The following is a 277,486-nucleotide window of genomic DNA, read 5'->3' as shown; positions in this document are numbered from 1 at the left end:
CAAACTTGGACAGGCAAAACCTGAGTTATCTAGAGCTTTATTACTCAGAAATGACTTTAAATGCCACCTCAGGAGTGAGCCCCTTCTACCCATGGAGACACCCCAGTTGTTTTGACTGTGGCTCTGGTGATGAATCCTATGTGCCTACAGTTGTAATTATTTATAAATATCATACATCTACTTCTAAAACTCCTACCTGGGTTGTATCAGGTGTCATCCAAGAAAGCTTTGACCCAGAGGCAAAGCCAATTGCTCAGAATGAGTAAGGTTGTGTGGGAAAGAGGGGTCATCCACATCAAAGTCTGTTACTGTTCCTCAGCACTGAAAAAAATCCAGTGTGCATGCAGAGAAAAACAGTAAATCTGCAATTAAAAATGCACTTTTCAGATGGGCAGCTGCTTAATGCAGTGATTTTTGATTTTTTTTTTTAAGATGCATGTGGAAGTAGTTTTGGTACAGCCCAGCAGGGATTAAAGGGTTAAAAATAGATAATTTATTTTCATGTAGAACAGCATGTCTTACAGGAATCAATTGCATCCAGGTTTTCTGAATATTTTTGCAATGCAATAATTCTTTTAAATTAGTTGGCAGATACATGAAGGGGGTTCCAAATGAAGGCACAAAAATTTATGAAATTGGTTGAGAACTGTAACCAGTTGTTTTTGTTTTTCAAAGAGAAGCAGATGAAAATGAGCATTAGTACATAGTAGTTGGAGGAATGTCTTAAAAAAGAATTAATTGTAGTTTCCCTTAGTCCTTTTAGGGCTTTCACTGAGCTACTGTATTTTGAGGCATTAATTATTTGTATTCATAAGAGTTAATTATTAAAAAAATAGATGTAATTTGTGTTGGTGTCTTTAAGAACTTTTATGCCAATAGGCGGCACACAATGGCCCAACTTCTAAAATGGCAACCCCAAACTACAGATTTCTGTGTCCCCTGAAGTCTCCTCACACCTGATGCTGGGGCAGAGGAGGTTCATGGGGTGTTGCAGGTGTCCAGCAGCACCCAGTGGGACACACACTGGAGCCTGAGGAAACAACTTCAGTGGAAGCTGCTCTTGGAGCAGTGTGACAGCAGCCTGTGTCAAAAGCTGTGGAGGCCAATCCTTCCTATGCGAAGCTCTGGAGTCATTCCATGTTGGAGAAGGAAGGGTAAGAAAGGTAAGCTCAGAGATCCAGATCCTGCCATTCTGTGTTAATTTGCGGGGGGAATAAAAAAAAATGTCTAAACTTTCCTTTTTTAGGTTAGAAGACATGTAGAAGAATAGTTTTATTCCTTTTTGGATTATCCAACAAAAGCAGCAATATCCAGAAAAGAGCAATTCCTTCTTTGCCTGAAGGCCTGTTTGTGGTGTTCTAGGCAACCACCCCCTTTTTGTGGTGCAGCACACTGGTGTGAGGCCAGAGCTCACTGGTTTTACAAGGTGTGGTTGTGCAAGGCTTTGCGTGTGCGCAAATACACACCACGCAAGGTAAGGGCCTTCCTAATGAACAGACTTTCAAAGCTCTGCTTCCCTTAGAGCAAATAATTCTTTTGATTGCCTGAGCAGCAGAAGAGGCTTCAACATCTTTAAGATCATAGGAACATAGAGTGGTTTGGGCTGGAAGGGACCTTAAAGATTGCCTAGCTCCAACCCCCCTGCCATGGGCAAGGACACCTCCCAAGAGACCAGGCTGCTCAAAGCCCCATCCAGCCTGGCTCCCACCTTGAGTTCATACCCTGTGTCCTCATCATTGGTGTGGAATGGTTCATGGTTTGACAGCTTCCCTGTAGAAGTGTAAAGACCACAGCAGAGGGAATGGCTGCATCTATTCATAGAATTTACAGAATCACAAGGTTGGAAGACACCTTAAAGATCGTCAAGTCCAACCCAGCCCCAACTCCTCAACTAAACCATGGCACCAAGTGCCACATCCAGGGAGGGTGACTCCACAGCCTCCCTGGGCAGACCATTCCAGAGCTTTGTCACTCTTTCTGTGAAAAACTTTCTATGCTGTATATGTATTTTAAATTCTGCTTTGATCCTATTCTGAGTAAATCTTGACCTTTATTTTGAAACCCTTTTTTTCAGATTTCTTTCTGTAAAAGACCATCAAAAGCTGAAAGATTACTGTCCCACAGTACAAGAGGAGGGATGCTGTTAGGTTTGCCAAACAACTATCACAAATATGCAGGAAATACAACATAAATTCATTTTTCTTCAAATGTTTTCTGCAGTCAAGATCCCAGGCTATTAGATTAACTCCAGGGACTATAAAACAATAACTTGAACTACAAGTCCCAGGACAGTAGCCAGGTTTCATGTGGTCTTCAGGGATGGGAACAAATAAACCCCACCAAAAATAATAACTTCCTTTCACCATTGAACATAGCGAACTCCACATGTCAGCTGGATTTCAGAGTCTATTAAGCAGTAAGAGAGGTCAATTCTTCTATCTAGAAGGTCATGAAATTGATGACCATTAAAACTTGATTCTTATCCAAATCCATTTGTAAAATTAATTTGCATACTTTCAAGGACATAAATTACTCTATAGGGACCTAGACTTGGAGGAAAACGTACGTTTCCTCCTTTCAGTCCTCAAAATGCTAAGACCACTGAGTATTGAAAAATACCAAAGGCTTCAGCCAATCTCCTGACTGAAGCTTGAGTCTACTTCTCAAACAGGAGCCAAACAGGGTTTCTGATGTTACAGACAGGATATACCTTTATTCCATATCATCTAATTGTATGAAAACCTAAAAGATTGTCCTTTGAACTTTGACTTCTGTCATTAAAATTTCCTTTGGTGTAACACCTGTCTTCTTTCACAGCCTGCCGTAGGCATACTCCTATTAACTGAGCCTTCTGCTGTATGTACCTATATTTTTTGTCATGATAAATTTTTTTCAAGTGGAAAATACTATGGAAAAGAATGAAAAGCAGATACTTTTTCTAAGCTTTTAGACATCCAGGTATTTTTTCCTAAATATGAAGCAATATATCTTACAGGAGACTCCATAGGGTATGGGTTTTCCAATAAGTTAAGATAGTCATTAAAATAAAAAACACAAATATTTTAGTAAGTGTTCTGTTTCCACTTTCAGTTCCTGAAAAAGACTTGGATAAATTGGCAGGGCATTTCTCTTCCCCAAGTCTCTTTTGTGCTCCAGCATGCACTCAGAATTAGTTCCTTTCCTCTAAAGAATAAAACCATCAATCTCTATGTCCTGCCACTTCAAATTCAAGCTGAATACTGAAGAGAAAAAAAAATAGTGATTGGCAGAGCTTGGAGAGGGAGCCAGGAGTGCCAGCTCATCCAGCAGAAAATTTCATGTGAAACTATTCCTAGTCCAAGAAAACCAGACCAAAACTCTCACTTTAACATCCATCATTGATGGAAACAAAAGCTGTCGTGTATCTGAGTATGTTCCAACTTAATGAAGGGACAAGGAAAAAAGAGGAACCCCCAGCTGTGACAGCACATATGAACAACATCTCTTCATGAGGGAAATAAAGCACCAAATTAAAATTTATGGCTTCCCAGTAGCATTACATACCCTGGGAACAGTGAATGTTTTGTTCCTTCCCAAAATGACAAGTGTTAAGATCATAAAATCAAACTCAACTGGAGTAGCAAATTGATTCTAGACAATCTAGTTCTTGCAGGCTATGTCATGCCGAGTGGAGTTGATGGTTGGTTGCCTAGGGTAGCAAAATATTAGGAATAACAGTATTTAGTGGCTGTTCCTCATGAGCATGCCTCCAAGAGGGGAGGAGGTGTGTTCATGTGTTACTGTGCTTAGCACAGCAGAAACCCTAGAACTGAGTCAGTCCTTAGTGTTGCCTTTCTAGCCAACTTTCCAAACAGCAATGAACTAATAGCATTTCCAAAGGTTAACATTTCTGTAACTTTGCCAAATGGTAGGGTCATGCCCTGTTTTTCTGCTTAATACAACTTCCCTCACTTTTTTTCTCATGACCTTTTCCCCACTATTTGCCACCATCCATTTTGGCCCTCTCCCATATTGCTACAGACCTCTAACATACTTCAGTATTTGTGTTTTGTTCTGTCTGCAAGGAAGGGCTGCAGAGCTGCTCTAGCAGTAACTACTCTGCCTAAGCTGTAGCTGCTAACCATGCAACAAACAAGGCAAGGCTTTTCACAAGTATGGTGTTTTAATCTTTTTCCCTTGGATGTTATACACTATTTCTGATACAGCTGATGTGATTTCTCTGAGGCCCTAAAGAGATTTTGGCTTCTGTGCCTCTGCGCTATCTCCTGTCACAATAAAGCTGTTCAGTAGCACAAAATGCACTGAGGACAGATCAGGTATTTACTAAGTAGAGATGCCACTCTTAACAAAAAAAAAAAAAAAAAACCAACAAAAAAAACAACAAAAAAAACCAACCAAACAAACAAACAAAAAAAAAAAGACAGAAGAGATGATCCCTGCACAAAGATGTCACTCTTCTGTGAAGGACTCAGAAGAGATTGCCAATATTTACTGTACCCTTGTGTGGTTTGTTGGGCTCTATTATTCCCCAGTTCTCAAAGAAACTGATCTTCAGAACTAAATCCACTGTGACCATATTCTCTAGTTAGATGTCCAACTTGTTTGCATTTTTTAGAGCAAGGTGCATTTTTTGTAGCTCAACAGCCTCTGCAGGTGGCACAGCAGAACTCACACAGTGAGCAGGGGATGGCCTACAAGCTTTGTCCAGACTCTCATCTGCAGCCAGCAAACAGCTAAACATGCAGGGCTGAGGCTTACAGAAGAGACCTCTACTAACAGTTTTGCCATAGCAAGAGCTCACCCTGGGCAAGGGCTTTGTCCTCTCCAGACCCTTGGCTTTCTCACACTGTTTATTTCATGACATGATGGTCCTGCACGTGGTGTTTCCTGCACAGAAATGTACCAGGTGCAGGATAAATGAGTGACTGAGACAGTAACACCCAATCTCACATGCTCCTTAGGTGACATCCAAATTCCTGTAACTATCCAATTAACAACAGAAATTTCCTCCAGGACCTGGCCCTGTGTTGCATTCCATGGACATACTTCCATAGCAAATGTATGCCAGTACTGCCTGAAACTGCCTTCTGCTTGAAGTCCTGCTTGGACTGTTGGGGAAGGCAGGGAAAGGTCTGAGTAGTTTTTTCAGTGAGGAGAGGGGTTTTTTCCTCCACTTCTTGCTCATGCAGTAATGACTGAACTTTGCTTCCTTTATTCTTGTGAATAAAATGTTTCAAAATACATAATCCCACCAAATTGCAGGCAACTGAAACACTAGGAAATCTGGAATCAGGAGGTGGCAGCTTCTTCAGGTTAGGGACTGAAAGTGAGGTTTCAACCTAAGCCTTTTCACCATGCTGGTCTCTGTTCTCACCCTAGGTTTTAATGTAAATCATTGCCTAAATCAGTTGCATGAAGCCAACATGAAGTGGCGCAATAGGAGAAGGAGATGTTGGCAAAGAAAAGGGTATTTTGGCTATCCCAATGGTAGGGTTGTCCACAGAAAATGCAGGAGAGGCAAAGGAATGGTACAGCATGATCACCTATAGGTGCTAATGGGTGGAGGGATCAAAAGGGAGAAACAAACTGAGAGGCTCAAGGTGCTGGGTGTGGTGTGAGGAGGGACTGTGACACAGCTGGCAGAGGATGTGCCTCTGAGACCAGGGGGATGTGTCAGAGGAAGGAGGTCCCTGCCCAGCTCCTCCAGGGCCATCCCAGCTGACCTGCTGGCCCCAATCCCACCTGGTGATGCTCCCAGCCCGGCCCCCCTCTGCGCATCAGCTCCTCACCAAGGACAACAATCTTCCAGTTGCTTTTCAAACTCAGACTTGGGACTTGTATTTTAGCTTGAAGATAAACATTTTGAAAGCTGTCTTCTTTTCTCACAGTGCCGGCACAAGTTGTTTTTATTATCTTAGGAAAGCTTTTCTTGCCCAGGCCAATTTGTTCACTGTTTGTCTTGTGGAGCTGGCCTATAAACCAGCTTTTAGAGATTTATTTTATGACATTATCAAGAAAGCAATCTTTGAAAAAAACTAAATCACTTACAACAACACATTTTTCTTCTTTGCAAATGGCTTCATAGAAGCCAAATTATCCAAGCTGACCACCCAAACCTACTGGACAATGCTTACTCCAGATGAAAATGTTTAAGTTTAGTAATGTTTTAATCCTAAAATGTTTTAAGTGATGATTTAGGCAAGAAAAGAAAGTTCTTCCTGTAGGGGAGAAACAAGACTGTTGTTCAGAATTGCAAATTTTGGAGTCAGCAAAGCATGATAAATGCAGGGATATATAAGTCCTGCTCTTTGATAGACTTGTGTTGTTTTACAAACAGACACACACACACAAGCATGTACTCTTATTTAAAGAAAGAAAGCAATGGGCAGACAGAAAAGCAGAGAACATTCAACCCCCACATTTTATGACTGTTTTTTTCTGTACAGACTGAACCATGTGAGTGTTGATTGTTGACTTTTTTAAGAGATTACCTTTGAAAATTTTGACATTCACAATAAATGTGCTACTCATTTAGATTAATTCCGTTATCTTGAACTGTAACAAATATTTAATTTTCTTTTTTTTTCTCTGACATGTTTCTGTGTAATCCTTTTTTGACCTAATGCCAGTATTTTTCAGATGACTGTAATTTTACTGCTTTCCTACAGACAAAGGAAAAAGGCATGTCTTTCCCAAGTGCTCCTCAAAAAGTAAAGCAGGACTGTTGTAAGTAGAGGAGACTTCAATATTTACATTTTATCACTATTTGAAAGGAAATTTGATGGAGGAGAGAGTTCTGCTTTTAGTCAGAACATCCTTATATGTCTCATTTCTGAAGCACCTCTTCTGCACTAAGAAAATGCTGCCAGACTCTTAAAAGACTACTCCTCAATCCAGAAAATTAAAGAAACCCATCAGAAATCTGGCTCTTTTCAGGGATCCATACATTTACTGTCATTATCATCTAGAGCCCCCCACCCATTTTCCTTGAGATGGTCTTAGATTTGTGACTGCTGATGCAACTGCCCTTAAAATCTCCACTCCCTCTCAGTTCCTGCATGTTTTGATCATCACTGATGATCACAGTCAGAAAGTAGAAGGTATTGACTCTATCAGCTCTGATTTTATATTCCACACCATGGGAATACCCAGGAGATCCTTGATCTCAGACTGTCCACGAATGCTTACAGCACACCAGCATGGGTTGTATTTGCACTGAGTTTAAACATTTCCTCCCCTAGGACAACAATTATAGTGCTATTTCCCATTCTGTGGTAAGTTAAAGCTGTGAATAACAATAGAGAGGTCTAACCACCCCCCTGCTGTCCAAGCAATCCTTGACCAACCTGGCAGCTTTAGGGAACAATGCAATTCTGCTCTCAGATGTTCGTGTCCCTGCCCTGGGAGAGCATTTCTCCACCTCTGCTCTGGGGACTACTCCTTTCTGCAAGACTTCAGAGAATGGTTTCTGAGATAATTCTAAAACAAAGCAACTCCCTACTACCTCCCCCATCCCAAAACTGCCCAAACTCTCACACCATGCTGTCACTACTTTCAAAGGGCAGCCTAATCTTCAGTTGGTTATTCATGAAAATTGCTACATTAAGACTGCTCGAACAGTCTGCAGCTTAATCCTCAAAAAAGCTAGTGGAACTTTGGATTAAGGAGCATGGGGAAACACTTCTTTGGAAGAGTCTGTTCACTATTTCATTTATTTGTGAAGACACAGAATACCTGCCTAATGTGTTGCCTGTACTCTTTAGAGTCAATGACAGATTGCAGTATCAGGCTTCCATCTTCCACCAGGTGCTTAATACTCATGAATGAAGCATACTAGATGCTACTGCTACTACTAATAAAACCAGCAGTTTAATATTAATTTACTGCACTCTTTTTGTCTAGTGGACACCACCTCAGATGTTGCTGAAGCCCTTACTACCACTGTTGCAGTAGGCCAGGTTGGCCTTTCCGACATAAATATCACTTCTGGAATATCTCAGCTACCATGTAGCCTCCAGTCAAATGCAAGTCTTCTGATTTCCTCACAGCTCCCCTTTAAAGAGAAGAGGTGGTTGTTGCTATGGACAGAAGTTCACATTACAGCTTTGTGGCTGCAGAAAGCCAAGACTGCACCTAACAGCTCCATCAGCCTGTGGAAATTGCTGTGCTGCTCCCAGTTAGTCTAGTCTGAGCACACTGTGGTGGATTTTGAATAAGGGGTAGGGTGAAAGAGAAGAGGGAGAGAAAGAGACTAAAGTGAGGGAGAGGAAAGAAGGAAAAGAGGGAGGGAATGAAGGTTGTCCAGGGTCCTGGGGGTGCCTTTTTATAGACAGTATTTTCCCGCCATGAACCTAAATTTATTGCATTTAATGCAAATTAGTTATTGTGAGCAGCCTGTTCTTTCTGACCTTTTTGGAAATGAGCCAGAGTGCTCTGGGGGGGGCAGATGTGTTCTTGATCCAGTTCTACTGGATCTACCTTTGGTTGACAGTCCATGCCTACTTCTCAGTCTCATTCTCATGCTTGCACTCCACTGTGCTGTGCTTATTTCCAAGAGCCAGAACAAGAGCATTTGTCCCAGCAGAGTGCTGCCCTTCCTCTGTATGCCACCCTTGTCCAGACACATCCTGTTTTTTCTCACAGGCATGGTTATTACCAACAATTCTTGGCTGGCTCCATAACTATCTGGCTATCAGTGTTTGAGACATACAGATTGGCCCCTTATCTTCTGGCTTCCACAGCTGCCTTTTATCTAAGTGAATTATTTGCACTGCAGACACACCCAGCTGCCTCTGAGCACTCAAAAACGCTGCATATGAGGCTGGCCCAGAAGGATTCAGGACAGCACTGTAAGCAGAAGATGTCAAACACAAATGTGTGCAGAGGACTCAAACTGGTGCCTCTTTCATCACCAAGGACACAGCACTACCCCAAAGCCCTGCTGTGAAAGGCAAATGGAGGGCATGGGGAAGAGGCAACAGGGAGTTGTTGCTCCAGAAAGGAGGAGGCCAGGTTTTAGAGCTTAAAATAGATAGATAGATAGATAGATAGATAGATAGATAGATAGATAGATAGATAGATAGATAGATAGATAGAGATAGACAGATACTTATTAGATACTTAATCTGATTTCAATTTTTTGGAAAAGGGAACCGGAAGACTGCCCTACCCACAAGCAGTGAGGGATTCAGGAGAGTCTCTTACCTGTACTAGGATACAATATTTTGTAACTGCAGGCCCATGCAAGGGTCTGAATGCCTCTCAGTAACCCCCCAGCTAACCCCAGCAGTTTGGTTATTAGGTATTAGACAGCTGGAGTTAAACACAGGGGCCCTGGTATCTGCTGTGGCTTCTGCACTCTGTGAGCACCAACATTTGCTGAAACAGAGTTAGGACCATTCCTGTAATTTTTTTGGACTCTATTCTTGTAGTTTGATGTTGAGATAACCCGTGCTTTAGTGAAGTGAATGTTGCACATTTTACCCTGTTCCATGCAGCCCAGCTGCCACCTCACTCTGCCAGTGGCTTGGTGGTTTAAAGCCACCATTTAGCATAACAAAATGAATTAACATAGGCTTGAGTTTTGGCCAGATAAACATGATGCATTTTTAAGGTATGATTTTGTTTTGGCCAATGGTTAATGACATGTTTAAAAATGTGATATTATTTTGCATTAGAAAACGTTTTTATGCATCATAAACAACTAATTTAACTGAGTTTTAATTATATTTACTGCATGCTGCACAACTTTGGTTCTAAGAAAGAAATAATAAAAAGGTGCACTCTGAACACTGAGAGGCATGGAACCTGGCACTCTAACAACCACATGACAGGGAGAGTAAAATTAAATGTTAATCAGTGCCACCTAAGTATGCAGTTAACCACACATACCCATGAACATTTTTTTCTCCAATAACACATATATCAAGAAGAAAAATGTCCTAGTCTTGGGCACAGCTGGCAGCACTGCTTTGTTCTCTGCTGTAAATATCACATTTTGAGCTGATCATAAAAGTGCCAAATTTTTCCCATCTGAGAGGAAATTTTTCATATGAGGACTTTACCTCAGGGTGCTACTGATGGTTGTTTATAGTCAATGAATTTAAGAGTATGGTTTAAGTTCAGTGAAGGAGGTAGTGAAAACTGTTTGTTTCTTAGCAAAACAACAGCACTGGATTTAATTTCTTTTTAAAACAGAAGGAAAGAAGCATCTTGTCCTGATGGCAATATGAAGTGCTGCCACAGCACCCTCCAGACTGTTGCAGCAGAGTCAAGGCTGAGCAGAAGTGCTCTTTTCCCAATAGTCTGGCTCTTCCAGTTCCTCAAGACACTGCTAATAGTCTCCAGCTCAGACTGGGAAAGGATTTCAACTTGTACTTTTAGACTTCATATTAATGTTTTGACCACTAAGAGGTACCTGGAGCAGTGAGGACCCTGACCTCACTTAGGCCATAGAAAGCCATTTGTTTTGTAAAGTGCTGCATCCTTTGAAGCTGTGCCCACCTCTTGGGCCCAGGGCTGCAGGGCACCCTGCCCATGCAGCTGGTGGATGGGTGATGCATCCTTCATCTGCTTTGAGCAGTGGCCAAGGTGAGCAGAGGTTTCCCTTCACGGACAGTGATGGCCATGAGAGGATGCTCAGCATGTGCAGTGTAATGGTGCTGGCAGAGCTCTGCAGCATGATGGCAAGCAGCTTGGGGGAAATGCCATTTTTTACTCAGCATATTCTTTGCAAAATTACAGTTTGTCTGTGCTATAAGTGTTTAGGAAATGTGTCTGGGAAGTACATGTGAGGGATGCTTCTGGAATTAAAGTGAGTACTTGTTTGACATAAGTGGGAAACATGAAAGGCTCAGCTCAGTCAAACGTGCAGCATCAGACCTTGGATCAGGAGGAAGGGCTGATGTTCCAATTGCTCCTTGACAAAATTACCCCAAGACTTCTCTCCTTTCCCTGCCCTTTCATGGGTGCCCTTTTGGGCTCCCAGCTGAAGACTTTGCTGACTGCAGCTGGAGCTTGAGGAAACGCAATAGACAGGAAAGGAAGAGTCTATTTATCCCTGGCAAAGCCTGCCTTTTTCTAGTTTCGATGGAAAAGAAGACGAAAGTCTACGGAGCACTTGAGTGAACAACAAATGGCACAAGAACAAATGCAGTGAAAGGGAATGCCAAGGTTGTCATCCCCCATCAGCAGTTTGGATGGGTTTGCTGCTCGGAGCAGCACGGGGGAGGCTGTGGGCCCTGGTGCAGGAAGCAGGTGGTTTGCTTTACCCAGAGCCATGCGTAATGGCCAGCGAGCTGCGCCGCACGCCAGCCAAGCTCCAGCAGATGGGCTGCAGTTTGCTCCTCTCAAGGATATTTTTCATGTTATGTGTGGAAAAGAGCAGTAACCCTTGTTTGTTATATGAGGCCTTGTAGGATTTTATTTGGAAGAAAGCCATTTTTGAGATTAAAAAAAAAAGCCATTAAAAATGTGAGTCACTGTAATCACTTTTAAAGTGCTCTGACAGGGCCTTTTGCAAAGACTTCACTATTAAAGGAAACTTTTTTTTTAAATGAAAAACTCTACCACAAATTATCTCAGGCTAATTGAGGTGATATTAGGGATCTTTTCATTTGAAAATTCAAAGAAAAACCACCCCAAACACCTCAGAGCACTGGATCCAAGCTATTTGCTGTGTAAAGCTGCCAGCAAAATAGCTGCATCTGTTCTGTGGCTTAACGTGACACCTTGGGCTGTAAAAGCACCACAATATTCCCTCCACTGCAAAGGTATTTCAACTCCTATATCCCCCAAAGGGCTGGGGGACACTCATTCCTTGTTCAGAGAGAGGCAGGACCTGAAGCACAGGGTCCACCCAGGAGCTGGACCCTGTGGGGTGCCCTGGGAACCTCAGTGTGGGGAGATCCACAGCCTGAGTAAATTAATGGCTGATCACCTGAATGGTGATCCAAAGATGCCAGGGCTGGTATGCACATCCCACTACTCTTTGGGGTTTGGATGTCCCAGTCAGCATTGCCAGATGCTTGTGTCCTCTTGGAGGGAAGATGCCCAAAGTGCTGCTTTCAGAACACAGGCTCACTGTGAGGCTGTGAGCAGTGAGGGACAGAGAGAGCAGAAACCTTTTTGTCATATATTAGCATCTGTCAAATATCAGCATCTTTTCTCTCTGGTGCACCCTCACCATCCTTGAGAAGAGACCTGGGCAGGGTCTGACTGACCTGGGCAGGGTCTCCCCACATTGAGGCACTCCTCCCAGTGTGGTATTTACTTACCACACCTCAAACAGTCACTGAGTTAGTCACCCTCCTCCCAAATCTGGACTGAGCTCTCAAATCTCTCAGGTGCTGAAGAAAGGGCAGCTCTGTGATGTTGCTTGTTACCACTGCCAGGTACCACCATACCTGTGTCAGACCCTGGGCCAGAGGCTTTCAAAGCCTCTTGCTGTGCTGGACTTCCTGGAGACCTCTGGGCAGGGGCACCTACTCCTTGGGCCACCACCAACCTCAGCAATGAGTCAGAAATCAAATCACTGAAAAGAAGTGAGGCGGCTGCATCTCTGGGCATGCAAAACAGCCAACAATAAATTACAGTGTCAAAACAAAGCATAGGCACCTCCCTGGAGAGGTGGCAGGGCTGCACCTCTGGGAAGTGGGGAAGCCAGGCATCCAACCATGGCATGCTGGGTCTCATCCTGTTCTGTGCTACTTCTTCAGTGCTGCTATGATCTGATTTTTACTTTGTGTTTGGCCAAATGCAGACACTGGAAAAATGGAGAGAAAGCAGAAAAAAAACACAGAAAATAATTTGAGGGCTGACAGAAATATCTGATGGTGAGAGACTTAGAAGGCTTGTCTCTAGCTTAGTGAAAAATCCATCATACTGTATTTTGCTAGAGGGACTTACCGAGTGTTTTAAACCACTGGCAAAAGGCAAATAGCTGCAAGCTAAACAAGTTAAAATAGACATAAGGCAGAGTTTAAAAGCAAACAATGACTCATCACTAGTAAAAATTACTAATGGCATTGGTGGTTCCTCTGCTTTGACTAGTAGGAGAGGATGGGCTGTTTTCTTCTGTAGATGGGTCAAAGGGTTCACACAAGTGCTTGGAGGAGGTTGCCTGACTTGAACTGTAAAGGAGGCCAGGCCAGATGACATAAAGCTGCCTTCTTATATCAACAACCTTTGTTATTCCCAGTGCTGAATCAAGTCCTGCATCCACGCACCCGGAATCCCGGCAGCATTGTCGGGACGTGCTGTTTGTTCACTGTTAAATATTGTCAGTAAAAATAAACACATGGGTAACTGCAATGCTTGGTCATAGTAAATGATATTCCTCAGCCCTTTTGCATTGTAAAGCACAGAACAGCAGTTCTTGAAAAATCAATAGAAGGTCTAGCAGTTGTTGTATTCTATTGCTGTACAAGGTGTTACCAGCCACAACCTTCAGTGACAGGTAAGAGCTGCTTAATTGGCAGCCTCTGTGCCATGCAAGCATTCTCTCCTACTCTTGGCTGAGGGCATTGGAGAGCATTAAACAGCATAAGGCTCTGCACCTGGTACACATGCTATTGAAACTCAAGAAAAACTTTAATTTTTTTTTTCAAATGGAGAGAAAACTCCTGATCTTGTGCTCATGTTGCTCTGGATTTATGCCCACAAGCTATCAGATGGAAGACAAATGACAGTGCTGTTATTTCAAGCAGTTTAATGATTCTGGCAAAAGACCTGGCAGCAGACTCCAAAGATTTCATCTAGGCAAGGCAATGCCTATTCCAAGAGTGGAAATCTTCAACTGGAGAGCTGGCAAGTGCATGTTTGTGCTGGAGGCTTAAATCAATCATTTCTATTTTTCCCAAAGTGATTTAGCAAAGTACAGAAATTGGCTCCTTCATCAATGGCCACAGGCCACCTTTCACATTTAAGGTATTAGTGCCATGGACTAGAGTGATATATTGACTCCATGTAAAGCAGTCAGTGTTAGCACCACCTGTTTAATCATTCCTTTACAGTAGCTGTAGTTTGAAAACTGTCAACAAGTGCCCTGTTGACACTGTCAAAAAGGAGCCCAGGAGAGCACTGTACTTTACTGGTCCCCTGGAGTAATTGCTCTGTGTTCATGCAAAACTTTCCTGCCACCACAACACATTTCTAAGTCTGCTGCCCAACAGCATCCCTCTCATTGCTACCTTGGGAACTGACAGATTCCCCTGGGACTGATGCCTGAGTCCATTAGCAAGCAAAATACTGTTGGAGATTTGTACTATGAAATGCACTTTGAAAGTCTTGGACAAGCTTTAGGGGCCTAACTGCAAAACTGGGATTTAGATTAAATAAAAACCCTACTCAGCAGCCACCTAATCCTTTACTTAGGTCTGGAGATTCTTGAGATTCTGTGGATACCAAAACTATCCATGCTTACTCTGTGGTAAGCAGGAAGCAAAGGGAATGTAATCTAAGACTGCAGGTTTACACAACTTCCTTGCTGAGCACTCTCTAGAAACACTTCCCAGGTGATGGGAATATTCTGGCAGTACTGTATCTTCTCATCAGAGCAATCCTGTGTTGTATAGATATCACACAGTCTAATTTCCCTAAAGGGAAGACCCAACTAGAGCTCTGCATGAAAGACAGTACATGCCCAAGAGGCATTGATAGGATGCTCAAGGCATCCCATTTAGCATGTCTCAATGTGTTTATGTGCAGCCTCAGGGGCCAGATTGGCTACATGTGCTCTGAACAGATTTAGCACATGGCAAGAGGACAAGGATCCTTCCTACATGGTCAGGAGTGCTTAATATGTAGTGATGTATTTGCCAGTGCTGCCTCCTTTGATGTCATAACTAAAGGGTTACATCAGCCAGGTGCTTGGGTGGTGCCTCTACAAATTCCCCAGCTTCAAAAGGCTGAAGCATCTCCCATCTGCCAAGGGAATTTTGTATTCCTCCCTGCTTCTCTAGGCAGAGAACAATCATCCTTCACTCCTAAACTGGTGGGAAATAAATAAAAAAGCAAAACCCAAACTAAAACCACAACAAAATTATATTAAATCACTATTTATTCACTGATGTCCCTGACTCTATCCCAGAACCCAAAAACTCAGGATTTCTCAAACTCCTGAGAATGGAGACCACTAAACATTTCTCTATATGAAATGGCCTTGGTTTGTAAATCTTCCAGCTTGGCTCTCCAGTAATAATTATGGTCCTTAGCCTCTATCTCCTTTAAGTTAGTTGCTAACACAGTCCAGCTGATTTCTGCAGAAGGAATGAACAAACAAATTTGAACAAGAAAAATGTCAAGCCTCAGAGGACACTAACAAAAGGGCACACTGACAGACAGGTCAGTCTAATCATCTGCACCCCAGTGTTATAAAAGGGAGATTTTTCTCTGCAAGCAACCATTGATCCTGCATAAAGAGGCCTGGAAGGAGATATTGCATGACTGAGAACAGTTTGAGTATAGAAGTCCATCCTTCCAGCATTGTTTACACACCTTATTGCAAACAGTCACTGAAAATAAAAAAATTAGCCCTCAGAATCCTTTATAGTCAGACACGTGTCCGGCCTTTTAGCTGACCTTGGGACGCGGCTGGTTGCCACAGGCTGCTATCCTAGCCCCACCTGGGGCCATTCATCACTCCATATACACAAGCCAATGAGTCTGGCACTTAAGAGACTTTCAGGAAGCTCTTAGCTGCTTTTGGGGCATGGTGATATAAGAAGAGTGATCTCAGCAGAATGCTTGGCATATAGAGAATCTCCTCAGAAGGAGAGAAATAATATTATGGTTCCCCCGAAGAAAGAAAGGTCTCACTCCCTCTCCCCCTTTTCACATCTGTCCCATCACATGTTCCAGTCTGGTTGGGTCAGCTCAAAGAGCCATCCCAGCAAGGAGAAGGGTGCAGATGCTTTCTACAGGATGGGTGAGCTGAACTGGCCCCAGGAAGCCACAGGACCTCACAGCTGGGAAAAGAGGATGAGCCTTTTGGCAGTGCTGATCCATTCAAGCAGCTTGCCAGGTGCATGAAACCACAGATCCAAAGCACAGAAACTCAAACCCTTATAAAGTTTGTCCTCTTTCCTTTGGTTTTAGGTGACCAGTGCCCTTTCATGCAAAATGTGAGTCTGCCAAAAGCTGGGCTGGAGTGAGTAGCAGGCAACCAGCCTACCAGGTGAACACCAGGCCTCTCCCAGGGGCAAACAGACAAATCCAGTCCAAACTTTGTTGTTTGCCAGCTGAAACTGTTGGTAAATGAATCCTGATATTTTACAGTAAAAATTAAACAGTCTTGCTCTGCTCCAGAGCTCCCATTTCCAGGCCCCTGGCCAGTTAATACTTCATCTCTTGCTGCAGCGTGACCAGCAGTGGAACAAGCACTAAATGAGTCCTGCTGGTCCTGGTCTGTCACAAATCCCAAGCTGGAGCCTGAGGCACCACGTGAGACACTTCCTGCCTACCACACCTTCTCCTGGTTTGATTTCTGCAGATCCCATGGAGGATCTGTTCAGGAAAATTCAGACTGCAGGCACAAGTTTTGCAGCTTATCTGGCCCACATTTTTGATGTCAGGAAAAGCACTGCAAAAAAAGAACTCGTTATTAAGGAGAAGGGCCCCAGAGATGTTGTTTTATTCCAGTGCAAAGGCTTTTCTTTTAGCAGGCATTTGTCTGTGGTGTTTGCAACCTAAGTATGGCAAGCAGAATCTGAAAACAACATTGGTTAGAAACTGATTCTTGAAACAAGTCATGTCCGTTTCTTGGCAGAGCAGTAACGAATTCTCATAACTGAGTTTTTCCAATCCTGTAATACATTAATTAGTTGGAATATGTTAACATCTCAAGGTTCATATCAAATCACAACTTTCAATTGCACATAATTTCTACCAGTGTTTCGGTCCACAAATTATTTTGAAATACACTAGAGATAAAATAAAACACTTTAACTCTTAAAATTTTTTAATAAACCCATAGGAAGAAAAAAAAACATTGTTCAAGAAGAAATCCAGTAATTTAAAATAAATAACTTTTGCCCCAGATTTTTACATTTGATTTATTGCTTTAAAGAGAAAATCCTACACCTGGTAGGTAACCTCTATTACCTCCTGCAGCCCTCCTGAGCCATGAAAACAGATTTCAGAAAGATGCCCAAGGCCATTAATTTAAAAAAAGCAACAATACCAAATCCTTTCACCCATTTGTTTCCCAGGTCACAGAATGAAAACCTGTAGGCCTCTTATTTCCATCTTTAGCACATACTCTCACTTGAGACTTAGAAAGCAGCTTAAATTTGACTTGCAAAAGAAAGACAGGCATGTCCTTACTCCCTGGAGAAAGCATGTAAAAGTCATGTGCTTTTTTTATTTTAATCTTTAGAAACTTGAACTCAAGATGCTAGGCAGGAAAGGAAGGCCAAGCCAAGCAGGTGGTACCATAAGGTGCAGACACAGAGTCTTGTCCTGTGTCAGCTGGAAAAGCCCCATATTGAAAAGCAGCTTCACAAGTCCCCAGATACCATAGTTCCTGGGACATTGCTGCACACGAAATACTGCAGCTCTGTGTGTGCTTTGCAGCATTTGGAATGAAACTACCTTATGGATCTTCAGCTTAAAATTAAATAAACAATTACTTGGGGAAAAAAAATAGACCTGAAACAAAGTACACACAGTCTATGGCCCCTACCCATTACTGTCCCTACCCATAACTGCAGCTTAATTCAATCCTATAACAAGACATGAACATTTTTCAAGAGCACTTTCATTTGTTTATGCAGGGGATGTGACCAAAACCCCTGTGCTGGCTGAGGTGGATCAATGGTACCACACAGGGATAAGTGCACCCATGAGGAATTCCTTGAAGAAGCTTTTTTGATGGGATACTGGGACAGAGAGACACCAAGACGTTCCAAATCTGAGCACAAAGCCTGTACTGTCATTGTTCCCATCACTGCTGGCTCTTCAAATCAGTGTGGAGACACAACCATTTAATGAAGAGAAAATTGCACAATTATGTTGACTCTTTGTGGTCCTGTTTTTTTACAGCCTTTCCTCATGCAGAAGTAACAGGAGTTGCCCTACTTTTTTAGAGGTATTTTTCCAAGACATACCAAGAGAGGGACCCTGGCTACCCCACTTCCTCTGAAGAACCATGCATATTCTTCACTAAAACCTTCTTGTGCTGAAAACAAAAGCTAAAACTCAGGCCAGACTATGCTAAAAGATCATAGAGCCCAGGCCAGTGCAGCCCAGTGCACAGGACTCCTCTGGGAGGATGTAAAATGTCAAGTACAGTGCCCTAATCCTGCCTGGGCTGGGCACCTCAAAGGTGTCCCTGTGCCCACGTGCCTGTGTTCGTGGCAAACACTGTCTTCCCACTGCTCACACAAGTACTGATTGCCTTGGAGGGTAAGAGAATTTATCTGATGGTAGGAGATAATCAGGATTGTTCTACGCCCAATACAAAATTATTTTTGTTTTTTAGTAGACACAATTCTGTTTGTGTCTACTGCATAGATACTTACAGTTTTGACTCCTGAACAGGAAGAAAAGGGTTTAAAAGGGATTATATATATAGCAGAATACTTGGAAATCGCTTACAAAAATTCTAATTTCTCACATTTGTCTTTAAACATTTACACAGATCTGAGGAGTTCCAAAGGGGAATTTTTATAATCCTGTTCTGTGCTCATTGCATTTAAAAGCAATTAAAACTCTAAAAATGTCCTCAAGAGGTATTGATACTAGGAGACTATTCCATTTCATTAATGGTGATTTGGTTTTTGTTAAGGCTTCCTTTATCTTTAGGACACATTTGGTACAATCATGGGATAAATTAATTAGGATTAAATAATACTATGTCTCATCAACATACAGGACTTCAATGTACACTTGAATATGTTCAATAAAAAGGTGCTACTGATCCTTGTTCCAGTGGTGTTCCTCCTGTTAATTGGCATGTAAAGTGCTTTCTTCTTTCAGCTTTGACTTTTCACCAAGTCATCTTCCTTATTCAGTGTGCCATAGCATGAACAATGAGAATCTGGTTGTATTTTGCCTGTCAGATTTTCTCCTAAGGAAACGTGGTGAGAGAAGGAAAAACAACAACTTTGTGAAGAATTTCAATAAAACAAATTCCCCACCAATCCATCATTTAAACATTCTTTGCTCCACTAATCATTGTTTTCATTTGACTGGTTGTAACAATAGCTTGGAAAAATCCTGAAAAATTCTTTGAAAAATCTGTTGGGAACAGGAATAGAAATCAAGTGAACAGTATATTTATTAAATATGACTAGAGCATATTTGTGACTCAATTCTCCTAGGTCATCCCATTATCTGAAACCTCATTTAAACAGAGACAGAAAAAAAGCCCTACTTACCAGGAATATGTCCACAGTCAATAAAAGGGATTTGTAAATGCTCCTCTTTTTTATTTCTTGCAATTATAATCACACCAAGGAAAGACAGGAGACACCTGCAAAACAACAGTGGCATAGTATCATTAGAAACAGTTCACTGTATCTGAGATGAGAATTTCTTTCCATGTTTCTTTTTCAAGGACTTCCAAACCCAAGTTGCTGAGTTTATAAAGAAACACTTCTTCCTGCCAGCTCTGTAAATTTATTTTGGGCTTCTTTCAGTCTAGTTTTGCCTCCTGAAGCTTTATTATCAGTTCCAAAGACTCCACAGCCAAAATTACACTTCCAGCAATATATACCTAATCAGATGCCTGTGGGTGTGAGACCTCAACGTTTGAATCCCTGAGCAAATCTTCCCAGAGCATCCAAGTTAGCGTTCTAGCATGTGCAGTTTCATTAACAACTCAGTCTGGCTGCGCACAGTCAACATCTCTGTTGTTTTTCTTGTTTGATTGCGTGTCTCGGGGGCAGGCTGTAAGCCAGGAGCAGTGAAAAACTGCTATGGCTGGACACATCTTCTCTCTGCTGTGTGTTGGACACACAACCCCTAACTCCTTGCTGCCAAATACATGGTTGCTCTTTTCCATTTTTTGTGTCCTTTCCAGCAGTCAGACAAGATAGTGGCTGTGTGCACCTACTCCAGCCCAACTGCAGAAGATGAAGATGTTTGTAGCTATCAGCCCCATTTATTTGACAGCACTGTGTGCAAGACACCTCCAGCAGTTCCAGGAGATCTTTTAAACATTTTGTGCCCATTATTATAATGGTCACCTCTCCCAAAAGTTGTTGTGGTGCTGATACCCAGGTTTCTGCTCTCACAACACCTAGGCCATTCTTCAAAAATACATTTAGCATGCTCTGAATTTTTCTGCAGGCACACTGTGTCTTTCTTGATATAGGCAGATGGGGGAGAGTTATTACAGTACTGCCTTGTAGGCAAGCAGCTCATATAATTGCCCATGCCTAGGGGCAGGAAAAAACAGCCAGACACACCAGGGGAAGGCAACATGGGAGGAGATGTCTCACAGCTGTAAAAGCACCCCCTGTAATTTGATATTTGGTGGAGAGCAGTGACTTCTCCTTCCTGCTGAAGGAACAGATGATGCTGGTTTTTCATTCCATCATGAGATTAGTAGTTCACAAGTGTCTCACATTTTTACATATTTGGATTCAAAGCCAGGCCTCCAAACTCCCAAAGCACAGACATCAATCTTTCCTTTAATGTTTTTTTTTTATCCTACTATAATGGCTATTCCATAATACTTTAATAACAAGGCGGTTTCTGCTTACTGAGAAAAGAAGAGATTGCAGAAGGCAAAGCTGTTTCAGTACAAACCTTAGTGCAGATTTTAGGCTGATACACTCACCCGAACAGAAACATGAACACGTTCAGTAAAGCTGCACTTTGGAATTCCCGATAAAATATGACCCCTGGAATGTGACAGAAACAAGAATTGCAGATCTTGACTGGCTTCCAAGTGATATGAATTACAGCTGGGAGGGTCAGGAGAAGTGTCATGCTTAAACGGAGCAAAAAAAATCCCAAATAAGGTATTAATACACATTGTGATGTGTTCACTTTGTGTCCTATATTCCATAAGCTAGGCTTTCTCAAGATACTGCATAGGACTGGAGAAGATTTAGTCAATCAGGCTGGAACACATGCTGGGTTAGTAATTGCACAGATGCATGTATCTTTTGCATTGTCAGCAACAATTTCTGTGCAGGTCAAACTCGAGGTCTTACTCACAAGCAGTGACATACCAATACAGCTGAGAGGTTCTTCATGGACTTCGTTAAGCTACTCCAGCAGAGCATGTGGACATCTTAACTCCAATTGGGAACAGATTTTCAATAACTAACTGTGTCCCTGAGGTTTACTCCAAGTGAAGGGCTCCAGCAGCCAAGTTTGCCAAATCTTTCTGGCTGAAGGGATCGCTAGCTCTTTCTGCTCGCCCCGCTTCCAGGAATTAGTACCTCTGTAGTGGAGGTGACAGAACCAGATGTGTATCTGGATCTCAGCTGCCCCTATTAACAGCCAAGTATATGAGCTTAAAACCACTGATGAGCAGAGCTTTGCTTAGAAATGCCAGTGGGACCCAGTGCAGCTGAAGTGTGACTGTGTCTTCAAAGGCTGTAACTAGGGATGGGGGAATCCTGACAGCGGGTACCTTCTACAAGCACCCCAGCAAGATTCAGCAGAGGTTGCTTTTCTAAGCCCTACACTGGTTTAACTAACCTGGTGCAAATGCATGTGTATCCACTCTCAAAGCTATTAAGCCATTCCTGAATAGGTACTTGATCTTATAAGGAGGCACTTGGCCAAATTCCCCATATGGTCACAGGAACACAACCCCCTTTTGGCACAAGTTTCTTCTCGGTCACAAAGTGTAGGTCTCTTCTAACACAGGTGTTGAGGCAATCTGTGCGTGAAGCTAACTCCCCTTCTCATTAATGGCAGCTCTGCATGAGAAACTCCTGCACAGCAATGACAGGAAAGCCCCCAGCGTGTGTTAAAATGAGTCATAAATGTTCTAACAACATGATCATTTTGGCTCATTGCTGATACAGCATCTTAGTCGTCCTCCCAGCTCATGTTCTTGCACTGCACACCATTTCCAAGATTTGCAGTCCCTCTTTAACAATGCTGAGTTCAAAGTTCTCACCCAGAATAAAATGTTAAATGCTTAAAAAGTTTTTGTAGTCATTTTATTTCCTTCACTTAACCCAGAATTCCACCTTCTGAAATGGAATATACGCTAACTACTATGAAGCACAGCTGGTTGTCATTTGAGTAGTTTGCCAGGCTGTTAAAATTACTCTACCAGTTCGTATAGGGAGAGACTGGTGTGCACATGGTAAATGCATTTACTGGATGTCAGTATGAGGCTAGGATAAATGCAGGTACTTCTAGTAAGCCAGCAAGGTACAGTGAATCACACATAATCTATTTTGGAAAGGTTAGAATTTGATTATTTTTATAGAATTATAGAATGATTTGGGTTGGGATGAACCTTAAAGATGATCTAGCTCTAACACTCTAAACACCTATGACTTAGGAAAAAATTATTTCTGTGAAGACAAATATGATGGGTTTGGGGTTCTATTCAGAGGGTTCCTGTTCTTGAAAACCTGATGTTTAAAAAATCTTTCTGTAGAGGAAGAAGGTCAGAAACAAACCTGAAATGATGGCACTGGTGGTGAAGAACACAAAATTAATGGGGACAACTGCTGTTGCTTCATACAGATGCATTGCTTGATTCAAGAACCTGAAAGATAAGCATTATTGTATCTCATGCCAACAGGAGATCCCTTGCACTTTAAGTCAGGTTAGGCCACTTCTTGTCAGTTTAACAATAAGTGTGACCATTTCTTACCACAATAGCAAGTAGCCCTGGACAGCATACAGATACTGAATTTACTTTCTGGTTTTGACTCTGCAGAGTCAAAATGAATAGGTGAAAGCAAAAAGGTTGGCATGGATTCTTCTGGCCACAGGCTTTCAATGGACATATTTTTGAAGCATTGCTGGAAAAATTTTTTCTGCCACAGATAAGGGAGGAATGCTGGGGTATTATTGCTTATGATCTGCATTGGTTCTTGGAAGCAGTGCTGCCTGCAAGCAGCCAGGGACAAGTTGCTCTACTTCAAACAGGTTGTGTAAGGGTACATTGGCATCACGGACATGAACATGTGAGCTCTGGTAGGAACTGTTTCTGGACTTTGCTGAAGTCCACATTGCTGCTACTGCTCACTCCAGCTTGACAGAAACACCTATTTGTATGTTTATCCATGCACTCACATCCAGAAACATTCTGTCCTGCAGGGAAAGTCCAGGAAGGTGGCTTCAAGCTCCTTGGGTTGGAAACTCTCAGCCCTGCTCTTCAGAAAAGCAACATGACCTCTCACCAGAACCATGAGCAAGAGTGTGCAGGACCACAGGAGCATGCATTGCACAGAGAGCTGCAGGACTGAGACACTGGCCAGGGAGCAGCCTGCACAATCTGCAAAATGGCAAAGTCATTAACCCACTTGTACAGAGACCACAGCTATCACCATTCACCCATAGAGTGATGAATCATGAGCTGACATCATGGATGCACCTGTAGATATTCTGCTATGTGAATGGTCATTTCAGAGAGAAAAATCAGGAGTCTGCAGACTATATTCAAGCCTGTAAAAAGAACCACACTTGAATATTTCTCTGGTGCAATATATGCGCACAGTAAAAATCCAAGCTTGGATCTGTTTTAGCCATTAAAATAATTGCGTGGTTATTTTAGCAACTGTTGAACAGTCTCCATGGTGCTTTAAAAATAAAGAAATCCTACATATCCACAGGATAGTCAGGATTTTGAAGTCATTGAAAACACCTCATTATTTTCTCCCATTTGCAACAAACTTGGTCACAGGGACTAAATCAGTGATAGCAAGGCCCGGTGTTGGATCCAGGAGATTGTTGGAACACAGGCTGTTCTCAGCTAATGAATGACAGTCATATAAAATAAGAGAGCAAACAAATAAAATGAAAAATTTAGACTGACAGCACTGTCCCTGTTAGAAAATCCAAAAGAGTAGAGAGAAAGGGATGCTGAGCCCAGGGAATGAAATGGGCACGTTTCACTTCTGCTTTAATTTTGGCCAGCAAAAGGAAGAAAGAAAAAAAAAAGAAAAAAGAGGGAGAGGTTAATTCAGCAGCTTCTTATTTACCAAGCTCTTATTTCCTATTGTAAATGCCCTGAGCTGTTCTCCCAGAGAAGACAAGCTGGATGTAAATCACTTTATAATCTGTTACCAGGGAGTTCCTGAGTCAGCCATGGAGAGTCAGTGCATAATAATGCATGGACTTTCTGATTCCACATGGGAATGGTATGTTCTGCCATGAAAAAGCTGGGCTGGCTTTTCTACTGGAAAATAATCATGCAAGGAACTACTCAGGCTCACACTGGAGCAGTCTAGATGAGATTACTGAAGGCTGCTATCAGCACCAGAAGCAGAGGGACAGGCAGAAAGGGAACAGCCTCTGTTCAGCTGCAAGACATATTTTACCATGCTGCCACCCCCAGCAATCTGCACAGGCAGCATAAACCAATCACTTCACAGAGCAGGGGCCTGCAGGGGGAACTTGAAAGGTACAGTCAGGCAGGATAGCAAAGTGCAACATGCAGATTTAACAGAGGCAGGGAGAAAGTTGGGGTACACTCCCTTCTCCAGTCTGACTAGGGCCATAAAGCTGGGGAACAGACATGGATAATGAGAATAATCACGGTCATTTGATTATTCAGCAATAAAGATTTCTAAAAGGAACCCCCAAACGACTACATAAGCATAAATTTCACTTAGTGTGTTAAGACCTGTGCCAAAACTAGACAAGCAAATTTGGGAAGACCTTGTTGAAGGTGATAATGAGAGGAGGTGGTGTCCATAACAATCAATTACAAACTAAGAAATAAAGTTTAAATAAACAATTCAACCAGCTGGAGGCAATTTTTGCATCTGTCAGGGTTCTGCCAAAATTTGTTGCCTTAATTTGCAACTTGTATCTGGAATCATTATCAGTACCAAATAAAACTGACATATAAAACATGTATGAAGGTTAGTAGGTAAATAGAATCTCACTTACTTGATTTGGAAAGCACAAGAAGTTGCCATTAAAACACTCATGATATAGAAAATGGAGGAGGTTAGCTGCATTTTCCCCTTCACAGAAAGTGCTATCATGCTGGACACAGCCTTAACAGCAATGACAGTCAGGGATGCTGGAAGGGAAGGGAAGAGATTAGCAGGGCAGGACTCAGATTAGTACTTCAGTGCATCACTGAGGGAGGACAAGGATCCAGGTCAGAGCCACAGGACTGATCACTTAAAATAAGACTGATGAAGGACTTGGGCACCTAAAACAAGTGTATGATTTGATAAATGCTTGCTAAGCTACTGGCTAAGCTCAGTGGCCTTAGATCTAAGTACACTTTGTGTTTTGCCTTTAAGTCTTTTTAGCTCACTGAACTCCCAGTTGAAGGTGGTACAACAGCCTCCACATCTTCCACACATACTTTATTTAGCTCCACATAGTTTATGTAGCTAATTTGGAGCCCATAATACAGTATTCAGGAGACATCTGAGAGGTCTGGCTATCTGTTCAAAGCAGTTAGGATGCCTCTTTATAGCAGCCTGCATGTGTCACTGGTAGCCTCAAATAACTCATCATCCTCAGGATTTCTCCTCTGAAACAGGAGCTGGACAAAGTTGACTTCTGGGAACACATCCCAAAGCACCTAACTCTCCCCATGCATTATATATATGAAGAGCAGACAAACAACACAGGGGTCTGCACTCAAGAGCCAGGCTCTTGAGACCATTTACTGGATTTATCCCACAGAAAGAGTATTTCAGCAGTGTATTGTCAATCCATTTAATCACTATCATTGTATCACCACAAACAAATTTCAGACAGCAAGCAATGGGTTTTATATGTGTCACCAGTTCAGAGAGGTTTTGCAAGAGAAATCTTTCAGAAAAGGGGCTGAGAGTTTAACTAAGAGTTACTTTAGATTTCCTTTTGGAGCTCTTGGTTTGTGGAAGGTAACCCAAGAAGTCTGAGATTCCTGCAAATAAAATGTAACAAATTCAAAAAACCCTGAAAAATTCAAGAGTCAGGCTGCAGAGATGACCTTTGAAGAAAGGTAATTAATTGTCAGGAGCAGCATCCCCCAGCTGAGATCCAGTTCCACCCTGGTGCAGAGCTGAGGAGTGTTGGATTTCAGTGGTCTGATTCATCCTCCTGTAACATTCAGATTGGCAAGAAGACCTGTGCTGTGCAAAAGGTTCAGGCCAAAGGTTGGGAGAAAAGGAGGGGGAAGAAGAATGAATGCAGGTTTGAGGGTTTGCTTGCAAGCATTTTTCTTATAGAAAGTCCAAAAGTTCAGAGGGAGTTTAAGAGTTGCATACATCCTGTGATGATCCTGTTCACCACCATGAAATTCACTGTTTTCATGACAACCTTTCCCCCCAGCACTTCAGTTCTTTCTCTGTAATGGAAACAGGTGAAGTGCTTCAACAAACACAGCTGTAAAACTGAGCAGAGGTCAAACACTGGCCTGCAGTAGTGCAAATGCTGTGATACAAAGTCAAGAAATACACTCAAGCCCCAACAAGACATCAATATAAAACTGAGATTTGAACTCTAACATGGGGAAGTTATTATTTTAAAAGAACATTTGCAGGAAAAAAATTAGTATTTTGAATTGTCATGCTAAGGGTAAAGATTGCTAATTTTTTTTTTTTCTGATGAAAGACCAGTTTCCACACCTTAAAATATTAACAAAACAGAAATGAAAGCACCAGGAGGTTTGGTTGGTTGGTTGGTTTCTATTCTTTGAGAAGTGAAATTATATTTTTCATTAAAGTAACTCCAAAACAAGTTTCAAACAAACAGGAGTTGTTTTCTCTGTCAGAATGACCTCCCCTCAAAGCTAGTGTGACAAATGATGTCACTTTCCAGCTGAAATCCCACTATAATCTGAAATGTTTTCCCCAAACTTATGATAACTGAGTGTATACATGAGGTAAAATGATTCTCACCAAATGAATTTGCAGAATTGTACTAAGCAAAACTTCATCAGATTTTGTGATCACCTCTGTATTTTCTTGATGGTGAAAATAGCTTGCATATGCAGTGAAACACAAGGCTGCCCCCTCTGTAAAGAAACCTTTCCACATTTAATTTACATCATGGAGTATGAACACTGCACCAGGACCGTATCACCTTCCATGAGCACTCACCCCCTCAGCAGGCAGGACCTGCAAGGGCAGTGCCTGTGTCACAGCTGGCAGCAAAGTAATGGACAATTTTTCAGTCTCTCCATCACTTCACTCAGCAGAAAGGTCAGAGACCAACCAGAGTGGTCCAAGTGTAGATTTGTGGGGACTGCCAGGCTCCAGGACAGCTGCAGGAACCAGAGTCAGATGCAGTTCTGAGTCTCATGCTCAAGGGAAATGTCAGTATTTCAGAAGGTCCCGTGAGCCAGGATTTGCTTGTTTGTGTCTTTTTTAACAGAGCAGAAACAATGACACATTTTCCCTCAGGTTGCATAAGCTCACAAAAACCTCAGCACCCCCAGCTGAAAATGTATTTTTGCTTGGTTGCAGGCAGAGCAGCAGACTCTGCAGTCAGTGCCTGCCAGGGCACAGGTTTGCAGCCCTGCTGCCGCTCTGCGTGTCCCTCGTGTCCCTTTGCCACCAGGGCTGGCAGGACACAGGGCAGAGGCAGCAGGGCTGGCCAGACCCACTGCCCAGCTCCCCCAGGGTGTGCTCAGGGCAGCATCATGGTGGGCCAGCCCACAACTGCAGCAGTGATGTGGAGGAACACATCTGGAAATCTTCAGGCTTCCAGTTATGCAGGAGGAGGAGCTGGACCCAGTCCAGGACTGGCTGGACCTTTGCTCAGGAGTGCACAGTGCTCCACACTCCTCACAGCCATGCTGGGAGCTGCAGAGCAGCTCAGGAGAGCTTTGCCAAAGCTCCAAGGCTCTGTGCTAGGAGCTGGGGATAGCCACACTCATCTCTGCTAGGAGCTGGGGATAGCCACTCTCATCTGTGCCTGGAGCTGGGGATAGCCACTCTTAGCTGTGCCTGGAGCTGGGGATAGCCACACTCAGCTGTGCCAGGAGCTGATGGATAGCCACACTCAGCTGTGCCTGGAGCTGGGGATAGCCACTCTCAGCTGTGCCTGGAGCTGGGGATAGCCACACTCATCTGTGCTAGGAGCTGGGGATAGCCACTCTCAGCTGTGCCTGGAGCTGGGGATAGCCACACTCAGCTGTGCCTGGAGCTGGGGATAGCCACACTCAGCTGTGCCAGGAGCTGGGGATAGCCACACTCAGCTGTGCCTGGAGCTGGGGATAGCCACACTCATCTGTGCCTGGAGCTGGGGATAGCCACACTCATCTGTGCTAGGAGCTGGGGATAGCCACTCTCATCTGTGCCTGGAGCTGGGGATAGCCACTCTCAGCTGTGCCTGGAGCTGGGGATAGCCACACTCATCTCTGCTAGGAGCTGGGGATAGCCACTCTCAGCTGTGCCTGGAGCTGGGGATAGCCACACTCATCTGTGCTAGGAGCTGGGGATAGCCACTCTCATCTGTGCCTGGAGCTGGGGATAGCCACACTCAGCTGTGCTAGGAGCTGGGGATAGCCACACTCATCTATGCCAGGAGCTGGGGATAGCCACACTCAGCTGTGCCTGGAGCTGGGGATAGCCACTCTCATCTGTGCCTGGAGCTGGGGATAGCCACACTCATCTGTGCTAGGAGCTGGGGATAGCCACACTCAGCTGTGCCTGGAGCTGGGGATAGCCACTCTCATCTGTGCTAGGAGCTGGGGATAGCCACTCTCATCTGTGCCTGGAGCTGGGGATAGCCACTCTCATCTGTGCTGGGAGCTGGGGATGGCCACACTCATCTGTGCCTGGAGCTGGGGATAGCCACTCTCAGCTGTGCCTGGAGCTGGGGATAGCCACACTCATCTGTGCTAGGAGCTGGGGATGGCCACACTCAGCTGTGCCTGGAGCTGGGGATAGCCACTCTCAGCTGTGCCTGGAGCTGGGGATAGCCACTCTCATCTGTGCTAGGAGCTGGGGATAGCCACACTCACACTTCCCTCCTCCAAACCAACAGCAGTTAGACCTAAGCCTCTGGGGGCTCTTCCATCTCTGCCTCATGCAGGGAGCAAGGAAATCCTGCAATGCTTCTGCAGAGCTACAGATCCTAATACTCCTAGGGCCTGGAAACCGACATAGGAAGACTGTCCCCAAAAAGTTGTTCTGGAAGTCTGAGTTTTTAGCTGAGTAAGAAACCACTCAGGGTTTTTACCCTGAAGGAAGGGAGTTAATAAATCTGTGAGGGTTTTTACATTCAGTTAAATCCAAATTTTGTACCTGGCAAACTTTAGTGAAATTCTATTTTATCAAAAACCCTCATGGTCATCTCCATTAGAAATGCAAGTCTTTGCAGACTGCAAGTCTTTGCACCCACTGAAATCAGAGAAAAAATAATTTGACTTCAATGGCACCTTCACTTCAACCAAAGACTTGTGTCCCAAGAGGGTTTCATGGAGAAATGACAAGACAAGGACAGGAGAATTTGTCACATGGAGAGGTGAAAATTCTAGATATAACCCTACAAGCATAGGAGATTTAGAGATGAACTCCTGACATGTCTCAAAATGGATTCAAGTTTAACTTTATCAAAAGATGCCAATAAAATTATCTCCTCTATCTTCCCTGGTTATTGATTGTGGTGACAATGATAGAAAACAAACTTCAGTAGTCCACTGGGTTCTTGTTCTTCTTCAGGAAAGGTTGTAAAATATGAAATGTTGCATATGCAAATAGTCATAGATAGTTAGAAGTTGTAGTACAGTCACAGCATATCACTGCACTTGTTTACAGAGCACTTAGAAGGTCTTCAGCTGCTCTGTTTTAGAGAACTGATTTTCACAGCCTGCTCTCCAAAGCAAAGTTTTGAGTAGTTCACTTTCCCAGGATATAAAAAACCTAAAGTTTTATTTAAAACAAGTTTCAGAATATCATTACACATAGCATATTAATATGAGGGTATCTGTGAAAAGAAATAGTCCCAGCAATAAGCGTAGAAACTATGTTTAAAAATCAGCTTTTCTCTTCAGAAAGAGACCACAGTAAAAATCATGTGAAATGATTTCAATGACTCTTCTTCAAGCACACTGCTTTGAATCCTAAGTGTCTGGAGAGATGGAGTGACAAGGAATTATCAAGTAACAGACAGGAACATTAAAGTGAATAATATGTTCTTACCCAGTAGAGCTACCATCATTAACAAAACCATGATGTGTTTCACAGCCTTTCTTTTGTAAAAATAGAGGAGAATGCAGAATATTAGAATTTCTAAAATCTGAAAATAAAAGAAAAGAAAGTTAGTTTGAAACTATGTAACAAATGCTTCATTCAAAGTCTTTGAGATGTCACACTCATTTTTGCTGCTCTGTATGTTCAAAGCAAAGAATGGCTTTATAAAATATCTTCTGCTAAAAAACCCGATTGACAGTTCCCTGAGCTATCAAACAACTGTTGTCATTTATCTTTCCTGTTATAGCAAAAGTTAAACTTTGAGCATTTTTTATATCTTCAGTTTTTTGTTACCTCAGTCCAACTCCCTGGTAGTTGCAGGCAGTGGCAGGTAGTGCCAAGCGCACCAGCTTTGACTGAACCAGGTCATCATAGCTGGCTCTGTCCATCACCCTTCTCTTGGTCCTCATCATTTCATCATCTCTTCTCTTGCTAAAGCTACAATAAAGCTCCACTGTCATCTCCTCCTGCTTAAAAGCAAACCAACCCACCAAGAAGACACATCTGAAAGGAAACAGCCAAGCAAAATGATCAAAAGGACACTGGAGTCCCTGATGACAGCTCTGGAAGGGGTGCACAGGTCTGTGTGCATGGCCACCCCTACCTCCTGGAGAACCCCAAGAGCAGCCATGGTGTAGGGCCAGAGATGGCAGTCCCATGGCCAAACCCAGGGAGATAAATGATGTTTGCTTTTCAGGGCTGCTGTTTAAGTTTACTCAGCTCGGTCAAGTCTCACATGCTAAGCTGGAAATCCAAACAATTAGGTCTCAGTGCTGCCCAGCAGCCTAACTATTCTTCTGTGGTTCTCTGCCACTTGGTGACCGACCTACAGGTCATCTTTAGTCAGAAGACAAGGGAGAGTCTGTGACAATTAAGTTACACTGCAAGCAGAGTCCATGGCTCCCAAAAGGGGCTCACACAGCTGGGGTGCCCCAGCTGCTGATTAAAATTGTTTTCTGAGAACTACCCAAAACAGACCTTAGGTTCATCCCTGATAGTGTGATGTGGTAGTGATAAATATGAAGTCCAGGAATGGGAAGGACATAGATTATATCAGCTTCACATACTCTGTTTAGAGGAAATGAAGGAACTTTACCTGCTTACAATCATCTTTGTTATTGCAACTAATCTCTACTGAGGTCTCCTCAAGCCCACATTTCATCAACATTTTTTAATAATCATGTTTTCCATGTTTCTAAGCTCTACCAGAAGGCACCAAAACAAAATACCACGTTGGCTGCCTCAAATGCTTTTCTGGCATATAGAGGATGGTCTTCTAGGCACTTCAAAAGAAAAGCAGAAGTGTTTTGAACCTGATTTTGCAGAGATTAAATATTAACAACCCAATTCTTACTATGCTTCTGTTTAGGGAAACCTAAGAGCTTCATCTATGATTTATGTCTTCTGTAGAGATTCCAAGTGCACATAAGCAAAAGAGAAAAAAACAAGCTAGGGTAGTCATTCTTGCTCAGACATAATTATGCTACTGCAGAGTCTCAGAAGGTGACTCAAAGTTGTCTTGTGGGAATTAGAGGCTACTCCTGCAGAATATACCAGTGGAGTGCCACATGGGGATGGTTTACCACCCACAGAGAGCATTTGGTACCATTGGAGCTTTGTATTTCTCAGCAGACCACACTTTGGGGCTACTTTTAGAAAGATCATTGGACTGTCTTATACTTCTGTACTGTCTCCTCATTGTATATTTAGACTGGAAATTCTGCAGCTTCTGCTGCACTTTTTTATATCTCAACAGTCAACCTGTGCTAGGCATTTTACAACCAATTTTGAAGAGCTTGTTCCCTGCCCAAAGAGGATGTTTACAGCAGGGTTTGCTTGATCTTCCAGGAGCATACCAGGGTAATCAGGCTGATATCTCAGTCTCTTGTGGAGCCTTTTGCTTGTCCCCTTTCTTTGGTCAGAGGAAGCTCAACACAGATGAATGCACGGAACAGAAGGAACACATAAAGTTTTAAACATTATTGAGTCAAGATTTGCTGTGTATTTGCTCTGTCCTTCCCTACAACCTATGCTATACATGCAGAATTAGATGCTGGCTGAGGTAGGGAAAAGAAATAAAAGAGAAACAAAGTTCAGAGGTTACCTACTACCTCCTCACAATGTCTCCTAAGAAGAATATAGCACAGTCTTCCTACACATTCAATTGTATTCTTGAAAACTTGTCCTGAAATTAAGTTCAAAAAGTCCTCAGGTGGGGAAAAGCCCTCTTCCAGGAACCTGTTGTTTTCAAGAAAATGTGAATGGTATATCACACAGAAATTTCTGGTGTCACTCAGTGTAGATAGGGAGTTTTCTCTCTCCACCATTTCTACATAAACGGGTGAATCAACAATTTAAAATCAGTCTCTAAAATGTCAGGCTCCTTTATCATCTATAAGTGGAACTGCATGGTAGAGGGTGATATTCAGTAGAAAAGAAAGAGCATTGATATCCCTATTTTGAACTCCCTCCTCTTACTCTGCTGATTGCATGGACTTCTTGAAGCTCTAGTAGATGCTGAAGCTATCCTTACCGAGTACCCCAAAACTCTTGGGTATTGCCTTCAAAAGCCTCTCTACTGCCTGATTAAAAGTACATGTTGTGAGTTATACAGCATGAATATTAATTTTTTGCACTGAGCTGAATCAGCATCTTCCAGGATCTTTTAAAGGGCACAAAAAATTGAAAGAGAGTTTAAAATGCACAGCAAATTAAAAGAGAGAATCAACGTGTTTTATGGTAACATGTGATTTGTGCTTAATTAGTAGTTAATGGATAGTTAGATGCATGTAAAGTCTGCAAGTTGGCTAAAAGACTAAGGTCAAACGGTCAAACGGTCAAGTGGCTTCCTAACTAAGATTCCTACTAAGAAAAGCCTGGGCACTAAGACTCTAACTTGGATGAGTCCTTATTCTGGGAAATAGTAACTGCTTCTGAAGCTCCTATATTGCATTTTTACATTCAGCTGGAGGAAAACATTTTCAGCTTTCCAGAGGAAAAGAGGGACAGAAATTCATCCTATTCACTCTGGTCTTGTTCCTAATGGTAATAAAATACATCAAAGAAGATATATGGTGTTTGAAATTTGTTTAAAGATACTTTAACCAAAATGGCATTTTTGTATTTTAATTCTATCTCAGGTTCAGATTAACCTAAGTGCAGTGAAGTAGGGCACCCCTTCATATCTCAGCTCCATACAAAACTCCTTTCAGCCAGGCTTAACAACATGGGAATAAAACAGAGTGATATGAAAGACAAAACGTAGAACCAAGAACATAGATAGCCTAATTTTTAAAAGCACAATTCCACCACATTCCAGAAAAGCCCTGAAACTTATATGTACAGGCAGACAAGGTGGCATGAACACATATACAGGAAATTTAAACAGTACCAATATTCAGGTTTTCCCTGAAGTTCCCCAAATATCAAAATCTTTCCACTCTTGTTAATCCTGCACAACTGTGACTTTCCCCTGACATGAAGTTAAAAGTTATCTTTTGTTGCTGCACATTTTCAGTTTGGATTCAGTAGGATGATGAGGGACTTTCTCTCCTTTGAAAGTCACACAATTTATCTTCAGGAGCAGTTTTTCTACCACTAATTCATATTGCTATAAAAAGCCCAGTAACTCCAGTTTTTCTGAGTAAGGGAGTAGCATGAACCAGATACTCACTGAATATACCAAAAAAGGCCAGCTCACTAAGTAATTCTGCACTTGTCTTGCTGTGAGCTCTTGCGGTACATTTGGAGCAAATATGACCAACAAATATATCCCTGTTATTGTCAGCGTTCCTCCTTTAAAGAAAAGGACACGTTACTTTGGCAATACAGTGCTTGGCAATCATGGTTATACTTGACTTCCATCTGATTAGGAAATAGTTTCTAGAAGAAAATTTAAGTCAATTGAAACAGATCTATACTTAGTCAATTGGATTGCCCTGCATTTGTGGTCTTATCTAATCTAATTTTTACTAAAGGCTCAAAGAATTTTGGAAATGTGAAAAAAAGTTGTCAGTAAAGCCATGTGAATTAGGGTTCCAACTCAACAATGCAATTTCAAGTGTATCACAAAGGAGAATTAATCCTTTGTATTTCCCCAAGGCACAAAGTTCATCACACAAACTTAGCCTAAACTGAAAGGACAAGTTTCCTACTGGTGCAGTCAGCTAGATGACTAACCAGTGTAAATAAACATGACTGTGCCAGTCACTGTGGCCACAGAGATCTGCACAAGCCACCAACCTGCCCTTGAAGCATCAGATGCAACACACATGTGCCACTCCAGTGCTCAAGTGAAGCTGTCATAGGGCCAAGATTCTGGCTGCTCCCTGTTGCATTTGCAGATCTATGAACTGTTTTATAAAAGGATGATTTGTAATAGACTGTTCAGCCACTAGGCTGCCAGGGCCCCATTTCAAGGTCGAACTTGCATTATTATGCTTTTAATAAAAATCTGCAAGTTCTGCCTTGTGGACATCTGCCTGTGACAAACACAGATGTTCGCTGAAGTATCAAGATAGAAGTGAGATAATCCTAAAACCATAAACTGTATTGGATTAAGGAAGATATTAGCTAATCAATTTTTTTTTCAAGTAATCTTTAAAATTCTTGGTAAACCTATAAATCGGTGAGGAATGCAGGGCTCAGGAATACAAAACAAAGCACATCCGGAGGGTTTTGTTGGCACTGCTATCTCAAACAGCTCCCTTGGAAAAGCAGAACTGTGTTATATTTATGTGCTTGCAAAACCATCACCATATTTCCCATCATACAGCTCATTCTTATGGAATGTAGCAACATTGTTAAATCCATCTTGCAAAGTCAAACTCACAGAAATAAAATAAATCAGCTGAACACCAGTTAAAGCAACACACAGTGTTTAAGGCCATAAGGGAAACATGATCAGTGAAGGGAGGGGGGATTTTGAATTTAGCAGCTGAGCTGGCAAACTTGGATTCCAAACCTAAATAAATCGTATATAGTATTCCTGGAACGATACTGAACAGATCTCTCCAACACATTCATGAGAACAGCTGTCCTCACTACAGTTTGGACAATCAAGCCTAGATTTTTGGAACCTACAGAAATATCAGGTGCCCTGCATCAGGTGCACTGTCCCAGTTGAGGTGGCTTGGTGTAGAGCCCAAACCCTGAAACCTTCTTTTCTCTCACTATTGCTGCCTTCAAGGGGAGCAGTCGTGATATGCAAAAAAATCTTGGACACAGGCAAACAGTTGACAGACTTTAACAGTGAAGACCACATTTCCCAGCTGAACACTTGAGAATATGATTATTTGTTTTTTGAAGTGATAAAACTAAAACCAAAGGGAAGTTATCACTTTAAATTGAGCTTGAATTTTTGTGTAATAGCTATGCAGTAGGAAAAAATATCTTATATTTGAATAAGTAACTCAATAACTTCCTTGATTTTATTAATTCTGTGTTGAACTCATAAAGATAATACTAAAGACAACCTCAGAGGCAAAAATAGAAAATGAAAATAAATTTGAGCAATAAGGGCACATAAGGAATGAGTTATGGTTGTAAGAGGATTTGGGAATACAGTCTTTTCCTCATGCATTGAAGATTCTCTTCCTTTTTATCACTTTTTCCCAATTTTGAAAGTATCTGCCTTGAAACACTTGCTTGGGAAGTGGGAGTGTGAAGGTGGGGGGCTGTGTGAGAGTTACAGCTTGCTAAGCATATGGCAGCACACATGTCTAAATTAGCAAATGCTTACTTACCCAATATATCAGCAGTCTTCATGGTCTTCTTTAGGAAAAAGACAGAAATAAATGCACTACCTAGAATAGATATATAAAGACTTTTATATATATACATATATTTGTTAGAATATCAAGTGCTATAGCAAAAACCTGCCTTGGGACAAATTTAAATATATCTCATGGGCATTGTTGTTGCACCATGCCATGATATAAACAGCCAGCAGTCCATTCCTGCAAGCCACCAAAACTCACTTTCTGTAAGATTTCAGATGTATCCAGCAGGCTCTTACGTGGTTGAAAAGATGCAATGCCCTTCTTATTTCCCACACAGGGACACTGCTTAAACTGGTCTGATTCAGTCATATGTGGAAATGTCAGGAAAACTGGGCACTGATCAACCTTACTGTTTCACTGCCCATTTGGCTACCCAGTTACTGTATGGACATGCTCGAGGCAAATTGCATCATAGAGCAATAAAATTCTGCTTCTTTAGTCTTCAATGTATTAGAAGCTTATAAGCAAAGTAACAGCAGTACAATTGAGAAGAGGAAAGCCACTGCAAGAACTTAGTTCACTTAGTATGAACTAAGTGATCATGATGGCTGCAGACAGAGAGGGAGAAAACCCCACACATGTATGGGAGCACTCTCCATGGTCTTTCACAGTGACTTGCGCTGAGGAAGGAGAAAACTGTGAGTCCTAGAAATGATTTCTTGTTTTCTGAGAAACACTTTCTCTCTTTTCTCCTAGTCCTGCCTTCTCAGGATGGGCAGCAGTGGGGGATGAGCAGCAGCAGTGGTTAGGGCACGTTTTGTGGTTAGGGCACGTTTTGTGGTTAGCAGCTCAGTGTGGACATGTGCTGGAGAGGAAAGAAGGGCTTTGAACTTAGGTGGATGAGACTGGGGAGACATGGCTCTATCCCAGCATACAACATCTACCTCTAAAAAGAAGAAAAAGAGGCTGGATAAAAGAGATGAGTAAAGTCCTCTGTGAGAGGTGCATCAGCAATGTTAGATTCATTCAGAAACCTCAAAGGAAGGCTGCTCAGGAGGAACAGTGAAGGAACACATTTAAAAATTCATGGAATGCTGCTACTCTCTACTTCTCTACAGCTTGGTTTATTCTTGAAATAACAGTTCGACATTTTTACAACTATCTTTGCCTCTTTATCTCTATTGTTCTCATGGAAAACTTAATTCGCGGTTAGCTAGTACATGTACTCTAGAAAAATCTAGAGAGGTTCATACCAAGAGGTAAACAGAGAACTGGAATTCAGCATCAGGCCTCTGTTTTCCAGTCAGTAGAAAATCAGAGAGAGCAGAAGTCATAAAATTAAACTGTAGCAAGAGTGATGGGGATCTGTGCACACGAATAAGCACAATAAAAGGATCTTCAACTGAAAATGCCTCACTGAAATTAGGTTGCCTGATATGGTTTTCTTTATTCAATTTTAAAGGGATGACTTTGCTGGAGTGAAGACACTGATGGTATCCAGGCAACACTGGCAATAGAAGAGCTACCTAGGTTTAGAAAAAAGGGACAAAAACTGGTAAAGAAGCAGCAGCATCCAAGATAGTGCAGGAATTAATTACTGCTCTGTCTCCCTGCTCTCACAGCTTTTACAAATCCCACTTCAAACCACTCACCTAGATAGTCTCTGTCACAGCAAAGAGCTGCTGCTTAAAGCACAGATACCTCAGTGATTTTTTTGCTGTTCTTTTTGTTTGTTTGTTTGTTTTGAGTACTCCATGTCTGCACTCTCTGCCTTCAGCAGAGGTCTAGTAAATACAATTCCACTGTTGGCATCCAATTTGGGGTAAGATGAGTTATGCCCAAATGTCAGCTTACAGGGATCACAGCCTCTGAGGCTGGCAGTGGGCACAAGGAGTTGCTGGAATGCAGCCACGCAATGAAACTTGTCCCTCTGCTTTAATAATGCATTCAAATGCAGCAAGCCCTGTCTCCAGAGATAGCTGGTACTGCACCAGAGATCATGAGCTTAACAGAATCTATGTATAATTAATACTCTATGAGGTAGAGCAATATGTAGAGGAATCTAAAAATAGGAGAGGTTTTAAGAACACATATTAGACCATCTGGGAGTAGAGAAAAAGCTGCAGTAGGAAGGGAGGCACAACACCAAGGTGAATGAGACCCAGGAGATACTCTGAACACACAACACAGCTGTCTCTGGGGTAAGCTGCCAATGCTCCAGTTGCACTCAAGTGAAGAAGAAAAGGAAATGGGGTAAATAAAAGAGAATAAGCAGAGAACAGTTGCACAGACCTGATGAGATGCTAGAAGACATACATGACTGATCAGAAGCCTCACAAACTCTGGCTGTTACCTCCAGAACTAAACTTTAGGTAAGTTATGGTAGCATGGCCAAGAGACTGTGATATTTTAATTTGACTTTTGTTAGTTTTCTGGGGTCTAAGCTCCCAGGTTTGACCTGGGATAGTCTTCCACATATACATCCTTCGAGGTAGGCTTGAATCAGATTAAAGCAAAGAATCCCAGAGCTGATTGTTTTGTTGCAGATGGGTCAAGAAGGAGGAGTACAAAAGGAGCCTTGGGAATGCAGGCTGGTGTTTGCCAGTTTTGCCTTCTGCTGGCTTTGCAGCCTTTTCTGGCTGGCAGGACAAATGACAGACATCAAAGTGCTCCCCAGGAGCCCAGTGAGAAATCCACAGCCCTCCCAGCTGCTCTGCTCCTCCTCCTGAGCTCCTTTGTGCTCCCACTCACAACCCTGGGTGCACTCAGTTGCTCAGGACATGAATTCCTCCCAAAGAGGCAGTTTAAGGCCAACACACACTCTCTGCTCTCCTCTCTGCAGGGTGGCCTCCAAGCTGATCCTGCTTTGAGCAGGAGCTTGGGTTAGGCACTTTCTGGGGTTCCTTCCAACCTGAGTTCTCCTAGGACTTGTGGACTCTTTGCAGGAGAGCAAGTGGGCATCCAGAGGCTAATAACCAGGCCTACCAGATATATGAATATAAGCCCTTACTGTATCCCAAATCCAGTTCTTAAATGCAGACCTACTGAAACTCCCCAGACTCTCCTCTCCTTTCCTACCCTCCCTCAGACCACATGTGAGGTGTCTTGCATCTTCCCACCTCTCCTCCTCTCTACCAGTGATGTTCTACCCCCACACTTTCCTCCTAGCCCACTTCCCCTTGATTTCACCCCATCACCACAGTGTAAGTTTAATTCCCTACCACTCAGCCCAAATTTTTCCTTTCCCATGCCAGAGTTCTTTTGCTCTTCCTTCACAGAAACTGTGCTTCCTCCTCCTCCATCACATTATACTGATGTGAGAAATAAATTATTGAACATTTTGTTTAAGTCTGTGAGTGAATAGACTGGGGAACTTGGGCAATTGCTGTGCTGCAAAGTATGAATACATCTTTGCAATGTTTTTTCTTTTTTGTTGTTTGCTTTCTTTTTTAAAAAAGAAACATAGAGACTGAGATCTGTGTCAAAGTGAGGAATAGTTTTCTTCTTGTTGTTTTTTCTTTGTTTTTTTTTTTTTTAATTGGTTAGCAATAGAATACAACAATACCGAAACCCAGACAAAAGAATCGTGTCAAAGCTGGCAGTAGCTTGGGAACAAAACAAGCAATTTATCATTGTTCTGAAGCCTTGCTGGTTTTGAACCACTGGCTTTGGGAATGCAACACATGGACAGCCCCAGGCCTGGATTATCAGCCTTCAAGACATCAAAGCAAAGCCTGGTCATCTGAGAAGACTTGTGTACTTTCGGGTGAATTAGAATATTTTTTTAGCTTTTTCACTAGTTATTAAGGTAAAACTTCCAAAAGTAGGCAGAGATCCAGCTCCCATTCCCAGTGACAATGGTAGCCTGCTAGATGAAGAGAAGGGCAGAAAATCTGTGAGATGATCTGTTAAGGATTAAAATCAGAGAACCAGCACATCCTAAGGTAATCCTTGAGTTTGTTTCATGCCTTGAATGCGTGCTTGTATTAATACCCATAATTTGAGAAATAAATAGGTACTGTAAAATCCTTGTATCTATACAAGAAAGCCTGTCTTAATGCTCATGAAACTCAAATGGAAAATATGATTTGACACTACATCAAAATCATCATGATAAATAAAAACTGTTGGGTGGAAAAGGGGGGAAAGGGTTTGTTCAGGAACTTAATTGTTATCTAAAAATCTTCATCTTCTTATACATCAGCATAAACCAGGCTGGTTTACATTGATTATTGAATGAATATATTAATTATATATTGAATGATCGTATATTCACATATATTGAATAAATGTGCATTCATTGCAGCATGTGAACTTCAGTGTAAATTGAAAAAAATGATAAAAAATTGAGGTTTTTTATGATATGCAATTAAGTGACTTGAGAAAGGGCTGTAATGGTGCTACACATAGCTCAGTCAGCTGCTCATTCTCTTAGGAGAGTGATCATTCACAATTATCTCCATATGTAGGTTTTCTCCAGCACAAATAGAAATAAAGAGCAGTGTGATGTGTGGGTTCTGCCACTAGCAGACAATGAATGGTGAGAATCCAGCTCACAAAATAACTCCTGTGTTTCCTAGACATGAAAGCTGCAGTTATGATTGGGTTGTGTTTGTTTCTTTAAGAAAGGGATAATACACAACAGAAATAAAAGATAGAAAACACATCCTTATTCATGGTATGTATTCTGTGTATTTTGTCCAATCCAGCCATAAAAAACTCAAGTGTGTGTGCATGATTTATTTTTCCTATGCAAAACTATTTCACTATAATTGACTATTGAGCTGTTTTCCTAATAGTCAAGCCATTTATGAATATGATCTTTTTACCTCTTGTTGTTACTGTCTAATTCTACACTAAATAGCTTTTGTAACAACTGTTCATAACAGTTATATACATATATAACTGTTTATAACAGTTAATAACAATATTATTATATTCTTTCTTTTCCTCTTTTCAATTCCCAGATGAGCTTTATGCACTATTTAAAAAGATTAGTGCTCTCCTTATAAATGCAAAGACTGCTTGCACTACTGTCTTCTCCAACAGTTTTCAAAAAAAATCCACAAAATTTCATATTTGCTTTAAATGTTAATTCTCTTAAGCTTAAGAGATTCAGTCAGGCAAAGGCATTTAAATTCACCCATGCAGAAGAACACTTCACCAGTGGTCTGGATGGAATACCAAGAGAAGAGAACTAGATATAATTCAAAGATTATTGCACCTCACTCAGTTTGTACAACAATATTTCACTTTGAGACCAAGCACTTACTCTGTATTATGCAACCTAAGGGTGTGCTTCCATCTAATCAAGCAGTTTAAGTTCACCCAGTTGATTTTGCCCTAAATCATTTGAGCAGTGCTCAAGTTATGAGGATGCAGTTGCTGGCAGTCACATTCCAAGATGTGACCTCAGAATATGCTTTTTATGAACAGACCCTCAGCCTGTCTTCCAAGCTGAAGTGGTTCAGGACCCTCCCAGTACTGAAAACTTGAAGATGCTTCAATCCATCCCCAAACAGAAGCTATTGTGGTCTGCCACAGAGTCAGGAAAATCTGGAGAGACAATGAGTTACACAGTGCAATTCATTGCTGCAGCTCAAATGACACCTGGGAACAAATTCATTACATCTAACTGACTTCTAAAACCCATTCTTAGTTTATATGATGGAGATTAATGCTCCACTGAATACAAAGAAAGACATTACAGATACCTCTTGACAGCTGTCTTGCACACTGAACCTGTAACATTTCTAACATGATCAAAGATTAGTACTGGAAAAGTGGTGAACAAAACATGAAACATTTTTCCCCATCTGAGACACTGCTCAAAAGAGAGACCATTAAAGTGAGCTTAATTCTGGAACCTGCATTATAGGACATACACATTGCAGAGAGAAGGAAAAACTCTGAATATCATTTTTTCTTGCTTTTTCTAGACAAGTACAAATCAAGTATTTTAAAGAAGAGTTTAGTGAATATTTCCTAGATATCATTAGTGACAGAGTCCTCAGAATTCCAAGTTCTTGGGCCACAAAGATGTTACATTACAGTGAGTGGGAAAAATCAATTTCTACAAGAGTATCTGAGAATCTTCCCAAACTATCTCTTTCCTAGGACTGAAGCCCCCCATTGCTGTTTACAAGGAGCATATAAAAATGCAAAGGGATCTTAACAATGTCAGCCTGGGTGGAGCAAGTGTAAAACAACTCCCCACAGAATGGTGAACACTGCAGAGGAAATGGTCTCCAATGCCAATGACTTTTCCTCACCTTTCCCATCCCCAAGTCATTTCTGCAGACAAAAGCAAGATGATGAGCTAAAAACCACTGCAACCTAAAATTACCCAAGCTACGTGAAAAACATGAGTTTTACTTTTTAAGTATAGAAAGTTTCTTAATGATCACATCAAACATGTATTACTCCTCCACTTTTAAATTAAAAATTTACTAATTTCTCCTCTTGAAGAAAACAACTGCTGTCTTCTCGAACTATTTAAAACCCTGAACAGATGTAGAGCTTGCATCATTGCAACCACACAGAGAAATACTTCCACTGTGTAAGAAGAAAAATATATTTTTTTTCTATCTCAAGTCTCAAAAAATATATATTTAAATCTCTTGGCACCATGCCAATTCATGATCTTTGGTGCTCTATTCTTTTTAAAATAAGACACTGGAACAATCCAGCTCAATAGAACGAGGCACAAAGTTTTCAGTATTTAATTGATACCGGGTTAAGTGCAAAATCCAGTTGGATGTAGTTAAATGTGGTGGCAGAGCATAATAGATGTTGGCTCCATCTATTTTAAGATGCTTCCCGTCTCAGAAGTCTGGAGATATATGATGGGTACAGCCCAAATCCATTCTGGGCAGAGACTCCAGTCTGCCTTCTCCTCCTCCAAACCCTGGTTTCCAAGCAAAGGAAACTCCCTGCAAACCCAGAGACCTGCAGAGAATCCCCTGGATGCCTGGACATACTGCAAAGCACATTTCTCCTCAGCACACCATATGTCCTGCATTTCCAATGGCACTGAGAGTCAGCCCTTACCATATGGGACATGTTGACACTGAATTTGGGAACAAAATGCTTCTCAGAAGGTTGGACTTGGGGTTCAGGTATGCATTTGGAGTTTGTTATTAAGTACTTAATTTGTTCATTTAAAAATAATTAATTTATGAAAGACATTCAACAATACCTCAAAAAAACCTGTGAGGTAGACTCTACAAAGGCCACTCCCACCACTTAAAAGTGGTCACAACTTAATGAGAAAACTATTTCTTGATCTTTTAAACTGGAAAACCTGCTGCCTAAACTACCCTTGGCCCAGTTGCTAGCAGATGATGCACACATGACTTGGGCAGTTCGTCATTGCCCTAAATGATGAACTCTTTTAAAATTGAAAGGATGCTCTCTCTCTGGCTTTAATTTCAGAAGACAGGAAAGTATCTTGTAGTAGGAAGTGTTACTGGGAAGTTATTGCTGTAATTGGCTGTCTGCATGATTTTGCTTGCTCTTCTTTAAGGGAATGTTTGCTAGACTAAATAAAATTTCAGATATTTCTATTGTTTGGGCTGTGAAATGGACACTGCCAGCTGATTTATGGGAATGGAATATAAGATATTAAAGTGCTTTCTGGAATCTTACAGAATAAGCGTTCTGGGACAGTTTAAAAAAATAAAATGGGTGAGAATTTTGGTAAGACATAACAGTTAGGAAAATAGTTTCTTGGTATTTATTGTAAGTGAGGGAAGTGTAGAATGAAGGAATCACCAGATGCAACACTTCTTCACTTTTTGCAAAAGCAAAGAAGGAATCAGCTCGGATAAAAATCAACCCTAAATGTGATCTCATCTTTTTCAGTTTAATAAATATTGGGATTTTTCTTCCTACTCACTGCTTTTTGCTTTTTCTTTCTAATTTTCTATAATTTTATTCAGCTTGGACAACAAATGAGATCAGCCAACGCTCTTTGATGTTCAGAGAAGTTCTGACAATGCCTACAATTGTTACAGATAACTACTGCCACCAAAATCACACTGGGATACATCATATTAAGTTACACTTTCATCTCAGGTAATATGTCATTCCTTTCTTTGAGAACTCTTTCCTACTATGATGAACTAACATGGTTTTATATCTGAAATTCTGCAATAGAATTTAGCATTGAAGGTTGCAGTAAATTGCCTGCAGTTTCCTTTTCCCTCTCTCTCTGCTAAATTGCACCTACATATTGTGAGCTGCTTCATTCCCTTACAGCTAAGCAGTCCACTGGGAAGGTATTTCATCTTTTCTACCTTCCCATGGAGAGTCACTCACTGCAGTGTCACTTCCAAGCATGTAACTGGTAGCTGGAGACCATGCAATGTAATCACTTGCCAATAGCAAGTAAATGAGCTCCAGCATATTCAGAACTGTTGAGATCTCTCAGTCCTGGATGATTCAGCTGTGGATGTGAAGTGACCAGGTTAAGGGATGTAGCTGCACCCTCTATTCCTGTTTTTACAGCTTCTGTGCAATATTGCTCTGTCTACCCTGCTTTACACTAGCACAACATAAGGACATATTTTCAAATGTGTGTTACTTTGTCAAAGAAACAGACATCTCATACCTGAGCACCTTAATAACAAAAACCCCTACATGAAGTAAAGAGTGAGATCCTGTCACTTCAGCTAAAGTGCAATTAATCTGTACATAAAGGAACAAATGAACATGTTTAATAATGTCCATAAATGTACTTAACATTTCTGGAAATTTCTAGGCCCTTTTTGTCACACATTGAAGAGTGTCAAGCAAGTTTGCCCACATCAACATGAATCATGGTGAACAGGCATCAGAAACTACTTGGTGTGATGGTAACACAGAAAATGTGCTGTAGGTACTCAGGATCAGAGCACAGTTCTGAGCATGCAGCAGGATGCCAGTTCCCCTCTTTGGGAGCTTGCAGAACTGGCAACCCTTACAGCACTGGGCAGGAGCTAGCAGAGCACAGTGACACAAAAGACAAAACCATGGAAAAAGAAATATATTAGAAGAGTCTTTGATTTAAGTAGACAGTTTTTGTCAAACTGTCAGCTCATGTAGTTATATGAATAATTTCTTTTCAAACCATGACATTAACATTTTCCTCTTGTGTTCCTGCTGCAGTTTCTGTGGTATCATTCCTCTAGCCAGAAGCAAGCAGCTAGAGTGAAGCACATACCCGAGCAAGAAATGGCAAATGGTCTCACCTATAACAGAAACAGATCCCAGTGGAGCCACCAGAGCGATGGGGGCGAGGGCATAGGCTGTGAAAGTGCCCAGCTCTGCCAGCCCCAGGAGGGCAATGCCACAGCACCACAGCTTGCTCCTGTAGCACGGCTTCGGCTCTGCCTGGCAAACCAGCCGGAGGTGAGCGCATTTCTAGAAAAGGAATTATCAGGAACAGGCATGAATAGAAAAACTTCCATTGTGTTCTTATGTCTGACAAAAGTGGCATAATTAGGGGGCTGTCAACTTCAAGTTCCAGGTGCATCAAGGTTTTCTTTTTAAACGTGACTTTGAGCTTGTTGATCAAGGTTTTCTTTTTAAACGTGACTTTGAGCTTGTTGCTGCAGAGCTTTGTGTTAACTTGGTGCTGCTTCAGATGCGCTTTCTTAGCCGTGGTGGAAAGGGCTGAAAAATTAGGCCTCTGAATAAACCTGAAAAATGCTAAGTGAATACTAGCTAGTGCTTCCTAGGTATCACTGCACACATCTGCTCCTGTCTCAAAGCAAAGCTCAGCAGTTGTGCTCTGAATCTGGAAACACTCAAAGGCAGGAGACAGGGCAGAATCAGAACTGTGGCAACAAACTGGGACAGGGGGAACAGACAACAGGGTGTTCCTGTCTGTGAAACCTATCCTCACCACAAATATACTTTCAAAATGAAAAAGGTGGCACTTAGTCACACCTTCTGTAGGGAGGACTCTAAATTAATTAAATAGAATTTATGATTTGGCTACAGTCTCCTGTTTGACCTTAGAAGGAGATCAGAAGTAAAACATTATTTTCTAAAGAAAAAACAGTTGGCACAGGTATAACATATACTCAAGTAATACTTCATCAACACTTCCTGTTACATGACGAAGGTATCATTGGCACAAGTTGTTTTTTCTCTGGCTTGTACAGCAAGAACATGTATATAGCAAGACAATTTGTCTTTGATCACACTGATCCTCTGAAACAGAGTCCAGGCAGTCTCCATCAAGAAACTGTCATAACTGGGAATGATGCAATGTTTACCAAATTAATTCTGCAGATTATATTTTCCTTTTTCAAATTACTCTCCAGCCTTTCTGCACATGGATCAAAAAAGGTGGAAATCAAATGATACAGTTATTACAGTACAAATGGTGGTAAAAGAAATTTTTTTTTTCTCCATCACTTGATATTTGATTTTAGAAGTCTCCCTGCAGAGCCCAGGGAGGTTGTAAAGGATTTTCCTCATACTCCCATCTTTCTCTGTAGGTTACTTGACAAAGCATGGGACAAAGAGCAATGTCTGTAATAGCCCATAGTCTTCGTCAGTGCTCTTGTTGAGAAGATGTAGCACATTGTTGCAGCTTTGTGCTGTGGAACGTGTTCAGGGGATGAAATTCTAGGAGAAAGTTTAGCCTTCCAAGAAGAAAAAGAGCAAAAGGAAATCAAACTTGTGCCACCCATCCAAAATGGATTTTCCATTTTTATAAACAAAGAAACAAAAAAACCCCAATAAAGATACAAATTAAATTAATAGTAAATAATACTAAATTATTTAATAGTAAATAATACTAAATTATTATTCAAGAATCCGAGTTTCTGCCAAAAATTAAATAGGACAAATTCTTAACTGAATCTTGAGGGGTATTTTCACCCCAGATTCTTGTAGGATTAACTTTTGAAGACACAGTGAGATTGAAAAGGTGTGCAGCAAACACAGGAAGGTGAGCTCAGCAACTCCCCTACAGCCTTCTTTCTCCAGATGTCTGTCTTTGCACAGTGATGTGTGCAAATGGTATTTAGGTGGAGGCTGTTTATAACTCAGCTGAAATTGCAAATGATGAGCTGTTCTTTAGTAGACAACCTGCTAGAGGGAAGAGAAACAGGATAATGGACTACATGGTCAGAAAGGGACAGAACAAGAAAATTTGGCCTGTCCAGTTAATAGGATGTGAAAATAAATGTTGAGATCTAGGGAAAGTCGTTATTCATATTTAGAAGATATTGTTACTAAATGGAGAAAAACCCAATTTAAAGGATAAAAATAATCAGTTTAATTTTTCTGTCATATGGCAATGAGAACCATTGGGTTTCCCTAATCAACATTTAAAAAGATGATAGTTCAAATCCAGTAAGGGCTGTTATGATTACAAGTCAATGGAAGTATGCTTGTATGCCTTGGTACATCCCCTTGCAAAGCATCTACTTTGGCACCCAGTACCCTCAGCAGACAAAAGATATGAACTCTGAACAACCTCATTATTATGGCCAGACTTAATTTCCACTTCACCTTCACTTTTCTTCACTTCACCTTTACCTTTCCACTTCAACTTCAGAGGTTTTCCTAGAGTCCTAGCACTGTCACCACCTATAGGCTGGAATTTCTGTTGGAAAGGCAGCAGTCATCTCAACTTGCCTACCTCCTCTGGCTAAACAGGTTTCTTTCTGTGGGATTCTCCAGCTAATGATGTTTAAATAGAAAGGAATCACTGAAGAACTGTGGTGGTTTGACAGGAAATAGGTTTTCTGGGATGCTGTGGTCAGGCCAATGGGTGCTCAGATTTTAATATTGGCACCTAATGTGGCCATTGGGACATTGGATCTGCCTCTCAGAACATGGGGTTAAAGCAGGACTCTGCGCTGGAGGCTCTCTTGGGTTCCAGTCAGTGAAAGGTTCAGAGCTCCCCTGCCCGGCTGTGGGCTGGGCGGGGCAGGGGCAGCCATGGGGCCGGGTGAGGTAGGCCCAGGGGCAGCCATGGGGCCGGGTGAGGTAGGCCCAGGGGCAGCCATGGGGCCGGGTGAGGTAGGCCGGGCCTGGACAGAAGGGAGGGGAAGGCCCCTGCAGGATGGAAGGGTGGAGGAGCACTGAGAGGCCCCTGCAGGATGGAAGGGTGGAGGAGCACGGAGAGGCATCGGGCAGCCACCCCCCACCCCAGGAGAGACAGAGAGAGAGCCTATGCCTGTGCTTGAGCCACCTTGAAATTCAATAGCGGCCGGCCAAGAAGCAGAAGGGGGGTGCAGCGAGAAGGTGCCCGGCTGGGCAGTGTGGGAGTTCTGGACAGACAGAGCCTCCCATTTTTAACCCTTTTCTTGGATGATAGAAACCTTACAAATGCTAATCCTCCTGGAGCTGAATGAGAAGAGAGATAGAGATGAGACAAGAGGAAATGGGCCATGAGAGAAATAGGGAAGAACTCAGGTGGAAGAGATGATGGAGTAGATTATGCTGGACTCTTTTTGTGTAGCCATGGACAGAGCCATGTTTCCTTGTGATACAGGGACTGCATTCTAGGGGGAGGCAATGCCTCAGGACTAAGAGGGTTTGGTGTGGGTACCCCTCGGCCCTGGGGGTGAAAAATATGGGGGGGACAGATGTCCCAAAGTTGAGACTGTGCCTTTTTAGAGTGGGACGAAGCATCCTTAAAAGTCGACCCTAGAAGCAGCTCTGGTCCGTGTTCAGTGGTGAGAGCACTGGACATGAAAGGAAGAGGTCACCATTGGCACAAGAAGGACTCCTTCTCCTCTTGATGAACTGAGGATTGAGTGTTCTGAAGGGTGGTGCCGGACCGAGAGTCAGTTATTTGGGGGATGTATTGGGAATTTGGTGGGGAGGAGGAGGAGATGTATTTGTGAAGTTTTCATTTTCCTTGTATGTTTCTTTTTTTTTTCCCTTTCATTTGTAGTTTAGTTAATAATTTTTTTTTTCCCTAATGGGAGCCTGCTTTGCTTATTCCTGATCACATCTCACAGGAGAAACCAGGGAGAGGGTATTCTCATAGGGGCACTGGCATTGTGCCAGTGTGAAACCATGACAAGAACCTTCTAGCTTTAATAAATCGGGTTACTATGAACAGAAACTTTCATATTCCACAACTTTCTGTTTCATTCTTTACAGAAAAAGCAAGAAGTAGCTTTATATGAGACCAGCACAACTTCTAAAATACTAGCTAGCAAAAATACTTCTTCTGAACAATTTACACAACAATGTCTTCTGTGCTTTAAAAACTTCTGTTAGAAGACCTCAAAATGCAACTAAGCCTACAAGATACAGACTATAATGAAAAATGTAACTTTCTACTGAGTATGTATTCTAATTATTAAAACAGAAAGTATTTTATAATTGACATCCTACAATGTTTTACCACAGTTGTAAGGACAACACCTTCCTTTACTTTTATGATTTAAATAGTGTTTACTCAGATTATTTTATCTTAATTGCAGAAGAAGAACTAAATTGGCCAAAGTTGTTTTGGGGTCCAATATTGTCAAAACCTGTATGTCTGTATGCATTTATGGAACAAGTCCTGAAGGAGATGACTCAGAAAGGTGCCCTCCTTGATCTGCTGCCTGTTAGCTCTCGTGGGTGACATGGTGACTGGTGCCATCTTGGCCACAGAGACCACGAAATAATCAAGCTTAAAATCCTTATTGACAGGAGGAAAAGTACAGCAAAACCTCAGCTCTGGACATGAGGAGAGCAGACTTCAGGCTGTTCAGGGACCTAGTTAGAAAAGTCCCCTGGGAAATGTTTCAGTAGTGCTGGGGTCTGTCAGTGCTGGTCACTTTTTAAACGTCACCTCCTAAGGGCACAGGAGCAGCAATTCCCCAGTGTCAGAAGTCAAGCAGAAGGCTGGTTTGGTGAACAGGGATCTTCTTTTGGGTCTAAGGCAAAAAAGGAAGGTGTGTGCCCTGTGGAAGCAAGGTCAGGTGACCTGGAAGAATAAGAGATGCAGCTTGCCATGTTAGGGAAAAACTTCTTGTGGCCAAAGCTCAACTTGAAGACAGACAGAAATGTGCAGGACAATAAAAATAGATTTTTCAGATATTTAATATCAAAAGGCAGCATAGAAATAACATCAGCCTGTTACAGGATGTGGATGGGCACCTCACAAACAGGGACATGGACAAGGCAGAGGTGTTTAATGCATCCTTTGCCTCTGTCTTCAACACAGATGATGGACCAAGGGGGTCTCAGTGGTCTGAGCTGGAGGACCATGGCTATCAGAATGATCAAATCCCAGGTGGTTCTGAACTTGTACTGCTCCAGCTGGATCCCTACAAATCTATAGGGCCTGATGGGATTAATCCAAGAATCCTCAAAGAACTAGCTGGTGTCATTGAAAAATCTCTCTTGATTTTGATTTCTCAGCTGACTAGAAGATGGTGAACATTGTCCCAGTTTTCAAGAAGGGCAAGAAGGAGAACCCTGAAAAATTCCTGTCAGTCAGACAGGAATCAGAATTGAGACCTGTCAGTCTCAATTCAGTGCCACTAAAATAATGGAAAAGTTTATTTTGGGAGGTATTGAGAAACACCTTGACATCAACACAGTCATTGGTCACAGCCAGCACAGCTTCACGAGGAGAAAGTTCTGCTTATCAAACCTGACTTCCTTCTGTAACAGGGTAACCCACCTCACTGATCTAGGAAAGCCAGTTAATGTAATCTTTTTGGACTTCAGCAAAGCTTTTGATACGGTCTCTTACAGTACCCTTCCTTAATCCCAGGTTCAGTGGGACCACAAGTGACTCACAACTGGTGTTTCTTTCTGGCACATTGAAAGGAGGAGGAGTTATGAATATTTCTTCTATTCCTGTATGACAATCACAGCACAGAACAGGCTGAGAGCTCCCAACAACTCCCATCTCCCAGCAATTATAGCAGGGCACTGCTAGATTATAGTTAATGAAAGAGAGAAGGTTTAATAAATGCCACAAAAGTTGCACTTTGAACTTCATCAAAACCAAACTGCAATGTAAGTACTTGCTAAACATAAACAACTCTGAATAAAGAGACCATATCATACCTGTATATTCAAAGAGACACTGATGAGAAAATTTGAAGCAGCAGCAAGTAAAACTCCAAACAGCTGAGTCTGCAAATCACAAGGCAAAGAAATACAAAAATACTTATTAGTTTAAGAAGAACAATATAATGGTGGTTTTCTGATAGCACATCATGGCCCAATCCAAACCAAATTATTGTACTTCTCAGTCACTGAGTTCATGCTGCAGTGAGTAAAGTGGTAAGGAATACCTTCTGCATAGTTGACTAGGGCTTAAGTAATAAACAAGTGGGAATGGAAAGGCATGCTGGTTTTGCTGTCCTTCAGTAGAAAACCTTCTTAAATCTCATGAAAGACAAAACTAGGCAGTTGAAAACCACAAACAGGGTTTTTCCCCCAAAAAAGGACCTAGTTTTCTACATTATCCAGAAGGAGAACCATCAGCAATCAAACCATTCCTACCAGAACACAATTATCTTACGTGTTAACATATCCACTATTTGACAGGGCAGCCAGGAACGTAGGTGTCCTGAAAGTGTCTTTAATGTATTGTGTTGTTTCATTAAAAAATTTCCTAATCAGACTGTCTAAATTTCACTAAGATTTGCAAGCTTTCTATGAAGCCAAGAAATTAAAAACACTCAAGCAGGATTCATTATTTTGGAAAGAAGTTGTTTAAAGATGCCATTTCAGCAAGGTCAAACAACATGTACTTGACAGAGCTCCCTGTCCACTGTCAAAATGTTCCAACACATTGCAAGCCATCCTAAGTGTATTAAAAACCCATTCAAGGTCACTTCTATAGTGCTGTGAGGATCCCCATTAGCTGGTAGAGAAGACAAACATAACCATCAGTTTTTATAAACAAGGTCATGGTAATATAACCCAGCATAACGACTGTTTCCAGGCTGTAAAGCAGCATCCAACTCTGTGCTTACAGCCTCATGTTTCATGATACTTACCCAAAAGGTCCCTGGGCAGCTCTGAACAGGCAGCCCCAGAGACTGCTACCCTTCAACATTTATAAAGAGCAACATGATCTTCCAAAAGCACTTGGAGGGGGGATTGTTGTTGTGGTTAGATAGTTCCCAGACTAAGCAAAAGCATCCCCAAAAGTGTGAAGAAACAACAGCCTTATTACAAATCAAATATAATATTTAAGCCAAGCAGCAGAACCCAACTGTTTCCAGCCCCTCTGTTTCTGTAGTGGCTTGGAGCTGGCAGGAGAAGCCGACAACAGAACTGCTCTGAGAGAAGGGCTTGGCTGCCTGCCAGGTGTCACCAAGACATGACTGATGGGTCCAAAGGGATTCAGGGACAAGAAAGCAGCAAGGGAGTGCTGCTAACTATTACAGCATCAGTGCCATAGCTTGCATACAAGAAGCATCCAGTGAGAAGCATTACTCAAGATTTTAGCCCATAGCCTCTGATGCATGGCCACTGGAGGTCCTTCCCCTCTTGCATCCTCTCCCTGGGATCCCCCAGTGGGATCCAGCAGCATGTTCTGGGCTCTCACACACACACTGTGTTCTTCTTGCTCTGGGAACACCCCTCCCTGGAGCCTGGGACACCTCAGCACAGAGGTCCCTGCAGAGATCAGCACCCACTGTTACAGGGACACACAGCCTCCTTCCACTCTGGGGAAATGCTGCCACATGGACACCACCCTCTGCAGAAGCACAGGGGATGGGTTTTCCTTCCTTATGCCTTAATGCTGTAGCATCAAATCCTGAGCACTGATCTTGCCCAAAGTTTGACCACTTCATCCTGCCCACACAGCAGCTTCAAAAAACAGCAACTAAATCAAAACTGTTTTCTAGCTACTGAAGATTTGTACTTTTTAAATGACAACATGCTCCCTTGTGAGGAGGTGGAGAAGTGGCCTTGTCAGCCTTGTCGTGAAGTGTTTAAGAAAAAGGAGACAGAAGGGAATAGAAAACAGAATCTGCCCCCTCATTTACCCCATCATTTTACTGCACTTACATTAGTAATTGTAACAAATCCCCACTACTCCCAGCTGAGAACTCAGTCTCTCTGTGGCTCTTGTTGTTCCAGAGGCTGATCCTATCGTTATGGCTGCATCTCTGGATGCAACCCCTTGCAGCTCCTTCCTCCCAGTATTCAGCTGGGGGTCACAAACCTTGCACAGGACTCAGTAGGCAACCAACACACCACAGAGAAAACACCATTGATGTGAAGCCAGACCACAAGAGGGTCTCCATCCAGCTCTTGAATGCAGCTGGTGAGCAGAGGATGAGGTCATGTGTTCCATTGGTCATCTAAAATAATGTGCTAAATCAGATCCATGTGTGGGTACTGATGATGACCTGAGTGTGTGCCTCTAGAGGCTGTGAATCAAATCTCCAGCAGTGGGTTTTCCAATGCCCTGCATCCTGGGTGTCCTCCCCAGAACAGCAACTGCTTTTGCACCACAGTGGTTGCTTCACCAGGTACCTGAGAGCTTGGCTCAGATATCACTGTGGGACGCATAAGATTTCTATCACAATGACCTGCCTGTGTCTGAACAGAAACAATCTTACAAAGGTCAATTCTCTTGGAAAAACACAGAATGGTTTGGGTTGGAAGGGAGCTTAAATATAATTTAATTCCAACCTCTCTGCCACGGGCAAGGACACCTTCTACCATGCTGGTGAAAGCCCCATCCAGCCTTGAACATTTCCAGGAATGGAGCATCCACAATTTCTCTGTGCAAACTTTTCCAGTGCCTCACCACCTCATTGTGAAAAGCTTCTTCCTTGTATCTAGTCTAAATCTACCAACTTTCAGCTTAAAATCCTTATCCTGTGACACTCCTCTGTGCCCAACTTAAGCAACCTCCTGGTTTGCACCCAAGGAAAAGCAGTGCACATGTACAGGCAGCAGGCCGGGCTCAAACCTCACCCCCATGGCTCAGGTCACCTTATGGCAGTGACCACATGTTTCACCTGAGCATTGCTGTTGGCATATATACTGCAGGGCCTGCTCCAGGCTGACAGGGGCTCCTGAGCTCTGCTCAGCATGGGGATAGCACCATGCTTCCAAAGGCAGGGCTGGACACACCCCTGAAGATTGAGAGCAGAGCACAATGCCCTAAGGAGGTCAAACATCACATGGATCCATTCAGGGAGATGAGATGAAAGCACAGCAACACCCTGCAGCTACAGCATGGCAAAACTGTCTCATGTGGGTTCATACCCACATGTGCTTATATTAAATTAAAAAATGGGGGGAAATGCAGTAAAGAGGAAAATTACATTGCAAACATCTCAAATCAGAGTGAATCAAATCAGCAGGCAATTTTTAATGAACCAGGGTTACCACATACAGCAGCACTCAGAGGAGAAAAAGCATATCTCAGGCTAGGAAAACCATTCATGAAAGACAACCTGCAACTGAAGACAGATCACAAAATTGCTGTACTGCCCTGAAAGCCACCAGAGCCCTTCTGTTCCCATCTTATCATGTGAAAGGCTTCATTATTTGTGCAGTGTCTGCCATTTAATGTCCTTCAGAGGCTAAAGGACTGGTGGAACAGCCAGTTTAATAAGTAATAAACATGATATTCTCTGAGTTTCCAGTTGTGATATCCAGTTGTGATATCATCCACAGCACTGCAGAGCTTCCCACACATAAGTCTCAAGACAAACCTCAGTTGGGGAATTCAGTTGCAGACACAACTTCAGAGCCATGGTACTGCTTCAGTCAACTAAGGACTTCTACAGGAAAGAGCTTTAAATATTCAAAACTGTTGGCATAAAATGTAAGTTTCTTCATCACTGAAACATCTGTCTGAGCATACAGGCCACTTTGTCAGACCCCAGATTTCAAACTGTTGACATATTCTTCCAGTGCTTCCAAATGCATGAGGCTTGTCAGAGAAACAACCTTAAGTTTTCCAGAAAGTAAAAAACAATACAGAAATTTATTTTACTTCACTTTAATATGTTTTGGAACAAGCCATTAAAGCCACCTACCCACTTTGAAGTCCTTCCTAGATAGCCCCTGAGCACACAGACCATGGACTGAGATTGTGGATCTGCCAGCATTTTACTTGGTAGCAAAGAGGCTTGAGGAATGCTTTCCTCTGGCCTGCTGCTCCCTCACTGCCCTGCTCGAGTTCCTGAAATAATGCATCTGTCACGAACGGGTGTCGTGGTGGTTCGTAGGGGTGACCTCAGGGTGCAAAAGAACCGGCACGGTACAAGGGGGTTTGCAGTAATAATCAAAACAAATGCACCTTTATTGAATGACCACAGCAAAATGCGACAGAGGGATTAAGGGAGAGAAAAAGATAGAGAAAGAGAGAGAAGAGAGAGAGAGAGGGATATAGCTACCAACATAGAGATGAAGTCCTTTGGTCCAGTCCAATCAACTGTTACGCTGGGGAGATCCCAAAATCTCTAGCTAACTCAGAGGTTTTTATTATTGAAAATTGTGAGGTGGGGGGGAAACAGATACACTAGGGAATAGCTGTAACAGGTAGTCTATGTTCTCAGCAGTAAATGAGAGCCATTGTTTTCTTGGTCCAGTGGTCACAACCTGCAGGCAAACATCTCGGTTTGGCCAGCTTGCCTCCCCCACACACCTTCCCCGGGCTGGGGGTTTCAGGGACTGAAACCTTGGAAGGAGGAGAGAGGCCTTTTCACATAGGAGTTTCATGTCTCAGTCCTTGATGGAAAGGCTTCTTACATCTCAGTCTGTCTGTCACGGGGGTTGTAAAACAGGTGAGGGTCTTCTGTGGGAGACCACCTGAACTCAGGAGAAGTCCAGCCAGGCCGAGAGGTGGGACCAAAGCTATTGTTGCAAAAAGGGCACGGTGCCCCTTCTTCTTCTCAGTGTAGCATACAGCAAAGACTCCTGTGAAAACAAGTAACTTAACCCTGTGCTTTCAGGTCTCAGGGCCTTTGGTGTGTGACTTTCTCCTTTAGAGCCAGAGATTCTAGACAGGGGGGGGTCTTCTCTTCAGTGGTCCCCAAATGACGATCGTGAGGCAGATGAGGGAAAATTCAGACAGACTCACACCATCCAAAACATACCCCATTACCATTATGTTCTTTATCAGCCACATGCCAATGTTTAACACTAAAGGAGGGTCAAAATTCACAATTCAGAGCAAGGGCTTTAAACTGGTGACCCTGTGCAGTTTGTCAGGAGTGACACTCCCCTGTACAGGGGGTGCTGGGGTAAATGAGCTCAAGAAATGGCAAATTTGCCTCAAGCAAGGCACCGTCAGCACTCCCTGGCATTCCCATCCCAGCCACATGAGACTCCTGCACAAGCTGAGGTGTGGGGGAGGGAGGGTTGAACCATCAGCCAGGAGAAATCCATTTGTCACGTGGAGTGGCAGCACTATTTTGCTATTCCAAATAAGTGAGCAGCAGTGTGGCACTGGCTGGGTATGGTCCTGCTCCCAGCACTCAGGCAGGATCTGATGCTTGTTTACCAGAGAACCTTTTCACATCATTCTGACAGTATTTTAAAGTGACATTTTACATTCAAAGTCTCTATTTATTGTCAAAGTAAAATAAGGGGTTTATGGCAAATGAAAGCCAGGCTGAAATCTGTATCTTTGGCAATAATTCCACTAAGTTTATCACTTGCAGACTAAAATCTGCACTGGAGACTCAGTTATATGGTGAAATGCAATTTATCCATATTACATGTGTGTTTTCCTAAAGCACATTAAACTGCAGTTGCCAGGTCTGTGAAATGAAAACTTAGAAAAAGGAACATAATTTGCATGGACTAAAAGGTATATGCCATTATTTATGGAAACTTGCTATGCCTATAAATTGAACTGATGAGCAGAAAAAACCCCAAACACTTTAAATGTCTGTTGCCTGCTCACTCATCAAGGCTAGTTAAAGTGTTGCTCCTTTTTTATTGTTGATTCCGCTACGTATTTGTGATCTAAAGGTGTTCCCAACAAATTTAATGGTGTGTACTGTTTCAAAAGCTATGCACCATTTCCAATAACTGTGATTTTGTCAGACCTCAATGGATCTTATTAAAAAAAAAAAGAGAAAGGGGTGGAACATGTTCTAAACTTCCAATTATGAGTTAACTCTGAAGCAAGAGGAATTCAGAGTCCTTAACAAAAACCATATTTTTCAAAGAGCTACCATGTGGAATTGGGAGAGGCTTATCATTTAGCTATTATTATTCACAGAGCTCTGGCTGTACTCAGTACTTCACAGATGTATAAATAAAACAAGGTCCTTGTTCCAATGGTTTTCATAGTGCAATTCATATACTCAGATATCAGTTAAGGTCCATATGAAGTACTGAAGGACAGCTGAAATAAGAGTAAAAGGGCAATTACCAGTGTGGGAACCTGAAATGAAAATGCATTTGATTTTTTCATTGTGACATAAAGAAAAGGGGCATTGTTCAACATATGAGAAGGAGAGAGTTAAAAACATTTGGCATCATCATTGTTAGGAATAGAGAGAGGAGACTTGGTAACTACATTACCTCACAAATTTAAAATTTATCTTTTTCCAGGAAAGTAACAAATTGCAAAGGCTGGAATGAGAGTCTGGTAAGTTATGAAAAGGTGGGGGAACTTCAGAGGATACAGCAGCTTCAGAAATGGGACTCTTTTATTTATTTATCTCTGGGTTTTAATCTCTTTCCTGAGATCCTAATTATATTCATCACTCTGATTATTTTAATTCATATACATAGCAGGTAGCAAACCAAGCTGGAGAATATGAATTGTGAAACAAAGTAACTAAAGTAACTTTTTATGTGCTTACTAAGGTTATATACAAACATATCCACCCACTGTATTGTTAACAAGCCTAGAATCATGGAGTTATTTAAGTTGAAAAAGACCTGTAAGATAATTCAGTCCAGCCATTAACCCAGTGCTGCCAAGTCCATCACCTAAACCCTAAGCACCACATCTACATGTCTTTTAAGCACCTTCAGGGATGGTGACTCAACCTCCTTCCTGGGCAGACTGTTCCAGTGTTTCAGAACCTTTTCTGGGAAGAAATTTTTCCTATTGTACTATTCAAACCTTCCCTGACACAACCTGAGGCCATTTCTTCTTGTTTTATCACTTGTTACTAGGGAGACAAGAATCACCCACCTCATCACAACCTACTTTCAGGTACTTTTAAGAGACCACTATGAGTAGCAAATTTTTTTTCCTTTTTGAAGAGTTAAAACTAAACCTGTCACTTCTACATTACAATTTCTTATTCTCAGGAATGAAATCTTAAAACTAGAAATAAATGAGAGAATGGAGAAGGGGCAGAATAGATTTTTACACTGTTTCCACGAGCAGCCTGTGATACTTTGGGACATTTTAGTTCCTGGGATATTTTGCTGCATAATCAAAGACCATTTCATGTTTTTAATAATGCCTGCTAGACTGAAAATAAAAACTTCTCCCATGACTGTATAAAAACATCAATCATAGCTGAAAACATCTTAATAAAAGATTTTCTCAAGTACCATCACATATCGTCTCCATGGCAACTACAGAAATTAAATACCAGGAAAAGCAAGAATAGGATTATAAACTTTTGTCAGTTTCCAGGTGACACAGGAGAAACAGGGAGGCCAACTAGCACTGCCTGACCAGTTCTGCCCCAGAATGGCCAGTTGGCTTGGGGATATGCTTCTATTGCTGCCTAGGAGCAGGCTTTCTGGATATCCCTGTCTGACCCAGGCTAACTCCTGGTCTACAAGGTAAGGTCCAAGCCTAGGAATATGAATCCCCAGAAGCTACAGTCTGGCTCACATTGAGAGGCTGTGCTGTTCCTATCACATTCTTAATGTGGCTCCATGGACCCCTAAACTGAGAGCTAAGGAGGAGACACAAGGCTTATGGCAAGCTGGAGGCAAGCTCAAAAGGGAGCTACCTGAACAATGAGTAAACAGAGCTGTTCAGTGTCACAGCAGGCAGGGCAAGGCACAAGGAGTACTCTCAGAGAGATGTCTCACTCTGCATGCACACACAACCTTGCTTGTACACTCAAATGGGCCTCCAAGCCAAGCACAGAGAGCTCGCTCCCTCCTGTTATTGTAGTACAAGTCTTGCTAAAGTACAAATGAGCTATTTCCACCTCAATCAGAAACAGAAAACCCTGAGAGAAATGTAACCAGCTTAATACATTATTTAGCAAATCCTCAAAAGAATTTTTATATAAGAATCTCCCTTTACCAGTTGAGAGGAATGGCATGCCTCTTCCAACATGCACCTCTCCAGCATCACTTTCAAACAAAGGCAGGCTTGTCTCCCATCCTAACTCAAATAATCTTCTGTTAGCTGCAACTAACCCTTCCTTTGATCTTCACAGAAAATGCTTCTCCATGTCACAACCTGAGTGCACATGCTCAGTTGTTGAAACACAGTCACCCATGTCAGACAGGGGTAAACACAGGCAGGAAATCACAATGCTCCCAAGCCAGTGGCACTTCAGAAATATTCTAACAGGAATAACAACAGGGCAGGGAAAAAGAAAAGACCTGACTGCAATTAGAATGAAGTTGGATCCACCTGTTAAAAGAATTACTTGATTTTATGTCAGGGGAAGGAGCTGCCCTTCCAGTCTGCTGTTCCTGCAGAGGAGGGTTGCTCTTGCTTTCCTTCCTGCACCTCTCGCACTTGGCTCTCCTAGTTTGATTTCCAGAGTGTTAATCATTTACAGATAGTTCCTAATGCAAAAAAAATGAGTGGACTCCAGAAGGCAGAACCTTCTGCTTAGCAGCATTATTCATTTAAATATAAACAACTGCTAGATTATCAGCGGTGACCTAAAACAAGAAGTCCTGCACTGCCTGAAATATTCACACGTATATAGATGGGTGCATACACATAAACATACAGCTGGATGCTTTTAATTTGCAGATACTTATGATAAAAAACCGTAAGATGAAAATCTTGGAATGAAAAAATAAACTCGAAAGAAATGGCCTCACATGCAAGTTTCTTGCAAGGGCCTGAGATATAGGTAGCAGGCTCATGTTTGCTCCACTGTGACACATTGCAGTTGTACATTTTGACATTTTACTGCAAACCAGTTTACTGGCAGTTTACAGGTTTAAAATATAAAAAGTATTATTAGCATTTTGTAATTCATAGTGACTGCTGACATAAAGAGTAGGTGTTTAGTTCACAAAAATCCAAAGCATCTAGTTCATATCTGCCTTCTGCAAGAGGAAACTAAGACCAGTGTAGCTGAATGATCCCTTCTATGTACCTTTAACACCTTTTTATATGCTCTGTTGTACTTACAGAGATAACAAGGTGGTGATGCTTTTTCCCCTAGTTTTGAGCATTGTTGATGTTTCAGCAACTGTATCTTATGTGGATTCTCCAATATAGAACTTGTTGTCTCTTTTTTCTGCTATTTTAGCATTAGTATAGGATTTAATGATTATAGAGCTTCTTCTTGACAGGGATTACTATGGAAATGGGGTGAGGAAGATAAATTCCTTTTCAGGAATTGAAGAGATGAAGGAGAACTGAGTATCCTTTTCATGAGCCAGATGCTATTATCTCTCACATGCATGCTTTTTAAACCATGCACTGCTCTTCAGTTTGTCCTGGCAGCCTCAGATGTGTGGTTATCACAGCAGCCAGCAGCTCAGCCTCACACAGCTGGAGCCACTCTTCCAGCAAGATGGGGGAGAAAATTGGAAGGGTAAAAGTGCAAAAACTTGTGGGTTGAGATAGAGACAGTTTAATAAATAAAGCAAATGCTGCATGAGAAGCAAAGCAATGTCAGGAATTCATTCACTGCTTCCCATTGGTGTATAAGTGTTTAACCATTTCTACAGAAGCAAGGCTCTATCTTGAGTAATGGTTACCTAGGAGCACCAATGCCAAATGTCCCCTTTTTCCCTTCTTCCCCCTGCTTTATATGCTGAGGACAACCCCATATGGTATGGAATGCTCCTCTGGTAACTTGGGGTCAACTGTCCCAGCTGTGTCCCCTTTCCTGCTTCTTGTGTCCCCTTCCCCTTCCTGCTTCCCAGCCTACACATTGATGGGGCAGTATGAGGAACAAAGCCCACCTCAATGCTGTGCCAGCACTGCTCAGCAGTAACTAAACATCCTGATTGCTAGCAGTACTTTTTCATCATAACTCCAAAACACAGACCACACAAATTACTATGAAGAACATTAACTCTGGCAAAAAAACGTACAATAGTCAAGAGATGGAGCTAGAGACTTGATCAGGTGAAAGCTGCTGTTATTTGTTTGACAGAAGCTTCTGCAGACACGAGGAGCTTTGCTCTTGGTCATCTTGACATGATGACTGAGTCATTGCTGCATGATAACACAGACACAATGAAAACGTTCATGGTGCTTTAGTCACTGCTGAGAGCAAAAGACTGTTACTGAAAGAGAAACAAAGGAAAGAAAATAATGTGATAAGAAGTCAATAAATAAAAGAACCTTGAGACAATTACAAAGCAGAAAAAAATCCCCAAACCCACAACAATACCCCCAATAAAAATGGAAAAGAAACATTAAGAAATAGTAGGTTAGAATCAGAAAGCAAAGTAAATGGAGTCACGATCTATTTACTCCCAAGCTGGAGCCCAAAAAATTAAACTAGGCTTTAACTGAGAATTAACTGTGTGGGTACAAGTCTGTTATGCACACAAACCCCATATTTTGGTTGTTTTTCACAGGAACATATTTACAGTGGAGATACCCTTGGCTGTTGAAGAAAAGGGCTTCAACTACAATCTGTGTCAGCTGGCAAAATTACTTCGTTTCCATGAGGATGACAGTCAAATCATCGAACATGTTAGCTAGGACTCAAGTGGAGGTTTCAGCTCCCATGAGGCTGATTTGGTTCTAGGGAATTAAATGGCAGCAAGAGGTAGACTTGTCCACAGAGGGACATGCACTTCTATGTTACTACCTCACCTCACCACCATGAAGTCCTGTCCAAGGAGCCAGTATTTGCTTTGCTCTGAGTCATTGTTTTCGTGTGTGGAGGGACTTCCTCCAAACCTTGCACTTCACCATAGACCTCTACATTACAGGTTGTTCTGCAAACCACAGCAGGATACAAAGGAAATATAGCCAGAGAGTGGCTGTGTGCCTCATCCAAGAGTTTAACAACTCTGTGACTTCTCACTATCATAGCTCCATAACCTCTCTTCATTTCCCCATTATGGGCAAAACAGTTCATATCACCAAACGGGGCCAAAGTTTCTAGCCTAGATAATGTAAATCAGCCATGAACGTCATCGAGGAGAGTGGAGTTATACCAGTATAACCTCAGTCCAAGCAGCACACACCTGTTCAGCTTGATGGCCACTATTTACTTTTGAGCACACTGCAAATATCCCTTCCTTAAGAGCTCTGCTCCAGGCCTGGTGTTGATTCACACACCACCTGGCTGTTCTTTGAAGCTGCTGGCTGCTTGTTTCAAAGTTCATATTAGTCAAAGCATGGGAAGCATATCTCCCCACTGCTCACATTAGTGAATGCCATTTTTTTGGGACAATCCATGGTGACATTATAAACATGAGCATAACAGTTTATACATGTCACCAAAACTCCAAATGAAATAATCACAGTCTTCAGTTGCCAGGTTAGTCAAAGGTCCCCACCTCCCTTATCACTGAAGTGCACAGTTGTTGTTTGTTCATCTTTCTAAAGCCTTTTTTGGGTTTTTTTGATTCCTTCAAAGAGGACTTAATCAGATATGGCAGACTATGGAGACAAGCAAGGATAAGATTCGGACATTTTTTTATCAATGCCCAAAGCAGACTTCAGGACCATAGTAAAAGGATCATTCTTAAGCTCTGAAGAGCAATGCAGTCTTTGGATCACAAAATCTTAAAGGGCTGGTGTTACAGGTGAGATTTTACACGAAAGACAACTTTTATTTTAAAAATTATATCCATGAGTATTTTCCTGTCAATTTACCCAGACAAATTGCCTCATCAAGGAGTCAAATGAATGCTAAGGCAAATGGAGCACCAGAAGCACAGATTCAAGGCGGGAGCAACATTACTCCTTTGTGTGACAGCAATGTCCCAGATCCAAACAGCAACCTCGTGAAATCTCAGGAACAGACAGGTGTTGCATGAGCAGCCAGACTCTCACCCTACATCACTTTGCAACTCACAGACATGCTGTGAGACTCGAAAATCAACACAGTGGCCACAGCCAACTTAACTGAAAGTCATTACTTGTAGACTAGTCTAGAAGATGGGGACAGGAAGGGCAAAGCACTACACTGAGCCAGGCACGTCCAAAGGAGTGTAGGGATTCAGATTCAGGCCATGCCTGCTCTTTCCCACTCAATGCTGACTAAGGGAAGGGAAGGACTTGCCCTGCTCTGCTGGCTCCACAGTTTAAGCCCTCTAGTCAGTGCTAAGCTGGATATCAGACACAGCCTGCACTATGCACCCCATTTTTCTTCAACATTCCATTTTGAAGCAGCCTGAAGCAAAACTAAATTCTGCACTAGGTAGGATCTGTGTAATTAATGACTCAAGTTTCTTTGCATCTGTCTTCTGCACCCCACTTTCTGACAAATGACAATTGTATTGTAATGTTCCTTAGTGCCTAGAAATTTCCTAATTAACATTATCACGCCTCTTAAAACAGATTAGTGTAATTACAAAGCTCCTGTTTAACTTGCAGTTACCTCAGTCATCAGTAAAAAAAAGAAAAAAATCAAATGCAAATGTTCTTTAATGTCCTCAGAAAAAAATTAAAACTCATTTTACCATAGCATTTGCTCAGAAGGGAAGCATGGAGAAGTCAGAGATTTGTGAAAAATAGCCCAATGAGAATCAGAAAACAGACACTCAGACAAGCTGTAGATGGTGCTTAGCATGGCCCCAGCTCTGCCAGAGCATTCATTTCCAATGTCCTGCATAAGGTGTCCAGGAAGAGCTACCAAGACTTCTTCAAAATGAATTGTGAGCCATCAGCCTAAATAAAAGGGTTTTGCTCACCAGTTTCTGTTGTCTGTCAGGCAAGGAAACACTCCTGCAAGCAGCTCTGCCAGCAATACTGAAGAGAAGAAAATGTCCAGAATAGATGGACTGTGAGCTCTCCCACCATCAGCATTTGCTTTGAGTGTGTGTGCCCCAAGCTCAGGATGTGGAGCTGGGTTGGTTTGCTGCTCTCTGCTGCCCAGCACCACGCTGGGCTTAGCAGGAAACTGCCACAGGCACATGGCTCTTTCCAGGCTTTGTAGGGGGAACCCAAGCAGGATACTAGAGGCCTGCCAATAGCACACACTAGGAAATTCTGCTCTGGGACCCTAAGAAGTGCCTGGTGGAAACCAGATAAGCAGGTCACTCCTCAAGCAGGCTGATAAAACTGCATACTGCCTCCAGTCTTTGGGCTACACCCCCAATGTCCCAGACCTGCTGCCCCATGTCCAGCCTCCTCTATATTCATAGGAATTCATGGTTTGCTCCCACTCTGCTTGCAGTGGTTGATGGAAAAAACCCCTATACTTCCCTATGGAATTTGAGAACTGGGATGATACAGACATGCTTATAGTGTTGTGGAAAAGGACAGGCTTTCCCATATTAGGTAATGCTTTCCCATATTTATTTCCCTTACCTTTGAGTCATGAGCAAGTTCCCAAACAGCACCTGATCTCCCTTTTTAAGCTGGAGGCTGCAGTCTATAAGCTGTATGCTCATTTCCCATCAGAGATGTGATCTTTACATCTGCAGCTGATGTTCAGCACAGCAGATCGGATGTATGAGGTTAAAAAAAGATATGGGCAATATTTTCTAACCAGTGTTCAATTTTGCCCTCTTGTGTCAGCTTCTTGGTCACACTAAAGCTAATCAGAACACAACCCTCATCAGGTCAGACCTATAGCTCTGGCAGAGCCTGAGAGCTTGTGTGCAAGCTAGCCCAGGTGAGAGTCCTGCATTTATGAGCTAAAGCCACAAATTGTTTTCTAGCAGAAACTAGTTAAATGGGCATAAAACCATGGAAAGTTGCTGGATTCTTGACAGCAGAACAACACTGGAAAATCGTGCAATGCTTCTTGCTTCTAGCTACAGTGGGCAGAAACTGAAATATAGGAGATTCCATCTGAACATAGGAAGAACTATTTTACTGTGAGGCTGACAGAGCACTGAAACAGGCTGCCCAGAGAGGTTGTAGAGTCTCCTTCTCTGGAATGACTCAAAAGCCTTTTGGACACAATTCTGAGTAATGTGCTCTAGTGGGCCCTGCTTGAGCAGGGAGGTTGAACCAGATGATCTCCAACCTTAGCCATTCTGTGATTCCTTCCAACCTCACCTATTCTATGGTCATGTGCTTCATTATAAGAGTTAAGTTTTGAATTCCCCTATAAGAGATTAAAAAAGGTTGCATTTGAAAGGCTGAAGAAAGTCCTCTTCCTAAGTTTTGATTTATTAGGGCTGAAAATAAAATACATTTCTGTAATACCTAAGAAATGGTATGCATTTTCTCCCAAACACATTTCCCAATAAGATAAAGGAAACTGAAACTGCATGAACTCTGAAATCTCACAGGTAAAGGACAACAGGATGACATGGAGTCAGTGTTTTGATACTCTTGTTTGCTTTCAGTGAAGAGTTTTAGAATAAAGAGCTGAAGGGATGGTGTTGAACAGGAAAAACTTCACTGCAGTCTTCACAGATGAGTACACCAGCAGAAAGCTGGGTGAGGACATTTGTTTCTACTTTCCCCATGCTCAGGGACTGGTTTACTGATTAACCTGTAAAAGGTAACATCTGCAGTGCATCAGGGAGCAGATTGGAGACTGAGGTATCCTACAGAGACAGAAAAAATAACATAAAAAACCCCAGGAGGGTTTGCCTTCAACTTCAACAGACTTTCTCTTCCTTCCTGCAGAGGAAAGATGTCCTGATTGAAACCCACCTGTGCTGTGGCTATGCTGTCCTCTGACTCCCACCCACATTTCCTATGGACACCTTGACTTGCTTAGAGCTTTTCCTAATTGAAAGCCATGGTCGGAAATGCCATTGCTTAAGTATTTAAAATGTCCTGGTGATTGTTTGTAGGGATGTACCATGACAATATTTTTCTCTGGAGATGGTGCCAGCTGAAGAGACCCTCACTGTTTCTGGGGTGCTTCCTGAGCCAAGGCAAATGGAGAGAAAATCTTTTTCTCCATGGAGACAGCTTCCTGCCTTCCTGGCTTGGGTCCCTCGTAGCACAGGTGAAGCAGTCCCCATGGCATCAAAAGTACCAGCAGGCACTGGAAAAAATGGGACCACCTTGCTGAGGCTCAGTGGCACTAGACATCAAGCCCTGAGTTGAAGCACTGAAGATGTTTCTCTTGAACAGAATGAGATAAAAACCTCAATTGTGGCATTCCACACAAAATCTAGATTTCGTCTATATGATAGAAGGCAGAGTATAAAAACCTCTACAAGAATCTGCTTAATCTGTGGGATTTCTTCTCACACCTGCTAGCAGCCACCACCGCTGGCTGATGAGACCCCACAGGGCATCAGGCACACACTCACCACCTGGCAGGCTCTGATGGACTCTGAGGGGACAAGAGGCCACAGGTCCATCTGAAGGAACTGTCAGCATTGTCAACCCCTAAATACAGAGCAGAAATTATTTATTCCTACAACCCACAACATAAGACAATCTTTCAAGGTGGCTGTCTGGGCAGCCAGTAATAACTCAGAGTCTATGAAGTGACAGGCAAAGAAGGAAAAAGAAGCAGAACTGAAATAAATTTCTATCTCTGGCTCAGCTTCTGCACTTGAATAACTACACACAGTGTCTACATGCAACAGACATGTGAAATGCTGAGTTACAGAAGAGTTCTTATGGGGCTCTGAGTAACATGGTCGAGTGTAAGCTGTTCCTGCCCATGGCAGGGGGTTGGAACTAGCCAGCCTGCAAGATCCCTTCCAACCCAAACTATACTATGATTCTATTTTATCTGAGCTCTCAGTGACTGTTCTCATCCAGATGTTTTGACCTACTCTGATAATACAAAGTCAAACCAGAATCAGTACTGTAGATAATCATCTCAACTAATCCTGCAAATTGTTTTTGTCCATAAACAACAATATTGTAAATAAGTAAAAACCTATGAGAAGTCCTGAGGGAAATAAAAATGTATTACACTGAGGCAATTACATACACTTTCTATTAAGCAGACAAAGCCCACATGTTGTGGCTTCCTACACTCATTGCTCCAGCACACACAAAAATATTACGATATTAGTTTGCAGGAAATACTTCAGGTAACTAAGTACATATTTCATCAGATTTTACTGCCCCATTAAACACACTCATGTCCCAGAACACACCCTGCCTATACAGGGAGGGCTGTGGGAGCATGGCCTGGGTTTTGCTGATTTCAGAGATGCAGCTCCTCAGGCAGTATCAGCCAAGCTATATCAGCTATGCTGATGACAAGGAGAAATCCTACCTCCACTGCTCTTCCCCATGGCCATGTGTGCCCCCTTCCACCCTTATGCCAACAGCTAGCATACAATCAGCCTGCTCAGGGACCTCTTGGGAGAATAATCCCAATTAAATCAAAAGACAAAGAAACTAATTCCAACACAAAGCAGCATTATACTACACAGTCACATGGACACAGCCACTTAAAGTTTTCCAGGGAGCTGAGTGTTTACAGACATCACTGAAGGCCTAGTCCAGTGCCATGGATTTCCCTAAAGAATATATCAGATCTGCTGCTCCTGGGTGGATGGGTCTGATGCCCATGTGGCACTAGGCAACCACAACTGGCAGCTGTGCCAGGCCCCTCATGTCTATGAGCTCTTGAAAGGGGATCTCACTCTTTTACCTCCTCATGGGGTTGAAGGGGCTGAAAAATACTCTCCCAAAAGTAATTCACCTCAGCTGTCCTGGGCTGCTCCCAGGCAGATCAGAGCCAGTGCAGTAATGGTCTCCTGTAGAGGGAGAAAACAAAGAGCTCCCTTTCAAACCAACAGGACAAAATTACCTCAAGAAAAGGGGAAGGGAAAGAGCCCCTGTGCAAAGACCTGAAAATGGGATGGTCCACTGAATCACAGGATAGCCACGAATGGGAGGAGGGAATTGTTTCTGAGGCTTCCAAAAATGTAAAATGTGAAAAAGGGGGTGGACAGAAGAATGTAACTGTTGGAAAAATTAGGGTTGGCATCAACACATGACCCATAGCTACCCATTACTGCTCCAAAGCTACAACTAAAGTAAATAAAAGAACAGAATATCAGTCTCACCCACAGACACCCAAGCAGCTCTAAAATACTATTAAAATAATATTACTATTATTAATACCCAGAAAACGACCACGTTTAAAAAACAGCCATAGTCATGCAACAGCCCCAAGGAGTACAGGAGCAGGACTGGGAGGTTTTCCAAGCAAACAGAAACCCCCCACTTTGACATGCAGGTGGGTATCCCCATGCCAAGGGAATTCCCTGTTGCTGCCATCTTCTTGGCAGCTGGGCAAGCTCACAGCCTTGGGACCCCAATTCACAAACCCACAGTAAAACCATTGGCTCCACATTCTTATCTCCCAGTAAGAGATCTCAGCTCTGGTCCTGAGAAGCACTGCCATCAGCCAGGAGTCCTGCTGCTCCAGGGACCTGCGCACAGGAATTCTCAGTTTTCCTTTGCTCTGAAAAATGCACCCTGCCAAATGGATATCCACCCAGCAGCAAATGCAGAATCCAGAGGGGACAGTTTCTGGGACCTTCTTCAGGCTATCACCTGCTACTGGGCTGCTCCTAGAAAAAGGGACCAGCTAGCTGCAAGCCTTTTATGCACAATTTATATCAATACTTTCCATCATGACAAAGTGGTTTGCCTCTTATGTAGAGAAAGTCAAGAATGCTGGGTATCCTTCCATGCCTTCTAAACAAAAAGCAGAGAAAAGGTAAAGGGTTTAAGCAACCTCCAATTAATTTTTATTGGTAGCAGATGCTTCAAATTGCTAGCTCTTAGGGGCCGCTTCAGTCTCTCTTTTGCAGTTGCCTAAATCCACTGACAGCAGTGACAGAAACACAGATGACAAAAGCCAGTGCTGCTCTAGCAGAGAACAGAACAGCTCTGCCCAGTTCCTGCTCAGAAAGGACTGCTTGGAGAGGGAGCCAGGGCGGCACAGGCTGAACTATGGGGTGAGGAGGGAGCAGAGCCAGCAGCAAACAGGTGCTGGAATGGGTCTCTTCAGAGGACCCAGGAGAGAAGCTGAATTCAGTGCCCCTCTCCCCAAGCCCTGCTGCTGCTGGCACTTACCTTGTGTGAGCTGTACCAGGGCCCAGATAGGGGCCCGCTCCCAGATCCTGCTCCCCCAAAGGATTCATTCCAAGGTGCCTGGGATGATGTCCATGACCCTGCCCTCAGGCCCCAGCCACTGGCCATGCCGTGCAATGTCACACCAGTGGGGAGGGGTGGCTCTGAGGAGAGGTGAACAGGACGTGGCACTCTCTTCCTGATGTGAGAAAGGCTCCTCACATCCTCTGCATGCAGATGTGTGCAGCCAGGGCTGCAATTGCTGGTGTGCACCAGGACACCCTTAGCTGGAGTAGTTGGAGCACAGGAGAGGACGGGGACCTCGACAGAAGGTTTTGCTGCTCCTTCCCAGGGCATTCAGGTGCCTTTTTTTTGGTCTCTGACTTCCCCAATGCCCCACCCTCCTCTGAAGAGGCAGCCTGGGAATTTAACTCCTTCAAATCACTGCCTAAACCTAATGGTTAAGTATTAATTCCTCACTGCTAGATTGCAAAACTTAGAAGTTGTTGTTCCCAAAGGCAGATAGTCACTTACATAAATTCTTACTTATGTCCTGTATTTTTCTCTTCTAATTATTTCCTGAATAGTTTCTTTTCAGAGACTTCAGTCAATGTGTTAATTCTCAGTCTGTGGCTTTACTCATTCATTCTTTTAGTTTTGATTTGATCATTTGTTTCTTCTGGGGAAAACAATGACTAAACAAGCTCATTAAAGGGAGTGTAAAGCAGGCAAGGTACGAGCTTGGCAGAATTACATAGGAGACAGAAGTAGGCCTCTCCAGAGAAGCATAGAAAGAAATATTAAGACACCACATCTTCAGGCTGTTGACAATACAACTGCATGCAATCCAGAGAGCTCATCCTGCACCTTGGAGGAACCAACTTGCATTAATTCATTCCTTTGCTTAGCTGGGTTTGAAACCCAAAGTCCTGACAATTATTGCAGCAGACAAGGGTCAGTGGGCAATTATTCTGCTCCCTGCTATATTGGTTTTCTCCTACTCTTAAGAAGAACTGGCATTGATTTCTTAGTCCCAGTAGTGCTACCATCAGCAAGATGCATTGAGAGAGGACAAGTCAGCATGCAGGATAGCAGGCTGGGAGCTGAGCTTCCAGCAGGCAAGGAGATACGACCCCTAATAGAAATGAGCAGCAGCAAAGCTGACTGCCAGTATGATTAATTAGGTCAAAAATAGAAGAAACACACAATTACAGGAAAGAAACTGTAGCTAAATTAATACTTTCCAACTTGAACGCATAATATCTTAGCCACAAGGATTTATTTGAATCCGGACAGAAGGGGATTTAGAAAAGCCAGAAGTGGCAAGGTAATTCTTCAGTTAGATGATGGTACAACACCCCAAAATACAAAATCTTGTCTTATAGCAATAAATGTTTTATTCATGCGTGTGGCCTAACTTGAAATACCAGTTTCTGTGATCACAGCTCCATTGAGTCCTTTGTAAATATTGGAATTAGCTGCAGCCATGTATATATAGGTATGATGGAAAAAAACAGCTCCAGCATTTCATGGCTGTGTAAATTGCTGCAGATTATTTTTACAGTGTTGTGTAATTATTCTCTGCAGTCTAAGCTTACATTATAGAAAAAATTCTAGGCAATCTTGGTTATGACTGCAAAATAACCAGTGCAGTGAAACTGGAGTGTAAACTGCTACAATGATATTTGCCCTGTCTAGAGAGAGTTGAAACAATAGCCCAGAGGGAAGTGTGAATGGACCCATTCTTCTAACTGCAGTGCTAAACTAGAAGTCTGCTGACAATTTAAGTGTCAACATCAGCTACTTCAAGGCAAATCATTTGAGCAGAAACACCAGGCTAATGCTCTTATTTGTCATGCTCAATTTGCACTTGTTGTATAGCAGATCCCGGGATGAAGAGGAAAAGCAGCAACGATTGTCAAAGGTTGCTGAGCTGAGGAAAGTTCTCCCATTCCTCACCCTTCTTCACACATTCACCTCTGCCCCAGCTCAAAATAGGGAGCAAAGAGGTTGATGCTCGGCCAGGCTGGAGAAATTGTCTTTGGTAGCCAAAAGACACAGTGGTCCCTATCAGCCTGCCAATGACTTTTTCAGTATGGTTCTCTGTTGCCAAAAATGCCCAGATTGGTAGGAGATTGAAAAGGAGTGTAAGGGGAGTGGGAGGAGAGGAGCAGCCCAAAATATCTCCTGGGGACAGTTGCTGTTGTTTTGCTTCATTCTTGTTGGTTCACTGCCTAAAATACAAATATGACTGTGGTTTTCTCTTGCATAAGAAAGCTATTGGAACAGGTTTTCTGTAATGCTGTCTACATGGAGCCCTTGTTGAAATGCTTTTAAAGTTGATCTAACAGTGACAGATCATTCTTCCACAGTTGGTTCCAGACATACCAACTCAGTCTAAACATGCCAGGGGCTCCTATGGCAACCTTTATTTATTGAAGATCTCTGATTGTCTTGCATATAAAACCATTATTCAGTTATTCTGATTAATTTAACTTTACATTGTAAATCAGCCCTATTAAAATATTGAAAAATATTTTAAAAACTATTTCTGCTCAGTTACTACCCTTCATTAGGAAAAACAACTACCTGTGTGCCAAAGTCCCTATATTTGTGCATTTCTATTTTCAGGCTAAAAGTGATGCTGAGGTGTTTGGCATAAAGGTATTAAGTCCTTAGGACTGGATCCTGAAATATCCTGAGGAAATGTCCCATGAAGTGGAAGCAGAAGATGGGATCTGCAAGGTGTTTTAACTGAGAACATTACTCCCAGTTTTCAGTGGCACACAGCTGTGCTGGAAGTTTGTTCCCAAAGTCAAGTTCCATTTGAGGGCCCTTCAAATCAGGGGTGTCTTCTGCCAGCTGGGCCAGCAGGATAGAATACAGCCACTTCAAAAACATGGAAATATAAGGCATTTTCAGTGGGTACTACAACACATTAGCAAGGTCACTTCACTGGGGATATGTGCAGAACACACCATGTACAAATCTCTGTCTGTATATCTTTGGTTGTTGTATTTGTTGTACTGTGTGGTAGCTCAAAAAACTACCTCAAGAAAAGTATTTTCAGAAAGGTGACCTGACTGTCTGTTTTTACACATGGGCAAAGGCAATAGATGAGCAGATTTGTGTCTCTGTGGCGGCTGACCACATCAGTATCAGGACAGGACTGTTTCTCCCTGTGAGCAGCACCTCACTCCTTGGAGTAGCACACAGCACAAGGCAGCATCTGTGGAGTAGACACTTCTTGAGTTGATTTGCTGAGAAATCTCAAGGCTGGTTAAAGAGAGTAAGCTGCAGGTGTCAGTGTTTGACTCCTCTCATTCTATTGCCTGACATTTTTGGGTAGAAGAGAAGGGACTTCACAGCCTGGGAGATTACATCCACCTTCTCTTGCGCATCCCATCAAGTTTTTAACATCTTGGGATATTTCTGAGCAATGGAGATGCAAGAGACTGTTTTGGGTGTTCATTTCATGGATTCCCTCACTTGCATGCTGCATGGGCCAAGCATCAGTGGCTGTTAACAACAGATAATGTTCCTCTGTTTGGTCATGAGGATTTGGAGACTGTAATGGATGCTTTGTCAGCTTCAGGTTCAGATGATGTGGGACAGTGCCTGATCTGTGTGTGTGTCCCTGAACTCTGGCTTGTATGACATTGGGACCTCATAAACCAACAGAACAGGCAGGTTCCTAACCCTGGTTGCTTTAGCCTCTGGAAGTCGTCCATGAAGAGCTTGACCTGGTGCCCCTGCATTTGGGATATTCAATGCACTTGGGTGTCTGAAGAGGAAAGAAGAGGGCTTTTCATGTGTGTTTGCCCATGCTCCATCACTTCTCTGAGCTTACACTTTGCCATTTTAGATGAGCCACAGTCTCAGCTGAGGAGTCCCTGTCCTTGACTACTCGGCTCTGGCCACAGTTACTGAGATTTCCCGGGACAGAAAATTAAAGAGTCAATGGTTTCTTTCTCTGCCAAATAGGTTTCCTTCTCTGCCAAATGGTTTCCTTCTCCCTTTGTCCAGGGTATTTAGGTGTTCCTGTGAGGACAGAGCCCTGGGTGATGGGAAGTTCAGTGTTGGGACAGATGGTTCCAGCGGGATGGTGCAGGAGAGAGTTGAAGACCTTGCTTTTACCCAGCTGCTAGTGCCAGATGAGTGCCAAAATGCTGAGCTTGAGCAGGATGATCAGACGTGTTTCTGAGTTAAATGTGTACAAGCAGGCTTTTGCTGGTCAATGTGTAAGGCTGTACCTGTGGGCTGGAGATCTGCCTGGAGTGGGTTGCAGGCAAGGAGTACTGTGTAATGGACAGTGCAGGACAATTCGTGGAAGATGTGTACCAACAGTCCGTTGATTTTTATAAGCAGCTTTCATCTCCCTTCCCCCAGCATCTTTACAAGACCATGGTGCAAGTGTGTACTACTTCATATACTAGCAATTACAGTCCTTTGGAAAGTTGCTTTCCATCTTGAAGTCTACAAATGTACAAAAAATAAAAGTTCTGGAATCAAGATGTATGTTACAGACCTTGGAGAAGGCTTTTGTCCTTCCTTTCTGCATGGTGGATCAGTGAGAGATTTGTAGACTTTGGATGTTTTCATTTTTGCCTTCTAGACCCTACCAATTTAGGCTTAATCCTGATCCTTTTAAAATCAATGTCAAAGCTCCCACTGACTTCAAAAGAGACTGCCTCAGCTTTCAAATACTTTAAAGAATAATTTTAAGCAAACAAACCCAGAATGGACAAGAACTACATTTTCTCTCTCTATTAGGCATGCAACTTATTTTCTCTAATGTAAATGTTACCTGGAGAACTAAGCAGTGATGTGGTTTTTATTATTTCTTTAGGAGGCTACAGTACCCAAAGTATATTCCATACATACTTCTTCATTTAGGAGCCAAACATAGCTATGTAAAGTGAGCAGCTTGTTTACAGTAGGCTCTTATGTCTTGCTATCAAATTAGTGGCAAATCAGGACTGTAGTAAACAGAGGTCAAAGATCAAACACACAATTTCACATAAAATTCCAGACCATGTACACAAAATTTAAAATGCAAAATCTTCAAATCATAAGACCATCAACTGCTCTTAAAACTAATCAAAAGCAGGATAAGGACTGAAGGAAATGAAATTTAAACATGATTTTAATCCAACTTTTAATGGAACAGCTACATCATGGGTATCTTTTAACTATGACAGCTGATTCCATGCTACTTATTGCATAGCCTGAAACAAGGTTTTGCTAAATCCCTCTGGATATTCATACACACTGTTTTGTTTCTTTCTTTCCAATTTGAAATAAGGATAAAATAAATTTCAGAAGTGTTACCACCTAAGATTTTACAGCGGTTCTCTTCCTGCTAAAACCCATGGTAGTTTTGCATCACTTTCTTTTTAGTGCATTGTTTCTCTGTGTTCAGAAGAAGGAATGACAAGATGCCATGTTCTCTATTTTGTGACTGCATTTGAGCACAGTCAGGTGCCTTGGCTGATGGTCCCTGGGCTGATGGTCCTTTCCTTATCTGGGGGTCAGTGCTCACATACATGTCCCACAAGCGTTCCAGGACATGCCAGTCCCATACTAATGTGTTACAGTAAACCCCAGTCTGAAGTGGTCTGGGAGGAATGCTTCTCTGCAGCCAGCTAAGGGAAAGTAAGGATGCTGACTCCTTAAAACTGAAACATATTTGTTTAATGAAGATTTTGTTGCTGAATGCCACCAGATGTCAGCATACACTATATGATTAAAAGCAAGTGTCTAAGACCTCTGAGAAGTGAGCAGTTACAAAAATGCCTTTTGCCTCATGGAAATGATGAACCAGATCAGCTTTGCTGGGGCAAGAATTATGGCAGGGATTAGCTGGAAGAAATTGCCTGTGAGGTTTTGCTCAAATATCTGCTTACTTCTTCCGCCCTTGGAACGTGCCCATCTGCTCTGCCTTCAATCCTCCTCCCCATCCAGAGGTCTGTGAGAGGCCTGATTTGGTCCTGTCCTCAACATATAGCTTCATGGGGTTTCTTAGCATGGACCCAAAGGACCCAAAGACCTGCATCTTCCTCCAATCCAGGACAAGAGGGGAGAGGGGAATTTGCTGAGGATCCAGAATCCTGCTTTTCATATATGTAGTTAGGGAAGATACACCCCTACCCCAAATACTGCAGCAGTATCTGCTCTAGCTATGAATGAACAGGAGAACTCACCAAGGAGGTGCGCACAGAGAGTGTTTTTTGATGACTTAGGGAAAAGATATGAACAGCAGGAAAATTGTGATGCAACTTTTTAATTCTCTGACATACTCCTTCCCACTCTGGAAAATGCCAGAAGGCCAAAACTGTTCTTTGGATGACCCAGTTTAATATCTGCTCAAATTTTCTACTTTAATATAGGTTTAATTATTTGAGGGTTGCATTTTTTCCTATTGAAACCAATGGCACAGCTCTTCAGAGTAAGGTAACCTGCTGCAAGGCTTCTTCCCTGCTTCTTATTACCTTGTGTCCTACAGCAGGACCTGTACTACAACCAAACATGCCAAATCCACACCCTGATGGCTTGATGATTTAAGTTCTGTACACGCATACACACACCTTGTGTGTATGTCTTCCTCTTCCTCCAGTCATAGGCACCATTTAAAACAGCTAAAGCAACAAGGCCCCTTCAAAACAGCTTTCACTAATGAGCATGTACAGAGCTGAAACCATTATTCCTAAGTTCTGCCCTAGGTCTGCCATTGTCCACACACATCCCAAGAAGTCACAAAACACTGGTCTATCAGAAAGTCCAAATAAGAAAGTCAGAACCCAAGGGACAACTGAGCAAAATGACATTCCTTTGGTGAGTCAAAAAGCCATACATCTGAGTTTCCCAAAACATGTCCTCTTTTTCTGTCTTGGAGTCTCAATTTAGTTTTGAGGATTTTACTGTATTTGGCTGACTTTCTGGGTGTACAGCAGCTTTATTTGAAGGTCCAGTACAACAGCTCCAAGTGCACTGGCACCCCTCCAGACTTCACAGCCGTGACTACTGTGCTGCAGCAGATAAATTCTGCTGGAGGCACGTGCTGTTGTCACCACACACCAACAGAGCAGATCCGATGCTTTGAGGCAACTTCAGAGGTTGCACATTCATAGAGAAGACACAAAAAGCACAGCGCTTCTGGACACTATCAACGCCATTGCCTGCTTGCTGTTCAGCTGCTTTGCTCCAGCTCAGCAAATGTGGTGTTTCCTAGGAGCACCAGATGTCCACACCAGAGGCACGTGTATGCAGATGGTCTGTGTAGCAAGCTCACTGCACGTGTGAATGCAGTAACACCACTGAAACTCATGCAATCCAAGGGCACAAATCCATCAGCTCTTTCAGTTTGATCCATGGCATGAGCTGGATCAATCTGAGGATGGTCCTGCTTCAATAGAGTCTCAAAAGAAGGGCATGTCCTGCCTGTGTCTTATGTAAGTGGCCTGGCAGTAAGGGTAGGGGACAAGTAGTCGAGACACTGCCTGGGGAGTGCCTGACTGCCTGTTTAACCTGGCTCTATCCATGGTTTAGGAAATCCCCCCTCTTTGGAGGGAATAAGGCAGGCACCTTGTTTCAAATCCCTGGAATATCCTTAAACAGGATTTGGGTGCCTACGTGCCTTTGAAGAGCTGACCTGTGCCTCAGAAACCTTATTCCACTGAATAGCCCACTGACTTCAGAGGAAGGAAACTGCATATTATAAAATCTGTATTCCAAAACCACACTGAAACCAGCCCTGGAGCCAGATACTTTATGTATTACAGCCTTGACAACACTTACATATGGTGGCAGTGAACTGAAACAGAGTATGATAAGGTCTGATCTGGATTGAATCTGTTTTAAAAAATAGTGATTTAAAAATAAAAATTATGGTATTTTGGTAAATCCATAAAATCCCTGCAATATTAAACATAAAAAGTAAAATAACCTGAGGCAACCTCCGGGATAACTGGACTGAGAACACACTGGTTTCTTCCCTCCAAGAAATAAATTGTTAACATGAATATCACATATGTCTGTGAGTGTGCTGGAAGCAGGGGAAGAGCTGAACTATGTTTAATAACCAGTCAATTGATATCACAAACCTTGTATATACACAATATTCCTTGTTAAAATATTTGAAAAATTGGAAACAAGCTTTCTTCACATTACGAAGGACAAAACCCTTTTATGCCTCTGCATTTTAAATTAAGATCCAATAGGTTTATTTCCATAAGAGTTCTGTTTTCATAAATGAACTATTTTGTGTTCTAAGGACAGATAAGATATTCTGATTATAAACTAGCTTTTATAAATACCAAAGATCAAAGTCCCCCTTTTTTTTTTTTTTGCTGTAACTACAGCAATACTCACTGTAGTGTTTTGGAAATGCTGCTTTCATCCTTGTAAAACCATTCAAGCAAGAAAAGAACATACAGATCTTCAGAGATGGAGATAACATTTGCAATTATTTGGAGAGAACAACAGTAAATAATAATAAATCAAGAACATGGTGATAGACTTCTTTTGCAGGGAACATCTTCAATGAGGTACATTGACACAGATGTTTCCTGAAAGAGCAAGTAGAGATCCCTGAAGCATTTGCTGCAGAAGTGCAGATGTTTGCTTTGGTGAGGAATACTATCACCCATGAAAGTAAACAGGATTTTGCAAGGGTATGTCCTGGGGGTGTATTACATTTTCTTCAGGGAAATGATGGATTTTAAGTACTTCATTGAAGAGGAACCTTACATTGTTAGTGGAGAAAAATACTTTTGACTGTGATGTGGGTTATTTTTTAGACACAGACCATTTTGTTAGAATATGTATTCAAGAAAATAGAATAGAAATAATATATATATATATATATATAGAAAATACCTCCATCATGGACGTTTCATGAGTTTTAACTTTCTTTGGAGTAAGTATTTTCTTGCCAGAAATTTGGTTCCTTGTCTAGAGTCTGCAGAACATTCCTTTCTGTATTTATTATATTTTTTATGATATTATTATAATTTTAAGATTAATAGATTTTTTTAACCTTCGGCTGAATGACACTGTCCCTTTTTCAACTTAGAACATAAGGAACTGATCTTTCATTTGAAAATATATTTTTTATAATTAAAAAGCCATTGGTGATGCAGAGTTTACAGACTGTTTATGATCGTTTTGAACATGATGGAAAGAAAAATAAGAGCAGTTGAAATTGAAATCAAGCTATACCAGACAAGGAAACATATTATATAAGGAAAAGATTTAAATGATTTCAATCAAGAGTGGCTTATGTGTGTAGCACATGGAGAGGTTTTGGTGCTGCAGATCCTCCAATTCCTCATCCAGTCTTTGCACATGTGGAATAAATGGATTCCACCCAAATCTTGAGCCTGCAAGGTTTTCCTTTGCCCTGTAATATAATCTGCTAAGTGGAATAGGTTTTGTGAGTTTCTCTCAAAGGTTGGTGATCAAATCCCAGATGAACATGTGGGTGGGGAGAGACCATTTTCAGTCCATAGTAGAACAGGCTTTTCCAACTATTAGTAGAGTTTCATGCAGAAACCTACTCATCTCAGTATAAATCAAATGCAGCAATTCCTGTTATTTTAATAAGCACAACATGGAGTGTGCACAGATATCTCCACTTATTGCCATGGTTATATAGATCAGGTTTGTATCCACTGGTTTGCTAGCTCAGGACATGCTAACAGCAATGCATGACAGAAACCGTGGAGATTGCCTTTATAAATAGCTCAAATCCACACAGGAACTGTAAGCCAGAGGGAGTTCGTGGCTTTGACATTTTGAGGAGGTTTTATTTTTTCCTTTTTTCCTAGAGGGTGATTTTAATTCTCTGAGAAATAGTATTTTGGAGTTTGCAGTGTATAACAGGCTTTCCATAACTCTTTACATTGAATGCAAGCTGTGTTTGTCATTTCTGTAAAGTCTTGTCTCAGCCCCTTGTCTTTTCTATTTTTATGCTATGTCAGGATGAATCTTTTGCATGTATACATCCCCCTTTTCCCCTCTATCCTGGGATATAGGAATGGCAAAGTAGAGATTATGCCCTTAAGCCTGAACATGGCTTCTGAGCCATCCTTTATAAATTACAGCATTATATGTAATCCCATCATTCTGGGATAGCATTTTTATTTAGCCTTGAGGTTGCTAATTTTGAAACTCCAAGTGTAGACAAAGACTACTGAAGAGAAGAAGAAAAAACCAATTCTAATTGCTAGTGAAAAGTATTGCACGGTTAGACAAGAAAACCCAGTAGCCAGGCAGGCACCAAGGCAGTGTCACGAGTCTTATTTTCCTAGTCAAAATATGGGTGTACATCCCTGGTGGCAAGAGGGAAGGGGATGTGGGGCACTCTGTCCTTCATCTGGCACTGCTGCATGGCAGGTTCTGCTGCAGCCTGCTGGGGAGGCTGCCTGGGGTGCTGCAGGGTGCAAGGATGGGGGTCGGGCACAGCCTGCTGGGTGGGATCTGACTGGATCTGTAGCGCTGCACAATCCTTCAGGTCTAAGTGGTCTAAAATAACCTTGAGCTATTTTTGTCTTGCATGTCCTCAGATGCGGATTTCCTACCATTAGCACTCATAGCAGTGGTAAAGCTGCTCGTAAAATGGAAATTTTTTTTTTGTAATCATGCTTTTTGTTTGTTTTTAAAATTAAACCTAATAAAAAGCAGAACTCAGTCTCAGGTTTCCAAATTAACATTTAAACACTGGCCAGGAAAGCACATCTTCCTACAAAAAAGAGAAAGAATAACGAAGAAAAGTAAATATCTAATTTGAAAAATGCCAAAGGAAAATATATTTGCCAGTCATTTTAGCTTTTGTAGATGACCCATCAGCCTCATGGGTTGCAAGCGTTCCCTGTGTGTGGTTTTAAATAGCATGTTGCAAGTATCAAGCTTTTGCAATAAATTGGTTCAATGCCAGTTGATCAGTGATATGTTATCTGAAGTTGTAACTCCCATATTTTCCAGAAAGAAAGGGGCACTTGGTGTTTGCAATTGTTAAAAATTTGCATTCTGGCAACACCGATTGAGACTCCACTGTACAAACATGGCAAAATGAGAATTATTTTCCCTAATAATGATTTTCACATGAAGCCCAAGAGCAACTTCTCTTTGCTCTGAGCAGTTTAATTCAGTGATCCAAGGCATTGAAAGCAGCTACTTCAGAATCATGTGAGTTCTCTGAGTGCAGTCTCATCATAAGCAGTTTTTTTGTTTAGGATTCCCCATGTGTAGCACACTGTCTTGTGATGCATGCTTATTTTCCAGGACATGCTGATGCTGCTGAATTGTCAGAAAGAAATTCCTTCCTTTGCAAATGTAGTGTTGTCTTTGAAGTGGTTCAGTCTGTGCTGCTTCTCAGTAAAATTGTGTGTGATAATCACCACAAGAGAATTGAAAGGGAGGTGTTTTTAAACTAAGTACAGAAAGCTCCCAAAGAGATGGCTCAAGTATTGTAGCCCTACAAGACCTAAACTCTTACAGTTTATGCTTCCTCTTTATTCAGTGGAGACTAATCATAGACAAAAACTTTGAATTTACTAGAGGTTTCATAGGCAAAGTTTTTTAGAAGAGGGGTGATTTTGCTTGTTTTGAGACTGTTAAAAAAGAAAGCATGATCTACTTTTTATAGGCTATTAAAATCAAAAGCAAAACCACCAACAAAACAAAAAGCTTGTTGGCACTTAGAGGCAGCAAGCAGAGCATGCCTGCACCATGCCACTGGAATGATGCTGAGGCTGGGGCTCAGTCCTGTCCTGGCTGCAGCTGAGTCACCCACTGCCCAAGGAGCCACAAACAACACCAAGGTCAGCCCAGCTTGATGATGCTTGGCCTCCCCACAGCTGCCTGCCAGGTCTTGTTTATGGCAGGAAGTGACACTGTGGTAGTAGTCACCAGGAGTCTCCAGCAACATGTTCTAACATGATGTCAATTCCCAGTGAAAACTATCCCACTGATGCCTCTTTCCAGTTTCAAGACCAACAAACAACATTCATGTTGGGCTCAGTCCTAAGTGTTGCAAGAGTGTCCAAAGATGCCAGTGCAAGGAAGGTACAAGCTCTTTTCTCATGTGCTTCAAATTCTATTTGATGCAACTGTAAAATGCCAGGTGAAACTTCACATCTGTTCTGCATCTGCATTAATTATGGCAGCTTTAAATGGATTCCATTAAGCCAGTGCACTTGTCACATTCAAGGTTGCAGCCTGCCTTTCTGGGGGCAGCTGTGGTTGCTGCCCTCCCCTCTGTAAGGACCCAAGGGAACATAAGCATCCCTGTCCTTCCAAGCAGGAAAACCCAAATCCTAATCTATGACTTAAGACAGTTAAAATTGTTGGCCTGAGCCAATCCCCAGGTCAGGCTCCAAAGCACATCTACCTGCATCCCCAGGAGCAAGCCACAGGGATGGAGGACATGAGCAGGTGCTGCTTCTTTTCCATCAACACAGCTGATCCTAAATAGGATGTCTGTCCCTGCAGAGGATGGGAAATTCACACTAAATACCCTCCAAGGGTGAGCAAAGCAAGGGAGAGCAGGGATCTTAGCTGCAACCTTCACCTAGGGCGTGAAGGCACTTAGACATGTTACTTCATGATTTATAAGGTGTACACCAACACATACTGACATTCCCCCAACTCTTTAGCTTAGCTGGCCAGTGTGTTTAATGATTTCCCACAGGCAAAAGCAGATACTTCAAAATCACAGGATCTCAGCTTTACAAAAAATTGAACATTTACATGTGACAAAGAATCATCTGAGGACAGTATGGTGGGGGACAGAGAAGCCAAAGCAGGGGAGCATGGAAGGAACATGGAAAATCACCTAGATGTACTCAGCATCTTGCCATGTGGGTGCATTCTGCAGGAGGAAAAAGATATTACGGTAACAACAATAATAATACTTTGCAACAAGTATGGTGCAAGATTAAAGCAAGAACTGACCTCACCCTGTCCACAGGGAGACTAAGAGATTATCTGATCTGCTTGGTCTCATTTGTAATTTTTTTTCCCTTACATAAAATTTAATTGACTACAACTGATTTAGACCTGAACAAATAAAAGCCAAAGTTGTTGCAATTACTTACTCCTCAAAAGAAAAACGAGAATCTAGAGTTAAGATCTTGGTTTAGGATTTTTTTCTCTCTCCTAGGTAATTGATAGGAAGCCCACATTTTGTGTCAGAACAATAGCACAGTAATATGACAATAAATATTTGTAGAACTGAGCCTTTTCATAAACCCCTTCCAAGCTAGGTGGCTCGCTGAACACATTCTCAGCACATAAGAGATTAATTTAGCCTTCCTTTTTCTTTTAGAGTTGGCAAGCAAAGGCACCACAGCCTGAAGTCCATACCTCTAGAGACAGCATGGTCTTGGAACACAACCATGATATTAGCTGAAGAATTTAGGAAACATAAATTCCATAGCATTTGATACCACAACTCCTACATTTGGACTTCTTACACTTTGCAGCTAGGAGGGGCAATATATTTGTGTTTATGGTGGAAACACAGAAAACCTGGACTCAGAAAGGGGTGCTGTAAGAAAGGCTGGTGGTTGTATTTCAGCACTCCCCTACCCACAACTGCAAGTAAAATGCATCTCCTTTATACCTTATATGAATTCAGCATCTCTTTGCCAGGCTGTAAGCATTGCTGCAGCCTTGTGGGCCTTGCCTGATGCCCTGAGCTCGCTCCCTGCAGTGCTCACTGGCAGCAGGGAAAGCCAGGTGCAGGTATCCCCATCACCTGCAGTGCTGGTATCAGCAGGAGAGAAGGTAAATACACACAGAGTGAAAATCACTCACCTGCAAAATCTTAAGTGCTTGAATTAGATTTAAACACCTCTGCAGAGGAAAGAGTTTCCTCTGCAAATAGTGTCTCTCTTTGGGCAGCAAATACTGGTTTGACACCATCACATCTGACCACACAGCCACAGCTCACTTAGATCAGCCAGTCATATTGCCATGAGCTTGCTTCTCTCTAGAGTCACTTAACAGTCTTTACAGGACTAATATTGTAATCAAACCCAGAGAAATTAATAGAAGGTAAAATATTTTCTCTATTTTGTCATAAAAGCATAATGACAAGGAAAAAATGTGCCACTGCTTGCAATATAGCTGGATTTAATACTGAGATTCTTTTGGGGCTTGATGGAAGCTTTTATTTTAATCAAACAGCATCCTTGGAAAAGTGGGTATTATTTGCTAAGTGGCTTTAAGTAGTATATTAATATTGAGATCTTTGTCGTGTTTGCAGAATTACCACCAATTTCTTATAGGTTGCAAAGGAGACAGTAGCAACTCATGTGTCCCACTGATCTTCTCGAAATTCATCTGTGTGCCTGCAGAGACATCATTAAAAATGCATGGTGCTGGAGGCTGCAGTGCCCAGGAACAAGCATGCACACCAAAGCCAGCAAAAGCTGCCTCTGAGTTAAGCCAGTGCATTGTATTTATTTTCTTTTATTGCTTACTCATTTACTAAGAGAGAGAACATTTGTCACTTGCTCAGTTTTTCCAGCGCTGCACCGTCTCTCCCTCTCTCTGCCGGTCTGTGTAGGACATACACGCTATCTCCTACACCCACTGAACTCCCAAGGTCTCTGAAATGCCTACGCCCTGCACAGCCACGAGAATGTTTTGGGGTTTTTTTTAAACTCTAGCAGATGCAGAGCCCCACCACACCAAGTGGGAGAGGCAGAGGACACCCAGTCCCCGGGGAGCGGAGGAAGCTGTAGGCAGTGCATCCTGCTCTGCAGAGAAAGCCTCCCGTGTCTCCCTCCTGCTGTTCTAAAAGCTGAGTTTGCCTTGATCTGTGGAAGGATATTTAAAATGCTGACACTATAAACAAGTCTGAGGGAGTCAAGATCAATAACACCACTAAAAGGAAGCTTCATCTCTTCATTCTTGCTGGGCAGCAGAGCAGCAAAGGTGAGAGCAGCAGCCGCTCCCTCCTCGCTGCTCAGGCAGAGGACAGGTGCCTGTCCCCTCCCCAGGGATGGCCTGTCTGCAGCAGCTCCTTCCAGGTCCCCTGCCCAAATCTCCTTCCACACCAGGGTACCCCTGGCCTGCTGCTCTCCTTTTGATCTTATGTTGGGATGACTGCAAAGCTGGCATTCAACAAAGATTTCTTGTGGTGGCCATCATGCCTTCCCACCAGGAGACAAAATCTCTCTTCAGAGACAAACCTCGTGCACACTCAGAGCCATGGAAAGGTCTGGGTCTCATGGATCTGTTCCCATTGCTTTCTCAGCAAGTCTCAGTGTTCTCCATGATGGGACCTCATATATTTATATTTACTTATGGCCCTACATTGTTTCATTTCCTGCTAGCTTCTCACTAACAGCCTGCTTTGATTTAACTCCATGCAAGCAGGATATTATCAGCCAGGAAAATCGAGAGGATCACGATATTGAGATACTGATATTTATGAAGCAAACAAAAGGCATATATTTTTCCTCATTCTTTTCTCCTAGGTTTTCCAAATGCACCTTAACTTATAGCAGTAGTACAGTAAGGAAGAGTCTCAACATAAGGGAAGAACAAAGCCAGCCTACTGCCCCTTTCCAGTCTTTTAGGAAATGGCAATGTGAGAACTTCTGTGATCTTTCCTGGAGGTGAAAAGTTAAGCCTTAAGTCTTAGAGGAGTGCCCATTTATTACCTGATACTCTCAATGCCCACAGGATTTACAAAAATTGAACTGCAATTTTGATTCCTTCCTGCTTCAAAAATTGCCTTATTTTTGGAAAGAGGCATTCCTGCATTTATTTTGTCTTTATGTGATGGATTTTTCCCATCCTAAGTCTAGGACTTTGTGCTTGTCCTTATTGAATTTCACCTAATTGCTTTCAGACCATTTCTTAAATTTATCAAGATCATTTTAAATTCCTCTCCTGCCCCCCACAAAAGCTGCCAATGTGGTGGTCATGTGTGAATTTCACAAGTATGTTTGGTCTTCCATCATTCCAGTCATTATGAAAATGCAGGATGGTACCAAGCTTAGGACAGATTTCTATGAAGCCTCCTGTTTGTCAGGAAGTTATTAAGAACTGATTTCTGAGTACCTTTTTAATTACATTTTCCAAGTACTTGTGCACCCTTCCCAGTTTCAGCTAGGACAGACTGCTAAGTTTCTGCATGAGAACATTAGAAAAATGTAAAAAATATTACTAAAGTTGAGACACATCACACCTACTTCCCCTTTTCCATGATGTAGATTTCTTTTCAAAGAGGGATATACATTACTTTAACATGATCTGTTCTTGACAATTCCATGCTCCTGTTTCTTATGATATTTTTTCTCTAGGTGCTCCTAAATATGTGCATTTATTTGAATAACTTTAAATCATTGCAAAGCTCTCTAAGTTGTAAATTTCCAGACCCTCTCTCCACCTCTCACCCTTTTTAAGGGCAGGTATTTTTATCTCTCTCAGCTCTGTCATATTGTCACCATTTGGATGTGACAATTTGGATGTCACAATGTAAATTGCTCCTGGTTATTGTTTGCTTTTGATAATTCTTTTTGTCTTCCAAGTTTTATTAAACTGTCCTGCATGAAATATCTAACTTATCACAATAAACCTCACACACATCCCCCCTGCTTTGTTCTAACACACTGTCCCTTTGTTACTATTAAAAGCATTGTGCATCCTTTTAAAATTTTGCATTTTTGTCTTTTTGGTAGGATTTCTTCACCTTCTACATCATCTCCATTCACTGCAACCTTTTTGGTTTGTTTGGATATTTTTTCAACTCTTGCAGTTGGCAACAGCTTTGGACCCTTCAGGTTTTTCCATAGTTCCCTTTTTCTTATGGTTGCAGTTTCTATTCAGCTCCATAACATGCTCCTGTTTCTCCTTTTGTGATTTCCAGATGAAGAAGAGGTCTTAACACTCCTCCTGAGGGTAAGGAGGAGTAACCACAATTACTGAGGGTAAGGCACAGTAACCTCAATTTAAAAATTCAGCTGAATGGGGGGAGGATGGTGCTCTGAAGGATGGTCTGGCACTGCCCAGGAGTGAATCTATGTGTATTTGAACAGCTATGGCAAAGGAGTTGGGACAAAACCAGTTTGTGTGTAGGCCCAATATTATGTTTTAAAAGTAAAGTTGCGTTTCAAGGTTCCCCCAGTGACCAGGCAGATGTGCAAGATGCTCCATAGCAATTTCTTTCCCATTGCCCTCATCAGGACAATGAAATGCTTTGGCTGCATCAGGGAACTGATCCAGTAGATACAAAAGCATATTTTAGCAGAGGCTTTTCTTTGTATTTCTTGCTGATGTGGTCCAGAAGCAAACGACACAAAACATGGAGCCAGTGGCACAGAGGCAGTGGTGGCACAGCTGGAGGCAGAGAACAGCAGGAACCTCTTAAATCCCCTGCCTGGTGGGACAGGCACTCCACCTGGCTCCCAAGGGGACACCAACTTGCAGATCTGGAGAAAGCACCAGTGAAATGCCATGCAGAGCAGAACTGGTCAGGAATTTTTACTTAACTTATTTTTCCCCACAAAAAATTTACATTGTAAACTTTTGGCCAGAAACTTTCTTTTTTTGATGTTTTGTAACTAATTGAAATAGGATCGTTCATGGGGTTTTGGTTCAAAACCAGCTTTTTTCAATTGTAAATTAATTTATAAATTTAAAAATATGATAGCAACATCAGAGCTATTTCTAGATTATTATTCTGGCTGTGTAGTTTAACAGAACTCTGTGGATTAATGGCTGCATCCTGAAAAAGAGAAGTGTGGTGCCTTTAGGATGGAATTTCTGTCTTCTTCCTTTCTCAAACACTAAATATTTATGCTTTTTTGAGGAGGAAATGTAGGATAGGCAGGACTGATTGCTGTGAGCCACAAAATATGCCAGGGTAAGCTGGATCAGAGTTCAGGAGCTAAACTTGACTTTTCTGGGCAGCGCCCTGATGAAATGGAAAACCTTCTGCTCTTCAGTGACTTTAAGATGAGCAGTAATAAAAGCTTTAGCTTCAGGCAAAAGCTAAACTTGCCACAGCAAAGAGGGGGACACAAACAAGAATTGATTAGCTGAGGGGAGTGACCAGTCAGTCAGTGATTTATCCTTGTAAAAAGAGGAATATAGACACACAGGGTAACTATTCTGCTTAACAGCATGCTAGATAGAGATAGGGAAGCTTTGCATGTGTCCTCAGCAGCATCCAATGGCTCAGTTAACTCCTGAGATATGTGACAGAGAAGTTATGGCAGGCTTTGGCCCTGCTGGAATGGGATGAATTTTAAGAAGTATAAAAGTCAAACAAGTTGCTGGTAGTTAAGATATGTTCCCAGGATGTAATCATGGAAAATTCCTTTCAAGAGCTGGTGTTTAGACCTCAGAAAATGCACAGCAAATTGCATTGTGATTTATTTGTCGGTGTCTTTATAGGCTGGGCGTTACTTTACCCCACAGCTGGAGTCAATTTTTAATATTTAAAAGTGGAAAGAAAGCAAAACCTAAACACATACAGATCTGTCTGTTTTAGATTGTGCTTTTCCCAAACATTACTGTTTAGAATTGAACCCTGAATAGATTTCTGCAGAGGCCAGCTGGCAACAGAGAATTAAAATAACTGGGACTGGGTAGACCATATAGAAAGACCTCCTAAACTGCCGTTAGCTGATCTGGTATTCATAGTCACTGCAGAAATAAGTCTAATCTTTCCCTTTTCCTAATAAAGGACATGAGGTTCTATCTTCTTTCTTTTACCTTCATCTCTTTCTCACTCTTTTTGTCTTTCTCTTTTCCTGTCTCTTTCCTTCCCTCTTTCTTTCACTATTCCATTGCAAAGTGCTGTACCGAGTAGGTGTGGTACAGTGCATTCTTTAAATACAGCAGTTGTTGGTTACCATGAGAGCCTGTTGAAGAAACAGATAAATAGACTGAGAGAGATGATGATTTACATCACTCTTGAACCACACACATGCAAAGGAATTAATGGAGAAATAGATGACAAGAAATTTTCTGGTGCCCATCAGCTTTTACTCAGCTAATGAAGAAACAGCTGGAGTCAGAAACAGATCCTATTTCAAAGCCCATACTGTACCTACACTGGAAAATTCAGTCTCCTGTGGTTCATGCTCAAGCTTTGTTAGAAAGTTGTGCCTATCTTGCTGCAGCATTAAATGAACTGACAGGCCAGTGCTTAAAGCATAGCTCCAAGGACCAGGATTTGGGAATTTTATTGCATGGTCTGCCAGCAAAGTGCCAAGTGATTTCAAAGCTTAGCACAAAAGTGAGTTACCATCATATGCAGATAATCATGGAATGACTAAGCCCCAGTAAGTGCCTGTACATGTGTTTATAACCTCAAAGGCTGCCACCAAAGACCAGGAAACAGCTCCACTTGGTCCACAGAGAAAGACAGTTAAGCTGGATCTTCTGTGGGCTGAGAGCAGAAGCACAGACACAGCTCAGCTGATGCACGTGAATTACCATCTCCTGTGTCTAAGTGCTGGGAAAAATCACTTTGCTTCTTCATCTGTCAACTACAAACTGCAATGGCATTGCCTGACTCACAAATGTACTGCTGCCATAGGCCTGGGTGAGGGCTCAGAGGCATTTGGAAATTTTTAGTTGCTGTATTATTACTGTGGATCTACTATACAAAAAACCAAAATTCACTAAGGCTATTCCCAACCTCCCTTGTTTCTCTTAGGGAGAGTTATCTGTGGAAGAGGCCACAGCTTCCAGATTCTCAGAGCCTCTCTGTGCTGTAGCAGAGTACACATGGAAACAAGACCATCCCAGCATGGCAAATCAGACGTCATGCACAATTTCAGTCTCCAAGTTGCTGGTGAGTGGCCCTGGCACCCCTGCAGAGAGCCATGGATATGTTTACCAACAAAAGGGCTCTGTAATATGCAACATATGGAGATAGAAAAAACAACTCTAATTGGGAAAGGCACAATCTCATTTGGTAACATTGTTGTACCTCTTAATAGTATTTTATTTATTCTCTCTTCCCTACTGAGTCATGGTGGATGCCAAAAGCCAGGACCACCAAGCAAATCTGGCTCCTTCCCCAAAATATGCCTTGCCTGAGCAGATTCACTCTGTGAAGGATTGCAGGGAGATGTTCTCCTTCAAAGATTTTTATATGATTGGAAGGGATGTTGTGAGATAGGCAAAGAATGCTTCCAGCTGAGAAAGGTTTTAGTTTCCTGCCTGTCTAGTCCAGAGCAAGAAACTTTTTGGCTGTCTTTGTGAAGCTGATGTCTGCAAACCACAAGGCATTTAGTTCAAACCTCAGCTGTGAAAATGTGCACAAAAGGAGCATTTTATTCAGCAGATGGGGGACATCTCTGTTTGAGGAAGGCAGCTAATTCAGGGTCTGGCCAGCAGCTGGCAGTCCTGGCAAATGATATATATTTTAAAATATCAATTCGTGGGATTTGACATCCCCATCATGAATTTTCACATCCCTTCTTTGAAGATCAGCGCAATTATGAAAGGTTTGCATTACAAACCTTTGAGGATGAGAAAGAATCCTCAGACCAACTCCTTGCTCTTAGGGGCATCTGGTCTGGACTGGTCAGGCTCTATCATGATGGGAATAGTTTATCTCTCAAAAATCTGTGGGAGGTGAGAAAGGTAGTACAGATTGCTGTAGTGGCTAATAGGAAACACCAGTGAGGAGGGCTCATTCCTCCATATCCTAGATTCTATGTGCATTCTTTGACAAGAAACACCTTACTCGCTCTGGAGGCTACCCTAGTCATAGAAAATATGCCAAGGAGTATTCCTGACAGAACTATACTTCATGGGAAAATCTTTTGTTTCTACTCCTGCAAAGTTCCTGTTTGAAAAGTCTCTTATTCATTCAAGCTTTCACCAAATTAAACAAGCAAATCCCTGCCTGGATTCTGGGCAGTCTACACAAAAGCAGGGCCCCTCTCTTGGGTCTGTGATGCTGGGCCAGCCCAGAGAGCTGGGTCTGCCATGGGCTCTTGGCAGCTGGGATTTCTGCTTGGAGGCAGGGTGCAGCTGGGGCTTCTGCTTGGAGGCAGGGTCCAGCTGGGGCTTCTGCTTGGAGGCAGGGTCCAGCTGGGGCTTCTGCTTGGAGGCAGGGTGGCTGTGCAGCGAGTGGCGCTGGCAGGCAGCCTTGGCTTGCAGGACAGAGAGGGGGTGCCAGGCAGCACATCCTGAGCCTGGACACCCAGGGACTCCAAAAAGGGAGAAGCTTGCAAGTTCTGCCTCAGAGAGGGTCTTGGCTCCCTGTGTCCAGGCAAGGATGCTGGGATCCCACAGAGCCTCAGGTGGAGCTGGCCAATTCCCAGCTGCACAGCCAGGACCTGGGAGGACTGAGACAAGCCCCAGTGATTCTGTCTACACAGGAAGATAGGAAGGTGGGACTATTGCAGCTCCTGAAAGTAACCAGGAAAGGCAAGAAAAAAGGTTTTGGGCCAATTTGTTCCAAGACAGTGTTTTACAATTTTTTTTCTTCAGATTTTCTAGGTTTGGATTGCTTCTAGTGACACAACAAAACTCACATGCTAAAATGACTCGCAGTACTAAAATGAGGAATTTATTCCAAACTAAAGAGGCCACCTAAGAGAGATCATCCCCTTCCCTGGCATACACACAGACTTCTTAGGAACTGCATCCCAGTGATATTTGCATGAGTTACGTGCTTGACTACGGAAAAGGAAATTAATAGACTTGGACTGGAGCTACCTTTTTTGTGAGAATGACACAAATATTGCCAAATTATTCCAAAATTTTCATGTCTATGCAGTAGTTCTCAAAATTGAAGAAATGAAAGAAAAACACTTTGTGGTGTGCAATGAGAGCACAGGAGATGGAAAAGTATACAACAAACAAGGAAAAATATATAAAAAATGAATTCAGACATAAATATAAAGGATTCTGTCTCTCTCAGGCCCCAACCCATTTGATTCACAGTGTGTGTGTGTGCCAACTCTTTTCATGTGCACTCTTTCAACTCTTTTTTTCTCTCTAGGGCAAGGGCAACACAGATGTAGAGCCTAAGAATAGGAGGATACTTTTACACCATGCAGCTGAATCTTGTGTGACACATAAAATCTCAGGAGCTGATCTCTGCATCATGTCTCAAACTTTTTGTTGAACACGTACCTATGGAGACTTAACAACATAAACACCTCCCTAAATAAATTGCTCCAAAGTTAAATGCTCCCCAGTATCACAAATGTGTCTGCATGCATTTTCCTTGTTAGATATGTTTTTAAAATGGTGTGCCAAAGGAAAATATTTAAGGTAAGTTATCAAGTTTTGCTCAAGATTTAGATATAGCAATGTTCTCACCTCTCTGGTGTCTGAGAAGTTTTGACTTGGATACATTTCTGTAGAGAAAATATCAGAAAAATAAATATGGAACAGTTTTTTACTCTTGATGAAGAGCACAAGCAAAGGAGCTAGAAATGGATTTTGTAAGAACCTGAGTGGAGGCTCAGGGTCACTTTCCCCTCAGCTGTAAATAGTTGCCATGTGGTATAGGTGAGCCTTCCCAAAAAGCAGAAGACACCTCTATATAAGAGGCAGGGTCCCTGAAAATATGTCCTCATCAACAGAATGATTCAACAATGTGCAGGGACAGGGCACTTCCAACAGCAGCAAAGAAATCAGCCTTCCCATTCCTGGCAAAATATGACTGAAGCACTTGGTGCTCTTGCTGAGTATGAAGCAAAGAGCATGAACCTTTAGAAACATCCTTTTGCTTTCCTGTGTCTGTTTTATGACACAAGTAAGGGGATGCCTAAGGGGTCTTAGCAACACTTTTATATTCCCTTTCAACAGTTTATTTTTAAATAGGGCCAAACAAGTGGTTGTCCATGTTTCAGTTATCAGGATTGGAAGCTATAAAGCACTGCAGCGCTTAAATTCCTGGATGAAATCTTGGCTGCACTTATTCATTGAGGCTTTTTCTATTTACTTCAACAGGGTGAGAACTGCACAGCTCTTACTTGCCTGAAACCACAGAGAGAGACTATCTGCACAGTTGGCTGCAGGAGGCTTTCACTGAGCTATTTCATGGGATTTGGGGATTGCTGCCTCATGAAAGGGATTCTTCATGGTTTCTCACTTGGTAGATCTGTGCTGTGTTTAAATTCTGCCATCAGATATGCAGGAATAAACTCCAAAGGGTGAGGTGTGAACATCTACCTCAGGGCAGAAATTGCTTCTTTTGATAAAAAAAATTCCACATGTTGTGTGGGAACTCCTGGACTTGTTGTTGGACACCCCCAAGCTGTGTCCTTCTTCTGTATTTGGGCAAAGAGCTGCCTACAGATGATTACTGCACCCTCCCACACCCCAGCAATACCTCCACAAAAGAGGTGTAGGCAGACCCTGCTGTGTCCAGGTACCTGGGGTGAATAATAAGGGACTGTGTCTGAGTCACATCACACAGCCTGGCCACCACTGCCTGTGGAGATGACTGGTGATGCTCCACTGCAGGGCTTCTTTTTGCTATTCTTTATTTAATGCTAACCCAATCTATGGGGCACATATATTCCAGGGACACTGCCTGTGAATGCAAATAGGATCTGCAAAGTGAGAGTTCCACTTTTCTGCATAGTGCTCCACTTTTTGAATTTATTGTCTTGCTGAATTACCAGTCATTGACAGTGATTAAGAGCACCCAACTTATATATCAGATGCTCCAACAAGACATCTCAAAATGTTTCACAAGGCAACAAGAATCTTTTTTATTTCTATAGCCCCTGGAATTTCCACATTTCCAATTTAGCTCACGGCTTTATATGATCTGATACAGGAGAAAAAGACAAAGAGAGAGGTCTTTGTCTGCTGCTGTAACCTAAGAGGACATCTGTGCTATAACACACAGATGGAGAACCTGCAAGGAAGAGTTTGTGCAGCCAGGTCAGTGAAGAGAGAGCCAGCAGCTGTGTGGGCCCAGCCCCACACTCATGCACAGCTGCACTGAAACCGGCCTTGTCTTTGAGTAGGTGTAGAAAAAACTAAATTTCACCTACCTCCTTATGGCAGTGGGGGAGCCACAGAGGGTGATTCATAGGACCTAAATAAGGCAGTAAGCAGGCAGCTGCCTGGAGCTAGTCAATAGGAACATCAAGCACAGAAACACAAATGGAATTTAGCCCCAGTTGTCTAATATAAAAGATCTGCCAGGGACCAACTCACTGCTTGGGTGGTTCTTCTGATGGTAGTTTGTGGTTTCAGTTATTACTTTCAACAAAGGAATGAGGATAATAAAGATTTCTGAGTCTAATTTAATCTTGGGAGGCTTGTAAAAGTTATATTCTGTACCAGCTTTGTGTTAGGCACAATCCAGTGGCTTTTATTTGCCTTTATACCCTTGACTTCTGAAATATGCACAGTACGTAGAGATAGCAGATTCTACAAAAAAAAATACAAGGATGAAATTCACATTTATTCATTTATTCTGTGCTAAAACACCATATCAAAGGCCTGTCAGAAGAAAGTTTCTTGAAAACAAATCACCTCAGACAGAGCTGGATCAAAATTTTACTTTGCATTTAGAGTCAGACACTGAATCTAAAAAAAAAGGAAGAAAAAAAATCTGTACTCACATGACTAGCAAATAGGCCAGAACATTTTTTAGATAAATTATGCTCTTCTGTCAGCTATTGTGAAATGAGGAAAACCTACGCATGCTTGTAAATAGATCCCACTTAGATGGAAGGAGATCTCTAAATGCACTGTGACTCATACAGCATAAAGATGCAAGGATGGGTTGTACACTGCACAGGGCTGGAGTTTCTTTCAGCATTATATATTCACAGACATGTAGTTATACAGTGTTACAGAGGAGCATTGATAAGAGCCCTGAGGAAGGAGAGTGGCTGTTTACTGGGTGGATTTTGAGGAACAGACACCCAATCATCATTTTACTTTCCTTCTCAGTAACTACTAATCAATCTGATAATTATTAACAAAATATTTTTAAAGCTCTGGATGGTCTAAATTTACAAAATAAGGAAGGAATATATATGGCCATCCTCAGAACACCATACTGCATATGAATCTGTTCACCAGTATAATATAGGACAGCTTTTCTTCTTCTGCTTCCTTATAGTTATGAATACTCAGAAATGAATTGCTTATAGGCTTAAGTGCATGCTAAGTGCTTTGCCCAGCTGCTGCTCTTCTTAAGTGCTTTGCTCCATCTCAGTTGACTTTGGGCTCAATTACTCATCTGTCTTCCCCATGATTTTGGCATTTAATCTCACAGTCAATGTCTACATGGCTCTGAAGGGGGATGGACTCAGCAGCCCCTGCATTCTGTATCACCTGGCTGCTACAGTGACCACTGGCCAGCCACTTCTGTTGGCTGCTGACCATGTGGATGTGTTTGGACTTGTATTCCAACATCTCCCAGAGCATTTGTGTGGCTTGAACCTCTGATCATGTCAAAAAGTGTAGGAGTAGGGGTGGCTGGCACAACCCTGCTGGATGGGAGTACCGATACTGCTGTTACAAGACAGTAGAAATGTAGTCCCAGACACACAGATCTTATTTGAAGCTTGTTTGAGCTGGGAGACAGGAATTATTCATGACCTTCTGAGCATTTAGAGTATCAAATGAGTTCCACTTGTCAAATCCAAATATAACACTGATATATTTTATACATTTTTCACATTATTCCATAGTAATGAGAACTATAAACATGCTTTTTTAAGAACTGAAATATGAGATTTTTGGAACATGAATTTCTGGCAAATTTGGTAAGGAAGTTGCCTGGAGCACTGAATTTGGCCAATGAGTATATCTGCAGGCTTTTGAACCAGAATGGGGCAGCATCAGCAAAGATTACAGGGAAAAAACCAAAGAACTTTGCACACTTCTATCCTGGGAACCTGCTTTCAGCTCCATCCATCGATCAGGACATGCTTGAATGCTTCCTGTAACTGGGCTCCAAAGCAACACAAATCATTTGCTCCAAGGGAGGGAAGAAACTCCTGAGACCTCTGCAGCCTGAATCTTGAGCATCAAATGCTAACACCATTAATTCCTTCCAACCGAGTTAGCAAAGCCAGAGCTATGCAAACCCTTGTGCATGAGCAGCTCACACTGAACTCATTTCAGAATGCTGGGGCAAGTCTACTTGGAGGCCAGTAGTATTCACCAGGCAAGTCAGGCAGTGCCAATTATTCCCCATGCTGTGAATCAGAACACAGTCCTTATGTTACAGATTTCATGATCACAGCCCATGCTTGAAAAGGCTTAGAAATGCAAGGCACTGCTTACAGGCTCTGGCTCTGTGCAGGGTTTTGGTATGTGAAGAACACCTATTTTCATTGGAAGAGACTTGCCAGCAGCAACTGACAAATTCTGGCCCCCCTTAATTTTGTTTGCGTAAGGAAAATTTTAAATCTATTCTTTGACTTGGAAAATAACTGAGCATGAGTTTTTAATTCATCTTGCCCTTCAAGGAGACAAATTAATGAAGCCTGGTAATACATTAGTCCAACACTCTCTTTTCTCTTATTGACAAAAAAATATTTACATAAAAAGAGGTTAAAAAATGTTGTCTGCCCATTCAGCTGGTGCTTGCATTTCTTGAGTTACGAGGTGCATACATTGTGAGCCTGGAGGGATGCAGAATTCTGAGTGCATTTCAGTGCCTTCCACTCATTTTGCCATTGAGATATTTGCTGACAACCTAAAAGGGTGGAGGCACCTCTGCAGTTCTCTTTGGAAGCTTTTATGGTTTATTTTGTGTTTGTGTTGTATTCCAGGCACACAGCTGTAATTTTTCTACTGTTCTTTTGATATTATTACTGGCAGTGAGTTCATTTCCTTACCCAAACTGGTTGTGGCCTGTTTGTAGCCATCCCCTATGCTCACCACATTTCAGTGCCTGAAGAGGCAACCCACAGTCTGCGCCTCTGTGCCTCCTGAGTGGAAAAGGGGAACAGTCACCCAACAGCCCTACTTGCCCCTGTCACAGACAAGTGTCCTCTCTGGCCCCTGCAGGACTGTGCTGCCCAGGGACCATAGAGGTGGGCAGCAGAGATCCCACAATGTCCCTGCAGGGCAGGCAGGGCCACCAGCAGCTGCCACAGGGAGATCTGGCACAGCCACTAGCTGGGGACACAAGTCACTTGTGTTTCCCCCAGGCCAGACATACCACTCATGGCCTATTGCTGGTGGACAGGGCTGCTGCCTCTGCCCAAGCCCATCCAGCAGGAGCAGCTCAGAGCCAGGGAAGCTGGCAAGGAGTCTCTGTCCTCTTTCACACCAGACCGTGTCACCCAGCTCGTGTTCCCAGACCTTTGCTGCGATTTCCGAGCCCCAAGGTCTGCGCGAGCTCCCCATGTGTCACCACTCGTGTGCTGGGGCCAGCTCGAGGAGGGGCTGGGTTTGGCTCCAGCCAGGGCCACAGCTGAGGCAGCCACACCCTGGCCTGCACCCAGCTGGCATGGAGCTGCTCCCCCAGTGTCCACAAGCACAGATCTGGCTGAGAGCCAGCATGCTCATACAGCCAGCCTGCTCTCTTACCTGGGCTGCTAGGAATGCCCGTGACAAGGTAGCTCACTCACCCAGGTTCCCCTGTTGCTTGCCATTTGGATTCTTGCCCCAGCATTTGACACACCCAAAGCTGTCAAACACTCAGGAGATATACTGGAAAAATAGAAGGAATTAAATTAGTTTAAGTTGGAGATTTTAAACAGATCAATCAAGGCCTTCACTGTCACTTTGTTTCTCCGTTGTCTGAGGCTGTGTGGGCTTCATATTCTGAGTCCTTTCTCTACTGTCCTTTCTTTTAAAGAAAGCCTAAGATTCTCACTCATACTTTCTTCTGCAGCTTTTAAAAAACCCCAAAACAGTAAACAAATTTAATGAGATTTGTGTTAAAATCAGTGTTGGCAGCACTGTCTCATTTGTTGAATTTTTCCATGACATGGAGTAACTTTGCTAACCCAGAATATGGAGAAAGATGTAGTTTATTCACAGAAGCACAGCCTGGTCACTAACTGCCCTTTATTCCAAGCTTTTATTATATTGTTAGATAAATCCCTTGGCTGTCATATGGATGAGAAAAATGAACCTTTGCTTCATGGGTGCATAACTTCTTTGAGCAGATAAGCCACTAAGACCCATTGACATCATCCTGTCATAACCCCTCCAAACCTCTCCCACAGTCCTCACATCACATTTATAGTTGAGGAAAAGCTCTAAGCACCAGAGTTCCTCTGCACAGAGCTGAGCTCTCAGAAGAGCTACCACATTGATTTATACATATATATATATATATATATATATATATATATCCTGTATTTTCAACAGGAGGGTATCACATCCTCTAGAGAAGACAGCATTCAATGCTGAATATTCACTGTCAGCAACAGTACTTTTAAACTTTCTGTGAGGGGGAATTTTTTTTTAATTCCTCAGACTTTTCCTCGAGAAAGATAAATGAACTTGGTGTAAAATTTCCATATTTTAATAGCATCCATTTTATGTTCAGGCTCAGGACTTAGAATAATCAAGTTAGTTTCATTTTTGTTTATTGCTCATTTCTGCTCAATTTCCTCTCACTGCCTTTCCCACAGTAACCTAGCATGGCAGGGCTCACTCTGGCTGCAGATTCTACAGGAAAATGGTTAAATTGAGTTAAAATTTGTTTCACTAAAAATACACTCACAGTTCATACAAACCTATTTATTGATCCTCTTTTCAAATAGCTTTACCTGTGACCTAACTGAACTAGACTACAACCCTCGAAGCTTTAGATGATTTAGATTTTCCCAGATATTGCTTACTGTCTGTTTCTAATTCATATGTGTGTTTCTGATCTATGACAACTGGCTGTTTTATTTTTAATATCATGGCTGCACATGAGCAATAAAGGGTGGCACTTCTTCAGAAACCCACAAACTAGCAATAAATTTCTTCAGTTACAAAGGAAAAGAGCAGAGCCTTACTGGCAAGGAGAAATCATCAAATCTGGGGGACAAAATTCAAAGTGAAGAAAAGGGTCTTCACATGGTTTGCAACACACATGCAAATATTTTTTGGCCACTCAAAAGTTTTTTGCATTTACCAGCCAAGTGCTACACAGCAAATTCCAGTTCCAGTGGTGCTAACAGAATAAGTCCAGCACTCCAAAGGTAGCCTAAAACTGGCTTAATGCAGCTGATTGCCTTCTGTGGTGGCATGACTGGCTGGGTAGATGAGGGGAGAGCAGTGGGTGTTGTCTTCCTCACCTTCATCAGGCCCTTGGCACTGCCTGCCATAACCCCCTCCTAGGCAAGCTCAGGAGCGTGTGCTGGGTGGGCAGAGGAGGTGGTTGGGCACTGCCTGGAGAGCAGAGCTCAGAGGCTGTGCTCAGACACAGGGCCTGGCTGGAGGCTGCAGCTCAGGGTGCTCCTGGGGTCAGTGCTGGGCCCAGCCTGTTCACCTCACTCACCATGACCTGGATGAAGGCACAGAGTGTCCCCTCAGCGGGTTTGCTGGTGGTTCCATAGTGGGAGGAGTGGCTGGTACCCCAGAGCCTTGTGCTGTGTTCAGTGGCACCTGGACAGGCTGGAGAGAAGTTCAGGAAAGGCAAGTGCAGAGTCCTGCCCTGGGGAGGGATAAACAGGAAGGAATAAGCCCATGCACCAGCACAGACTGGGGCTGAGCTGCTGGAAACAGCTCTGTGGAGAAGGACCAGTGGGTCCTGTGGACAACAAAGTGTCCATGAGGCAGAAGTGTGTGTGCGCCTTGTGGCCAGCCTGGGGTGGCAGCAGGAGTGTGGCCAGCAGGTCAAGGGAGGTGATCCTGCCCCTCTACTCAGCCCTGGTGAGGCCACATCTGGAGAGCTGGGTCCAGTTCTGAACTCTCCAGTTCAAGAAATACAAGGAACTCCTGGAGCAGGTCCAGTGGAGGGCTGTGAAGAGATGGCTGGGAGGGGACCTTATCATTGCATCCAAGTATCTTAAGGGCAGGTATTAGGAGGATGGGGACAGATTCTTTTCAGCGGTGCCCAGTGACAGAACAAGGCACAGGCACAATATGAAATGCCAGTTGTTCTGTCTAAATATGAGACAAAATATCATCACTGTGATAATACACTGTTCTAGGTAAGGGAGACAGAGGACACAGAGAACAGGCTGCCCAGAGAGGTTGTGGAGTCACCCTCTCTGGAGATATTCAAAACTTACCTGAAGTCAATCCAGTGCAGCCTGCTTTGGGTAAAGATGTTTTAGAAGAGAGGTTGAACTAGATGATCTCCAGAGATCCTTCCAACAGCAACCATAGGTTCCTTCCAACCCAAACCATTCTGTGATTGCAGAAGAACAGAGAAGGTCACATGGAGAGCTACAAAAATCTCCCTAAGTCTCTCTGGCTCTTAGAGAAGTAGAGGGCATTTCACAGGGAAAACTCTTTCACAAAAGGCAACCACAGATGAGAAGGCATTGTCCTGGGGCTAAACAGGTACCCAGAGGACAGCACAAGACTGTAAACCCCCATTGTGTGACCTTTTCCCAACTGAAGAGATGGTAAATAGCAGTGTCCTGCACAGTGGCACCGTGCCTGCCCAAGTGGAGCGAGACAAGCAGCTGGGGCACGATGGTGGCTGCAGCTGCTCTGGGTGGGCTCTGGAGGGGGAAGCTGAGCCTCAGCAGGTTCTGGGAGCTGCTGGCCATAAGCTCATGGCTAGGACCCCACCACCAAGACACACACTGAGCAGTTATTCTCTCTACAGAGTGGGGGGACATTACATTTTAAATTTCTAGCTCTGATCAAGGTTTATTCAGCAAGGTTGCAACTATATGAGAGTAAAGAGCAGTTCTATTCCAACAATCCCACTTTTTTTTTTATCACATCTTGTCTGTAAAGGCAAAGTGTATTATAAATAATACACTTCAACTTTGGCAAGTTATTAGACCTAATGTTACACAATGCTCTGATGGTAGTGTTAGAAAATATCAATAAAGTGAAGACTAAGCTGCTGAGCAACCAACACATCACAGTGACACTGATTATCAAATCAGGCTGGCTTTATTAAGGCTCTGTCAGGCCGAGTGCTGAGTCTGGCACTGTTTGATATCTCCACTGGTGATCTGGAAGCATAAAATCATTGCTAATAAGATATTTGGTAACAGAAAAGTAAATAGTTGTGTGGGCTGGAAGTTATGCAAGACTGAGACTGTGCTCATTCTGTCTAAACACTCCTTAATACATTGTACACTGCTAAACAAGGAATGGAGACCAAATCTTTGAAGAGAGGAGGTATCCTAGTCTGGGGTGGGTGACTCAGAATTGCTCCCAGTAAAGAAATACCTTACCAGAAATTCCCTGTGCAATATTGAAGAGGAATTGATGGTGAGCAAAACTAACTGAAGTCTGACACAGAGTGTGGGCACCAAAACCACAATACTGTGTATCATCAACATTCTTTTTCTCAAGTTTTTTTGAAGGCTTCAGGAAAACTGAAGAGGATGCAAAGAAACATGAAAATATTGAAGGGCCAGGGAAAATGCTTAAAGTTGAGAGACTTAAAGAGATCAGCCTGATTTAAAAGAAAGAAAGAAAGAACTATTTTACAGGCATGTTAATGAAAGAAAATACACAGTCTGAAGGGGCACTTCTCATAGAAAAAAGCATAACAAGAACCATGAAGAGGAGATGAAGCCAAATGAATTCACACTGGAAATAAAGCACAGAGTCTTAGCAGTGAGAACAATTAACCAGTGGAAGCAAAAAACTGGAAAGGAAGGATTTTCCATAATTTCTTCCTAATGTCCCCTGTTCAAGTCTGAATTTGCTTTTCTGCATGCTAAATTTTCGTTTATAAAAAAAAGCAGTTGGACTCAGACTCAGTGGGAAGTAATTGAAAATCTGGAGACAGACAAGAGGTCAGGCTCAACTGGCAGCCCCTTCCAGGCTTAGAAATCCCCTATGAACTGAGATGCTGTTCCCTATGAACAGCATCTATGAACTGAGCTGCTAAAAACTTTGTCTCAGCTCCTAACAAGTGTAATAAGAAGAGAGATGTTCTTGGAATGGATAACTTTAAGGGGTTTTTTTGTCAGTAATACAGATCACTTAATGGAATCTAAAATGAGGTGACAGATACCAACAAAAACATCACTGATTGAAATTGTTCAGATGTTTGTTATAAGCCTCTGCTGTTATATTTCTTTGTTTGTACATTTGCCAAAGGATTTCTTGGCATGCAAGAAGAGATTTTGTGCCTTTTTGTAAGAATGGGAAGAAAGCAGTGTTTTTATGTAGATGATGCAGACCATATTGATTGCAGTAGTCAATTTACTAGAGAAGCAAGTCCAAAATGCATGCCATGTAGTTGCTTAGGGATTATAGTCAGTTGTAATTTTTCTGCTAATTAAAGTTACTGTAGAAATAACAGTATTTCCATGTTGATTTTATTTCAAGAGCAATGAGATTGCATGTCTAGTGCACAGCTTTATTTGACAGAGAAGCTTGCATCTGTATTATATCACTGACAGCTAGAGCATTTGCATGCAGAATACTAGGGAAAGGTCATGATTACCTAGAGAAACATAAATGTGTATGCACTTACTGGCTTATTTGACTTGGAAGCTTATGCCTGGATATAGATGAGGAGTGTGTTGCCATAGGTAGGAATTTTTCTCAGAGAGGATTGTAATCAATTTGTAATTTTTAAAGAAAAGTATGAATGTATAGGCAATCTACAATTCTTGCCTTCAGCTGGCTGGCTGGTCTGTGTTGCATTATTTAAGCAGCAGCTGCCTGTGAAGATGCTGCTGATTCTGAAAGAGCAGGTTTTATGTCAACAGATTGAATAATAATACTGTGTTCAAGACTCTGCTTCCCACTCTGATCAGTCTGAATTCTTCAGGAAAAGAACATGTTCTTGTGTGTAGATACCATCTATGTCTCTCTTCTTTCAGTGGATAATAAAAAACATTTTCCCAAAGCTGGCTTCATCAGAAAATGTAGCAGCAATTGCACTGTAAGTCTCAAGCTCCAGAGAGGGGAAAAGTTCACCTCCCCTGGTAAAGCTCAGCACGCCTCTGAAATCATCCAGGCTCTCAGCTCTAACTGCCTTTCTCTCCCCCACATCACAAAAATAGCCTTTGAGTTCAAAATGATCACATACTCATCTTACATAAAATGTACAGGTTCCCAGAGAAGCTTGTGTCCTATTTGCTGAGGCATTTACAGAATTATTTCAATGCTTGCACATGATGGAAAAAAATCAGCACTTGTGTTAGAACTAATGCAGAGGCTCATAATGATGAGAAACATAACATTAGAAATAATGATGGGAATTGCACTTTTACTGAGGGACCGTTGAAAATACAAGTGAGCAAATGAAACCTAGTTGCAAAAGGAAGCTGGAGTTCCAGGTGTTATGCCTATATTGCCTAACAAGCCTGGGCTTTCTTTGCTAGCCTGCCTGAGTTTCTGGTGTTGGATGTCCTGCAGGTCCACCTGCTCCCACTTTGCCTTCTGGAGTTAACTGAGCAGTTGTGCATTACCAACATCAAGGTGCAACTGCTCAGCTGGGGCAAGTGGCCACATGAGCACAGGATTTGCCACTGAATTAGTCTTCCAGCCTAGTGCCTTGCTTTAGGCATGACAGGGTTTCTCTGGCAAACATGTTCCTGGAGAGCACTCGTGCCTGCGGCACTGCTGGTCATGAGGCTGTGGGAGGGTGCAGGAATCCCTTCACTGGAGCAGTCTTCTTCTCTGCCTGGTCTGGGTGGACTGCCAGGCTTAACTCTCAGGAAAATGCTCTGAAGAACCTTCCCCCATCAGAGGATTCCCTGTCTTCTTTCAGACCTTGTTTTTATTCACACATATCTGTTTAAAACCAGCTCTAAATCAGAAGTCATGTCAGCTTCCTGTTTCAAAAGAACTGAGATGTCCTAGGAGGTGGCAGTGCTAGTGCACTCACTGCATCTCAATGAGAGCCAGGCAGTGTGAGCCAGGCTGCTTGGGAATCACATTTTGTCCTCTGACACAGCCAGGACCCGTGTGCTCAAGTCTTTTAGAGAGCCCAGCCCCAGAATGAAATCTCCTTGTTGGCTTTTCTGGAGACCAGGTGATTTTCCAGCTTCAATCCACACCCAATACTTTGAGAGGCAGTTGATTAGTCACAGAGAGGGAATAAACACTACTTACTATGTTGAAAAATCATCTTTTACCCTATATTGTCAAAAGAAAGAGGTTCCCAAGAACCAAATAGGAAATGTGATTTGCATTAAATGCAACCTATTAGTCCTCTTTAATTTAACTCGGAAAGACAGTATCCTGCTTTCAATGTTTCACTGTGGTTCAGATATTTATCCCAGTAAATCATAGCAGGGGGCTATTTAATCAGCAGAAACCAAGCTCAGAGTTTGCAAACAGACCTTAAAATAAAAAACATAGAAGTGGGTTAGACTGAGCAGGCAGCTTGGCATTCCTTAACACAGAGGCAATTTGTTTTCATAACTTCTGTAGCTACAGCCTCTCACCCCTCAGCAAATAAGCACCAATCAACCTGCAGGGAATCATTAGCTCAAAACAATTGCCAGCAGATTTCTTTCAGGTCTCGGGAGTGCTGAGAATTGCAAAGCTTATCATTATCATGCAGCATTCACTGCATGTTTAACCTTTCCAAAGGCAGCAGCAGAAAGCAACAGAGAGCCTTTCAAAAATCTTTTAATAGCTGCTTCCTCTGTATGTGTTTATAGTGACCATTGCTGTTGCAAAAAGCTTTCTAAAGTACTCCAGCCCTCCCTGGAGCAAAGGCTGGCTGGTGCTGGGCATTGTAATAGCAGCACATTGTTTCACAGGTGCAAAGTCATTCTAAAACCTTTCCTTTTCCTCCCTCTGGAGACCAGAGCTGGCTATAACTCTCCACATCAGCAGGCCAAGCCTGGTGTCATTCCTGCAGGTGTGGTTTCAGCACAGTGCAGGGGGATGGGAATGTGGGGCTGGGAATTGCACTGGCAGCTTGCTAAAGCTGAGTCTCTGCACTAGGGACTCTCTCATTAGAATCACCATGCTGGCTGAAGAGTAGCATTTTAATGACATTTGCAGATGTCACTCAAACCATGGGGGGCTTTACTAATTTAAACAGGGCATTTTGGCTACATGGCTTAGTGCACTTGATGCTCTGTGCCTTCCAAAGTGTGGTCCCTGAGAACATTTTTCCCTGGTGAACAAAAAAGTCCAAACCCTCCCTAGCAGCTGAGACTACTTAGTAAAACTGAGGATCAGGGACAGCAGGGACTAGTTAGTGGATTCTAATCTTCTGCTGTACTCTGGCTTCAAACTGAGTTGGAGAAGCTTAATACCATTTAATGCTTTAACTCCTAAAGAATTCACTAGAAGACAGAGCCCTCCACCCACCCCCTTACCTTAATATGCTTATTCATATCATGTGCTTATGTAGAGAGTAAAGCTGAAAATCTGCTCCCTAAAAGTAATGGAAATGTGATTTTTACACACTGTTATTCTCATGTAATTCAAGAACCAGGATCTCTGTGCAACATTTATGCTACCTGTGCCAAAAAGCATAAGTTCCTGGTCTCATAATTCCTCAGCTGATGGATCTGCAGATACAGCTTTTTTGGCACATGCTTTTTTTACACAGGACTGACAAAATCACCAGTAACCTTCATTCACAAAAGCAGTATCTTCAGACTGTAGGCCTTATAATTTGAAGCATCCTTACAGAAAGTCTGTGGTTCTACAAAGAGACTTCTGTTAAGGCCAAGAGATCCAGTTCTCATTTGTGATGATCAATACCTCCATCATTACAGTTGATGCCTTGAGAGGCTACCTAGAACAGAGGCTAGACAGTGTTAAAAGAATAAAGTAGATATTTATTTAAAGGCCTTCAAAGGATACACCTTGGGCAGTACAAGAGCCTGGCTGTGGCTCCACCCAAGATGGACACCAGGTTATGAGTTTTCACACTTTTATAAGTTTTGGTCCATTTACATGTTGGGGTTAATTGTCCAATTACGGCTTCAGGTTATAAGTCCCATCCTCCCAGTTTGCTCTCCTCAATTTGCTGTTGTTGTTTTTTGGGCCTGAAGCTGCAACAGTGTCCTTGGTTCTCGGGCTGGAAAAGGGTTGTTTTGTCTAACTAAACTGTGAGGAGAATTGCTAGCGCTTTATATGAAGTTCAGGGTTATATACTAATGCAGTACAGAATCTGGATAATATGAAAGTTTAAACTTAAGGCATCACAGTGACACCTGTGAACAAAGCAACAGGAGGTCCATGATCTCTCTGCTCCACAACTCAGGCAACAGAAAACAACCTACCCATGCATTCAATGGTGCAATGCAAGGTATGAAAATGCTCTTTTCATTCATTTCCATGCATGTTTATCCCAGCAGCTTCCTTGCCCAGCATTCCCAAACAGTGTGTCACAAGGTGACCAGTCCACTGCCTGTCCTCATGCAGTTGCAGGGAAAGAGACACAGAGCCTGATGCACTAGACCTGTTCACTGCTAACCTGACTTCCCAGCCATAGAGCAGTGGCAGAGGGTGAAAGGGTTAAAGTTTGCTTCTGTCTGAGCAACTTTTAAAATAATATCCTGGTCCCAACCATGCAGACATAAGGAAAGTGTACAGTTGTTTGTGGGTTAAGTGGAACACACTGTGCTGGAATTTAGACAGGCCCTCCTAGTTTCAGCCAGAAGCACCCAGACAGTTGCTGGCTTTGTGAAAATACTGCAGAGCTGACTTCCACATCCCAGCCTGCTTTGTAGATATGACTAGTGGACATCAAGCTTTTGGGGAGGGCCCAAGAGACCACCCTTCTGTCTTGGTCAGTACAGATCAATCAGTAACTAATTCTGGCTTTTTATGAGTTTTTCATCCATACACTCCTTCACACTTTCCTGCTATTTTTTCTGTATTTTATTTCTAAAACATGACCTGTACCATGGAATTCTGCTTTAGGTTTGTTAAGGTTTTTTTACAGAGAATCAGAGCCCCTAACCCAAATCTTCTGGGGGGCTGTCATGAGGGCACAAGCAGCCCTAAGGGTCAGGGGTAGCACCCAGGGATGGAAAGTATCTTCAGAGGACCATCCAGCTGAGGCTGGGACTTATGGGATAATTAGAAGGACCACAGGTGGGAAAAGGGATGGACCATGGTTGTTTTGGAGAAACAAGCATGACTGCAGACAGGGATAAAAGGAGCTGGTTGCATGCAAACCTGTTGCTGGTCAGGATATTGTTGGGTGATGCCCTGCACCTGACCAGCACAGTCTTTCTTGTCTTCCTATTAACCTCCATCTCTGTTTACCTGAAGGGGGAGGGACTCTTTTCCATATACATGAGTGTGCATTGACATCTAAGTGCCAGCAATTAGATTTGAACCACAAGTTACAAAGTCTCCTGTGCCTGGGGTGCCAACAACCCCAGCAAGGGAGGGAGTGTCCACACAACAATGTGTCATTGCTGGCTGTTGTCAGGCTGGACAAGCCAGCAGAAGGAAGTGGCCTGGAAGCCAAGTGCCCAAGTGGCCATAAGCCTGGGCTGGATACATGCATATCTGTGAGGCCTGGAGTAACTGGCTACTGGCTATTGGAGGCACCAGGAGATCCAGGACAACTCTTGAAGAGACCATGGGCTCTCAGAGTCATGTGTGTGCAAGTACACATGTGTGTGTGCAAGTGCTGGGCAGGAGGCAGCCGGAGACAAGAGGGTGCAAGGGTGAGTTGCTGGGTAGGCTTGGTGTCTGCCCTTCCTGGGGATCTGTGGTATGCACAGGGGACTGGGGGGGACATGTGTGTGTCTGTGAGGGATGGACATGCTCCTGACCCTGGCCTACACTCTGCATATAAAACATCACCTGAGTAAGTAAATCGAAAAGCACCAGAGACTCTTCCTAGGAACTGAACTCAATCATAGTAACTGTAATGTAAGAGTAATCCTCATCGTGCCCCGAGTCTGTGCCAACAAACACTCCTAAACAGTTTGAAGGCATGCTTTGGGATGTAGCTCAAGTTTAAGTTTGCGTGCAGTCATCCTTTTTTGGAAGATAAGCAAACCTAAGGCCTCTCCTCTGCCAGCTAATTTCAGTGCCCAAAATTTAGCCTGCACACATTTAATTTAATGACAGAGCTGTAGGTACAGAACCACTGAGCATGGTGCCCCTGCACTAAAAACTTCTGGGTACCACCCTGCCTGAACTGTGGTCACTGGCCCTTGTCCCTACCCAGCTCAATGCAGGATCAAACATTTGGTTACACCACCGCACTCCAATAGGCATTGGCTCACACTTCTGCTCCCACTGAATCCCTCCATTCATTCCCCCTGTCTGGAAGGTTACACTTTTTCCTATACTACCCATCAGTTTTTCTTACTCAAGATCCATAAACACCCATGTACCCTGCTCACCTTGGAACTGCAAATCCTGTCTTTTCAAGTCCTCTACCCAGTAAACACTTGCAGCAAGTAGCCCATTAATGGGCTGAGCTAACACTGATCAGGTTGACCATGACTCTTATATTAGTTCTTTGAGCTGAAAGGCTTGAACTCTGCCCCAAGATAAGGAGCAAGAAGAGATTAGCAGGAGAGTAAGTTGTATTTCTTGTGGAAAGACAAGATACTTTTAACTTGCTTTTTCTCAGGTCTGATGTACTACAGAAAAATGAACAGAAACACCAAACTGTGGAGTGGAAAGGCTACACAGTGCTCCTCTTCACAATGCCACATCAGGCTTCAGTGATGCTCAGCCCCATCATGTGCCTGTTTCTCCTGAAAGATCTCAGTGATTCCCCTCAGTGTCTTCTCTGCCCCAATGTGTACCCCTGAGCCACAGCTGTGGGGTGCCAACCATAGGTGATGGGGTGCAGAGGCTCCTCTTATCCAATCCTGCCTTCAGAGAACAGGGTGCTGCAGCCACACAACAGGCCCTCTGTAGGCTCTGCTGGAGAGGACATCTTCACCATGAGAATCTCCCTCCTGCCTCCACCCTTCTAGATCTGCCACAATTAGTTTCTCAGAATTTTTCAATGGCAGTCTCTTTACTCCTGCTATAAATTTGAGTTGTTCCCTAGCAGATGGATTAAGTATTTGCTAGTAGGAGGTAGGTAAGAGTCAGCATTGCACAACAACCAGCTGGCCATCGTGACCCATATTTTACATTGTTAAGGGACTGGATTAATAAAAACAACAGGATGAATAAAATCAGCAAGTAAAGAGCACAGGGAAATGTCACTGCTTGTGTAAAAGGGAGCATGTCTCCCATCCCAAGCGATTGTGCTTTTTCTTAGGACTAGCATGAAAATCATTCCAGAGAGTCAGCAAAGGCTAAACCTTGCCAAACAAACATGGTCACTCCTCTTTTACTGACTTACAAAACCAGCTGATAAAGAGAATGAAGAAGCAGCCTACAGCCAGTCCAGAGAAAGCCTCAGTTACAAAATTACTTGAAAAATGAATGTAAGTTGGCTGGGAAATGAGCAGTGTCACAGAGATTGAACACAGGCTGTAAGTCCATAAACAAAGAGGAACAAAAGATAAACATGAACATAAAGAGCTGATGGGAGAATATCTGGGGCATGGATTGGGTGTGGGGAGGGGAGGAAAGGAGGACTAGAAATCTGCCCTAAGTCTGTTTTTATTTAATGTCTATTATGATCTGGAAGGAAGCAATAAACACCACATTCATTCAATTTATATTTGATGTAACAACTCCTATGAGTTAGAGAGGTGTTGTGTAAACTAATGGGGACAGACACAAACATAAAGAAAGTAAGACAGGCTGGAAATAACAAAACAACAGCCAAGTGGATGGGCACAAAGCAGTAGTCTGCAGGAGGAGGGTCAACCTCAAATGCAGACATGGAACTAGAGAAATGTACTTAAAGAAGGGAGGCAGAAGGTCCTAATAACAGCAGAGACCAACAAACTGTGATCTTGTGGAGCAGACTCATCCCAAAGGAAGCAACGGGGTAAGTATCTGGACCTATTGATTTATGAGGAATTAAGTCAATGAGACGAGTTTGGCTGTACACAGCTGAGCAGGGAGCAGAGTGTGCTCAGGCGTTCGTGTTGAGACAATCTGCTGGAGGTGAGGAAATACCCTGGGGATGTCTATATATTTTGACAGTGTAAACATCACAAAGGAGGAGAAGGACTGATTTATGGGCTGAGGAGGAGCAAGGGTCAAAAACAAGCTAAAAGAAATACAGGCTGATTCACGGTCAGGGTGAGGCATACTGCCCTGTGAAACAGCTACCTGAGGAGCGGTCTGACATTTCTTTCTCTGAATCCCTTAAAAGTAGATTGCACACAAACATATGAAAAAATAGTTTCCAGGAAACAGGTTTTTGTATTTGAGAGGAGAGACTGAATGGATGTAGAGGGCAATGGCAGCCTGGGTTTGTCTGCTAATGGGTCTTGTCTGTTGTAAAATCCTAAGTGAGCCTCTCTCTCTCTCCTAAACTGCCCTCACAGTAAAACTGCCTGTGAAGAAAAAAAAACAAAACCAAACATAAAGCCAGGGGATAGCTGAAGCAAAAACAAGAGAAGAGAGAGGCCACAGAACTAAAGTGAATGGCCTGTCAGCAGGGAAAAAGATTCAGATCAGGGGCCCAAATACTTCACATCTTAGTGGCTGGATTATTCCACAGGTAAAAGAGAAACCTGAGCCCTCTGCTCCTTTCATCAGACTGAAGTTGAGCCCACACCTTCCAGCTGCCCAAAGACTGCCCTAACCACATAGCCTGGGAGAGGCTACCAAGGTTACCAATCCTCCCATCCCAGTCTCTTCCCCAGGAGACAGGAGGATGCTCAGAAAATAAAAAAAAAAAACCATTCAGCAGAAGAAAAGGGTAGGGTGGCAGTGTGGACTGTGAACTTTAAAGCTGACTGCTCAGCACAATATGGATTTGGATGGCCCTGGAGGCAGGACTAGAAGCTAATGATTAAGAGGAACTTGGCTGGTAGACATGCAGATGGCTCAGGAATTTAGGCAACATGAGGCTTAAGAGGAAAGAGCAAGGAATTTTGAGATGTAGTATTGGTTCCAGTGTAAGTTAATCTAGCACTAATTTCTTACAGGTTCATTGTTTTAAGATGTTAAGCCTCTCTCCTGTGCCAGATGAATGTCCAGAATATACTGGAAAATCAACCTTAATTTAGATAATTCTGTTCCCCAGAGAAGTAGCTACAATGCATTATCAAATGATATCTCATGCTTTGGGCTGAAGGGGAGAAAAAAAGAAATCTATTGAAAAACATGTTTCAAGCATGTGACACCACGACTTGGCTTCCCAGCTGTCTGAAGAAGATAAGGACAAAAGTGAAAGTGAGGAGCATTTTAATAAATCACTGGTGAGGGAAACATTAGACTTGTCAGTAAGCTGTATTTCTTTACCCAGGTATTAGTCAGTGTTTTTGAAAAATCTCAGAAGCGTAGAAATATTTTTTTTAAACAAACAAAACCAATTACTCCTTACTACAGAAAGCTGTGAAGACACCTAAACTTCAGATCCTTCTGAGAAGGGAGAACTCTCACCATACAGAATCATAAAAGGTATTCAAACATGAGGTATTTCCACTTTGATTCTCTTTATTATACAGGCAGTCCATGAGTGAAATAGCCATTTCCAATTTTAATGCAAAGAATGGTTGGACAATATCTTCAGTAGGCAGGAGGTTAAGTGCCAGGGTCATGCTTTCCATAGATGGCTCCTGGAGGCATCAAATCACACAATAGCTGAGGCTGACAAGCACCCCTGGAGATCATCTAATCAGTCCCCTGCCCAAATCAGGGTCATGGGATGATGATCCTCTACCAGAGACTGAGACCTCACAACCTCTCTGGGCAGCTTGTAAAGGAAAGTCCTGCCCCATCTTCTTTACACTCCCTCCCTCGGGTATTTATACACGTGGATAAGGCTCCACGTCCAGGCTGAGCCACAGCTCTCACAGGCTGGTCTCGTATGTCACTGCTTGAGTCCCTCAGACATCTCAATGGCCCTTCACTGGACCAGCTCCATAATGTCCAAATCTCTCTGTACTGGGGACCCAGCAGTTCAGACAAACCTCACCAGTGCTTAGCTGAAGGGAAGGATCACCTTCCTCCTCCTCAGCCCGCTGGCAATGCTCTGCCTGGCGCAGCCCCGGCAGCTGTTGGCCTCTGTGCAGGGGCAGCGCTGGCCCAGGGCCACCCTCCCATCCAGCAGCCCCCCAGGGCCATTGCCCTCCCCTGCAGCTGCTCTGCAGGTGGCACCAGCCCCCAGCCCCTCCTGCTGCAGCCCACAGGTCTGGCACCAGGTTTAATCTCTTTGGAAATAAAGGGATCCTCTCAGTTCTGCACCCTTTACATGTGTGCTGTGGGACAGTCCCACTGATGAACATTTCTCTCTCGGCCCTGAGGACTGGGCAAGCAAAGAGGAGATTTCAGCTCCTCTTTGGAGGAAAGACTTTTTAATGGTAAGGAAAGTAAAGTGATGGAAAATCATGCACTCGTGAAAATTCTGTCACTGGAACTTAAACAAGTATCTAACAGGAAAATATTAGGCCTAGTTGATCCTGCTTTCAGGCAGAGGAGTGGATTTAATGAACTGTCAAGGCCTTTGCCATGGTTTTCTACTGCATCACTACACAAAAATAATGGCATTGATATTTGAAAAATCTTACCCTCTTATTCTAGGAATGGCACCTATCATCTCACACACTGTGAGACACAGATACTTATTCCAAAAAAGGCATTTTATGGTCTTCTCCTCTGCAGGATCATGGTGTTCTACAAACACTGACAAATTATCTTCCCAGTATTCCTGAAGTTGAGAAGAAAGTATTCTTCCATGTTTACTCATGGTCATTGAGTTAAAATTCCCAAAAGAAACCACAGACTCTAGCTTCTCATTTGAGATGCTCAAGAACAGACTTTTTTCAGCATCTAAAGTATATCTTCAAATTTCCCATAATCGTGAGTTTTCTGCATATCCCATATCAGATTCCAGTTGTCAGGGTTTCCAGAAAATCAGTTACCATCTGTGAAAAGTTGTTAAGTGACTAGCCCAGCATTACGTTTGGAATGAGGTGAAGTAGAATAACAACAAAATCCATAATAGCAACAAAATCCAATACCAAGAGAGCACTCAGTTTCCCAAACCACAGTACAATCCTTTCCTATTTTGAAGTCCTTGGCCATCACCCTCCAAATTCCACAGCTTCTGCAATAAGGTAACCATGATTCATCCCACAGCAGGTCCATCCTCTGCAGTGAGAGGAAAAAAAAAGGCAAAGAAACCACTAATTTGTGGTCATGCAATTAGAAATTGGAAGATAATGTGCACAGTGGACCTGAATTATTGCAGTTTTAGTTCTGGCATTCCTTAGCCTTGCTTGGCAATTATTATGGTCTTTTCTGAGTTGGCCTTGTTTTTTTGGTTTGGGGTTTTTGTTTTTTTTTTGGTTTGGTTTTTTTTTTGTTTTTTTTTTTTTTGTTTGTTTGTTTTTTTATCATTTCAAGGAGTTTCTTAAGCTTTTACAAAAGCAAACTGGAAAGACAAATTCTTCACATGGAACCAGCTGCTCCACAGCTGGGTAAACAGCGGAGCTGGAACTTTCATATCCTCATCACAGTTCAGCGGGTGAGAGGAGAGACAGGAGCAGTATAACTGCTGATACTGATACTCTGTTATCCTCACATGGTGTTAGCAGTTGCATGTCTTCAGACATGACTCGTGCATTCCACAGGAAAAACATGGCACCTCTTTCCTTGAAAAAGGTAGTCCTTTCAGACAAATCTCCTGTTCTTACTCCAGCTTTCATCCCTCAGGTTTGCTTCATTTTATAGGTATACCAGCATATTGGCTTTCCTCCAGATATAAAAAACCCAAAGCAATGGTCTCCATAGATGTTAGGGCCAAATAACCCATAGTGGATTTGTAACTAGACAGGAAAGCTAAGTACCTTCTTTTTGTATCAGAGACATCATTCCTGTGCTGCTTTTCTAAATCTAAAATAAGACTGAAAGCATAGATCTCCATTCTGACCTTCTACAGGTTTTATATACTTCTAATAACCCTAAAGAGTTAATTTCAAATAAGTAACGGCACTATTATACATTTTTTAAAATTTATTTAAAAATGGCTGTTTTCCCATGTTAAAAATTCACAAATGTTGTAATACATATCTGTACATAAAGGCCCAACTCATTTCTTCTTTTTGGCAGTGTAAATCTCTTACCACAATCAAAGTCAACACAGAAGCACCAATAAAGCAATTAGATCTGAAGTACCTCTGGTTGTTTAATAACTTTAGACCTGTACATCAATGGGTCTCAGTCTTCTGGCTCTAAATAGCTAGATAACTAGAAGAAGTCTTATGCATTTCCCTGCAGAAGAAAAGAAGCTAAGATTGGAAGTATTGCATTTGGGATGTAGAAGCAAGAATCACAGGACCAATCAAGCAAAATAAATGATATTATTATTAGCATCATTTAGAAGCTGTATGAAAGATGACAAGTTGAAAGGATGTGTTTAAATATGCCAAGCATGTTTGAGATATCTCAGGAGAATTTTATCCTCAGATACAAACTGATTAGATTTGTTATTTAGGGCTAGCTGGCCTACAGAGCAATTCAGTACACTCTAAGGCCAGAAGAAAGTATCAAATGAAAAAAAGACAAGTTTTCGTCTATTGCTACTTTCAGCTCCAGTGATATATGTCATAAATCCATGTAACATCAGATGTTGACAATTTCTTTGTTTCTAGTGAGACTTCCTTAGACTAGTCTCATCCCTAAATGAGACTATTCTGAGGAAGGCTTTCAGCAAAGACCAGGGTTGGTGTAGCCCATGAAGCAGCAGCAACAAGCAAAGGGATCAAAATCTGATGCCCTGATCCAGTTCAGTGCTATGGCAGAAACACCAGCCCTTGAATGGGAGCTAATGAAGCACATCTAATTGGTATTTGAATCACATCTCTGCCTCTTTTTACACCCTCAGCTGAGAAACTGAAATGCTCTACCTGCCACTATAAATTCTCAGGAAAATCTGCACTAATACTTAGGATTTTTTTATTTAATGTGATGAATGGTTGAGGCTGGCGAGTACCTCTGGGGAGCCTCCAGTCAATCCCCTGCCCAAACCAGGGTCATGTTGCCTGTGATTATGTTCAATCAGGTTTTGAATACCTCCACAACCTCTCTGGGCAGCCTGTGGCAACAGTTGACCACCCTTGCATTACATATTTTCTTATATTTTAGTAACTTTCCTGTGTTTCAGTTTTTTCCTACTTTCTCTAGTCCTGTCACCAAGAACCACTGTAAGAGTCTGGCTTCATCTTTTATTCATCTCTTTACCCAGTCAGCTGTTTTATGCGCAATCCCCTGGAGCCTTCTCTTTTCCAGACTGAGCAGCCCAAGTTCTCACAACTTCTCATATGCCAGATGCTCCAGTCCCCTAAACATCTCAATGGCCCTTCACTGGAGTCACCTGAGATACATCTATATCTCTTGCACTGGGAAGCGCAGACCTAGCAGACTGCAGTTCTTTGGAAGTCAGAAGATTCTTATTCTGCATCTGTATGTACAGAAAATCAGAACTTTCCACTCTGGGAAATAACTTGCCACTTCCATGTATTTATTCTTTAACTCTTTCACAGGTAGAGCGTTGGAAGTTTTTCCAAAAAATACCTGATGAGATCTATTCCCTTGGAAAAGAGAAGGCCAAAGCCACATACCTGCCAGCTGCTCATAGCAATTCTGAAGTTAGCTTTAGCATGCAGCCACAGCAGTGTGGTCAAAGTGGCACATGGCTCAGTAGAGAACATCAATTCAAGCACAGTTTGGGGAATGTCCAAATGTTGCCAACTTACGGTGAAGTCCAGCCTGGCCTGTCTCATACTATCATTATCCATGAGAACCAGGGAACAGCTAGAGTGAGACTGCCTCTCTGCACAGTACTTGCATGTTAATTGGGCTATGTGAGCAGCTCCTCCATGTCTTCTTTCTCCTTGGGATGACCTGTGTTCTTGGGCCAGCCTCCAGGAAATCCCTGTGTCCTGAACAGAGAAACCTCACCACTGCCGTCCCTTCATCTTTGCCAGGTTGTGTCTCTGATACAAATCCACCCTGAATCTATAATCAACATAAAAGATACACAAAATGACTTTATTTAGTGATATTGGATCTGTAGATAAGAGTTTCCCTGGCTTAGTTGTTTGCCTTGTATTGCAACAAGACTACCTATCTAGAGAGTGTTTCTGTTACTAAAGGCATCACTGAGGAATGTTTAATTCTTAGCAGAACTCCAGTTCTTGTTTTACACAATCCAGATGATATAAATAAATAAACCATGAAACATTCAGGGAAGGCAAATCACCAGTCCATCAAAATACCTGATAAATTAGTTCAACAGACTGGACTACAGACATGTTCAGTGATTCATCATCACAAAGAGTAAATAAATTCCGATTAAGCAAAACTTGATTGAATCATGCTGAAGTTTGGCACTTAACAAAATAGATCAGTCTGAAGTCTTACTTTAGGAACACATAATCTCTTAAGATTTATGAGTGTTATTGCTGACCACATATGTTTCTATGTTCCTGTTTGCTATGTTGAGAAATGGATACTCAGAGTGTACAAAGGTTTGCCTGCTATTACATATTTTAATCTCCAAGAAACTCTTCTCCTTATTCGCCTTTTTAGGGTACAGAACAAACTTTTGCAATAGTAAACTTCCTGATTTCCTCCTCTGCCCCAGTAAAATTTCCCATTTCTTCCAGGTTGTTTTCCATTCCATCTGACCATTCAATTCGTTTTGCTAAAACAAATGTTGTGATATAGCCAAAATGCAAGAGCTGAACTAGGGCACTTAGTGTCACTGCATTAAAAGAGCTGAGAATTCTTTCCAATAGCTGGAACAATTTTCACACACTGAGCATTGTATTAATCTGTTGGTATCTGTAGATTAGGAACAACACATGCCTATGGATATCTTTTAAGCAACAAATTAAGCTACCCACTTTTTAGCAATAATTATCTTGGTTTAATGTTTATACTATGGCAATATCCAAGGTCACTGTCAGGGTGGAGATCCAGATGTGGTCTCCTGTGAGAATGGGAAGGTAAAGTCCTTTACAAAGCAAATTGAAAAATTATAACCACTTGAATGTCTGATGTCAAGTTCTCCTCTGGCGTAATACTAAAGCCCTCAAATATCTCTGCATTTGAGAATTTCTTTGTGCTATAAATATTGGCTAGGGATAGAGTTGGTATTATTAACCTTATTATACTAAGAGGTCTAATATGCAGAACAAGTTCCAGACTAACAGTGGTGAGTACTCTGTGTTCAGCCTTGGATGGCTATCATACTTTCCAGAATACTTAAAACAACAAATGGTGATGATTTTCCAGCCAACATCATGGATAGTGGGTCAACACTGTCAAAAGTTGATATTTATAATCTGAGTGTTATCACACAAGCAGCAAAATCTCATGTCCTTATCCAAGCAACTGCATGTATTTTCATCTGGAAACACTGATCTTCATCCATGCCCTTCATCCAGGTTTTACTAAAGGAAGTAGCACTGTGTTTGGAGGGCCCAAACATCAACATCCCAAGATGTCACACTTAGAGCTAGAATATGACTGAATTTTAAGTACGTTCAGTACAAGTCAAAGTATGCTCTACACAAATAGCCTCTATTGCTATAGGAAAAATAAACAAAAAAAAATCCCAAAAAAACAAAAACAAAAAACAAAAACAAAAACAAAACAAAACAAAACACAAACCAAAAAAACACCAAAAAAACCCCCCAAAAACACACAACTGAAAAAAACACCCCCCCAAAAAACCCCCACAAAACCAAACAAACCACAGGAAGATTCATTTTGTATAAAAGTCTTGTCCTAAATTCTAAGTATTAGTGGTTACCATATAATCAGTGCTTACACACGTATATGTGGATGCCAACACACAAATATTATTTTTCCTATTATGACCATACCCTGAAATAAGCCTGTCCATTGTTTCTTGTGAATTACAGAAGTAATATTCACTGAAGCAAACCTGCCTTTGGTGATGCCTATGCTCCAGCCCATCTGTAGGTCAGGAGGAACACTTTACAAGACAGCTTCTCCTGTCTGCTGGGGCTTGTTCAGACAGATGTTCTCTGACTACTCGTGTAGTCTCTGTGGTGCTAAGTTTAAATTTTAAACCCATTTAAATTAACCCAAACAATACTGCAAAGGGAGAGCCCAGTTGCATTTCCCCCACTACACCTGGGAAAAGACTGGCTGAAGTACATCTTATCATTGTTTTGTCTTAGCAACTGCAGAAAAACAATCTGCAGAGCATGCATCTATGGCAAGCACTCTCCAGAAAATACTTGCTCAAGATGACTTACAAAAGCAATGTCGCTTGACAGGGGGTTGCAGGAAATGAGAATGGGAGAACAAGGGACAGTGAAGCAGACCAGAAGGAAAGAAAAAGCCTATGTGCCAGTGGCAAAGGCACTGCTGCTTCTCAAGCAGCTCTTATACCCAGGCACAGCAGCAATACATCTGCTCTACTTGTGGCAGATTGTGTGAGTCACAAATAGGATTTCACAGCCAGCAGCAAAGTTGTGAGCCATAAAACCCACTCCCTTCAATTACAGTGATCACCTCCCAGGGATATTGTAAGACCTGATCAACTGATATTTACAGAGTACTTTGAGATCCTGAGATAAAAGTCACTATAAAAGGCTACAGATTTTTCATAACGTTCACAGACCACCTGCTCAGACCAGAAGCATTCACTTTTAACATTGCTTGAGCCAGCTACCAATCTGATATCTCCACAGGAATTTCCTAAAACAGATGTGGCTGTCACATTTAATCTCTCTTTTACTAGGAACTCTAAAAAAAGAAACTCCTGGAAAAGGAAATAAAACAAACTGCATTAAAACTGATGGTGAGAAGAAGGCCCATAATTCTGTTCCCACAGCTCATGGATTCTCCATCTGTACCTTTCAGAAAGCTGCCATAGTGACTAACTCTGTGAGCTTCACAAATTAGACCTGACCTAGATTCAGTGAAGTCTTTGATCTGCAGCTGGTAAGTGTAATATTCTGACTGCAGTGACTTTCAGAATTGTTCCACAAAGCAGCAGCTTCAAAAGAAAAACAAATAAAACAAAATTCAGGTTTTCCTCACAACATGCTGGCCCTCACTTGACTGTTTACCAAATGAATCAGTCAGCAAACCAAATGGTGAAGTTTAAACCACTGCTGTTTTCTCATAATTCTATAGTATATGCTCTTGAAAAAAATTACTTCATTATTTCCTCTCACTCTTTATTATAGGAATAACAAACTCCAGGAGACTGAAGAAAAGCATGATTCTGGGAACCAGAGGGGGGTTATAATTAAGCATATTGTTAAGTGCTTTCTTGAATAGAGGTTAAAAATTTGAAGTTTAAAATCATGTTAGCTAAGGATAAAACAGTTCAGAGGCTTTTTTTATAAACTGATCTGAACCATATGAAACTCTTCAGAGCATGGATCTGGACTGGCATCCCTTCAGAATAAGGTTTCCCATGATGTTTTGGACTTTCTGCATTGTGTATAGAAACTGAGCACAGATGTCCCAACACGTTTCAGAAATTTTAAAACCTTTTGTTCCACGATAGCAATGGGAACAGTGGGAAACATTAATTACAGTCTTATTTGGTGATTTTTTTTTTTTATTTAATTGGCTTGTTCTTGCTTTAAATATGATCCAAAAATATCATGGTGAATCAAATCCAAAGGAAATAGTTTCTTTATCCTTTATCCAATAGTGAGAGGCCTCTTTATAACCAGAATTTTTTTGGAAGCATATAAGAATGTACATAGTCTCAATCAGATACTTAGGTAGGCAAGCCTGACCTTTAGGATAAATTACAGACCAAACTGCTTTTGAGATACATTTCAAGCAAAGTATTGCCATGGCAAAGTTACAGTAAATGACTCCAAGATAGACTGGTACTGCAAATAATTTGTTCATATTTCTAAAGAAGTGGAGGGCACCCATTCTAAACAATGGGACATAAGCGTTATGCAGATTATGAAAGTTTTTAAATTCTTTTTTTGCTGTGTATGCAGTTGTTAAAGAATATAAGGTTAAGGCTGATTGTTTTTCACTAAACAGAATTTTAAAAACCCAAACCACTACCTCAATCCCAGTAGGGCTTGGTGCAGCACAAATCTTTCTCTTTGAGCTGTTACAAGAAAAAAAAAAAAATAAAAGGGGTGGGGGGGAAAGAAAAAAAAAAAAGGTGCTGGAGGCGGAGGCAATAACAGTACAGAAATATATTTTGTTGGCAGCATATGATGGCCATATATCTTCCAGATAGTGTGCTACAAGCATCTCAAGGGGAGATTGATTTACCTTTATGTCAGCTGGCAAACTCTGCACATGGTGGTTTATGAGGCAGTGGTGAATGGTTCACACAAACTGAGAGAAATTATTCACCGTGCCTGCTTTGGGAAGCTTCAGGAAGCCATTTAAGTGTGATGTGCTTTCACTTGCTCCTTTTTGGTGATGCTAGGCTGCATATAAATGGATATACCTGTACTGCCACTTTGGGACCACTCCTTTTCAGACCCACACTGCTGTTTCCTTAGGCACCCAGGATCCTTAAGTTTCTTTGCACTTCAGAGGCAAACACTGCTCCTCTCTTGATGAAGCAACCAGCATGAATAAAGTAGATACTGAAGAATTGTGAACACCAGAGCCCTCAGGGCAACAACTAAATCCTTTACAAGTAGCACAAAGATAAAACAAAGGATCTGATATTGGGTGGCTTCATAAAAACAGACAATGGTAATATTTCATATTTAAGAAGCTGAGACCTTGTTTTAGAAGCCAGGAAACAGTAGCTTCTGAAGCTGTGCTCAGCTGCACAGATATTGGGATGCAGGAAGCTGGGGCCCCTGATGGTCCTCTGTGGTCAGAACTGGGTCTTAATTAAGTCAGCTCTCCAAAATCTTTCCAGTTAAATCTCTATGGCCTTATCTAAAGCTCCAATAAAGCTTTCTCTCAAGCCAGAATATGGCAATAGAGACCAGATATTGTATCATCAAGCTATTGTGTCATTGTTTGGGCAGTCAGGGAGGCACGGCAGTGGCAACTCACACATGGAAAGCAAAAAGCACATCTGCCCTCTGCCTGTAGAAACAACCTTTTGGAGGTGCAGAGAATGCTGCCTTCCATTTCCTTTGCTTCTTTATTTTATCTCACTCATTGATCTAGCAGGTTTTCAGTTGCAAAAGAAATAATTTGGACAGATGAAGAGTAAGATTCTAATTTGTTTTAAGGTTAGTAAAGATGCTTATGATTCCAAGCTCTACCTGGCCCCCTGCAGACTGGCCTCACACTCTGTGGATGTGCTGGCCATGAAATGATCAGTCTGCCCTTGCCAATCTCCCTAGTGATGAGGCTGGGCAGCAAAAGGCAAGGGCAGTGTGGCAGGTGTCATGCCTGGGTATGTGCTGTATGGGGTGACTAAATGGATGAAAAGATTTGGACACCCAGCAGAAACTCATCCAAGGAGTTCGGATGGAGAGTTAATGGATTAAGAATTTGTGTTTGGCAGCAGAAGCAATCTCTTCTGGCTGTTACCAACACAATTTCAATGTTGTTCCTATTTATTTGAAAAACACAGGATTAGCTAAGAATCTCCTAGCACCAAACTCCCCCAAAAACGTGAGGAAGAAGGAAGGAGATAATACTGATCCACATGTAAGGCAATGGTAACAACATTGGAGCTGGCCCAGCATTGCGACACCTGGCCTGGAGGTTACAACCCTGTGTAAAGTATGGCATGGCCCTTTGCTGCTCAGTGCTGACAGTGAGAACAGTCTGTGAGGCTGGGTCACCCAGCTCAAGAGGCTACCTGCATGCTGGTTTCATAATCAAAATCAGTTTTCCTCCCACACTGAAATAGCTGTAATCTAGGAGGGGCTTTCTCATATTCATGCTTTCTTTGAATACTATGTTTCCAAGTAAGAACTTGGATCCAAGTTCCAAATAAGTACGTTCGAAAAGCAAGCAAAATAACCTTCCAATGCTCCATGTCAGCTGACTGGCATAGCAGAACTAGGCCTTTTAGTCACATTTTAGAACCAATAGCCATAACCTGCATCCAAGCAAGATCCTCTTTCTCCCCACCTCCATTCAGACAAATATTAAAAAGCCCATGCCCATTGCTGTCTGCAATACGTGCCACTGTGAAAGTGACCATTGCACTGCATTTGGTCATTTTAACATCCAAAAATGCAGCTCTAATATCCCTTCTTTCCCACTGCTCATTGCAACTGGCAATGCTTACTGCTGCAGCTCAGCTGGGTCTGTAGGTATGGCTCATCTCATCCATCTCAGACACCAGTTTTCAGTAGGGGACAGAAGGTTGAAATTCTACAGCCTATCTAAAAGAAAGCCACAATTATCTAATAATCTCTTTTTTTTTTCCCTTGCATTCCATGATTCTGGGATGTAGTGCCTTAATTAAGGAAGACAATGCTCCCCACTGGGCTCGCAAAAGCAAATATTGCCACATGTCCCTCAGTCAAGAATCAGGTGGAGCAGACAGAAGTGACTAAAGAGGTCAACTCACAACAAAAGGCAGAATACCACAGTCATCACAGTAAAACTCCAATGCTCATGCAGTCACTGCACCACAAAATATCAGTATTTGCCACTCCGTTGAGGTGCTGTCAGACAAAAAGAAATGCTTCATTCATGTTCAGTACATGGTTCAGTTTCTTCAGCTGACAGATGGTCTCTCTGTGGTCCACTGAGTTCCACTGTGTCACAGTCAAGGTCTGTTTTCAGACATGGCTATCACTGCCTTGTGAACTTAGAGCTTAGTAAAGTGACTCTCCTCCCTCCCCCATTTTATACTGCAAATGCCACAGAGCTTGTGCAAAGCCTTTGCCTCCTAAGAAAAGCAGGCATGTCAGTCAGGGCACTTACAGGGCAAGCAGACTCATAAACAAATGACACTTCTTTTCTGCCAGTGGTTATGAGGGTTTGAGGATGATGAAAAAAGCAGGGACAATCTCAGCTTTTGTTAGACTTCCAGTGAGAAAGGGCTGGCCACAGACTGACAGGAACCAAGCATCGTGAGGGTGGCTACCTAGCTGACATGGGGGAGGTAAGAACAAAGTTTGTTTAGAAGGATCCCTCTTCTGCAATGTTCTCTCTCAAATTTCTGTCAAATTGAGGCTGTACTCAGATTATTTGGATAAATATCCAGAAATGGATGTAGTCTTTATGAATTTGTTTAAATACATTTTCAACTTCATTCTTATACACTTGGCGATGCTCTGCAACAGTCCTTTTCTAGTATCTAGTGAGCATGATATGCAAAGCTATTTTTACTTCTTTTAAATACTGTGGCCAGTATTTACTCACTGGCCACAGTTAACAGTTGTGACAATAGAAATGCCCACACAGAAGGACCTCAGCCATCTTTGGAAAGAAAAACAGGTCTTACCTATTGATCTTAAACTAACACATTAAGACTCCGGGATTTTCCAATCTGTCTGGAACAAAAGGAAATAGTCAACAAGAATGTACATTTGAATCTGGCCCTGGGGACAGAGGGAAACCTTTCAGTAAATATGAAGTTCAGACTAAAGTTCTACCTTCAGTGTAATAGATGGTAGTGTCCTCAAGTTCAAAGTGAATCCACCATATCCACCATGCCAATAAAACTACTGACTTTGGTCCCATAACTTCCTTTAGACCCTATTGAGTATTTCATTAACACTTGTAGGTTTAGTAGTTTTGGAGCAATTCCATTTCTTCCGAAGGTGACAATGCATCTCAGATGCAGTGTCGTGCCTGCAGGACAGAGTGCCACATGTCCCCAGCAGTGTTGGCTCACTGCAGTGGTGGCAGGGCAGCCAACAGGGACTGGGCAGGGGATGTTGTCTGAGGACATGGCTCCTCAGGCAGCAGCTTCCTACACTGAGTCAGTCAGGAGGATGGCAATAATTTCCACATTCCCTCACAGTTCAGGTCAGCACAAGCCCCATGCAGGGTGTATTGTCAAACACTGCAGTTGCTGTGTCTCCCCAGCCCTGAAGGGCACCTGTACCACGCCGTGTTTTCACGCAGCACTGGCACCTTCTCATATTCCTTAAATAACGTGGTACCACGTGTACCAATTAAATAAGTCCTGTCTCTCTTTCTGACACTCTCAGTCAGAAACTATAACCACCAAACCCAAAGTTAGTTTAGTTTTTGTAACATTGCCCTAGGGTAATATGAATCACTCATTCATCTCCCCACTCCAACAGGCAATTCTTTCACATTTCCTTATGCTCCCAGCCCAGCCCCACCTCAGCACTGGTCTTGCATTCTCTACAGTCCAAGAAATGTCCACAAGACACTGTAAACAAAGTGTTGTTTTGTATTTATTTGGTGTATTACCAGTGCATCCCAAAATGTGCTCTTATCTGACACATCACAAGCTCATTTTGTGCAAAAATGACATACCTGATTTCTTTTGACATATCTTTTGCCTCAGATTACACCAGTTTTTTACAGCATTTTTTTCTGTATTTACTGCTGGGAAAGGCAAAAATATTAGGTCAGTAACAGTAACTCTTATATGTCCATGGAGCAGAGTGTGCCCTTCGCAAAAAAAAAAAAAAAAAAAAAAAAAAAAAAAAAATTAAAAAAAAATCAGATGGATTTTGGATTACTAATTTGGGTGCTGGAATCATTTTAGCTTTATTGCCTTATTAGCAAAATGCTTGGACTGAGTCTATTAGCCCTAATTACAGGAGCAGTTATATGAGACCAGTGAGAGCTGTATGAGAGCTGCATCCCTATGTGTTTTTTAATGAGAAAATGCAACTTAGAAAAGTGACCAGCAATTTTTCCAAGATCAGAGATTGATAAATGAGTAATGAGACTGCCTATAACCTTTTTTCTCAGCCAAGTGACTTAGAAAGTGAGAACAATCCATAAAAGCTTGGAAATCCTCCAAATATATCTCCACTTAGTTTATTCTAAAGCAGCATTAGGGAAAAAAATCTTTAATTTAAGTATAAGAGACAAAAGTAATTTATATTTTTACAAGTTTGCTGAGGATGTTTCAATATATTTAAAGCCCCCACCAGCCACCCAGGATAGCAGAGCTGCTGGAAAAGCATGGACATTGCTTGAATGCACTTCCAGCAGCAGCTCACTATTCCTTGTAATGTTACTGAGGAATGTGAGTTATTTTTGTTCTCCTAAGAGTGAGTGGGAAATGACAATAGAGAAGTTTCGTGATTTATCCAAGCCCTGGGGAACGTGGTGGGGCATCCAACTCAAAAATTTTGACGTGGTGGTTTCTCAGTCCTGTGTCCTGCTACCCCTTGCCCCAGGCATTAAAAGCCAGTATAATTAGAGCTCCCCAATGAGTAGCTCGCCAGCAGAGCTCTGAGAGGAGGTGGCTCTCACGAACGACCACAACAGCTACAGTGCCTCTGGGATGCAGGACAGCTGTCTCTCTGGGCATGAAACACCGCTGGTACAGGCAAAAGGGCAGGTGCCACTACATTTGCAAAGCCTCCTCCCTGCTACGTGCAGTCTCTGTCTCCTCCGTGCCACTCCCCAGCAGGGGAAGAGCTGGAGGGACCGGGCTGAGAGGCGCAGCACTTTCCAGGGCCAGGAGAGCAGCCTGGTGTCGGTAATTCCGTGTGGATTCAGCGTCCCCTGGGATGTCACCAGACACGCAGTGACGCATGCTGGGACACAGAGCCCTGACCCAGGGCATCTGTAGGAAAGGGAGGCAGGAGCCACTCACCAGCAGCTGAGCAAAGCAAAAATACACACCACCCGAGAAAAGGCGAGCAGAGAGACCATCTGTAGCATCCCTGAAGCACGGATCGTCGGAAGCATCTCCGGGGGGCTGAGGACGCTGTGGGTCCCCGCACACCGCCTTGGGAGTATCCCAGGAGGTGTAGAATGTGGCCACACAATGCACCAGCCTTGGTGGGATATGGTGGGGTGCCCACGACACCCCAGGTAAGAAAGCTGAGCAGGCTTTTGGAGACCTGGCCAGTGGCCTACACCAGGACTTATTTGCCCCATTTCATGTCTGTACTCAGTTTCCTAGGCTCTTAAAGGGCTGACCATTAATACTGGGGGTTCCTTGTAAATGAGGTTTACCTGTGGCTGGGCTTGGACGTTATAACCTCTCTTCCTCACCGAGGCTTTGAGGAACAAGCCGAAGGTGATGCATAGGGCTGGAGTGCTCAGGGCTCTGACAGGGCTGGGGGGGAAGCAAGAGAGGAGTCTTCATCCCCCTGTACACCCTCACCCTACAAAGCACTGACAGCAGTGCATCTCTGGGAGCCGGACTTCAGATGCGTGGGGTCACAAGGCAGCTGGCAGGAGACGATGTGGATTATACCGGCACAAAGCACCTGTCTCGGAGCATCTGTGCTCTGCTCAGCCGGCACTGCTCAGGGCGGGGTCAGGTGCGCAGGGATTGCCACGATCAGGCTTCCCCCCGAGAAACTCGGCCTCAGCCCGGGATCAGCAACAGAGGGGAGATTTCTTCCCTAGTCGCCTGCAGCGTGGGCAGGGACACTGCCATCGCTGCCCATGTAGCTGGACACTACTGCATGTGCGAGCACGAAAAGTGCACCCACCAAGAGCAGCAGCAGCGCAAGGTCAGCCCTCCCACCCCCGCCGCCCGAGGTGCCGCCGCTCACGATTTCCCCCCCGAAATGGCTGAAGGGCTGTGTGCGGGGGTCGGGGGTTCCCAGCAGGCGACTGAGGGGGTGGCGAGCGGCTGCAACACGCAGCTCCGCTGCCCTCACACCGAATTGCTCTGACTTTTGGTGTCCCCGTCTTTCCTGTTGTCAGTCTCGGCAGGGACCCTGCTCAGGCGCCACAGCGAGGACCCGCCGGTGCCATGGGCGGGCGGGATAGCGGCGCCCGCTGCCCCGGGCCCTTCCCGGCAGGGTGAGGGGGAGAGGGGCAGGGGCGGGCGACGCCCCTCAGCAGAAGGACCGCGGGTGCTCGGAGCCACTGCGGCCGTGGGTGGGCGTCCCCCGTCTCCCCTCGGGAGGTTGTGCCGCTCGGAGCCGGCGTGAAGCAGGATCGCGGAGGGGAGGAAACCCGAGTTTGCGGCGCCGCTGCCGCCGGTGCGCGGGGGCAAGAACGAGCGGAGGCACCTCCGGCACACCGGCTCCGCCGGGCCGCCCCTCCGCAGCCCTGGTGGCCACCCACCCGGCCCGATCGCTGCCGGCGGGGTCGGGCCGGGGGTAGGTGGGAGCGGCGGGGGCGGGCGGCAGCCGCGGGGGTCGTCGCCATGACGAGCGGGCGTGCCGCCGCCTCCCGCCGCTGAGCGGGGCGGCCGCTGTCCCTTCAGCACCGCGCGGCCGGCGGGGCCGTCCTGCCCTGCCCTGCCCTGCCCTGCCCGGCACCGGCGTTCCCCCGCTCCGGCATCCCCCGGCAGCAGCACCTCTCCGGCACCGGCATCCCCCGGCACCGGCATCCCCCAGCTCCGGCATCCCCCGGCAGCAGCACCCACCGGCACCGGCTTCCCCCGGCACCGGCAGCCCCGGCAGCGAGGCGAGCCCTGGCGGCCCCCGCGGGCGGCGGCGATGGCGGGCGGGGGCCGGGGGCAGCAGGGCGCGCCGGCGGGGCGCCGCGGCCGCTGAGGCAGCAGGTAGGGCGGGCGCGGAGAGCCGCGGGGCCGGGCCGGGCGGGGCGGGCTCCCCGCGGGTCGGAGCGGAGCTCCGGCCCCTGAGGCGCGGCGTGGGACGGGACCCCGGGCTGCGGCGGGGGCTCCTTGTGTGGCGGGGCCGGGAGGGAATGAAAGGTCCGCGCGGCCCCGGTGGCACAAAGGCCGTGAGTAACGGGGGCTTGGTGGGAGCAACAGCCGCAGCCCAGGTGAAGGGCGAGGGGAGGGACAGGAGCCTGCCGCGGGAACAAAGGAGCCTCCCTCAAGGTCTTCATGGGGTGTGGGAGAAAAGAAAAGAGGGAAGAGGGGAGAAACGGGGGCAGAGGGAGAAAAAGGGAGGGAAAGTGAGTGAACAGAGAGAAAAGGGGGGCGAGGGAAAGGAGAGAAGGAGAGAGAGAGAGAAAAAGAAAAGAAAGAAGAGAAAAAGAAAAGAAAGAAGAGAAAAAGAAAAGAAAGAAAATGAAACATCAATAGGTGAACATGCTGTAGATTTGTTCATTTTGCCAACTTTCTGTGTAATTGTATCCTAGGTTTTCATTCCCTACCCACCTTTGGAAGGAGCTCACTATGACAGGGCAGAGTCTGAGGACATTATCTGAAGCGAATTTTGAAGACAATGAGATCAGCATCAACGTTGGAGGCTTTAAGAAAAAGATGAGATCCAACACATTATTAAGGTTCCCCGAGACCAGGCTGGGCAAATTGCTGAGCTGCCATTCAAAGGAGTCAATACTGGAGCTTTGTGATGACTATGATGACACCAAGAATGAATTTTATTTTGACAGGAACCCCGAGCTCTTTCCTTACGTGCTACATTTTTATAACACTGGCAAGCTCCATGTGATGGGTGAACTCTGTGTCTTTTCTTTCAGCCAGGAGATTGAATACTGGGGAATCAATGAATTCTTTATAGACTCCTGCTGCAGTTATAGCTACCATGGGAGGAAAATGGAGCCAGACCAAGAGAAATGGGAGGAACAAAGTGACCAGGAAAGTACGACATCTTCTTTTGATGAGATTTTGGCATTCTACAATGATGCCTCTAAATTTGACAAACAACCCTTTGGAAACATCAGGAGGCAGCTCTGGCTTGCTTTGGATAATCCTGGGTACTCGGTTTTAAGCCGCATCTTCAGTGTCCTTTCCATAGTTGTGGTGTTGGGCTCCATTGTGACCATGTGCCTGAACAGCCTCCCAGACTTCCAGATTGTTGACAGCAACGGGAACACCGAGGAAGACCCTCGCTTTGAAATCGTGGAACATTTTGGTATTGCATGGTTCACTTTTGAACTGGTGGCAAGATTTGCAGTAGCTCCTGACTTTTTAAAATTTTTCAAGCATGCCCTGAATTTGATTGACCTAATGTCTATCCTTCCATTTTATATTACATTAATTGTCAACTTGGTGGTGGAAAGTAGTCCAACTTTAGCAAATTTAGGCAGAGTTGCACAAGTCCTGAGACTCATGAGGATTTTCCGCATATTAAAGCTTGCTAGACACTCCACAGGTCTCAGGTCTCTTGGAGCCACTCTGAAGTACAGCTACAGAGAGGTGGGGCTTCTTTTACTCTACCTCTCTGTTGGCATCTCCATTTTCTCAGTAGTGGCTTACACCATTGAGAAAGAAGACAATGAGGGGTTAGCCACCATCCCTGCCTGTTGGTGGTGGGCTACCGTTAGCATGACCACAGTTGGCTACGGGGACGTGGTGCCAGGGAGCACTGCTGGCAAGCTGACGGCCTCTGCATGCATCCTAGCTGGTATCCTAGTGGTAGTGCTTCCCATTACACTGATCTTTAATAAATTCTCCCACTTCTATAGGCGTCAGAAGCAGTTAGAGAGTGCCATGAGAAGCTGTGATTTTGGTGATGGCATGAAAGAAGTTCCATCTGTCAACTTGAGGGACTACTATGCTTATAAAGTTAAATCCCTTATGGCCAGTCTGACCAATATGAGCAGGAGTACCCCCAGTGAGCTGAGCCTGAATGATTCACTGCATTAGTGTACAAGTCTGACAGCAATTTGCATGAGAGCTATCAAGAGCTATGTTTATAAATGTTTTCCTATTTGTCTTTTTTTTTTTTCCTAGAAGATAGTGTTGCTGACACTGCACTTTGCACTTGAGAAACTAAAGACATTTCTATTACAAGTTAACAGTTTGCACATTTTCATCCTGTTGCATAAGGGTACTAAATGCTGACTTTTCCATACAAATGTTACCACTTTCATGCCATTACTACTAGTGGTATAGTGATGATCTGTTGCTTTGTGCATTTTCTCATATGAGCAGAGAAATGAATGTACCCAAGTGGAATAAAAATTCTCAGCTGTGACATGAGTAATGAAAAAATCACCTATCACCTATACTGGTGTCTGTACTAGTATAAGACTTCCCATGCATTTTACAACAGTTTGAAACAGCCACCTGTGAGTCACTGACACGGGAACACTTCTACCTGTATTACTGACCAGTAATTCTGATCATCACTTGCCTGAAAACACCTCTGAGTTTGCTTATTCTTGAGTATGTGTGTTAAAATCTGTGTGTTCTTGTTCTAAAATGTTATGTATAATAATATTTTTCAGAATCTTCTGGGCATAGACCTTCCTCTGTTTCCAAGATTAGATCAATACTGAGCCCTCTAAAAAAGGCCACCCCTCATTTTCAGATAGCTACATATTCAAAGACTACATTTCCACAAGTGAGTCTAGGAATGGAGGCCCATCTAGAGCTCTAGAATCCCATTTCCAGAAGGGATCTGATCACAGCTTGGTCCCAGTGCAGCTGCAAATGTGTTGTATCAGTGCATCAAAAAGGTTTTGAGATTAGACACATGAAGATGTGGGCTTTAAACAATTAGAAGCACCAATGAAAAACTTGGATTTGATTAATGAAGTGAAATATTCCCACATGAACAGTACAGGCAGCATTTTAGGAACTGACATTCATATACTGCAAAAAGACTAATTATAAAGATGCCATATGTGATGCTGAGATATAAAATCTAATTTTATCGATAAAGCTTGAAAGCAGGTGTTGATGACAGACAATTCCATTAAAATTTCTGCCAAGGAATCTCTAAGCAAAAAACCATTTTCACTCAGAAAGAAACTCTCAATTTACAGCTAAGGGAGAGTATAAGGGCCTAAGAAGGGAACAGATAAAGAGCTTAATACTGCACTATCTGTGGGTAGATCCTCCTACCCACTTCTGTGATGTAGTCAATTTTAATCCTTTCAAGGGCTGGCATGTACTTGTTTAAAAAAACAAAACAAAACACGAGAGAACAGATCATATGCGATTTCAAGAGTAATAATGAATCTGCATAGAGCTGGTTTCTGAGTGCTCAGTCTCCTCCCTTACGCAATTGTACGGAGATCAAACACTTGTAGTCAACAGGCAGAAGCCACTGCTGCCCTCTTTTTACATCTCTGCTAGAAAACAAACTACTGGCACTCAGTGGGCAGAACAGCATTTCTCTTCAGATCCTACTGCTTTTCCATCCCATTCATTACATATAATGTTCCAATTAATTTTTTTGTTAGTTTTACTTGTAAAGACTAGAGAGGTGCAGAAATTAAATTCAATCTAGTTAGAAGAAAAAATACTAAAGCTGAAATTGTCTTTTTGGAAGACTGTGTTTTTAAACCATGACAAAGGGTGGCTCAACCAACAAAATAAGGCAAATATGGTTTGAATAGGTAATTGCCTTATTAAGGCTATTAGAGGTTGCAGCTTGGTCTGGATCCTTTGATGCCCTATCAGCTCCACTTAAAAAACAGAAAGCTGAGGATCACATTTCTGTTTGCCCAGTGATCTGTGACAGAATACACAGTGTGAAATAACTTACTCTCCCCCCCACCACCCTTTCTGTTGGACACCCTCCCCTCACATCAGTAGCTGATTTAGGCCATGAAGTGTGAGGGGAAAAGGTCATTTCCAACCTTACCAATTTTCAACACAGCCTGCACAAGTTATAAGTCAGTTGGCAAGCCATTGCTTGCTATCCCTGAGACTGAAAGTGTCATACACGTGGTCCTGAAGTTAGACCTAGATAACCTGAATTTGGTGACCAAACTTGAAACATTTTGCTAAGGTTTACACTTCTGCATAGGGCCGGTTCAATTCCATTTATGCAGACTCCCAGGCATAAATTCAGCATTGCTGTCCCTGATTCATACTGCGCATGTGTGAGCTGTGACACACCCACACCCAGCCACCTGGCACACGGAGCAGCGCGAGGTCACCCCTTGAACTGAAACACGGAGAAAGAAACAAGGGGAGGAAGAGGTGGGCATGGGCAGCACATGCCCTCCAGTGGGGTTACATGCTGCAAGGGTTGCAAATTCTCTCACTGATGCAAAGGACACTGCAAACTCTGCTGGGTGGGGCCTTTGGAGAACTCAGCTCCAAGCAGTGGTTTTACCTGAGTTTCATAAACAGTAGATTTACAGAGCTGAAAACCAGAGACTTTGAGAGCAGTTATTTGGTGAGACCTGTAGACTTGCCAAAGAGCCACAAATTCCCTCAGCTGTTGCTTGTTAAACATTGCAAAGGTTGGATTTAACTTTGCAACACATCATTTCAATAACCTATAGCTTATCTTATGTTCTAGATTTATTATTATTTGTAGGGCTGATGTTCCGTCATTTCTGCAAATATTGACTGGAACATGTTCAAATTGCATTTCACTAAAGAAAATGAAATACCCAAGGAATTCCAACTTTTATTGTACTGGTTGAAAGGAATTTTCATTATTGCATTTTTATATAAGTGCTTTTGATCAAAGACACTAAATAAATAAAGTACTGAAATTTAAGATGTTCTTATTATCATGGCAATTACTTTACACAGTGCACAGGAATTCCTTTCATAAACTTAACTGACCCCATGTTAAAAGTAGTCACATTTTTGCTCCCCCCTCCTCCTGAAGACCATTCCAGAGCTGTGCTGCTCTCCAAGGCTTGCACAACTTTTAGCACAATTTTATTAATGGCTGCTTTATACCAGTATTTTTTTTTTTCTTTTGCCAACACTGTTCTTTAGCTTAAAAATTTCATTTTCCTCTTAGTGTATTTATAGACAGCAACCATATGGCCTTACATATGTATTTTCACAGGTTTATACCTCTCAAGCTTCCTTTTAGTTTTCTTTTTGCAAGTCCTGTTCTCCTGGCCATGCGAGGGGATGTAGCCCTTTTTTTGCATTACTCCTACTTGGATTTATTATGTTTGAGCATTGGACAGTACTGTACAGCAGTTTTAATATTTGCTTATGATTAACAGAATTTTTTACTGAGCAGAATAATGATTTAAGAAACATTGCTGTCTTAGCTGCCCCCAAAATATCTAGGTAAGGAAGAACAGGGCACATCTTTCCTGCCATTTTATGAAGTAATGTCTATTCTAGGGCTCAGTGCAGTAAGTGCTGCAAAAACTTATCTCTCATTAAATAAAAGCTACAGGGAAATGTTTACATTACACTTTGAAGAAAAAATGCAATCTCTCCAAAGCTTCAAAGGGGAGAAGAGACTTTTTGCACAGTCAGTACTTTTGCCAGACTTCCTCACTCACTGCTGTGTGAGAGCAGGGCATCTGCACTGCCACACACCACTGGGTCAGGACTGAAGGATGAGAGGACTCACTGACCACTTTCTCCAGAGCTGGTCAGGAATCTGCTCAGGATGGATGTGCAGTTTACTGAAGAACATTGCAGGAGCCTGTGCTCCTCCTGCCTGCGACAGTCACCTTTGTGGCACCAGTGAAAATGCCTACTCCCTTCCATCTGAGAGTTTTGTATCTTTTAAATGAGAATTGTGGTAATATTTCAAATGAGGTAACTTGCTTTATTGCAAGGAATAAACTGTTAGAGAATCTGGATTTCTAGCACAAATCTAGGGTATTATAAGAGTCAGAGATGCCCTTGAGAAGCAAAATGTTACATTATGTTCCTGAGATGTAAAATCTATATATAGATTGTGATTAAGCTTTTTATGTATGTTCAGATTTTGTATTATTGCCTGGTTTATTACTCATTTGCTTTCATCAGTTGCTAATTCTCTCTTTCCCTGCAGACTTTCCATTTTGAAAACAGACTGGTTTTTCCTCCCATGTTATATAGAGCATGGGCTACTTCACACTGCAAACTTAAAACCAAAAAACTTTGCATTTAGTTTTCCAAATTTAATACCTCCAGTATTTGTACCTTTTTGTATAGAACTTTACAAGACTGCAAGGAACTACTGTATCTGGTGCTCTTTGTACTGTGTGTCTTGTCCTAGTAGTGTGTAATGCACTAAATAACTCAGTTTTGTGCCACAAAATGGAAATTAAATGCATAAAAAATTATCTTTTACCAGAGATCTAGAACTGATTTAAGTTTCAGGACATTCTGAGTAAATATTATAATCAGAGAAGCCTGAGCCTCATTGTGCAAATAAGTTTTTTTAAACATGCACATCAGGCTCAATTTCTATTCTTAGAAATGCTCTTAATTGGTGGTTGTGGTGGGGAACCCACATTTCTCAGTTGAACAAACAGTACAAGCCTCTTGTTCTCTACCTGACAGATTAGGGACTAAACAACATACCACCAGCATTTGTAGGCACTAAATCAACTTGACACGACCTTTCATCTCTTCCAAAATAACCCCCATCCCTAGAGGCCCCAGCTGTGCACATATAAGCAGCAGAAAGCCCCTGGAGTAACTGCTCCTGCTGTGCTGGTTATCCATTTCCTCCCACAGTACTCCTGACTTTAATCTACCTTTGATGGTGCTTTCAAACAACATTCAACCCAAGGCACCAGTCATATCCCTTGGTGAGGTGTTGTGCCAGAACTGTTCTTTTCTCATTATGTTATTCTTATTTTCTTTTCCAATTTATGCACCTGGCTTCCCATTAAGTTACATCAGAAATTAATTTGATCTCCTGTAACTAACTTTCAAGTTGCACACTATTCAGACAGGATAAAAGAATGTTCCCATCTGATTTCTGAAGCATTTTTTACTGATTCTGCCTTTTTACTGAAAAAAAAAATCACTTCTCATCTGAGAATAATTTACGGGGTTAAAAATAGAGCAATGGGTAATACATTATTCAAAGCAACAGTTCTACAGAGCAATCATTGAAGCTGCTAAGAAACATAACTCTCATTAAAAATTGTGGATCTCTTCACCCCTCAGATATAAAATTATGGGTTGTCAAGTGGAGGAAGCCACCTCCAAACAGTCTAGAAAGTGTTTCCCAAGATCACATGACATTGCTGGCAAAGGTCTGGCTCTGGAATTTATTTGCCCTGCTGGAAATGAGGATGGAGAACCATCTCGCAGGTGTTGGGACTCACGCTGACCTCCCACTGCAGAAATTTGTTTGCCTGACATTGCCTCACCCTTTACACACAACCCTAAATCATGTAAGTCCTCACTTGGATAAACACATGAATTTGCCATAAGAGGCAGTGGCAGAAATCCAGCATTTCAGCTTCACAGAAGTGCAAAGAAACATCAGCACCTCCCACTCTTGCTTTTTTTCTTTAAGGGTACTAATGGGCTCTGGCTTCTCACAAATCCCTGTTCAGATATAAACAGGGCTAAGTTTTTCAGGAATTGGACAGAGTGCTATAAATCTGACAATTCCTTCTATAGATCTAAAGCAGCCTAAGAGCTGTCCATTTTCAGATGCACGGTCCAACATCTGCTTGTGGATGTGCAGATGTTCTGTGTGGTGCAAAAGTCTGTGTAGCTTTGAGCAGACAATTCCACTGATGACGCTGTTGACTTTCAAAGAAAACTCTTCATCTTACTTGGAAGATGAGTGGTACTCACATAGCAGCTCAGTTTCCTTGCCAGCAGCTGCTGTGCTGCCCATCCCAAGCCCTGTACCTCCTGCTTCACCCTCTCTGTCTGCCACAGCCTGATGTGGCTATTCCTGCAGCCTCCATGACATATGAGAAAAAGTGATGTGCTGGGGTTATAACACAGCCAAATGGGGCTTTGGAGTTCCTGAATTAGGAACATCATCCCCACTAACTTTCAGTAGAAATTATCCTTTCAAATTACTATGCTGTTTTTGAAATTCATGTTCCATCCCATTCTAGGAAATGTTCTGAATACTGACACCCTACCATAGCCCCCTTAAGGAACATCCATTTGATTACCATTAGGTAAATTCTAATTTATTTCCATTGTATCAGTGCCTAGGCATGTCAGACTATGAGCTAGCACCTCCCTGTGTTAGGTTTTCCAAGTATGGCAGAAGAGAAAATTGTGGTTAACTTTTGGGAAAAATCTACTCTCTACGTTATTTCATTCTTCTTTCCATACCAAGGTACACCTTCCTACTGCCACAGTTAGCATGATCATTTTTTAACATTTTGATCCCTTCCTATTGAAGGAAGAAGCCTTGGACGCATTTTTCTTTGGCGAGCTGGTTCTCAGCATTCCCTATGGGAGCATGCTCAGAAGAAGACAGCTGAAAGCAGGGAAGAGGTGATGCCACTTGCAAGCACCTTCCAGAAGAGGGGCTTATCCCCATCCTACTCCCCTTATGTGTCTCCCCCTCTCTTGCAGGGTCAGCTGAGAGGCAAGGCAGGCCCCACAACAGGGACATCTCAACCAGCCAAAGTCAGGATGCAGCTCCTTCTCCAATCCTTCCTTCCTCAGCCTGGCAAGTGAACTACCAGGTCTGGAGGTTGATTTTTGCAAGGGACATCTCAGCTGCAGTACTGGAAATGCTTTATAATTAGAGGGAAATTTTGCTTATGCTTTTGATGGCAAAAATGCTTGGGCCTTCCTTATACATTGGTGAAGGCAGCCCCACTCCTGGCTCTCAAATTCCCCAAACTGGAACTGTACTGGTGCTCTCTCCAGTGCTACCAGTGCACTGCTGGAGAACACAAAGGATTCTGCCTCATGTGAGGCAGAGTAACACAGCACCGGCCCATCCACCAGTACACAAAAATACAAATATGCTTCCTCACACTCAACAGGAGCCCCAGAGCACCAAAACAATTTAACATGCTGGGAAAGGAACAGAGGTGACAGGTGCATTTGATTTCCTTGGGAATCCCTTTAGATTCAGAGAAAGGTCAGTCTATACATACCAAGAATACAGAAGAAAAAGTCTTTGCTAGACAGTTAATGATACCTGAAACAAAACACCTGACAATTTTCCATCCTGAGAAAGCAGTATTATAAATGCATCTTTTCATCTTGCCAGAGAAGATGAGAAGAAAGCCATAGGGAATGAAAAGTTAGTCTGTTTCAGTTCTGGGCTTTTAAAATAAAGCATTAATACAATGCAGCCCAGAAAAGTACAAACCTGAAGGGAAAACAAAGCTGCAACTGAACAGTGTTTCAATTCTTTCCTTGCAAAATGCACAGGGCAGTCATGTCTTGCATGGTCTCATTTAGAGATCTGGACCAAAAGTCAGAGCCCCCCTTCCAAAAGTTTCAACTTCAAATTTCTAAGCACAGCCAGGGGTGTTAGAAATATCCTCACCTGGGTCAGCAGCATGGCACTCCAAACATGAGGTTGGCAGCTTGACAATACTGGGGAGGTAAGGCCATGCAGGTTCTGTCACTTGCTGTGATGAGGGAACACAGCAGCTGCCCATTCAGCCCTGAGCAGCCTCGATCCACTGAGCAGGACAGAAGCTGGAAGACAGCTCAGAAATGCAGCACTAGTTCTTCTAAAAAAGCCTGAATGGTTACTCCTCATTCGAGAGCGAAGAGCTGAACTAAACAGTTCACATTAGTCAAACACTGTGCAAATAAGACTTTATCCTACTCTAGCTGAAAGATAGGACCAAACTGTTGAGGTTTTTGTGGAGGCAGTAACTGAAGACAAGTGCTATGAGATGTATAAACTTATGTCAGTTGATGGACTGAATAAATCAACACTAACTACACTTAAAAGGCTTCAAAATTATACCTATTCTTGGAATAAATTTGCATTAAAATTTGGGATGCAGGACTACTGTATTGCTGGTCCTATAATCCTAGAGATCCTCAATTCCTTACTTTAATAATTACATATTTGGGGCTTAAACATCTGCTTGTCAACAAAATTATAATTACACTAACTAGGAGAAACAGGCTTCTTGGGTTTGTTGAATCTAATAGAACACTGTTGCTATTGATTTTATCCACATTACATTGTGGAATGTAAACAGCCTCAAAAACAAATCTATTTTTATAAAAGCTGAGCAATCAGTGGTGGATGTGTTTCCTTAGCAGGAGAGAAACCCACATACCTATAGTGGGTTACCAAATTGCTTTTGGTGGTTTTAGAGTTTCTGATGGAATGAGAGACTCTTAGAATGAGTCAGAGAAATATTTCAGTTGTATTTATTGAAAATTTATTGAAATACTGAACCAGTATTCATCACATCAGAGAATTCTGTAAACTTTCTGAGGTAAATCGGATTTGGACTAAGCAATTGTATGTGCATATAAATTGGTGCAGTGCTGAACATTAATACAGTCACCCCATTATCTTCTGAACAGTCTCAAGTCCATTTTCTGTAAAGATCAACTAACAGGAAAAGCAACCCAAAATTTCTTCTGGATTTCAGGAAAAGTTATTTTATTAATTGTACTTACAAGTGAAGCATTTGACTTGTTTCTGCATTTTTAATACAAAACACTTCGAAAAATTCTAGTCTTCTTTCAGCAGGAAAAATTGGTACATGACAAATAAATACGACTTACCTAGACTGAAATAACAGCTGCACTTTTAAAAGAATCTCATGCTTTTGGATATGGTTGCTATGAAAAATGGTACTACTACTTAATCCTTCCTCAAATAATCTCTGACCTCCATAATCTCTGGACTATGACACCTGTTTTCATGTGCGATGAGAGATCAAAAGGACACCTCTTGCTGTTAAGCCCATATACCCCACTGTACTGCAATAAAAATGAAATATCAATTGATGCATCACACAAGAGGTTTAGTGTCATATAAATCAACTCAAAAGCTTTTGGTATCCCTCTTTGATGTATTTGCTGCAAGGCTTTTTTTAACAGCAACCATGCAGGCCTTGGGAGCCAGGAGGAGTGCAAAGCAGCAGAAAGATCTGAATAGGGGAAAAGAAATAGTGCTAGAAACATCTGAGGGCCACAGCCACCTTCTCATGCATCAATCCTTCCAGTGACACCGAGGGAATGAAAGGAGGAATGTGGGGGTAGGCAGCTTGTTTCTGGGCACACCTGTATGCAGCAAAGGAACAGCTCTGAGAATTATCCTGGTCAGCTCCAAATACAGTCCAGAGGAGCAAAACAGGACTGGGAGGGCTGAGCTTTTCTCTGGGAGAAGCTAGGGAGAGATACTGCAATATCTGTCCTCAGAAGAAATATCCACAAGGAGAGAAAACCAGTTTTTAGTAAACAACATGTGGCTTAATTAATTTGACAGAGGAAAATATAAGCAGGTACATTAGCATGTGGCCATGTATATTTACAAATTTCATTTCTGTAGCTGTGATACCTAAAGAAAAAATTTTTAAGGATGCTGGGGTTTGCAGTGCCATGGTAAATGGTGAATGCCATTAATGTTTCCCCCCATTGTGACAGACAGAAAATCTGTATTTGAGCCCAGAATCAGATTACAGTTTAATTCCTTCCAGTGTCTTCTTGCTGCCTGGGCAGCTCCCTACTTAGTGCCCAGTTTATCCCCTCTGAATTTTCTGTGGCCTTTAGAAAGGCCTGTTTGCACCAAACAAGTACCAGCACCAGGCAAGAACTCTGGCTATTTGCCAACAGCACATGAAAAATTCCTGCTCCCACCATCACTTGTGGCAAAGCTAAAGCCAGCACCCACAGTAGGAACTTGGGAGGCTGAGGAATAGTGCTGATGCACTAAGAAAGGTCCTGGCACAGGGCATGGAGAGGTTGTTAGCTGAACTCTTCCACTGCACTGAGATTTTTTGTACATCAATAGAAAATAGACACAAGGAACTTTATCTTTCCCAAGGGTCATGGGCCATGCTGCAGTCCAGCCAACCAAGTAAAGCAGCATCAAAAGCTGTTTGCCACCACAGCATGGCTTTGTCCCTGAGGTAACAGCTGGCTCCACCAAGGCTTCCCAGAGCACAGGCCTTGATTTGAGCTCAGTGCTGCCCTGCTGGGGACCAACAGCTTCCAGTGTCACCCTGCTCTCAGAGCAGAGCAGGGCTCCCTGCCCTGGGTTGGTTCCTGGCGCTCTGCAGGATTCCCAGTGCCTGCAGCACGGCCCAGCAGGGAGAGGAGCAGGGGGACAGCAGCGGCTTCCAGCAGGGCACAACACTTACAGGACATCCTGAGCAGGGGCACAGCTCATCCAGCCCTCCAATAAAACCATCCCCATCCATGTCTGCCCAGAGCTCGAGCATGCAAAGTCTCTCCATGCACAAACGTTTGCCATCAGAAGCCTCTGTAACCTCAAAGAAAGGAGGAGAAAACACCCCCACTTTGGTGACTTTGATTAGGTTCTTTTTCATTTTTATTTACTTGGCACTGTTATGGTATGTTTCCATTTATATAAAGCTTAAAAAAAATTAAAACTTCTATCTTTAAAGTAGAAACAGGATGAATAAAGCATGAACATCGAAGACAATAAACATTAATGTAAGAAAATCAGATGTGAAATATCAACACAGAACAGTAAGTTGTACAGATGACTACCTGATTTGCTTTTTTCAGCCAACACATTTTTCCTCACATCCACAGTTAGCCTCATAAGCCACCTGGCCAGCTGCAGATGCCATATTCTTTTTCTTCTCTCCCCAAAGAAAACTTTTAAAAATTGTTTCTTTCACATTGTTTCTGTGACAAATACTACTCTTCTCCAATGCAGACGACTCTCTGAAGGCCTAGTGAAATGAAGTGTGAATCTGTCCTGAGGACTGTGTAGCAAATAATGGAAAAAAATATAAAGCATCTGTTGGTCTGGGACTAACAATTATTCTGAAAGATTTGCTCAGAATCTGAACATCCCATCCTTTCAAAGAAAGGAAAAACAGGACAGCTGAGACTTCAGTGATCTTTGAATAGAAAAAGAGAATAAAAGCTCTTGCTGACATTTGCATGTGCCCACTATGTCCAAAGGACACTTGGCTCAGGGGATGCTCCTAAAAAGTAATGCCCACATTCATTTTCCTGAGCAGGAGGAAGAGAAGGAGGAAAATATGGGGAATTTTCACATATGCTTTATAAACGCTAACAAATTAAACCAAATCAAAATGGATTAGAGCACACCATGTAAAAGATAGGCCCTTTCCAGAATGAATGCACTGAACAAAGAGGAGAAACACATTTTGTGAAAAAGTATTTCACAAATGCAACTTAATAACTTCACACTAAGCCATCAATGTAATTAGGCTTTCTCCAAAAAGCTTAAGCTATTAATTGGCTTGTTAATATCCATTTGGCACAACACAATCATGAGAAACAACATGGGCTATGCAGGATGTGTCCAAGGCTTTCATTGTCAATAGTGGGCATAACACTGCTGCATCACAGCCTGGCATGGAAATATCCCACAGCAAATTTCCCAGCCAGCTGCATGACACAGCCTCAAATTGCACCAGGGCAGGTCTTAATTTGGTATTGGGAAAAAATTCTTCACTGAAAAGATTGTCAGGCACTGGAACAGGCTGCCCAGGGAAGTGGTGGTGTCACTATCCCTGGAGGTATTGAAGACACGTGGATGCTGCACTTAGGGTCATGGTTTAGTGTGGGGTTTGCAGTGCTGGGTTCACACTGGACTCGATAATCTTAGATCTATTTCAAGCTAAATTATTTAACATGCATCACTGCCTTTGGAAACACAGAAAGAAATGTCACTGTAAACTGGACTCCAATTTAAGAATTTTCACGTATTTAAGAATGCAAAGAAATAAAGACTTTCTTACTTCATGAGGTCTTTCTGATGAGCTTTATAACCAGGTACACACTTAAGAAAAAGTAACCCTCATCATACCACACTGATAGAGCCATATGCAGAGCAAGTGCTTCACAGAAGTTGTACAGTACACATTCTGCTTGGAAGCACCAGTGCCTTTCTGTGGTGAGTCAGGCTATCCCATGTACCTGGGCAGGGATTCACTCACCATGAGCCATATTTATATCTGAAAACTGAACACACTGAATGGAGAAGCAGCCCAAAGCCACTGTGCATGCTCATCAAAATACACTGTGCAATGCAGACAAGCTATTTTTTGCTGTAAATAAGTAGTAAATAATTACAATATCCAATAAATGTCAGATTAATTCAGATTAGCAGCAAATTTTTGTGACTTCAAACATACCGTGGTTCACTAAGGAGCATCAGTCATGAGTTCCTTTTACTGAAATGTATTTGTGGGCAAGTTATTAAGAGAATAATTTTAAAAAATCAGAAGAAACAGGCAATGGAATTATACTCCAGACATTAAATGCAGCCACTTTTCTACTCAAGTCTATCCATTGCCTACTGGTTTTCTAGTATCATGAGAACAACAAAGGAACAACTCACACCCCTTATGTCCACTAGCACCTCCAAGTTTAAGAAGACAGCCAAGATATTTGGGTGATGCTCAGCTGTCTCAGGATTAGGCCTTCAGCAACATCAGATTGCAGAGAGAAGACTTCCACAGAGTGACTTCCACAGAGTACTGAGGATTTCTGGCCTGATCCATTTTCATGGGATTCTCAGACTTCTAATTCTTGCAGCACTGTTGTGATCTGGAAAAATCCTTTCCAGAGCTGACTTTGAGAGACGTGGGTTTCTGTGCTCACAGTGTTACAGAAAGGAAACAAAATATGAGGGATGACTACGGAAATGAACATTAATGATTATTATTAAGATCATTTTGCTTCAGTTAGAATGAACAAGTCAACAATTATACAGGAAAAATTAGCTTTTATTAAAAATGTTTAGTAATAAGCAATGATTTTCCAAAATTGTTTTAACTTACTAAACCTAAACATACAAAGTCAGAAGCAAACAAGAAATTGCTTGGTTAAAATCTTATTGAAGGTTAACTTGTCAGTAGTTCTATTAGATTTCCTGCAAGCCTTGCTTTTAAAATATCTTATTTATTGTTCTATTGGTTTTCTTTTACAGAGATGCTCATCCTCCAGTAGAGATGTGTAGTCAACAACATGGATGATTTGATTCATTTATATAAACAGAGGAAAGAAAAAATGAGTTGCATCCATCTCTGAGTACAATGTCGATGCTTGCAGAGGATTCAGAGGTCCACATGCCGGCTGCTGAAGCCCAAGGCAGCTCTTACACTGACTGCAGTTTGCACCATACCAGAATGGCAACATACCAATTTCATAGTAATTTATGAAAGTGTTCTTTGGTCACAAACATTCTGTACCTACCCAGTTTACAGTGCATCAGATGCTACTTTTCACCCTTTTCAGTAGCTTGTTTTATTTGTTTTATTCATTCCACTCAGATTTTCCTCATACATGTATATTCCATTTCTGTGTGCATGCATGTGCACAAAGTCTGAGTTGTTTCTATGTAGACACATCAGGATAGAAAAAAAGGATGTCATTTACCTTCTGATAGCTTTCAGATGTCAGACTGCAACAGCTCTAGTCTAAAATAGCCTTTTATTGGAGTCCCCACAGGATACACAGTTCATCTTTAGGGTACTACATTACTGAAGTTTTCAAAATACACAAAATAAGAAATTTGTGATCCTTTTATATTATTGACTATTACACTGTAAAGCCACATTACTCAAACTCAAAGTCTTATTTTTGGTGTGAAAAGTTTAGGATTGAGTAAGGGAAAATCTAGCTGCTGAGACTGCAACTAAGAGTGTCTAGACAATGATACTTTGCTTAAAAGGCACACCAAGAAAAGGCAAGCTAGGTTCCTCTCCTGATGGTTTAAACCTGTTCTATATTTTCTCTTTTATATATATAGATATGAATATATATGTGTGTATACCTACACAAATCAATGTATGAACACACACCTTTGAGCTTTTGAGAACAGAAAGTTCAAGAAGTAGAAATTACTTTAAATAAATAAGAACCATAGTAATGGGGGAAGTTGGTGCTGTTATTTTTTTCCTGCATTATGATTATAATCTAATGACACAGTGATATGTTTATACCATTTTTTACTTTACATCATTTAGTTGTATAAATGTGAGGCGTAGGACTACCAGGTGCATTTTATCTTGCCTAAAGTAATTTTTATGGATCTTCTGTGTTCTTACATTTTCACAAGGAATGGTCACTGCTCTAAGAAGTATGAAGAGAGTTGAGGATAAGGACGTTCTAATAATCACAATTAAGATTTATTTGCCTCTAGGGTTTACATGTCAGAGCATGGTGTGCATGCAAACACACAGAGAATGACAAGGACAGCGACTGCTGTATACGGCTCAAACCCAAGTACTGGTACCAGCATGGCTGCAGAATGCTGATCCTCTAAGAACTTTTTGTTTCCATTGGCATAAGCTTTGTGACATAATGCATCATTTCCAAAATTGGCACTATTCCATCTAAATGGTCCACATATGTTGACAATTAATGTTAAGAGGTATGAGATGATTACTAACTTCCAGAAAACATTTAACAGAAGATGCCCATACAGTAGTCACCATTAAAAGTTTAAGAGCCGAAGGCTGAATGTAAAGATCTTTTCAGCTGTATTGTTTAAAGAAGTATGACTACCACAGTGAAGTTATTTACATACAAGGCAATGATAGTAAAGATTTCAATACAGAACACAGCAGATTGTTTAGAGAGTGGATCACATTTTCTGCGAAGTCTGAAATATATCTTACAACGTTGTAAATTCTACCAATAGATATTCCACAACATAAACCAGACAAGAACTTATAAAAAGCTATTAAGAGCTTGGTCCTGCATTTCTGAGTCCCCAAAATCTACCAACAGAAGACTATAGGAATTTTGAATGTTTAGCAATTGCAGGACAAACCCCCAGAAAACTATTAAATGTTGCTTCTTTTCTGTACTTATTAAATATAAGTATTCAATTTATTTTCTTTGGTTTTTAAATTACTATCCCTTTGTAGCTACAATATGAAAACAAACAAACCCCAAAGCACTAATAATTCCCCTCTCCCCTCAAAACAGTGATTAAAAAAACCCCAAATTAAACAAAAAACATATCCAGAAAGTGTAGCTGTTACTTCATTATAAAACTACCGTGCAAAATAGAGGTTTATACTGGTCAGAATTGCAATAGCAATTGGAAGTTTACACTTAAGGAGTGACTGTAAGTATTGCTTCTCCTGAATAACAAAAATTAAAACTGATTAGGCACTTGTTTTCTTGTTTAATGACAGCTCACTTAGTGTGCGTACAAATGACAGAAATCCTCTCTCAAAGAATGCTCTGTAGTGTAACAACTGTACTGTACAACAGTCCCTGATTCAGGAGAGCAGAAAAACATGTGCCTATTACTTACTTTATTCCTAAATTTTACTGCTATGAATGGACTGGATACATGTTCAAGTGCTGTCCTGAATCAGGATATGTGTTGAATTTGGAGTTTTAAAAGATATTACAGTGGTGAGCAGCTTTTCATTATACTACAATAGCAAGTTTATCTAATTTGACTCTGCTCTCCACAGTATTATTCTAATACTTCCCAACAGAAAAGAGGCATAAAATAAATAAGATAACCAAAGATTACATAATAAATATGCTACTATGTGGGAGAAAAATACATTGTAATATAAGGCTCGGTAGTGTTGCACAATCAAGAAAACATTCCAGGTGCTCCAAAACACAACTCCCAATGTACAACACCAAGTTACCACTACCCACCTGAAAAAGATTGGGAAGTAACAGATTAAACTTCTATTACATTAAACATCTGAAAATGCAAACAAGTGGTAAAGTGTTTTGCTGCCTTTGCAGAACACCATATGAATATTCACGACTGCTGCAATTGTCACTGCTGATGAAGGAAAATTTAACAGATTGGATTTTTGAAAACTCTCATAATCAAATTCCTTCTGGCTTACAAAGCTACCAGTGTCCACACTGACTCCTAGTATTATGTTTGAAAGGAAAACAAACTCAGAAATTTTGCTGCCTCCGTTTCTTTGCATCCATTGCATCTAGGATAGGTTGCCTCTTTGCAGTGTACCTCTGACGAAGCTCCTCAATTTCTCGTTCCATCATAGGGTCCAAAGCCTTTAGTCTCATCTGTAATTCTTCTAAACTCAGATTTTTTAACTGCAAAACAACAAAAACAATTCCACAAAAAATATTAGAAACCGTTTTCAACAAAAAAGAAAATCATTGCCTTTCATAAACCTTTAATTTACAGCTGCAGGGTTTTTACACACTTGGAGCGTATGTATACATATGGATATGACTGTTGATAAAGCCAAAAGCCTTACTGTGCTCCACAGTAAATAACAGCCTATGAAAGCAAACACACAGAGTACATTTAATTGAAAATAAAAAAAAACCCTTAGCAAACCTTGCAAATAAATCACAAATAAATACAAGACTGGAGTTTAACTCATTAGGCTGAAAAAAGCATGCCACAGCATACAAACATATATATATACACTCATATATATAACTTATATTGCATAATCAAGTACTTCTTATTGAACTTCATGTAGAAGCCTGAAAAATACACTGCTGCTGTAAGTAATATCCTTGAGAGATATTTAGGGGTACTTTCTGATAAGAAGGACAAAGCATCTTCCTCAACAGACTGCTGTCAGAACTACTCAAAACAAATAATAGTGTTTTAAGTAATACATTAAATAATTTCCTGAATTCATGGGGGTTACCTTTGACCAAGTTATTTTCTCTCAAAAATATTTTCTCAGAATGTTTAACAGTCCATTACATTGCACTCATTTCAAGTGAGTGATCATACAACACATAAATGACTTCACTGCCTTACTTGCTGCTGCCAGCAAAGGCTGGAGTCTTTCAGATACTGGGGCATGTTGGGCACTATATATATATATATAAATAAAATATGGTCCACCTGCTATTGCATGGAATCATCTGCATTTAAAATGTGTTCTTTGTCTGGCCTATGTGTTTTTTTCCTGATGTAATTTAGTGCCATTCTACATTTCTCTTTTGTTAGAATTGCCCATGTGCTATTCAGTCACATTATTCACCAGCATGAAAACACTCAGCAAATTTAAAATAGCACATATAATTTCCTCTTACAAAAGGGGTAATCTTTATTTTGTTTGCAAATGATCTGACATTGCAAACAAGCAAACAAGCACAGTACCTAACTCATGAGTAAAAAAACCCAAACTTTTCTGAATCAACTACCAATGAGTCAATGCTTCATTCATGAATCTAGGGCAGGCTTCTATCAACACAATCTGATCTGTTTTCCCTGAGGAATTAACTGCTACTTTTGATCTTTATTTTTATCAGCAATTGAGGCACATAAATTAGCAACACATACTGCTTGCTACATAGAGTCCAAACCCCAGCATTATGACTTCCACTAACAGACTACACTGCACATAGTAAACAAATAATTTAAAGTCATAATAAAGAGAGTGGGCATATCAGAAACGCGTAACAGAGCATATGGAAAAGATGCACATTCTCATGCAATATCATTTTAACCATAAGGTTCCTAATGAAGAAGGGGATTAAACCCCACATGTCAAAATATCTTCAAGGACTAAAGATCCCAAGATCTGTATGAGCCTTCAGATGTGCTCAGCAATGTTGGCCTTACAGAATCACAGAATATGCCAAGCTGGAAGGGACCCACAAGGATCATCAATGTCCAACTCCTGGCCCTGCACAGAACAGCCCCAAGAGTCCCATCAGGTGCCTGGGAACGTTGTTCAAGTGGTTCTTTAACTCAGGCTCAGTACTGTGATCACTTCCCTGGAGAGCCCTTCCAGTGCCCAACCACCCTCTGGGTGAAGAACCTTTTGAAATGTCCAACCTAAACCTCCCCTGACACAACTTCAGGCCATTCCCTCGAGTCTGTCACTGGGCACCACAAAGAAGAGATTAGTGCCTGTTCCTCCTCTTTCACTCATGGGAAGTTGTAGATGGCAATGAGATCTCCCCTCAGTGTCCTCCAGGCTGAACAGACTAAGTGACTTCAGATGTTCTTCATATGGCTTCTTCCCCTCCAGACCCTTCACCACCTTCTTTGCTGCCCTCCTTATGACACTTTGTTTGCCCTTCCTTGCTTTCTTCCAAAGACTCTTCTTCTCCTTATGAAGGAAAGAGTTGCCTCCCAACGCATCAAATATCATCCATTTTATTGCACTCCTCCCATTTAACATATAAAAAAAAAGGGGAAAGGAATTCCTCACTCACCAAGAATTTTGCAGAAGAACACCTTTCCATTTTCACAGGAAGAAAAGATTAAAACCCTGCACTATTCTCTTTAATTTTTAGCCCACTGATATATGTAACTTGCATATGATGCACTTTTCCATGAAGATATTCTCTTAGAGGAGTTAAGTGTCAGAGACTTTAAGTATAATGGGAAGAGATGTCAGTGCCAACTCCACTGCTTAACTGATCCCAACAGAGCACAGATGAAAGGAGCAATAAACCCACGTGTGACAGAAATAATGTATTTAGCACGTGTGACAGGAACAATGCATTTGGGGCTCCGCAGACCAGCAAATGCCTAAGGCAGACACTGAATAATCTTGTGTGTGTGTTTTGTGAGAACTGCCAGTGATGAAGTCCCTACCCACTCTTGGCCAGTCTGGACAGCCACTTATTCACTCTCAGTCACCACTGTAGACATCAAGCTTAAACGGCACAGAATAGACTCCAACTGATGTAATTACATAATTATTCTGCTCTGAAAAGCATTTTTTCATAAATTAGCAGAGAAGAATGTGGTGGGTGAGTTTTTATTTAAATTTCAATCAAGAAACTGAGCCAGGAAACAGAATTAACTACTCTTTAAAGATCACAGACAGCTGGGATGAATATTAAAATATAAAGAAAATTAGTTTTTTAAGCCAGAGACCAAGAAACTTTCAGAATTATCTCAGACATGTCTCCCAGGAGATCCAGATAGCCACAGTACTCATCTATATGAACAGCTGATACTCAGGACATTTAAAGGAAGGAAGTGGGAGAAAACAGAAGAGTTAGGAAGGTCTCACCTATCTGGCATCAAATGAGAAAACCACTTAATTAGCCACAGCTCAATCTGGGAAATTATGTGTGTGTGTCTGTGCACATACATTTCCTTGACAAATTAAAAAATATATTTCTTTGACTTCTGTCTGTGCTATAAGTATTACCTCACAAACCCTAAAAGCCTGCAATAATCCAAACACTGAATGCAACAGCAAATATATCAAATAATATGTGTAGAAATATCTCAAACAAGATATTTCATTACTCCTATGTAATTTATTGCCCTGCATGAATAAATATTTTGGTTCAAATTCTTAAAGCAATAGAGCTCAGCATTCATTCACTTCCACTTGCAGTTTCCAATTTAAACTGCCATAAATAATTCACCAAGTAGCTTGTAGCAGTAACTACTGGGGCTACTGGCATTAATGGGAGGGAGAGGGAAGCACAAGCTACAGGAATTCTGAAAGGATTTAAATTTTATTTCAGTAGCTTTTTAAAAGCTGTTAACTGTAACAAATTGTTACAATTACAATTGTAATCAGGATAGCATTTGTGTGACAATAACAGATAATTCCATTTCTGCCACTCCACGTAATGGACTGAATCATGTCCTTTCAGAGATCCAACACCCACAACCACACAAGAGACAGTAATTAGTGTCATGAAGGGCCACTTCCAAGACAGAGGTCTTAATGGAGTTTCTGGTAGCAGCATTTGCCTTCACTGGGACCCTTTATTTCACCAGATAATCACATTTGGGATTTGGGAAAGCAATAGTCCAAACTCCAACTTACAATGCCACACACAGACACAGCCTTTTAGAGTGAGTACACTTACCCAGTTTTCTAGAAGAAAGATTAGGTGTACAATGATAAAACTTTTCTCCTTAAAGATGTATTTGTTAACCTACTCATTAAAGAGATACAATGCATAAGGGAAGCTAATCAAACAAGGAAGTCAAACCACACCAGAGCCAGATGACATTAAATAATTTCTCCTCAAAGCTAATATATTCTCAAGACACAGTCACAGGCAAAGAAGCCTCACTGAAATTCTCTGCTTTGCTATGGCAAGGGAAATCAACTTTGCCTATGAAGAGACCAGACAACAGTCATCCTTATGGGACAAAAGCTCCCAGTGCTGGCAGCTGAGTGCCAGCAGCTCCTGCCTCCACCTTCTCCTTTCCCTGATCCGGGGGGAAATCCTGGTGGAAGGCAAACTTTCAGGAAGGAGTTCCATCGACCCAAGTTCCCAAGTGGCTGAAGTATCTTCCACCAGTACCAACCAAAGATGGGACAAATACAATAAAAGCATAACTAACCTTCTAACTGAACTACAATTTTCAGTTATTATCTTTGGAAAAGGCAACTCAGCCACACACTTGGGAGACCAGTAAGTCTGGGAACATAGTACACTTTATCTCAAACTTCCAGCAAATGGGACACTAATAATTTAATTCCTTCTTGTTCATTTTTCAACTTATTTGTAATAGGTTAGAGGCTTTTCCAGGAAAGGCCACATGTAGATGTTAAAAAGGAGCAGAATAGATAAGGAATCATTAGCAAGCTTTTTTTAATGTGACTGTCCTCATTACACTGGGATACAGTAAAAATCCAAAAGTTGAGGCAGCTCCAGGCATGAAGTGTTCCAGTTGCCATCAGAGCACAGGTCAGAGCTACAAGTGCTCCACAGACAGACATGCTGCCCTTGTGGGAAGGTGGCAGGAGCCCCTACTGATCACTCCAGGGGTTTAAAATAATCCAGCATGATCATGCAAGGTTTGCTGAGTACAAATTAACATGTCATCAGAAGAACACTTCTTGTTTTAGTGGGCTGACCCTGTCTGGATGCCAGGCACTCACTAAAGCTGCTCTGTCACTCCCACAACTGGACCTGTCACTCCCACACCTGAACAGGAGAGAGAAAATGTAACAAAGATTCATGAGCTGAGATAAGGTCTGGGAGAGACCACTCACCAAATTCTATCATGGTCCAAATAGAACTGAATCAGGGATACTAATTAAATTTACTTATAACAAAATCAGAGCAGGATAACAAGAAGTCAATTGGACTTCTGTTAAAACATCTTTCCTCAGTTAATCAGACTGTAGAAACACCTTCCCCCCACCCCTCCCTCCTTCCCAGCTGTATGTCCTTCCCCCACCAGTGGAGGGAGACAGGGAATGGATGTTTTGATCAGTATATCTCATGTTGCTTCTGCTGCTGCTCAGGGAGGGGTGTCCTTCTGCTGCTCCAGTGTGGGGTCCCTCCCATGGGAGACAGTCCTTCATAAACTTCCCCCATGTGAGTCCATCCCATGGGCATCAGTCTGCACAAACTGCTGCAATGTGAGTCACTCTTCCACAAGGTGTAGGCCTTCCAGGACAGGCTTCTCCAGCATGGGTCACACACAGGATCACAAGTCCTAGCAGGAAACCTGCTCCAGCATGGGCTCCTTTCTCCACAGGTCTGGAGGTCCCCACCAGGAGCCAGCTCCAGCACAGGCCTCCCACAGATTCACAGATCCCTTTCCAACATCCCCATGCTCTCCACGGGCTGCAGGTGGATCTCTGCATTGCCACCTACCTCTGTGAACTGCAGGGGCACAGTCGCCTCACCAGAGGCTGCAGGGGAACCTCAGCTCCAGCGCCTGGAGCTGGAATCTCCTCCCTCACTTCTTCTCCCCTGACTTTGGTGTCTGCAGAGTTGTTGCTCCCACACAATCTTACTCTGCTCCTCTCTGGCCACAATTACCACTGGCAATACCTTTATTTTCCTTCTTAAATATGCTATCACAGAGGTGTTACCACCATTCCTGACTGGCTCGGCCTTGGCCAGCAGCAGGTCCAGAGCTGGCTGCCACTGGTTCTGCTGGATATGGGGGAAGCTTCTGGCAGCTTCTCACAGAAGCCACCCAGCTACCAAAACCTGGCCACACAAACACAATACACCTATGCCAAATCCATTCTTACTCTGGTCATTACTGGTTTCAGGTGACTGGTTTTTTTATGTGTCCTCAGTGAGACACAAGGAACTTTTCTCTCACATTGTGATGCACTCACCTCCCAGAACCAAACTTCTGCAAGGGAAGTGCAACAAGTTTTACTTTTTTTGTCTTTTGGTCTAACTTCTTGCATCCCATATGGACTAGGTTTATTTGGATCACTATTTTCAGCAAACCAAAGAATAATTACTTGCAATCAATACTACTGCCTGCAGGAGGACCCACACTGTATATTACATATTTTTTTTACAATCCTTGTCAAAATTCTGGCCAAAAGGGGCACTTGGAAAATAGGTGTGCATTCCTGTCTACAGACCTGAGTTCTGAGCAATAAGCTCAAAAGGAAGGACATAAAGTACAATCAAAAATGGACTCTCAGAAGTCATGAAGTCAAAGAGTACAATGTAAGTCCTGACTACTGGATCCCACACATGTCCAGCATAGGAGCCAGAGGGATGGACCAAGTATCTGAGATACCTGGTGGTGTCTGCAGTCCATGGATTTAAGTGAGGGGGTCTGGAACTCAATAGCCACACTTGGCCAACTCATATCTGTAGCCATCCAAACTTTTCAGGGGGTGGAAGCCAAAGTTGTGGTGGATGTAGAACACTATAATCTTAATCCATTCTGGACAGCAAGAGAAGTAAATAAAACCTCTATGCCAATCATGTTTTCAATATGATAAAAGTAGATTCCATTATTAATTCCATAATGCATGAGTTACCATTGCAAACCTCCAGTCTATCAAAGTAAATTATGAAATACTGCTATTACGCTCGTGCACCAAAAACAAGCACATGCATTTTCAGGGTTTAAATTTTTAAGAAAACAGATATTCAACCAAAAAGTAATCTCTACCAAGTTTGTTGTGTTTACTTGAAAAAACAAATTCTTCCTAGCAACTGCTTAAATGAATCTTACATGCAACATGCTTATTAGGGGCCTTTGATTAAAAAATATGGATTATTAATACTATATTCTGAGTCATCTATTTTCCCATCTGCTAGCAATTCCTACAGTATGAATTATCAACAGAATGGCTAACAACTATTATTGCATCAATGGCAATTGCAAAAGGGGGTTGTCCACAGCACCTTCTAAGATTTAACCAGTGCATATCTTGGATTTTCTTGTGTGTTAGTGGTTTAAGATAACAGAAACTTTTCTGTCCAGCTATTCACTTCCCTCTGTCAAGTAGAGTTTTCTTTTCTCTAGTGGAATGAGCTCCACTTCAAACTCCTTTTGTTTACTGGTATAAAAAGTTAAACTTGAGTCAGAATCCAAAAGGTACAAGGTAGGCCTTTCTGCCCCATTTATCTCTACTACAAATTCACATCCAAAATCTGTCAATCTCAATAGTGAAAACATTGTCACACACTTGTGTGCAAGGAAATACTCCCCAGCTACTGCTGTCTGTTCAGCTGCTTCCAGGCAGCAACAGGAGGAGAACTGCTTTATGTCTGCTTACCCAGCAAATCCTGCTGACCCTGCCTAAGCAGTGCCAGGTGAGGATGAGCTGTTTCAGGCACCCACTGGCCACACAGCAGAGCTCTGACTTGTTGCCATCCCCACCCCTGCTGTCACTGCAAATCAGTCTTGAGAAAAACTGGGATGGGGAATGGAACGAGGGCGTTTATTTCAGGGTGTCTGAAGAGCAAGAATGCTTGTTGCAATGCACAAAGTTATACAAATATAAAAAGGAAGTTATTTACTGTACCAATTTATAGGAGAGAAGGACTGACAACTGTCGAAAGCCAAAGTTCCTTCCACAGGACTGCAGTAACTTTAAGCATCTTGGGGCATAAAATAAGCACCCTAAGCATCCTCCTCTAACTGCACAGATAAGAGAAAATTAAAGACAGAGAAGGTAATGTATTTTTAAAATGTTTTTCTAGGGATAAAATTGTCTTTAACTTCTCCATTATTAATTCCTATTTTCACTAGTAGAATTCTCTCTGCTCTAACATTAAAGCTGAACGTAATTTTAGCAACACAAAGCTAAATCTTAGTCAGTACCATCAATGTTTTTCAGCTCTAGGAGATTTTATCAGCTTCATACAAAGTGACATTTCAATAGAAATCACCACTAGGAACAAAACAAACTTTTCTGCAGCATTAGTTCATACTGTCATTTGCATGTTTTTTTGAATAGCACTCAGGGCTCTCCTTTGAGCACTTTAAATACTGCCAGTACTAAAATTCAAAAATTATGAGCTGAGTCATTTATTTTCATTAAATTATCCTTAAAAATAGATTCCTAAAATAAGATGTTTTTAAGAGAAGGGAAGTGTCTTTTTATTTTCCCATTAATTTCTAAGTCATCAGGATGCAGATAAAATCTAAATATTTCTGCAATTACAAAGGTTAAAAAGCTCAGGGGGAAAAAAATCTAGTAGTCAAAAACTTCAATGAGCAATCCTGATTACTGGAACTGAAATCTAAGGAAAAGCACAGCTTATCATGAACAGCAGTGTAAAATTAGCAATAATGTCTACTGCAATATTACCCAGTTCCTGACAAAACAGTAAGGCAGTGTGCATTGATGCTTTAACATATCCTAAGCATTTCAAATATAGTTTATGTCAGTTTTACCTACTATAGCATGTGGTGTTCTTGGAGCTATTTAGGCATATAGTTCTCACTAATACAAATAGAGCACCATGAAAGAGTCTGAACATGGGAAAATAAACTGAAGCAATGTATCTCAAAAACTCTGTAGCCAGTAAACATCCATTATAAGTATCTTCAAGGTCAAATCCTTAGTATCTCATAGAAAACATAAAAAATAGATGTGTCTCTCTTTCCCATGCCATTTACAAAGGGTGTGTTGTTACACTACATGCTAGGGTCTACTGAGGCATGACACTTTAATTTGCTATCACCTTCTCTTTAGAATTTCATCATCCATCACAGACATTTTAAAAACTACTTTTAGAGTATCACAGGCAAAAATTCACAGTTTGGAATCCCTTAGAGAAAATCTTGGTGGCTTTTTATATCCTGTGATTTTCTATATCAGGAATCTCAAGCTTAATTGTACAGTTTGTCCTGAAGAATACTACAAATGTTTACAGAAGCTCCCAACAGAGTAAATAAGCTAAAGATGAGGAAAAACACTCCATCTGGATACTCACCATGCTGTTTAAACTTCATTACAAATATATCACACAGTGTTGATGGCAAAGTAGCTACTACACCTGATCTAAAACTATGCAGGATTCCCCCCACCCCAGCCCCTTCAGCTTTTGCAAAAAAAAAAAAAAAAAAAAAAAAAAGGAAAGGAAGAAAACAATCCCAAAATAACACCCAAAACATCCTTTCAAATGTTACCAAGCAAGGATATAAAGGTTTAAAAGGAGGAGGGACTCTTTATTTAAAGCTCTTAGCATAGCAAGTAAGTAGCATCAAAAAGTTAAAAGCATTTTATCTTTATTAATCTATAACTCTCCAGGGCAAGTGCTTCTAAATAATCCTTCATCCTGAGCTCAGCTATCAGCAGGTATCTTACAGTGTCCTTGAATATCACATTTCAGCTACTGCAGCTGTCATTCAGCTTCATAAACCCAAATGTTGCCCTCATATCCAAAAGCTTTTGCAAGTTAAGCCACTGCCTCCCTGACATCTGATTCTTCCATAAAAAGAGCATTAAAAAATATTCAGAAAAGAACAGTATTTTATTTTTGTAAAATTCTACTCGTCTACACATATGTGCATGCTGTATTAAGAACAAAGATATAAGCTATTAGGGATGAGAAACACTTGAAAAACCCCATTTGTTGAAGACGACAAAACATTGCAAAAATAAATTAAAAAATGAAAGATGCTCCTAATTTTGCTAAAGTATTTTGTAAATACAAAAATATGGTGAAAAGTACAGACATAAGTAACTTGAAGTAAAAGCCCTGAGGTTAAAAAAAGCTGTATTAAAAATCTAAAAATCATTGAATACATAATGATGTATTTTAAAGCTATTTTTCCTCAATAGTCCATTTAAGAATCTTTGTAAAAGAGAAAGAAAAATGGAAATTCATTTAATAGTGAGTTTTGACACACAATGCATGCACAGCAATAACCCTCAGACTGAGAAAAGCATTTAACCTGAAGAGCAATGTAAGAGGCTGAAAGAATTTTAAACATCAAACCTTAAGTGTCCTACTGAGGGATAATACATGAGAATCCCAATCTGCTGAGAAGCATTAAAGGTTGATAATCAAAACTAAACCAACAAAACTAAATATTCCTAACAGGAAAAGTCTGTTGGAAGAGACACTCAACCCCCAAACCCAAAACGTGCACGCGAATTTCTATCTTATTTGCTGCGAAACCTTGACTTAGCTATACTCTTTATAAGGAAAAAAAATCAGTTTAGTTTAGAACAGCTAATTCAGAAAGGACCAAGGAATAACAAATTATCTAAAATAAATGTAAAAATGATAGACATACTGTTTGCTGGGGTTTATTTCATGCAGAAAGGTTTCTGGAAGTCATCCTATAGTCCAAAAACTCAGGGCAATTTATGAGCAACAAATGCCAGGTTCATTAATCACTGGGAGAAGGAAGAAAATACAGCAAAGGCAGCAAAAAACTCCAAAGAAAACTGAGGCATCAGTTGAAAGAGGCCTGCAAAACCTCAGAAATTGTGGAATCTGAACTTGCAGCAACTCAAAAAAGACTGGGCTAAGCAGAAAGATTTAACTGAGCTGTTAATCTCTGTTAGCAGGGAGGGGAACCCTGCCTCAGGAAGACCTGCAGGTTACCTTGGGAGAGGGATTGGAGGAGGATGACAGCCAAGCACATCGAGCATGCTTAAACACCAACACAGAGCCCATGGATGCTGCACATAGGGACTGACTGCAGTGAACTGCAAGGGTAGAATCAATCCCCCAGCCTGTAGCATCTTTGCCAGACAGCACCAAGCTTTCTTTTCCGTACAACTTAAAAGATCAAAGAGAAGCACTGTTGGCTTTTAAAGAATGTGTTGAGACACATTTCCTCAAAAGTTCTTTATTCCTTCCTTAACATTTTCTGGAAATCCTTTTTCCCCTGCCAGAACTACTTGACTACTATTTAATTTAGTGTGGTTCACAGCATTTAGCTTGATGTGGTTTACAGTTCTCCTACAAGATCTGGGTGCCCAGTAGCAGCATCCTGGCCCATGGCATACCCAAAGATGAATGGTACTGTCCCACTCCTGCATGGCATTCAGCAGCTTCCTGAATCACAGGGGATGGAGATCTCATTTGCTGACACAAGTTTTAGTGTTATGAAAATTGATTTAAATTGTTCAGGCTTAAGAACTGAGCAGATTTTAAAAAATCTCTTTACACCAAAACAATAGTTTATTAACTGTTTCCGATGCTGCCTTCCACTGAAGTCCTATCTATAAATCATACCAATTAGGCACTACAGAGTTTCAGCTGGTTCATTAAGGTGGATTTGGTTTTTCTTTTGTCAAAATGCACCAGCCCCATACTTGGAAAACACATAATAAATAAACACCATCAATGAACCTGATGAAATCCACTGCATGATGGGCTAAATCTAGCAGACATCTACTGGTTTGCTTTTAATCCAGACTAAATTAAATCTAAAATAAATGAACAAATACAGAAAGGGATAATCTATGAATAACACCACTTAGCTAGCAGCTTTTAAATAATATACAGGATCTCTTTTTTTACAAACATGTAGTAGACCACTCTATTGCAAATAATATACAAAAAAAAATCCCAAAAATACAGAACATGATAATCATTGATAATCTATCACATCAGCACACATTAATCAAGAGTTCCATGTACCAACATACAATGAAAAGCAATGCTAAATTAAAAAAAACAGACCACTCACCTTAATGAACAAGAAATCCAGGGAATCCAGACACTGAACAGTACACTTAACCATAATCTAAATCTAGTCTCTAAAACACAATCCACCTTTGTGAGAAGTGTGATGCTCACTCTCTATGAATTTAGAAACTACGGTTATTCACTAAGATTCAACGATTCAGTGGCATATTCATTTACTGAGTCCAGAACTGCCAAAATCATGTGCCAAAGAAATATTTTATTATCAAACATTTTGTCTGTGACTCAAGCATCAGTGTGATCAAGCCAACAATTAGCACAGCTCTTTCTTACCTTCACAGAACTCTCTCCTAGGAAGATCCAGAGAATATTTATCTATTTGCCTTCTCACAGACAACAGAGCAACACTAGTTTATTCAATTGGGTTTTTCATAATCTGCAGATATAGTTTTGACTCACTATTTAAGGCTAACAGGTACTGTACAAGCTTTTGTGCCAATGCTGTTCATGAATCCCCATTCAAATTTAGAATGCTCACCACTCCCCTCCTGCACCTCTGGAGTGAATGATGACGATGACATAGCCCAAACTCAGGAATGGTACGAGCTCTGCAAACCCTCATCACGTGAAACACATCTCAGCTGAATCTTTCTGGCCTCTCTGCTGGTATTCCAACCCATCTCTGGAATGATTATCTAGGGTTCAATTAAGGGCTCCATTTTCTAGGCTTAAAAATCCATTTTCTTTTTCCATAAAGAAAAAGAAAATAATCATAAAATCTTATCCATTGCAAAGTATATCAACATTGAAAACGCTGGTAATGTTCAAGTGCAGAACATTGGTAACCTTCTAGTGTCTGTAGCTTCTAGTTTAGAACCCTCTCAAGAAAAACTGTTGGGAATTCAATCCAGGTTTTAGAATTGATTTTGTGTTTACAGATTGGAAACTGAAGTAGAAGCAAAGGCATCACCTATATTATTTCCAAACTTAACTATCAGGGCAGGAAATAATGTGAACTCCCATGCAGCACATTCCTAGACCACACAAAAAGCATACGAAAAATGTGAGCTAGAAAAATGCATTCCTCCAATGCAAGGTGTCAGTACTCAAACAAAATCCATGCTCAATGCAGTCAGTTGCTATACAATTCACAGGCTCAGCTCTAAATAAAAGTATGATTAAAAGCCAAAAAAAGTGTATTTCAGTGTGCAGTGCCTTGTAAAAGCAGTTCAGTAGCTTTGACCATCTTCATAGCAGTGCCTTTCCAAAATAAAAGATGAAAATACAAACTCTGAGGTTATTAAATGCCCTCAAAACTTATTTAGAATACATCACTGGGGTTTCTGCTTGCAGAACATCTATTCCTCAGTTTGAATAGTATCCTGCATTCAGAGATACAACACTGAAGACAGACAAAGTACAAATTTATAGGACTGGTCATGTATTTAGAGTAATTGTTCAGTCTGTAAGAATAAAAAGAGGGTGAATAACTCCCTTATCACCGACAGATCTGATGGATATGCATGAGCTTAAACAGATGCAAGAAATATAAGTGTCAAAAGACTGCCTATCTGTCCTGGACTTTAAATATTAATTTAACAATGCACATGGGTTATTTCTTGTTCCAGTTATTGCACAAGTCTGGACATGAACACTAGGATTTACTGTGAAAAAAACCCTACCCTCAGAAAGAAGTAAATATACAGCATACATCATGGAATTGATACAAAAGAAATCCATCTTATGTGCCAGTAGGATGCAGGAATAGGAAAGGAAGGAATTATGAGTATCTTTACAACTTCTACATCCCATCACAAAGAGAAAAACTCAGATATTTTAAAACCTGACATTAACATATAGCAGCAAATGCTAAGAGCCTCAAAAATGTAATTATTTAAAGAATCCCCAGTACTAGTATCATCTCCCCTTGTCACCCAAAGAGAGAGATGTGTTTTCATTTGAAACTCAAATTATTTTCTGGGTGCATTCTATCAGTGACAGAGAAGTTGCTTTTGGCATTAAGCCACCATCTTCTGAAAAGCAGCCATGGTTTTGAATACAAACTGCCTTGTTGAACTACACCACATATTGAGTAGTGGACCCACTAACCAATTATTTTTTCTTGAAGAAACACAATGCCAGCTCAGGTCTGATGGAGGAAAAATGATACTTTTTCTGTTTAATGTCTAAAAAACTTGCATTCTTACAGTCTGAAATCAGAGTGCAATCCAAGTCTAGATGTCCCAACATCCTATCACCACAGAAATTCTGTTAGTAATTTAAGATTGCTATAGACATGAAGAAAGCAATGTCTTGTTGGGTTTTTTGACATCACTGAAAAGGTAAGGTTTTCATTATAATAGTCCTAACTTCATCTCACACACACACCTATGTGCATGAAGTTGAAAGTACAAATACTGTATAAACTATGAGAATTGACAATGCTGTAAAATCAAATATATTAGAGAAAGTGTAAAAAAAATTTTTGTCACAATGAATGTCAAATTCACCAAAGGCTCCATTAAAAGACACAAAATGCAAATAATGACTTCACAATATTTTTTTAAAATCCAAAACCTAGGAAGAGGTATTTTAAAATAGCAACATTACGAAGTTACATACAAAAAAATTTGTGGATCTGGCCCATCAGTTAATTTTGTAAAAGAAGTAACTGTGCTTCCATTTTCATTACTGATTCTGACTTTATACTGCATTTGCAGAAGTTTTAGATTCTTGCCCATTTCAATTTCAAACCATATTCCTCTTTCCTCCATCAGTATCTCTTATTGATTTAAATACAGTCTAAGAGAAAGATCCTGTTCTGTTGATTTTTTAACATTAATGTCTCCAAATATCTTCCATTCTGGGAGTGTATTTATGCCATTTGATGGTCTGTATTACACAAGGAATCCTAGTAATTATGAACTAAATGCCTACCAATCTGGTTGGTGATGATGTTGTTAGAAAGCCAGTCACGATTACCAGATCCTGGCCATTAGAACAATAATAGCAAAGGAGTATTTTCAGCAATTTAACAGTTTCTCCTACTTCAACAAATGTATTCTATTTATACTTCCCTAAGTAGAACCACAGTGCATAATAAGTTGCCTAGAAGCAGCCACATTGCAAAACTACAAGGCTAATTAATTTATCACATTAATTTGCTTTATTATGCTGAAAATATTTCACCTCTTTCTCACCAATATATCATACAACATTTTGAAAGCAATATAATTTGAAAATTAACAGATTTAGTTTTAATGTTGCCATAACAACCATAGCAAATTGTGTAAGAAAATACCAAGCAATAAAGGATGAAATGCCATAGAAACAGATAAGAATAGAACAAGTTGTGTCAGTTCTAGCCTTAAGGAAAATTTTAGGCACAGAAAAGCTCATGGACAGAATTATGAAAAGGTGGAGAAACAGAAAAGGGCAGTTAATGTTGGAAAATTAAAAAATTAGTTGTATGGCATAGTGCCAGCGTCCTCCAACAGAGATTACATGCAGATTAGTTGAAACCTCTAAGAAAACTAAAGCACATTAGATAAAAATTCAGCACAGATTATGACAGAAACTTGTTTTACTTTTTGAGTTTTTTTTAATCTTCTGCTTATAACAATACTGCTGCAGTGTTGCACAATATAAATAGTCAAAAGCCCTCAAAACCTGAATACAGTAATAGCTAAATTGCTGCCAGTTTTACATGGTTTTCTAAAATTCCCTCCAGCAGAAGGAATTAACAATTGACTTAGGAAGTTATGAAGGAATTCAAATGTAGGACCTATTTTCCTGTAGGTCAACCCACTACTGCACTGAATAATGAATGTAAACATGAGATGATATCATTTCATCTCTGCTTCTCACCTTTCCAACGACCTTTCAGAGAAAACATCCTGGAGCCTGAATTTTGTTTAACATGGAAGTCATACAGGCTGGATAATATGACGTTCCTACCTATGAGCAAAACATCTTTAATGCATTTATTTCTCCTAAAATAAAAATGTTATACAGATATCTCTGTATCACAGCTAAAGTCAACACATAGAGCAGTCAAATGCAAAGTTTTGTGTACAAGAGAAGAAATAATATATTTACAGCTCTTTGTCTGAAGAATTAATAAAGCCAAAATCAAACCTTCCTCCAGTGAAACTTCATTTTGGATGGAGTACTGCCTTGTACTGAGAGCATAATCAAGGAAAACCACTTTCTTATTACACCTCTCTTGTTTCAAAGAAGGACAAAAAAGCAGATGGCATCAAAATGGAGCCCAAAGATGGTATATTTAAATTTGATACAGCAAACATATGGAAACCATTATATAAGGAAGGGAATTGTTGCATAAAATGTTCAGGTGAGAGGCACTTAATGAAAGACAAGAATCTTGGGAGCAGCATAAAAAAGGATAGAGACTGAAGAAAAAGCTTAATTCTACACAAAATCTGATAGAATCACAGGAGATAGCCAAAAGGGCCAGTCCTGCTGTGTGAAACCCTCAGGCTACCTTACATGACAATCTACCAATTCTGCAACTGTAGGGTGAGCTGGGAGAGGGAGGAAGACAGGGGGGAGTTGGACATTTTTTGAGCATGACAAATTGACTCAGCTTGATTGATACATGGAAATAACAGAAATGAGCCAGTGTGCCCTTCTGTCATGCCTCAGTCTTTTCCTAGCTCCCATCTCCTGGGTATGCCACCCCTCTATCCCTGGCTCCAAGCTACTGAGGCCACATTCAACCTTTCAGCATGGCAAAGACAACAGCTGACTAGGGGCTTCAGGCTACAACCCATCCTCCAGCACAGGTAACCATTCCGGATCCCTCTTCTCAAGAGGCAAATTAGTAGCAGTAGTATTGAAACTTAGAGCAAATTAACTTCCTTTGAAACCTCCACCTTTGCTGGAGGTCAAATTTGGTCAATATGACTCAAAAGTTATCAGGATAAACAGCACAATAACAGAAGTTTCCTCAAGAAACGGATGAAAAAATATTATACAGCTAGATAGCACAAAAATAATCTTTGTACTGGGTGATTAAAAATTTGAAACACCAGTATGATTAAATTATTAGCAGAAAGCACATAGTAAGACTAAGTATCCCATTTTGGTAAGTATAGGTTGGGGGAGAGATCACAAAAATATAGGAAAGATGACTGGGCTTTTATGACAAAGTGAATAAAATTGATTTTATACAGTACAACTTCTAAATCATATAAAGTATTTCCCCCAAAGCTCTGGAACAGGATTAGTAGTTTCCTCAAATTCGGTCTGTGTGCAAAACTGTAAACAAGTCATTTAAATGCAAGAGTGGGGGATTCTGCAGGGCTGGGGTCAACCAACACAGCAGCTTTTCTCTTTCTGGTATTCACAGCACCTTAGAAGAAACACAGAGATGGTGTATCCTCAGCACATTTTAGGATTCACAGTATATCTGACAGCAAAATAACAATACCAATACCTATACCAAAAAATGGCACCACATCTGAAAACCCAACAAGTGAAAATGTAGTACCAGCAAGCAAAGCTTTTGTACCAGTTATTTCTTGTAGACTTAGAAAATGAAATTGTAAACTTTTTTCTTACTTCACAATATTCTTTAAATGCCAAACACCTACAATCATCAGTCATTTTCAGCGGACCACACAATAAACACTTTTGAAAACCTTTTTATAACATCATCTTACAATGCAACCTATTGCAATAGTTTCTTGTGTTCCTGTTTTTCTTCCCTGTTCCAATAGAACAAGAGCTGAGTATCATATTAATTTATTCTCTATATAAATTTTATCTTCTCACATTTATAAGAAGAATATGAATTAGGCCCAATTGTGGATGTAGATGGTGACCTACTCAAGTGCTGAAGTTATACAACAATGAATTTTAAAGCACAATCTAACTTATCAATTGTTTTTCTAAAAAGCCCTCACACCCTTGAAGAGGAAGAAATAGCATCTTTGGAATAAAGGTTTCAGGTGTCACCTATTTGAATCCTCATGTTGCTTCAGTGTTACTACTGACATTCTGACTTGTTCAACTAACTGCTCAGGCAACCCTGGTTTAATTTGGAAACATTCAAAATCTTCTCTCTCAGAAAAGCCTCCAGCAACTTGGCATCACATCTTCTCACCACTGTGCAAAAGCACTGCTTTATCAAAACCACAATAAATTTAAAAGCAGTATACAAACAGCAGAGTCCACAACTGTTGTGATAGCACTGATGAATATGTGACAACCCTAATACTTCAAAAAATGTTTTAATTAAAATGTTTCAGTGAAGCAATTGCTATTTTTACTTTTTACAATAGATTTTGATTATCATTAAAAACAACACAACTAATTAAAATAAAAGCTTAAGTAACATTCACAGTCCTATGAGGAGATATTTCACCAGGAAGTGAATCCTTATTAGTAAATTTTCTGTCCAGTGAACTGAAAGGCATCTGCAGACCTATGGAATATAAAACACAGGGGAAAAGAAATCTGCAGGTATTGCAAAGTAAGTTACCACAGAGCCTACTAAAACTCTCCAAACACAGAGATTCTGCAGCACCACTAGGAAAACCTACCTTACCCCGGAAATAATTGACACTTTTGAGTGATGAGGACTACACCATTCATCCAGTTTTACTTCATGTTATCCAGCATGTAACACTGAGGTCAGAAGGTGTTACTAAAACGAGCAGCTACGATTGATTATTGCCCACCTGAACTGGAAACCAAAGGCAGTGGGGAAAGGGAGGCTCTCACCCACCGGCACCCAGCACAGTACATGGTCCAGGACCACACAATGACTTATCACAGTGCTTATCCTGTAAGGCAGATGTCTTTTCCAAAAGCAAAGTTTGAAGTGTAGCCCAACTGTATTTAGATTCCCTGTATCACATCCTCATGACATTTGTGCTAATTTAAATGATTCAACTAATTCCAGGTGGCTGCTTTGAAAATTTAGAAATTAGAACAAGTCTTACATGGCTATGGTTAGTGACAAAGCTCTGACTGAACATGGCTCAGCTTAACCTTTAAATATGTATACTCTAAAAGTAAGATATGACTTCTTAACAGAAGCCTCCCACAGACTAAAAGTAGAAGCCCTTCTATACTTTAAATGTGAAGTTGCCTGGTATAACCACTCTAGAAGGAAGAAATAGAAAGGAAATTTTGGTACAGAACAGTCAGGAAATAATTAATGATTCCTATAGATAAGAACTTGTAAAGCACCAGTGTCAGCATGAGCCTATCATTTACCAAAATCAGTCTTAAGACATTTAACAAACTCTTGGCATGTCTCCTGTAGATTTCCCTAAACTGATACAAGTTTTGCTGTCTTTACAGCAAAATTCTCTTGCCTGCTTTACAGGTAGACATGGTTGCTATTAAGAAAGGTAGTAAAAATAACAATTTTTAGTCTATAATTTTGTCCTTAAAAATCAACATATGCTTTTTTAATGTATAAATGTAGCAAACAGTCAATAGCAACCACCACAGCAAGGAGAAAAACTCAAAGAATACATCAAGCGTATAAGACATTACTCAAACATAAAAAAGATATTCCATGTTCATGAATGCATCAAACATGACAATTCTACTTAAATTTCCTGAAATGTTAGTTGTGATCATGGACTGTCTGGCAATAGGTATCATGTGCTTAGGTGAGTATAAGGTGAAACAAAGCATGAAGTTTGATGGCATAATCAGACAAAAAAATACAAGTACTCCTGAAAAAACCCATATGGATAAGACAGGCAGCTTTCACTTAAATACCTGACACCTACTCAATTGTCAACCACCTGCATACAAAGTTCTTTGAAGCTTTAAAATACCATTTTACTTTCTTTCCTTCTTTCTTAAGAACAAAATATTCTTCAAGCTATTTCCCATTGTATCAAGCACAAACATGCTTTCATTTAACTTCAAAAATTAATAGGTCTTATTTTAATCTTTCATCTTTGCTCATTTGAAGAAACTTGTACTGTTGATAATAGGAAACAAACCAGATCTTACTTAAATTATGATTTAGGCTATATGTTTGTATCTTCTCAGGAACACTGCATTCCAGATTGATAGCTATGTGGGGTTTTCTTGGGGGTGGTGGCGGTGTTTGTTTTTCTTTCTTTTTTTTTTTTTTTTGTTTTGTTTTTGGGGGTTTTTTGGTTTTTTTGTTTTTTGTTTTGTTTTGGTTTTGTTTATTTGCTTGCTTTGGGGTGTATTTAAATGTTTTCAAAGCAGTCAATCCTGCAAAAGCAGTCGGCAGGATCACCGGACTCCTGACGCAGTAGGTTTATTCATCAGGCACTCATTTTGATTTTTAGCTGAAAAACTCCAGTCTTCATTCCACAAATCATGGTTTGGGAATAGAGGATTCCCATGCTCTGACACCAACAGCCACATTTGCAAAAGGGACTGCATATTCCCGGCTCCAGACCATGCCAGAGCCCCGCTGGATGCCAGGGGGGATGTCTGGAGGGGATGGACATGTGCAGGGTGGCCGTGAACGTCACCTCCTCCTGGCCTGGGCTGCAGGTACCACCCACCACAGCCAGAGCCACACGGCATTGCACCACCTTTGCTGCCTTTTTGGGAGACACTTCACCACTGACAGCCTAGAGCACTTGCTTTATTTTCTAAATTAACTGAGGGATTATCATGTAATAAGAATGCAGTGCAATTGTTTGGCAGCAGGTTCCAAGAAATGAATACTTTTGTGGATCCAAGGTTGTCAGGACAAACTGCAAAAATAATGAACTCATTTAAAGTAGAAAATAAGATTAAGGAACAAAAACACAGACAATAGGAATCAGGATTTATTATGTAGCTGTAAGCATGGAAAATGCAAATCCATGAAAAGAAATAAGGGTATCTTTAGAAAAATAAGCAGCCATCTAGACATGAAAGTAATGCCAAACATTATCACATTCCCATAGCTACAACTAAACCAGCCCAGCAACACCATGGTACTCCTTCTTCCTCATCTGAGAATTTAACAAGCTTAAGTTCTAGAAGAGATAATGGAATATGGACCAAAGATTACGAATTATCCCCTCATGCTAAGTCATTTGTCACAGTTTCCAGGCTTGCTGAAATTCTGTTCCTACCTCTAAAGAAAAACAAATGGTAAAAGGAATTGTCCAGCTATTCTGTGTAAGTATTTTGAATTTCCTCCCTCAGGAAACAAGGTATAAGCATGAAGCTCAGTAACTTGCTTCTTGAGTTATACATGGCTGAGTGCTTTTTGCATATACATGGCTGGCTTCTCTTCTAAGACACTTCTCAGTCCCTAGTCCCTTTTAAACAGAGTGAATATACTGATACTCTCACTGAAAAGCATTTTCACTGTCTTTTCTTCAGACACTGTAGTCTGAAGAAAACATGGAACAAACAATCTACTTCTTTTAATTTTAACTGCATAGTAATATTCAAAATAGCAAAGTATAGATATTCCTTGTTTCACCGGAATTCAGTGAGGTAAACTTGTGATATTCCAAATTATGATATTTGTAGCATGAACCCAATTTTCTTTAAAAAAAACCAAAACACTAAAACAAAACACAACCAAACAACACAAAACAACAACAGGGAAAAAACCAACCCACTCCCCAAGTAACCAAACCAAAACAACAAGAAGAAAAACAATCCCCAAAAGAAAATAACCCAAAAAACGTAACTCCCCATAAACAGCCACAAAATCCCCAAGAGCCAAACACCTATCACTTCTGTAAGAACTAGCCTAAATAGCTTTGGGCTATTTCAATTTTTGTATGATAAATCTAAGGGATTTCATTTGCATATAGGAAACTAAAGAAACATACTTTATTTCTTTTCAACTCTTCCCAAAAATATACATGGTACGAAAAAAAACCCACTTCCATCTCTTGGGAGATGGAAGACCACAGAAGTCTCCCTGGACAAACCAAATTCCAAATTCCTCTGCCCTGGGCTGGTCAGATCCATAGTTCAAATCCACTCCAGCCCCCATAGAGGGGCCTCAGGGGAGGTCAGAGGTCCAGAAGCAATGAATATCATTATGAATTTTGCTTCCATTAAGGTTTGATTACTGTGTACAGTGGAGCAAATTTGCCACTGTTGTACTACACTAAGTATTTACAGTGCAAGAAATTCAACTCACTAATAAAAAAGTAGTCATTCCCTTTCAGCTATTTTTTGTGATGCTTTGAACAAGTTGCTCAGTACTGTGCCTGTCAGTGGAAGTTCACCCTAATAACAGACTGCTCCATAGGCTCTCCTACTATCCCTTTTTTCTTTTTTAAATCTATGCCATAAAATTATACATCATATATATTTTATTTCCATTCAAACTCAACACTATGCATGGGGATACATTTCTATGCTACAGGTACTTTAGTAAAAATCTGTGAGCAGTTTAATTTAAAAGCCATGGACAGCAACCTAAAGGAATTTTTGACCATGCAAAATGTTTTATAAACAGTTCCATGTGCGCTGTTCCTCTGGAGTCTCACTAGAGACGAATAATGACCTTGTATTTGGTTCTCATTTACTCTGAATTAGCCAAACCTCCTGGTTTTAATTACATACTTAATACACCTGGCATGGTCTAATTACAGAAAACAAAACATCATTTAAACAAAGGGTGACCTTGAACTTAGTCTATCAAAATAATGGTTAACTTTAAGTTTTCAGTTTTTAACGAACTGCCAAGACATGCAATAGTGATTTTCCAAATGTGATCATACACCTTTAGAGCAACAGACTTACTGCATTAGGAAACATCTGTACACACCCTTTATGGCTTTCCTCATTATTAATGCAAATCCCTCTTAGATTTCAATAGTGCTATAAACAGTTCTATAGGTAAACACCAAGTCTGCACTACTGATAAGTTTAATGTGTTAGACTACACCAGATCTAGATTTGCCAAGCAACAGCTTGAAGGAGCTGAAGCTGAACTACTTTTAGTGGTTTTGTATGAGTATTGCATCTATGAACAAAGGGAACACAATGTAATAGCCATGACAACATGCCACAAAAGAGGCAACAAAGGGTTCTAATACCAGAAACTTAGTTAAATACATTGGGGATTCTACTGTTGTAATGTGGTTACTTATCTGCTTGAAACTGAATATTTGCTTTAATTCCCTTTTCAGCTGTGTTGAAGAGTTTCAGTGACAGATTGGTTTTAGAACAATGTTTCAATATAATAATGAATTCATACATCTGATAATGTTTTTTAATTCTACTTGTGATCAAGTAATGCTAAGAAGCATATTTATTAAAGCATCTGGAATTTAAAGTCAACAGAATGTAATGCCTACTCAAAATTCAGTAAGGCCTAAAATTTCTGTAATATAACCAGATCATGTATAATTTTATATTGATTCTTGTTACAGCCCTTAAGCTTCCCACCTAAGCATGTCAGTGCAGCAAATGTGAAGTGGATTTGAGGTAAATTATGTGAAAAACAATATTAAGGAAGGACAGGAATTAGAATCTGAGCATGCTCAACAAAGATCTCCCAAACTATTGGCTATTACACAAAGAGCTGGCATTCAAAGATGTACTCATGGAATATTGGTCTACATTCCATACTGCTGACCACAGCATACTTTCAAAACAGAATACTCCAGCACATAAAGGCAGAGAAGTTGGTTATTAAAAATTTGACAATGTTTCAGCATAGGAACACATTACTGTCACTGCCGACACTGCCAATGTTTTGTAAATAGATGACAAAGTTAGTGTTTTGCATGTATGTTAGGTCTGAATAGGTAGTATTTTTTGAAAACAATAATTCTTCACCAATTAATAGTTTCAACTAATTCATATAAAAGTATCCTATATAGATAAGCAAATATATTCAGGGTTGCCATGAATGTTGACAAACATCCATCACTTAATTTACTTGGCTGGCAAACTAGTAATAATAATGACTGTCTAAAGGAGAAAAGCATCCTAAACTTTTAATACCTCACTGACAGAATTTAATAAATCTATTAAGATAAATTAAAAAGTAAGAAAAGATTTTACAACATAAACCATGTATGTAGTAGACTGGGATTAAATAATTATATATATCACTAATTATTTAACTGAAATGCAATACCATCCAAACAAGACTCCATTGCCTTACATAGACACATTGCAAACTGCCCAGGAAGGGATATGAGCTAAATGAGATTTGTCACTAAGTAATACATCTTTGAAAATGAAGATTCGAGATACATGGGAGTGAGAAGAATTTATACTACTTCACATGAAACCTGATGGCAGGACTCCTGTGTCTTATTCCAGCTCTGCTATGAACTCACTGTGAAATCACTCACTTTCTGTTTCTCTGTCATCATTCTCCTGACAACAGCATTTATTATTTTTTTCCCATTACTATATTATAATTAAGGAAGTCCTTGAATAAATACTCAGATCTGAATCCTTCTCACTGTGCTCTCTCAACCAAAAGGTCTCTGTCAGTGCAATTATGTTGTTTTAGCTCCATCAGAAAATCCTGTTTTCGCAACATAGGCTATATGCCAAACACACAAACATGGCACCCGCTAACATACTACAAAATTAACGTCATAAATTCAAACAGTATTTCATTCTCTCAGATCTAGCATGGCTATGCTGCTTTGAAACGGAAATAATCCTGTCCATCAAACAATGTTAGTGACATAAACAACCTGGAGTAAACAGGCATGTTACATTAGCAGAGAGGAATAAAATCAACACCAGCAGTTAAAAAGGTAAACTGGAAAAAAGCCTTGAGACTAAGGCAGGGCAAAATACTCTATAGCCGAGTTCTAACAAACTCTGAAATTAATGGACACAAATAATTAAAATACAGTTTAACTACAAATTGAAAACCATGATAGTTTCTCCTGAAGATTATTTCCCTAAATAGCAAAATAAAAATAAAAATCACCATTTCACAAGCATGATACGAGAAATATAAAATAAATTTTTTGTTCAATTAAATCTGCTCCAAAAACTTGACATTATTTAGTCTCTGAATTGTTCAAAGCACATAGTTAATTATACTTCAAACGACAGCACAATATAGTTGTCAAAAATATTGCAAGAAAGGGAAATCTATAGTGAAAATAAGAATACAATCCTAAAAATGAGTGCAAATTCATCCCTATTACCTTTTCTTCCTTTATACTGGAACCAAAAGACGAACTTCAAAGTTTCACACTCTGTTTCCTTAAGGTGGCATTCATACTTATAGAAGTGAACTTAATTAACCTATCTCAAGATGTATAGTAGTAGATACTCTCTTCTCTAAAGCCCTTAATACCAGATATAAGATCTCAATATAGTCCAAGGCAAAAATCACTCACTATAAAAAAGCATTCCTACAAACCACCAAATTACATGAATGACACACTGAGACTGAAGATAATGGGTCCATCTCTGCTTTCTACAATACATAAGTATTTTAATAATCCTGGCAGCATCCCTAAGGATAAATTCCTTGCTGTCTGCCAGTGGCTAACCTCTTCCTTCTGGGAGACCAATAATTTATTTACATGGTATCTACAAACAGCTTACACATGAAACAACAGAGGGCTTTTTTTTGGTTGGTTTTCATTTGGCAGTATTTTGTCTTTGTGTCAAAAAAAAAAAAAAGACTCAGCTCAAAAACCTTTTTCTGAGTCTGTCTAGAGTCTGTTTAACTGTAGGGAGAAAAAGTAGCTCTTTCAAGAAGATGACACACAGCCCAGCTAATCTCCCCTGGCTGCTGTCAAGGCATTTATAAGGGTTTTTACAAGGTTTTTACAAGGGTTTCTTGTGCTATGGTTCCAGAGCCAGGGATGACTTGTCACAGTTTGAAATTAGTGTTCTGCTGAGAGATGTCCTGCACCAGGGAGCCAGCTATTCCCACCTGTGAACACTCCTGATGCACGTACAGAATCAACATATGGGGAACCAATCATATTCTTTAGTGCTACTGATCACTTGCTTGTGTTTCACGGATCTTCAAAGTAGACACAAATACCAAATCTTTTTAATAATTCCTGGGGTGGGTATTTAAACACTCATATATGTATTGTTCTAGTTGTACACTATTCTTCTCCCTAAGGCAGACATGTAAGGGAAGATTTAGTAACTTGAGTAAGTTATTCTTCCTTAGAGGAGTAGGAATTGTTGAAGATTGTTCAAGGAGCTATGCATAAGATCATAAAATTTTAAACTGAAGATAAAAAAATATTATTTAGCTGACAGATCTATAAAACTGTGACACAGCCCCCCCAAGGAAAGTAAAGGAAGTACCTTTGACATGTTAAGCTAATCTGAAAAAAGTACCTGGTAGCACACTTACTTTAGTAGGGATACAGAAAAGATCATTGAGTAAGGAATGAAGGAATTAAAGAATTTTAATCTCTTTTTTTTCAGATTAATAATAGTTTAGACAAGAACTACCTCACTAAATAAAAACAATAGAGTAAAAGATAAGAAAAGAAACTACTGGAATCAATATTTAGTTGCTAATTTACAACCTCCCACATGTATTCAAATTCAAATTACCACGTGAACACATCCCAAGTACAAGGAGCTCAAAAACCACTGAAAGAATTAAACATTTTTCTCATTTTGGATATTATATTGGATATTACCAGTAGACTTGTGTGGTTTTGTGCTTAATGCTTTCTTTATGTAATGTCTCATTTAAAACATAAAGTGAAACTCCAGTTTATCTGAAATAAAAATTTTGAAAGACCACAAAAAACCATGATAGTCTACATAGATCATCTTTTATATCTTTTGCAAGAAAACTGTCTATTTATGATATTTTTGGACTTTTCTGTTTTTAATTTGAAGGAAGAAAATAACATGTACAATTCTTCCCCAACAACTCAATGAGTCAATTTTTTAGATTGTTCTGGAAAACTCCAAAGAGATAAGGTCAGAAAACAATAATCCTCAAGCAGGAATGTATTTAGATACACGTCTTTGGAAAAACTTTGCCTGCCCATAAATTAGCACCAGGAGCAAGTTTTCCTCAAATGCAAGGTGTTTTCCTGTAGCCATGATATTTACTGAAAAATCCCTTTCTTCAGGATTTTTCTCCTGAGAAGCTGAGAAGCCTCAGAGGAAAAGAAAAACAATAATTATCTCCTGGTGTGGAATGCAACAGGTGCTTCTTTGAGTTGTTTCTAAGTTGGTCCACGTTGGTTGTTTCTAATTAATGGCCAATCACAGTCAGCTGGCTCGGACTCTCTGAGAGTCAAGAGCTTTTGTTATCATTCTTTTCCATTCCTTGCTAGCCTTCTGATGAAATCCTTCCTTCTATTCTTTTACTATAGTTTTAGTATATCATTTTTCTTTTAATATAATATATATCATAAAATAATAAATCAGTCTTCTGAAACATGGAGTCAACATTCTCATCTCTTCCCATGTCAGGGCTGCCTGCAAACTTCCACATTTTCCCAGTAACCCTGTCTACTCACAGTTTAGTGGCAGGTGCACACTACTCTTTGAGACTCTGCAGATTTTTCCTGCAAGATAACTGAAGATAGACTCTTGACTAAAGAAGTGTTATTATAGACACAATTTGTACATCACAACATAAATAACATGGGCAAGCCACTTAATGCTTTGCTGAATTAGAGGTAGAAACCTCATACTAGCAAAGAAAGAGGGATGAGAGAGTCAAGGAGTGTCATTAGATATTCTTAGAGGAGCAAAGCCAGAGATAAACCTTACAGATATGAGAAAACTTAAACAGTTGATAGGTACAAATTATTGGCTAGAAAATCTTCAGAGTCCATACAGAAAAACATGATAAATCACAGTTGACAGGGATTCATTCATTAACTGGTACCACACAGTGTTGTGCTTACCATTTCTAGTGAATGAAAAGGTGGAATGAAGAGACAAAGTGAATCTGTTTGTATACCAGCAAGAGGAAACAAAAGGCAAGAAAAAAAAACCAAGGGTTAACAAGGTTTAAAAACAAGGTTTAAAACAAGGGTTGCAAATGCTCCCATTAGTCTTACACAGGAAAGTGCAGAACAGGTTTTGACTCTGTATCTGACTTAGAGAGTTATCAGGTGACTGGGATTTGACACCAATTCCAACAGAAACAAAGCAGCCTCTCAAAAAAAAACTCCAACCACCTTCTACTCAACTTCAAGAGCAATCTGCTTTCTAGCCTTTCTTTTTTTCATACTGTATGGCAATCCAAAGAATTTTAGTTTTAATCAAAATACTAACAGCTGCTGAAATAAGAGAATGTAAATGTCTTCCACAGTGTTATTAATGTGTAAATGTGTAACTCAATATATTACACCAACTATTTACCTCCACAACTCTGCATCTCTAATATGGTTACAATTAGATTGTATTGCCATGGAGAATAACTGCAGTCCGAGCTTTCCTCTAATTTTGATTGCTGCTGAAGTTTCTCCATTCATCTTTGTCCCAGAATGCCTTGCTCCTGAACAGAAATCCCAGTTCTTCTAAATGCCCAAATAGAAAATCAAAACCATAAACCTGGCAGTAAGAGAACAAGCATTATAGTTTCCAGTGTTACTAGAAGACTTGCAGCCTCATGGTGGTTTTATTATTTTCATTTTCTTGCAATAGTGTGTGAAATTAACAACCCCAAAACTTAACTGAGTGGTTGCTATGCTAAGAACCACACATTTAGATGTAGGATTCCTCAAATGGAATTTTTTTCTGAATTTACATTTTTTTCTCTTTTAATTATTATTATTTCATTCCACTAGTGGATGAATGCAAAAGTATCCTTCCTGAAATTTGCTGTTTAATTCTCAAAGGGCCTTTTCTCTTTTTTTAAAATAATAATATACAGCACCACCTAAAATAAGCTACTGAGCAGTAACCAGAATGTCCTTGAAATGTGATGCTCTATACACAAACCTAGAAAGATTGGGGTTTTTTGGTCTTTGAAATACTCATGACATGCTATGTCATGCTGTGGAGGTTGCATATGTGAGGTACCAACTGGTAAATGTGTGCCCTTCGTTCCTCACATCTAGAATCCCCAGCAACTTTTAATGAGACCTCATATGGAGTTAGGAATATACACATGAATGCAATTTCCTGAAGAAATTCCATTCCAAGCTGAACACACTGGTTTTGACTGATGAGGATATGAAGAACATTAAGGAAAGCAGTACTTAAGAACCACTGGAGCTGCACCATGCACGGAAGCCCCCGTTGATAGTTCCATGCTTACAAAAAAGCAAAAGCACATATGGAATTTATAGGGACAAATCTGCAATTCTCAGGAATAGACATATTTCTCATCTCAAAGCACACTTGTGCTCGTGTAGATGTACATGAATCACACCTCTGGTCCTCCTGCAGTAGGTCCTGACCCAGCATGCTACCACACTATCTCCTTGCAGGGAAATCACCACACACAGAGGCATTTTTGCCATCTCTTTGAAAAGCTGAACAATCTTTCTAAAATTTCTTGTCCACATTAAAAGAATCCTGGTATCTCAGATGTGTGACTTTAGTAAGAACACAGGCAGGGTGATTTCCTGGCTTCAGTCACACGTTGCAGGAATCACATAAAATGCAAACTTACACAGTTTTTTCCAACGTAAAGAAAGCCAGTATGACTCAAGATATATTTTCCTAAGTATGTGGCAATCACTAGAAAATATTATTTGAACTCAAAGAATTAAAAAATTGAAGAAGTGATCACACAGCCATGAGCTTAGAGGGATGATCCATAAGGGGATGTAAAGGTAACATTAAAGTCTCAATAAAATGCTGGTTCATTAGATCAGCCAGAGAACTCTTATTATATATTTTCCTATTGGGAAATTTTGCTGAAGAATACAATGAACTTGTTCTAGGAACAAGGTGTACCCCTAAAGAGTGCCCAAAGAAAAACTGCTTTTTTTGTTTTCAAAAAATTATTCTGACCAAGGGGAAGGAGACCTCCCCATTAAAACATAGAGTACAAAGCTGGCCAACACCCACAGAAATTGCTTCACTTGGCTGTGGCTGTACATCTAGTGAACTTCTGAGCACTTTTTGATATGGCTGTTCTCAGAGGACCAGTGTAGGATCAGGAGACCTTCCACAATCTGGAGTAACACTTAAGGCATTAGGCAATGAAAGTCCCATGATAGTAAGCCCGAAAACCCAAAATTAGCTGTTATCATGGAGAAGAGATTGTAGAATAAAAACTGCCTTCACAACGCTTGGGATAACTTAGGTCTTTTGAATATTATAACTTTCTAAGGATCACTAATAATCAACCCCAAAATTAGCTCAGCTGGTTAGAGCATGGTGCTAATAATGCCAAGGTTGCAAGTTTGATCCCCATATGGCCATTCACTTAAGAGTTGGACTCAATGATCCTTGTGGGTTCCTTCCAACTTGGAATATCTTGTAAATCTGTAAATTAAAGTTGCAGGAAAGAGATGAGTAAAATGACTGTGACTAGCGGATTAAAGAAGTATCTAAATAGGACCCTGCAGATAAACCAGACCACAATGAAAAATATTTATTCACCTAATAAAAAATATTTCCTCTTCATTAGCGGGGAAAAAATGGGCCCATTTAAGCATCTCAAGTCCCACAAAACTGGCTTGAGTATCTTTCTGAAGCCTGTTTACTCAAAATTCTCCAGGCCCCACTACTCAATATTATGAGGGTTAGTCAATATGAGTCTTATACAGATATATCAATTCCACATATAGTCACCTTTTCTGCAGAGCATAAAGATCTCATGCCTTCTTTTTTGTTCACAGAAATTATTGCCCTGATATGTTCTTAGCATTCTTGACATACAGAGGCTTAGACTCTTCCTACGACTCAAGTACCACGCTGGAGAACATGGTGAGATGGGCCAGGTGGGACCAATTGCTTCAACCACAACTGCCCTTTGGGTGTATCTGAACAAAGCATGCCTGTCTCATGAACATCACCAGCTGTAAGACTGAGACATTCACCACTGTACCTACTTGCCAAGCACCTAGCTGTTGCAAAATACCAAGAAATCTCCAAGCCAGCTCTGACAATCACAATTCTGAAGACAGCAAGTCACTCCAGTGAAGAGCCAAGAAAGGCATTCAGGCCACCCTGCAGCCCTTGTACTGCAGACAAGACCTTACTCTAAGAAGTTCCAGAGAAAGCTGACAACTTTAATGAGTAGGAATTTGGAAGCAGTACTTCTGTACATGTGTCATGGGGCAATTTGAGGACAGTTCCAAAAAAAGAAATGAAAAAGCAGCTAGACTGATTCTCTGTATCTGGCATGTGTGAGCAGTTATGTAGAAACTCACTGAAGTGATCTTAACTGTAGGACAGATGGTATTTGTGCTTTAGATCACTGAGGGGGAACCAGACCTGGCACTCTTTCCAATAAAGCGAGCATCTGCAATGGCACTTCTTAGTTACTGAGCTGTGACTGCATGACAGAAGTGCTGTATCAGGAAAAGAGAGAGAAGACCTGACACAGATCATGAAAACTTATTCTTATGTCAGAGATGAAGATGAGCTTCTAATATAGAAGACTCCTCTAATGAGTCTTAGCTGGTGAGGTGGGTTAAGTCTTGCTAACAGCCAAATGCCCACCCAAATGCTCACTCTGTCCCTTTTCTTATGAGACATGGGGGAGAAAATAGGATGAGAAAGCTTGTGTCTCAAAATAAAGATAGGGAGATTGCTTACCATTTATCACTGCAGGCAAAACATATTTGACATGGAGTAAATTTATTGCCAATATAAATAGATTTGTGTAGTGAGAACCAACCAACAGAAAACCACTGAAGCAACACCTGGTCTCTTTCCCTTCCCAAGCTTGATTCACTCCTTCATTACAGACTCTGCTACTCATAGCTACTACTCACCTAACAGCACAGAGGGATGGAGGGTGAACAGTTATGGTCAGTCAGCAAAAATTCCTTGTTGCCACTCCTTCCCTCCTCATAGTTCTCATAGAATCACAGAATGATTTCTGCTAGAAGAGATCTTTAAAGAACATCTGTAATACAACCCCCTTGCCATAGGAAAGGGCATCTCCTACTAGATCAGGCTGCTCAAAGCCCCATCCAATATTTGAACACTTCCATGAAAGGAGCATCCACAAGTTCTCTGTGCAATCTGTTCCAGCGTCTCAGCAAACTTATAAAAAAATCTTTCCATTTGAAAATGCACTTGCAGCTCACTGAATCAGTTTAAAGTTATTGCACCTTGTCTTCCACTACAGGCCCTGGTAAAAAGTCTCTCTCCATCTTCTTTTAGAACTCCACCATAGATATTAAAAGGCCACAGTATGTCTTCCCCACAGCTTTCTCTTCTCCAGACTGAACAACCTCAACTCTTGCAGCCTTTTCTCTCTCTGATCATTTTTGTGTTCATCCTCTGGACCCAGTCCAACAAATCCACATCTTTCTTGCATTGAGGATTCCAAGGTTGGATGCAGCACTTCAGGTGAGGACTCATGAGAGCTGTCTAGAGGGGAAGAATCACCTCCCTGAAGTTGCTGCCTGTGCTTTTTTATGCAGCTACAAATGGCTGTCTGAGCCACAAATGCAATATTCATAGAATCATTCAATGGTTTGGGTTCGAAGGGACATTTAAAGACCACATAACCCAACTCCCTTTTAAAAAAGCATTTTATGGCTACTTCCACTTTCATGAAAGCAGAAATAATTGATACATGATTTCACTTCTTACCTTATCAGTCCCTAGTCTCACATCAGCATGCATTGTAACACACCTACTGGGCAACTCCATCACATGTGCACTATTACACAAAGGCCAGCCTAGACTTTCTGCCACAACGACTGCTGGTCAAAGCCATTTGTGTCTTGTTCAGAGTAAAGCATTTGCTCATATTAATCCCAGCTCATGACCAGCAGAAAGACTAAGGTGATCCTCCTTGTTTTGTTGTATTCCCTGTTGCCTCCATCCAGGCTCCCAGTAATCTATTCCTCCTTTTGATTTCCTCTCTCTGCCAGTCAGCATAACTGATCTGGGTATCAGTAGTCAATAATTCAGTGCTTAGACCTAATTGATGTTGTGTAATGAAAGGCTTTTGTGTGTGCATGGAATAAGTGTTGCTTTTCTCCCTCCTTTTCCTTTATAAATTGATATGAAATTACATTCTGTGATTCTATATCTAACATTATGAAAGAATGTTAAGTCAAATACTTGAAACACATTAAGGAAGAACATCTTACGATTCCTTAAGCAACCTTAATTTTGCTTTTTTTCCTAATTATAGCACTGTTACACATTCTTTAATTACATGACTATGGGTTAAAACTCAGTTAGATAATGAGCCCATAAGGGGTCAAGTGATCATAAATGTATCACTCCTTAACTTTTGACCATTTGATTTCGGCATCTGAACACAGTTTTTTAACTCGTTTTTGCATTTAGTGAGATTAGTTGAGAACCCTTCCCAAATACTACTTTTTCCCACATAAACAACAAACTAAAGATCACAGATGAACATTCTCCTTCATATTTGGTATTATAATCTGCTTGTTAGAGGTGAAGGAAGACTTTCAATCCATGGCTCAACAAGAACAAGTACCTGTTCAAAATAATGCCAATAGATTTGGGGAATAAAACAAAAAGCAGCTACCTAGAGTATTCTACTCTGTCATAGCTCCCACTCAGTAAGGCAAAGGCTCCAGTATTATTCTTAACTAAGGTGCTTTGCTGGGGTCCCAACTACTCCTGTGAATTTGAAGAGCAGTAAAAACAAGGTCTTCCTCTTGAAATTTATGCTTGGCAAGAATGTACTTTTTTTTTAGACATGGGTCACATTACAACCACTCTTCTAACTCCGTAACATGAAAAATGCCCTAAATTGAAAATTATATCACACCTCTACTAACCAAACCTTTCTGTTATCATACTATATGGCTGTCCATCTTCTAAGTGACAGTTCTCACAAGCAGCACAGTACACTCTGGATGCCACGCAAAGTTCACTGCACTAATTTTAAATTTAAAACTGTAAAATAGTGTCTTGAACTGGCCATGTGCAAAATCCTCTCACCACCACGTTATAATAGCAACAGCCAGCAGTAGAGGAATTTCAGATAGCAATTCACAGATTAGAACTGTCAGGTAATTTTTCAATTAATGTGTCTCAGCTCTGGAATTAATATCTCCTTAACCTATGGTCTAACAGATTATGTTTGCTGACTTCCATAATATGGGATATGAAACTGCAGAAGAAAATTACCATTGTATTTGGTGACAGGACAGTATGAAGACCACAATGTACTATCGCTCTTTGGAAGTGTTCTATTTTGGGAAGCAGCAATGAGATGTGCAAAGGAAGAAATTAACTGAAATCAAGCTAAATTAATTAACTGCTCAGCAGGGTTTGGAAAATATGTTTTCTAACGCATCTGTGCTAATTCTAGGGTAGCACAGGAATCTGTAAAAAAGGTGGGTGCAGGGAGCACACTTTGATGCTGGAAGCAATCCAGCCGCTCCACGCACACATGACTGCCGAACCTCTGAAACTTCACAGCGCTCATCCTCAGTGAGCCGCTGTTGCCATAGCAACCGCTCTTTAAAACATGGAAAACAGGTCAGGTAGTTTCAAACTAACCACTCTTTCCAATGTCACTATTTTCCTCTGTAGTTTTGAACTAGCCCACCTCTGAGATAATCACTGGGCTGTTGCTATAGAGTCATCAACCCACAGAGAGAAGAAAACAAGGCTCTTGAGTTTCACAGGGATGCGTAAGTAACATGGAGTTTGGCCTCCCTCCACCTACTGCTCTCCCTAAATCCCTTAGAAATCCCCTTCAGAGGTATCAGCTCTTTTCCATCTCCTTTTCTCTGCAAATATTCTTTACTCTGAAAGCTGTTTGGGACTTAAGATCTTTAGTTTCCTTTTTTTACATAAAAATGCACTGCAAAATTTTAGATTTAAATCCTGTTAACCGCTGAGTGTAAGCAAAAGATGAATTATTTGGCTGTAACATCATCCCTTCAAAAGGCCATAACAGTACTATTCAAAACTTTATGTAAGGAAGAACAATCACTGCAAACGAGGCCTTTAAATCCCATGACAAGAAAGAGAGGTCAAGACAAGTCATTGAGACAACAAATGAAACAGCTGAGCACATACACATCAAGCATGCACTATACAACCAGCACACTCCTGCCAATTCCTTCTCTGTTTCTCTAAAGTAGCACTGAAGGTGGACTGCACACAGTTGCTCACATCTTGCCAAATTTTAAGCCACAGAAAAAATATAAAAGGACAAGCCTTAGTTTCATTTTTTAATTTCATGTCTTTGTTATGTGAACCTGCTTGAATGTAGGTGTACTTACACAGGTCTCTTCATCTTGCCTCATAGTCGTATTTTAATAGTTAATAGAAACTCTTTAGACAAAAATAGTGATTAAATTTACAACTTTGCAAAAGCAAAACAAAAAGCCCATTTCATCCTATACACAGATATCACAAGCATCATGGAAATACCCTATTTCTATCTCTATGAACATTATCAGCATAACAGTTTGCATCTTTAAGTGGTTCTCCATCTCTGTAGAATGGAGCATCTCTGTGCTTTTTGTGTGTGGATGGCATTTAGAACCAAGGACTATAATTAATGGCAATCTTAAAGTAACCCAAATGAAAGCCTCCACTTCCATTCACACTTCAAGTAATTCTCCATGCCAAAAAGCACAATCTCCAAAGAGGACACAACAAAATAAAAGAGGCTGTCATTTCAGGACAAGTAATTTTTAGTAACAGAACTTCTTGCATCTAGGTAACTTTTTAGGGTAATTTGAAAGTTTGGTCTGTGTCTGTGAAGAACACTTTTTCCTCCATTCTTACTTGAAAGTATAATATTGAAATATAAAAAACAACTACATATACTGGACTGTATTGACACCAAGAAGGAAAAAAAATTAAACGTTTTTAGAAGGTTGCACCAAATTCACATCTACAAGCACTACAGCATGGTCATACAGCATCATATGGTCAAGGGTGGACAGATTACAGAGTTCCTGCTACTCAGCTGCAGACCTAACCTTGCCCGTCACCCTAGTCTGCTGCAACGCAAAGGAAGTTACATTTTTCAAAATGGTTTAAGATAACTTGTTTTAGTTCTCACTATGGCACACTAAAAATTGTCATGGAAATGAAGTCAGAGTGCTCAGCTGAGCATCAAGCAGCTTCTTGAAATAGCTATAGCCATGCTACTGTACCTTAAGAGCTGTCCTACTGAACAATTTTGTCCTGGAACATTTATGTCCAACAAATCCAACAAATTAGATTATCTGATTACCATTCTTATATCGGTACAATTCCTAATGTCAAACACAAATGTAAGTAATACCATGATCATTAGACAGAGGCCAGAAAAGTGTTAATTCTTCAAGTGTTTCTTTCTTAGGAATGGGGTGAATTTGCCCTAAACTAAGGAATGCTAAGAAAAACAGTCTAAGTTGTCAAATTTCTAACCCAAAATCTAAATGCAGTTTCACATTTAGGCACACAAATTAAAGTAGTTTCTTTAACAGCCTGAGCAGTGAAACTTAAGATTGACATCAGTAGGAGTTTTGCCACTGACTTTAGCAAGTATGAGATTAAGTCTTTGTGAAGAGTTTGCCAATAACCACAGTTTTGTATACGGGGCTTGCATAGCTTTATTTTTAAATTTTTACTCATGTAAAAATATAAAGTAGGTATAAAAACGTGTCAAATTTAATTTTTTGCTTTGTTGGATTTGTCATGTGTGTGGGTGTACCCTCCACATACCAGAGGATATCACATAGGGAGTTTTTTACCTTTTAAAGTACTGGTGCTGTCCATGAGGCACATGTCTGCCCAGGCACAAACAAACTATGTCTGCCCAGGCACATCAGTGAATGAAAAAAAAAGTCAAGTCTCCAAACAGTTTGATTACAAATTTACAATGCACACATCTTACCTTTTTCACCAAAAATAAAATTACTAGTTCACAGCAATGCTGCAACTCCCAATAAACAATAGTAAATGTGGATTATAATGCATATTTAATCACAGATCTAATGTAAAAGAAGGACATTTGGATAATTTTAACATATACTTTTCATACATTAAAGTTATTCAGAAACTACAGAAATACAAATTTTGCTCTCAGGTTTCACAGAAGTTCCCTTTTATCTCTGAGTTATGCAAGTTGTAAGAAAAAAAAAATACATGTAAGGCAAAATATTTTGGACAATCCCTGGCCTTGATATATGTGCACTAAGACAAATCTAATCATATATCTGAAGATACTAATTCAAAAATAACAAATAACTCCAATTATTTGAGCCCACTGCTTCAAGTCAACGTGTTAGTGCACAAGTGTCTTTATTCAAATTCTACAAGATATTTGCAAACTAAAGCCACACAGATTTTTTTCTGTTCCTCATAAAGCACAATAGTATTAAATGTCAGCCATTTACTTTCCAGCATTTTGTTTACGAAATATTGTTAATATCTATGCTTAATATAGAGTCTACACATGGTATTTACTGGCTGCTGATCAAAACACAAGGCACAGAAATCTAATACAAGCATTGTGATTATTCAGAGTCAGCCACACAGTCACTAAGCTCATCCAATTTTTTTTTTCTGTTAAATTGCTAGAATCTTATTTGACGAAGATCCCATTTGAGTCCAAAAAAAAGGGATGGGGGCTGGCACAAAAAACCCTACTGATGAAAACGTCCCCTTCTTTACCAAACTTCATGATGAAGAAATCCTCTTTGAAAATAAGAAGCTATAAAAATTAAAACAATCTTCCAGTCACCCACTCTCCCGAGACAGGTTTTATTTTTAGTCCTTTTCATTAGCATTAATTATCATAGCAAAGAGCAGAAGAGCAGATTTTGTTTCCCAGTGGTAAATTTGCATGATACTGACATAGAGATGATTTCAAAGAATTCTACAGAAAGCATGAGCTGGAACAAGCACTCCTTGGTGTGAACATTCAGTGTGGAGATCAGACATTATGCACAAAGGTGTGGCACACTGAATCATGGAACATGAAGAACTCCTTGGATTAAATACCCTCCCTGTTTGGGGTTTTTTTAACTGAAAGGGAAAACAGAATAGAGACCTGAATCTGAATTGGTTTGATGGACAAAAAAGGAGCATTTAAAACTTGTCCAGCCACAACTGCCTTTTTACAAGTTTCTCAAGACTATGCACATTACTGAGCTATTACACAATGATCCTAAAGAAGTATATTAGTAGAGACAACTGGTTACTAAGGTAACAAGATGTTACTTTAAACCAGCAGCACTGTCCCAGCTCATCAGCTTCACTCATGTCTTTCCTTTGTTCTTTTTAAGCTATGCACAAATTACAGACTTGCTATATAACCAAATATACATACTAGAGCTATGCTTCAGTTTCTCAACTCATTTTCCTCATTCAAGCTAATGAGGTAAAAAAGAAGGCATTAAGATGATGGAAGCATTTGAACTCTTTGGTGTGTAGTAGATTCATTCTTAACTCTATACAAAGAATTTGAAAGTTGGCTGAAAATTAAGTTTTGAAATGTTTTCTCACTAGAAACTATTTGTAAGTAAAAAACAACTGCACACTGAAATTTTCTGATGTGATAAAATAAGATGGCAGGGATCCTGTAAAGTTTTGGGAGGGAAAACCTGGTTAAGTCTTACTGACTGAATCTTGGCTGAAATTTTCCAGAGGAAGACTCATGTTTGGAAATAACAGTTGACTGCTAATGGCAAAATAGATTAAGGTTACTCAAGCTCTAGCTCCTCCAAAACACTGATGCTCCTAACAAACAAATTAAGTATGTCACTATCTGTGAGAGTTCAAGCTTGTAAAACATAAATGTTCTCAACATCTTTTATGATTACAAACACCAGGCATTAGCAGTAGTTGAAAAAGCCAGAGGAAATAAGGCCATCGGAAACATTTACAGGAGCGGGTCACCTACAACAATCCTCTGCTCCAAGTGGGATTAACTCCACCAAAACAGTTCCTGATGTGTTTATATAACCAGGTCTTCAACACTTACAACAATGGCAACTTCTGCAACCCTCCAATGCAGTCTGCTGTTGTACATAGTTATCCATTCCTCCTATATCCAACTTCAAATAAATTGCTGCAATTCAAGCCTGACCTCTTGCCTTGTCTTCAGAGTGTATGTCAATGATAAATAAAAGCCTTTTGTTCTGTTTAACATGTAAGAATGCAAAAAGCTTTTTGTTCTAGAAGGGTGTTTCCTGTGCTCTTTTAAGATACAAAAATTTCTATAATCTTTGTCAGACAGCACAATTCCCTTTCCAAAGCTGCTGAAGTATAGCACTGGCACTTTGTTACACATGACTCAGTAGTCAGAGTAACAGCCTTATAATAGTCCTACAATTTAAGATAAACAGAAAGTATTGATCCTATATACAGCCTAAAAAATTACTGGGATTGATTTTCAATTATTTACTTACATACTAATAGAAGAAGGAATATATTCAAAAAGAAAGGATGCTGTATTCAATACCAGCTGGAGAAACACTCTGCTCAGGCATTGTATTTCCCCTTCTCTGCATGAAAAACAATTCTACTTTCATGGTGAGAATATACAAACAGAATTGAGTTAAAACAGTAAGTATTTGACTTATAGAGGTTTTTAAAAAGTGTAATAAGTTGCTCTGTTATCTTTGCCTATAAAATCTCAGCAACCAATACTACACTTCTGGTTTACATGTCAGGCTGGCAAAAACTCCCTTCCTGAACAGCAGCATGATAAACCTAACAAACCACAAAGTGCAAACCATCCTCTGTAGATTCCTAATACAAATACCTCTTCCATTGACTTACCCACACACATAACTTTCATTTTTTGTAAATAATCACCCAAGACACAAGAAGTTCCTCTAACAGCCACCTACTTTAAAAGGTACAGAAAATCTCCACTGCTGAGGTTCACAGTGTCCTCACAAAATGACCTAGACAAAGCATGTAATTTTCGTTAAATTCATTTTACAGTCTCTCCCCTTTTTGCCATGCCTGAACTGAGTGGAATGAAATTCTGTGTGGAAACTATCAGCACCAATAATATCTTTATCTCATGGGTGTATGGCCCATGCAAACACAGAAACCTAAGTTTCATATTTGCTAAGTTAAGAAAATATTCTTCCTGGCAGCATCTGAAAATGCTTCATGATATTCAACAACTAATTAAAACAAAGCAAAAAGAATCTACATTAATACTTCATTTAAAATTTTCAAATCTTTGAAGAGAATCAGAAATTACTGCACATAGATTAAATATGTTAATTCCCATTAATTAGAAAAAGAACTGTTCCAAATAAACTCATTCACTGCTTAAATAAAGTCAGCATAAATCCAGCCAAGATTTTGGACAAAGATGTATTTCCAATGAAGTTATCTCAGCTTAGCTTTATTAGTGAAGTTTTAATTTAATTCTAGATAGTCTTCAATCACTTTATGCTATTTAATTTTTTACAGAATCAATTGCAACATTTTACATTTGTAAATGTTAACTGAAGTCTCAGCATCTGCAGTACTACTATTCCAAAATTATTATATTCTAATGTATTTGTTCCTTTTGAAACCTAGGGAAATATTCTGCCTACAGTAACAGATGGCTTTTTATTTTTTTGTTGCTATTCCAGAATCTTTAAGTCACCCAAAATGCATCTACTTAAACATGATACTGCAGTTATTATGCAAAGCATGATCTACATGTTCACTGTTTAATATTTAACAATCTGGATACCATTCCTGTTTGGAAATAATTCTACTAGAGACAGAAATCATTACCCTAGCATTGCTATAATAAACAGATTTGCCTTTTTTACATTTTATTGTCTCATAACAAAAAGTAAATTACTCATTTAAAATGAAATAGCATATTTAATTAGTGAAAATGAAGTTTAGCAACTCATTCTGACTAATGTAAATTCAGAGGTTATCATCAATTAGGTTCATGTGAATCCTTTGTTAATATCATGTCCCATTCTAACACACATTACTAAGGGGCAGAAGGATTTACAGGGTAATTTTAAATCTTAATGAGATCTAAAATGTCATGATACAGTAAAAATATAAACAGCAGGTTATTTCACAGCATGTACACATTGCACATCCATCACAAGCTAAGGTTTATCTGGGTATCCCCACATAACAAAAATGTTAAAAGTTCACATTTTCTTGGTGAAAACTAATTTCTATTATAAATGTTATACAACATAAAATCTTCAACTGAGAAAGACAATAAAAAAAATTAACCAAGCTGCTTTAACAACACCCTGCAGTTATACTACTCATTTAATACACAGCTCTCTCCAGCATGTACCTATTTCATGGGAAACATTCCCCATGGAAAGAACAAAGCTATCATAACAGCAACATGGCCACAGGAATACAAAATACCTACAAAAACCAGCTGTTTTTAAAAGGACTGGCCAGTCAGATGGGTGAAACAAACACATTTGCTCTCATTCTGATCCAAACTGCTGACTTCTGAGCTAGAACTAAAAGTCAACAGTTAAGCTTCCTCATGAAAAAGCTGCTTATACCCTGCACTATTAACACTCCTAGGAATCTCATACCCACACATTACAGAGCTTTACTGCCTTTTTACTTATTCAATGAGATTATGCCACTATTCCTCACAATGAGTACTCTGTTGTTGATTACACTTACTGGCACCAAGGTTTGCCGTGCATAAAGCATCACTTAACCCCAAGTAAAACTGACAGAATTAAGATTTAAAATACTGCTTTAATTATGCCACCTGCCACGTCTCTTAAAAAGAATTAAAATGTGTAAGAGAACTGCCTATAGATTGGTAAAATTCATTGAAAGCAAAATTCCACAATGATCCTCAGTGTGAGATACGCATTAACAATTTAATAAAAAAGCTGAAGTTTGAATAAACATTAGTTGAGGTTTTTTGAAAGAGCTGTATAACAAATCAGAGCTTCAACAGCTGCACTTCAAAGGCTGAAGTAGAAGCAAAACAAAACATTACAAGTACTTCCCCAGATATACATTTCCCTAATATTCACTGATATCAAAGGCCCATACTTTTAGGTTTGAGAATTAATCATGAGACATCAAAAACAGACAGCAGAATAACAGAAAATAAATATTAAAACCAGCAATTCTATACAAATTCCTACTCAAAGAAAATAAAATAATCAAAAGTGCTTGAACTTGAATGTTTTTGTTTGGTCATTGTTTCTTTTTAAAAAGTAAGAAGAAACGTAGTAGAAAAATTCCAAACAGCCCTTTTGCATGAAAAACAGCACTTTAAGTCCAGAGCAAATATAACAGTATAAATTTGGAATAATGTAATATTCAAGGTAAGTATACAGTAACTGAATTCAGTCTAGGTAAAGTTATTTGCAATATTCCTGATTCAATGCAATGTTTCTCGAAGGTCTGAAGTGACAATTTTTTCTTCTCAATTCCTGGAACATGACATCAGTAACCAGCACAGACTGATCACAGAACTGAAGGCCCGCAGGACCAAAAGTCAGAGATAGACCTTAAATTCCCATATGGAATCAGTGAAAAAGAATTAATATCAGCTTTTAAATTTCAAAACATATGTACTTCAGTAGGGGAAAAAACCAAACTATAAATACCTACTTACAGAACAAATAATGCTGCTAAAATTTACTTTATTTTAAAGCTCAGATTGATTACCAAGCATGTTATTCTCTTGGAAAAGTCTTCTAGTTATATTTGTGTTGGCAAGTAGTTTTTAAAACATTTACATCAAGGCAGAAAACTATGCTCACACCAAGCCTTTCAAACCAGCCCTAGCGCTAAGTTCATTTGCCTTATTTTATATATTTGTTTATCCACATTATGAGAACAGTTTCCTGTATCATTTATTTACATTATCTAAAAACATCAGCAAGTATGTAAGATTAACAGCTCTACACACATTACATGTATTTATACATTTCAACAAATAACTGTTTTATCAGACAGTACGATAGACTAAGAACAGGATAAAATATCACTGTGACCTAAAGCAAATATACTATTTGACCATAGGAATTAGTTCCCAGTTCTTCATGTTTCACCTTAAAATATACAGAAATAAGCAAACTAATTAGTTGCAGGGATTTATCAAGTTTGTTTTCACTTCCTTTTCCCTTCTCTTTCCCACCTCAATGCATTTCTTTTTCCTACTTTATGCTTGAACAGACATATACATTAATGAATTTGTAGGGTTTTCCATCCCATGCACTTAAATGTTTCTTCTTAGCACGACCCTGTCATTCACCCTGGCTCACAAGTGAAGTGCTCACTGGCTGCCAGAACTGCCATGGTGTGTTTGGTTTACAAGGGTAAGAAATAAGTATCATTCTACAAATGAGTTTGGTGACTTCTGGCTTACACAGCATCCTTGCTCTTCTACACAGGAAGTGGGAGTACTATTAGAATATACTAGTATTAAGTTGTATTTTGATAATTTATATTTCAGTATACTTCTTTAAATAAAATTATGACTGTCATCATTTACAGTTTGGATATCTTTTTAGATCCCATTAAGGCTAATTTCAAACAAAACAGCACAGAATTATTTAGTTCAAAAAGTTTCCATTATTTATCCCTTTGATGAATCATTTAAAGACTTCATGTCAGCAACTGAAAACATTCATGTTGATCTCACAAAGAACAGACAACATATTATCCATGCTGCCCACTGATTTATCCTTTGAGAAAGTCTCTTGCAGGCCACTTGCCAATACTGCCACTCACTGTCTAAAACATAAACAGAAGTGCTTCTAGAATATATAAGTAAATAATAATTGCCAGTGGTTCAAATCAGCAGGCAGTTAAAACCCATATCCTGTGCAACATCAGCTGGTACCAGATGCTTTAGAGAAATATATTTTTGAGTGGACTACTCTGAAGCAGTACATCTACTACTGAAGCATCTTCTTAAACTTTTTCTTAGGATGGTTTATCTCTTCTTCATGTTTAAAACAAAATACCATCACCCACACAGAGATCATACAAATAGTTACTCACTTTTAAAAAAATTTGGTTTTCAATCAGAATAATTTTGTAGCAACAAGCCTCACAGCACTGCCTTTCCAGGAGGCCAAGGACAAACTGCACATCACATAAATTCCAACAGACTCAGGAACAAACTGCCCAGGTAAGTTGTGGATGCCGCATTATTGGAAGTTTTCAAGGTTACAGCTTTAAACAGCTAGTGAAAGATGACCATGTCCACAGCAGGAAAGCTGGACTAGATGACCTCTAAAGGTCCCTTCCTTTAGAGAGAACCATTCTAGGATTCTCAAGTCTGTACTTGCCAGTCTACCACCACTGGGAAGGTCTGCATATAAAACTCAGCAGTTCAGTTTCTGAAGATCAGAACTGCTTGGGTTTTGTTCTAGGACAAATTCCTATTTCAAGAAGGCAACTTCATTGTACAAGCAATGTCAACAAATTCCACATGATTATCCACGTATGAGTTATCAATGAGTAGGTACTAACAGACTTATCATCTTAGCATTTACAAAAAGAATAATTTTTGCCTGCATTTCTTCACAAGTAATGGAAAAGACAGGATGAATTTAAAATTGTTCTAAAGGCAACTTTATTGCCACTATAATAACCCCACTGAAACAATGGCCAGTTATTTTCCAGTGAATAGTGCACCTATTTTGTTAGTCAATCATCAGGATGCTAATTGCTGCATTTGATAGGAAAAAAAATAAAACAAACCTAAAAAAAATCCACCCAAACCAAAATCCAACTAAATCAAAACTCTCCAGCAGCAACAGCTTGTACTATGCTATTTAACTGGCTTTACCTCAGTAGTTTAAATTTAAGAGTCAGCTTTAAGTAGAAATGCAGCAAGTGAAAACTGGAAAGAAAATTCCCCGCCTACAGCTGTTACCTAAAATTAAACACAACATTTCTCTTGAAATCTCAAGTGTGCTTCAAAAAGGCACCATGTGATCATATTTAGCATTGTAGTTACAAATATTTCATCCACAACAGATAAACAAAGACTTCATTGAAACATGTTAAAAAATAAGCCAAGGTGAAAACCAGGTATAATTACTTACATAATTATATATTTCATTTTAAGTGCAACCTATAACTTGGGAACACTTTCTTTTTGATCCTGTTATAATTTGTGACATAGGCAAAACGAAATAAACTACAAATATTCTGGAGGGTAAAAACTCCAACCTAAAATAGATGAACTTGTGTTAGGTAGAATAATTCTATGTAAAGAGATGTGTGCTATTGGAATGGTACCAAGAAGATGACTTGTGCAAAACAGTAGGTGGTCTTAAACATCTCCAAGGGGATTGATTAAATGGCTCCAATCCAGTTTAAAATGCTTATCATTTTACAAGATAGCCAGCAAATATGACAACAATATTCCATGTCTATAGCAATTCTATTTTTTCTTAACAGTATTGGGTCAAATTTTAAAGTTGTGATACCACATGAATTTTAAGGAACCAAAACCATTTTTTTGAAAAGTAATTACAAGTAATTACAAGTAATTACACCACTCCTCATTGAAAAGCCTGTGTTCATCAGGTGAACTTACTTCAACCAGGATGAGGCACAAAGATTAGATATCTGGACATTATTCTTGAGAGTTTATTTATTTCCTTTGTATTAATATAGTTATAGAAAGGTATTAACTATTTTTGGCACATATAAAATAAACTGCACACAAGAGAAAGTACTTACGAAATCAAAGTCTCCATCTTGAGGGACTTTCCAGTTATCAGGGAAAACGTTTTTGGATATGTGGAAAGGTTCATGCATGTTCTGATTACAGTTTTCAGGGCTTTTATTCTTGGAATCTTGTTTATCAAAGTAGTCCATGAAAGAAGGTCTTTGAACTTGTGGTGAAGTAGCGTTTCCTTAGTTGAAAGAAAACAGACAAAAAAGGTTAAAAACTATTCAAAGATTAAAGTATTAATGCACTATAGACTAAACTTCACTAATTAATTTTCCTGGGGTTTGCAGAAACTAATACAGTCATCTGTATGTGATGCAAGCATCTGTTTGTCCCCTGAGGATCTCTGGGATAAAAGCTCATAGTCAAAGTATGATATTTTTGAAGCAAGATATAATGTGGAGAAATGTTCAAGACATTTCAGTGTTGCACACACAAATAATAGGAGAAGTTACTTCATGCAGTATTAATTTGTTGTTACAGAGACTGAATAACATGAGGTGCTAAGCATCCCTCTGGGTGCTGAATCCCCCAACTTCGAGGCCTGGTCCACAGGCACTTGTAGAAAAGGAACAGAGTTTCACTAAAGGTGGGATTTAATAATTATTTAGAAAAAGAACTTGCAAAATACAGCTACATAAATTGTGTCTAGATGCTGCCTAATTTAATTCATTACCAATTAATATTCCCAGAAAATTACAGGATCACCCTCTATAGATGGTTGCAAAGTACCCTGTCACCATATCCTGGGGGATTTTTTGTCATCATCAAACAGCTGCAAAAGCTTTATGAAGCAGACAGGGATCAGCATGAACTCCTGCTCTTTTACCCTTTTCACGAAACTAAAGGTAAAAAAATAAAATTTTCAGTCCTAAATTATTGAAATTTGTTTTCATTTGTGGGATTTCAAAGCAAATTCATTACTAAATAGCATAATAAATAAACATTAACTGTCACTTCAGAGACCATATTCTGCATAGCATTGATACATTAAATGTGTCATGTCACTTCCTGGAAGTGTAACACATTTGACATGAAGATATATAAAATACATTTCCACAAATGAAATATGAAACAGGACAAATAACTAAGACTGGGGAGTGGGAGGCACCTAACACCAAATCAGACAAAACTATACATTTAAATTACAAGCATAACAAATTAATGGGAATTTTAATTTTATGTATTTATTTTTACAAGTGAAAAGGAAAACTGAAATTATATTTTGAGCTTGTGTTTTACGTGGTTACTACGACTTGCTAATCTCCTTATCTGACTTTACACTTGTTTTTATTCATTCACTAAGTGGGTTTTTCCCCTCTCTTCCACTTCTTATTTCATCATCTCTTTCCATCTCCTCTGTCTAAAGATTTTCTAATTCATTCTAATTTTGCTGCATGGCTAACAGCAGCCTGATTTTTCATTAATGTTTATTTTTGTACTGCCATATTTTCACAGAATCATCAAGGCCAGAAGATACATTCAAGATCTTCTAGTCCAACCACTGACCTAGAAACACCACAACCATGGTGCCACAACCCCAAGTGCCACATCCAGACACTTCTTGATACTGCCAGGCATTCCAGAGATGTTGCCCCCACCACCTCCCTGGGCAGCCCATTCCAATGCTTACTTGCTTTTCCTGTAAAAAAAAAAAAATTCAAATATCTAATCTGAATCTCCCCTGGCAAAACCTAAGGCCATTTTCTCTCATTCTTTTGCTTGAGACATGGCACAGGAGACCAACCCCCAGCTGGCTACAACCAGGTCAGGTCGTTGTCGAGAGCAATAAGGTCACCCCTGAGTCTCCCTTTCTCCAGGCTAAACAACCCCAGCTCCTCAAAGGACTTGTGCTCCAGACCCTTCAGCAGCTCCACTGCCCTTCTCTGGACACACTCCAACACCACAATGTCCTTCTTCAAATGAGGGGCACAAAACTGACCACAGGATTCAAGGTGTGGCCTCCCCAGGGCTCAGTAGAGGGGGCAATCACTGCCCTGGACCTACTGGCCACACTATTCTTGATAGAAGCCAAGACTGCATGTTGATTTATTGCTTCTTTTCTTTCTGCTACTCTGAAATTTTTCTGTTCCAGTAACATTTCTTCTGGCATTTTTTAATGTGTGCTTCTACTATCATGCTCTAAGCTTTAGTGATTTTGACTTTAGCTGCTTCCCTTCAACTCCAAAATGATTCCTTCAGTCAATCTGTTATTTCCATACACACCTTCTTTTCCTCACATTTTTAGCTGACTTTTCTCTCAGTTTTTGCCACATTTTTTCATGTATTTTTTTTCTAATCCCAGATCTCTACTCACCATATTTTAATTAGTAACAACTAATAATTCAGTGAACTAAACTCCAGGTTAAATTTAACTGACCAGACAGCAGACACCTCTTCTCTAGATAATCTCCCAAGTTTGCCCCCACTAAACTCAAGATCACTTGAAGCACATTCCTCTGGGACTGAGGAAGGGATGAGAAGTAAACAGCAGGGATAATAGCCAAATAACTACAGGAAAGAGCACATAGTCATAGAATGGGTTGAGTTGGAAAGGACCTTTAAAAACCATCTAATTCCAACTCCCTTTCCATGGGCAGGGATGCCTTCCACTAGATCAAGCTTCTCAAAGTCCCATCCAACCTGGCCTTGAACACTTCCAGGGATGGGGCATCCACAGCTTCTCTGGGCAACTTGTTCCAACATTTTAACACCCTTGTAGTAGATAATTTCTTCCCAATACCCACTCTAAACCTGCTCTCTCTCAGTTTAAAGCCATTATGCCTTGTCCTGTCACTACAGGCCATTGTCACAAGTCCCCCTCCAGCTCTCCTGTAGGCTCCCTGTTAAGTACTGCAAGGTCCTACAAAGTCTCCCCAGGAACTGATGCAGAGAATGAGTCTTCTCTTCTCCAGGCTGAACAGCCACAACTGTCTCAGCCAGTTTTCATATCAGAGGTGCTCCACCCCTCTGATCATTTTCATGGTCCTCCCCTGGATTTACTCCAACAGCTCCATGTCCTTCTTGTTTTGGGGGTCCTAGGGCTGAACACAGTATTACAGGAGGAGTCTCATGAGAGCTGAGTAGGGCAGGAGAAAAATGGAAGAATCCAAATTTTAAAAAAAACACACATTTAGAAAACAGATCCAAAAGAAGATAGTAGCATGAAGGAGGTAGAATAAAAACAGAAATACATTACACTTTCTTAGTACAAACTGTTCATTACTTAGTGATTACTGCCCAAAATCCCTGAAACTGTTTGTACCAAAAAAGATAGGACACCACATTGCTGGCCTTTCACAATCAATTTTTTCTTGTGTTGAGATGGCTGTACTTAAGTTTCATCCCTGAGACATAGTTATAAACAAAAAGATTGCCAGTGTCTCTGTGCAAAACTCCAAGTACCAAAATGTTTGCCCATTACAGGTAAGGAAATCTCCATTCTCTCACATATAAGGCAATACTAAAGATTTTCCAAGCACTGCTCAGAATTTTTAAAACTATTCTGCTTGTAATTTTAAAAACTATTATAAATAATCTTCCTTATACATGTAATAGAAGACTACCTACACATAGAAAACAAACCAACCCCTCTGAATTCCTTGCTACCAAATGCATATTATGGAAATTGGGTCAACAGGACTGAAATTACTCCAAGGTAAGCAAAGAAAATTTATTTTTTTACTTTGAGAGTGTCTTTTATGTTTTGCTAAGTAAGAATTTAGACCTCACTTCTGATTTTAACTGAGCATACAGTCAGTTAGCCCAATTAAAACAGCAAGAGCTGCTTACCTTCACTGCAAATACAAAAACTCACACAGAAAACCAGAAATGTGACTGCAAAATGATGAGACCAGAGGTATTTCAACTTTTTTTTTTGTTTCTTCCTCCAATGTAAAAAACCCCGGAGAATTTATTTAGAGATTAATTTTTAAGGTTTTGTTTTATTTTTATAAATAAATAAATGAAAAAAGAGACACTGTTTCAATCTCTAGCTAACCTAACAGGTTCAGTTAGTGTTTCATAGGAATGGGTTGACATCTACCAGTTTAAAGGTCATGTGAAAGCTGCTATCTCTTTTGTATTTACATTAGAAAACACTTAGGATCTCTCTGCCAGAGCAAACTGATAAAGGTTGCACCTTTCTTTTTTCTCCCCAAAATAAAATCATTTTGGTCTGAAAGTACTTTTTTAAACTTTCATGAATAACAGAGTATGTTATCGTCTCAAGCATCTTTCAAAAACCAAGAAAATTGGAAGTATAATACGAGAAGATTCCCTTAAGGACAATTAATTCACTAATCTATTCAGCCACAAAAAATCTGCAGCACAGTCAGTATCACTCCACACTTCCACTGAAAGCTTATTGTGCAATAGCCTGTTCTATTCTAGAAGGATCTGGATTTTTCAGTTCTTCTAAATATTTGCTTTTCAATAAGCAATGATCATGTTTAAAAATGTTTTTCAGCATTCCAATATTTAAGAATATCTGTCTTCTACCATCCCTACAAGTTGCCTACTGCAAAGACAGCTTGGGAAAAAAGGCCATAACAAACAACAGTCAGAAACTGCTGGCAAGCCATAAAACACAGAGAGCACCACTGGTGCTGAAAACACTCTACCTCAGCAATACCCCGATAGGAACACAGCCAATAGGGATGTCCCCAAATAGTTATGCAAGCACATTTCTTCCAAAAAGTATCCTGAATAAAATGGATGAGGTAACAACACAACACCAACTCTATGACACTGTTTCAAAAACATATCACAAATAAAACAAATAATTCTCAACACACATTTCAAAATAAAGAGGAATGCACACTCCACTCTAATATATGTTTTGGCAAAATTCCATTGATGTCATCTACCATGAAAAATTATTTTGCAGTGAAGCATTTCCAACAGAAAAGTATTATATTAATATCAAATTGATTTTAAACCAGTTTAAAAGTTCTGCTGTTTAAAAGTTCTGTTTAAAAGTTCTGCCGTTAGTTAACAAGAAAGGTCAGCAGATGAGGGTGACCATCTCCTACAGAAAGGAGACTCCCAGTACAATTTCCTGGGAGGGCACAGGTGCTGGTATTTTGTTTGTTTGGCATTTTGGAGTGGAGGGTTTACAACGTCCAGTAGAAAGTATATAAGTCTTTCTCTCACTCTGTGACTACCAGGACACTGGACCTCTTTGCAGCTGCATAGCTATGGAGGAAAGCTTTCTTCCTTTTGCCAAAAGCCATGAGCTTGCACAGCCTTCTACAGCCATCTACCATTCAACTGAGGAACATTTTCAGCTGCTTGGTGAAGTTAGGGATCTGGCTCTCCTGTCTGAAGTGCTTCTGTGAACATCTTGTCATTATCTTTTATTCCCTCAAAATACACTGCTCTGTCACTATTAAGAGTCAGAAACTGTAAAGCAATCAGCTTTTCAGCCTTCTTTAGACCTGTACATACCTATGTGCTCTCACCCCTGCTGCAAAGGCTACCAGAGCTTATACAACATCATACTCTACTCAAGTTTTGTATTCTGTACATTCCTACCACTACTCTCTCCCCTCACAAGGTGCCCTGCAACACAGTGGCAGTAATTCTGGGAAATGGGAGGCAGAAGCCTAGAATGTCAATTTGACCTCAGTCTCCAGGCAAATGCATCTAACAGTGAACTACCACATGAAAAGCAGCACAGTCACCTCCTTCAGCCATATTTTTAGCAGGAATTGTGACTGTATTTTATGAGTGGGAAAGTTCTGCTGCTAACATTCACCCATTAAGCAACCACCTCAAAGAATTAGAGGTCAGGCTACTGGGAACCACAAGGAAGCAGCAGTAGAAACTGTATCAGTTGCTTAGGCCAGAGCAGCTGGAATTCTACCACAGGACAGACCTAAGAAATGTTTGACTTCTGAGAGCTGTGTAACAAAGTGGTTACTGAGTTCACAGGTTTTGTATCACAGTGACTTATACACCCAAGCCTTCATTCAGCATCGGGCTTCATCCAGTCTTTTGTCTGTTGTATGATACACCTATTTACCAGAAGTAGTTGCAACTGGCATCTAAATGGAAAATCCACATAATTGTCAACTAGTTCAACTAGCTTCAAGCTGAAGCTTTCAGAGACTTTTTGAAGGACTATGAACCCAAGTTACAATTTTTAATGAGGAAAAGTATCTAGCACAAAACATTTCTTTGCTTCTTGAGAATAAGACTTGTAAAACTGGTTTAATAATTTTTGGGGTTTTTTACCCTCACTCCCTGGAAAAAAGAAAAAAATATTCAATGATACGACTATTATAACAATGGAATATTCTGAGTTGGACAGGACTCATCAGGATCATAGACTCCAACTCCCGGCCCTGAATAGGACACCCCAAGAATCACACCATGTGCCCAAGAGCATTGCTCAAACACTTCCCATCAATCCATTCCAGCCAAATTACACTTTATTTCTGGTTTTAGCAAAACAAAGAAAATCCACATTAAACTAGCATTCTGCAACAGCTCTCAAAAGCAGAATTGACAACAACATTATTTAAAAAGAAAAATTCCCATTTTAAAAATATACTACTACTAGTGACATAAATGAACAACTTTATTACCAGTCACAGAAAATGGCTTGAGAACCAATACAGACCTGTAAACATCTATCAGCTCTATACATATACACCTATATAGTACACCTATATATGGCACCAAGCAAACCATCTTACTGGGGGCACAGTAAACATGCCTGACTGAAAATACATCTGTGAAGTGTAAATACCTAGGCTACAGCAACACTGAAACCAGCCCATAATTGAGTTTCCTTACAAAACTCCTACTGAAATTACAACATAAGCTGTTATAAAACACGTTTCACCAGCTTTTGCTTGTCAGCTGAAACACCAGCTGAAGTAAGAGTTTTGAAGCACCAGTCCAGAGCTATCCAAGCATACACCTCATATCACAGAGGAGACTGACTTACAATATCAAACAATCCCTTACCCTGGATGCTGAAATCACTAAAAATAATGAATAAACCAATTCATGAATTCTTCTATCAACATGTAGGTTCCACAGCATGGTGCATGTCCCACTGTAATCAAAAATACCATTGTATTTAATAAGACAGGAGAGTAAGTGGTGGAACCAAACCTGTTGCCTGACAGCTGAATGATTAAACCACCGCTTGCCTCAGGCTATCTCCAGTTTGCCAACTTTGCTGGAGTTGTGCTGCTCAAAACAGTCATCTGGTGGCGGGGAGGGGGGAAGCACAGGGAAGGAAACCTGCTGTCCCAAAGATTATATTCTTATGTTTGATTAGAAGGAAGAATGCATTTAAGAATTATACTGACTAAACCTAAAATGTTCATGTCTTACAGGGCAAAAAGTAATAAAACAAAGCCTGATTACTTTTCTACATTCTAGCTGTCGAATGCCACCTCATGACTTCTCTGTCCTTGTCTTTTAATACATTCGTTACCAACCACAAACTATCTCTAAGTTCCACCAAAGACTGAAGCAACAGTTAGAAATCCACAATAAACCCAAACTGCACCAAGAGACAACTTCTTTTCCAGCCCAATGCAGATAGCCAATATAAATTCAACAGGGCAAAAAAGAGAAGCAGGGGCATGTTAGTGAAAAAGAGAAAAGAGAATGACCACAGGTATGGTATTGTTGGTGCACCAGAAAGCCCTAACACTAAGCCTTGCTGAAAAACCACAAGGGGAATGTGAGGAAGCTGGTCTGAACACCAGTCTCTCCACTGACATATGAAAAGGCTTCTACACAAAAACAAGTAAAACCCAGGCAACCAAACAAAAGAGGTAATATTTCCATCATTCTCATCTCTCCTCTACTCTACATTAAACCTCCTAAAGTAAAGTTCCTCCCAACTCTCCTTTGTTCTTCATTTTCTTTCCTCCATCCAGGTACGTACCACAGAGTCTCTGTTCAGAGCATGCACAGGCATACCAAGCAAGACAGGATAAATGTTGTTTATTACTAGACTGTATAATGTATGTTGGGGCAGAAGGACAGGCCTCTTTTTGTTCCAAATCCCAATTTTATCTGGGCACAATTCCCTATTTGTGAAAAAAATATGGTTTTAGTTATCTTCTGTCATGGCTCCCAGAGGCCTCTAAGCATGGGTACTTATAAATAAAAACATATTATTGTTTCTTATTTTGTCCTTGAGCAGGGAAACAAAAGGCAGAAGGAAACAAAACATGAAACTAAACACAACAGCAATTAAATGAGAAGTTTGTCATAAATATTTTGTGTCTCTAGGAAGGAAATGAAATCTCTCTTCCCTAGTTCACAAAGTTTATTTCTCCAACCTTCTTGCTTGCAATGTTCTGTTATTCAGCAGTATCAAAGAGCACTTTTAAGATACTAATTTTGATTTACTATAACCAAATCACGCAAACATCCAGAAAGTGCCTACTTTGCCTCTAAAGGTACATTGGAAAAAGCAACTAATCTCCAAAATCTCCTGTCTTTGTCGAGTACAAAGAAACACAAAATCTGTGTCTGCCTTTCAGGGACATAAAGGATTTTTATGTCCCTTCCTGGTGACATTTCTTTAGGAAACTTGCTATTGCTCCTATTTCAGCCAATAGCACAACAATCAAAGAACCAGAGGACCAGCTACAGTGGACATGATTTATATTCATCTTTAGCTGAGAGATGTGGAGGTCCCATTCTTGAATTATTTCTAGTTTTTAATGTAAAAAATGCAAATAATGGGTGCCTAATGCAAAATATAAGAAATTTCAGCAAGTAAGTGGTGAAACCAAACCTGTGGCCTGACAGCTGAATGATTAAACCATCATTTGTCATGCAGCAAACTACCTCCAGTTTGCTAGATTTGCTTTGCTGCAGTTACAGGGCTCAAGACAGTCATCTACAGGATAGGATGGAGGGGAAGGAGAATAATCCCAAGATTATTCTTGTTTGAGAAGAAAGAAGAATGGGATTAAGACATATACTGATCAAATGTGAAGATGTAGAAAGGCAACTCTCTAACTACAGATTGTAACTGGAATCAATTAAAAATTGAAAATAACAGTACATTTTAAAAGCAATGTCCCCAGCAGACAAATAAAACACAGATTAAGAGATTGCAACACAAACCCAATGCCACCCTTCTGATCTGTTTGGCCTAGCAACAGGAATTTCCTCTCAGCATATATAAAAACCGCATGGGTAGTGTGGTGCAATTTGGTAAACTACTTACACAGAACTTACTTATAAAGACTGATTTGTCAAGCTGCATAGAAACTGAACTAAACCCTAATTCATAATACTTCCACCCTAAAAATTAATTCTAAATTTTTTCATACTATCTTTCCCCATTTTTTTTATCACACAGCTGAGAACTCTAAAGGAAAAACAAAATAAAACCCAAAACAAACCACAAAAAAGCCAAACAAGCAACATCTACAAAACCCCTTTTTCCTTCCAACTTCCTGTACACGCAAAAAAGTTTCTGCTTTGCACTTCCAAATAATCTTGAGCAAATTACATCAGGTAATCTTGAGCAAATTACATCTACATGCAAACACAAATGCAGCTTTGTATTTGCTAGGAAACACTACAAACTTATTTATTTGGCACTGAATTCCACTCTTGAGATATCAGCTCTCTATATTACACACACACAACTTCCCACAGCCTCCCCTCCCTGCAACTGTCTGGAGTTAAATATTACATTGTGCCTCATGAAATCAGGCAGCTACAGCCTGAGTTAGAGTCATCTGTTGATGCTGCCTAATCATGCAAATAATTCTATTAAAATTCATGGACCTCAATCTGCAGTAGTCTTCAGCCAAACAATGAGCATATCAGCTAGTAAGTATGTAAATTAACTATTTTTAAAATGTGTATTTATAGATATTTCAGTATAAGTTATATTTTTATACATTAAACATTCACATTTCTTTTTCTCCTTGTTACATATTCCCTCACATGCTGCCAAAATCAATTAGAACTTTTTAGTTAGGTTTCAATAATCTTTTGATTGTTGCCTTAAATCAACCATTGTTGAATTACATTCCAAAAAATGTCCAAATAATAATTTGCTTAAAAAATACAGATCTGCTAAGTGATCATGAGTTACAAAATGCTTTTGCAGCAAAATATATTACTGATTGCTGACCCCAAAGAGAGTCATGATACATTCCCAGGACCACTGACATTGAAACAGCAGCACCTCACATAATACACCAGTTTAGCTCCAAGAAACTGGTCCAGCTGTATGTGGGACAGGAGACAAAAAGACAAGCAGTACAATTCACAGAAGGACAATTTGAGAGTCCTCTAGAGAAACTTAGCAAAGCACCAAAACCAGGCTTCTGCTTTGAATCTCCCACTGTAGTCAACTTTCTCTCTACAAATTACAGAGTGCTTAGAGACACAAAAACCCCTCTCCCTCTGTTTTAACCACAGAATTTGACTCTTTAAAGCCTTTCATGATACAACACTGTCATGCAGCATGAGAAAACACATTATTAGAAGAAAGCAAATTAACAACATACGTTTCATGGTCCCATCTTCCTCTTCATCATCATCACTGTTGATTACCATGGTCCCCAAGTCTGATTCTAACATGGTGCTGTTGTGCTCAATCATTGTCTGAGCACCCTCACTCATTGTGCTGGTGGCTCTCATGGTACCAGCGCTCTCTGAATTGGTCTTCACCATGGTGTGAGAGTCCAACTCATCTTCATCCTATGGGGAAACGTTTGCCAGGACACAGCAGATCATTAAAACAAAACAAAGGTAAGATGCAATTACTTTTTGATTAATATTTTATCTTTTTGTGACCTAGCTGTACTGCTGTACTCCAGGCTTAAAACTTTAAAAGAAATCACAAAATAAAAAAAATCTTCCATATAAAGAAAAACACAAACTCTTCTCTCTCTCACAGATGCATAGCAGGGTAAGTTTAACATGGCCTACACATTCACTTTGCATTAGCATTCAGGTTTGAGTTATCTTTGTGATTTTCATGACCCACTTAATCTCTCTGAGTTCCAAAAATCGTTAACACAATTTAGAGAAAGAGATTTTGCTGTTTTGCAAGGGACTGTCAACAAAGGGTGCTGAGCACCCTTAACTTAGGATCATGCCCAGTATCTGACATTACATACAGAGCCCAGATGATAGGTTCATGTTCAATTTAGCTATTAAACAATCTCCAACAGAATTTTTGAAGTCCCTCTCAGAAACAAAAAATCAACTTGACTTACTTCAAGCGTTTACTGCCATTTTAAAATCTTTGTTACAAAGGTGAGTAAATAACTTGTTAATACCACACATAAAAATAGCCCTTGAGCACATACTTACCCACTAAGTGTGGGGGAGATAATATCAAGGAGACAGAAAGTAACATTTTGAATTGGTAAACAGTAATGTGTCAGGAATTTGAAACAGAGCACTAATGGCAATCCAGTTAATGAAACATGAAATTCATATGGAATATCAATATTTGAAAACACTAATGGGAAAACCCACTGGTTTCCAAAATCTGATTTTGATTATACACACAACATCACAGAATTTCAGGAGTAATGTGATGGACTGTGACTATACACATTTTCTATTTGAAAAAAATCTATTACTCAAGGTAAAAAAGAAATTATTCTCATTTGTTGCTTAAATGTAAGCAATAATACTCATCGCTATGAAGTTACTCTATGTCAAATTGTTGTTCTTTAAATACAATTGCTACTTTCATGAGTTCTATAACCATGTATGCATCCATTTTCTCTATTGTGTCAAAATTTCATTAGAGTTCCTTGATAAATGAATTTTATCCCTGATTAACAAAATATTTTAGCTACATAGTTTGGAAGACTATTACATAACCCTTGTTTTTTTGGCTTTTTTTTTTTTTTTTAATTTACCCCTTACAAATAACATGTTGTTGCTACACAGAATCACAGAATTCTTTAATTTGGAAAAGATCCCTAAAATCATCAATCTGTTAATCTGGCACTGCCAAATCCACCACTAAATCATGACCCTAAATGTCACATCTACAAGACTTCTAAATACATTCAGGCTAATATGTAACATTAAAACAAGTCTTCACCCACTAACAAATTTCCCCTTTTTCCTAAATCTTGGCATTGCTTTATAGATTTTAAATGTTAAACTATGAAGTAACTAAGTGCAGGGGCTAGGGAGAACAGAGTCAGAATGCCAGAAGAAGTAAAGCCCAGACTCAGACCCCTGCAAGGTCTGGCACTTTCTGTTTCTCACTGAACTCACTCCCTGGCATGGCAGACAATTTGCCTCTCGCACAGACACATGAGCTGCATGCCCTGAGTGCCTGTTTCACTAAGGGCTGGTCTAGGTAGATACAGAAAATTGAGTGCAGTAATGCCAGCTCCTGAAAATTATTCTATTGTATCTCAACTAAGAGACACAATATCAGATTTAATTTTGATAGTCCAGCTAACAGCATACCATAATGAAGCCAGGATAGAGACTAAACAGATTTAAATAAAAGTTCCAAATATCAAAAGAATAATTATTTTCCAGATTATAATTTACAAAAATACTTGAATTCTTCATTTGCATTGTTTCAGTGTTTTTGGGTTATTTTTTTTCGTTGCATTCAATTTAGCACCCTACCCTTAAAAAAATTGTGATATTCCCAAAGATACAGACAGCTTAGAGCTACAGCACTAGGCAACTGTGACAGTGAAAAAATGAGAATATTTTGGTACTGCTCCTCCTGGTGGCAGCTTCAATTTTCTTTACTATCTACCACCAAATGTTACTGTTAACTCCAGTATTTTCTATGAATTGCATTTTCCCACTTCTAAATAGGGTACTCAGAAAAAAAAGTAGTTTTGCATCGTATTTTAAAAGTGCCAGTACAGTTAACCTACAGGTGTTTCTTTCCGTACTGCAATACAACATAAAGCTGACTCACAACATACTGGTGTTTCGCCTATTAATCACTACAAATGTGGCATCTCTCACATAAAAATCTCTGAGTTTAAGGCACAGTTACATCTGATTTACAGACCAGGCTGACTAATATTAATATCCATATTAATATGCACTTGCAGTGCATATGGCCTTAAACTTACCTAAGCTGAAATAAGAAATTAAACAAACACTTTCCTGGAGCTCAAAACTTGGGAATGGTGAAATGGGAAAAGGTGATGGCTAACAATATCAACAAGTATGAAATGGAGTCCTAAATTACCATTTTCATAACTTCTGCTTAATTGAAAAAATATCTTTTATTTCTTCAGTCAAATCAACTACCTGGACTTGGCCCAAAGAATAGCATTTCATTTTCCAGTCTGACTGCCAAAAGCCTTTGTCTTAGTATTGTCTCTCAGCAAAGAGAACAGTTATCTTTTAGTCCCTAGGAGAATAAGGATCACAAAAGCCCACCTTAGTACTAGAATAACAGTTGTCATAAAAAGGGAAGTACACAATTTTGATTAATGGTGTTTTCCTTATATCAGGAATGATGTACTGAGACAGAACAATATCAAACTTCTCGTGGCCTGTGCACAGCCCAGAATATTTAATTTTGGAGCTAACACAGATTGCTTCCAGAACTGTCATTCCAGTATTTCTCACAAATATTAGATTCTGCTAATATGGCAGTAGACTACACTGGTTCTGAAAATGTAACTTAATAAAAATATGCAGTGGATCCAAGTTATGGATGTGCACATTTACATGAGAGATGAAAGTGATTTCTTCATACAAATTCTGATTCGTGCTTTACAGTACATAAATATTGGTGTAGAATTTGTGATCTGTTGTTAAAAAGGTAAACACACCGATTAAATAAAAACAAACACAATCGCAATTTTAAGCAGGAAAAAAAAGAGAAGTATTAAAGCTGAAGTGTCATGTTCTCATACTGTTTATGAAAACAGATACAAGAATCAAACAATAAAAACAGCTAACTCTGGAGTTAAACTGTCTGCTGCTCTCCTGTGTACAAGTAATAAGCAACCAAACTTGTATTTGGAAGGGGTTTCAATTACACCAATGTACAGCAACAGAAGGTGAGGCACAAGGAAGAACTCTAAAATCTCTTGAAATGCTACAGAATAATAACAGACTACAGAAACTCTGAATAACATCATAATGTAAAGTACAAGTAAAGTACCAGCAAAAACCTGCAATCCTATGAGACTAACCGTCCGGATCTCCTTATTTACCACAATGATGTTATTAACAAAATCAACCCTTGAGCATAAAAATGCAATCACAGAGGTTTGATTATCAGGATAGAAAATTCAAAAAGACTTCAGCAGAAACCACACCCAAGACTCCATTATATACTTGTAAAATAAAAGACCTCATCACACAAGATGTTTTCTCAGAGAAATTGGCCTTGCAGACCATACCAGAGTCTACATCAGTACAGAAGTGAATGAGCCGAGGTGATAAAGATTAAAGGATTTTTCTGTTGCCTTTTAAACATCAGTAGGGATGAAGACTGATAAAAAACTAAACAAGAGAAGCAAATACAGCAGCAGCTACTGCTAAAATCTCTCTGCCTGTGGTTTGGCATGTTAAAAGAACACTAGAGGGCAGCAAAGACGGCCAACTCGGCTAGGTATTAAAGGAAGATTTATTTACATGCTGGCAAAATTTAGTATCCTGTAAAATAATTTCATTTACTATTAACACCTCATCATCACCTTTGAAAAATGTAGCTGTAGTCACAGCTATCTTTTTTTAAATCACTGCAGTAGCTACATAAACACACAATTTAGTTTGGTCAAGCACAAGGATTTTGTAATAGCTCCTAACGTACAAAGCCAAACTTCAACCTGCGTATATGATTAATACTGAGCACACAAAGATTAGACCCATCAGTAAAACAGGTAAAAAACTTAACTTTCAGCACACAGTCAAATCCACATTCAACAGACATCTGTCACAAAACAGCACTTAAGCACATTTTCTACCTACAGGTAATGAAGCCTTGCTGCATGCTTGTACCTCCCCAGGTTTATTCTTCCTATAACCAGTTTCTGGCTCCACACTGCTGTGGGTTTTAACAATATGCTGTATTTCTAACTTCAGGACACCTAAAGGATTGCAATCAAATCTAATTAACACATATGTCAAGTGTTCTTTGGCATGAAAAAAAATGGCAGGGAAAGAGAAAGTTTTAACACTTTCATGTAAAATTACATATATATATATAGACAAATATAGCTACAACATATACATGCCAACACATGAAAGAAGCATGAAAGCAAATGTAAAAACCTTCAGAAAAGTAAAGCACGGTGTATCAGATTTAAAATACAAAATAACTCATCTGATTCACTAGTTCCTTTGCAACAACACTAAAAATATTGTAAAAATATAAAAATAATTACAGCAATTATGTCTTAGAGTCTCAAAATACAGATGACATAGTTTCATAATTAGTATAGGATTAACAAAATAACCCTTTGTCTGAATGAATAAATAATTCTACATATAGGAACAATTGATTATTGACAGTTGGCTTTGGTGTTGATAATTGTCAACCATCAAGTACCCAAGAAGAAAAAAGGGATCACTGAAGTAGTAATTCCTTGATTTAATATTCTAAAAGACTTCAACGTTTCTCACATCATAGCAACATTAAAATGTAAAAGAAAACATACAGAGAGCTGCTTGTTAGCTCACTCCTTTAAAGGTCCATACAAACAAATATTTAGACATGTTTTCTGTAAGCTGCCAGGCAATGAGTTACTTTACATTCCCATAATATAGGTGCCCAGCCCCAGCATCCACTTCACATCACACTTCCAAAAATGCATGAGAAGAGATTGGTCATGTCTCATAATGCCTAAACTAACATTTAAACTTTGATATTGGGATTAACCTTCTGTAGAACACAACACTTACGGTTTTTGCTTAATTAAAAAAAGCTGTACAACTACCTCAGCACCTATCAAAACATATCAGTTTGTCACAAGGCATTCTCATCACATGAGCAGTTCTCATAACAGGCATAAAATCAATTCTGAGCACGCTATTTATAATGATATATCTCTCAGGAAGGATACAGACATGAAGACTGTATTCAGCCTGGATAGCTATCTACAGGTCTATAATACAAAGTTTTGAACAGTAAAAAATATTTACAGTACAATTTACAACTTCTCATCCTATAAAATGTTCACAGACGGTGGTGAAAAAGAAAAAATTTTTAGGGGGGAAGTGACTCTTCCTCACTTGAAGGACAACTGAATTGATCCTGAAAATTAAGTACATAATTGTGAAAACTTTGCATCTGATTATTTCTTCAAATCCACACAATCCATACTACTTCCAGTTAGGTAAGTAACTTTTAACTTGAGTGCCCATTACTATACAATAAGTGACTTTAAGAAGGTATTAAAGCACAAAAATGTATTCAAATGTAACTGTTAGGGTTAAACAGGTTTCCTAACATAAGAAACTTCACAGTCAGAACACTTTACACCTTCCTTCTTGATGGGTCTCAAATCATGCACTAGGGAGTAACAAGCTGAACTCCTCACAATTTACATAGGAAATTCCTGGGGGGTTAGATCAATAAATTCAAGCCCCTGACAGGTTAACTGAAACCATTCTTTTTCAATAGTATATGGACTCAATTCACTGCCCATGAGAGAACTTTAACCTCAATAGACTCTACTTACACCAATATTTGCTCTTGCTTTTAGATGTTGTTAAATATATATTTCTCAAAGTTCCAGTCTGTTTCTACAGGGAGGCTTTTACAGTAGTATGATTGGGAAAAAAATCCATTTTTGAGGTGTTATTTTTCAAAACTGAAGTGCCAAGTGGCTATTACTTTGCAACTGAACAGTGACTCCAATTCTAGACACAGTCTAAAACCATTTATACATATTAAAATATGAAGAAATACATTTATTACTTACTGTCACTACTACTACATAAGGTAACACATAAGGGACTGTCGTTAGCTCCTTCTAGGACTGTTGCCATCACTGCAGACTTATCAAGACCTGTATTATCATCTGAACAATAGGATCATGTAGTCATGTAAACCACATACAAGCAGCCCTGGATTTCTTATGAGATTCTGTGAAACTGATATATAAGGAAGAGGAATGTGCAAGGGTTATTTATCTTTATCCCTCCCTGAATGCTGGACTGCTGACTTCATCCACTACCAAACTGTATACCAACTATACCAAACTGGCACTTGTATTATCTGCCTTCCCTTTCCAAAAGCAAAATCATAAACACTCAGAAGTGCAGAAAGAATAGGTTTTCTCTTCTTCTGGCAGTTCCATAAACAAGTTCCAAATTAAATGAAAGACACAACCTTTGAGCTTATTGTCAAATTATACATTATTTTGAAGTGAAGTGTGGGGTTGGGGGATTGATTGTTTCTTTTTCTAAAATGACAAACACAAATACTGTAATGCTTTCATTTTATTCTTCCAGATTTTTATCCTGGTTTCCTCTAATAATTGGTGGGTCTATTGATTAACCTCTGCCTGGTATGCTTACAAAACTAAAATCAGAATACCACTTACTGCAGGCTTCACTTACAGCTAACATGTTCAGGAGTTTTATACTATGCAGTACATGAGCAACATGCATTCAAGAAACATCTTACAGAGAATGTCTTTAATTGAAAAGAAAATGGTAACAGCTTCAAAGAATCACAGAATGTTTGGGATTGGAAAGGACATTAAAGACCATCTAGTACCAACTCCCCTACCACGGGCAGGGACACCTTCACCTAGATCAGACTGCTCCCATCCAACCTGACCTACAACACTTTATGAATAGGGCATCCACAGCTTCTCTGAGCAACCTGTTCTAGTGTTACACACCCTCTCCACAAAGAACTCCTCCTAATATCTAACCTCAATCTACTTTCCTTCAGATAAAAGCCATCACCCCTATAGTACATGCCCTTGAAAAATGTCCTTCAGCTTTCTTGTAGGCCCCCCTAGGCACTGGTACAAGTTTATGTTGCCGTTTCCTAGTTTGGATGAGTTCGCATTTCTGGCTGATCAGAACCTTTGGTGACAGCAACTGTAGAAGATTCTGGGTTATCTCTCAAATGAAACTGGAATTTCTTACAATGATGTAAGAAATGCACTGCACTGAAACTGCTGGAAGACATAGGAAGTCTGTATTATAACCAAACAACTATTATAACCAAACCAGAACAAAATTTGTTCTGCATTGTAACACACAAAAGATATTCATAGGTCACTCCAAAAAACTGTTTTTGTCAACAAGAAAATCCCTCCTCACTTCACCATCAATATTCTTCATTTCAAACACTTGTATGCTCACTTTTTCTATTAAAGCCAAGTATTTCGAAACTTTTTTCACTCACGGCTTACTAAGCAACACAAAATTATTAGAGATACATTTACTGATTGCAAAAGTCACATTTACTACCAAATACCACCAGTTTTAATAACTGTTAAATATTTCATCCTAACTACAAATCTTGTCACAGATTATTTTCTTAAACCATAAAACTGTGGGAAAATTTAGGGAATTAAAAAAATCTCAATAGCATAAAAAAATACACAAAATTATTTTTTAAAGTAGGTATAAAAATCTTTTTTTACTTGATCTTTTTACAATGGGAAACTTGAAAATGTTTAATTCTTCAATATAAACTTAACAGCAAAAACACCTGGACATCCTCTTGTCCATTATAAGATATTCTTGCACGTGTCTTAATAGGCCTTGTAAAAATCATTTGGTGCTAATTATTAATATTAGTTAAACAATTACAGCCTGGAAGTCAGCATCCGCAGTGAAAAATAAAAAGGAGTACACAACATCATATAACAAAAGATGATAAAAGCATTCTGAAAGAACATATTGCTGAAGTTTTTACCAGACTCTATCATCCTTCTCTTTTTGTCATCTTAAAATCTCATCTACTGATCCCTCCACTGAAGGTAAATACTACAAAGCTTCATTTTCCAATTTCTCTCTTTCTGTCTTTCACTGTGCTGAAGTCATGCTCTTCTTTCTGTTTTTCTACTACCTTTCTTTTCTGAACTAGCTAGTCTCATTCACAAGTCCACTTTCATGGCTTTCTCCAATTCTGTCACTATTTAGAACTGAGAAGTCAGCTCTGCCTCAAATTTGCCTCTTCCCTTTCTCACCTGTGAAGTTTTTAAACCTTTACTCTTTTCTCACATCCTGTGCAACTACAGGCAGGGCTGCCTCTAGTCCTCTGCAAGGCTGGCCTTTGGAGCTCCTCTACATCATGATCACAAAAAAAATTGAGCAAGGTATGCAAATGCTGAGCTGCCAACTGCTCTGACCTTCTGCCTTATATTGAAGAGCAATTTCTTCAAGCAGAGGTTGACCTCTGGCTCTTGGTTTGTTGTTGCTCATGCACTGCTATATGATTCATAGCCCCTAAAATTCTATTAGCGTAAGCTAAAAAATGACTTAGCATTTCTATGTATTACAACAGCACTCATTTTTAAGAGCAAACCAACCTTTTAACAATAGTGGCTAATTAGACAAATTAGGCACTGCATTAGACAAAGCTGCCAGGAGGTGCGGGGTAGTGAGGGATCTTTCCCTTCTGCTCCACACTGCTGACACCACACCTGGAGTGCTGGGACTACTTCTGGGCTCCTCAGTATGAGAGACATGGACACACCAGAGAGAGTTAACAAAGGGCCACAAAGATGATCAAGGGACTGGAGCATCTCTCCCAGGAGGAGAGACTGAGAGTTGCTCAACCTCGAGAACACAAAGCTCTAGGGGACCTCATCAGTATGTGTAAATATCTGAAGGGAAGGTGCAAAGATGATGAAGTCAGGCTCTTTTCAGTGGTGCCCAGTGATAGGAGCAGAGGCAATGGGCATATAATGAAAAGAAATTTTCCTGTGAACATCAGGAAACATTCTTTGTACCATGAGGGTGACGGAGCATTGGCACAAGCTACACAGGGAGGTTGTGGAGTTTCCTTCCTTGAGATATTCAAAAGCTGTCTGGACATGGTCCCAGGCAGCCAAACCTCAGTGGCCCTGCTTATGTAGGGGGATTGGACAAGATGACCTCTGCAGGTACCTGCCAATCTCAACCATTCTGTGATTCTGTTTTTTCAGCCCTGTAAACCAAAGATAGTCCTGTTACTTTCAGATTTGAGGCACTTATCTTCTGTACTTAGTGACCAGCAGACTCTTGCTGTCTTTTTTACTATAACTTTTACTGTAACTTGTTCCCTTATAGCACCACAAAAGCTCATGGCAGAATTCCCAGCTACTACAATGGTAACACAAGTGACAGATTGCTGCCTCAATCCTGGATTTGAGGTTCTCTCACACTGAACACTAAATTGGGAGAAGTAGGAAAGGAAGGAGTCTGGGGGGGTGGCAGAGTGGGGAGCGCAGTGTTAGGTTCTGACTTCTGTACCATGCAAGAACCATGAGAAGTTGCTAAATGGTGCCTCAGTTGAGGTGAACCAAACTTGTGTTACACCCTTCCATGCAGGAGAGGGAGAGGGAGGTATACACCACATCCTTAGCTGGCATAGATTGTGCCCAGCAATGTGATCTGAACCTCAGACTAAGTAATCAGATGTAACCAGACTTGATTTTGGGTTAATGCAAAAGACATCAACATTGCCCAAATAAGGACGATTAAAATAAGATTTTCCTTCCAGTTCAGAAGGAAATAGCACAGATGAAAGCAAGCTAGTAAAGATATCAGATTTTTATGTCAGTAATAAATCAGTAATCTTCAAAAGTCAACTATTCAATAAGTCAAGTCACAAACATCAACTCTGCATGTCAAGTCACACAGAGGAAAATTTCCTAACGTAACAAAAATAATCTCAGCCTTCCCTGCCTGTTTATTACTGAGTAAGCAAATACAATTCAGAGTAAACCACCTTTATAAAAATAAGCTATCAATATTCTTAGAACACACTCTTTGAACAGAAAAAAACGCAGCCAGCTACACTGATTATTGGAGATATAAAAGATTGCACAGAATCTGCTTGAAAAGTAATCCTATAGATCATCACATATAGTGCTATGTGATGATCTATAGATCATCACATAGCACTCTGTAACAAGGATTCTACCATTTGCTATAGGACAAACTGCATTTACTGCACTGCTCTTTTCTGTTTGCTCAAAGCTGTAACATTCCAGTCTCCATCTTCTCTTTGTGCCCTTTTTGAATGACCATACACTGTATGTATGGTAGTACACTTCTTTGAAGCACATTCTGCTGCACTGCACAAGACTAACCTGAAATAAATTATGTAGGGAAGAATAATAATGTCAGGAACACAGACTTATTCTTAACACTGCCAAACAATTCTAAATGCAACCTACTTATCACGCAACCTGCTTCTCTCCTCAAACATATGCTGACAATGTCACCTGCAGAATGAAGTGCTGTCACCATTTTCATGTTACTAGGTTCAAACCACACTGCAATCACTGCTTACTGAGTGTCATCATTAATTATTCTGTGGATTAGGCTTAAACAAAAAACCAAAACACCAAGCAAAGTGCTCTGAACTAAAAACTAAGCCACTTGTCTAGAAGTCCATCTGTGAAAGTAGAACCTTAAACAATTTTAAGGGTTTTAATATTAGTCTGAATAGCTGAAGTTGGCATGGTTTCTTTTCCCACTTCCTAGAAAAGCTTTTTACTAAGACATTTCATGGAATAGTGCTGAAAGCTGGCTTATACAGCCTAATTCATAATTAAAGAGTGGCATACTCAAAATTCATAGGCTTAAAACTACACAGAAAACTGATAAAAAAGTATTTGAACACAACTACAGGAAGTAGGGGAAAACCAGCTACTTATCTGTAAAGTATAGGTGATTATAGGAAAAATGGGTACACACCGAATTTTCTTCCTCCTCTTCTAGCTCTCTCTGCTGCTCCTCGTGTCGCTTTGCCTTTATCTCCATTGCTTCGGTGATCAGGTCCCTTAAAATTGAAACTGGCTTAGCATTCTTAATAAATGTATGCTAGGGGGAAAAAAATCATTGAAATATGTAATATCATTAAAGCAGTTGTGCTTCAGATTTAATTACAAGTCCTACTCAACACCCCAGATTTCAGTGATAAACAGTATCATGCATTACACAGTAACGAAAATCTAAACCTACACAATATACACAGTATAGTATCTTTCAGCCCCTTAGTAACTAAAATTTTACTTTAACTATTTTTAATAACTTCAAGCCTTGGGAAATGTAATCACTTAATAACTGTTTCATGATTGAGGATACAATTTTCCAAAGAAATCATGCAGAAAATTGTAAATAGAGTGGTGATGATCTGACATAGAAAACCAAACTTTTTCAGATATTCAGTTTCATAATTTAATTAATCTTAACAAATTGAGAGCATAAATTAATGGCTCTAACCAGAGCATCTGTGGCTGCTTACTTCAACAAACCTATACTTTAAATGTCATAAAATATTTCTTGATCTATGATGCTGAAAAGTGGAACAAGTAAAAAAACCCTTAACTTTTAGCAGGAAGTTTAATTTTTAATTCAAGGTCAATTAAAACATTACTTCTTAATTTAAGACAATATTTATTATACCATTTGCACATTTTGCTGCCTAATAAACACCTGCTGTTAGAAAAAAATCTGATTTTTGCATCATTATATGCAAATACAATTTAGGCAAAACACAACTAAGCACCTCATAAAAATATAAATATTTAAAAACTGTTCCATGAAGAACAGAATTGATGAAGCCTCGTGCACTACATCTATTATCTATCTTCTCCCTTGATATATTAATTCTATTACTCTCTTTTTCATTCCATGACTTCTGCTCAGAAGCAGTACTTTCATTTCTACTCAAACATTTTCACAGCATCTCCAGCTCCATCACATATGTTCCAATTCCAGCTGAGGAAAAGGACAACACTGACTCCTGATGAACAAACACAGTATCTGGTTTTCTGGTCAGTTAGCACGGGAAAGAAACTGTACACCGAAGCTTTTTTTGTTTGTTTCTCCTTACTTGCCCACATTAATGCAAGTCTCTTCTATCCAGTTGTCTGTATTCAGCTAACCATACAAACTTCACATCCTGAAGGTCTCAAGTACTGGTTCATACATCACACAGACACTTATAACTTTCAATTTTTACTTACCTTGTGGTCTACATTTTTGTATTTTTCAATGTATAAAATTAAACATTCATAGCACGATCTACCAATTTCATAGCATGATCTACCAGTTTGACAGATTTATTACCAAAAAGTACTTTGCAAAATTTTTGTTCTCTTTGTAGTGGAGTTCACTGGAACTTAAAATTTAACAGCTGCTATTGCTAGCTCAACACAGAATATATCTAGCAGGAGAGTAATACAGGAAGTGAGAGCCTGGCATGCCCTGCCTTGCTCCAAAGGTCTACACTGCCAGCTGTGGCTCACACAGGCAAGTGCCCACTTGGCTGAACTCAGCCCAGGAGCAAACTCATGATACTGCATCAGACCTTTCTAGGACACAGAGGCACCTGCCTTCTCAATCTGACATGACCAGAAGGAAGGACTGAATATATCACATGAATGGTCCACACAAAGGGGTAACCTGGGCTCAGTTCTGTTACTAAATACTTGTCTAAATCCTGAGATCTACCGAGGGCCTCAAATCACAAAGCAAGGATCCAATATTAATTGCAAGAACTAGCCCTAAACTATTTAATGATTAATTTTAGAAGCAGCAAGAAGAGAAATAAAATAGGGGCAGAGATACAGGAGCTGATAGAGAAAAGACTAAAAAGTGAAAAAGAAATAAGGCATAATAATAGTTAAAATAAGATTTTCGCTTACAAATTTTCACAACATTTTGTGTTTGAGGGAAAAAAACAAAACCCAAACATAAAATGTGCTTTCCTCAGTAACTTAAATACTGACCTGTAGCAGCTGGGTTGCTGTAGCTCTTTGTTCAGGATTTTTCACTAAGCATTTCTTCACAAAATCTGTGAATTCATCAGACCAGAGCTCTGGCTTCCGGAAGGTTGGAGGGGGATTAGTAGGAATCATAAAAATAGCCTAGATAAAAATCAAACAATAGCAAGTCTAAACAAAACACATCACCACAGCAGCTGAAGCCAAGCTAAAAAAAAAAAAAGAAATTGCTTTATCCACCTTTCTTATCAGGCTAAGAATCTAGAAGACAAATTTTAAGTATGCAAGGATTTCTACTCAGATCAAGATTCAGAAAGTAAATCCATCTGCTACTAATATAACTACTTCCCATTAGATTTTCTCTATTTAAACTGTATCCCATTGAGCACAAGACTCCTTATTTAATCTACTGCTGTACATTAATCTGAAGAGATGATTGTATTATTTCAAAAATTCTTAGCAGAAATTACAGCACTGCTTGTTTAAACACACATATAAAATTGCTGTGAACAGTCAAGTTCACCTTCTCCTCCCTTAAGTGAACTTAGTTTTATTTGAGAACTGCTTCGGAAATTTGGGAGGATTGCTATTTCCTTTTGCACTCATCATTCATCAGACAGAGCTTTAAAACTTGCTTGGCCAAGTAAGATTTAGATACACATGCTAAAAGACCTAAGGTAACACTAAAAGATGACAAATAAAATAATCAAGTAACAAGTCTTACAGTACTGAAAACTTACACAAAATTGAAAATGCACCATTTTACCTATATAACAAAAATTTCTTCTGTTGAGAACCATATGCAGACAGATTTTTCAACTGGGAAAAAATATTCATCCTATATTTTTAAAAAGTTTGTCCAACTCTAAGATTATATCTATTGTGCCATTTTTTATATTATTATTTCCAGGTTTTCCTCTAAAAATACACACTTGCAGCAGGGGGAAAAACAGCCATACAACTCTGACAGACTACTGCAAAATAATGAAAATTTTTGAACTTTTGTATGTAATAAATGCATCCAATATCATCACTTAAGACTTACACATGATAGCAACAGACTATTCAGAACTAGGTCTATTGACAAGAACAGGCTATTATTGTCTTCTAAACCCGGGTTCAATTCAACCACATTTTCCAAACTCACAGGGAGTGAAAGTTCTTCATTTGTTTTTCTATGAGCATAGGCAGAAATACAAACCCAGAAAAGGGGGAAAAACTGATTCTACACACTTTTAATATACTAGAAGCACTAGAAGCTTCAGCCTGTGTCTGAAACATAGGCAGAAGGTAGAGAGAACTTAATGAGATTCTATCCATAACTTCTAAAGAAGTCTGACTGGCCTTGAAAGTTGTTGAACTCAATCAAACCCTCATTAGAAAATTCTTCTCATATTCTGAAGGAAAGTGGAATCCATGCAAAATGATGTAAAAACTGTTTACTACCATTTTAATGAAAAATTAGTTCAGTACTGAAGAGTTGCTAAACATCTACAAAATTTGCCATTTTGTTTAATAAAATTGTATGCTACAACAGCAGCTTTGTATTTTCAGTGGGCAGCCATGCCAAACAAGTATCTAGACTGAGATAGGAAACGTGGCACTCAGTAACTGGCCTTATCTAATTCACTTGTGATGCAAGATTAATTGTCAGTACACGTGAAGTACTTCTGGCAAAAAGCAGTGGCTAACAAATTCAGCAGTTTCTGTCCTTGAAATTAATGATCTCTTCTGAACTTTGAACTGATGACTTTTGATCTTATCTTCAGCTACTCTTAACAGCAAAATCTGCAGTAGCTATTGAAAACACACAGCTGTAAAAGAAGGCTACCAACTTCTGTTTATGTGGTGTCAAAACGGGTACCTCCTCTTTGATCATAAACATTGACCTCTCCCCCCACAGGTAAGCAATGATAAGTTACAGAGTCCTACTCAGCTCCACAGCTCTAGGAAAAATGTTTGCCTTGGCCAATTATTTTCATCAAATACAGAGCAGTTAAGAACCACGGCAAAGAACTGACTTCTTTGTCATTCACAAAGGACAATGAGAAGAAAGAGGAAATTAGTGAATCATTTTTTATGCCGGGCAACAAAAGCCACAAAAGGAGATATTCAAGTGTTAGGAGTTCTAAATCCACAGGTATGCTTTGTACGCTCATTGAAAACACCTACTTCAGAAATCTGTATATCTATGTAATGCCTAAACTGTAGGCTTTTTTAAATCCTACTATGCCACATATTAGCTGAAGAGAAAAAACAGATGCATTTTTGTAATACAAGAAACCATACAGAAACTACTTATTGTTCAGTCCAACTTGGTAATTATGCCATGCACTTGCTAGTGTGCGCTAGCTCCCTCCAGCTCTCATCACTCCATTTTATTAACCAACCTAAAATTCTGGGTTTCAATTCCATCTTCCCTCTCTACTACCTAATTTTGGCTTGCATATTTCTCAGCAGAAAAGTTAAGCTCCTTTCCTCTTTCAAAACAGTCTACGATTTAGCTTTCACTACCTTGTTTCCTTTCAAGAGGCTTGCAAAGCAATTACTGGAGAATTATAAAGCTAATCCCAAATCTCCAGGAATGAAAATAAAACACTTATCTGACAGGAACTTATTCCTCATTTTTGCTTCCACTTCTTGTCCAAAAGGTAATTTCTATCCTAAAATAACTATATATTATTTTAAAACAAAACTAAGCTATTTCAATCACTCTGGGTGCCAATGGAAGCAGGAAATACTTGGGGTTTTTTCATGTTTCTTTCATCTTACCTTAGATTTCTCCAGTCCCTATGTTTTCCCAAACTATTACTTGTAGTATTTTTTTTACCTCCACTCCACTTGCAATTTTCTCAGAAGTTTCCCAGAGCTACTTGTTTTAGTGTAGCTCTCACAGTGGGGCTGAGGACAGTCTCATACAGCCAGTGTTAGACAAATGCTGCTAAAAAGAAACAGCAAATATAAGCTACTATCCACCCAACTACATGGGCTGAACTGGCAGTTCCAACTGCAGGAAATGTTAGGAGGAAATTGTTTAACAGATGGGGCAGGTTCTGACATACTTATAAAAGAGCTGAGGCTGATTCTTTTCTCTCTCCCACCCTCACCATCACCTTCCACATTGCCTTTAAATTTCTAAGACAGAAGGACAAATCTTACACAATTAACATAGCAAATATACAACCAAAGAATTAGATTGTATGACTCAGTCTTCAGTTTTAACCATTCAATCATCTTTAAAAAGAGAAAGAAATCTCTAAAGATGCAAGAAGGATCACCTTAATCTGTGTTTGTCTTCAATTATTGTGTATAATATAGAATCAATTTCAAATTTGTCCTGAACTGGTCCCTCCCCCTCTCAACCTTGAGCCCAATTCTACTTTGAATCATCTTTCACACATTGGTATGAGATAAATCCTTCACCTTGCAGTGAAACCAGAATTCAAGGCAGATTATAATACATGTATGATAAAAGATGGGGGGAAGAAAAAATCATCCAGGGCAGCTTTTGGGGCCACTTCTGAATTGGGCACTGGACAATCCAACAGTTTCTACCATACCTGTTCCCAGGTAGCACTTCCATGCTCAATCACCAGCAGTTACAACTAAGTTGAATGAATACCAGACTGAGAACCAGGTCTTAAATGAGAGCAGAAATGCACAAGTCAGCCCAGGATTTTCTTTTTATTATTCTTAAAGGGCCTAGTATTTTAAATTAAGTCCAGGTTGAAAACAGGGGCTTTTTTAGTATGAAGGTTCCTTTACAGACAATTTTATTGGCGTGAAAATATAATTATGGTGATGATGATGAATTAGGAAACGCCAAAAGAAAAATGAGATGCTCATATACCCCACATGGAAATTCCTAATCAGAAAATCCTTGCAGCTCATTCTTCTAGTCAGTCAGAGTAATATATCTGTATTTCACACAGCCCACAAACACATAAAGTGATCAACAGCAATTTTGTAGAGGTACCATGTCTTCTGGCTTTTAGTTCCCTGAATAACTTATCTCTTATTATTTAGTTGAAATAAGTTGCTTGTAATAAAAAGTGGAAAATCTCCCCAGTATCATAAATGCTACTGAAGAGGACAACAAAGACTTCTATATTGTGGTGATTTTATAATTTTCATGCTGTGAAGCTTCAATGCTAGTATCTACAGAGAAAAACTTTTTTATAAATAGGAAAAGGATACATAACATCAGTTTGTGACTTCATTGTTTTTGGAACCACAATTATACTACTTAGTTCAGCAATAGGAAACAAACACCAAAACACATTTAAACTCTGTAACATTTCAGAGTACAAAAAACTATTTAAATCCGGCAGAGTTAAATATTGATTACTGCAAAATTTTAATAACTTTGGAAACAAAGAATCACCTGAAAGACACATTTTTCTCTTCTTTGTGAGGCACATCATAGAACCTCCGTCCTTTGTTGAACAGCTTTCAAAAAGACAACTACAACACCATTGATTGAGTTGCACAACTCATCAGCTGTCTAAGAATGAAACATCAGCACAGAGAATGTGAAATACTAGCAGGATTCAAAACTGGATTTTCTTTGCTGAGCATGCTTTCTTGGTGTGGCTTTTTGAGGGTTTTTCTGTTTGTTTTGGTTTTATTCCTTCAGAACTACAATATTGCAACACAGTGAAAAATAAAAGTTACTGGACAACATCTCACGTGTTTAAAGTCAAGAAGGTCGGTTCCTAATGTGCTTCATAGTAGATAATAGATTTATTTGTTAGAAGCATCCTAAAAAATCACTGCTTCCTCCTCCCATCTGCAAACACAGATGTTGATGAAGATTATCTAGTGTACTCACACCTTTTGTGCAAAACTACAAACAGGTCTGCTTCCATCAAACATCTATCGCATCCCTGATCCAAGTTGATTCTGACTAGAATTATCAATACAGGATTAAATGCAGAAAGGGATAAGTGAAGCTTTAGTTCAGGCAAGTTCTGGACAAACAATATATGACAAAATTTTTCATTCTAATGAGGGGAAATATGTGTGACATTTAACATGCAATCTACTGTGCTTACTTTTATAGTTTTTAGTAATGGCCACCGACTAAACCATGTACACAATACTACTTAAGTTAAAATTACATTTAAATGACTTTATTATAAAATTACATATATTAACACTAGGAGCACTTGAAAAATAAAATAAAACACTATAGGGAAAAAAACCAAACTGAATAAAACAAACCCCAACTGTTAACAGCCATTCACTATCATAAGCTTCTCTCTGGAATAATGACCTTCCGATGATCAAATCAAAGTATGATTCACTTAAGATGTAAAGTAATAAAGTAATAAACAGAGAGAAAAGATACATAATGGGAAGACTATTCTCACAATTAACAGCAAAGATGGGTTACTGAAAGATAAGCTATTTACATTGACTGCATATTTATTATTGCTAGTAAGCTCATAACATACTGACAGCATTACAACAGGTCAAGAATGTAAAGATACATATCTGAAACATTTTGCAATAGTAAGTGCAATTGCAAATGTATTGAAAAGAATCAACCCTTGCCTCGTTAGCACCGTCACGCAACAGAACGGTGCCTTCAGATTCACCTCTGAGTTTACTCTTCCTACTGAGGGGGGAATTGGACTAATGAACCCTATGGGCCCCTTCCAAATTCACATATTCTTTGATGCCAAAAAATTGCTTTCAATTTCAAAAGAATATTACAGATCATTTGTTATGTGACAACAGCTTGAACAAGTTAGCATTCTATGGCCACAAGTTCCTTCAGTTTGGGGTCTTTCATAACTGGTTTTAAACACGCTTACTTACAAAACTGATTTTTAAGTCCCATCACATTTCCTAACTTCTACCATATCCTCCAGTGATATATTTAAAGGACAGAATTTCTTCTACTGGCTGCTATGTAATTATCAAGACAAAGAGTAAGTTCCCCCTGCTAACTCAGCTAAAAGGATCATGGTATCTGCATATACGGCTGTTCATTATCAAACCATTTTATCAGATGAGTAACAAAAATATTTATTACCACCAATCTGCTCCCAGAACTATCACCTCAGCATGCTGACTTAGTGCCAGTTGATTAATTTACGAGTTTATCTATTTCTTTTTTTCATTTTTCAAAGCTTTTTGAACTCTTACACCCATCACTTGTATTATCCAAAGATATCTGAAAGCTACTCAACAAAAAAAAAGTTGTATGAAAAGAAAGAACTGTGTTTATCTGCACTGACCTCCTTATGTTTGTTTCTTCCTTCTCCCCCTCCCTTCAAGCCCAGCAGACCTATCAGTATTTCTCCAGGTTTTATTCAAATATATTTAAATAATATTTGGGGAACTCTTCATTATTTTTGCCTGTTGTTTTTTACTATTATCTTGTCGCAGATTTCCATTTTCTATTCTGAAATGAATGTTTCAGTTTTTATGTCCAATTCAGTAGGGTTATTTTGATTTCCTGAGCTCAGCTCTTCAACAGAAAATGTTCCTGAATTCTGCCATTCAATTGAATGTTGTCCTTTTACTTTAGGGATGTAACCTTCAAGTTCCCATTTCATCTGCAAGGTGCAAGTCATTGATGTCAGTGACATTTCAAAAGAAAGAAGACACAGTCAACAACCTGCTCCTCAAAATTCTTCCCTCCTTCAATTTAGATCCTTGAAAGCAGAGCAACAAATGCCTTTTCGAAGTCTGTAGAAATGAAAAACAAAGCATGGAAAAATCTGCAATTGTGTGGAGGTTTCTGAATCCTTCTTTGGTTTCACTGGGGTTTTTTGTTTTTTCCATGTTTTTTTCTTTTTGGAGTGAGGGGGGCAAGTGTTTTAGATAAGTGAAATTTTTCAACTGAAAACAAAAATAATTTCAGGCTACTCAAGATTTTGTGTTTACACTACCCAGTCAGCTACCAGTTTTGAATTTTTATTGACATCTACAGGTATTTTCAGAGGAAAATACCTAATTGCAAATAACCCCTTATAGGTACTAAAAGGTGTAAATATGAAACATTTTACTGACAGGTTATACTGAAAGTTCACATCCACAATAATTAAAAGCCTACACATTTTTAGTATTCTTGGACATTAAAAAAAATTTGAACCCTGATGACTTAAAAAAAATCCAAGCACTAGTGCAAAAAAAGACAGTGAAAGTCAGCAAATCTTACAAAAAACCAGAAGTTTCAAATAGCTGAAAGGAACTGCAGCATTCAGACACCATCTAGGACAGTATTTCTAATAATTTCATTCAGCAAAAGGAAAACCTAAATGAGCTGAAATTTATTTCATTATTCTTATTCTGAAAAGTACCTTCAATTTCAGCACTGGGTGATCAAGATTCATTTTATCAGAGAGAGAAAGAAAAGAGGGGTGTACTGCATGTATGTATATGTGGGGTTTTTAAGGGTTTTTTTGAGGGGAGGAAGTGTTTGTGAATAAGGGGGTTGAGATAGGAAAAAAAAAGATATTAAACTACCTTTAGTTTAGAAAGAAGTATCTGTTGTAGTGGTTTAAACTTCTAATTGATTTTTTACTTAACACAGACTTGTAAAAACAAGTATTTTTAAATACTGTTGTATAGGAGGAAATTTCCTTTTGATAGTGACGAGCAACACCTCCTCTTTGTGAGGAAATCAAAATCACTGTAACAGAGATATGGGGCTACTTCAGGCCACTGCCCAATTCAATTCAAACCCTCAGAATTCAACACTTAAAGTATCTCTCAGACTAAATCCTGCATTATGGCATATCCTTGCTCAAGAGCTAGGCACCTCACAGCCTAAAGGACAACATCTCCCAGCCACACAGGTGGCCAGGAATCAAAAGAGATGTCTTTGTGAATGTTGGTACCTCTCAGCCAGAAGCATCCTGCTATCCCATAATCACCGCTATCACTCCCATCACAGAATACATGAGATCAAGAACATAAACTTGAAACTGAACAACTTTTTTCAGCACTGAACTACTTTCTTATCAGTTACAGAACAAGGAAATGGTTCAGAAAGTGCACACGGTATAACAGAATCCAGGGAATACTCTGGTGATTAATTTAGTCTTCTTTCACCATAGTTTGTTTTACTCCTGATTCAGTACTATCCTGAAAATTCATATGCAATATGCCTAGAAGGTTAAGTTTTTACCCAAATATGAAACTTACTTTCCCGCCAAGAAAACTTCGATGATAGACCTTACTTTAGTAAAAAAATATTTTGTCTTCTTCCCACACTATTTTCTGCAGTTTCTGAGAAAACGAGGCAATGATTACATCCAGAGACATACTAACATTTAATGAGACAGGAAGTGGAAAAACTGCATTTGCAATTATATTTACTAGTAGAGGAATCAAGAAGTGAGTAACTTATATTTGTGAGAAAAAGCTGCAGCAAACTCACAGGACTTTAAATGTGAAATCTCTGACATAACCACACATAGTAGTAATGAAAGAAGGCATTCAAGAAATATGTGGCAGTTCTCCTTTATTTGGGGTACGTTAGACCTCCAGCAGCACTTTTGTGCTCAGTTTCAGACATAAAACTTTCAGAGATGTGAACCGACCTCAGATGGTTTGAAACAGAGTAACTACAATGCTCAGATATTTAAAAAAGCACACTGTGCAAGAAAAGACTGAATGAATTAGGATTGCTCAGTCTAAAGAGGAGGATACAGTGAGAGATATGGTAACAGTCCCCAACATGTTAAATCCACTTCAAAGAGGGACAAAGTCTATAAAGAACCGAAGAGGAGCTAATGAGTTTAAATTTTAACAAGGAATATTCAAGTTACATGGTAGGAAAGTTGCCAATAAACTACCCAAGAAGTTCCAGAACTTGGTATTTTATTCTACAAAAAAATATAAACAAATGCAGTTTCAGAACTTCATTATCAAAATCATGTATTTTGAAGATAATTTTCAGCACCACCACCTTCCCATTTGCCCTGTGCTCATATAAAATTAAGTTTAAAAATAAAGTATTTTAAAAAAGGGCTGGGGGGGATTATCATGTTTGGTCAGCCTAGGTACAGAAACAGAATGACCATGTTATGTTTAACACAAGAAACATGAAATACAAAGGAACAATGCCTTTCAACAGTGTTTGCTGCTTCCTACTTCACCTTTTACAATAACAGATGAACAGGTGACAGCAAAAGATGACCACCAGCACAAAGCAAAACAATTCATTCACCTGCAATATGCAAACTAAGAACTAAAATTAAACTGACAGATTACAAAATTCCAGACATTAAATGCCAACACCTTACAGACATAATGAAAACAACTAATTAATTACAGATTTTGTAGTCTATGAAAGAGTAATTGAGTTCTTACATCTTAAAGCACAGTCTACTTTCATCAGAAGAATGAAAACCCCTCCTGTTTCTGCTACAGTGACTCTCAAGGTACTGAGAGAATACAAGACTCAATGGTGTTGCTTTCCCATCTACCAGGTACATACAAAAAACAGTGCTACTGTCCTTGCATTGCTAGTGCTTCCAGTATTCTCCCTACTAGTTTCAAATAAATGTCATTTATATTGTAAAGCCTTAAATTTCATTGCTAGATTAGTGTAATAGCCACATTCTTTCCTGTAAGGAAATGTAGTTACTACAGTAAATATATTTTTGCTATTCCACAGGCCATGATGCAGTGGAAGGCACTACAAAGTAAAATCTGGACATGGGAATGTCCAAATGAAAAGAGAAGTACAACCAAGGCATAGTATTACTTTCATAATTACACTGATCTTACATTCTAAAAAACTAACACTCTTAAACCAAACTGAGTAGTACAAGATCATAGTCAGAGTTAAGATTAACATATAGTGCCAGAGCTGATACTTCAGTTCTTCAAGGCACTGTGTTAGCTTGGTATGTGTAAGCACTGCTCTCTGGTACAGGGTGTGAAAAATATAAACTGCATCATGGAATTCAAAAGTCTATTCAAAAGCCATGGAATTCCTACCAAATGACAGAGATAAAGCACTATACCAAATTCTGGACATGCTAGGTAAATCAGTTTTTAAAAAAATCTCTGAAACAGCACTGTGTCTGAGGAAACTGGAATTGTTAACAATTGTTCATGATTTAATAAGTGATATGATAAACATCCTCAGGAATATTCTTCCAAAAACAGAAAATGTTCTAAAGAAAAAATGTACACACAAGATTCAGATGCCATGTATCTTTTTTAAGAGACAGTAAAAAGTAAAATGAACTGTGAGCCAAAGTTAACTCTGTATCTTCAGTTTTATTTATCAAACTGAAAAATCTCTCCAACTTTCTCTTTTCCTGTATGAGACCAAAACTATGAGATGTTCTGTTTGTATTACAATTATACTAATTCAATGCAGGTCACTTGCATTTTACTGAATCCAGATGACATTTAGTAAGCTAAACACAGGCCAATTGGCTTTTTTTTTTTTTAAGGTGGGGGCTGGTTGCCGCTGGGTAGGTCACACAGTGGCTACAGAACACAATTGCTTGAATTACAGTTTGACTTACATCAAACACAAAACTGAAGCTAAAAACTACCATTTTTTTTCTGCATGCCTTCTAGATTTCCCATATTGAAATGTACTAATTTAAAAGTCACCTCTTTCCACCCTGAGGTGATAGATACGAACAGATTCAAAGTTTTTGTTTTTCCTGCTTTCTCTACTTAGTTTAAAAATATACATTTTTAATAGTCTAAGTAGTACAAACAATTTAGTTTCCACTTTATTTTTAATATCCCCAGTGGCTAACTAACCTTTTCAAGCCTGCTCATTTGAACATACCACAGTAAAAAAGAAAAACATAGCACCCTAGATTTACTGAGTACTAAAAATAAGCCTCTTCTACTTCTGCGACATCTGTATTCTCCAATCAACCCAAACTGCCATGTAATTAGCCATACAATAACTTTTACTGATAATGAAGAGAAACTAGTTCCAGAGGAGTAGGAAAACCCTCAAGCTTATCTCCAAGAAAGAAATAAACAATATGTCTTTCTTAATGCTTTAGTTGTGATCAAGTGATCAAACACTAGCTATAAAACAGTAGTTAAGATCTATGCTATTAAAGAAAAAAAACAGTTTAGACTTAGTGCACCTGACTGCAAATCAGTTAGTGATATTCTTTCTAATCATGTCTGCTGGACCTTGGCATCTTTTCTTTTCCCCAGAAGTTATCCACCTCTCAAGACCTATTATCAATTGCTAAAATAAAATGTAATGCATATTATAAAGTAGTAGCCTCATTATTTGTGTACTCTATAACACCCTGAATTATACAAATTAATTATTATTTGTATCATCTCAAGGTTTTGTATCCACCTCTTATTCCTACCAATATGATCTGCTACACTTTCAACAAATTTCACCCAACAGAGGAAAACAAAGCACAACACAACAGATTAATTAAATTGCATTACGCTAATGGCATCCAATGCTAATTAGATGTCCACTAGACTTGGTCATCTCTCACTCTACAGGATATCAAGGACACAGAAGAGAAAAATTCTTCATAATTAAGACAAAAAAATCAGAGCATAAGATATTTTGGAAGCCAGAAACATACAGACACTGAGAGAAAAGATCTGCAACAATGTGAACTGGCCTTGCCTCTATTTTTCTTTGCTTAAACCAAATTATAAACAAACCTGAAGAAAGATGAAAAGAATAGCAAGTATCTACAGTCAAGAGGCCTACATTATTTAACCTGGAATATTTTTAACAATTTCATAAGTATTGGGGTTGGGTAGGAGGCCTCTGTTTTACTGCCCTGTCCAAACACTTACTGATCATATTTTCATTTTTTGTTCTACCTCAAGGCATGTATCATAGCTTTTCTACAATGACTGACACTGCAGAGAAAAAAAACAAGTGAAAGCAAAGCCCTGTTACTACAGGTACACACAGAAATCACATTCCTTCACAAACTGTTTAGGAACAAAAATCTATAGCCTATATTGCTGAAAAAATTACAGGTTAGCAATTTGGCTGTTGCAATCACTCAAGTATGCAAACAATATAGCAATAGTTGAAGCACTCACCAGAAATGCTGATATTGTATAAATGGGCCATATCATACCCTTAATTTCTAACAGCTTGTCCCCAGTTTATCCAAAATACCTCAGGGCAGACAGGGGAAAGGATTTCTGAATGCAAGGGTTCTTCAAGACACAGCAGCCATATACAGTTACATGTAAATGGCCTTTCCTCTCCACAAACGATAGCAATCATACTCCTGGTTCCACCAGCAATATGGTAACTATTCACTGAGTAAACTGCATAGTTCACATGAAGCATCCCAAAAAGCATCTTCAAGATTCATCTTGCTTGAACAGCCTTTGAATAGCAGGATACTTTACAACATATATATGCAACTACCAAGTGAAGGCTTTGTAGATCTGAGAAACGTACACTTTGAAAATGGTGAAGAACTTGCATCTCTCTTGCTCTAATTGTATGTATTCATTCCACTCAAGCAGCTTCACAGAAATTCCTCTATCCAGCCTAAGAGTATCTAGAAAGCTCCCTTAGAGCAGAGACAATAGAGGCAAGAAATATTCCTAAGCAAAGTAGGAAACTAAAGCATGAATGACATCTATGTTACCTGAGGGACACATGGAATTTGAAAGGAGTATCAGCTGGTAGACTCCCAGCATAAAAAAATAATAAGCTAATCCCTATAAAAGTCCACACAGAGTCACAAAGGTTATCAAACTCCTCCATTCCTCCTCAGATCCAAGGTCAACAAATAAGGAAGACTCTATTAAAAGGTGCAGATTGAAGGAAAGTACTATGGACACAAGGATTTCTGAGGGACACCACAGTCACAGAGTGGTTGATACTGGAAGGGACCTCTGGAGGCCATCTTGTTCAATCCTCCTGACCAAGCAGGACCACTCAGAGGCAGATGCCAAGGACTATGTCCAGACAGCTTTTGAGTACCTAAAGTATGCTCCAGAACACTTCCTAGCTGAACAGGGCTCCTAGCACTCAAATAGAGAGGAACTGAGTTAGCAGTTCCTCATGGCAGCTAAAACACGGAGAAGTAACACAAGTGATAAAAATCCTAAAGGAAAAGCTTGACATGAAACAGGAAGAATCATTATTTCCTGTGGATTTCCAAGGCAAAAAGACCTCCTTTGCAAGTCCCCTCTCTCAAAGGGTAAGTTTTGAAGCATTGTTCCAGATTCATGTTTTCCTGAAAAGTGTCAAAAACTATTCCTGACAAATATTACACTCTTGAGCTTAAGGAACAAAGACCTTCACAGAGACTTGAACTTCACTTGACTTCTTTCTTTCTCAGGAGACTGATCCTCACCTGGGAAAAAGCAATCCCTCTCACAGTATCATTCCTCTTGGTCACCTGTACATACAGTGTCCTCAGGCCACAGAGGAGCTCCTATGTCTAAAGTTTCTGATGTGGATGATGAGAGGTAGATGTCCTCACTGTTAGAACAGGACAAAGACTGAAGCTATACCAGGCAACCAGAGTCTCAGATAAATTCTCAAAGTCCTCTATAAGCTAGCACAGGGTGAATGCAAATTCCAGACATACAGCCCACTCATCCAGGCCAAAGCAATATGCTAGTATAAAACAGGGCCATCATACAACTCTGCATGAAGAATGCCATGTATTTCAGGAACACTCTTTCCTCTATCATTGTATTTAGAGCTTATGTCTTGTCTCTGCACCCCTATATATTTAGCTGAACACCAGACCGCACAGTGCACCCAAACTTATTTCAAATCAGAAATGAGAGCCATTGATTTGGAAGACAGCAAGAGCTAGAAAGCTGCTGAAGGCTATTGGTTCAAATTTCAGGTAGAGAAAGGCTGGGCACACTGCTTGAAGACACAGTACTCAACCTGAAAGCACCGAATGCAAGTCATAAAGCAAAGGTTCCCTAGAACAGACAGCAACACCAGGAAGTGCAGAGGGTGGTATCTTAATCACTCCTCCTGCAGTTTCTCTTGGCTGCTTAAGGAACTATGGGGGGTGATGGACTGAAACAATGACTCAAAAGCAGCACAGCACACTCTAAAGGGCCTTTCCTGTGGCAGAGCCCAGGCACTGCATAACCAAGACCACCACCAAGTCCCAGGTCTAGTGAATTATTTTCTTTGTCCAGAAATGTATATGCCCACTGAAGAAGGAACTTGGCCTTCATAAGTTAAAGGGAACATAAAAGCAGAACTAGGAATGGCATAAAGACGATTAAACAAGCCACCCAACCAAAATAAAGAGTGCTCACTTTGTAGAAATTATTCACTTTAAACAAGCCTTTATTTAAAGCAGTAGCAAACTCCACAGTCAAAGTCAACTCGCATACAAAAGGAAAGGGAGATGGGAGATTGTCCCACCTTTCTTTACTCAGAAAAATAGAGGAACTATGAACATACCTGCTACAGACTGCTGGGCTATGTAATCCCTATGTTAGATTAACACAGGTAATGATTTAGAAGACAACAATATAAAGAGAAAAGTCAAGTGCTTGAGCTGAAATTCAAGCACACATTAAACTAATAAGCTGATCTTAAAAACAGCAACAAAAGTTTTAGATAGGATAAATACAGGATAAATTCCTTCAGAAATTCAAAGCCTGTAATCACATATTTCATAAAAAAAAAACCTGCTAGACTGAAAGTTTTCATGGGAATCTGCCTAGCAGTACAGATAAATACAGGATGATTTACCAGGTTCTCTGCCTAATTCCACTCCAAATGACCTATGTGATGTCCAATTGATCCAGAAAATGCATAAAAAGACTCATTTTCTACACAGTAGTTAAGCATTGCTTGGGCATGCACTCTTGGCAGTAAAACTGAGGGTGTCTTGGTTTAGTATCACATACAGCTTTAAGTCCACTGGAGCTCTTAGGTAAAAACATTTTGTGAAGGACTGTATAAAAATCAACAGTTTGCATTTATATGATCACCAAGGAGACATCTGCAAGCTGCTGAACAAACAATGCCTTCCAAGTGTTATTAAACATGGACACTAAAAAATAATTAAACAAATACTCATTTTCTGCATGACTGAAAAGAGTAATTTTTAACAGGGCATTATTTGCAAATATATAGAATGAAAGAACTCCTCTGTGTTTGTGTGCCTGTGTAACTCTGATTTATCTCTCAGAGCTCTCTGAGAGATAAATCAATATGTAAATATGTATTCCTGCATATAAAAAACTAAGCTCTTTCTTTATAGATATTGAGATATGTTTATGGATTTTATATATACACATATATTCCTCTCAAAGAACTAACTCCATAGATAAAGATATTTAAAAAAAACAACCCAGTAACAATAAAAATTTGTTTTCTTCATCTTCATTCAATGGAAGCAGGTTTCCACAAGTCTGGAAATAGCTTGCAATCATGGGGAAAAATACAAAGAATAAAATGCTCATTTTTGTCTGAAAATACTGAAGTTCCTGATCCCCTTCTAGATGCAAGTTTTTAACACCTACTGCTCTGCCTCTGAGAAAGATTTGCCTTTATTTCCCTAGCAAGGCTGTTTGTACTGGAGATGAAGCATAACTCTAGGTTACATGAGCACAAGGTACAGCAGTTAAGGAATGGTGAATTCTCAAAACACATCAGTCACATCCATTAGCTACTCACATGCACACCCTGAACTCACTGGTTTTTCTCTTTAAGAAGCTGGTGTGCAAAGACAACAAAATACAAGTGAAACGACTACTACAGAAAAATCTGAAAGCAGAGGCTCCCCCAGTGAAGGGATTGCCATGGCTGGGTTCTGATTTTCTCTGTGAAACAGAACTCCAATCTCTCAAGGAGGCTTCGCAAAGCTTCACTCCTGCGGCTTGACTTACCTTTTCTCTGCTTGCATGCTGGAGAGCTGCCCTTTGCCTGACCAAAGCACTGGGGACATGAAAGGAGGTGGAAGAGATGAAAATTCATGTGGAAATTGGGAAAAGAAAGAATATTCCTGAGCACATCTTGCCTGACCTAAACAATCCAGACTAAGTATCAAAATTTGGCTTTAACTTATGGTAGGGGACCAGCCAACCATTACTCGGGCTCTAAACAGGGCCACTTAAAACCTTCAGTTTCTAAAACAGATCCTTATACCTGCCAAATGGCAAAAAAAATTTTAACAACCACTGTTTATATATTAAAAACACCGATTAAAAATAAAAAATCCAACCACACATACTTAAACTGTCTGTAACAAGAAGTCAACTTCATTTTTTAGTGAATACTCAATCAATTTCTTTAGTTAAATTATAAATACACTTAATGATAAATTTAAGAAGAGAAAACATATAACTTAACTCCTAAATTTGCCAGAGGTTCTGTAAAGAACAGCATCCAAAACCAACACAGCTTACCTTTGCATATCACCCCACCAGCATTAGCTTTCTCTGCCATTTGGACTTAACACTCCATACATTCAAATGACTCCCTCAGTGAAAAAAAAGCCATCTTTGGTTGACCATCATTGGAATGGTTATTTGAAACTGGTAATCACACAATTCTTTCAATTCTTATCATATTACCAGTATTTTATGGGAAACAGATGTTAGCAGCACAACTTAGTAAGAATTACTGAACAACTTTTCTTCCAATTTCATAACAAATTAGGCAATGCTTAGTTGATGCATCTGAAAAAAGTTACAGAATTGCAAGCCCTAAGGCACAGCGCTGGTGTCATAATTTAAACCATCACCATCTGAAATGCAAAGGCATTAGAAACATAATGTTTTACTCTGTTAAACAAATTTCCCTTACAGATGAATTTGTTAATAAATTCTGAAGCCTCAATAGCAACCAAAAGCTCCCATTTCAACATCAAAAATCTAGCAGAGTTCTTACAAACATAATACTAAAATTCCCCAGATGTTTATAAATAAGTAGTGAAATACAAATAAATAATTAAATTCTTTTTTTTAACTAAAGCCCATCTTGGCCATAGCAATTATGAAATTATGATAGAGTTTTTGATTCCTATCATGAAAGCAAAACAAAGCTAGAGAAGGGAATAATGCAGAAGTCAAATCATCCTGTGTGTACACTACAGTAGCAGAGCCTAGGTAACAATTCGCAAATTTAAACACAAAGCAAGATATTTTCAGTGTCTGTTTTTAGCTCCTGATGTGCTCTCTTGGCCCCTAGTAATTCAGTTTACTGCCTTTAAAGTCCCTCTGAGAGGCTACTTTTATAAATGTAACTATCAAAGGAAACCAATAAAGGTGGAACCTTTTGTCAACTGCTGCAATTCTGGAGTGTGAAAGTTAGTTATTTTAGCAACATGCATCAAGAGCATCTTTTGATCAAAGTTGTGTTGCACAAGGCAAAAAAAAGGTCCTGTGTCAATGCCAGGTTTGGCAGTTTCCTTCTACTCACTATGTGTCTTCTCATAACTGTCATTAATTAAATGCCTAACAAATGTAATTATGATGTTCAGGATACACCTTCTTCTTTTGTTAACATTAAAGGTTAATTTTACAGAAAAAAAAGTTCCCTTCAGGTGTGAAAGAAAGCTGAGCCAATGGTTTTGTTTTCTCAATACAGGTAAGGAGTTAAGGTAGCATCCCAACTAGACTATTAAAAAGCAGTAGGAAAAGAACATGGTCAGTATATGAAACAATACCTGGAAGACATATATGACTTAATGGCTTAAGAAAATGAACATTATACCTACTGACTTAATCTATAAGTACTAAGGGGTCAAGAACAAACTCTTATATTATGGGCATGTTAGTCTAGTTGATTTTTATCAAAGTTCTTTCCAGACAACACTAAAGCAGCTTTAGGAATCCTAATGCTAGATCAGAAACACCGCAGAAGATTACACTTCTCCACTTCTCCTGCAGTAAGTAACTTTAAAAAAAAAACAACTAATAGGTTAAATTTTGCATCAGCTAACTTAATGCTGAACTGAACCTTAATCTAACCAGAACATGCACAAAGTCAACAAGCCAGCAGCAGAAATCCTGCAGCATATGCTTTAGCCCCTTGGTGAAATGCACTTCTGTGTCCACACTCAGTCCAGGCGCTGTGAATGAATTCTGCAGTGAAGGTTATGAATTACAGCCTGAAACAGAAGGCATCTTCCACACGGAGAGAGGTAAACATGGAAACAAGCTCAGAGGCCAGGCACATGACTTTGGGTACAGAGGCATGGCAGGGCAGTGCACTGCTCCTGAGCTGGAGCCACATCACGTCCTGCCCTCAGCCAGCGCGGCAGTCGGAGAGAGCACCCCCCAACTTTTCAACACCCATCCAGACAGACAGACATATCCTCTGGCTTTCAGCCTGTCCTACTGCTCACCCAGGCCTACAGCAGTAAGACCTTTCTCAAGCACCATCAGCTTACCATAACATTTCCAGTCTAAAAAGAACCTTCCAGCTACTGCACACTCCACATATTTTCACACCAGGAAGTGGCAATGCAACCAGTTGCTCCACAGTCACAATTTATACATGACAATTCACACGACTGCTAGAAGGATCAAGTTCTAAGAAACTTTGTGCCAATTTCTCTAAATAATTTAATTACTCTGACTGTTTAACAACAGCATGTTTTACAAATTAGGAACTTGCATATGCTCATTTTCACCACAAGAATCAAATGCTAGCTACTTCTAAACATCAAAAAACACAGCTTGCACAAATTAGTCATATTATTCAGAGAAACAAACAAAAAGCAAGACATTTACAGTATGCACACAGTTGCTCCAGAGACACTCCTGGAGAAAACTGAAGGGGGACAGTACAGGCAAAGTTCACTTGTGTCTGGATGTACCTGCCCAGTGTAGAAGTGCCCTGTGTCCCAGGTTAGAGTTCATGATTATTACATTTCTTAAGGAACATCCCACTTGAAACAGATGACTGTTTAAACACATGCATGTCAGTTTGCCAACAAATCTTGTGCTGGCTGATGCTACCTGTTTTACATTTTCATAGCATGAGGAAAGGAGCAGCAGCAGAGAAAATACTGGGCTGCCATCTCTAATGCCTCCAGTCCCAGCAGCAGGACACTGGGAAGTACTGCACCACAGGTACCCATGAACTCCATCAGAGGTACTCTCTTTTCTGGGAACAGATTACTTCATTATCTTCCAAAACTATTCTAAGTTTCTGGGGGAGAGTGGAAAATGTAAGACATCTTAAACTTCTCAGACTGTCCAGTGTTCCTGTAACTATTACTAAAAATCTGAATTGCTCCATCAGAACAACAACATTTTCCTTATTTAATTGTCAATAGTATAGCACGGAGCTCAGAGGAGGAGCTCCTCACAGCAGATGAGGCTTCTGTCAGTAGAGTTTTTTAGGCAAGTAGGTAATGATAAGCAGTATTTGGAAGAATTATGTCCATGTTTGTGTTTCTGAAACACAAACTGATAATGTATTAAGATTTGTGGCATTTGGAACACCACATATGTAATTTTAATAAGGTGAATTCTCAGACATAGTAAAGAAGCACAGACAAAAGCAGAATCTGGAGGTAACACTCATGTTGCTTTTGTTTCCTGCGGGAATGCAAATGACAACTTACATCTGGAAGAAAACCCTGGATCCACACAGCTTTAAAAGCAGACAGATTGTGTTATCTAAAAACTATGAATTTTTGCTCTACTTTTCTGCAGCTAGTTATTACAGCTTTCAAACACACTTTTTGAGACAGTGTATCAAAAATACTTCCTGTATTTCAGTACATTTTAAAAACAGCAGAACAATAAAAACTGGCATTAGTACAGAAAATTCTAATTTAAAAAAAATCACAAATTGTATACCCAAATAATTTGAGTTAGTTTGTAAAGTACTGACTGTGTATTAAAGCTTTGTCTAAGTATTTAGTAAGTAAAATCAAAGGCTGAGCCAGGCTGATTTCATTCTTCTCTAAAACCAGGGTGGTCTACAGGCAATTTTTGATACCACTGGTGTTGCCAGGGAAACAAAATGAAAACAGGTGCCATCAAATACAAATTAAAGATTTACTTCTATTTTAAACCACCTTAAAACAAAGTTTCCATAAACTTAACTGATATTACTGCAAACTTGACAATACTTTACAACAAGAAAAGGATTATAAGTTGTCTTTAGACCATCAAGTTTTAACTGAAGCAAATTTAGACTGATTGGCAACCCTTCCTTTTAAATAAATAAATTTCTTCATTAAATATGCATCATCCTCTTTAAAAATTACCTAGTGTACATTTTAAGGCAATATAATACCATGACAGAAACAGGGTACATGCAGTCTTAATAAGCTTTCTTTATTCCAAATTTTATCCACCTCCCAATCTAAGCAATTTTTTAGATTCTTTATGAAGTAAACAACCAGTATAGGCTCAAAGCATATAAAAATCTTCTGGTAAGTAGCAACAGAAGCTTAATATTTTCCTCCTAATTTGATTGTGGTTTTCCCCCACATATTAAAAAAAAAATCAAATATCACTTTAACTAAAACCCAAGTAAATACACTTCTGCTTTTAAAACTTGTAATAATGAGCTAAGAATTTGACAATACAGCAGTCAAGTCTCTAAAGCACTTCATCCAGGTCAAATAGCTATACTGCCAGAAAACATATTTTAAAAAAAGTGAACATACAATTCACTTCAATAAATAAATAAATATTAATTCAAGTTTCAAGACATTAATTTTAAGAATGTCTTAAAATTGTTTACCGAGTTCTTTTTTGGCTTAAAAAGACATTAGTTGTATACAAAAAATTCAAACAGACATTTCAATTAAAAGCAATATACAGATTCCCTCCTCTTTAATGAAGCTAATTGCCAGACTGCATAAAAATTAACCTTGTATATTTAGTGCTAACCCTAGAACTTGAAAGATAATAGTAAAAAGAAATGGAAGTATATTTGTAGCTAATATGTACAGGTCTTGACTTAAAAGTGGTATACTTGACAATATCCTGGAAGATATTACAGAATTGCTAATAAAATTAATTCTCCCAAATCTGTGCATAAACACCTTGTTGAACTATTTTCCACATCATAGTGCGAAACTGAATAAATTCAGCATACAATGACATGTACAAATAATGGAAAATTGTTGGTTTTTTTTAAATAACAATGGCTGTAAAGCTCATTAATAGAAAAGCCTTGTTATGATAAAATTGTCATTTTAGATTTAATGACTGTGGATGATTGCCTATTCCAAATAAAATTTTATTGAGATCTTCAAGTTGCGAACCAATTTTGCTTTGCCCTCTGATCTATGTTTACAATATTACTAACATCACAAATTAGCAAATCTATAGCAATTAAAAAACTTCTGAATAAGCCTTTCGGTAGAAGGTTGTCAGCTTGTTTGCTTTTAACATTTGCCCAGGAGAAAGCAGCCAGCTCAGCCACAGTGGGTACTGGTATCCTGTGCCATGCTACGTCTGCCGAACGCATTCCGGGCTTTACCCTCATTAACAGTTCTATCAAATAACCTTTAACAATGTTTACAGGCATAGGGCTTGAGCCAGTGCTCAAAGCATATTTTCATTAATTTCATGGCTTCATTCCACCTCTGTTTACTGTTCCAATATCTTAGAAAAATAATTTTTCCAGGTCCAACATTTACCACTGAAGCATCTTGTAAATAAACAGGTAGCATCATGGTATGGGTCCTTTATTCAGATTAGCACTACTAAGAATCTGAATCACTCACAGAAGATGCACTGCATTACATGAAACTAACCAAGATCAAACTCCCTTTACAGTTATTTTTAGTTAAAAGTTTCAAGTTAACTCACTTGTGTGTAATTGTGAAATTACTGTACTGATCCTCCACTTACTTTGAAAGTGATTAATCAAAGTCAGAGAAAACCAACCATCAACTGAAGCATGTCTCAAATTTCTTATTCAGGGGAAAGTCTAAAAAGATGCACTAATTTAATTTAATTAAATCCTCATTTAGAAGCATGCAATAAATGTTTTCCATTTAATTCAAGTTAAACTCCAGTTCAAGTACAAATTTCAAATATTCTCTGCTTCTGCTACTTTATTACACATGACAGATTAACATTTCCTTTTTGCACATATGCACCAGCAAACCCAACATAATTTAAAACTGCAAGGAATTTATATTTTTAACAGTAATAAACATTAATTCTACTTCAAAAAATTCTAGCGACATAAAGAAAATTCTGGTGATGTGAAGGAGTGACAACTCATTCTCTAAGCTACAATCAAACATCTATGCTGGATTCTGCAACTACTCTTTAATTGCACTTTATTTATATTGCACTTTAATTATATAGTTTAATTGCACTATATAAACTTGCAGTTTACATAGTTTTAATTGCACTTTATTTATATAGTTTTGTTACATGAACTTTCAAGCCATCTCCTCACTGAAAAGAAAAGCAAGATAGAGAGATGCAAGAAAAAAGGAGGGTAAATAATAAAGGCAGGAAGACAACAATTACACACATCAGATTGTAGACTGTTTGAAAAGCTTTAATGTGAACAGGAATAGGATGCTATCATCCTCCAGTTTAATCACTGAGCACACCTCAAGTAATCTAGTGTTTTCACTGCAAATCAATGCTAATGCCTTATCATTAAAGAGTTCAATAAACCAGAGAGATCTATCAATCCTTTGTTTGGGAAGCCATGTGGCAGAACCTCTTTGAAAAGTTCCTTGGCCTATTAGGAAGAAAAATTTTACTATCTTTGAAGTTTTGCCAGAGAACAAATGGTATTTTTTCCTATCTTGCCTTCACAGTGGTATTATGAATCTTTCTTTCACATAAAATGGGCTGATGTTAAACATACAGTCCCTTTGCATAGCAAGCTGTCCAGTCTTGGAAACTGGATGCTGCCACGCTGGCACATCATTCCCTAGGAGGCTAAATACTCATCACTGAGTCTGGTAAAGTCAAGCAATGAACTGTTGATTGCAATTTAAGGAAATAAATAAAATATCACATGCTATATTTCATATGTTTTGCAACCAGATGCTTCTAAATTTGTCTTCAGTGTCTGAGGAGAATTCACACATCATTTCTTTTCAGTCCATTTATATATTTTGACTAAGCCATACCATAGGAATTTTCATTAAAATTCTATGCTGAGCACACTGAAAAACTGAAAGAAATCGTATTTCTGTATCACAAGAAACTAGACTATACCCCTAGAGCACTTCCCTGGGTTGACTTCCTCACTCATAAGAATTTTTCCCCTTCACCTCTACAGCAAGGCCATAGGAGGGCTGATCACAAACAAATAAGCAAATTAAATCCTTTGGAAATTCACTGCCTGCATTAATCCTGCAGGCATTACACATTAAAAAAGAACTTATGTTCAAAGGGTACTATGTCTGTAGCTATGACGAGCATTTCCATGAAAAATAAGAGCTTAAGGAAGAAAGCACTTGAAATCACCTTACATATATGAGTGAACACCAAACATATTTTAACTAAAATTATAAATCGTACTTTGAGTTTGGAGACCCATACACACTTTGAAATTAAAAAGAATTTAAAAAATCTACAGAGCAGGATCTCTGCACCTCCATGATCAGCTTGCCCAAGAGTCACAAGTGAAACTTTGACAGAAAATTATTTTTCTGTGGGACCACAATTTGCCCTTTATTTAGTTTTCAATTCACTACTAAAAATAACTCAACAACAACGAAAAGTAATGTCAAGTTGAAAAAAGTACCTAAAAACTCTTCTTTCTATCTAGTAAAAATGTCATTACTGTAATAGTTAACAGTTGCCTTAATTGTATTCCAGAAAATTTAGAAATCTATCTCCTCACATTAAGGTACATACAACAACCCATCAAAAACATGCATGCACCTAATTAAAGAATAATAGCTAATGAAATAAGTTATCAGTCCAATTGTTGTTACAATTATAGCAATTCTCCTGGTGATCAGTAGATTTATTATCTAGATATTAAGACTCCAGCGAACTCTATGCAAATATTTCACTTAGGTAGCACCTCGGGTATTTGCTCACAAAAAATGGAAACATGCACAGATATGCAAGTTCAAATGTACACAACCACTCACTTTATTCTGCCCAACATTTATCATCTTATTCCAGATGAGTTGAAAGGAGTCAAATCATGAACAGGACATGTTGAAAGGAGTCAAATCATGAACAGGGCATTAGGATCTGGTCTGCACCTCAGCCTTTACTTACCACACCATCAGCAGTTCAGGCAAAGAGGTCTGTTCACACACTATAAAAATTGACCATTCATTTAAAATAAGTAAATACATTTATTTTGACAAGTAAATTAAGTGAATACACTTACTTTGACAAATAAAATAAATCTTGAATAAAAAAGCATTTAGCGCCTTTTTTTTTTAATGTATTGCTTTGTCTGTTTTGGTTTTTGATTCATACAAAAATTCCTGCACAGCACTTATTCATATTTTGATCAGAGCAGGTGGATAGATTGTTTACTAATTTCAATTAGCAGCATATTTAATTAAAATTTAAAGCTTTCCTTTGTTAAGAACTCTTAAGTATGTCAACTTCCTTAGAGTTCAGTCCTGAGAAGTTGTTGAACAAAAAATGAAAACTACCAAAGATACAGATCAACACTGGTATTAGATCAGCTGCAATTGATCTGAACCACATACTACTACGACTACTACTCACTCCAGGCAAAAATGTTCCATATGCCATTAGAATATGTATTGTATTTCTCATGGTGATTTATGTGGAAAGCAATTCCTTTAAAACCGTTTTTTTTTCCTCAGTCTCTACAGAGAACGTACCTTATCTTCTGTTAGACAAATACAGTCTGGTGTAAACAATGCTTATGGGTTTTTTTCTTTAATAAAGTTGTAACACCTATTTGAAACTTTGGCTACAAACAGTACCAGAGGCAAATATATTATGAATCAAAACTTGACTTCAGCTGCATGCAAATTGAAGACCACTGGAAGTTTCCCTCCAAGAAGTTCTGCTGTATCACAGCAATAGCATTTAAAGATGGAAGAACAGAATGAGCTGGAGAAGGAGGAAGGCTTTGTGGGGGAACACTCAGCCATGAAAGGTCTAGAATTCTGTCTAATTTTATCAATATGCCCAACCAGAAAAAGCCTCAAAGGACAATTAGGACAGCTACAAAATGCCAGTTTGTCCCTTAGGACAAGCATTTTTAAGGGTCAACTTCAGAAAAACTCTGCAGTTTCCTTTAATAATTACTAAGTTTTAATCATAATAAATTTACAGATGGCCAGCTAAGACTCTGGTTTTGCAACTACTGAAATCAACTTGGCTGATGCCCAAAAATAGATGAACAATTTCTTCTACCAGTACCACCCACACATTTTTGTCCCCACCTAGTTGAAGCACCCTGTTAACAATACAATTGAAAGCTACTTCTTGTTACTTGGTTAGTTTTCTGATCCAGCCTATCATGTGACCACCTAAACACTCATTCCAGCAGAAATGGATGTTGGAAATGCATGGAAACAGGCAGGAATACCACCCCTCTGCACCCACTGCCTGCATTTAGGTATGTATAAAGCAAATACAAAAACGCCATTTAAAGCCTAGAGAGGGCCAAAGGTCTTACAACAGCTCTTCGAAAACAGAACACATGCTCCTCCAATTCCTCTACTGTCACAGCCCTATCACATCAGTGCCTTGGGGTCCCCACAGCAAACACATGTTACTTGCACCTTAAAACAGCACAGTTCACTGTCATTCTTCCACAAGATTGTGAAGAGTAGTAAAATAATGAACAGTAATGTACAATCAAATATCCATATTTTAAACTCTTTAAATATTAGCTCACTCTATCTTGACACAGCAGGCAAGAAGACATCAAGTTACAAATTAACAGCATCTCATAGAAAGTTCTTAAAAGGTAAAGGACTTTTAGAAGTTAATTCAAAGTCTTTTGCAAAGATAAGCAAAAGCACTAAAAAAAGAAAACCATATAGTTTTACAAACCTAGTCTAATTTAAAAGCAGTAATGCTGAGATAAGATAGGTGAACTCCTAAAGAAAATAACAGAAATGAGATAACACCACATGTTGGAGAGAAGAAATGCAAGAGCGACTGTACAGAAAGACAGAAGTTGGTTTTTTTTTTCCTTTCCTCAATTTCTGGCACAAAAGGCATATAGAAAAGTGTCTTCTTAATGGCTGAAAAACTGGCCCCAATTTGACTGCCATGCTCCACATGACACCTCTTTTTTCTTAGAGCCCTACAGAGCAACAATTCTCACTTCAATCTCCAGTTTTAATGCAATATGTCGAGAATAAAAAACGGGAAATTGTAGTTTGTTATAAGATACATCAGGAATAAAAGGTTATTACAAACAGATTAGTCCAGGGTGGAAATGACACAGGCTAAGCAGGAGGCATGGATAATCTGGGTAAGTGCCATGGAAAAATAAATATCATGATTGAACTTAAGGCAAATGGAAGCAGTTCAAATTGGCTTCCTCCAATTCACTGCAGAACATGTGATGCCCACATGTCCATTTCCAACAAACTTCACCATAAAGAAACAGAGACCAATGCTGTGAAGTGTTGAAAAACACATCTAGCACCAGCTTCTTCCATGCCACAGCAATGTGAATTACTGCAGCTGCCTGATAAGCATGAAAGAAAAGCGTTCGGGCTTTTTTAGTCTTTTTATTTCCTTGTCTTTTGTAAGAGAGCTACCAGCATTTATTTGAAGCACACCAACCTGTCAGTAACTGTTCACCTTGCAAAGAAGAAGAAATTTTATAAAACACACACGTTGCCATTTTACAGTTGTTCTAAAAGGCTCAAAAGCAGCAGCTCCCCTCAGCCCATTTCCTCTGTCCACTACACGCTCCTACAACTTCTCTGGCCCAGTTCTAGGAGGTTTCTATCACGTTAACTTTTCAGAACATCAGCTGCTTTATCCAACTCCATGTGAGGCCACAATAACATTAGTGTTTGCTTAACAGAAAGGTCAGGAACTCCTGGCTACACACAGGATGCCTCTAACAGCAGCAGCCCACACTTAAATTGATCATAAAAATCTCAGCCTTGCAGGAATAACTGATCGCATCACTACGTGAATATGAGGAAAAATTTTAGTAAGGGTGGCCTAGAGAAGGACCTCAAAAAGAGCCATGCTTAAGTTTAAAGATCAGCTTTATGGCAAAGTGTTATTAAAGCCAAATACCAGCAGCAGAAGGATCATATGAAAACTATGCAGCTTAAAGGATGTTCCACCAAAAAAATTCTTACATGACAATTTGAAATCATGGTTTGTTTAGCAAAGACAGAGGATATTTCACAAGCATGTTAACACTTTTTAGAAAAAGACCAGGATCACAACTGTTACACTAAAACAGCCCATTCTCTGTGCTCTCGTCACAGATTAAAAATAACAAATTTAGAAATACTAAGGATAGATATCACATGCAGAGGAGTGACTGAACAAAACAGTTAATGGTTTGAATTAAGTTTTGTCTGGGGTAGGACATACATATTTCATCACTACAGGACAGCATATATGCTGCAGTCAATGGGGACATGGGAATTCAGCTGTTAAAACATCACTGCAGTTTCAGAGGAAGAGACTGAGTCTTGACCTAGAACCACAATGAAGTCCCCTTTAATTAGCTCCACTATAAATTGCTAACTGCTCATCACAGCAGAGCAATCAAAGGCAGATGCAGACACTGTTAGCCACATTAACCCTGGGTGCTGCACAGTCTGCTGCAATCAACATGCTTTTAGTCCTGCTAGATGGGTTAAATTATTTAGGTTTGAATGATTTTTTTTTTATCAGCAAATTCCTTGCTATTTCTAGCAGCTGTATCACCCTGTTTTAGGGCAACCTTGAGGACATCTCTATTTCTCCCTCCATTACAACTACCTGAAAATACTCCTCCTTTTAAAAAACCAGAAAATACACAGAGGTTTCACTTTTCATCATTAGCAAAAGCAGAAAAGGACTCTGACATCGAGTACTGAGCCCATAATTCTTAGGTGAATAAAGCATTAAAACTACTGAGCTGGCAATTGCTCTTGACCTTTGAGCCTCAAACCAAGTGTGACAACTACAGCTCCTGTTGAACTCAAGTTTGCAGCAGGAAGAAGCGAAATAAATCTTAAGCTGTGCCAAGGGAAATATAGGTTGGATAGCAAGAAAAAATTTTTTAGAGAAAGAGTGATAAAGTACTGGAATGGCCAGCCCAGGGAGCTGGTGGAGTCACCATCCCTGGATGTGTTTAAAGAAAGACTGGATGTGGCACTCAGTGCCATGGTTCAGTTCAGGTGTTAGGGCTTGGGTAGGACTTGATGATCTTGAAGGTCTTTTCCAAGCTTGTGAGAAATAGCATGGATGACACTTACAGTCAAATACACTATGACAGAAATACTTAACCAGAAAAAACCTGCTTCTTCTTCCCCCTCCCACCTGAAATTCCATTTTGCACCCCCCACTACTTCTTTCCCATCTGAAACTAGTACAAATCTTTGGAGAAGTCAGAGTGTGGTTAAGCAGAGGAAGCTATGCTTGTTTGCATGGAATCTGCTATTTCCTCTCTGCCAAAACACTTGTTTAAAGAAGTCATGTAATATTTCTATTAAACTGTAAATACAGTTGACAAGGAAATGGCCTACTGGCAGTGCATTACCTTTGTGGCAGTGCCAACCAGCCTACAGCAAAATAGTGTGCATGGTAATTTCACTATGCATTCCCAGGCAACAAAATTGTGCCTTACATAAATACCACAGAACTCCAGCAACATCTAGGAAAAGCAATGAAAATTTGCCCAAGCTTTCATGCTTGCCTGTATCAATTCTGTATCATAACTAAAACAAAGCATCTACATATGGCCAAAAGTCCTGTGAAGCTGTATCATATGACACCAGAAAAACTATTGCAACTTAAATCTGTGTATTTCTTGTTAACCACTGTAACAACTCACTAATAAAAATTAAGAAAAACTGAAGGTATCAAATATACGAAAGAGTACTAACTACATACAAGCCCTTAAAAACCACAATGTAATTTAAACGTAATTCATTAACAAGAACACATGCTGTATGTAATCCAGAATTGTGTTAGATTACATTGGCCTTTGATAGCATTCACTTGATTGCAAGAATTAAACAGATCCACAAGCATTCAAACATAATGACCTTTGATTTATAAGCAGCTATTGTCATGCACATAAAAATCCTCTCTGATAATGTAGTCCTCACCTTTCAACAACTGGTGCAACTACATACAGTGATGTTACTCAGATGTAATTAAGGAGTTTTTGTTAGAAGTATAACCAAAAATCCCAGCATGATCAAGTGCAGTTAATTTGTCATCATTCTTCAAAATATTTTTACAGGTTATTTCACCTTAAATTCCCATCAAAATCCAGCTTCAGAGATACTTAGTTTGTTCTCAGCTTTCACCTGAGTATTTTTAGTTTGAATTGTAATTTTAAAACAGTTAATTACATGAAGAAAAATATGCTGCAGGAAAACGACTAAACTTTGCTTCCAAAATTATGTAATGTTTCTAAATGAAAATCACTCACTAGCTTTAACAGAAATTTCAGGAAACATCTCTCCTCCAAAGAGCACACACAACCAAAAATCAATAACCTAACAAACAAAAATAGCACTAAATACACTCGAATTCAGATGTGCATCACCTTACAGTAGTTGTATATGAACAGTACCTTCTCTTTCTATAGTGATGATTTCTTTCTGTTAAGATTCTGATACATGAGGCGCCAGCAAAAGAAAACTGAATAAAATAATTTAATATGCACTACAATTTTGCGGCAAAATTTCTAAGATTCTTCTGGAGAAAGGTATGCTTAAAGCAACATAAAGTGCCTTCTTAATTCAAAATGGGTTTTAAACAATTGAAGAATGTAGCATCACTGCAATCAGCATAGCTGTTCTATAGCTTATTACAAAAGCAGCATTATAACAGCAGCATGACTAACAGCATCAAGTTATCCCTAGATAAACATTGATCCCCATTAGCTTCTCTAAGTAATTCCTTTGTAACTGCTACTCCTCATAAAGCAACTAATTCTATTTACATTTTATTTTGCAAAAAGTAAACTCACTCATTAAGAGACCTTAGGAGTCACTAATAAATAAAAGCTGTCAGGTGTAACTAATAATAATAATATTAGCACTACTCCCATAGGACAGTTCTGAATTCTTCTTTAGGTCATCTTTATTTCAAAACTGCCTTTCAAAAGCAGACTGAGTCTTGGTGATGCAAATCTCCAAGTGCAGTATGAAATAGATTCTATATATTACCTCAAAGCCAATTAAGAGCATCCTGATGCAGCTCCCTCTCAGGTGGAGATACAGAAAAAAAACCTTACAGAAATGTGTTAAAACACAGGCAAACTGGAGTCAAGAGGAAGCAATACAGAAAGTAAAAATTGTTAGTATTAAAATCTCTATTCATAAACTTACAGCTTTATGATTCCAGTATTAGGGGGTTTTGAATGTTTTGTGGGTTTGAGGGTTGTTTTTTTTTTAATACAAAAATAAAAAATGCCACCAACACACTTACCCTCATTGGGTGAATATCAGCATATGGAGGCTTTCCTTCAGCCATTTCTATTGAAGTTATACCAAGGGACCAGATGTCTGCCACACAGTTATAGCCAATCTCTTGTATGACTTCAGGAGCCATCCAAAATGGAGTTCCTATAACAGTATTACGTTTTGCCATTGTATCCTGTAATTATATTATTTATGACATTAAACCAGGGATGCTTATTTTCAGATTACTTTTATATCAATTCTATATTTCAAGTTAAATTATCCACCCAAAGGTCAAATGGTAGTGACTTCCAATTAAGACCAAACAGATTCAGCCCATCAGCCTACAGAGGCCAAAGAGGTGACAATCAACCTCATACTAAAATTTAAAGAGATCATCAGGCACTTGATGCACTGGGCTATAAAAACAAACAACTAAAAACTAAATAGCCCTGCTGCATGTTAAATACTCACCATGATAAAGAATGTTAGTTTGCCACTACCACTAGTGGCAGTGACACTGCTCAGACACAAAATTCAAGACAGAGGACAAAGGTGAAAGAACAAGGTTGGGAGCACTACAGCATTTTAAAATTATCTTCCCACAGTTACTTACTGTTAACTGGCCAGCCACACCAAAATCAGCTAATTTTGCATGTCCCTCAGTGTTAAGAAGGATGTTTCCAGCTTTTATATCTCTATGTATTTTTCTCATAAAGTGCAAGTATTCAAGTCCTTTAAGAGTAGATTTCAAAATAGTTGCAATTTCATCTTCTGTTAGCTGCAAGAAAACATAAAACCACTTTCAGGTATACACATAGGGTCCATATATTTGACTTATTTAAATCATGATCATTTCGTAGTGATTATTGTAAGGAGCACAATGCTTGACTTTTTTTTTTTTTAGCAGCCCAGAAAAACTTCCATTTTAAAGCTAAAAAAAAAAACCCGAATAAAACTAAATTATTAAATGCCAACTATAGAGAAAAAAAAGGTGTTGTGTAGACTTGGCAGGCCAAAATGCTTCTCTTAACTCTAATATAGTGCAGAGTCACATGCTATCACAAATGCTACAATAAATTGCAAGTCAACTGGCAAAAAGATGACAGACGTTTCATTATGAAAAAAAAACACGACAGAGTGAAAAAAACTGAGACATATTTTGTTTTATTGCTTCATAAATAACACCAACTCTTGAGTAAGTCATCAGCTAGCAGTTGTTTATTTTCATCACTTTAGATCAACAAAATAGGAACACAAGCTCCTGAACAAGCGTTGTCAGAGAAACAGCAAGAGTCTCTTTTTCAGGTACCAGACCCCCTTGAGAACACTTCTTCATCAACATTTGTTCTCAAATAAAAGCACAAACATGCACATAAAACTCATTCCATGTGATGCAACTGCTCAAGGAAATACAAAGAAATTATCCATACAACTGAAATGCCAATTAATTACAGTACACTGATGCTTCAATAGAAGAACTAAAATGAACTTCACATATTCTCAGAAATGCAAGAAACTGGAAAAGTGAAGATGAATACTCTGATTTGGCTGCAATTCTGGGTTGCATTTTTCCCCTCTTTCCTCTACTTTTCCAATCCTACACAGAAAATAAATTAAGCACTAGCAATTCCTTCCAGTTTCAGTTCAGAAAGTGTTGGTAGACATCCACACCTCCCTCCAAAAAGCAATCATCATCAAAAGCCCGTAAGAAACAAAAAACCCACTTGTGATCACTCTAAGCCAAAAGAATGAAAGAACAAAAAGGAAAAAAAATATTAGTCAGCAAGATTATCTGCACCTGAGCTGCTCACAGGTTTTAATTATTTAATAAACAGAACCACTTCCCTGTTGCAGCTTCTATCCAGTCTCACAAAACCTAGGTGTGGAGCCCAAGGGCACAGTTGCACATTTATTTAAACAGCAGTCCTAAGCTCCAGTCCCTCCTTTCCCTGCAACCTACAGCAGTAATTCACAGTATCTCAGCCCTCCTTCCACTGAACAACTATAGCAGACAGATCCTAGTTGAAAACAAATCTGTCTGCCAAATTATTTTTCCAACAAAACAGTTCCTGGATTCAACTCATGGCATAGTAAAGAAGGACAAAGCAAAGTAGCTGCTGCTCAAATTGGCATTGCTTTCAAAAAAGTGCATGTGTTGATATACCCCAAGAGTTCCAGAGACTTTTATAAACCTTTTCCTATGCAAGCAGAGGATGAAATTGATGGTGGTGTATTAGCTCCAAGCCAAGCACTTACCGCCTCTGCTGTGCATTATGCATTCCTTGCCCACCATTTATCTCTGAGATCTTTCACTGCTTCTATTCAGCAGCACACGGCTCAAAGCCTTCACTTGTGCTACTTTATGCTGACTGCTATGCTGCTTCAAAGGACTGCATGCCAGAAGAACTGAAAACCCTGTTACACACAGTTCAAATAACACAACTTTCCTGGCATTGTGCCATGGGAGTAAAACCATTTACCTGATCTGGAGTCAAGCAAGAAGGGACTTCAAATCAACTGTAAGATAAACTTAAGTGTGGTCAAAAAGATATTTGGAGAAAGAGACAATCCTCATTATGTGAGCTAAAAATTCTACGGTGAATCACTAAAACTGTGATGATCTGCAGACTCACACTTCAGGCAATTTAAACCCTGGCTATTGAACACTGTATCTCGAATGGTTTAAGACATGCTGAGTGTAACACTTTCTGCCCAAACTTTACCAAATCCACCCAATTTCAGAAACAATAAAATGTCCTGAATCTCCAAAGCCTTCCATGCAGCTAATCCTGAACATGCAACAGAAAATGACCCTTAGCACTGACAAATGTATAGCAAGATAAGCATACAACTTCCCTCCCACTTTCATCTAGAAACAAGTATTATGAAAAATGGTGCTTAGAGGACATGGCAGAGATCACTCTTCAATATGTTGTGCTTCTAAGGAGGCAAACACCTAGCTTTAGTTCTTGAAAAATTAACCACATGAAGATCTTTGGATCATCAGCTCGAGATGGAGAAGTGGTTTTGTAGCTGCGTGACAAAGTCCAGCTCTCAAAAGGAGAGGCTAATGGAAGACTGGAACCAAAAGCTGGCAAATAAGCTATGGAGTGAGAATCCAGCAAACCAAAAGAGAATCCTGGAGTACTGCAACCTGATGCACTATCTGGGGATCCTCAGCAAAGTAAAGCTCAACCATGACTAAATATTACAGAAGAACAAAGTATTTACACATCCAAATACACAAAGTGGTCAAAAAAGCCCAGAGAAGTGAATACCACCTCTAAGAAGTAGGCAGAGAGCACAAGTCATGTTTATCACAAACAGCAGTAACAGGAAAGCACAGGAAAAAAGAATGAAGAACAGATTTATGATGTTCCAAGACACATCAATTCCAGCTTGAGACATCCTAGATTTATCCACCTGTGCTTCATATAATCATCATATATATAACACGATGCAGTCACTAAAATCACTCCTGCTTATACTGTAGCTGAACATGGCCAAGTATGTACACAATAATACTTAGACAAAATGTTTGGCTTTAATACCTAATATTATTTAGAAGGATGCAATGAATTTCCAGCCTTACACAAGAAGCAAAGAAAGTACACTCAACCTTCCCTAGACAAAATTACCTTTTCAGAAAATAATGCACTGCCATATTGAACATTACCATGCAATCATCAGAAAAAAAGTATTTAAAAAAAAGATTTCAAAATCATTAATTTCATTATTTTTGTGCCATTTAAACTTTTTGCAGAACCCATACCATCTATGGATAACAGTGAAAGCATATAAATTACAAAGTTCTCCACATGTATACTTTTAAATCCAGAAACACTTTTTAACTATGCAGTATTGCATCTGAGCTATACTGCACAGTTAAATGCAGTACATAATTTCTTCCCTTATTGGATGCACTGAACATTGTTTTAAAAGTTCCATTATGTTGCTCCTGTAGACCACAACATCTTGTGCAGAGGTTTTTGCACACACTAATGGTATTTAAGTATTTTGTACACTGGCTGCCAAAAAGCAAATGGTATCCTGGGCTGCATGAGATAACATTGCCAGGAGGTGCAGGAAGGTGAGTGATCCTTCCCTTCTGCTCCACACTGCTGACACCACACCTGGAGTGCTGGGACCACTTCTGGACTGCTCAGTATGAGAGACATGGACACACCAGAGAGAGTTAACAAAGGGCCACAAAGATGATCAAGGGACTGGAGCATCTCTCCCAGGAGGAGAGACTGAGACTGCGACCATTCAGCCTGGAGAAGCTCAAGCTCACGGGGAATTTTTTTAAATTTATGGGAATAACTGAAGGGAAAGTGCAAAGAGGATGAAGTCAGGCTCTTTTCAGTGGTGCCCAGTGACAGGAACAGAGGCAATGGGCACACTCTCAAACACAGGAGGTTCCCTCTAAACAGCAGGAAACTTTTTACTGTGAGTGTGACTAAGCACTGGAACAGGTTACCCAGGGAAGTTGTGGAGTCTCCCTCCTTGAAAACCATGCAGAAATGGCCTTGGGCAGCCAACTCTAGATGGCCTTTCTTTAACAGGCTGGTTGGGCCAGGTGACCTCCAGAGGTCCATTCTAACATCAACCATTCAATGATTCTGTATTAGTAGAATTTACAACTCCATACAACAAAATTAGGTGCATTTTACATCAATTTGAATAAATCATGGGTGGTTTGTTTTAGCTGACTTGTCCATATTTAAAGTTTGAATATCATCCCAAAATAAACAAATTCTAAAATATATCACTACTAAAGAATAAGTAAGTTAGTTATCTGTCTGAACAACAAAAGGCAAGTGTGTGTTCCTAAGGAGGTAAAATCACTAGCTTTAGTTCTTGAAAAATTAGTGGCTGAGGTCCCTGCTGACTGAAAGCTAGGCAGTGTTATTCCAGTTTACAAAAAGGGCATGAGGGAAGACCCAGGAATCTATGCATATGTTAGTCTAATCTCAGTTTCTATAAAACTGATGGAGACCATCATACTAGGTACTACTGAAAGGCTTCGAAAGAACAATGAGATCATCAGGCACTGTCAACATGGGTTCACAGAGAGAAATCCTGTCTAATTTGATACCTTTCTATGATGAGGTCACCCATCCACTGGTTTTTAGTTAAGTAAGGCTTACTTACCTCATGGCATCCTTCTGCAAGATGAGCAGACACACAGTGAGCTGGAGGCTGAAGGGCAGGGCTCAAAGGGTTGTAGTGAATGGAGCTACATCTGGCTGGTGACCTGTCACCAGTGATGTACCCTCAATTCTAGGGCTAATTTTGTTCACTACTTTTATCAATAATCTGGATGCAGGAATTGAATGCACCATTAGTAAAGTTTGCTGAGGATACCAAAGTGGGAGATGCTGTTTGAACGAAAAGTCTTGCAGAGGGATTTGGACAGAATGGAGCACTGGGCAATGATGAACAGGATGAAACTGAACAAGCTTGAATGACAGATTTTACATCTGGGATAGGTAACACAGGGACAAGCATAAATTGAGAGAGTAATGGCTCAAGAGCAGCCCTGCAGGAAGGGATCTGTGTGTGCTGGTCAGCAGCAGGCTCAGCAGGAGCCAGCAATGCACCCTGGCAGCCCAGAGGACAAATCCCTTCCTGGGGTGCATCAAACTCAGCATCCCCAGCTGGTGACAGAGGTGACTGCCCTGCTGTACAGCCTTGGTGCAGCCTCTCCTTGAGCTCTGTGTGCTGCTCTGGGCCCCACAGCTGAAGAATGAGGGTAAAGGATGAGAATGTGCCCAGAGGAGGGGAAATAATGATTTTTTTTTAACGTGATAAAAAATAGCATACAGTTCTTCTTTACAGCATAGAGACTAGCTGACACACAAACTAATGCAAACCTGATGGAATTTGTGGAAATAAACAGAGGACACTTTTATAGCCTACCAATTGTTGGAAGTAACAAGGGACCAAAGTACATAAAAACAGATCCAAAGCTCCTACAACTATTCATTTATTCACAAAACCACAAATAAACTCTTAAAATCCACATCAAAACGCTTCCTAATTATGTCTCTTCCCTTCTTTAAATCAGAATCTGTCCTCATAAGCATGGTTAAAAGTCGCTCTCTAGGTAGTGCAGTGTCTGTGTCCCTACAAGCAACTTTCAACATACAAACAGCTAAGTACAGAACCAGACCATTACATGCTTTGTCACAGCAGACAACTTGCCATCTACTCAATACCCAGTACTCTCTAGTTCTAGAAGTAGTTTGATATTGACAGACATGCAATGCCATTGATAATCACCACACAGAACAATTAAAAGAAACAAAACTATTTCATATTAATATAAAACTATGTTCCAGTCAATGCAGCTATCCTGATCTAGATGTATGATTCTGACACTATTCTATTCCTGATCAATCTGTATGGGCAGTATTTTTCCTAAACAAGTTGGTCAATTTTATTCTGAGATTTTCCATGCACAGCATCATTCTTCCATCAGCACAGCTCTATACCTTGCACCTTAGTATAATCTCACAGTCATAATCTTTCTGCTTCATTTTTGATTTCTGTTAACATGAAGATCCTCACTTAAACCCTTGTGGAACATTTATCTCTTTGGTATCTTAGGCTAGTTCTAATCCTGCATGCTGTCCCTTTAACAGGTTGGTGCTACCCTCTAAATAAGAGTCAGCCATGGAAAGCTTCTAATCCTTCACCATCAAAACCACATGCAGATTATATTAAAAAGAATGTGAATGATAAAGGTGAACAACTCTACAGCCTACATAAAATACATTAGACATGAGGACAATCTTAAAAATCAAAATCTGGAGCAAAGCAGCAAATTCTAGTGTTCCACATCTATTAGGAGACTATAACAGACATCTAATTCACATATTTATATCTAACTGGCTATGGATGCCACACACAAGGGAGAATGAGGGTTTATCCAGTCCATCACACACCACCTAATCCATGCAGCTGTTGGGACAACTCATCCACAGGTTCTCTTGCACACATTCTCCTTCCTGAGGCCCCTCTAAAGGGGTCTGGGTCAGCTGAATTGTTTTAACTGACTAAGTCCATTCCCAGCTGCTCTTTTTACACTAATACATGCACATTAAATCTGATGCTTCCAGGAAGTATCAGATTACTGCATCTAAACACTCTGATTAGATTGAACACATTGGGTAGATCCACTCTCATGGCAAATAAAGGAGCCATTCTTCCACCAGAAGCTATGAAGCTCAAATATTTCACATCCTATCATCATCACACACCTCTCTCCTATTCTTCATTTACACAAAGACAAGGCTGGACTAAGAAAAAACCTAAGATTCAGGAGAGAAGGGCAAATAAGCTGGGAAGAAGAGATGACAGTTCCCACAATACCCTTCCCATTTGTAATATTTGACATCTCACTTAGGAAGTAGGCAGCAATCTTCAGGGAGAAAAAGAGTTGTTACAGTTCTAGCCTGAAGGAAGTTGCCACTACCTGTTACAAACTACACTGTCCTGAAATTGCTTTCCCTGAGCCTCCCTTTCAGGGAGTTAGACCCTTTTTTGAGCAGATGTATATGCTATGAGTAAATATAGTGCTCTTCAAACAAAATCACAGCCTCTGTCTTGGAGTAAAGTACCAAATCATGGCATTACTTAGGACAACAAGGTTTGGTCTAAGTCTGCCAGATAATCTTCACTTAATCCTAACTATCTAAGGAGACACCTCAATATTACAGTAATGGACAGAGTAAGAACTCACTGCCATAAGACCCAAGCTGCACATAAAATCATACAGAAAATATGCTGCAATAAATATAACTACAAACATTCACTGTACAGGTGATCATCAGTGTTAGTATTCTTAAGATTTGTTTTTCACTACATAATCCCAGTAACATAAATTTAACAATATTTCATTAATGTAATATGCAAGAGACCTCATCTTCTCTTTCCTTTAAATTAGCATTTTTGTACTGGATTATTAAAGGTAGTGCTAACACATCAGTCTTCTATGTGTAGTTTGAAAATTACTACAGCCTAGCAGCAGCATAAATTTACCTAAAACATGGTAAAGTGGCTCATAGGAAAAACTATTACAGGAAATCTCATGCTTAACATTAGCTAACATTAATACATAGACACAGGCAGATCAAGAACTGATCAGAATATGAAAGCCAGACTCTTCAGCCCTTCATTACCTAGTCCCAGCATCCTAGAAGATATCTATGAAGTACTGAGCCAGATGTTGAGCACAACCTTAGAAGTAAAGCAGAAAAGTACAGAACCCCTTTAGCACTGCACTAAGTGCAGATTTTAACTATGATTCAGTAGCACATGATTTGGCAATGCTACACAGAGCTGTGATCAGCACCAATGTAGTTAGTTTGGTTGTGCAAAGTCCTCTTCTGACAAGAATAAGGTCAAGAACTGCATTGGAAGCCCTTAACACAGGTCTGCTAAAACAATACAACTGTATGCCTTTCTAACAGGAAGCACCTATCTGAGTTGCCACTGTTTAAAACCAACTTTACCATCATAGAGAACACATCTGCTAACAGCTCACTTGGCTCACAAGCTACACACCTGCTCAAACCATCCCCACTGGGTCTCACAGCATCACCAAGAGAGACCTTGTACAATCTTATAAGCCAACAAAGAACTGGCTGAGCATAAAGGGCAACCTCCTAGAAGTATGAAAACAGTCTTTCCTGGCAGGCGAGGTAAGTAAATACAGCAGAAGGCCATCTTGAACAAAGAGAGAGATGAGAACTCATAACTGAGCTGAAGCACAGAAAATAAGGCATGCAAAGCACAAAAACAGATTACTAAAGATAAATAAAGAAGCACTGCCTGGATAGTAAAGAGCTGAATTACAAAGGCCAAGAATAGGGTGGACTTGCATCTGGAGAGCAAAACAGAAGACAGGAAGAGGAGGGAGGGAGGAAGGGGAGGGAGGGAGGGAAGAAGGGGAGGGAGGGAGGGGAGGGAGGGAGGGAGGGGAGGGAGGGAGGGACTTTCTGTTGAGTGGTCAGTCTGTTAACAAGCTATGCAGAAATCTCCCAAACATGTTCCTTGCATCAGTCTTTAGCAGGGTTTCTCTGAGTCTCAGTTGTCTCTGCCTAGTAGCAAAATGGAACAAGTTAGGAATTACTCTAGTAAATTGGACAAATACAAGTCCATGAGAACAGATAAGATACATCCAAAGGTGCCAAGAAGCTGGCTAATGTCAACTCAAGGCTACCTCTTATCAACTTTAAAAGATTACAGCAATGAGGGTGTCCCTTACAACACCATCATCTTCAAAATGGGCAAAAAGAAGGACCTGAGCAACTACAGGCTGATCAGCTCATTCTCAGACCCCAAGGTATTATGGGGTAAATCCACAAAGAAGCTAATTTTGTTTGTGTTTTTAGACACAAACAATAAAAAAGTGACTGGGAACAGCCAGCCAAGTTAACCAGAAGGAAATGATGCTAAATTAACCTGGTCACTTTCTTATGAGGGTGAAGAGAAAGCTGAGGATGTCATTGTGTCTGACTTTACCAAGGCTGCTGGCAGCCTCCAATCTATGTTTTTAACTAAATCTGGGGAATCATGGAGAAGATGTAGAGAAACAACCAGCTGGACTGCCAGGCTCAGCAGTGGTTCAACATGTAACCAAGAGCCAGCTCTAAGCAATATTCTCAGAGACTGATCATAGGGTGAATAGTCCCAACATCTTGATCAACAACCTGAACAATGAGGACAAACACACCCCATCGTGGTTTGTGGACGACATGAAACAAGGTGGAAACAGCCAATACACTACAGACAGGGCAGGGCTGCCATGTAAAGGGATCTCAACAAGCTGGAAGAATTAGCTTGACAACAAATACAGTAGTTCAACAACGGCAGAGTCCCACACCAGGAGAGAACCACCCCATGCCATGAGCAGTAGGGACTGAGAATCCACGTGGCAGGGAACATTCCTCCAGAAAAGGTTTTGGGTGGCCCCAGAAGACAAGCTGAACATCAGTCAGCAACATCAGCAATACACCCTAAACATAGACTGGCCTTCATTAGGAAAGCACAGTCAAATCAAGTAAAAATCCCCCTCTATTTAGCATTTGTGAACACAAATCTGGAGCACAGTACCCTGTTCCAGGCTGCTATAAAAGAAAGGCTGACATATTGGAGAGTCCAGCTAGAACTGGACTATGAGGGGCTAGAACAAACCAAAACAATCATCACTGAGCATACAAGAAGAAATGAAAGTTCTCGGGGCTAGAGAAAGAGACTGTTGAGTCTCACACTTTTCAGATTGTTAAAACTGATCTGAACAAGGTCCTAAATACCAACTGGACTTCCTTTCTTGGAAAAGTAGATTCACCTAGCTGACTTCCAGAGGTCTCTTTCAAATTAAAATTATCACTTATTCCAAATCAGTGGTACACTGTTCACCTCTTTCCTTACCACCTCTAAAACAGACATCCAAATTCAAAACAGTAGCCTTTCTTTTACCTGCAGTTTTTCGACATTTCATCTGCTTCCTCACCACAATAATATATAGCAATAAACCCACCTAAACTTTAAAGACTCTTTTATTGTAAAATAAAATACACATGGAAGACCATAATGAAACTTGGCTCAACTCCTTGAATGGAGACAAATTTTATTGCCCAAATTACAACTTCATATGCAGAGAGGTTGACTCAAACTGGAAATACATTAAAAATTCAGCTGATATTTCTGTCTCTCCAACGCAAACAATGATGGGGTTCTTTTGAGAGGAAGGAGCAGTGTGGGAAGGCAATAAGGTTAAACTTCCACTCCTTACTACAATAGGAATAAGATTATGTGTGTTTTGTGATGCAAGTTATATACAGGGTACCAGTAGATGACGGATGAAACATTCATTTAAACAGCTACCTTTTATTGCAAGATTTTATTATAAATTTCTTCATATTCTATGTTTACACAGTCATTTCATTGTCTGAGCAACTTAAAACTGGCACTAACTGAAAATTATTTACAAGACGGGAAAAAAGCTGCTGCTTGCATTGAATAATTCTAACAATTTTTATTTGAAAAATTATTTGAGTGACTGACTTCAAACCACAGATGCAACTTCTGCTATTCTCCCAGAAGTTCCACAGATTTTCTGAAACACGGGTGACGAAGCAAAGGAAATCTGTTGACTGTGCAACTAACCAGACTGTTCAGATCAGAAAAAATATGAAAATCCTACCTCCTCCTAAACATACCATAGCATTGCAGCATTGCTCATCTTTTAGCAGTGACCTGACAGCAAAGAGATCAGTAGCAAATATAAACATTGTGAAACCCAGGAAATACAACCATTAGAACTGAGGTAGTATTGTAAACTTTCTTCCAAGAAGTACATTTTTTAAAAGGAAGGTAGTTATATGATGCTGAGCATTTTAGTATTACATGGCTAGTTTTAAGACAGCCCATAAAATGAACTGCAACATTTTATGCACCTGTAGGAAATCACAGAAATATAGAAATCATCCAGGAATCAAATTCTTCTTAGAACTGACTGGTAGATGTTCATGTCACAAGTTAATAACAGTATTTCTTTTAATGGAAAGAGGAAGGTCAGATAAAGTTTGGGGAGAGATAATTCTGTCTTCAGAGCAATTGTTATAGTATTTTACAAAGAAACACAGGACTTCAGAGGATGTATAATTTAATAGCATATTAGTCCTCACTGAGTGAGCATGATCTGCTAACACTGTAGAAAAAGGGGAAGAGAGGACAGTTAGCGTATCCCAAAGCACATTTACCAGAGGATGCTGCATAGCCAATCTTTGTTTTGAAACTTCCCCATTTCTGAATGCTTTTGGTCAACTGTAGTTGCATGTAATACATACATAGTTATTTTGGAAATGGATGAATACTGGTGTAGCTCAAGTTTCTTTTTCTTTCATAAAAATTAGCCAACACATAACTTGCATCTTATTTCTGGCACACAAAGATTTTTCAGCTCAGGGAAAAAAATAATTTTCATGAGCAAACTTCCAAGCAGATAAACACAGTTTAATGCAACACTGAAAGAAAGATCTATCATTCTGAGAGTCAGACAGTATTTTTAAGGAACTTACAATGCTACTCTAAAGAACTAAGGAAAAATAATTCCCAGCATTTATATAGCAGTAAATCATTCAGAGCAATAGTAAGGATTTTATTAGACAAGCACTGAATAATCTCAGCATTGCATTGCAGAAGCTAGTATAAGCTAACCTGCTTTGTAAGGCTAAACACAGAACAAGGCAACCAGGACATTTGTGATCAAGTTCTTTCCTCCTTTTCCTCAACCTGCAAAGTAGTTTAAGAATGTTGGCCTAAAGCTCAGTCTCTGAAGAGTAACACAGCTGATTAGCCCATTGAGTCAATTCATCACCTGAAAGGCCCACTGACAGAACATGGTCAGCAGCACAGCCAGGGCTTGTCCATGGACATCAAGATGAGATAAGCAAGTGAGCCAGTGCAGAAGGAATTTCAACCTTTGTGTATGGACTGTCTGGGTATTAATTAATCCACGTGGGTTCAACTGAGGAAGTGATACTGCGATAGATGCTATGGCCCTAGACAGCTGCTTTACAGCTAATAACCACATGAACTTTAGTGAAGCAAAGGCCTACAAATTGGAAATATTTTAACTGTGAAATTACTGAGAAACATGACTGCTTAAAACTGCAAAACAACATCCTTATGAGCAAAATGCCTTTAGTCCAGATAACAAAAGATTTACCCTGGAGCCCCATGGTAATATACAGAGAAAGAAAATCCAGCAGGACATTTAAATACAGCATCCAGGGATTTGGATACACTATTCACTCGAATTAGTGGAGCTTAAACACACAGAAAAAAAGTAATTAGCTAAGAAAACATGGCAGAAGCTAATCATTAGGAGTACATGAGGCATTTCATATGTAAAAAGTGGCATGTAAAGGAAATAATTTCAGATACAAAATGAACAATCTCTGGGCCCAACTGCACAGCGATCCACTCCTACACTCGTGACTTAAAATACTGACCAAGTAAGACAGGTTTGTCTGATAACCCTACAATATAGCCACTACCTGGTATGTTTCAGTCAGCTGAATTTGGTCCCCAAAGAGTCAGGATTAGAATGACTTAGTAATCATGATCAGTGGATGAGCAAATGCACCCTCAATAATTATTAGAGAGACAAGGATGGTTGTCTGTAAATACTCTCCCCTATGTTAAGGGCAACCAGTGAGTGTTGCTTCACACTGTAATTATCTCATCTATTGACACTGAAAGTCAGTCTCTGACATGCTCTTCCTTCCCTTTCCACAGTGCTCATTCCTTGCATCAGATGAAGCCACTGCACTGCCACAGTAAGTCCAGAGTTAGCTCATGAGGGGTGGGGAGGACAGAACAGAGAGGAAGTTTCCCCATTCTATCATCAAGCTTATCGAAGATCACCCTGCAGCCACAGACAATCGCTGCATCTGAGGCATGGAAAAGGCAGGAGGAACACACCAATCAGGTTGGAGGACAGCAGCAGAACTGCCCTTCCTGGCAGCAGCCCACAGTCTGAATGCATAAGATACATGTACCTCCCAAACCAGTCTCTGAGAAAAGCAGACAAAACTAGATCTAAGCTTTGCTGCCCAGGACTGATGAACACCACACCCTGGATGAGCTAACAAGCACCATGGATTTGCTGAAGTGCTGCTAATCTGCCTGGCACATTAGAAGACTCCAGCAGAATCGAGGGGTCCATTTAACTTCAAATTAATGGCTCAGGCCTCTTGGACATGAACCTGCTCTTGCTAAGCTGAAAACTTCTCCATATGAATGGGCTCCAAACAGTCACTAAAAATTACCCTAACTTTGGATTCTGTTTCCCTCGGTTTTCTTTCCACTAGAACAGTGGAAAAAAGCCCAGTGTTGCTCGCTTTCTAGACAAACACAATTTTTGAAAAACAGAAACCACTAAAACAGAAGATGATTAATAAATTCTTAGTTTTAGAGACAAGCAACAAAGGCAAACACATATTAACGTTTCCTCTCCAAACAGGAGAAGAAATCCACCTTCTCCTATGACCTGACTTAATAATCATCCTAAAATAATTTAGGTTGGAAGAGATCTTTAAGATCAAGTCCAAATGATAATCCTAATGGCCATTGCACTAAAGGGTTCTTACTTCAACTCTCTTTATTTCTTTTCCTTAAATATGAGAAGCAGGAAATAAAGGAAACAAACTTTTCCTTGGCCCAACCACAGTCTTCATTTGACAATTTAAGAAAGTTACAGAATACATAACTCTATGTGTCTGACTATATTCAGTAAATATTCTGCTAAAATAAGAAACAACTCTCTCCTTGTTTGCAAGTATATATCTTTATTTTCTTATTACAAAACTATTTCTTATTTCCATTTAATGAATGAATAAATAAATAAATAAAATGTAAGGTCATCAACAGAATGCTCAAGTACTTTAAGCAGCCTCATTCCAGTAATAGTCACAAGCTTCCCACCACACAGTCTGAGTGATCAGGCCACTGTTCCACAAAGAGCAAGAGCATTCAAACACATCCAAAGCCTCTGCCTAAACATTCCAAAACTTGCAAGACAGAGGCATAGCAAGAGAGAAATTAAGGAGTTTGCTTTGCTTATTTTTTTTTTTATAGGCACTAGAACATTCCCTATTCTACACTAGAATGAAAATTCTGTCCAGCCTGGTAACCTTCCTGAATATAAGTACATGCCAAGTAAACTGTCATAGTTCTCTGCTGTGTCTTCCCAGAGATCTGAAGCACACGGACTTCCTGCTGCAGTCATTACCCATTTGAGTGCACAGTCATTTTTTCCTGGTCTTATTTAGCTGCCTTTTGAAAATCAACTCTCAGCACCTACACAAACTTCTGCAACTATACAGTGACCCTCATCATCATGTGCAAAGAAAAAAATTTTTACTTTGCATCTACTGTGACAAGTGAGCTCTTGTTTTGTAATAAGCAGTAAGATACCCATATTTTACTTTCTTGGTGCTACACCTGGTTTTCAAAACCTTTCACCATGTTTCTCCCTCCAGGTACCTCTTCTCATCACAGAAATATTCAAATGCATCTGACTATCTGCTTCTAGAGAAATAGTCTTTACTTCTGATCACCCTTGTTACCTTCTTTAACTTCCATAGTTTTGTTGTGTCCTTGGTATCACTGTAACCTCTGACAACCACTTTACTTATTCATCTATTTCTGAAAGTTAAGCTCAAGCACTCATGAACCTCAATATAAAGGCTTTGCCTTCCTCACCAAGCCAAATTTATTTCTTCACATTTAGTTGTGCTTATTTTCTCAGTACCACAAAGCCTTGCAAGTCTTTGCCAGTTTCCACTGCTAGGAATACAACCTCTGTCACCAGTATTTCTACCCTCTTTGTGAAACAGGATAGCACAGATCCATTTCGTAGGCCAAAACACCCTCTTTCTTATATTTGAAACAATCACCCACCTGTGACAGAACTTCCCACTTACTCCAGATTACAGCTGTATTTGCTTGAAGACCTCTGGTGTGGAAGTCTGTCCATAAACCTTTCAGCACATCCAACCAACTTTACATCAGCCAGCATTAACTGTGTCCTTACCAACTCCTTCCCAGATCTCTTCTAGCCATGCACTCCATGACTTGCCTTTAAAAAAGCTTTATCATTGGTATCCATGCATTTACTGATTATTCTGTGTCTTAAAACAGAATTCATGCTATTTAATCATATGGACCTTAACAGCAGTAGAAGACATAGTTTGTCTGATCATCAGTATGCATTTGCTCCTAGACTCCAATATCCCTTCCCCTCAAATCTTTAATTCATCTACTATGTCAATATCCTACAACAGATCTAAGAAAAACTAGATAGCCCAATTTTATATAAGTACACACACACATTCATTTGGACACCTTTTTTAAAATAAAAATGCAAGCACTTTCTATCAATGCACAAACAAGTTTGCTCCTTTTTTTCTTTTCTTAAATTCTGTTTTAAATGGATTATGGTTTGTTTTGGTTTTTTAAATTCTCAAGTAGCTTGTGCCATTTCTTACAAGAGCTACTGATCCTTGGATAACATACAACAGCAAGAACACCAATTTTGAAGATTGCAGAACTCCAGCAATCTCACATTGGTTTTGTCTTTTCATCACTTCAACATCACAGCAGCCCCAACACAATCCACCTTCTCCAAAGGGGCTCCCTTTAGTCTCGACATCACCACAACTTCCTGATAAACCTGATTCCATTTTCTTTTATGTCTTGTTTTCTAAACATTGCTTTTCTCTCCTTTACTTTCCCCCTCTGCTCCCAAGTAAGGTGCAAGGAACATCTCAAGGAGTGTTTACAAAATGTGAAGCCCAGCAAGTAGTGTCACCTCAGGGTACCTACTGGTAAAAAGAATACCTCATGTTACAGCTTATTACTGAAAACAATGGACTCAAAGGAATTCAAAGCTGCTTGACACCAACAACAAAACACTTTTCAGAGAAGCTGTTTCTTCATGCGAACTAACAATACCTGCTTCCTACAGGCTTCCTCTATATTATTGCTGTTGTAAGTCCATGAAGACACTTCCATACAACCCTCATTTTGGTTTTCTCTCACATTCCTTAGTTGGCATCTTTTCCCCTCTCATTCCTTGAGTAATACCAGTTATTTCTCATGCTCCCTAACCACTGAGTGAGAGCAAGACAGTTATACACCTGTTTCCAAACTATACAGCTACTAAGTGGCTGCTGACAGACTGTAAGGTGGAAGGAGTAGGGGAAAGAAGCCACAATTTTGCCTTCTACAAAGCAGTAACTTTTTAAGAAATTCCCAAGATCTTTGTGTTTCAAAATGTATTTGCTTCTGCTGGTAACCAGCCCAGAGAGGAATGCACAATGACAGTCAAACTGCATGAGCTTTTTTCCTGGGAAGCAAGGCACAGATAGGCCCCTTGGCATCAGCCAAGATCTTGTCTTGTAACTCCAGCTTTTATTCTGGCTTCCAAACTTAATTCACAAGTTGATTTTATGAACTGCTATCTATATTTTTTAAAAAAACAACTCACCGTTTTATTACGCAGTCTAATTATGTCCGAAACAGAGCCAGCTCCACAGTATTCCATAACAATCCATAGATCTGTGTTCTTAAAGTAGCTGCCATAGTACTTGACAACATAAGGACTAAATGGAAAAAAAAAGGTTAAATAGATGAATTCTTAGTAGAAGACAAAAAAAAAAAAATCACCAGCACACCTGTTGTTAAAAACTGTTTGACATAGCTAAAGAGAAAATGCAACCAAATACATTTTAAATTTGTAACTAGCTTAACTAATGCCCTTTTAGAGTAAATTATGATTACTTAATAAAATTATAAAGGCAATACTATGTATCTAAGTTTACCACAATCTTCAAATACAGACCAAGTTTTCCCAAACATCAGTCATCTGATAAAAAGCTTTGTTTTTCCCTCCTCTAAGACCTCTCTTGAATGCTTCTCTTCTTAGAAAGGCTGCCTTGTTTTCTTCTCTCCAGAGCAAAATCACATGGAAACTCAACCATGTTTTCCCAGTTTTGCAAGAATGAATTTATTTCAAGGACAGAACTAGACTTTCTTATTAAAGAGAATCTAGTGCTGGTTTGAAGCCTGCTGGATTTGCAAATTCTTTTCATACTCAAGCATCTCATGAGAAGTGATAGTATTGTCACAAACAGAAGGTACTGCTTTGCTACTCATCAGTTTGTCACTTAACATAATGCTTCCTTGGAGTCACTTGCATAAGAAAGACAGATAGACATGTGGTAAACATATAAAGAATCATCCTTCAGAAGTTATTAGATGGTGTATTTAGGGAAATACAAGACTGAAGGTTTGGGGTGGGGTTTTTGGCAGGAACTGAAACAAAGAAGGCTACAGTTTGATTGTCATCTATCACCCACAAAGTCAGGAAGTGAGATACTGAGATATCAGACAGTGGTTTCTCATCAGAACACCTATATTATGGGGTAGAATCAAACACCATTTTGTTTTTACAAAAAGACAGGTCAACACTATCAAAAACTACTTCATTTAAGAGCAACTGTTAGCACTAAATGAATTTACCTTTTCAGAAGGAAAGGTGGGTCAGTCTCCTCCTAACTAGTCTAAACGTCCACCATTTACAAGCATGACACACTGATCTTGCTCCTTATAAATTCATGAAGTAAGGAAGGCTGTATTACTTCTAAAGAAAACCCACTGATTTTTGTGACCATCTCTTACCAGATTTACACTATGCCAGGATTCCCAGCAACAATTGGGTATTATTATCAATCAGGACAAGATGATCTTCTCAAAACATCAAGTGCTGCGAAATCTCAAAACACTGTTCATATTTGCCTAAAGACTGACACTAATAAGTTTGATTTTGAAGTTGTAGCCCAAAACTCCATAGACAACAGAAATAGCAAAGTAATTTCTGCATCCTTGCATTAAGGCTTCCTCTTTTACAAGACCTGCAATCATAAAATCTGTGAACAACTGTAAGGTAACAAGCCACCAGCACTTTCACAAGACTGCTCACATTTTGAAAGGGATGCTCTCACAGGGAAATGGCAGCCAAGAAAATATTCTTCTGGAACTTAACTGCTAGCCATTCATCTTCTGCTAGAAATATCTTTATCAATCTTCTGAAACAGGCAGACAGAATTTCACAAAGCCCAAGACATTTAAAGGAAACAGTAACCTTTAGCCTTAAGAGTGCAAGTAAAGTGAAGCAAGCACGGAGAATTCTAAGCAGAGGCCAGTATTTCCTCTTTCAACAGTTTTTGTTATGTACACTATTTGTACTTCCTTCAATCCAAAGTAAGGAGAGAAGGAGATCGACAAAGTGGTTCCTTTAATTAAAAAAGTCTATGTTGGACAATTTACTTTCCATGAAAAAGTTGGCAGCTGCTTATATTTCAGCTATTTTCACAAGTAGAAATACATTTTCACATAGATTCTTAGAAAGGGAACAGAAATGTCATACCTACCTGTCACATTGTTGCATTATAGAGATTTCTTTAATTATTTCTTGAAGATCTGACTCCACAGGGACCTGTTTAATTGCTACAACTTGTCCAGATTCTTTGTGTATTGCTTTAAACACGCTACCATAAGACCTAAAAACGAGACAATTTTTTTAAAAAACAAGGCAAACTGCTCCTGATTTCCATTATGCACAAAAAGCCACAGAAGCCATATGTTCATGCAGAAGTGTGAGCATTTTTCAGGCTGCAAAAAGATCAGTTCTACCAAGACCTCAGGAAAGACAGAAGAATGTTTTGTCAAGACAGCAGAAATTTTTGTCAAGATTTAAGAGTTTCTAATTCCATTACAGGTGCAAGTACATTTGCTGCGTTAACAAACAACAGACATCAAAAATGCATAAATATATAATGGAAAGTGTAGAAATCTACCAATGCATGCATTTGCTTTAGTAGTAAAACTTGTCTGTAGAGGCATTTACAGTCACTCTCTCTGTAACTCAATATTCCAACATATGCTTTATGTATTGTTTCCCTCTGATCCTATGCCCCTGTAAATAGCTGTACTTACCCTTCACCAAGCTTCTCCAGAACATCAAAGACTTCTTCAGGCTGCTTAGTTAAACTATCTTCACTTAGCTTTTTCAGTTTGCTAAAAGAAAGACAAAAGTTATTTATTTTTGGGGGGGAGAAAGAACTCCAGCAAATTTTCACACAAGCAAGCAGACAGAATAAATTATTACAAAGAAAAATATACTCCAATGAAAATAAAATACTTAATGTGTAACAGCAATCAAATTTTAATTCATCTTATATGATAGTTGGTTAAGTTATGACATTTTTTGTCACTATCACTTTCCCATTAATGTTTGCTCAATTCAACGCAGCATGGGACCAATTCATTCTTCAAACTACTTCCTTTGCTGAAATAGAAACAGACAAAGAATGCAGGAAAGTTTACCTTCCCTCAAAAAACAGCATGTAAACACATGCCCCGTACTGCTTAGGGGATGCCACACTGCTCTCTATTTATAAACCAATCCTTCACCCACATGAAGTACTCAGTTTCTAAATTGTACCCCTCATCAGCCAGTGAATGACATCATTAAAAGCAGAATTCTGAAGTCAAGATGATTCTGGGAGTATATGGGAGCACTTCCCAGGTAGCAGCAGAAGACTGAAATTCCAAAAGCTGAGTACTGTAAGAGCTGTTGGGGCAGCTTCTCTTGCATCTCAGTAAACGCACACAGGGACAGGATGCAACGAAATCTCTAATTACATAACACCACCGTATTTGCCCTTAGTTCTCTCTCATACAATCTCAAATCACTCAGTAACACCCTATGATTTCTTCCAGCACTTTGAACTCCCTTTTACCACCATTTGTTAGCCTTTACAAGCAGTCCTAGCCTTTCCCTGGTCTCTAGCATTGCCAGCTCTCCAGGCCTCCAGACTCCTGGCAAATCTCAAAACACAACTCGGCTGCAAGCTTGCACTAGAGCTAACACTGAACACAGCACAGGAAAATATAACCACACACACATTGCACCAGGGATGGGGGGCTGCAACATGTAAATCCTTCACCGTAAAGTTCTAGGGAATTCTGCTGCAAGACTGAAGTAACAAGTTGACTCCTACATGACAGCCTTCTTCTAATAAAGTAGAAGATGAGCTGAAGAAAAGCTGGTGCTGTAGTGTTAAATATAGCCAATGTATTCCATATGCAGGAGGAGGAAAAGGGGAATGAAAAAAGGAAACTTTGAAGAACAGCAGATCATTAAGAACTTATGGAAAGTAAGTTATCCCACAATACTTTCTAGAAACAAATATGGAACGGGGGAAGGAAGAAGGGCATGGACAGAAAAGATTGACAAGTCTTAATAGTGGAAGAACAGTGATCTGAAAAAAAAAAACCCTTCATATTAGGAGATGCAATTCTGTGATAGACAAAATCAATAAAAATTAACGTGAGTGACCAATGAGGGAACTCATGAGTCAAAATAGATTTGTAATTGCCAACCATCGAAGTAAAAACAAAGAATTTAAAGTAATTGTAAAAGCACACAAGTCATACGGATTGGTGTTAAACAAGGGTGCACACATTTATACATCAAGGAACAATTTCACAGATGTAGTAATTACATGAACACAAAAAGCATCCACAATCAGTAAGAGAAGGTGGACTAACTACAATAAAGACCATGCAGTTTGCTACAGCAAACAGTCAAGAAGCTGGAAAGCCTGTGTGTTTAGGGAAAATAAAACTCTTCACAGCAAAGATAAGGCACAACTCATCAACATGGAGAAAAACAGCAAAAAAATTCAAATGAAAACAACTAAATAATGTCTGCAAAACTGCCCTACAAGAACAAAACTGTTTTCTTTTTCCCTCTCTCTGCTGGCTAGACACTAGAAAGTGGAAAGACAGAACTTATACTTTGCAGAGAAGCATATATTTCATTACTGAAAAAACATATGTTGAGACAAATCAAAGAGGAAAAAATATTTTGCTGGTAGGTATTAAGGTAATAAATCATTCATTTTGTTTCTTTGTTCCAAATTTTTTCCTCTCTGAACAGAATATATGCAGCCTTAAAGACTGCATTCAAGAATAACTTGCTGCCATCATCCCCTTCTTGCCACCAAAAAACCCCATGCACAGTATGTTTATAATATAAGCAGAGCCTTGAAAAATAAAAAGCATAACCTTTAGCTGAGTCTCTCAGTCAAAGAGCTGTGTAACAAAAGACGTACTAAACAGAAAAGCAGAGGGCCTGAACTTTTTAGCAAGAAAAGAGAAAGTATACAGCACCCCTGACTGGAGATGCCCACAAAGAGAACACTTCCACCTGCTCATTAACACCTGCTAAAATGAGAAAGAAAAAAAAAACGAAAAATGCATACCAAAAGGGTTCCAACAGCACCATTAATGGCAAAGCATTGTGAGTGTTTGAGAAGAGTTAGTGAAACAATCACTAACAGCCATAAACTGATCAAAACCAACATCATCGTCAAATAACCTTATCTGGAGTACTTGAGAAGCAACCAGGAGATTAAAAAAAAATAAGCATTCTGTAGTTTTAAAATTATTTTCATATTATCCAACCCTGACACACACGTTACAGTACCAAATCACACTTAACACTAAGGCAGCTTAATACAAAGCCTATTTCCAGTGAGAAAGGTACTGGCCTCAGGAATGTCATCACCAAGTACCCTGCTCAAAGCACCTCCCACTCCTTCACAAGCACTGTATCAGTTCAGATGCTGGGTCCGGTGTTCAAGTGGTAGCATCAACACCACAGGTCTTTGAACCATAGAAAAACCCTAATGACTCAGACATTCTAATGATTTCTGTTTCGGGATGTTTCAATAGAATATTCAGTTCCTGGAACTCCAGAACACCACGCGACACATCCTGAAGGGCTGCAGTGAAGACAGCACTTATGAAAACTCTGGGAGAAACGAGGAAGAAGGTGGTGACTGGTGTAACTGGCTGCAAAGCACCAGCAGCATACAAGAGGAGACCAGAAATAGTATCTTGTTGGTTAAAAGCAAGCAACAATCCTGGGACAGAGAAACACATCTAAGACTTCAGCATCAGCTCTTACTGGCAGGGGGAAGGGGGCAAGGTGAAGAGGGGGCAGGAGGCAAAAATGAAGAGACAAAGGGTACAAGAGCAATAGGAGAGAAGGACAGAATGTGTCTCACTCCTCTCTCCCTCATTGAGCCTCTACTTTCATAACACAAGCATTTAAAACAGAACAAATAAATCAGTAAATCCAGGCACTGCTTTACTCTGACCAAAGGATGCAAGTGCCATATGTGTGTGTGAGATATAGATCTCCATATATGAGAAAGTCCAAAGGAGATGCAAAGAAGGTGAGTATAAAACCTGGACAGAAAGTTGTTCTGGGTTATTTTTTTTCTCTAGAATCTAAAGTATGAGGTGGTGGTTATGAGCTATTTTAGAGGTCTTCCAGAAGGGAAGCTGTTCCTTAAATCAGAAGGACTAAGCAAACTACACTTCTGGGAAAGACCTGTGAAAATTATTTTCTTGTTCCAAGAAGGTTTGACTTTCCACATAACATCTAGTCTCTTAACAAGGAAAATACATCCTAGCAGATAATTATACTTTTATAAATCCAGTTTATATGAGAAAACATTAGTTCCTAGTCTGACCAGAATCTTATTTGCCATTGAGTACATCAGCAAAATTCTAGCAAAGGAAAACCTAAGAGGCACTCAATCCCAGCACAAAGAAAAATCTGAACTGCAACATGAAAGAGCAAGAGATTTCCTCCCCAAAAATGAAAGAAAAAGTATGACTACAGTACTCCACAGTCATTTTATATAGATTTCACAAAATAAATTGGTGGTATGCTATAGAGGTAGGGATAAAAAAAGTCCCTGAAAGTTCAAAAATAAAAATAAAGCTGGAATAAAGAATAGAAAGCCATCAATTACTGTCATGAGTTACAAAAACCTGGACAGCCACTCCAAGAAACATGAATAAATGTGGTTTATTGTGCAGAAGAACTAGCACATTGAAACATTTAAAAAGAATGGCTGGGATCAATTATACTGATATATTAAAAGAGAAGGCAGCAGGAGAAATCACTGCAGTCATCTGAAGTAGAGGCAGCACGTGGAAGCCTTGAGACATTTGCTCTGCTTCACAGCACTCACACAAGGAGAAGCAAGATGAAGACAGTTAACACCATTGTGCTGTGTACTTACATTTAGCCTTCTGCCAGTAAAGCCCAAACATTTTTGTCCCATCATTTTCAGGAGGAACTTGACAACTGCCAACGTGTCCACCGACACAAACATTAAAAACAATTTTTTCACAAACAGTTCATATTCTAAGAACAAGTTCTTCCTCTTCTCACAAAACTTGAAACGTTGTGCTTTTCAGTGAACATTAAACTCAAGTTTTTTAAGAAAGGACTGGAAAACCTTCATTAACACTCCCCATGCCTGTTAAGCAGCCTTTCATTTGGCAGCAGCATGCAGGAGATAGGCATGATTAAAAACTAACTACTTGAGAAAATTCTGTCTATAACTACTTTGTTTTTCCCTTGTGTGTAACCTGTATCCTCACATGTGAGCTTGCCAACGATATAGAAAAACTAAACAATAACAACAAACAAAAATTACAACACTAAGAGGCAAATTTTGTAACTATTTCAAGAGCGAATCTTTCTAGTGAGAGAAAAAAACTATAGAGCACATCTAAAGTACAGTTAAAGATTCAAGATGCAAGAAAACACTGTGTCAACTACTGCACAAATTGTTCAGCATAAAATCAGAACATCTACTCTAAATTATTTCTAAAATAGAAAGTATTCTGAAAAGAACTCTTCCTTAAAAGTCTTTTGTTACTGTTGCAGTGCAGTGCAGCGTTAGTCAAGGGAAAAACTGAATTATTTTGACAGCACCTCCATTGAAAAGTCACAATGGCCTAGAATGTCATTTGGGCATCATCATTGCTGCTTTCTGGGCTGTATTACAGATTTATGCAACAGACAATTGCATTGTGTCCTTCTCTACAAGGAAGTGGAGATAAAAGTGCCCTATACCTGTAAGGCAACACTGGGATTCTAGGACATCCCTGCAGCTTTTTAGTGTACATATGAAATTCTTGCTACCTGTAAACAGATGCACCACAGATATGATACCAAGAGATCCCTCTCAGTAACTGCTCCTGGGAACAACAGGCACCAAAGCAAAGAATTCTGGTGTTCACATCTGTTTTGCCAAGTAAACATGGTCCATTTCACAGCACTACCGCATCTAAGGACAGCACCAAAAACTCAGTCCACAAAAAATAATCTGCATCTCTTCTGGACTTGCAGAAAAAGGGGGTAGCCTAGAATAGTTGGGAATACCAACAATTGGGAAACTGTACAAAACTGCCAATAAAGGAGATATTACGCACAGCCATAAAAAACTTGCTTCTAATCTTAAGAAATAACATGAGTTAATATCTTGCAAAAAACTGAGTACAGATTTTCCCTTCCACTAAAGAAACAAATCTGAGTTCTCATCACGAATTTCCAGAAATAAGCTTCAAAACCCATGTGGAATATAAAAACATGCCAGAGTTTAGACATTCCCAAATCTAGTTCTTTCTGACCTAATCCAAAAATTTAAAAATCTCTTAGTTTCAGTTATGCCAGCCACATACCTCCAGCTAGGCAATAAAGTTACAGCAAATGCCACATCCACCCCAAAACATTTGGCAGGTTATGCTAACTTCACAGTTTATTTTCTGTCCTGCGATACCACCAGTTCCCAAGGTTTCCACTGCTGCTGGTGACATTGATTACTCCCCAGACATTTCCATTTCTTTTCCTAAATTTTTGCTGGTGCCTCTCCTACTTCCTTTACTTGAGCCATGCAGCACTGTCAGCCTGAAAGTACAGTGTAGGCCTGTCCCTTCTTACCCCACTGCCTGCTAAAACCACCCTAGACAGTAACTACAAACCAATCAATTTTCAAAGTTTTCCACAGTAGGTACTGTCACTTGATGTGTTATTGGAGAAGTCCTCAGATGTTTAAGACTACATTCTTTTTAAGTCCTATCATCCTACAGGAAGCTGCTTTTAAAGAATTTTTTCTGAATGGGGAATGTACAGGTCTTAAAGATGAATGCAAAAACTGATATCCTTTATTACAAATTTATATTGTGTAGTCCCTAGATTTTTTCATTATCAGGAAGTAAAACTAATATCAGAGCTCAAAGACAGTAAATACATATGTCAACCAAATAATTACATTCTGTACACGACACAACTACAGTCTGTGTATTGTACAACTATATCTCATTCCAATAGAAATATATGATTAAACTTAAATTTAACACAAAGCAAAATTGTTTTATGCACTAAGAAGTCAAATGATAAATTATTTTTAAAAACGAGCACAGTAATTAATATAACCTGATAGCCTATATATTTGAGAAAATACATCTACTGTGGGAATATTCCTGGGTTTTGCCTCTTCCCACTCCCTGATTTGCAATTGCAACTATGCAACGCCCACCCCCACAAGCATCCATCCCTCCAGCAGCAGAGCACAAGGACACTTTCCAACGTGAAAAGAGAACGACTCATGTGTGCTCCTGCCACAGACCTGAAACATCGAGTGAGGGACCCTCAGGGCAGGGGACTCTGCTCGGCGACCAAGTTTCCCTCACTTCATGTTAAAATTGTTGTGAAACTCAAGCAGCCCCCAAGGGTTCGCCTCCGTCGGGGCATTTACTGGAGGCTGTATTTCGGGGCATCCACCCTACAGAAGACTCTTCTCCACGTGACAGAGCCCTCCGGCCGCTAATCAAAGCTCAGCACCGTCCCTGTCCCACCGCCTCTTCAGACACCCCGGCACCGAGGCCTCATCCTGGCCGTGCCACTGCTCCCGGGCGGCGAAGGGGCCGCCGCGAAGGGTCCTTACCTCTTGGGCGCTGTCTGCTCCATGCCGTCGCCGCCGCGGCCCCCCGGGGCCGGTGACCGAGCCCCCGGGCCCCGCCGAACCCGCACAGCTCCGGAGCGACCTCACCGCTCCTCAATGCGAGGCCCACGCTCCCCACGGCTGCACTCCGGCTGCCGCCACTACCGCTACCTCCGGCCGCGGCGGGGGCCCGCCCCTCCGCGCCGCTGATTGGCTACAGCCGTGGTACAGCCAGCGCTGATAGAGTGGTGTGGATGTCGCTCAGAGCGGCGGTGGCAAGAAAGCCCCGCCCACCGCGAGACAAGCGGGCGCTGCCGCGCCGGCGGCAGGGGAAGATCATGGAGGCCGCGGTGTTGCCGAGCTCCCGGCGTGCCCCGCGCGGCCACGGCCCGCGGGGCACGCCGGGAGTTGTAGTCCTCCCGCGGAACCCGCCCCGCCCGCGGGGCTTTCCTGTGAGCCGGGCCGTACGCACCGGCACCCCCGCGGCACCGTTCCGCCCCCCCGCCTCGTCCACCGGCCGTGGGCGCTGCGCCATCGGGCAAGGGTAGCCCAGGGCAGCACCGCCGCCTAAGGGAGGCTCTTCCCCCGCGGCCACCCCGTGGCCTCGGGGCAGCGCTGCCGGGCGGGCGAGCCTTTCACCCGCGTGTGCGCGCCGGGCGAGGCAGCGGCGCTCAGCCCCTCCTCAGAAGGTCAAGGGCGTGTGGGCAGCCGGCTGCAGAGCAGGGCTGAGGGAAAGCTTGGGGTCAGTCACGGCAGGACGGCCGAGCTGCTCCCCGCAGCCGCCTCGGGACACGAGAAAGCTGCTGAGGTGAAAGGTGCCGGCTCTTGGGTGCGTGGTGCCAAAGCACACAAGTTACCCTGCGAAGCTGGGGAAGCTGTCACGTAATTATTCAAGCAGCAGGTCTCAGGCTCCAGAGCACCATGTGACAGCTGCAATTTCACCACCTTACAATTTCGACTTTCTGCTGTTTATGTGCTTGAATCTGATGGATCCAAGTAGATCCAATACAAGAACAGTTTAAATGCTCAAGCCAATTTCTATATCCTTTCCTGACAGTAGGTTTATTTGCCTAACTAATGGAAGTTCAAGTTAGTAAAACACCTAGGCAAGTTCCATATAAACACTGAGATGCCCACGTTCCACTTCAAACTGATTTTAGATGTGCAAGTATTACACTCCCACTTCATAGAAAAATCTGCACTCCATACCTAATTTTGCCTCTTTGATGTGCATTAGCAAGGGAATTCGGAATGACTGCAGTCCTACTGTTGTGCAAGTCCTCTACTTTGTCTGAGTCAATCCAACCCAGTTGACTCACTGCAGTTGGGCCAAATGCACAATGGCAATATTGAATGAACCCACAAAACAAATCACACACCACCATATGACCTTTTAGGTTTCTTTGTTTTTCTGAGTCATGGAAAAACTGCAATGGAACATCTTCCTTTGCACAACAGATTAATGCAGAGCTCTTCCAAGCATCATCCCACAAGCCACAGTGGCTCACCAGCAGTGCTGCCAGATGTGTCCATAGCATAAACAGCAGCTTGTAGGATATGCCAAAAGAAAAACCAAAAACACCCAGGAAAAGGAGCCAGCAGATGCCTGAGATGGAGTATGGTATGAGTGCCTCAGAAAGTGGTGAGAAGGAATCCCACAAGATGTCTCATTTTCCAGTTCAAGGACAGCTGAGGTCAAGCAGATAGCAAATGCCATGTGGCCAGTGTCCAGCTTTGTTCTGCAGGGTATTTGGCTATAGCCACTGACCAATTATTATTTACAGTTCACCAATTTCACCTAATGAAGGGAAGTCTGACATCTCTATTTGGCTTTAATACTCCTGGAATGCAGAGGTTGTCTCCACACCCTTTAACACAAATATTTAAGGCAGTATTTTGTCCAGGTTATTTCAGAGGAGGCGGGTTTTGCTCCCACATCTCAAACCAAAGGTGCCACAGACTACACATTAAAGCAAGGAAAAGGATTCTTAAAAATAAAATACAGGTACTATATTATGTTTGTAACAGCAATACAAAGAAACAGAGCCAAGAAGTGCTCCCTCTCCCCCTTCACACATATATTTCATTTTCTGGAAGAACTTAGGTTAAACAGTCTAATCTGCCACTTATACCTTTCCCTTAAACAACAGTTGACAGGAACAAAAGAAAATTTTTCCAAGCAAAAATAGCACATTTAGAAATTTTCTTGTTTCATTTGAAACTATTTAATACCACAATCCCCACTTCAAAAAAATACCCTGACTCCTCAGTAACTGAAGAAGATGGAGCAGGACTGTCCTCCATCTATGCCACTGAAGAAAGAAAAGGGTGTAAATAACTCAAGATGTCTGAAAGAGGAGAAGTTAGGTAGCCTGGCTTTATTATATAGTGGGGCAGACAGTGCCAAAAAAAAGTATGGACTAATTCCATGCCTCTCTCACAGAAATTTAAGTTGTATCTTGTGCAATTGCCAGAAAGCTTTCTAAGTACATTTAAACTGAAAATAAAACAACAGTGGGATAACACATATACCACGGTATTTTTCAAGACCACTTTATTCATCTCTTATAATTTCTAGTAGTATTTTTAGTCAATGACATTGGAATAAATAACACTCTCTCACCTTTCCCCTGTGACATGAATTTGAGAACCATGCTGTGAAATACAGCACTGATTTGGTATTCATTACAATACTGTACCTAGCCACTGGCAAAGAAGAAACTTTGAAAGGGAAAACAGATTCCCTCTGTTCTCCTACCTCATTCAGAGTTCCCACTTAAGAGAAGTCTAGATGTTCTGGAGGCATGAATATACTATGAGATTGCTGGTGTCTAGACAAGATGGAGATGAGGAAGTTGCAGACATTCTACATGAGTATTCCCATGATTTCTTCCAACAACAGGTCTAACACTAGAAGGCAGCTGAGTAAGAAAAGGCTTAATGTAGCCCAATCCTAAAAATGTAGGAGCAAACTAACTGAATTACTCTTTTTCTTCTGAAGTATTTTATCCATTTTACAGATTTATCTGCCTGAATTAGGACTCCTCTGCAGAACTGGCATCAACATCAAATACAATTCCTTAGACCAAAGAATGGATGAAGACCATACTTAGTTTTTGAGTACTATAATTATTTTATATTATAATACAGTTTTGTAAACAGACAATATATATTATAATTACTTATACTGAAATGAAATCAGGAATCATGATGGCATGGAAAACTATTAGGTGCTTATAAACACACACAAAAGAAGTTTCAAGGTCCTAAAAATATGAACAAAAAAAGTCCTAAGATATCAGTCCTGTCTCAGTTTTATATAGTTTGTAATAAAACTAAGAAGAATAAAAATTACTTGAGAAGCTCATGTCTGCATTTCTAACAGAATCTAATGTTGGGATTTAAATTACAAATATATACTTCAAAGTCATTCATAAACATCATGAAAATAAATTACCTCTGTTTTAGCAGGGACCTTATCTCATTCCTTTGATAGCAAATAAAAGCACATTTACTTCAGAAGGTATTCGATCAGGCTCATTTAAACAAAGTTCATTGTAATGAATACATGATGCTACTGTAAAACAGCAGAACTGATAAATAGTGTGTGTTTTCCAAGAGATACTTGTCATGAACACTCCCCAAAGAAAATACTCCTAGTCCTTCATCATGTCTGTGATGCTTTTCACAAGCCAGCTTTTTCCCATGTGCTTTCTACCCTTTCACCATGGTAGCTCCCATTTCTTTCACACAGACAGGGTCCTCTGTGCTCTCTCCCTTGATATGGAATTATCATCCCACAGTAGTTCCATTCACCTTCTTAGCTCACCAAAACCAACAAAATCCATACAGACCCCCAAGCACGCTCCCAGCTCGATCTTCCTTAAACCCTCCCCATCCCTGGTGTCTCTCCATGCCTGGGCCCACTCTGGCATTTCCCCAGGGAGTTCCAAAGGGGCTATGTCTCCATTACACCTGCAGATTAGCTCACAGGAAAAGGCATTTGGCTCACAGGAGAAGCTGCAGGCCAGTCCACAGTGTGGTCCCAAACCCATGTAAGGTCAGAATTTCCCTTATTTTTCCTTTGCCCTGTGGTAAACTGCCCCACAAGCAGGGCATTCTTTCTCCTTTACCCTTGAGTTTTGTAAAAATAGGAATTTACTGTAATTACAGACCTCCAACTTTTCATAAAACATGTTTAAGACTAGTAAGGTAAGTCACAAATGATTGTGAAGGGGAGAAAGACAGGGGATGGCAGGCAAGCACAAAGATGGAATGAATGCAGGAGCCTGCTTTCTGTGGAATCCAATTCATAAATTCAGTAGATAAATAGTCAACAACAACACATTTGCATCTCTCTCCCTGTGACTGCCTGATAGTGATCTGGTATGCCAAAAGTTAAGGAAAGGCCTTGAATGAAATACCAGCTTGTTTATACAGAAGATAAGGAAAACTGACTTCTGCCTGTATTTTCTTCCTACCTATCATGTCTAATGTGAAGTACCCTTGAAGACTTATCTAAGAATTTGTTATGCTTTCCTAACCTTGTCAGTCATAAAATAGTTATACATAAAATATAAAAGAACATCATATTTTCAAGTCTGGAATAAAATGTATACTTTTCTATAGTGAGTTTTTAAGTAAGAACAAGGCAGAGAGAGGGGGGGTCTCCTTTCCTGAACTACTCACAATTTAATGGTTAATTAATGTCACTAAAAGGAAAATTAATTTTTGCTGGTCCAACAAAAGAAAGAGGCAGAAAATAAAAAGTCAGGCAATATAAGTAAAGCAATATAGAGTCTGCTATCCATATCCAGTCTGTTAAAGTCAGCATGATTCACAAAATTCCTACTTAACATTAAAAAGAGCCATAAAAAAACCCATGAAATATTAGCTGCACTGCTGCAATTCCTCTCCTACCCAGTATACATTATTTTGATATCCAAAATATTATTACTGGACCTAAAGCCATTTGTTGATTAGGATAGGCTTTTACTGTTGACTAATCATTTAGCTCACAGTCTTGGTAACAGGCTATATATAGACTTACCATTTGCTATTTTTCCTATTATAGCGCACTATGGTAAAAATAAACCATGGATACAGAGTTGCTATTTACAGTTGACCGCAGAAGATATTCTGGTCTGTACTACAGCTGCATTGATTGTGCTCATGGGATCTACAGATTGGCATTAATGTAAAAAAAAATCACTTTGGTTTGTGAAACGATTACTGTTGTGGTAATACTGAGGGTTACTCTGGATTCTCTTCTGCACAAAAATATTCCTTCTCTTTCTGAGAGCAGCCATCTGCTCTCCAGTGTGCAAAGAAGTGTGCTCACACCCTGGAGAATAAATAAATAACGTTTAACTAGCAAGCCTTGATGCCTGCAGTTGGGGTGGAAACTAGTATCAATAACAAAAGAAAGTTTGAATCATCATTACTTGATGAAGCAAGTACTTCATGAAACCAGTTTCAGCTGGGTGAGTACACACAGCCTTATGCCCAAGGCTTCCACCACCATGGTGGCTGGATTTTCTCCTATCTTCCTTTAGTTCCTGAGCTAAGAATTTAAATAATACATGGCAGAAATATTTAGGGAAGATAAGGATTTAAGGATTTCTCTTTTTTTTTTACAATTTTTAGGGATAAAGATTTCAAGAAGCTAACAAAACCAATTCTTTCAGATTCAAAGGAGGGAAGTTTCCTTGCCCTTGTGGGCCTTTCACCTAAGTGCTGGAAGAGAAGTATCAATATGTGTGATGCCAAACGACAGAATAAAAAATAAGGAGAACTCAACAACCTGAGAGCACATTGTGAATACTGAGCACTGCAAAAACAATGCCATGAAGTACTTACAGTTTATTCAGTTACAGAGTTTTGGGGTTTTTAGTAAAACCCTTCCTATTTATTTCTGAAGTGCATCTTCAGCTTGCTTCATAAATATTAAAAAGCAAATGTTTTTATGAGGAAGAATCACTCATCTAAATGCTTTACAATCCAGAAACCACATTTCAGTTTCTTACTTTTTTTCAACTTTCCCAACCAAAGCATGCCAGAAGATCATAATTCAAGTCCAAATAAGTTACTTGTATAACATGTACAGTCACACTTAAAAAAAATCCAAAACCTAAATACAATTCCAGTCTTAAAACTTCACCAAAAAAAAAAAAAAAAGTTCAGGGACATAACAGCCATTTCATGACTGACTATGAAGTAATGTGTCTGATTACAAGATAAGGACCCATGGAAAAATCA

At 40.1% G+C, this 277,486-nt stretch overlaps 3 protein-coding genes and 1 long non-coding RNA gene across 6 annotated transcripts; 2 read left to right on the top strand and 2 right to left on the bottom strand.

The window, feature by feature from the left end:
- Window positions 1-16,939: 16,939 nt before the first annotated feature.
- On the bottom strand, window positions 16,940-99,130 carry NIPAL2 (NIPA like domain containing 2). Its single transcript, XM_071421533.1, has 12 exons — window positions 98,662-99,130; window positions 96,791-96,872; window positions 51,041-51,109; window positions 45,247-45,418; window positions 36,041-36,100; window positions 33,970-34,091; window positions 30,246-30,342; window positions 25,039-25,174; window positions 22,596-22,684; window positions 20,783-20,846; window positions 19,377-19,471; window positions 16,940-19,066 (listed from the first exon to the last, which is right to left on the bottom strand). Exons 1-12 carry the CDS (start codon window positions 98,715-98,717, stop codon window positions 18,972-18,974), a joined length of 1,137 nt encoding a protein of 378 aa, XP_071277634.1. The 5' UTR covers window positions 98,718-99,130; the 3' UTR covers window positions 16,940-18,971.
- LOC139587324 (uncharacterized) lies at window positions 42,937-45,944 on the top strand. Its single transcript, XR_011678371.1, has 4 exons — window positions 42,937-43,134; window positions 43,957-44,092; window positions 45,164-45,534; window positions 45,574-45,944. It is a non-coding gene; the product is annotated as an uncharacterized lncRNA (long non-coding RNA).
- Window positions 99,131-125,745: 26,615 nt separating the features above from the next.
- On the top strand, window positions 125,746-133,239 carry KCNS2 (potassium voltage-gated channel modifier subfamily S member 2). Of its 3 annotated transcripts, none has more exons than XM_071421532.1 (2): window positions 125,746-125,866; window positions 127,416-133,239. In XM_071421532.1, exon 2 carries the CDS (start codon window positions 127,453-127,455, stop codon window positions 128,884-128,886), a length of 1,434 nt encoding a protein of 477 aa, XP_071277633.1. In that variant the 5' UTR covers window positions 125,746-125,866; window positions 127,416-127,452; the 3' UTR covers window positions 128,887-133,239. The 3 variants fall into 3 exon arrangements, with proteins under 3 accessions (XP_071277633.1, XP_071277631.1, XP_071277632.1); XM_071421530.1 differs by lacking the exon at window positions 125,746-125,866 and adding an exon at window positions 125,983-126,870; XM_071421531.1 differs by lacking the exon at window positions 125,746-125,866 and adding an exon at window positions 126,904-127,052.
- An 11,335-nt stretch (window positions 133,240-144,574) lies between these two features.
- On the bottom strand, window positions 144,575-271,497 carry STK3 (serine/threonine kinase 3). Its single transcript, XM_071421529.1, has 11 exons — window positions 271,232-271,497; window positions 264,348-264,428; window positions 263,783-263,911; window positions 261,838-261,952; window positions 245,383-245,547; window positions 244,795-244,962; window positions 214,327-214,464; window positions 212,288-212,413; window positions 200,956-201,148; window positions 190,453-190,628; window positions 144,575-145,086 (listed from the first exon to the last, which is right to left on the bottom strand). Exons 1-11 carry the CDS (start codon window positions 271,252-271,254, stop codon window positions 144,928-144,930), a joined length of 1,473 nt encoding a protein of 490 aa, XP_071277630.1. The 5' UTR covers window positions 271,255-271,497; the 3' UTR covers window positions 144,575-144,927.
- Between the last annotated feature and the right edge of the window lie 5,989 nt (window positions 271,498-277,486).

The sequence above is a fragment of the Agelaius tricolor genome, unplaced genomic scaffold (assembly GCF_023055355.1).
Source record: "Agelaius tricolor isolate 1412-34295 unplaced genomic scaffold, bAgeTri1.0.p SCAF_2, whole genome shotgun sequence".
In the NCBI taxonomy this organism is placed as follows: Eukaryota; Metazoa; Chordata; class Aves; order Passeriformes; family Icteridae; genus Agelaius; species Agelaius tricolor.
This window is presented reverse-complemented; position numbering and strand designations above follow the sequence as displayed.

Excerpts from the sequence above, each read along its gene's own strand:
- KCNS2 (XM_071421532.1), top strand. The coding sequence starts at position 127,453 with ATGACAGGGCAGAGTCTGAGGACATTATCTGAAGCGAATTTTGAAGAC.
- NIPAL2 (XM_071421533.1), bottom strand. The coding sequence starts at position 98,717 with ATGGAACCACCAGCAAACCCGCTGAGGGGACACTCTGTGCCTTCATCC. Across the intron at positions 45,419-51,040 it reads GTGTCTCTTTGAATATACAG|AAATGCGCTCACCTCCGGCT; the intron begins GTATGATATGGT and ends TTCCTTTTCTAG. Across the intron at positions 22,685-25,038 it reads TCTTGTGCTTTCCAAATCAA|GTTCTTGAATCAAGCAATGC; the intron begins GTAAGTGAGATT and ends CTTATCTTTCAG.
- STK3 (XM_071421529.1), bottom strand. The coding sequence starts at position 271,254 with ATGGAGCAGACAGCGCCCAAGAG. Across the intron at positions 264,429-271,231 it reads GAGCAGACAGCGCCCAAGAG|CAAACTGAAAAAGCTAAGTG; the intron begins GTAAGGACCCTT and ends TCTTTCTTTTAG. Across the intron at positions 263,912-264,347 it reads CTGGAGAAGCTTGGTGAAGG|GTCTTATGGTAGCGTGTTTA; the intron begins GTAAGTACAGCT and ends TCTCGTTTTTAG.